Source organism: Melozone crissalis, unplaced genomic scaffold, assembly GCF_028551555.1.
Source record: "Melozone crissalis strain CALT ecotype California unplaced genomic scaffold, PUWL_Pcris_2 ptg000042l_1, whole genome shotgun sequence".
Classification (NCBI taxonomy): domain Eukaryota; kingdom Metazoa; phylum Chordata; class Aves; order Passeriformes; family Passerellidae; genus Melozone; species Melozone crissalis.
This window is the reverse complement of record NW_026535820.1, coordinates 5,657,743-5,946,100: the sequence shown is the minus strand read 5'-3', so window position 1 is coordinate 5,946,100 and position 288,358 is coordinate 5,657,743. Positions and strand designations below refer to the sequence as shown.

Below are 288,358 nucleotides of genomic sequence, written 5' to 3'. Positions count from 1 at the left end.
TCCTTTGCCTATGTCATTAATACAATCGTCTATCTATAGATCACTACTTATGATTACTCCCAACAGCACAACGGCACAAGTAAAACTGAGGAAAGTTCCTTCTTCACTGGTCTGTAATTTGTCTACTTCTTTAATGCAGAAGAGATAACAATTTCTTCAAGTGATTTAGTTTAAATTTTAACAAGTTTTTAACAAAAAAAAAATTTACAAACATTTACAAGAAAATTGGAGGTTTTGGGGAAAAGGACTGTATTTTTCAGTGCAGTCCATTTACACATTCCATAATGTATCTTTGACTAAGTGACTTGGTAAATATTATCACTTGAAGTAAAGTTTTCAAGCTTGTTTCTAATGTTACTGTTAAAGCACATATCATCCTAAAAGAGAAGCAGAGCCTTATTCTGGCAAACCTGCAACTTAAGCCAGATCTAATACCTCTCCAGTGCATGTAGCTTTTATACACCATCATTGCAGCCCCTTGCCTTTGTGCATCATAGGGGCAAACAGCACGCTGGCCAATGTTAATTGCAGCTAAATGCACCCTAGTAGGGCAAATGGAGTGCCAAGAGTAATGCTGAGATGAGAACCAACTCTCCAGGTTTCACAGCTCAGCACGCAATTGCTGTGTGAGTCGTTTTAGCAGGAGCCCTAAACCTTGAGCCCAATGTGAGAGGGACTTGCCCTGCCCAGAGCTGCTGGCAGATGCTTGCACAGACCTCACACACACTGCACCAGCAACAGGCTCTTGCAGGTTTGTAGCTGCACTTGGGCTTCCCTTTGCTGAGCCCCTTTCAGCCCTCCTGATGGTGTCAGGTCTCAGAATTAAGGAAAAGCTACAGCTCGCATCACAGATGAGGTCAAAGATTAAATCCTCTGGATAGCCACACTCCTCTGTGATAGCTCACAGAGAGTGTCTTTCTCCTGCCTGGTTGCCTGACCTTCCCTGGCACCCCAGAGGACACTGGATGCCAAAGTTTGTGGAAACCATGGCTTGTAATGCACTTTATATATTCAAATTGTAGAGAGGGTAGACCATGCAACTCAATCTTCTACCAGGTTTCCCCTTGTCAGACTATGTACTTCGGTCAAGAGGAGGGGAAAAAAAAATCTGAGTAGCAAACCTCTGAACAAAATTCTTCTCCTGCCAGCCAGGTCTTCTAACCTCTGTTCCTCATCTTCCATTAAATTAAAGCAGAGAGAACACTCCCTTCTCCATTGCAAACCAGCTTCTGATTAATCAGTCTTTGCATTCATAAGATTCAAGAAAACCACAGAATTGAATGTGTGGGAGGACAGAGGATAATTTGAAAGGAAAAACACATATAGGTGAAATAAATGCAACAAGAGAGTGATATTACATACAGTGAGGCAAGAACAGAAAAAAAAATCAATTGGATACAGGAAAAAGTCAAGGATGTTTGTTAACGCAGAGAAGGGTATTGAAGAATGAACACCCTAATTTTGAGTAGCAATAATGTCAGGAATTTATAGCAAGAATACAAATATAAGTTCACATCTTTCCTAAAGTTGTAGAGAATTTCACAGTAGTAGCCTTTAAATGTAACAGTGGTGGTTTGGACCTTTGACAATAAAGGGGGTTTGAGCCTGACTAATCTGGAAGCAAAATTTAAAACCCATCCCAACCATTCATGGAAAATTTTAAAAAATGCCAATCCACCCACTCATTTCAATCCTCTTGTCCAAAGTCAAGTTATCAACCCAAGGGATAAAAGAAGAAAAACAGAGATGTGAACTCTGAAACCAGTACTTTTAGAGGTGAGTTGGTCTCTGGGGTTGATAAAATATAGCTGAGTGTCCTTGCAAAGGCAAGGGAACTGATATCATTATACTTGCAAACTATTTTAAATCACAGTAGAGTATTAATTTTCTAACCTTGCATCTTCTGCTGTTGTTGGCTTGGCTGCTTCTCTAAACTGGTCTCTGGGAATTAAGACTGCTCTTCTTAACAGTGGTCCCAGGTCTGCTCACAGAAACCTGCTCTGCTGTAAAGTATATGCAAAGAGTTGTTTACTCAGAGTTCAAGATACTTTTGGGTAGCTATTATTTGGCACAAGCAGCTGACTGGCTGCCTTTAAAGAGGAAGGGAGAGAGAAGAAAGGCTCCATAAGATTTATCTAGGCTTGGTATTACAAAAAAGCAGGTAATTTCAAATTCCATTTAAGTAGACTCATGAAATTGCATGTTTTTTTAGAGCACTGCTTATCTTCCTTCACACATACCATGATCACTGCTATCTGGTGTTACCCAAATAAGTGTCTCAAGGCATCCAATGAAGCCATTAATGGACATGCAATAGATCACATTGTCTCTCTTAATGGAAACACAAAAAATATTCTTAGTTCATATTGTAAATACTGGCCCTTGAAAAGCAAAAAATCAATACAATATTTGTTGCATTAATAAATGCAGCTAAGCATTAATTACTAACAGATAGTTTATTTGTTTTTGTGGAATTCCTCATTCCACAGAACTATGTTCCAGAAAAAACCCCAAACCACTTAGTCTTGATTCAAATAATCTGAAGCCATTGAAACCAGCTTTTGTGTCCCACAGAAAGTTCCTGGTTTGACAGAAAAAGCATTTCATTTTCAGAAATACTTAAATTATTTTAAAAAATACAGATTAAGAGAATAGAACCAGAATGATTCTTTACACTGAAAACCTCAGATCATTAACTCCTAATAAATTCCACTACAAAAGGGCAAGTGAGTAATAAAAAATTAAAATCTTGTCACTTAACCTTTCATCTAGAAGGGATACTTACATGCTTTGCTTTAAAGCGGGGAGGAAAGTATACAACAGAACAGAATTCAGCATCCTCCATTGCCATTTCATCATAGTGTACTTGATGATACCATATTTTGCCAGTTGTCAAGAAAATAAAATAGATGTGACCATCTAAATGTACTGGAATACAGTACAAATTAAGTGAATTATATGTATGCCACATTTTCAAACTGTAATCTCATCTAAAAATCACCATCATATATATAAAAGCAAGAAATCAAGAAGGAATGGCATGATGAAAAGGTTTTATTGGTTTTGGGTTAAATGGTAGTACTGTCATGAGAAACAGGCAGCTTATGCAGATTGCTGCAAATGAGCTCTAATTAGGACAGAACACTGTAGAAAGACAAGAAAGACATAAAATATATAAAGCTAATAAAAAAAACCATCACAGGATATTTCATTTTATATTTAGTAGGCTGTTTTTATATCTTTCCACTTATAAAGATAGCTGTGCAAATAACAAGCAGAACTGACACAGAGAAGCAATGAACTATAAATATTGGCAAAACTTTCCAAAAGGCATTTGCTAATTGACAAGTCTGTTATAACTGCAAAGATCGTATAGAAGGAGAAAATTCTGCCCATCTCACTCTCCTGGGAAAAAAAACTCCAGTATATACTGGAGTTTTATATACTGAAGGTTCCCGCTTCCACTTCTGTAAAACACCAGATAAAACCTAGCAATGGTCTAGATTTTCATAATTTTTGTTCTGAAGCTCCATGAAGAGCAGTTTGTGCTAGAGTTTGAAAGCCTAAGAGCACCACAGTGCATTCCAGACTGTTGTCCAATGGAGCTTTCTCTCTCAGTCCTTTGCATGGCACATTATATCATGGCCTTGTGACAGAAATCTCGTCTCAGCAAATTCTCATATGCCTTCATGGGATTTCAGTGAACTCCAGTAAACAGGGAAGAGCAGAAAAGGAGGATGTTTCTCAGAAGTTTTTTAGTCTGCATCTTCGAAGGTGTTTGGTTGGTATATCCCCTACTGATGAGTAGGGGATTAATCAGTGACTCCCAGTTTTTAAACAGATACCAGACTACTAACAAACTCAAGTCTTTCTTGTAGTCATCTGACACTCATATCACATTTCTTTCTTTCTATCACACAACATTATATCATTTCGTCCTGTGGAACACATAGGGAACACCTCCAACCTCAAAACCATTCTTAGGGAACTACAGCAAAGGAGGCAGACCATTGCTGATACAATCAAATATATTTATCAAACACTGTTTTTATGTATGCATAATCACAACCATGACCATCTATATTTAGAAGCAGTTTCAGAACCTTTCAATATTGGAATAAGAGATGCTGGCAGTAAATTCACCCTTTTACCTCTGTAAATGGGCAGTATCAGGTGGCAGCTATCAAAACCTACTATCATAAATTATATTATCTCTTTTAGGGTTTTTATATTACAGGAAAAAAAAACTCAACAAAGCCCTATTTCAGGTGATCATTTCCAATTCTGCCAGAAAGTTTAAACAAGATTAAACAGACAAACAAACAATAATAATACCATCAACTAAAATTAAGAAAACCAAACAGCCCCTATGTCATGAACCCATAACTTTCTAAAGCATTGTTATTTTTGTGTGAGTTATTCAAGTTTTGATCTTTCCTGCAATTGTCTTTATTTTTAAATTTTAATAAAATGCAAAGAAATTACGTCTTCTCTTTATATATATATATATATATTTTCATCTCCAAGATAAAGCCTAACCATGTATTTTGGTCAGCACTGGAGAAGAGAGGACTGCATTGTGAAGCCCAGGGAGGAAATTACCATTGGTGAAGAGGGCTTGTTTTGACTGTGTTGAAAAAGAAGCAGTAGCAGTTCAAAAGCTATTTCTGAAAACACATGAAGAATAGATTTTATTAATCTCACTGGGTTTTTGTTTCTTTTTCCCCTGATGTGGACATCCTCCCTGCTTACTGGGAACCACCTCATTAACTCATTTCTTGAATTTCTTTGTACCCAAATCCAGTTGCAATAACAAGAACTTGCATTTGTCCAATAAAACCTATGAACAGTGCTGAATATTTCTGCACGCCATCTACTGGTACAATTTACCAGAACTATGATATCAATCATAAAAAAAAAAATTGCCATGAAAGACATACTTGAGCAATTTCAACCTTGCATGGAGTTCGAGTGTTTGCAGCCAAGCTGAAGCAGTCCTTACCTGCAGCAAGCTGAATTTTGGCTGCAGAGATTATCAATATTTCTGTGCTAAAGCAACTAGCCATTGAGTGAACCAGCTGCAGCTTTCCTCCCAGACCCCTGCTCCTGCCTCTGCAAGGAGTCACCACCTCTACCCCTGCACTCCTCTGTGATGCTCATCCACACACAGCCTCACCCCCAACGCGTCAGCAACCAACTTCATCCCCACTGGCATCTTCTCCCCACATTTCCACAGTCCTTTAGTGAGGATCTGTGAACAAAGTCACCTCCCTACACAAACAACCCCCTCACACACAGAATGACAGAGGCTTTTTAAAGCCTTTTGAATGGTTATTTGATCTCTCTGAGCTATAAGACTTCACAATAATTTCAGGCCCTTTCCTTAGCTTCTTAATGCTGCTAGCTCTCTCACTTCCATGAGCCAGTGTTTTATAAAGCCCCAGCTGCTCTAATCAAGATATCTGCAAGGGAAGCTCAAATCTTGTTTTTAAAGTAAATTTCCAGCCTTTGCAGATAAAAAGTGTGAAAGCACTAGGGCCTCAGGCTCAAAAACAGGCAAACAAGCCCTAAATGTATTATTAAAAAAATAATCAAAGGCTTGGAAAGAATGACTCATTAGTTTTGAATTCTTCAGAAAAGTAATACTTATTTTTGGTGAGCACTTCACCTCCCAGATTCCTCTTTAGAGGAAAAAAAATCCTATAAAGGCAACTTTCAAACTGACCAATCCCTTCAGCTCTTTATTCCCTGCTGCCCCTCCCAGCTGGCATTCAGCTCATCAGCTGCTGAGACTGCAGGTCCCAAACTCCTGGGCTGCAATGAGCTGAGACCTTGCAGCAGGTAGGCTGTCATCAGCCTGCTCTTAGATGGAACCACATGCCACAGGCCTTTGAAATAAATGCCTTTATTAAAACATGGGACAAAATCTCCACAAATACCTAATGTTGCAGTACAGGACAGGAGGAAAATCTGTGGCGTGGGTAAGAGTGAAGGTGCATTGAGGCTCTGTGCATCAGGTTTTGCAGAGCACAGATCTGCATTTTCTGTGCTCTCAGTTAATTAAAAGTACATTTTCACCCAACAAAGCCTTGCATGCTTCTGCCACAGTTTTAACTGATTATTTGCCCCTCGTCTTTGGCAGAAACACCTTCATAGTAACACTACCATTTCTGGAGTGGACAAATAAATGCCTTAGGTGGTAAATCACATGTCATTTTTCCCTATATTTAAATGCATCACAGTTTCTAATGAATGAATATAATGTTGGTATTCAATATCAGGGAGAAAACTTACTAAAATAAACATACAGATATTTACACATGTCCAAGCTGCAGACTCAAAACCCAACACATGTGTAAGCAAGATTGTTTCTTCATCAATCTATAGTGACACAGGTGAAAATAAATGCAAAATGTGTAGCTTTTCAAGGATATGTCAGACAGATTCTTATATCTATACCAGGTTAACATTTGGCTTAATTTACTACAAGAGCATCCAAATTCATGTAGGTACCTGTAACAGTTACTGTAAGATCAGTCATTTTTAACCTAGGATGTACTGTAGAGATGAGGCAACATTTAAAAAATCTTTCTACCTTAAAATATCAATGTAAGCAAATACAAATCCTTTAAAATCAGAGAACTTGGGTGAACACACCTTCTGTGTTCTGCATACTTTACGGTAGCTACCTCAAGCTTATTTCACCTCCTAACCCCTTCTCCAGTTCTGTACTGGCCCATCAGCCTGGCACATATGTCCCATGGACAAAGTGCTGGTGTCCCCTCCCTTCTGATCTCCATCACCTCACCCTGCGCTCCTGCCTGCAGTCCAGACTCTCCTCTTTCCATCCTTGCCAGCCTCACATGCCTCACTCATCCCCAGCGGCTTGTGTTTGCCTCTCTTGGCTGAAGCTGCAGAGTAGTATGTGCAGAAGTGTCAGTGTTTTTAAAGCACTGTGCAAAAATGGTGCTGTATACTACAGAGAGATTTGAGGATGCTTCCTCACTCCCAGCTCTATCTCATTCTTCCAACAGTCCCATTCAATTCTGTGGGCCAAATTTTGTCACTCCCTTTGTCATGTAGAGTAGGATCTCAGCCTTTGAATAGTCTCACTGATTTAAATGGGACTTATTCACACAATCAGCCATTAGTAAGAATGGAAAGAGAAGCTAACATTATATAGTAACATTTCTAATGTATGTCTTCTGATGGAACAGAACAACCTACTAATGATGAAACCTTGGCAAAAATGTAACTCTCCTTGCTATATTTTTAATAAACTAGAAAAATCTCATTTCTGTGAATCATATTAGTTTTAAAGAATATCATCCAAAGTATATCACAGTGATGCAATGAAAGCTCAGAATATAGCAGACCTATGCATCTGCTTTTACATTACTGTATAGCAGAAATTGTACATTATCTAAAAGAGGAAATAAATTGTCTACAACCGTTTACCACCAACAATACTTCCATTCACAAAACAAAGCTATGACGAAGAACACGAATAAATAAAGACATAGTTCACCAAATCCGCATACAGGTGGAAATAAAATTTGGCTGTTTAAAAATGCATGTCTATGTATTTTATATAACATTTTAAGATAATCATACTTTAAAACCATTAATTTTCAGCACACAGACGTTTCAAGCCACTGAGAATCCTAAAGAGTAAGAAATGAAAGATAAGACCTCGAAGCATACAGGAATTTACCATTTTGAATGGTCATATGCGTTGAATTAATGCATTCTCTGTGTTTCAGACCAAACCAAAGTTCTAAAATAAAAGAGCTCCTTTAAACAAGCTCCATGAAAGAAACTGATCTGTTAAAAATAACATTGCAGGTGCCAAAATATTATTGTGTATATATTGCTGCTGTATTTTTAATAGTCACTTATTCCTTTGGAGAGCAACTTGTAAAAGAATTATTCATTCTCTCTGTGCATACATTTTGAGAATAATTCACTGTACTTTTCCAAATTATTTTCAAAGTGTACACACACAGGAAAGGATACAAAACTTTTCCCAGGCTGCGTTTGAAAGCTTGTCAGCACTCAGAGCTAAGGCCTTTAATCCCAGGCTTTAAATAATTTAAGTAACACTTGATTACTCCATTGCTGGAACATCAAGCTCCACAAAATCTGAGCAACACAATATTTGAGGGGAAAAGAGAGAATACTCAACTTAAGTAAAACACATTTCCTGCAAACAAATTGTGAACTGCAGCCTGATGTTTGCAATGCAAACTGGTAAAGCACCACTGAGGCTGCCCTCCAAATAACACTTTATTCCAGTTTCCACTAACAAAACCCTTCACTGAGGGGTTCTATGGAGCACTAGTCACAGTATACATGCTATGAAGTATTATATTCAGAAGGCTTAAGGAACAGCTTCTCCTTAGGTTTATAATATTTTGTGATATACTCTAGCTAAAATGTTCACATCGACTTCAGACGAACAACCCCCCACCACCACGACACAACACACACACGATTTTGTCAGGAAAAGGGAAAAAAAAATGAAGTTTTTTACCTTTCTTGTGGACTAATTTTTTTTTTCTTGAGAGAACAATTTCATTTTCTCTGGTAATCCACAGGGGATTCAATATTTGCTGTCTCTATGCATTTGCTAAATTAAAAAAAAATAGTACAAATGGTTTTGTTCTCTTAGGTACATCTGTACCTGTACCGTTAACAAAGTCTGAACTACTTCATTTTTTCATTTGTGTTCTGCATTTAAAAATAGTTCCAGCCAACAAACAAAACTCTGTAAAAAGTTGTTTGGATCATTTTCAGTGGGGTAAGAGTCATGAACACCGTAATGTGTGCTGTGTGACCACCTATGCACATTTCATTACATAGAAATACCAACTTATTTAAGAATAATTAAATATCCTAAAAAAGTATCAGAAGGTAACGAAGAAAAAGAAAGAAACAAACACCTGCCCCTGCAAATTAAATTATCACATATTAGGTCCTTAAGATTCCTTTTCACTGCTGCCTTCGAGTCATTTTTTGCAAAGAGGAATAAAAGTTTTTATCTTAAATCTATTAGTTCCTTCTCCCTCCAAAGCTCTCCGTTTAACCCTGTGCAATGTATACTGCTAGAAAATCAGGACCAACAACAAGAAGCCCATGACTGCCCTCAGCAGAGTCAGTAAATGGCACATTTGACTCTCTCTCATATCATTTTGAACCAAGTCCTCAAACAACTTCTGCCCTGACACCTCATCCATCAGCTCCTAAAGCACAAGAGCAGCACCCCACAAGCAAACCTCTTCTCTCCTACGCCATCTCCAGAGTTGAGGCCCAGATGAGAAACAGCCTTATCTTCCAGAGTAGCAGGGATACACCTCTAAGATCAGACCTTGGCAATTTGACCTAAAACCATCCTTACTTGCAAAACAATGTCTCCATCATCTTCAGCGCAAGAAGGAAAGAGAGCGAGAGGGAAAACGGGTGGGGGTAGGGGAGGAAAGTCCAGTCCTCTCTGACCTGATTGGAAACTTTGTTGTGGCAAAAAGAAAAAAAAAAAAATCTCTTTGGCCAGTTGAGAAACTGCCTATGGTTGCTCTTGTATTGGGAGGGTCTGTTCAGGGTTTCTCAATCTTCTTTTCCCTCTCTTTCCCCCCTCTCTTTCTCCCCTTCTCTTGTTTCAAAAGGGGCCTCTGGTCAGCGCTGATTAATAAGTGTTTTTTGTTGTGAAGTGTTGAATAATAGAAGATGGCCAGTGACCCAGGAAAGACTAAACCTTGTGCTACTTTATTGTGGCAAGCTGAGAAAGGGGCTTTAGGACAGAGACCCCAAGCACTGACCCGCACACATCCTGCGGATTCCCTATTCATTCTCACAGCCTTCCAGTCGCCCAGAGCTCCCATTGTTTGCCAAGCAACAATGGAGATTTTGCACAGAAAGTAAAGCTCTCTTCAGATTCCTCCCTGATGTTTTGCATTTGGGGAAACAACCATCCTTAACAGGGTTGGTTTTTTTTTTTCCCTAAACTGAATTTCAGAAAAACTCCTAGGATTTGGGCTTTTATTCTCATTGCTCAAGACTTTCTATACAAACCTAAGAAAACAAATATTTTCTCTTAATAAATACTTTTTTTTGTTTGTTTTTAATTACACAACACATTTTTCCTGGGGTATTGCTTCCCTACTGATTTAAGGGAAAAATAGAGGTTTCTTTTCTTTTATTTTTTAGCATATTGCTATGGTCCAATGCACACTACATATCATATTATTCCTAAAAATAACTGTATTGAAGCAGTCTCTGTTTGAGTGGGAGCCAACTGGAGAGTGCTGCTTCTTTCAAAAAAAAATTAAATAAAAGCAGAAGATTGAAAGATCTTGGTTTATTTCTGCCCTGATTAGGCAAGCATAGCTTTTATCTCCTCGAAGGTTGGCCCTTTCCCCACACTCCACACAAAGAGTTCATCCGCAGCCACCAAGGAGGGCACATGCCATTCCATAGACTTGCTCTGATTTACCTGTAGGGTCCAAACCACATTTCTCATTCCAACCTAGGCATTTATTTGCTATCTAACCATGTGGATAAATAACTCTTGCATCTGTTGAGCCTCGGGGTAGGAGCACAGTTAGAGGGATCAGAGGCCTGAGGATCGAAGAGGGCTTTTTTAAATTGCTTTCTCTGGCCCGTTATACATGGATTTCCATTCTTCTGAGGTATCCACTTTCACGTCACCAAGTGGCTAAGTCAGGGTATTTGGTTGTGCCTTGCATTTGCTGGTTTAGTGTCTTCTTGTCAATTTATTAAGCATTAAAAAACAAACAAAAAAAAAAAAAAAAAAAAAAAAAAACAAAAAACAAGAGCAGACGAATGTTGCAATCAATAGGACAAACTTCTGCTAAAGTGCTAAGAATGAGATTTCTTCTCCCTCAGTTATTTGAATCTATAACTGACCGAACAACATTTTTATCAGGACCATTGCTTTCTCTCTCGCCGTTTACACCTGAATAGGGAGGTCTAGAAATCCACCCTTTGGAGGTGAGGAAGAAAAGACCAGTCTGTCAGAGAAACCTCTAACAACTGAAGGGGGAACAACAGTCTTTATTAAGGATATTGGGTAGCAGAATTACCTTGGCGGGGGCGGGAGGCGTTGTAAAACATCCATTTGCAAAAGGCTCTCAGGCTGAAACCCTTTCATCGGTGGCGAGGGGAGGGGGAGGCAGGGCGGGGGCTCGCAAACCCCCAGCTATCTCCATTTGTCAGCGGCACAGAGGAGGGGTCGCGGAGGCAGCGGTGCGGAGGGGTGGCTGCCCGGTGGTCCGCCCGCCCCGCCGCCGCTGCCCCGAGCGGGACCGGCCCGGGAGCGCCGAGCGCGGCGGGCTCGGAGCGGAGCCGGGACCCCCGGCCTTTCACTTTCGTGCCCACCCCACCAGCCTGGGCAAGGGGGAAGTGGGGGAGGAGAGCAGGGAGGGAAGGCGAGCGCCCTGCTGTATTGTTCCCCTGCCGAATTGATATGCTAATTCCCCTTGTGAGGGCATCACAAAGAACACCTTGCACTTCTGAAAGACTTTTGTGTCCTGGACGGAGAAGTTTATTATCAACTAATTAGCAACAACTTCTAGCAATGAGTTGGGTTACATTTTCATAAGCTTTGAACAAACATCCTGAGCTGCGTTGTGTCAGGATGATGGGCTTGCTGAGGAAAATAGAGTCCTAAATAAGGGAACGAGCTTTAATAATTAGCGCCTGCTATATACGGAGCCTCTGTCGACGTAAGTCTTCTTCCGAGGCTTTTGATTCACGTTGCTTCCAGGATTGCAAAGCACCATGACAAGCACACTACAAAACAAAATCTTACTCAGGGATGACTAGCCACTTTCCCCGTCGTATTAAGGTTCTTTTCTTACAACCAAAGAACATTTTAGACTGCCTTGATAACGCACCGAGGATAATCAGTACATGAAGAAGCTCAGTACAATTAAGCATATTCATATTAAATGTTATTTTGAGAGGCTTGTTGTAGTCAGTCTAGCACTTTGAATATGAAAATCCTCTGGGAAAATGAAAGGGCATATTTGAAATTACAAGAAGAAAACTTCTATAAATTTCACAGTCTTTCTATTTGTTGTGGTGGAGTTTGTTGGGGGTTTTGATATTTCTTTTTTATTTGGTTTGGTTTTTAATTCTATATTACTCTTCTTGTAGCTTTTAAACAGAAGGAGAACCGGGTCTCAGAACTAGGGTAGCTCAGTTCTCTCAATGCAGAATTCTTGTATGTTTGGAAACAGAAGTATATGCTGTTTCTTTGGCTGCTAGTGAAACTCTTACTCTTTAGGAAACTAGGAAAAACAAGAGGACTTTACTTTTATCACTGTAGCAAGCACTAGTTATTTTCTGCTTGGCTTTATGCAACCGAAATAGAGCAGAAACTATCCTCTGAAGATAGGCACGTTCTATGGTTTACTGATTGACTGGAATTCTTATTGACTGGAAACAACGTACTTACAGCTTCACATTATGCTGTCGGGTTTTGGCTTTTGAGGTGCGTGATGTGGTGGGGGAGTGTCACGTTGCAGCTCGAGTCAGTACTAGGTTGATTTTGCAGTTCAGACATGGATTTCCAGTGTGGCTTCCTCAACCTGCCCTGGTCCTGAAGAGAGCACTGAGGGAGCTACACGCCTTGGGCCCATATTGGGATGCAGAGAAAAGCAGATCGGCCCTGGCTGCTTTTGCAATTCAATTTATCCTCTCCTATTCAGTTCATTTAATGGGCAAACACACTCTCCATCACTCGGTCTCTTTCTGTCCCCTTCTCCAAGCAAATTCATTTGTTTAAAATCCTAAAAGGTGGTATAAGGTCTTATTGAAACCCAGCAACGTAAGGGGTGGGAGTGGATTAGATTCCTTCATTTCCTTTCGGTAATCCTAAATGCAGCTATCTCTGGTTCCGTAATCTCCTCTAGAGTCGGATTACCGCCCATTTGAGCAAGTGCAGCTGGAATTAGGGGGTGACAAGCATGCAAAGAAAGTGCCAAGAACTCCTGAGGTGACAGAGATGTCGGGGTGGCTCTGGCCACCCTGGTGTCCCCCGGGGCACCCCGGGCGGTGATGGGGGCGGCCCTGGGCAGGGCAGTGCCGGCCTTTCCTCTCGCTGCGGCTCCGCGGCGGCAAGGGCCACCGCTGGGTCCCTTTGGCCCTTCACTTGCCTGGTGACGGGCTCCTGCCAGCCTCCTGACGAGCCGCACCGCCATACACAAATATGTAGTTATATGTATTTTTATATATGTATAGACACACATATACATTAATGGATGTTCCTGCGTCTACTAGAATAAGGAATAAACATAAAATAGGCTATGAAATGTGGAGCGAGCACAGCCTTGTTTATGCTTATCTCTGCCCACCTGTAACCCTGCATGAAAACACACGTTTGTGTGTGCGGTCATTTTTTAAAACAATCCCTCATATTTGATTGAAATGGAATATGTCATGGTGTATATCTAAGATTAAAGCTTTATTTTTAGAGGCCTGTAATCCTTTCAAGGAGGTTTTGTTGATATAAGACTTCATTGGAAAGTAATTGTGGATTGTACAGCTCTGACCTTTACAGAAAGCAGGGTGTGGGTCTGGATAGCTGAGAAACACTGTGCATCAATTTCTTGTGAAGCCCCTGCAGACCAGCTAAGTATGCATACAAGTTCAAGAATTTATTTAAAAGGTTACAATTAGTGGTTCAGTCGTCAAAGCTGGGGACGTGGTATTTTTATGCTAGGCGAAATACACTATTTAAATATATTTTAAAAATAAATAAATAAAAAAGAATAAGGCCAGGCCTTCTACACAAATTGGAGGCAGCTAAATGCTCTTTTGTGCCTGCAGCTCTAAGAAGGCTGTGATGCATGTGAAGGAAAGTGACTGACTTAACTCATTGGGATTCAGGGAACGGCCTGCCCTCTTTTGAAAAAAAAAAAAAAAAGAAAGAAAAAAAAAAGCAAGAAGAAGAAGAAAAGTAAGTGTGTATGTGTGTGTGTGTGTGTGCGTGCGTATTCGTGTATGTGTGTGTGTGACAGAGAGAGGAAGAGAGAGAGAGGAGGGGGAGATTCAGAGTCATGCTTTCCTGAGCTGAGAGCTGCTGGTTCCCAAGCCGAAAGTATTAGGAGAAACACGGCTTCTTGTGTCTTTGCTGCATTTACACAATGAAATCACTTCTATTTTTATTCTTGCTAGCCGGCCGCTTTTGCTTGAATCCACTCCGAGCCATGGACGACGGGAACAAAAAAAAACCTACTTAAAACCAACTAGACCAAAAAAAAAAAAAAAAAAAAAAAAAAGGAAAAGAAAACCCTAACAAACCCAACCACGCTGGGATGAGGATTACTCACTTCTTTAGCGCTGCCTGTAAGTACAAAATCTCTTGCTGCATTTCAGGGCGATAGTGACAGGCTGCTGTTTAGGTTGGGGTTGTTGGGGTTTGTTTTGATTCTTTGTTTTCTCCCTCCCTTTTTTTCTTTTTTCTTTTTGCCTTAAATATGTCATCCCCTCTTTTTCAGTCTTCTGCCGGTTTGCTGCAATAAGGAAATAAAGGCGGGAGAGGGAGAGGGGCGGGCGGCTGGGCAGAGCGCGGTGCCGCAGCAGGGCAGCAGCCGGGGTGCGGGGCTCCGCGGGCGCGGAGGAGCGCCCGGTGCCGGCAGTGAGAGACACAGAGGGCTGTTCTCCGCACCACTTTGTGGGCTTGGATGGATTGAATTTATTTTTTCTTTTTTTTTTTTTTTTCTTTTTTTTTTTTTTTTTTTTTTTTTGGCCCGGGAATGTGCACGCCTGTGTGTGTACATCCACATCCCCAGGCAGCGTGGTCTGCTTGGGTCTCTGCAGTGCAACTTGAGTCCGCCCAGCTCGAAGGAATGCGGTGGTCGAAACAGCTTTCCAGCTGTTTGGTTTTTTGGGATTCCAACCCCCCTCGCCCTCCACAGACACACTCCTCAAGTGTACATGTGATGGTGTTGCTTTTCCGTGGCAGGATTTGCTTAAAATAAACTAAGACCAAAACTGTCCCTCTCGTGCCTAGCGTAGTCGCTTTTCTCCCCCTCCCTTTCCTCCTTTCTTTCTTTATTTCTGTGAGAGCGCTCCTGGGAAAGCGGATCGGATAGAGGGCAAGGCTTTTGAAATCGTGGGGGAAAATGTAAGAGAATTCAGAGGGTCCGGGCTTTCTTTGTGTGATGCTGAAGCCGCGGAGCTGCTTTGTGCTTTGGAGGGAGAAAATGGCGAGTCCTATTGTGTTTAGGCCATTTTCTTCCGGTACAAGGGTTTCCCCCCAAATCCTAAATACTTCAGGGCTCTTTTGAAAGAAATCTCCCAGCCTACGAAGTGTGAATGGCTTCAGCTCTGCCTTTTCCCCAGCCGGTAGCACATCACATTCTAGAGAGCCCACACATTTCTCTTTGCAGGGCTACTGCACAATTTCTAAAGCTGCCGCATTCAGAGCCTCTTGCAGCGTAGGGGCTGTTCCAGCTGCTCTTTGCCCGACTTATTCAACTCGGGGGAGCAGGTTATGAAAGAAAGAAGGGGACTGAAGACATAATATTTCGAGACCTGTCCTTGCTTTTAAATGCTAAGGAACAGCGTTAGCCAATTGTGTGTGTGTGTGCGTGTGTGTGTGTGTGTGATCTGAGAAAAGACTTGTCAACGGCGACGCCTGACTTTTCCACTAAATTATTTAAAATTTATGTATATATATACATGTATGTGTACGTGAGAGAGAGTGTATCTCTGCGCATGCATGTAGCTAGGTAGCAAGATCTTTCTTTTAGGACCAGAAAGAGGCCATATGTATATATGCAAAGTGATATTTCAGAGGATATTTAACCATCGTGCGCAAGTTATTTCTGCTGCAACTTCTAATGAAAAAAAAAATAGTTTGCAATTGTGTCAGTTCTCCTCAGGTCATCCCCTAGGTAGCTACCGGTTACTAAAAACCGCATCTGAATTTGCAGGTTAATCCATTTGAGGAAACAAATGAGAATCCGAGGTTTAAAGACCACTTTACATTAGAATGTGGGTTTTCCCAGGCCCCAGTGATTAAAAGCTCTTTGAAAAAGGGGAGCTAACAAATAAAACCCAAGAAAGGTAAATCCTTACTACCAGGGCCACCTACTTCCAAGGTGCTGAATTTGGAAAAAAAATGTGTTAATAATAATAACAACAACAGCAACAGCAGCAAAGCAGAGGTGTTGGTGGAGCTCGGCGGAGGGTGGCAGGCTCCCCGGCCCCGCGGAGCGCAGGGCCGCGCTGGCGCGGAGGGGCGCGCAGGGCCACGGGCACGGCCGCGGGAGCAGCGCCCGCTGCCGCCGGCGGGTCAGGACCATGGACAGGGACCGGGCGAGGATGGAGCCGGCTGCTGTCACCCCGGGAAAGGGCGGTGAGGGGCTGTCGGCCCCCACGGAACGCCGGGGCCCCGAGCTGCTCTGTCTTTCTTGTTATCCCTCTCGTGTGCCTGCTCAAGATTCTAGGCAAAAGACTTGGGAAATTACATTTATAATTCTCCTGCAGGAGAGCAAGCTCTGCTAAAATGCCATGCCAGTGATTTCTCTTCTCACTGCTCGCAAAAGAAGTAAAAGGATCTCTCCATTCTGCATACGATTGCTTTTTCCCTTCAACTCCGAGCCAAAAATAAATCTACTGCTCGGATCGGCTGAATGACAGTGGTGTAAATTAAATTGATTTTATCAGTGACCAAGTTCCACAATTGGAAAAATTAAATGCCACTTTGACAGACAAGGATAATATGGAACAGATCTATAAAACAGCTCCTTTGAACAACAACAACATCAACCCAACAGGAGCCTAGATACTGGCGATCCCTTCTTCTTCAGCCTGCTCCGTTATGTCACATCGTCTAGTTTGCCTTTCTGCAGTACCGAAATGATTGAAACCATTGTTTGATGCAAAGGGAGTAGTGATGATGAGTCATGGACTTTATGCCACAGCAAAAGCAACAGATGTGGTTCTCAGGCAAATTTCTTTTTTTATTTTGATCGCGCTTCTAATTGGATTCCCCTTTCAGATGTACTTTGCAGCACTTCCAACCCACCCCGCAGCTCCAGCAAACTCGGGGCTGAGCCACGGGAACGACGAGCCGCTCTGCCTCCACCTAAGAACTGCAGAAACGCACCCTCCAAGTCCTTTAGCCAGAAGAACCCGACTCCAGCGCCCGCCGCCGGCCGCGCAGGGCGAGAGGAGGCCTTGAGTCGCCTCAGCGCTCCCTGCGCGCCCGGCCCGGCCCGGCTCTGCTCGGCTCGGCTCGGCTTGGCTCGGCTCGGCTCGGCTCGGCTCGGCTCGGCTCGGCTCGGCCCGGCTCGGCTCGGCTCGCTGCCGCCCGCCGGGGCCTGCCTGCCGCAGAGGCACCGCGCAGCTCCGGGACAGAGGACAGGGACAGAGACAGGGCTGTCCCCGCACGGCCAGTGAGCCGCTCCGGGACGGGCGCGGCGGGAACAAAGCCGCGGGGCACGGCGCGGCCCGGCACGGCCCGGGGCTGGGCTCGGGGCTCCGGGCAGCTGCGGGCGGGAGGGAGCGGGGCTGGGGCGGCGGGGCCGGGGGCGCGGCGGTGCCGCAGTGAGGGGGGGTCGGCGCTGCCGTGCGGGGAGGGTGGCCTCTGGGTGAGCCGGGGACCAGGCTCCTCTTCCTCGCTATGACTGTACAGATTCATGTGACATTGAGGTTGGGGAGGAGGGGGAGGGCGGGGGGTGGAGGGAGAGGACCCGGAGGGAAGGGGGAGGGTTGAACTTTCTGCCGGGCTCGGCTTTTCACACCTTTCTCTCCCGATGATGCGTGAGGACGTTTTGGGAGAGAGCGGCTCGGCGGGGTCCCCTCCGAGCAGGTCCCCCTCGACCTTGCAGGGACCCGGCCGGGCGGCGCGGGTCTGGGATTGTGCCGGGTTTCAAGGACACGGGAGATGATCAGGACTTTGGGAGCCAACATCTGCCTGGCTGGTGACGTCAGCAACCCCGTGTAATCCTCTTGTACTGAAGGCAGATGCCTTATTTGTTTGGCTGGAGAGGCATTAATCCCTAATTCTGGAGCAGCAAGCGAGGGGGAGAGACCGGACCGCTTCCTATCCCCCGAAAGCAGCCAGAGGGGCTCTCCTCTCCTGAGCACCCCGGCTCCGACTCGGTGGAGGAGCCGCCAGCCCTCGGCAGGTTTGACCATTTCCTTTTTGATTGTGATTCTCTTTTTTGGTATTTGGAGTGGGTTCCTATTTCTTATTTTTATTTGGATGCTTGGATTTCTCCCTATGATTCTTTGCTCTAGTACTGTCCTCAAGACGAAAAAGAAGGGGGAACTGCTGTTCCCCACCCCCTTCACAGTACTTTAATTTTATTGTTTTCTTTTCTTCTATATTTTTTTTAAGCTTTCCCCTGTGCTTGCTCTCCGGGGATTTTTGCAGCGGTGGGCAGGGAGGTTGCTCTCTGCGGTTCCCCGCGGCTGGCCCGTTCCCACCGCGCTGCAGGGACCCAGATGCCCGCTCGCCCTAGCGCTGCGGTGATGGGCGTTCCGCCTTGTCCGTCCTCGGCCGCGGATCAAGCAGCCCCACAGGCTCGGGTCTGGCCGACCCCAGCTTCGCGTCAGTCCGTGTGGCCCCCCTTCCCTTCTCTTCCTCCCCTTCCCCTTTCCCTCCCCGCCCTTCTCCTGCTCTGACTCCCCCCTCTCTCCCTTTTGTCATTGGCAACCGCGCGGCGTGCGGGCTCCCGGCGCCCTTCCCTCCCCGCCTGCCTTTCCTTTCCTCCCCGCCTGCATTTCTAACGCTCTCGCTTTGTCTGTTTTCCAGGCGGCCGCACGCAGGAGCTACGGTGCGGAGGGGGCCCGGAGCCGCCTTCCCGGTTTGCCCCCGGATGCCCCGGCCAGCTACGGGAGAAGTCTCAGGGAAGCCCAGCTCGCCGCAGGATCCCGCCCGCCGCCGCCCGCGGCCGCAGCGCATCCCGCCTCGCCTCCTCTCTCTCTCGCGGGCCCTGGCGCCGAGGAAGCAGTCGAGGTCAGCTGCCCGGTTCCTGCGGTCCGGCCGTGCTGGAGCCCGCAGGGTGATGCGAGGTGCCCGGCCGCTCCGCTCCTCCCGGCGCGCCCTCGGCGCCGAAAAGGAATGAATGGTCCCGATCCTGAGCCGTGAAAGATGGCAAAAAGCGTAATAATAATAACAGTATAATAAAAACTTAGGCTATTTTTTTTTAATTATTGTAATGACTTCACCCCTCATTTCCTCACTCGCCAGTTCAGTGTAGGCAAGCCAGATGGGCTGCCCAGACCCTCCCGGGAAAGGGGCAGGTGCGAGTGAGTTAAATTTTTTTCTGCTTTACAAAGAAAGATGACACGTCCTGCCCTTTCATTTTTCATCGCCGAAAGATCCTCTCTTCCCCTCCCCCGCTTTCCCCTCGGCCGAGGGGAGCAGGGATGCTCTGAGGGTGAGGGCTCCCCCCGCCCGTGCTCCAGGGCAGCCGCAGGACCAGGCGGACCGAGACAGCCGGAGAGACACGGTCATTCCTCTCGGCCGGGGATGCCAAATGACAGACGTCGAGCCGGGGAGAGTCAACTCCTGTGTTTAAAATCCCGCGAAGACGCTGGTGAAATTAAAGCAGTCGTCTGGACTTGTGCAATAGGCACACGCTTATATTATTTTTTTTTTAATCGATTGAATGCATAAGCTTCCTGAGCAAACAACAGACTGGCTAGTAAGAAAACTCGAGCATGAGTTATATGCAGCCTGGGCCAGAATGGGACTAGGGCGGAGGGAAATTACTGGGTTTTTTTTTCTGGGATCAGTTGCTGTTCTGCTGACAGAGAGAGAGAGAGAGAGAGCGAGAGAGCGCTCTAAGGCTCTGACTCTCCGTGTTCACAGCGGACCTTGATTTAATGTCATACAATTAAGGCACGCGGTGAATGCCAAGAGCGGATCCTCAAAGCAGCATGAAAGATCTCGCTTGAGCATACCATAACAATAACGTTAATAACAAAAATAATTGCAATGAGCTTAAAAAAAAAAAGAAAAGGAAAAAAGAAAGAAAGAAAGAAAAGGAGAGACAAAGCAATAAAGATCTCGACAACCTGTACTCACCTACGGAAACCGAGACTAACTAGGACTGGCGGACTGATTGGCTCAGCCCGGTGGAAAGGAGATGCCGCTGCCACGGGACGGGCCCGCGGGGGCAGCTGTCAGCAGCAGGTAACGGGGCCGTGGGGGGCTACTGGAGCGGTGCGGGAGCCGCGGTGGTTGTTCAAGGTAGTGGTGACTCGACCTCTCGCTTTCTTGGGCTGAACCATGTAAAGTCGATTAATGGGAAATAAATACATTTTCTAATATTATCATCGCGAGGATCGTTCTTTGCGCATCGCTCAGCCGGTGGCCAGGAGCGCCCGCTCGGTAATGGCTCCTCCTCTTGCGGGGCTCCTCTGGAGGCGAGGAACGCGCTCCCGGGGCACGGCGCGGTGCGCGGGGGGCAGCGGAGCAGCGTCTGTGCCCGGGGGGCAGCGGCAGAGCCACGAGCGGAGCTGGTGCCGGGACGGCGGTGCCCGAGGTGCCGCGGGGGCATTGCAGCAGAGCCGTGCGCGGAGAGACAGCTTGGATGGATGCGCCAAGAGGAGCGTGCGGAGGTTGCGAGGGGCAGGCGGGGAGGGGGCGCAGCGTGTGGCTCGGTGTGGGGAGAGCGGCGCGGAGCGGTGCCGACGGGCGGCGGAGCGGCGTGCGGGCTTTGTGCGCTGGCCCGGGTGGCGGGGCGAGGCGCAAGGCAGCGGCGGGGGGCGCGGAGCGCAGGGGGGCGGCGGCGGCGTGGGGTGTGCGGGGCAGCTTACGCGCGGGGGAGGGCGGCGGTGGCAGCGCGACGTGCGCCGGGCAGGGGCGTGCGCGGCCGGCACACCGAGAATCGGCTCCGGGGGAGGCGGCGGCCGCGGCCGGGCCGAGCCGGCGGGTGCGGGGAGGCTGCGGGGGCGGGGAGGGGAGAGGCCGGGGTCCCCGCGCCGCCGGCGGCGGAAGTCTTTGTTCCGCGGGGCCTCGCCGGCGGCGGAACAAAGGAGCGGCAGCGCTGCCGCCGGCGCTGTCCCTGGTGCTGGCGGAGGCACAGCGCTCCCGCCCCGGGCCGCCAGAGCGCTCGTCCCCGCTCGGGCAGACGCGCCCCGGTGGCACCGCGGTGGGATGGTCCCCGGCTGAAGAAAACCCAGCATCCCGATGGGAGCGAGCGGCGAGCAAGGCAGAGGTGCGGGAACGGCAGGAGAGCGGCTCGGCCCGAGCCTCGGCCGGTGCGCAGAGAACAGCCGCTGCCCCGGCGCCGTCCCCGAGCGGGTTCCCCCGCGCATCCTTCCCGCCGAGTTCCTCCCACCCCCCTCTGAAACAGCCCGGCTGGAAGCAAGTCCTGCGGGGGCTCTGTCCCGCTCCTATCCCAACTCCGTCCACAGCCATCTGCCGCGGCCTAATTCTGCTCTTCATCCGTCAAACAGCGGCCACAGCCAGCCAGGGCAGGGGATGCTTTCAAAGGCTAAATAAGGCAAAACAACTAAGTAACAGCAGTAACCACAAGAACTGTAATGATAACAACCCTCTCTGCCTGAAGGTCATAGAGCTTTGTCCTCTTTCTGATTGGTCTCAGCAGACACCCTGACAGCAGCGGGTTTTTTTTTACCAAAAACCGGATTGCAGATTGGACTGATCACCCTTCTCTGCAAAGGGATAAAATTCCTGTCCTTTCAGCAGCTGTCACCTCTTCATTCCCGTGTAGTCATCCTTGCACTGTCTAGTGGACAGATGAAGCACATGGGCTACTCCATTCTTTCCCCTCAGCTCACTGAGTTGGGGTTGAATCTTTTGTCTGCTCCTGCCATGCCACACAGCTGCTCTCATTTCTTCTTTTGAGATACCTGTTCACATATACACATCTACATACACACGTATAAGCACATTTCATGTTTTCTATGTAGCGTCAGATTGTCACAATTTCTGTTCATCACTGCTTCTTGCTTATATGTCCTTTGTAAGACCTGGCATTCCACAGGATCTCAGGGGAGCCAAGCAGAGAACAGAGGAAAGTCCATCTTTGCCTGCTTGTGTGCAAGCCAGGACGATGTGCAGCAGAGATTGACCGTCACACAGGTAGAGAGAAGGGAAATACTTTTAATGCCTTGTGTCCTGAGCGACGTGAACCACTCAGTTAAACTGTTTGCAAGATTACAAACATGACCTGACCACCCCTGCACTGAGGCATTATTTGCACACGTTATACTTTTTTCTTTTGGATATCAGTGCTAAAGATTTGTTATTAACATTCTATAGTTCTGTAGCCAAAGAAACATAAACATGTAAGTGAGCTTTCCACCACCAATCCCTCAATGTGGCTTTTAAGATACTTCTTAATGCCTGAAAAGAAATGGAACTTTCTTTGTAACGGGTGGAGCTTTCTTTTGGAAAGCTTCCAGAGACAGGGAACCTTTCTTGCCTTCTAAACTACAATAGCAGTGATAGCAGCGGTGATGAAGATGATGGAGCACGTGAAAAATGGATGCAATGAAAGTCTGAAGACCCAGGTGATGAACTGTGCCGTCTAGAGACGTGCATTCCTGTTCCAATGTCATATTGCTGTGGTAGACACATTGAGGTTCTGGTGGTTGCATCTGAAAGTAACCAACATTTAATATTCACCACTTTCCTTCCTGCTCTGAAAAAGAAATGAAAACCCTGCTCTCAGCAATTTTTCTTGGGGGTAGCCTCATTTCCGAGACCACCTCGGCCAGTCACGGCTCTCCACAGAGAGGAGTGGTGAATGCTGCCTGCCAGCCTCCCCTTGAGATAGAAGACAGCAATATCCCAATTCCCTCACGCCTTTTTTTTAAAAAAAAAACCCAGCTATTTTTCCTTTTTCTCTCCTCAGGCGACCCCCAGCTGGAATCCCGGGGGAAAAGCTTGTCCCCAGGGCTGCTGGGGCTGCCCAGGCGGGGCCGGGCGGGCAGGGGGACGATCTGCCACCTTCTTCTCCTCCTCCTCCTCATCTTCCTCCTCTTCCTCTTCCTCCTCAGCCTCCTCCTCCTCCTCCGTCGCCCCCGCCCGGCCCCGGCACTGCCGCGCCCCCTGGCGGCCTCGCACGGCGTCGCGCCCAGCGCAGCGCAAATCCCGCGCAATCCCAGCGTGGCGCAAATCCCACGCAATCCCTGCGCAGCGCAAATCCCGCGCAATCCCGGCACGGCATAGCGCTGCCTCCGAGGCAGAACCCAGGAAACCGCGAGTAACCATCTCGAAGCAACGTTCCGAATAAAAAATAACTTCAAAACGTCAAGCGCACGTCATCCTAAGTGTTCTGCGATGTAGATCGCGAGAAGAGATGTTTTCACAGCTTCCTGGTGGGAATCGAGGCTATCTGTCTCATTTCAATTCAGAGCTATAGAGTATCATCTGTGGCGTGAAAATATAAAGGGAAATGAGCTACTACCTGCTTACTGCAGCTGTTGAGGCAGTCTGGGACATCAGTCTTACTCAGGGACAAATTAGGGCAAGAGGCACAGTCAAGGTATTGTCCAGTTTAAGACACAGTGTTTCTCAAAAAGTTAAAAGCCTTTAATTTAGCTTTTGAATTAGGAAGATAAATACCAACATTTCATTTTGTTTCACTTGTCCTCCTGTACTCAAGGTGGTGGCTAAGAAAGGTGTAGAGCCCAGGTAAGTCAGGCAATAAGCAAAGCAAGCCCTCCAGCAGAATAAGCACTGTCCTACTGCCTCCATCGTGCAGAGCTGTGCCAGCAGCAGGACCTTCCCCAGTCCCAGAGAGAAGCAGAGGACCAGTGACCCATCTGGTGCTTCAAGGCCCGGTGTGCGGTGGTGACTGCCACGGGGTGAAAGAGTCAATGAGCCAGCCAGCAAAGGTATGACGTAAGACTCGTTTTCACACTCTGCACAAAATTCTTGGCATTTCTTTTTGTATTACTTAGCTCCTCTGATACTGATCAATTACCACAATAACTCAGGAGTGAGATAATAGAGACAGCAATTTGCAGTCTAACGTGAATTAATTTTCACTTAATCTGGAAGTGCTTTAATAGCACGGTGGGCAGTAATAGCACTGCGCTACTCAATACTAAATATTTGTGTGCGCCTGAAGTAGTCGTAAGAAAATCTTATTAGAAAAATCCAAAAATCAGAAAACAGGGATGAAACACCAAATCTTAAATTCACTGCTAGTATAAAATATTTGAAATTGTAAATTAAGGACAATTTAATTAGCACCAGGGAACTATTAATTTAGCAGATGTGCTGTTCATGCTAAGGTTGGTTTATCATTTGCCGTATTGGAGTAATTCTGTTCATTAAGCAATTAAGTACAGGTTGCATGTTAAATAATATTAACTAAAATACACACTTAATATTTATACAAAAATACTTCAAATACAATCTAAGCTCTTTAACTCCATCACTAACAGGTTTTGCCGAAGTTTTTTGTACAAGGAGGTGAAAAATACAACACTCTGTACAGAGGAATTTACTAGTGTGTATTTGAACTGATCTTAATTAATGCAGCTGATAAAGAAGTTAGTAAGCAAGGCAATAACATTCTTTGCTTAACAATTTTAACAAAGAATTACAGAATTATCTGAAGTATCTTACTTGGAACTAGGAAATGACCAACACATGTAGGTCTTCCTGACTTCAGAGGATTATAGCTTAACACTATATCATTTTGCACAATCTGTATAAAATAACTCTGCACTATTTTTGAACCTAAAACTTATGCCGTACCTCATTCCTGTCTCACAAACAAGACCTATTAGAGTTATTGATAGTATTTTTGGACCATTTAGAGATTTATGATTTTATTTACAGTTCTACATCCTGGGTGTGAGACATTCAACAGAGAAAACATTTTTTAATGAATGTGCAGGTCCCTGTAAAAGCTCTTACCTTCACACTGTTGTTTTTCAAACCTAATTAAGAATTTTTTGCTATTTGTTCTTCTTTAGAAAATTTACATGCAGCCTACTAATATTTGTGGATAAAATGGAAAGAGCAGCTTTTCATTACATGCACAAATCTAGACAGCAAATGTAAAGGCACAACCTTTACATTTTTTACTATGGACATTCATTTCTAGGTAATCTACAGACTGGGTAAAGTCCATTAAAAATCAAGGACACTACTTCTTTCAAGCTAGAAAAATTGGGATATACCTGACTTCTATTAAATTAAATAAAAGTATAAAAAAATATGTAGCTGTCACTAATTAAAGCAATAATTAGTGACATGTTGACCCATTTTAAAGTTTTATAGTTCCTCATCTCTCCTCTGTAAAGGATTCTAAAAGCTAATCAGAAGAAATAATTTCCTTTAAAAGAATGCCAAAACCTCAAAAGAAAACAGAATATTCAGTGGGTTTTTCTTCTTGCAATTCTTTTGCTCAAATTCAAACAATTAAAACGTCTGATTCCCCACCTTAGTCAAACAGCTGACACCAGCTATCAGTCACAAAAATACACAGAAATCTGTCAGGCAAGATGAAAGAAACATTAATTTTATCATGGTCAATATAAAATCAAGCCAACATATGTGCCCATTCAGAGAGACCTGATGCACTTATAAGTTTGCAAGCTTAATTATATTAAGGTTAAGTTTTAGTCAGATGTAAGCCTAGACTGGAAGCCAGGTTTAAACACATGCAGTGAAGCATTGTAGAATGCAGGATGCAATACACCTCTGGAAAGCAGTCCCATCCTTCCCTGCGTGAGATCTGGGTTTAAGATGTGCTGCAGCACACACCGCACTCCCAGCCGTGCTTCAGCCCCTCAGCTCCCTACTGGGATAAGCACGTGCTCAGCACCCCACCAGGACAGGGCAGACACTCCGGGACTGCTGAGACCCCCTGAACTGAAGGTTCAAACTACTCACACGTGAGCAAGGTCAGTGCTCACACAGTACACTTAAGGCAGTCAATTAAATGCATCCTGGGCCTTCCTAAAATCATATACACACAAAATAGAGCATTAATCCTGGTTTTAAAGAAGAAACACATTATAATTGAAGAGACGTCCGAGAAACACTTTTTCTTGACTGCAAAAAATGCAGTACTTCTGGAACATGATGTGAGAAAAAAAATATAATGTCTTTAAAGACTGGGAATGATAGAAGAAGGGTTTAATGTTTCTTGAGAATGTGGGAGATCACACTCTGGAATTAATGAAACTGTTCCGTGTTGTAAATTAGGACTACCAGTGGCTGGTGGCAGTGGGAGGAGTAGGACTTCGAATATTGTTTTGTTACATATTATTTGTATGCCAGATGTGTGGTATTCCCCTGGAGGGGAAAAAAATGTCATTGGGATGCTATTAGAGCAAATTACTTTCTGTTATAACTCTAGGTGTAGGCAAGTCTACAGTGGGATTATGTGCAGTGTGATCAGTTATGGTCAGGCAAAGGGCTGCCAAGACAGCAAGGAGGGTGAGTAATCTCCAGTCATGAGCTGATCACAAGAACCTGATTTGTCAGCTCAGCAAAATGTAGTCAGAGGGGAGGTATGACAGCTGTGGCAAACACCAGAGAAGAAACAACACTAGGATAGGCAAAGAAGTAATGTATGACAAGGATGTTAGCATTAACGTTATCTTGAAAAAGACCTCAACTCTAACATAGGCATAAAGGAATGTAAATTAATAAATAGCCTTCTCATCAGCTGGGCGAGGACAGGAAAAAATATTTTAAGACTGAGTAACTGAATTAAATTACTAGGAAGAGTATCTTCATTGTTTTCTCTAATATGTCAAAATATTAAAAAAAAAGACAAATATAAAAAAAAAGAAAAAAGAAAAATATAAGAGATTTTATCCTGGATCAAGAAAAAATTATTAATGTATATTTCAGAGCCTAAAATCTAGTACAGTTGTAAAAAAAAAATTTTTTTTGAAAGAGAATGAAAAAAGAGAGAAAGAATGACAGCAATAGAAAAAGACAAAGAGACAGAGGAAAAAAAAGAGAAATCAAAGAGAAACGGGAAGAAAGCGAGAAAAGGAAAGAAAGAGAAGAATTTTCAAATAAAAGAAAAATGTTCACAACAAGGTTTTTAAATTAATTTATTCAAGGTTTTTTTTTTTATTTGTGTCATTTAACAAAACGTACAATTTCACTGCTGGTTTCAATGAATCAGCTTTTCTTTCTTATAAACAGTGTTTAAAAATCCTAAATGCAGTGCTATACAAATAACTCTGTTTTTCCTTAAAGCATTCCTTCTGTTATTATGTGAAATTTGCATAATAAGATAGGCTTCAATACATCAATAATGTCATAATCTTACAGGAACAGAAAATCCAGGTATGTTATGACATTGTTAACGTTGCTGGAAATAAATTCTCTAAATCAAGGGATTCAAAACCTTTTTATTATTTTTTTCTAATTTTAAGCAAAGAGATAAGGAAAATGCAAAGATAACTTGTTTATAGATTTTGTGGTTTGACAGAAGAACATTTAATGAGGTTTATGCCATACCAACTGTGAGCAATTAAAGAAGGGCAGGTCCTGGATATTTATTATTAAAGAGGCATCGGAGCTCAGATACAGTGTTTTTGTCAGCACGGTGGTTTATATAGATTACACACAGGTATATATAGATTAAAAAATATGGATCAATAAATTCACCCCAGATATCAACTACATTAACATTAATGCATTTTCAAACCATTAGCATCCATAAGTCCATACCACGTTACACCATGGTATACATTTCAGCATTTCATACAATTACATTTCATACAATTTTTTTATTATCATTTTCTCTCACTTTTGGAGACAAAGTACACATGAGAGAAAAGCCACATAAAGATGTGAAAGTGTGAGGAAATCCTAAATACAGAGGTTAGAACTGAAAACATGTGACTGTTTTTGCCATCTCAAACTACAAACACTGCTGCTGTTTCAGATACAACGCAGGAAACTGCAAGATGAAGGCTGTTCTGTGGCTCACATGGATGTGGAAGAGTGAAGACGAAAGACTACCCAAGCTCATCTGTATGAAAACTGTGAAACTGTTTGGAAAATGTGGGGAATATAGAAGCTGAGCATTTATTAGGAAGCTTGCAGCTGATGCTGAGTAGGAATGAAGACTGAGATTCCCTACAAAGTTAAGTGAAGAGTAATAATTCTGCAATTTCAGAAGCTTATATGGCAATATGGAGAAGAACAGAAAGCGGACAAATAATTCAAAGAACAATAGAACTGTGAAAATTACTCTTTTTTTACCTTAAAATGCATTTTCTTCAGTCGTGTACGCTCATTGTTTTGTGTTCTGCTTAATACATTTGTGCAAGCAAGCTTCTTTCCAGCAGCCATTAGTATTTTGTGGGCAAACACAAAAATCACTAGATTTTCACGTCTCCAGGCACACATTGTTTTGTTCAATTTTTTCAAGCACTCACCCTCTCAGAAAGTAAGAGCAATCCTGCCCAGCAAGCAAGAACCACCGACTGGTCCCAAGTGATTACGGGATGTCTTTGGAGAGTCTTTTTCTGATGAAAACTTGTCAGCAGAATCTGTGTTGGATTCCTGACTGCAGCATGTTTCTTCCTTGTGCCGCATGTATTAGGATGAAGGGCAGAGAAGACAGTGATTTGGAATAAACCTTGAGCCCTGGGACTGAAACTCCAGCCAAAAGCCCGCCCTGAAGGAGAAGATATGGAAGTCTGCTAAGGAACAGGAAGGCAAATCCTTCATTCTGCTTATGTATGTCCAGATCTGGAATTTAGAAACACCATCAAAGGGAAGCAGTAGCTAAGTCCAGGCAGGAAAAGGCAGTAACAACACCTGTGAAGCAATTTCAAATACCAGAGCTAAATCAGAGCAGCCTTATCAGTGAAAGATAAAGATGGTTGATCTTTTTAAAATGCCCTTGAAAAATACCTACCAAATATCTACCAAAGCAGAAAGCTGGTTTTGACTCTGCTAGAATTTCAAGGCAATACTAAATTATTGTGTTACATATAGACTCCCTAACTAATACAACACAAATCAATATAATGCACACTAGTATATCATATATTCCTCATCCAAAACTCTACATTTCCCTGTCATGTTTCAACCCTTACATCCTATAGCAAAGTGATTCCTATGTGTTCCTTAATTTTAAAAACCTAGCAACCTGGTCATACTAGCACCACTGCTCTTGTGGCTGAGAAGGACAAGGTGGGGTTTTTACCATCAACACTGTTCAGTGTTGGGAATAAAGCTGGGAGGGATGACCCCCACCCCTAGGTGAGATGGACTGGAGCTAGAATGCCCAAGCTGCACACAGATTTGCCATGCCCTCCTGTCCCTGCTGAGAGCTGACATGATTAGAAAGTGATTATTTTGGGAGAGGAGGATTAGCTTACGTCACGCTAACAGATCATGTTTTCTGACGGTTCTGTAGGAAAAAGCTAGGGAGAGATGGAGAGGTTCTGGGGATCCAATTTAGCAGAATTGAATTTCCTACTTTTTCAGTTTGCCTAACAGTGAGAGAATACAGTGATATATGGAGGAATGTTAACGGGGTCAAAAATAGTCTGAACTCTCCCAAACAAGCAGCTTCAGGAAAACAAAACCCTGGAAAATTCCCAGAAAGAACTTAAGAATCTGATCAAGATGAATAAAAAAAGTGACTTGACACTCTTTAGTTAAAAGTCTTCTACATTCTGGCTCCTGGTTATGAATTATTTAGAAGGTGTTTGGAAAATATCATTGCTTATGGAAAAAAATCTGCATCTCTAAAGGGATCACAGGATCCTAATTTATTATTTCAATATACCATCTCAAGGGTGCCCAGCTACTGAAACAAGAAAAAGTAATTTTAAGAAGTTCATTTATCCAGTTTTCTTTTATTTTTTTTTTTCATCCAAATACAGTGCAATAGGCTTGACTACCCCTCCTCCAGACAGCTCCCAGAAGGGCTTGTGAAGACAACATGGCACAGCAGGGTCTGCAGAACCACCAGCCAGCCTCAGACACAGCAATTCCCAGACAACTGGCATCTAAATTCAACAATATTTACAGTCTTCCATCTAATGGCTGGTTCTCACCATGCAGAACTCCAAAGACAGTCACTTAGCTGGTAAGCCCACACTTCAGCACTGGTACTCAGTCTGGGTTTCAGCGACTCCCTATCTAAAGTTCTTGAGGTCTGCCCACCCTGGCAGGAGTTGATAAGCACATGTCTATATACCCATCACACAGCCCTTGGGCAGGTTGTGTCCCCAGTGTCAGGGTTTGGGAAGCCCCAGCTCTGCTTCTCAGCTGTAGAAAAGCTGTGACCACCACAGAATTGGCTATTAGGGAAGTTCTCTTATTTGAAGCGAAAAAGTATTTCTGCAGGTCAAGCCCTGGCAGGACAGGGGAGAAATGTTACAAACATTACATTTTCAGGACTAATTCATGTGATTCCCTCTGCTGCACTCTATTATTTATGTGATACAATTGTGTTTTTAGCAAAGTAGAGGCAGTAGGAACCACTTCATTGGCACAGTCTAATATATGGGCAATAGTCCAAAGTGACATATTTGCTAAATTTTATATTTGCAGATATCTTAGGAGCTCCATAAGAATCAGAGCTGCTAATAAACTTGTAAGAACAGCCTTGGGTATTAAATAGGCATTATGAGAAAATCTGGAAATTCATGTGAAGAACTCTGCCAGTTCACATTAGCATTACCATAAACTTCTTAGTCTATGACTGTTTCCCTTTTTTCATTATTAGTCTGTCTGAAAATGGTTCAGAAAGGGGAAACTTTAAAAACCTGGTCAGGCATGCTATTATGTAGCCAAATTTTCCTATCAGGGCCCAACTCTTCAAGATATAGCAGCATGTTGGCAGGGTATATGCTCATTTGTTCCCAGGTGTTACATTTGGACATCATGTACATGCAGTATAGATAGGAGGATGGATAGATAGATAGATAGATAGATAGATAGATAGACAGATAGATAGACAGACAGACAGATAGATAGATAGATAGATGTGTTTGTGCATACATATTTATATACACATACCTTTATAACACATCTACTAAAACAAAGGGGTCTAGAGAAGAGCAAAGTTTTAAAATATAGAATTTGTAGAAGAAAAGAAAAAATCTTTCAAAACACTTAATTCTAAGTTTTAAGCACTTAATTCTAAGTGCTTTCAGTATATTTAACTTACTAAAGCCTGAGGACATCTATGATGTTAAAGTTCTAATCAATTTCCTTTTTTATTGAATCAGTTCACAAAAGCTTTTGAAAAAACACTCATGGATATTCTTAGCGGTAAGTGACTTCTTGAATCAGTTTAATAATTTAAAGTAATATTAATAAACATTATTTAATAAACAATTACATTTAGTATCCACTCATAATGCAGTACTGCCCTTATATTGTTAAACATGTTTCTCTGTTTTTACTGCTAATAGCAGTAGTAATAACAGAATGCAAAAGTTGACTTCATGTTTTTGATAGTCAAGGCTTAATATGGCTCTGAAGACCCTCATTTTCTGAAGGCCTCAACTTCAGAAAATCAAATTTGAGACCCTACATCAATGATTTTTTGGGAAAACTTGACTTGTTTCCTAGGCAAGCCATTATACTCATAGCAACACACAGTGCCTTCCAGTCTGACACTGTGGTCTCCTAACCATGGATTGTGCTGTGAGTAGTTATTGGAACTGGTAACAAGTGGTCTGTGCATATGAGCGTGCATGTGGTTTTTTTGGGTTGTGTGTGTGTGTGTGTGTTTGTGTGTGTACAAGGTGGAAAATGGTGCTTGCTGATGTGAGGTGTCCTCCTTTTTCCCCAAGGCTCAGTCAGACAAGTTTCCATAAGTAAACAGATTTTCCTAAAACACCCTCCATCACTTTGCTTTCTTTTTTGCAATAACCATGTGTGTTAAATTCAAGAATGGGGTAAATTCTGTATCCAAGCCCTTCTGCAGAAGAACTGCGGAGACAGTCCAGTCCAAGAACAGTGCAGGAAGGAGGAGGACCATCCACCAAGCCTCACAGTCTGATGCCCAGCCCAGTGATCCCTGGTGTGCTCCAGCACAGGGCTCAGGACTGTTCTCTTCCTGACAGAGGATGAGGGCATTTCCACTTTCTCCATCAACACCCCTACCCATGCACCCCCTGTCCTCCACTGCTCTGTCAGTGCTGGAGCTGCAATGGGAATCTCCCTCCTTGAGGGACAATTCATAATGTGCAGAGCTTGAGTGAAACCCAGGGATTTTCCTCCTACATTTCAGTAAATACTGCCACAACAAGTTGAACTCACACAAGGACAAAAACACAGGGAAGGAATAAGCAACAGGACACTGCCTACAAGGATGGGGAACAGAAACACTGTTACTCAGAAAACACACGTAGGACTTTAGTACAAAGCTTGATAACTGGTCACACTTCAAAATGGCCCAGAAAATATCTGCAAGCTCCTAAGTGGCATGGTTTAATAAATGCCCTTAAGAACAGGCTTAATTCAGAAGCGCTCAGAAGGAAAAAAGATCGAAATGTATTGATATGTAAATCTAACCAGAAAGCAGAGCTGCTTACAGAGCTATACAAAAGGGATTTATCCTCTTCTTTTTAGATTTTTTTGGTGATCTTAAGGACATCCCTAGCCAACTTCAGGGCTCCCCATTTGGTACAAATTTGCTAATTTAATAAAGGAGGGTGGGCCAGAAGGAAAGGGTTTTTTTAAAAAAAAGTACTAAGATTTCCAAATTCATCCTTTTCAGATCAGAGGAGAAAAAATTGGCTTCTCATACATTACTGGGGAGGGTGTAGCAGGGGGAGTGAGCTACCATACAGACATACACACACCCAAGAGAGCATCTTACTCCTGCAGTCTTGCTGCTAAAGTCTTCTCAAACCCAACACAGCCTCCTTCTCTCAGAAGGGGAAAAAATCCCCCAAGCCCTTGCAGCTATGTTAGTCTGATGTTGTAGCTACTTGTGTAGACTCTTGTGAAGAGGACAGCATTTGGCAAGTCCTTGTCTCTTGAGTAACTGCATTTAGTTTGTGGCAGTGCCACAAAAGTAGATGGCAAACACAGACCTTCTACTAACACACCAATAAAAATCCCAAGCTAAAAATGTTACAGATGACGTTGATCCAATATTCCTCCCACACACACGAAGCCCAAGATTGCCATAAGGACTGCTTTTCATTAAAGTTTCATTAAATGGGCTGTTAAAATAAATAAGCAAATTACTTCTTAGAACCGCAGCACACGGTTCCAGTCAGAATAATGTGGAAGGCATGACTTATATTGAGCAGATTTTTAAGCCTGTTATCAAAACTATTAATCATGTCTTGTCTAACAAGAATCCTGCAACATTGTAATCTAAGTGAACATAGTTACTGTTACAAGGAATGCAGATTGCTTTTAAATTGTTGTTGTTATGCAGAAGAAAGTTTTCATCGGTGAATTGTATGCATCTCTCCTGACTTCAATCAAATCTACAGGAAGATGTAAACAAGATAATGGTTGTTTGGAGTAAAATGAGCTAGCCAAAGTTTTGCCTGTAGAACATGAGTCTACTCCATGCTTCATTTTGATCTCAAAAAGACAGAAAAGCAATATTCCTTTCTTATTTTCATGAGAGAAGCCTGGATGAAAACCTGTGAACTGGATTTAGAACTTTCAATCAAAATCAGAGAAAATACTTTTCTTAGGGATATTCTGCAGATTTACTGGCAAACTCAAATGGGAAACCTCCTCAGATGAAGGAGGAGGACATTAGCTAGTCCTCTAGCCTAAACTGTCTAGCTAATCTCACACAAAACCACCCAAATCTGCCTATGGAACATGATGAAAACAAATAAGTTTATAGGTACTTCAGATCTACAATGCTTATGTACAAGGCTTACTGGGCTTCTCTGGGGCACATTTTTTTGAGAAACAAGGCAGTCTGTGTGCTGCCAAGGTGCTGAGATCAGCCAATAATGTCTGAGCAGCACCTATCATGTTACCCTCACTTTCCCAGTATCGACCCTGTGCTTTTGAGCATGGTAAATGAGTCCAGGTTTTGTTTATGCTCAGCTTATGGACCATGTATGGACTGGGACTCCTCAAAGAACATCAGCTCCTGGCCGATTACTAGTGATAAAAATTGCTTCCTAACTCACCCCCTAAGAGTCCTGCAGTTTTCCATGTGTCAATAGGATAACCCTGTCAAACATTCCCAATGAAAAAGTGGAAAATTACTCATAAAACAACTTCAGCATACACTGTAACTCTCTTTTTTTATCTTAGCTGTGGAAGGTCCTTCAAAGCCAAGGTCCCTCCCTGCTAGGCACTGCATATGTGGGTTTCTCTCTACAGCTTCTTGACTTCTATCTTTAGATGAAAAAACTGATAGATATCAAAGTTGTGAGGACCTGAAAAAATTATGGTATGTAGCAATCACAACCCAACTCATTCAGTATCCTTGTGCCATTTTTGGAGAGCCATTGATGGTATGCACCCTCTTTCTTCTGCATATGAGTAGCAGATCTTCCAGATCAGTGGGATTTCAGTGCAGGAGGATGAGTGAAGCAGATGATGTGGTCTTGTACTGTTCACCAACCTCCCATCCCTTTTTGATTAAACCAATGCTTTTCCAATCCTCCTTCTCTCACCTCACCTGGCTTATGCCTGTTAACCTCTGATTCAAAGATGTACTTGGCCATCTAAATATATGCATGGGAAATTCCTGGTTATAAAATTATCAGGGTAAGCTAGTTGCTACTTTTAAGACAACAGGAGAAGCATAAAGACCCTTAAAACAAACAAGCACAAACATAAAAAGAAAACAAAACCCAATATTTAACCCAGCACACTTAATTTCTATTGGAGCTGAGATCACAGAGTCTCAGCTGTAGGAAACTGATGGCAGGCAGGCAGGAACAGGCTTGTAGCTCCTTTCCTTGCACTCCAAGGTGGTTATCCCATTTGATTTAACTTAACAAGCCCCCCAGTTGTTAACCTGAATGGGTCCTTGCATAGCTTATCCTTTCGCAGAGACAAAAACAGGGGTAATGGAGATAGAGTTGGCAGCAGAGTGAAGAGCCAGGAATGTTTTGACACTCCAATACCCTAGGATGTACATCAAAATGCAGCACTGTGGACATGAGTTTCTAAAACATTGTATGAAGAGCCCAGATCTGAGGGAGGTGTTTTGCTCTAAATGGTGAAACTGTTGCCTAGAATTGAAAGAAAGACTTTCCAAAAATATTAAAAGTGGTGATATAAAGAGCAGTTATTTAATGAAACTTGCAGGTGCACAAATATAACTATGTTCACACATGGCATGAGATCTTCACAATTTTTATAAGTCTAATTAATTAGTATATCTAGCAGGTACATCCAATAGGAGAACAGTTGCCCTGGTAACCCACCCTTGGGTCCCCCCCTTGGAGACTCTCCAGGGGCTTCTTTGCCCTATTTCTTGTTGTGTCTCTCAAGTCCTGGTGCAAAACAGGGAGTTCTTGTAAGAAATTATTTTCTTGAAATTAAGACTAAGCAGAATTTCAAGAATGTGGCATAAAAGGTTTGCTGCCGTTCTGAAGGGTGAGAAATAAGAAAATGCTAGAAATTATACAACTATATAATAAAATCTACAAAGATACACATATATGAAAAAACTAAAAATCTTTAGACATCAAAAAAAACCCAAATATGTACAGCACTTTTTGTGAAATAGGGAAAAATCAGATATGTTCAGTGCCATGACTTGCAGGAATGCGAAATTGTCTTTTTCTGGGGTGGTAAAGGGAACACCCTCCACTCAGTTCTGTAGTTTTTCATCATTAGCATGAAAGGACAAAGATAATAATCTTACTTAGATTTGGTTCCCCACAAGAAGCAATCCATCTACCTACCTTTTGGGGAAGAACCTCCTCCCAGAGCTGCCTGTCTCTATCTGCTCTAGAGGAGCTCCATCTCAGTATGAACGGTTTCCGGGCAGCTCAAGTCTGGACAGGTGGATCCTGGTGCTTTCCCTAAACCCCTGGGTTACATCTATGTCTAAAACTTGCAAGATTCAGGGACATTACACTGGGCTCAAACATAGGAAGAGTCAATTTATATTCCAGGGCCAGAGGCTTAGTGTATCTTTTAGCGCAATTTCTAAGCTGACAGCGCTGTCTTTGCTGCTTTAACGACTTTTATGGAGATGTGGTCTCTGCAGCTACTGATAGGACAAGAGCAATTTTCTTGGTCTTGCATTCACAGCACTTCCTTTAGAGGAATTATGTCTTTTCCTGGTTTGAACAAATAAAATGGCATTTGGGCTATATGTTTCAGATGATTAAAACACATTCACTTCTGGTACTGCTTATTCCCTGCAAGAGGGAGGGAATGTTTTGGGATTATGCACATAGCTAAAAACCCATAAATTTTGTCATTCATATCCATAAGCAGCATGGCAGGCTCGCAAAAGCTATTACTTTTCAGTTACACAAGTGTGTTAAATTACTCAGTCAACTGACATCTGGCGTGAACTATAAATTGCTCTCAAAATTCTTTTAGAAAGATTATTATATTATTATTAATTTGCTGTGTATGTCAAAGCATATCACACACACAGCAATCCTGAAATTAATTAGCATTTTCAAGGATCACACTGAAAAGGCCCACAAAGCCAGCAGAAATAATCTCCAAGATACCAGCAGGTTAAGCAGTGCTGGCACAACTTGCCTTCAACATATTTCCTTCAATCCATCTTTAAGAATAAAACATAAAAAACATTTTTTTTAAAACAAGCTCTTTGCCACATATCCTTAACTATAACAAATTAGGTTCAGAGGGTAACATTGCATTGGCAACTTATATTCGCTAAAAGCAAAGCATTTTGAAAAATGACTGTATTTTTCACTCATTTTTCCAGCAATTCAAAGCCACCCTGATAAGATACCCAGTTAAATAATGAAACACAACTATATAAGTAAAATTTTTAAGACAGGACTCCTTTCCAGGTTTTCTGCGGTCCTTCAAAATACCTGGATAGGAAAGCAGAGCAATAGTTAAATGAAACTATCATTTGATAAAATTTCATTCAATGTTGTTTCAAATGAAAATCTTGTTCACAGAATAAAAACAAAGTTAAATTCAAATGTTCTATGAACATGATTGCTTTTCAGCACATGAGCAATCCTGGGGAATTCTTATGGAAATTTTTGGTTTACTGCTTATTTCAATTTTTCCATAAAAGCACAATGATGTTTCACCCAAAGATCCTCAGTTGAAGGATTAAGAACTACAGTAAAGAAGTCAGACACCTGAAGAAGTTGGGGTAGGCTGGAATCACAGTTTTCTGGGAAACATCACTGCATCCTCCTTGCAGCACTGGCAGCACAGTCACAGGAAAATCACATTAAATCCTTTCCCCAGCCATGACTGCAGCAGACAGCTCAGCAAGAGTGACAGTAATACAGGAAGCCCAAATCTGGTAGTTCCTGCTTCCAGGATTTTAGACTTTGCAAATTACCTTAAATGTATTTTGCAATGATCCGGGAATATGTTCTAGCAAGGAGGTGTTGGATGCCCACTCACCAAGTTGTTGGAGGCTTCACAGATTTTACCACTCATCTCTATGCACCACTGAGTATAATTTTACATGAATATAGAAAACATAACCTTTAAATAAATTCAGGATTATTAACTCTCTTCTACCCAGCAACTAAAACTTTCATTTCCATAAATATCCTATTTGAGGGTTGACTATAACAAAAAAATCAGTGTTAGTAAGTGATGCCAACTTGCAGAATGAAAGCACTCCCATTTTCTAGATCTTTGAGGGTTTTTTTCAAAGGAGTGCAGATGAGAACAGATTTCTCAATGTGTCTCCACAGCTTTTGCTTTGGATTTAAAAGAGGAATGTTAACAAGCTTAAGGTAGGGAATGGTAACAAGCTTAAGGTGGGGGTGAAAAAAGCCTTCAAAACTGGCATAACTCAGCATAACTCACACAGAAACACCTGCCTGAGTCTGTGGGAAGCCTGAGACGGTGCCATAAAAGTGAAACAACAAAGAAAAACCAGAATTTATTTCCTGAATATCTTCTCTGAATAACCAGTAGTGCAAATTACAAGTGGCACCGTCAGCAAGGTGCCCACACTGCCTCTGTGTGTATGGAAACCAGAGCCTTTCATCACTATGGGGTTTATCCACTCACCTACCTGATGCAAAGGAAGGTATCACAACTGGAGGCATTCATTTTCCCCTATGGGCCCCTATCTCTGTCAGCTGACAGTACAGTGAGTTTAGGCTCTGTGAAAATTAACATTTATCACAACCTGAAAGGAGAGGATCCATGCAGTGAAACTGTTGGAGCCAAGAGTATCCACACTGAAAGCTTTGGGGGCTGTTTCTTCAGTCAAGTCTCAAGTCTTACCTTGGGGTCTGAGGGCCTTAACAGTTGTAGCAGATGTGTTTGGAGTGTGGCTTTCCTCTGTGCTTTTTGCATATGGATTTCCTGATCTCATCCTAAGGAAAGCAATTTTGTGTGCTCTGAGACCACCCTGTGGTGCTTAGGTCATAACATCATTCTTGATTCAAGTTGAAACACTGGAACAGAGGCTTCTGTCCTACAGCCTGTCAGAAGGGGCAAACAAGAAAGCTTTTTGACAACACAAACATACTCCTTGGCCATCAACCTTCACTCCTCTGAAGCATACACCCATAAATAAACCAGCTAAAGCTGTGCCCGTCCTCACCTTTGTGACGGGTGTGTAGGGGGGTGAAGAAACACGTTTTGTCCTGTGGGAAGTTTCTGACAGGCTGTCCCACAGCCAGGCAGGCAGTGCTCGGACATGGTCCAGGCTCCAGGGAGCGAGCTTGGTGTGGGATATTCCTGGTGGGATATTCCTGGTGCAGGATATTCCCAGTGTGGAATATTCCTGGTGTGGGATATTCCCGGTGGGATATTTCTGGTGTGGGATATTCCCGGTGCGGGATATTCCCGGTGGGGGATATTGCCAGTGGGATATTCCAGATGTGGTATATTCCCAGTGGGATATTCCCAGTGCGGAATATTCCCGGTGTGATATCCCCGGTGTGGGATATTCCCGGTGCGGGATATTCCCGGTGCGGAATATTCCCGGTGCGGGATATTCCTGGTGCGGGATATTCCCGGTGTGATATTCCCGGTGGGGTATATTCCTGGTGTGGGATATTGCCGGTGGGATATTCCCGCATGGCTGGAGCGGCGCCGGCGCTGCTCGGTGCAATGGCGCCACCTGCTGAGCGCTGAGCGCAACCGCACCCGCGGCACCGCCCGGCCGCGGCAGCGAAACCGCGCGGGGGCACCCCAAAAACAGCCAGAGGACACGGCACGCAGGTAAAGATACCAAGAAACACACCAAAAAACTCTAAAAGAGAGCCCCAGAAACACCCCAGCGCCAAGGCCGGCCAGGCTCGGAGCAATTGCAAATCGCAAATTTTACACACTCAGAGGCAGGATTGAAGCAATGGTGCAGAAGAAGATTTGGGGGGGGTTATGTTTACATAGCCCTGGCTAAGTCAGTCAGTTTCTCACAGAGACAAACTGTCCAAGCCAAGTTTTTCTCACTGGAGTTCACCGCTTCTGCAGTTTGCTAAGTGATATGAACACCCAAGTACTCTCAACAAAAATATCCGAAGCCTACTAGTGAGAAGCCTGATGTGAGCCTAGAAGTTAAGTGACATTAATCAGGTGGGAAGGGTTGTTTACCAGCAGTCTGCCTTTTTTTGTCTACAGGATTTGCGTTTTCAAGCCACAATTCAAACATTTCTTTAAGTGAAATATTATATATTCATATATTCAAGTGACGTCAAGTGCTGAGGCTTTTTAAAAGAGGAAAAAATTCCCTCACAATCACAAAACCAGAAGAGTTTGTCATACTGCATTTTAAAAAACAGGATTAGGCTTTAAAAACAGGACTAGGGAAATAAACTGAGCATGCCCTTTTACAGGAGTTTAAAATTATCCTTCCATGGCCCCACATATTCAAAAAAGCCTTTCAACTTGCTTTCCCATAAGCATCAAAATAGCTACACTTCAGAGTAGTTTTTCAAGGAAGTTTATAGCATTTCTTTATTTGTTGGACTGTCAGCACACAACATTCATCCAGCAGCAGGCAAATACATTAAGAGAAGAAAGCAAAATTAGAGAGTCATGGAGAATTGAGAACTCAGCAGCTGTTTCCCCTTGAATTATCTACTTAGGAGTCCCTTCTCTGCATGCTTGACATGGGAACAAAAGAGGCTGCCGTCCCTCCTCCCAGCCATGGCTGACAGCCTATGACAGACTATCTGGCAAGCTGCAGATCCATTACTGGCTTACTGGGAGGACTCAGGAGACATCCATGATGCCACTTTCAGGCATGGATCTACACCTGCTAAAAGGCTGGATAATTCCCATTCGGGCTCTTTGGTGAAATGCCCTCTTGGGGGTTCTGTATGTTTTATTTAGTATTTTCACGTCAACTTGCTTCAAGTGACTGTACAAGGACATGAAGCATGTCTCTGTCCCTTGAGGGACACATCTCCTGAGAACACCATTCAGGGCCCTTCAAGCTGTCCTGTCTTTCACACACAGCTCATCTCTCAGCTGGTTATGATGGGTGAGCTCTTTTGGCACTTCCTTCATCTGATCTGGACAACCCTGGAATACGCATGAGTTAACTTCCTGCAGCTCCACATCCTGATTGACACTTTGTTGCATCAACTGGATCCTCCCCTTGAGATATGGAAGCCTTGTCACATGTTGACAGACCCTTTTGTTCCACAGAATAACCTGGGCTTTTTTCTGAAAAAGATACTTTGTCTCAGCCAACAAAATTAACATGAGCAATGGCCTTCCTGGGCAAAAATCAAAGGCTTTCCAAAGTTGCAAAGTCATCCAAAGTAATTTTCTGTTCTTAGCTTTCAAACTAGAAGAATAGACTTTTATGTGAATTGTTATTTTGTCATTTGCAAGAACATAAAGAAAATTGGGCCAAACTCTAATTTTTGAGGCTGCTCAAAGATGATCATTCACTTGAGATGACAAAGGGAACAACAAAAAGCATGAAAAAATTCACCATTAGAAATCAGAGTAGACTACAAAGTTCACAGAAATCACCAATTATTCAACAACAGAGCCAAACTAGGACTGCTTTTAACTTTCAACCATCTGACAGACTTGCATGCAGAAAATAAAGATACATTTTGCATTGTATAGCTCACTAGGCCCAGTGATGGTGTTTGGCCTCTGCAGCAGAAATGACATCATTTGACTGGGAATATGAATTGAGGGCATCTTCCCTGGCCAGCCAGAGGACAACAGTGCTGGTTGTGAAGAGAGCCAAGCTCTGGGCAGTAAAACAACCTGCAAAGGGCCCTGCTACCTCCCAAAGGTGGGCTGCCATCGTATTCACATCTGAAAACCAGATAGAATAGTGTGTGATGTGCCAGAAAATGAGGATTCACATTCTGTTGATATATTTACACCCAGAAGAGCACAGAAAAGGCAGAAAAGAGCAAAGTAAACTAGGCAGCCATCCTACACTAACAATGACTCGAGAGATACACTCAGTTGAGGGGTTTTAGGTGCAGCCACATAATCACACAAAACAACTGTATATTAATATATTAGTCACTTGAGCTTTTTGATGCTACTGTCTTAAAGGGTTTCAAGCTTGCCACCAGGGATTCAGAAGGACAAGTCAAGTATCTGCACCCAAGTTTCCAGAAATATTTCTGATTTTGATTTGTACAATTTTTAGATATTCCTATGTGGGAAGCTGATAAGGTCTCTAACATTCAACTGAGTCAAAAAAAAAAAAATGTAGATGTACATACAGTCACAATCAGACATTACTTATTTATTTCTACAATTATCTCAGCAAACAATTTTGCTGAGAACTGATGGTAAGGTTTTAACATCCTGAAACTTGTCGTCCCAGCAAATGAACTCTCATAAAACTTGTTCTACCCAATTCAAACCAAATAATCCCAATCTACCTAATTTCTAAGAGCAAACAGAGAGGGCTGATGTTCTCCTCTCGCCTGCATGTCCTACCATTCTCCCCTAACAATTCACCCCATAGACATCCTGCCTTCTTTCCACCTTTCCTTTGTCTCCATGTTCATGTTCAGATGAACTGCTACTCTCCTATTTTAAACCAGTTTATGCAAGATGAACCTTCCCATTCACTACACAGCACTTGAAAGGACAGGCTCTAAGAGGATTCCAGGTTCTCGTCCTAGATGCCCCCTTTTTGCCCCCCTCTTCCTTATTTAATCAAGTCTGTAAAAAGAAAGTTCACAATGTGATAACTATGTTCATTTTGGTCACACCCCACCCAACCATATGCTGTTGTTTTTTAGCACACATGGAATTTTTGCACGCTAGCAATATGTTGGAGCTTTTTGGGCTTTAAGTGCTGAAATTAAATTGCTTCTGGTGTGAAAACTAAAACCACCTCCAGCAACATGCAAGAATTTCTGAAGTTGTTACAGATTCCACAATATTTTGGGTGTGGAAGAGAGGAGGTGTACCTCTTCTTTCTTGCTTCCTTAAATCAGCTTACAACACAGAGATACTTCAGCTAACTTGCTCATAGGACACATCTATGTAGCACACTGCAGTGTGGCAGGAGCATGGTGCAGCCTTGGGAAAAATTGCTTCTGTTGAAGGCAAGCAAAGACAATAACAAAGCAGTAACATAGCAACATGTAGCTCAACATTGTTTGATTAAAACATACTAGCAGAAAACATGGACAGCTACAAGTTGTTTATTCAAATCTCCTGAATTCCTTGTTTTGCATGAATAAGGTAATGTTTGGTGAAAGCATGAAAAGAAAACACAGGGGTTTCAGTAAATCAGCTAGTTGAAACACATCCTTACATAATCCAAAGAAAGAGGAAGCAGAATTGGTATTGCAGTTCACTCCTTCAGACACCAAGTTTCCAGTATCAAAAGATGAATAAATTATTGCTTGTTGCAAATTGGCTGCTGTGTTTGTCTTAAAGGTATAAATTTCTCTTCAAACCTAGAATCTAAAAAATTACCTTTAAGTATTTACTAAATGCATTTTGCATACACTGACTAGAGAAAAACCTTAATTACGGAGCAGCTTCTATTGGGCAGCCACATATAAAATACACTTGATTATTCCATTTAAAATTTTTAACCAGACAGTTGTACCGTATTCAGATATCTTACTATTTATAGCTCAAAGTACACATATCTAAGGATTTTATGAGATTTATTGTACTCATCCATCATGGAGATGGATTTAACATGCACTCTAAAACAGAAAAAAAAAAAAGAGCTCCCAGTTTCCTAAGACAATCAAGTCTGGAGCAGTCCCTCCTCAAGGTAAGGCACATTTCAGTGGAAGGCTGACACAGAGCTCAGCTTTTGAGACAGACACAGAGAAAAAAAAAAGATTGTGTTTCACAAGGCTGCAGTTCCTCACTTTGGAGTCCATTCATCTTGATTTGCTCAGGAGCATCTCTCTTCAGTTACCTTAACTTTTCCCTTTCCTTTTGTCCTCCTTCATCTTTGATTCCCACCTCCACCAAAACCAGGAGCTTGATATTGCCCCCAAAAGAGACTTGAAACTTTTCCCCAGTCTCTCCCACCTGAAAAAGAGCAAACCTACTTATTAAATAATCCTGCTGGATAAAAACCATATTCCTTTCCCCTTCTCTCAGAGTCCTCTCTGAATAATGAGCTGCTCTATGAAATATGGATTTCTACGTCAGTAAATGTAATATAGATTTCTATCTTTTCCCTGCTTCTCTTTCTTCTCCTGCTGGACACACAAGACCTAATTTGTCTTGTTTCTGTCCCTTCACCATATGAGACCCACAGCAAGCTAAGGCTCTGCTTAATCTCTCATTTTCTTTCATTGTGATGGTCCCTATCTTCCCTTTAGTAAGTCAATTTCTCCTACATTATATACCTTGCTTCATATACCTAAAGGTGTCTGAGATTTATTACATATAGCAGTATTCTTGACCCAGCCAAAACCTGGAGTCCTGCTACACTGTCTTTCCTATATTCATTGACAGCCTTTCTGACACCAGACATCACAGAACTGACCCACAGGCATCATAAACAAGATTTCCATTCTGCTCACAAATACCACAGAGCTCTCCTCAAAACCCAGACAGATTGCAGGGAGTCAGAATCAGTGTGTTTACAAATTACCATCACTATATTGCCATTTATTACAAAGATTTTTCTTCTTGCATGGTTGTTTTTTTCTGATTTAATGATGCACCATATTATAAAGAGAATATTTTTAAAATCACAAATGGGACTCACCTTGAAATCATCCAAAGGTCAACAATAGACAGTCAAAAAATCCTAAAAGCCTGCATGTAGAACCAAGGTGTCTGTCTAAAGAGGGTTCAGTAAGCAACAAGGCACAAACCTACATCTTTGGTACTGCTGGCATTGTACCATTTAAAGGATCACCAACAAAGGAAAATATCTCATGGGAACTTCCAATAGAAATTCCAAGCTGAATCTCATATTCACTGCATGTGGATCTCTTTTGTCTTTCTACAAGATCAAGCACTGAAGCAATCCTCGACTGAACACTCTCAAAGAAGTGTATTTTAGATTGGGAATGCTTGCACTTCAATGACAGAATTAAGAATTCTTTCTAGTCACACTTCCAGATGTCACACTGAGCAAAAAAAAAAAATACAGAATCATTTGCAGTTTGTAGACAAACCATGAAGTGATAAAAGGGAAAAAATAGAGGGGAAAAGTGTATCTTTTGGGACCTATTCAATGAAACTGCTTAGAGTAGATAAGGGGAAGTATCATTTTCACGAGCTCTGTAAAATGCAATATGCTCCAGGTAAAACTTCCATCACCCTCCGTGGAGTGTGATTTCTTTTTTAAGAAGGCAAATAAACACTTTCCTCCCCCAAAACATACCTTAAATTAAAGCTCCTTCCCAGAAGCTCAGATATGCCTTGTTTAAGCTTTAACCATATACAGCCACGTGTTTTTTAGCCCGCAGACCCTCACCAGCCTCTCCTGGTATTCCCCCAGCTGCAGGATCCAGCAGGCATCAGCACATGACCCAGGGCAGGTTGGTAACACCTGCTTAGGAAGGTCAGGAAAATGGTGGCATCCTGTCCCGCTTCCAGGAAAACCCAAGCCTGGGTCTGAAGTGTTTTGCAGACCCTGAAACATTATTTTATGGGATTCTAAATATAAATGTTTATTATGATTTGTAGCTTCAAACAAGCAGCATTCTGCACTGGCGTGTTAGGGAGCCAAAGGAAGGCCTACTGACGATATGGCGTGGTATCTTTCCTCTATTTCAGTGCTCAGAACTACCTTTGGACAATTAGACATAAGACTATATTTCCTAAATTTGCATAAAATGAGAATCACACAGATGGACAACACATGCTTCCCATAAGTCCAGTGTGAAAATTACTCTATCACTTGTCGTTGTACCCAATCTTTCCACATTTCTGGCAATTCACATCTTAAACAAACAAGAATTGTGACAAGCAAAACAGATGGTCTCTCCTCCTCCTTCCTAAAAAGTTCCAAAGGCACATTTCCCAAAATTCTTGCTTTATAATGGTTCTGTTCTACTTGTCACAGCAGTTTTGAAAGAAGTTTCAGTAATACACAAATAGCAGGCCTAAGCTGCTTTTACACCAAGGTCCTGGAAAACTTGCCTGGGAGTGCAGAGATCCACAGAGGCAATGAGCTAAAGCCCACAGATCTTCTAGGTGAATTTAAAGAGATGACAGTCAAGCTGTTTAAAACAGGCTTGCTATTCAAAGGCTAAAAGGCAGATTCTGTTTCCTTCTCCATTTATAAACTAGATTATTAATTGGTGCTTGGCTTTGGGTCATTATTCAGCATGTGGGAGCTTTATCAAACCTACATATTTGCTAAGGAAAAAATGTCCTGTAACAAAGGTCACTCCTAATCAGGGGTGCAGGAGCCTCTTCATTGTGGGTGCTCACAATGGATATAGAGCCAAGAATGCCTGTGCCTCCCATTGTGGCCACTCAGCATAGCAACCTTCTCATTTCCAGAAGTGTAGTTGCTCCACAAAACTTCAGGCAGCTATGCACAACCTTTGCCTTTCAACAAATACTTCCCAGCAGATGCTTGAAGGCAAAAGGAAAGGAGATTCCTGGGACCATCAGAAATCTGCCATGTTACCTCATGGTGACCAAAACTGCAGATGCAAGACCATCCTCTCTATCCCCAAAAGCTCCACATCCTTCCTGATAAGTGTGCAGGAATCTGCCTGGATCGAGGGACCCGAGGACATTGCACAGAGAAAGAACAGCATAGGCCAAGTTCTTTGAAACTAATCGCCGCAGTCTGGCAAATTTTTGGCATGCAGCCACTCCCAGCAGCCATTCAAAAATGCCAGGTGGCTCCATCTTGCCAGCGAGATAATTTGGCAGAGATTTTGCAATGAAGCAATTCAAAGTGAAAATCATCTGCCCTTTCCAAACAGAACTGTCTCAAACACTTGATTAGATTACAATCCAAAATAGTTTTCTGTTCAAATTAATTTACTGCAAGATAAGCCCTTTTTGTCTGGTCTGTCTGGCTGATTGTGCCCCATAACAAGCAGTGGTGTTTCTGCACTTTACCTTTGCTCAGAAGGGGGTTCTATTACGGAAATTGCAAGGATGTATTTTGTGCTCTCCCTACATTGGAGCTTCATATTAATAAAAATTCCTGTGAGCCATAATGCACATCTGCCTGCAGCTTAATAGTGTCTCACCTTCAACTGCAAGACTTACCAGGAGAAATAAAATCATCCTGGCTGCTAAGGGTGAGCAGAGGTAATTGAGAGGCTGTTAAGACACTGTTTTGTTTCTAAACTATTGAATAGTCAAAACTGAATCTGAGACAATTCTATAAATTTTCTGATCACAGAAAGAATGCCAACCTTGAAACTGTTCCAAGATCTTATTTATATGGGGTTTAAAATAAAATAATTTTATTCCCAAGTTAAAGAGAATTTCTTGGTTTTCTTTACATCACAAAGAATTTAAAAGTTTTTTAAAAAACAACATCCAAGCACATTTTAATTGACCTGATGCTAACTACCCTTTTTTGCTTTTCTGGAGGAGATTTTGGCACTCCATAGTGCCTCAGTATCAGAGATTTACATGGCTTCTATAACAAAGCAAAATGTATAACTGGCTCAACACCATTGTCCTGGTTTTCACAATTACTGCAATACTGAAAAAAAAAATCTTCATAGGTACTTGAAGACCAGTAGGGAGCTCTCTAGTCTTGTCCTCTTGCAAAACAGTTTGTAAAGTTTTTTCCTAGTGATTCATCCCCCAAACTCATCCGTGCTTTATATGTAGCAATTTTCATCCATTTTGACTTGCGCTTTTCAAGGAGAAGTGTTAACTTCTGTCAAGCCTCCAGGCAATAAAGCTGCCTTTTTAAGCTCTCCTTTGAGATCTCTTCAAAATAGTCCACAGAGACCAGCAGTGTCCTGTCTAAATTGATTAGAGTTTATTGTGCTCACTGTTTCAACTATTTGCCTTCCTGTCTCCCAAGAGCTGCTACCTCTGTTTGCAGACCCAGACAAACCTGCAGAGAGCAGCAGAACTTCTAGCCAGATGTGATGCTTAAGGGATGGAGCAGCAAGGGAAGGAGATTATCTCTCTACCACCTGTTTAAGTGTGCCACCCTCTGGACAATGGTCTGAATTGCCTTTTACCGACCACCAAAATCTTGAGATAAATAAAGCTCAGTGGTGTCACTGTCATATTTTCTGAAAAATCCCTTTGCCAGGATTTCTTCTCCTGGGAAGATGAGAAGCCTCAGCTTCTCCTGTGTTTGCTGCTCTGAAGTGTGGTCTGGAGATTGTTTATCCAAACATGTGAATTGTTTCTAATTAATGATCAATCACCATCAGCTAGCTGTGTCAGACTCTGAGGAGTCAGTCACGAGTTTTTCATTATCATTCTTGTTAAGCCTTCTGTCTGTATCCTTCTCTTCCCTTAGTATAGTTTTAGTATAGCATTTTTTAACATAATATCACAAAATAATAAATCAGCCTTCTGAGAACATGGAGTCAGATTCTCATCTCTCACCTCATCCTGGGGACCCTCACAAACTCAAACACCACACAGTGGGATCCAGCAGGTTGCAAACTCAGGCCAAAAGCCACCTGCATCTGTGCAATTCTGAGCCCTGTTTAGTACAACCAGCAGCAAAATGCAAGTTTCCTGTTATTACCTCTATAGCCCATTCTGAGAACGCACTGGATCCTGTGATATCAAGCATTTCAATTCATTTTCAGACACTGAAAGTCTATGTGACCTGCTTCTACCTTTGGACTTCTCGTTTGTACCTGTTACAACCAGAGACATGAGCTGCAGCACCACCCAAGTCAGAAGATGTGCTAGCAGGCAAGACTTTCACCATTAAGGTCCTGTTCATGTCTAATTAAATGTTCAGTTAACTATTTTTTTCATTGTAAGGTTTACATTTTGCCTCAGCTCCCCTTTCTCTTTCTTGAAGAGAGAAAAGCTAGATAGTGCTTGTGACAGAGGGTCAGTCTCCTCATGGGGACCGCACAGGGTATTTTGAAGTCTGCCTTACACTGTGCAGAAATCTTTTACAAAGAGTACCAAGGCAAAATGCAAACTGTCTCATAGAGCTGAAAGGAACAAAGAGCAGCAGGCAATATGGAAAACTCTTCCCACTAGGGAGACAGACCTGCAGTCTCACATTTCTCTCTGTCCTCTCCTACTACCTTGAAGCCTAAAACTCAATAGATTAATTTTATCTATTTACTACAGCATTCCCAGGCCAGGTCAGACTATTCCTTTTTGAGTGGAAACTCTTGGTTTTGTTATTGGATCCTCATAATGGCATCTTACTCATACTTCTTGGAAACAATGTTCTTCCTCGGGCAATTTTATAAATGATCCAATTACAAAGGACTGAATTGTGATGAAAGTGCTGCATAAACCAGTTTAAAATTGAAAGCTGCATTTCTAAAAACAATTTATCTAGTGTTTGATAGATGAAGAAAAGGAAAAAATAAGAGCAATCACTACTGAGGAGAGCATTGTCAGAAACGTTTGTTCTCAGTGGATAGTGAATTGGTAAACACCCTGTTCTTAGGAAAGCAGGAGCTGCCTTTTCACAGTTGGGTTGTGAGATTAAAAATGATGTTCAAAGAAAACTTTAAGATAAGTTAGAAAATGAGAGGGGAATAAAAACCTGGATAAAAAAATTTTACCCAACCTTTTTGTCTATAAGCAATGTGAGGTAAAATACTCTATTGTGAGGCAGAATACACAATGTGATATGGCCATAGAATCATATCGCAGGTTCATTTGATGTGCAGAACAGCTGATGTGCAAACTTTTATTCCATCTCTCTATGTACCTCTTTTCAAGGGATGGCTCAGACTTCATTTGCAGCATCACAGATCAATGTTATATCAAGTACGAAGTTATTTATTACCTCTTGGAATTTTCTGTGATGATGTAATTTCACAGCAACTGGTCCAGAGTCATTATGAATTTATCTCTCTAGTATGCCTGAGAGATAAGAGCAAGGACACTTTGCAGCAGGGAAGGAAATTGAGGCACAGAGATATCTGGGTCCAGTTTAGTTGATTGCCCTTCAAGTGGTTTTCCAAAAAGTGTTCAACGCTTTACAACATCATGAAGCAGAGAAAACTAGAAAAAAATCATACACATAACTCTGGGAGCATAGCATCTCAGCTCTGTAGCAAAAATAGAGATTCCACATTGCTGTCACCTTATTGCAGGGGTTCTATACTGGTATCTCCTTATCACATAAGTTTCACACCTTCTTGGTGTTTCTCATGGTCAGCTCCTCAGAGAACTGCCTCTTTCTTCTTCACAAAGCAGCCAGCTGACTCGAGCTCTCCTCTCAACCAGCCACCCCACCCTTTCACAGCACTCTTCTTCTCATTGGCTACAGCTGTTGCCTGCTAAAGTCAGGCCTGTTCCTAATCTTTGATAATTGGCCCAGCTGCAATTCCTTAGGGGTAAGATTACTTTCTACACTATCTTTATTTTCTTATATTCTATCACCCTACACCACCTAGTTCACCAAATTCCTGAAGTGATCTTACAAAAAAACCATTGAGTGGCCATTACCAAGACTTCTAAACATCCATTAGTGACTGAAGTAAGGTTGCAAAAGCAATATTGATCTAGGTATTTCTCTGTAGTTAAGCTTTATTGCACAGAACTGTAATTTTTTTTTCTGAAAAAGTTGAAACAAAGCTGAGGATTTTACATCCACTGCAGACATACATAACAATTATTTCCGCTGCCCCTGTAGCTCCTATTTCTACCCTGTGTCACCTGAGATTCTCCCTCCTTCTGCTCCCAGCCACAGTCATTGGCATCTCTTTGCTGCAGGTTAGCTCAGATTTTCAGTCCTTACTAATTCTTCCATGTTTTTTCTGCCTTTCTATTTCTTCTGCAATCCACTGTGAGAGACCTGTCTTTTTATCTTCCAGACACATTAAGGGAAAGCACCAAGAGAGCAAGATGGGTGTGTCAATTCAGCAGATATGACGAGCTGAAAGCCAGAGACTTACAATGAAAAGTATTAGAGAAGATGAAGTAGACTTCAGTAGCAGCTCTGTTTGGCTGCAGTGGTGGCTGCCTCAACTGTGTCCTTTAACACAACAATAACTATTATTAGTATTAGTGTTATTAGTATTGTTATTAATAATGAGAATGAGAATAAGAATAATAAATGACTATTATCTCTGATACCAAGCTCTTGCCTAAGTTATGTCTCTGGCCATAGATTCACCAAGGCAGCAAAAATATCGCCATGAGGTTGGGCCTATGTGTGAATGTTTCATCTGTGTATTTGCAATAATTTAAAGGTCAGAGGAACAGGGAACTGGATGCGCTAACTAAGAAGTTTCTGCTTTGCTTGAATTGTGTCTCCACCAAGAAAGTTCTCACAGCTCTCACCAAGGCTGTCTAGCACAGACAGACACACCCTCAGCACATAACAGAGACAGACATGGGGGTACCCTCATCTCACAGTCCCAGATAATAAACACCAGAAAAAACCTGAGAAGTAATTTAGGGTGATGTCTACCCTCTGTTTTTGAGGAAGAACAAACAGTTGGTAACACAGGCATCATGAACAGGAGTTCAGCTACCCACACAAATTCCTATCAGTAAAACACAACTTTCTGCAATGGTGTACCACCAGTAACAAAGATAGCAAGGCACTTGTAATGTGTGCTGTAAAGCTTTTTAGCAAGCCCAAATTTGTTCTCTTTCTGTCTGTGAGATGGAATTTAATCTATCAAACGATCTGGATATTTTTTCTGGTTAAAGCAGAGCTAGGAAGATCTGCCAGTACTTTTTTCTTTTTAACACTGTGCTGCAGAGGAAAGGATGAAACAAAAAGGTAAAAATGTCAAAAGATTATTCAGTGTCTGACACTCAGTGGTCAAAACCTAGTACTGCAGCTGCAGAAATCAGAACTGCATCAAAAGTGACCCAGCTCAAAAGTGACCCCATTCAATGCATCAATAGAAATATTAAAGGACGCATTATCTCCCATTTTCGTATTTTATTAGCATGTGCTTTTAAGTCATGGGATCAACACAGTGAGAATTAGAAACAGTGTTTAAATTACAGATAATTGAATCTGAATAGAGGGCACAAAATCCAAAGACTCTAATTTAGTTACTTCAGAATCAATGAGATTATTTCTATTTGATCATTAACTACTGAGGACAGAAAGATTTTTTTTTTTTCTGAATTTCGGTGTCTTTAAAAATACTAGTCACACTACTGGCATATTTTAATTAAATTTAATGGCAGTTTAAGCTTCAGAAAATTTTAGAGGAAAAAAAAGAAAATGCAAATTTAATCCCATGAAAAAATTATTCACATGAAATGTCTCTCTGAATTAATATTTTTTCAAAATAAACATTAAATCAAAATAAATAGACAGCTAAGAATTACAAATAAATTTCACAAAGATATTTAACTTGCTGCAAGAGAAATCATAAGGCCACATAATATTGCTGTAAGGTTGGCAGTGAAATCGCTTATAGCACAACACAATGAAAAAAAATTCTAAAATAGTATTTAAAAAAAGATGTCCTCAAAAAGCCCCTTGCTCCGTGTTATCAGAGACATAAAGGCTTTGCTTTGCATTTACAGAAATGTAAAAAATTTAGACTGAAATGCAAGCCAGAGTGGTGCTGGACCCCAGCAGGAGGTGGCAGGGTTGAGCACATCCTGTCCTGAGTGTTGGCTGCACTGCCACACTTGCTGGAAAAAGTGATGTGACCCAAACACTCTGTCCCAGGAATTGGCCTTGGCTGGGGTGGTGGGCACCAGAAATGCAGGTTTAATCTGCAGATGAAAGGACTCATGAACTACTCCAAGAAAACAGCAACAGAAAACAAGAGACAGTCCATATCTTCTCTCATTTTTTTTCATTTAGGGGATGGAAGCTATCCATGAAAAAAAACAGAAAAAAGAGTTTGTAACTAAATGAAGGAGATTTGGGTAAATTCTTATAAAATCCTTTTGCTTAGCAAAGGACAAGGTTTGAGCAGAGGCATTCAGGAGAGGCATTCCAATAAAGACATGAGAGATATCAAGTGGGAATTAAAAATCAGAGATAAGTTTTGTCCTTCACTCCTTGAATTTATGGACCAGAATATTCTAGATTACCTTCAGAGCACTGATGGCTTGGTTATAAGAGCCAGCCACATATGCTGGAAATATTTCTGTGTATCTTTCCAAAAGTTACACTTCTTTACACAACAAGAGCTTTATTATCCCAGATACAAAGCTGGACATTCATGGTATTTTTGGCAAAAGCAAATATGCTGTCTTGAACCCAGAATATTTTGCAGACATGCCTTGACCTAAAAAAGAGACACTGCAACCTCACTGTTAGAAAGCATGGGATGATCATTCCTTCAAAGAATAATCCTCATATTCACAGGCCTTGGTTTTCCTGGATATCCCATTTTATGTTGAAAGGCCAGCACAGCAGTGCACAAGATATCCAGGAGGTTTCTGAAAGGTACTGATAATTTCCTGAAACAGGTGATCGCAGAGCCAACAAGGGGACTTACTCTGTGGCACCTCATGCTTACAAACAAGAGAGGGATTGTTTGGCATGTGAATGTTGGGAGCAGCTCTGGCTGCAACTCCTTCAGGATGCTGGAGTTCAGGATCCTGAGGGGAGGAAGTAACACAAATAGAATTCCCAGCCCTGGACCTCAAGAGACCAACCTAGGACCTGTTCAAGGAACTGCTTGCATAATCCCATGGGATAAAGCTCTGGAGAGAAAAGGAGGTGCAGGAGTACTTGGTGATTTTGGGGGACCATCACCTACAGGTTTGGAAATTATCCCCATTATTATTCCCATGATTGGGAGGTCAAACAAAGGTGGCAAAAGATCTGCATGGTTGAGCAAGCAGTTCCTGTTTAAATTCAGGCTCAAAAAAGAAACATATGAGGTTGAAGTAGGGTCAAGAAATGCAGAAGTATTGGGACACTGTCTGAGCATGTGATGGGGTTAGGAAAGCAAAAAATCCATTGGAGTTAAATCTGCTGAGGGATGTCAAAGGCAACAGGAAACGTTTCTATGAGCACAGAAAGAGCAAAAGAAAGAGTGGGGGAAACGTGGGCTTGCTGCTGAGTGGGGCTGATGACTTGGTGAAAAGGAGAGGGAAAAGGCCAAGATACTGAACAGATCATTGTCTCGCCCTTTTACCAGTAAGATCAGCCTTCTGGAACCCCAGGTTCCTGAATGAAGTCAGGAGCAAGGCAGAATTACTCTTGGTAGGGAAGGGTCAGGTTAGGGAATATTTAAACAAAGTGGAACTTGCAGGGGATGTGGCAGGGTGCACCCACAAGTTCTGAGGGAACTGGATGATCTCATTGCATCTCAATTTTCTTTGAAAGATCAAAGTGTTCAGGGAAAGTCCTGAGACTCGAGGTTGCTCCTGTCTTCTAGAAGGGCAAGAAGGAGGATCTGGGGAACTACAAGTCAGTCAGTCCCACCTCAGTCCTAAGAAGGTGGCTTCTTCATTAATAGCCTGGACAACAAGACAGGAGGCACTTTTAGCAAATTTTCAGATTACACATAACTAGGATGAATGGGTCTCCATTAGGAAAAACATTGCCAGCAGGTGAAGGAAGGAGATCCTTTCCCTCATGCCAGCCCTGGTTAGACACATCTTAAGTGCTGGGACTAGATTTGGGCTCCCCTGCCCAAGCGTCTGAGGAAGGGCCACAAAGATGATTCAAGGACCAGAACATCTAATGTATGGACAAAAAGCTGTGCCTGTTTAGTCTGGAGAAGAGAAGCCTTGGGAGTATTTTATCAATGTGTATAAATATGTGGTGGAAGGGAATGAAAAAGATGGACCCAAGCTCTTTCCAGTGGTGTCCAGTGACAGGACAAGAGGCAATGGGTACCAACAGAAATGCAGGAAATTTTTCTTCTACATAATTTTTATTTTTTACTTTTTTCCACAGGCTGCCCAGAGAAGCTATGGGGTCTTAACCCTTGGAGCTACTCAAAATTCAATGGGACACTTCTTGAGCAACCTGTTCTGAGTGACTTGATTGAGTAGGAGGTTGGGCTAGATGATCTCCAGAGGTCCATTCCAACCTCAGCCACTCTGTGACTGTATGAAATATGTGGCTTTGACTTTGCTCTGGTGATGGACTTGCACATAATCCTATTGCTTCTGCCATGCTTAAAAGGCACTTAATTAAGCCCAGAACAAACAGAAGTTACAAGAGGCAATGGAAACAGAATTTTTCTTCTTAGCCCAGGAACACTAAATATGCCAATATAACCTAAAAACAAACAAACAAAGCAAACAAAAAAGTTCTTGAGAAGCTTTAATCATTTTCTAACTAAATTCTAACTAATCCTGAGGAGAATGTTGAGTGCACCAAATTTAAGCTTTCTGTGAAATATCTTATAGAATTGTCTTTATCTTCATTGTATGTTAGAAAGTGTCTTTTTATCAAGCTTAGACAACAGTCCCAAAGTTATTCACCTAAGACAAATCAGGAAATTTACAAATAATTTTAAATATAGTATTTTTGTCTCAATAATTCAGTTATAAATAATATTTCAGTACAACAGAAAGGGTGAGAGAGGAAATATCACGTCTGCCAGTAATGCCTATTGTCACCCCTTTTTAGGCATTACATGAGACCTTGAGCAGCAAAGAAATATTTCTTATTAATATTCAAATAAAAGATGTCTGTTGGCTTTAGCTTTTCACTATACCTAGAGCATGAAAGAAGGCAATTTTAAGGCAAAAGCTTTTTATTTGATGAATGACCTGCAAATGTGGTAAGTGCTACATATCTTCAACATTTGTTAAAACTTGTTCTGTTGTACAAACTACTGTATGTAAGGAACAGATGTAGCAACGGCATTTACAGGGAAAGCTTTGTAAAAATTTCCAAATGTCTTCTGAGGGCTATTTTTCATTTTTTTTTTTGTATGTGAAGTAATGTTCTTACCTTTAGAAATCTATCCAAGTAGAGTAATAACGTTTTTTAAATAGCAGCTTAAAATCTCTTCCTTAAAAGCAACATTAAGAACAAGTAATGTAAAAAACAAAATTTAAAATGTCCTTAGGTAGAATTGCTTAAACTTTTTGTCTTTGTAAACTTTTTTCATGAATCAGAGATGTTTGTAAAAAGTCAGATGCCAATGTCTAGGTATTTTTGAAAAGCATAAATGCAATCAAGTTCTATGCAAACAAATAACAATTTATCAGCCAAGACAGAACCTAGGGACTAACACAGTCCTTAAACTCTCAATGTCAGGGAGTATAATTCTGTAGAGGAAATCTAATATTTTGAGGAAATAATTAAAATCTGTACCTGTTTGAATAGGTGTCTTTCTGAATTCTTAGCAAGGTATTTGGATTATTGGCTAGGTAAAAGTGAGATTATGACTGAGAATGCTGCTTTGCAGTATGCCCTGTTTCCATATGCATAATTGTCAAAATCAGACTCACGTACATGCCTGAACTTGTACATGTACGTGTGTTATATTCCATGTATCCAACAGCACAAAAACAACCTTATTCCTCATTAGGAGTGAAAATGCACTCTGCAAATCAGGCTGCAGCCTTTTCAGCTGTTTGAAAATGTAACTGAAGTTACATCTAGACCACTGGTTACCAGCTTCTGTGTCAAAAAAATCAAGGCTGCTGAAGTCTGCAGTGGCATCATGGGAATATGTTCAGAGGATGCTCTTTCACCAGTAGCTTTTCACCTTGCACTGACATTTCTCACTATTCATATCCATCAACGTCAGAAACTATGTCAGGTTTTACAGCAAACTCTCTACATTTGCCTTAAAGGGTGTCAGTCAGCCTGTGCTGTGCAGTTAGATGGGCTCAGTGGGCAGCAGGACTCCCAGCAGGCTGCAATGCAGCCTGCACCAGCCCCTGTGAGACACGGAGATGTCCTGACAGCAGAGATGCTCAAAGGAGGATGTGCTGCTCCCCACACCCTCCCCATAACTGCAAGAGCCTTCCACTGGAAGTGGGAGTTAGTGTTACTATGGTAGAGTGGTTTTGCCTGTGTTTGTTAAAAGGTGTTTAATAGTAAGTGCAGGGCTGAGTGTTTGTGTCATCTGCCAGGCTCTGTACACGTGGAATAGAAGAGATCTGAGCACCCAAAGTGTGTCCCCTGATAATTACCTGAGGGTGACTGGCTGCATCACCTCATATCCCATCTCATCTCATCTCATCTCATCTCATCTCATCTCATCTCATCTCAATACCTTGTTTTGATTTTGGGCCTTTAGAAGATAGATTCTGGAGACAGGAGATATAATGATAGAATTAAGGTCTCAAACAGTTTTCAAATCAGGTCCTACAAATAGAAGAGTATTCCCCTCTAGGAAGGATACTCATTTAAAACAGCTCGGGACAGAAAGGATTTCAGGACATTGTATGATTGTGTTCTAATGTTTTTGTAAGTATCCATCTATTTCCTCTCTACTTGAACAGATTCTTCACAGATTATTTAGTATCTTTTCTAAATCTATCATTGGACATCACAATCTGATAATCAGGACACTATATATGTCCAAAAAGGGCAAGATGTTTTAAGCTTGCACATTTAAGCAGGAATAACTAGGATAATAATTTCAACAGTTCTAAGTAAAACTTTAGTACTGATGGCAGTAAATCTCAAAACCCTGAAAAGCTACTTAAAAAGTTCAAGTAGATTCCCAGTTTTGAAAAGCAAGAACTTACTGCAACACAAATCCTTTGTAACACAACTCAGTTCTATTCCTCATAAGACTCACACATTTGACCATTTGTATATCTGAGGATGCTTGATGAGACCTCAAACCAGAGATGTTCTTCTAACATTGCTCCAGACAGTAGCTTAGCTTTCCTCCCCATTAATGAAATTTCCAGTGAGTTAAGTCCTGCAGCTTTTCACTCTCCATAAGCACCAAAGGCAGTAAGATAACCACCAGAACTCGTCCTGATACAGAGAATACAGTGGGTAAGGCCTCTACAATAGCTTTTCCTCTACCAGAGGAAAAGGAATAAACTGGTTTCATTCTATAATTAAAGGTAGATTAACTATAAAGGTATTAACAAAACAGAGCAATTAATGCAATGAACAAGCAAGATTAGTCTGTTTAGACATTTTGTAACAGGAAATGTATTTTCTACAATTTCCATGGCAAAATGAAAAATTTCATCTGAGGGAAATAAATTGGAAATAGGAAAATCCTATTATCAGTTTGGAAAACCTGGGGGCATAGCTGGTATTTTTGCCTTCCTTCAGCTCCTTTAGAAATAAAAAGAATAGGAATACACTCAAGGTGAAGAAAAATGTTCAGCTATAATCAATGCAAAGGTGCTGAGAAGATCTACTACAATTGCCACTGAACCGCAAACTTCAACACAGCTTCTTCCACATATAAATTGGGGGATGTTTACAGTATATATTACAGCGATTTTAAATCACATTCTACAGGAAATAGTTAATTAGGTAAGTCCCCAGGTTCTGCTGTTGGCACTGATGGTGTTGAACTCCACCATTCAAAGAACCAAGAGCACCTACAGAGTGCAAAAGCTTGAGGGCTTCAGAGGATGTCGTATGTGCATAAGAGAGTGTGCACAGTATGGCCGGAAAAGGGAATTTGGTGGTCTTTTCTTCCATCTTATTTTTGTGTTCCTATCAAGAAGGCAGACGCATTTTCATACAGGAAGAATTAGGGGGTTAAAGTGATCTCTTCCATATTTATTTGTACTATTTGTAGCATACTTATCTCTTTCCACTTCTTTCTAATGCTACAGATTTATAGTGCCAACAAAAGTAATGAATGACCCGAATTCACCTTAAAATCCCAGGAAACTTGAACAGCCTGTATCCACTGAAATAACACTGTTATCACAACAGCTTTAGATAATAAACTCCTAACTGGACTGACAGAAGTCTAGTCTTTGTTGAATTCCTCCTCTAATCATCTCAATACAGAACAAGCTGTTTGCTTTAATTTTTATTTTCTTGTAACACAACAAGACTTCATTGTTGGAATTACTGAATAAATATGGACCTGAGAAATAGTCACTGGTGAACATTATTCATGGATGTAGAGGTCTTAAATGATTCAGACTCTGATTTACTCACATCCTCAATAATTATCGCCACAAAAGCGAACACATTTTAAAGAACAGGATGTGAAATTAATGTTCTGAAGAATTTGTAAAACAAAACCTCTACAGATTTTTTTCAAGTTCACGATGAATTATTACTGACTTCTAATACCTCAATCAGGAGTCCTTCTTTTTCAAGCAACCACAGTACATGGAATTTTTTTTTCATGATTAAAACAAAAGAGAGCTATTCGGTAACTGGAAACTTTCAGAATTGCTTCAGGTCAATTTAGGCCCATTACTGAGGTTGTTCTGCTTTCATTGAGCATATGTGAGGTTTAAGTCACTGGATTATCTTGTAGAAAGCTAAGCAACTCTGTGAACATCCATAAGAGTCTTCACTCTTTGGTAGTGAGCCAAAGACTTTGGAAGATTTATGGCAAAATTCTTTGGGACATCTATCTAAAAATTTGCAGTAGTTTTTTTTCTAACTGTTTTCAATTTAAATTAGCACTATAAGAGAATTTTAAGACATTAAAAGCTTCATCACATGCAACCTAGAGAGCAGCAACCCAGAGATTTGGGTTAGATAACTGCCAAACATTTCTGTCTTCGGGCATGGTAAAGATGTTCTAAAGAGCTTGAGAGGTCCCTGGAAATCTTAGGTAGTTGACCAAATATTGTGTGATGTAGTCCCACCTCAGAATCCGAACTTCATTAACTGACTGTACCTTGTGGCATTAAGTTTTCTTTGCAACGTTGTTCTCTCCTAGCTTTGGTTTTCAGTCATGCGAAAAAGAGTGTTTGCAGCACCAGGTGATGCGAATCAACCACAGAGCAAAAGATAATTGAAGAAAAAATTGATGAATATTCCTGAATATCAAATATGATTGTGCAGGTGAAAATAAGATCACCATCTTATCATGAGGGAAGAAAGGAGCTAATATTTTTTGCAAATGAGGCAATATTTATCTACTTTTAACTTTAGTATTCATTTGAACCTTTGAATGCCTCCAAAATCTGAAGAAATTCTCTTGATCTGCTTGATGTCGGCCCTGGTGTATTGGAAGTATGCTATAATTAAGATTTGCCTCATAAATAGAAAAGATTGGCCTAAATAATGAGTAACTATCTAGCTTTTTTTAAAAATATATTTGCCTAGGTCACCAGGAAAACAGCAACTAACCATTTTATTTACTTCTTGAAAAATGTCTTGAGGAGCAGGTTGGACTAGATGACCTTCAGATGTTCTTTTCCACATTCCTGATACTTTGACTTTATTTTCAAAGATATCTTGCACCCAGATCAACAATTAACATTTAGCATAGAAAGCTTATGTTTTCTTCTCTAGCCTTAATAATGTTTCTCTCATTATGCTACCTGATTTGCACGGGTTGCATAATCACAGAAAATAGGGCTAAAAGCAGAGGGTGTATGTTGCTGTCTCCTTTCATCTAGTCCATGATAATCATTTAATTATGAGTCTGGAATCTATAATAATTTAATAATGCAAGTTCTGTTAATGCCATAAGACTCCAAATGGACAAGTGAAGAGGCAGTTTATTCTGTGTAGAAAATACATGCTTTCAATTTCACACGTTTGGTAGCATAGATCTTGGCCTTGAAAATCTTGGGATGATAAAAGATTAAGTAATCCAGTAAGATCATTCCCTAGCAGCCATCCTATCACCATTCCAGAACAATAATGCCATAGCTATTTCCATTGAGCACATGGAGATTTCTGATGAATGGAAGTGGATGGTGTTAGATTTTCTTCAGTGGTACCCAGTAACAGGACAAGGAGCAATGGCCACAAATAAAACCACAAACGGTTCCCCCTCAGCATGAGGAAGAACTTCCTCACATTGAGGGTGGCAGAGCACTGGAACAGGCTGCCCAGAGAGGTCATTCCAAACCTACCTGGACACACTCCTGTGTCACCTGCTCTGGGTGACCCTGTCTGGGCAGAGGGTTTGGGAGAGATGATCTCCAGAGGTGCCTTCCAGCCCCAGCAGCTCTGTGATTCTGTGAAAAGGTGTTGGGTTTGAGTAATTTTGGTTGGTTGGGGTTTTTTTTTTGCTTTAAGAACATGGTCAAAGCAGAAGACAGAAAGTAAATGCCATGGAAAATAATGAAGTAAGAGAGAAAGAACGTGTAAGGCTGAAGTGCAGGAGATAAAGAATAAAACAGTTGCAATTTTTTAGGGGAGAAAAGTGGTAAGGGAAATCAAGCCATGATAATGAGCTTCAGATAAAATAGTGGTGAGAAACACTTAAAACAACAGATGTAAAAAAGACTGTGCTAAATCTTTGGCAATGCATCCAGTCATTCCAGAACGTCTAATCATCAGGCAAAACATTTCAAAAATTGCTTTATACAGATACATGATTTCTATAATTTAAGATATTTAGATATTTCAGTGGAAAAAAACCCAAACATGGAAACAAAACAAAACAAACCAAACAAACAAACAAAAAATCAAACCCAAAAAAACCTGCATACACACAAAGACAGAAAAAAAATCAAACCTAAAACACAAGCTTTGGTTTTTGCCCCGGGGTTTGTGTTGGTTTGTTTGGGGTTTTTTTGTGGTTTGGGAGGAGGGGTTTGTTTGTTCTTGTTTTGTTTTGTTTCTTGGTTAGATTTTCTAGAGCTGGCACCTCACTGGGACAATGGATCCTTCCTGAGTGCCTCTGTGTGTTTTATCATTGTGTTCAGATGCAGGCAGATGTCACCTGTCATTCATCTATCTATCAAGACAGACAACACACGGGAAGATGTGATAAGCTCAAGAATTACAGAATGAAGAGAATAATTCAGCTTTAGTTCTTCACCAAAAACATAAGCCATCCCTTTCCCCCATTTTATTTCCCTTTTACTGATCTGAGGTATCTTTGTTTTGTATGAAACATACAAATGTGTTGAATTTGAAAGATATTCTAAATATCTATTCTGCTTGTAAACTTCTTAGTATCATCACATTTTGAAAATAAAATAAATACAGTCTGCAGACACTCAGTGATTAGAGAAAGGATAAACATTCAAAAAACTTGGGAGACTTCTATGAAAATTATGTCATTTTGTCCATAGATATTTATAAATTCAATTCAGATTTATTGCTTTGAAAAACCCTATTTTTTTTTCTTGTTTGCACATAAGTATTGCTTTTATGTATGTTTCTATTTTAAACAAAACTGCAATGGATCAATAGCCATAAGGTTTAACAGATTCCTAACAAGAAGTTATATGTTCTGTGCTTTTATTGAAAATTCCCAATCTGAGTACATTCAAAAAACATACACACAAGCCAAGTTACCTGGACCAGAATTGCAGACCTAAATATTATCTAAAGTTAGATCATCACACTACACTACACATATTTTGTCATCTTCTCACTCCTGTTCTGAGGCAGCAAAACAGTTATTCCAAATCTAAACTGTCAGTAGGCAAATAATGGAATTTACATCCAATTCCATAATTCAATTCTTCTTTGTGCAACTTCAGAAATTTGCCTCTAGAAAATGTGGACTTAGAAAAATGTGAAGATATTGACTGTGTAGGAACTTCAGACTAAAATATTGATCCCTAAGTGGGTTAGTTGCCCATTCCTTTAGAGGTCATGGAAGCATCATGGACTTGTATTATTTGCTCAGCTAATGTAAATTGAAATATTTTATTCAATATGTTTGAAAACATCTGACCAAGGTGAAATGTGTCACAAAGTGATATGAAAGGATGTCACTGGATAAGAAGAAAGAACAAGATACTAATTCAAGTTCTTAAATGAAAACTATATTTAAATTGCATCTGTCTGTAATGGTATTACTGTTGCTGTTACTGAACATTACATTTTGTTAGTAAAACAGCAGCAGACAGAAGCTTCCCCTGATTTTAACATTTCTCCCACACCTCTCAAGCCTGAGGGTTGCTTTTCCCTTCCCACTACTGCCCAGGACCTTCCTCAGCACAACACAGGTTGTTCTGCCTCTCTAAGCAGGTACAAAATTGGGGCTCTCAAGGCTTCTTCCACCCACTGCTTCAGCTGACAGTCCTTCAGCTACAATTCAACCTCCAGCAGATGAACTCAGGCTTGCCTGGAACCTACCTCCCAATTTATACTATCTGCTGTGGGTTTAAAAATAAAAGGTAGAATTTGAGGCAAAGTTTTCAGAAGGGATCTGTACAGCAGGACAGCTGATGCTGCCTTCCTTAGTCCTCATGTGACAGTTTGTGCCTCACTCAGCCTCAGATCACTTTCTTCCACAAAGCTGCACCTAACAATTACTTTTGGTGTCTGTTGCAGAGCTGTCAGCTCCGCATCAGCTGTCAGGAGGCTGAATTTCCCTCCGTCTGTGTCTCATCCCCACGGCCCTGACTGACAGGCGTCCTGCAGTGTGTGCATCTGACTGCCCCAGTGTGCTGCCAGCCTGCTTCTCCCCAGATCAGGCTCACACCCTGGGGGCTTTAAGCTGCCTGGTGATGGAAAAATGCAGGTTGCAGTGAGGGCCAGCAGCACAGGGAGGGATGGAATAGCACAAGCTGCTGACAGAGGATCATATTCCACTCCTAGATCCCTGGGTACCAGCTTCCCTTTCCCCCCCTTGTTACCTGAGCTCTGTGAATCAGGTGCACAGATCTCATCTTTGTCCCTCCAAACACTGCCAGGACTAAGCACCCAGCCGTGCCACCCTCTCTGCACTGTCTTGGAGCTGTATGTCACAGTGACCTAACACAATATATTTTGTAGAGCTCAAGACAGCTTTTAAAATGACACAGTATTAAATGTGTGATGATATCACAATTAAGAGAATAAGTAACTAATTGCAGCATAGTCCAATTCTTTGAAAAACACTACTTTTGTCTTTGAGATGAAACAATTTTCTTTTGCAACTTGCAGAAAATAGGTGTGGGTTCTAAGCACTTGTTTGCACTAAAAATCTTCAGGATCAAATCTAGCTACATGCATAAAAACCACACAAATTATTGGCTTCTTGTGCCAATGACAGTTCAAAATGGCCCTGCTGTTCCACCTTACCTGTGTGACTCAAGTGACTCGTGACTGACTCAAGAAATGTGTGTTGGTCTCTATTTTTAACAAGTAGGTTTCATTTGGCTGCTAATCAGACACAAAGTGAGATATTAGCAGGAAGGGAAAAAAAAGGCCACCCAAAATAACATGACAATGCTGCAAACTTGTTCTCCTTATATCTACTTCATATCTACTACAATCTAAAGTCAAGATGCAAAAAGGGTGGTTTTAATTTTCTTTTTATATATCAGTGTACATATGCACCCATGCACACACATACACACATTCCAGTTTCTTTTAAGACTGTGAAATATCAGATTATTTCTGCAAATTGGTTTTTAAGTATTTAAAAAGAAAAAATAGTAAGACAAATTTGTCTTCCACAGCACAGGTGAATTAAAAGACACAGGAACCCTCCTCTAACCCCTGAAATCTCTCTGCTTAATTCTACACTAACATTGGAATTATTGTTTCCTAAAAGTGGCTCAGCTGTTATAAGAAAAGTCATAATTCTGTATCTCCAAACATAATTTTGATGTCATTATTTCAGAAGATGATTGAAATAACAGGAGAGAGCCCATTTTCAGCATTTAGTTGCATTTGCTGGAGATTTTTCTAACAAAAGGATGACAGCTGCAATAAAAATCATACTGGTGCCAAATGCTTTCATTGTTTGCCTTTTTTTAAAAAAATCTCTTTCAACTGAGAAAAGTAAGGCTAAAGTTGAAGCAAACATTTTTTTCTTTTGTGTATGAGTGGGTGTGCAAATTACTTCTCACTCTTCTTTAAATCACATTCCCCCCCCCCTCTTTTAAATGTGATGGGGAAAACCTTAAAATAACTGATGGGCAGGGAGACACCAGCTTACTCTTTTTTTTTTTCCACAGTTAAGCAAGATTTTACTTCATCTCAAAAATTCTATAGGGCAGCAGGGGTGGAGGCAGTTCTCACATGGGACCAGAATGATGGGACAAGTCAGGGCTGGGCAGGTGTGATTAAATCCAGTGTTTGCCACAATGGGGACAGGACAACTACGCAGGAGCAGGGTTAGAAAAAAGGCCCAGACCTGTAAGCTGCACTACTCTGACTCTGGTACAAGAGAGGGAAGAGCAGAAAAGTCTCAGTGATTCCCTGGAATACCAGGAAACTCTCAGCAATTCCCTGGGTGGGAAAGCAGAAGAACCTGAAGCTGCTGAACAATCCATACTTGATCTACACTGAAATCATACTTGATCTATAACTGAAGGGCTGTTTAATTATTTTCACCTTAAAGAAAATGGGTGCAATGGAAAATGCTAAGAGCCCTCTTGGAATGCCTTTGGAATAAAATCCCAAACCACCTAACATACAGCCAGTTTGCAGCAGAGCTTTGGTGAATACAACAGTCTTGCTGTGAACTGGTGCTTTTCTGGTCAGCTGAGCTACTGTTGTCAGGGAGATGGAAGTGGTTTTCAGTCCATCTCCCTTTCCTAGTTCTTGCTCATCTTAACACCTGGCTTGCACAGTGCTCTGCAAAGGTGTTATTATCTCATTTTTGAAGATGGGGAAAGCAAGGCGTGGGCCAGCAGGAGAACAGGTCAGCAATGGGCCTTCCCCATGCTCACTGTGCAGCTGCGGGTCTGGTTTGCTCACATCCAGACAGGCTTGTGAGACCAAAACACTCGTCTGTTTTTCTAGCTGTGCTAATATGGGCCCTTGCAGCTCATTTTTCACTCTTAACAGATTTAAATATTAAACTCTGAAGATCTGAGGCAGTGGTGCCCAGGGCTGCTGTGTCAGATGAATCTAGAACAGCACCAGAGACAGCAGAAAAACAGGGCAGAACAAAGTGAATTGACAAATTAGCTCTTTTTCTGGGGAATAAAAAACCCTCTCACCAGCTTGCATGACTTTATTTTTAAGCTGGCCAATTAAAATAAACAAACAAATAAAAACCTGACAGTTTATTGAATAGCTCTAGGCACAGAGAGTTGCAGTCCTCAGTTTTGACAAGTTTGGAAGAGAAACACTGCTTCCAGATCTTTTCAGTATCTCCTCTCTTGACACACGGGACACTTTGTGCAAAACAGAGGTGAAAGAATAAACCAGAGTGATTTTTTAGAGGTGAAAGGGTCCAGAGGCAGAACTTGTGGCTGGAAGATGTGACTTCCAGTGAAGTTCTTCTGAGAGCAAACGTGCAACAGCAGCACTTCCCTGGGGCTCTGCAATTGCTGTCCCACACAGTGAGCCTGAACCTGTGGGACCACAAACTCAGCAGTGTCAGGAAGCCAGGGCACCAGGCACCCCAAGCCACAGCCAGAACAGGGCCACCAGGCACCATCATGAGCCACCAAGGGGTAGGGCAGGACTGAAGAAAACAAAACAGGAGCTAGGAACATGATCTGACAGGCCTGTGAATTCATCAGCATCACCCACCTTCTCTGTGGGGTCTTCACTTTGCAAGGTATTGCATTGCTTATTAGAGAGGTTAAGAAAAGGAGGGGAGCATTTGCAACAGGAGATGCAGCTTATTCAAGCTTCAGGAATGGCTTGCATTTTGGAACTACCATTAGATTTTTGCATCAAATAAGAGCCACTCAAGTCCCCAAGAATGATGTGGTTGTTCTGAAACACTGAATCAAGACTGGGTGGTGGGTTTATTTAAAGAAAGCCCAACCATTGATCAGGAAAGAAACTACTTGGCGAAATTATGAGCTGGCCAGATAAACTGGTTCAAAGATTCCCTAGTGCCACTGCTCCTTTCCTTCTTGATCTTGGCTTCTGGGTTTCTGCTTTAGTTCTTTCCCAGTACAGAAAAAGAAGAACTTCTGTCCAGCAGCTTCCAGAGAGGAGGACATGGCCTTTCCTCCAAGTGAAGAGATGGGTCTGAACTTCATCATCAGTCACTGAAAGGCCTTTGTATTTGGAATTAAGCCAACCCTTAAGTGAAAAGGGGTTGGGAAAACTGAGGTTCTACAACCCCTCAACCTCCCACCACTGGAGCCACAGAAAAGGACAGTGTCCTTCTCTATGCTCCCAGAGGAAAATGCTCCTTAGAAACTCTGATCTGTGCTTCACACGTGCTTTTGTTCATGCTGGGTGGCCTAAATTATTTGCTACAAATAATAGAGGAAAAGGATTTCAAACAGATACTCAGGTGTCAAGTTTATATTTCCTCTGCCATCAACCTACCACAGACCCTTCTTAATTATAATTTTATCTGAAGTTTCAATTAAGACTAGGAACACAGTGAACTATTTTTCAGGGTCCATTATCTCCCCAGCTTCTCACCAAGCTGTGGCCTTTAGAGAACAGGCTTTAGAGAATCTGGCCTTTTAGAACAGGCTGCCCAGGAAAGTGGTGGAATCCCTACCTCTGGAATTACTCAAAAAACATGCAGATGTGTTGCTTAGGGACATGGTTTACTGGTGGACATGGCAGTGTTAGGTTAATGGTTGAATTCAATGATCTTAGAGGTCTTTTTGAACTTTAATGGTCTTCTCAATAAATGCAGTGGTTTACAACAGAGAATGGAAAGAATGAGGCTGCAACTTTGTGAAAGCATAAGGAACAATTTGTAATGCCTGTGCAGCTTTAAAATGGCAAGGAAAGGAGAATGCAGGAATATAACATAGAAAATCAGCTAGCTACCCTGCAAACATCTCCTAAGGCTGCCTAGCTAACATGCACTGGAAGAGGTAATCTACAACATATGCCAGAATTTCCTAATCTTGGTCTGGCTCCACAATAGTAGTCCTATTTATAGATTACAAAATTAGAATAGACCAGAATGATTTTTTAGTCTGATACTCTGTTTTAAGAGAGATTTGAACATTCCCCTACATTAATTCTTGATACAAATCCAACAGTCAATTTAGCTAGTCCATTAGTTTTCAACCTTTTACAATTTGCATACCTTTAAACTTTCCAATAGATTTGAAGATGCTGGGTGCAGACTGACAAGCAACATTCACGTCTGAGTTACCTCTCTAAGATCCCTTCACAGTCACCCCTGGACCACCAAGTGCTTACATTCAACGTGTTAAACACATTTAAAAAAACAACAAAACCAAAAACCACAAACATGTATACCTTTAAAAAAGTATCCAATCTTAATTTAAAATAAATTAAATGAAAATTTTAAGTTGAGGAAGAAGGAGTCCTTCACAATGTTGTTTAAGAAATTACCCTCATGGATAAAGGCTTTCCTTTTCTCAGGTGAATTCCTCTGGTTTCATCTTCCAGACAGTATATGCTGTGTCTGTTTGCCAGCTAGGCTGCAAAGCCCTCCATTACCGTGTTCCTCTCCTGATGTGGACTCTCAGAGTGATTGCATTGCCCTTTTGCCTTCCCTTTGATAAGTTAAATGGATTAAGCTTCCCCCAGCCACACTACAGGGCATATTTCCCCGCCCATTAATAATTCCCCATTATAATGTAAACAAAACCAAAATGTATTAAATACATTCTTCGTTTTTCTCTGTTCATACTTATGTTACTGTCTGGTTTAAAAGACAATTTTATCTGACTAAGTTATAGATCATTAAGCTGAAAAAAAGTTTGCCCGTTACTGCTGTTTTACCATCTTGCCCCATCTTGTCTCATTAGCAGGAACTGATTGAGCATGAAGGTGTTCCCTGGCTGTCAGTAGATAAAGTAGGTGCTCTTGGCTTTCATCTGTTCTGAATTCTCCTTGTCTCATTATCTTCACAAGGTCAGATTCTTTGACACCAGGACTGCTTGCTTAGCACTCCATTCTGGTAATTACTTGCCTGGCAACCTTAACCATAAGTAGATTGCATGTATATGGCAGCAATGAAAGTATCAGCATACAGGCCAACAGCCATATATCCATATAACACAAATACCATTAGAAATGTGTTCATTCTACTGATGTAATTGCTCTGCTTCTGTATTATCATACTGCTGCAAGCACGATGTACACATTAAAATGCATGGTTTATATTACAGCACTGAAACTGAAGCTGCAATTCAGTCTTTTAGGACTATTCTCATAGCTTTTCTTCCACAAAACTCACAAATAGTTTATATGGAAAAGGTTAAGCTACGCTTCTTCTCGGAATCTTCTTTTACCTTCTCAGAAAGACATACTCCTGAAATTATGAAGTTGGTAGACTTTGGGAAAGTCTGGATGGTGACAGCCATTACTGGTGCAAAGACTATCCTCAAATCAGTGCACAGTCCTCTACAAAATAAATGCACTTCCTTTGGTCTATTTATTGTGAGAAGGCAAAAAATACATTCTGTGATGGATGCCTCATACAGCCCTCCTTTTTATTCCATTTTACATTCACAAAATTACTTCTTCTACAACAAATCTTATTTACACAGTTCATCAATAATAGTCAAATTGTATTTGAGTCACTGACTTCTGCAAAGTTGTAACAATAATATATATGTTGTTTACGTTCAAAGAAAATCCATGAAGAGTATAAAAATGTGAATGTCTCACTTTTTGGCAGAATGCCAAAATAAAAATCCCTTCATACCACTGCAGTTCAAACTCATTTATACCACATTTAAACATGCTTCTTTTGTTAATGCAGTTCATCACCTGATCACCTCTTTCTTCTTAATGTGACAGTGATGTTTAGAATTACGACAAAGCTTTCAAATCACCTATTCAATGTAATTTCAAAGGTGGTGAAGTATCTAAATAAAAATCTGTCCATAAGGCACTGGGGGTAGGCATCACGTTGTACTTGCATTGTACAATTTATTGATGATGGTCACATCATCCACATTTCACAGATGGAAAAACTGATGCCCTGAGAAACTAGATGAGTTGGCACTAATCGCACAGCAAGTTAGAAATAAAAATTAGATCTGCTGCCTCCTAGTTTCATAATCTAATCAGTCTAGCTTGTTTTATTTAAACCCCTCTAACAGCCACAGCCCCACACTGAAGTGCAAACCCACGGACTCATTTCTTCTATCAGGAAACATTTGGTTTTCTTCCAGCTGTCTCCACAGGTCACAGCCCTTCCTTCAGGTTCAGAGCATTTCCTACCACCCTCTTCCCTGCTTACCACGGGCAGCCACAAAAAGTCCATCCTTACCTTGTACCTGTCTGCAGTAACAAGGATTGCTCCCCAAACAGAAGTCATGACCTCCCCTTCCACTCAATTCAAAAGTCCATTTAAAGGCAGCTGGGAACCCCCTCACAAATTACCTCACAGAAATCCAGGTTCCATTCCTTGTCACCTTTAGATGCACCAAAGCTCTCTAAATCAGGCTCTGCTTTGTTTACCAATATGGAGGTACCAACAGGAACTGAGTCCCTTAGTTCTCCATGTACAGGCTTTAGTTTTTGCCAAGTCTCTCTACCATTTATTTGGAAATCTCTGCCAATTGTCTTTAGCACATTGAGAGCCAGAATGAGCCTTATCACCTTAAGCCCCAGCTGCATTTTTGAGAACCACTTTTTTACCAGATGTAAGGAGGTGTTCATTGGAACATGGTCTGCCTATGGGCAGTATGTATCCTGACATCCCCAGAATCTGGTCCAGCCTTTAATGCCTTTCACTGGATGCACTGGTGCAACAAATCACAGGGTGCATATGACAGAGAACACTTTCTCTTGTCTTATACTGAAAATATGTAAGCATCCATTACATATTCACAGAGATACTAACATATTTGAGGATTTTTTTTTTGCCTTGTACCTTTTCATGCAGCTTTTAATATCAAATAGAGAGATATGAATTTAATCAGATAGAGGAGAATATACTATTATCATCAATACTTAATACTAAAAAGATGGAAATTCTTATACAGAAATGTTTGGCGAAAAAATTAATTGTGAGAGGAGAAAACTGTATTTCATTTCACCAGGATTGGATGATATTCAATGCAATTGAATATTCATCAACTGAGTGCAGAAGCCTCAATCCACTGGTTGGTTAAAACTGGCCAAAGAGCCAGAGTATTATCACAGAACCCCAGGCGTTTGCTCAGCCTCTCACACTAGGCAGTTCACAGAAGCTGATAAACAAGCAATGAAACAAAAGCCATGTATATCTCTACATTTATCATCTTAACTTTAAAGAGACCTCCATGGTACAGAAAACAAGGTGTAACATGTTCACAGTCTCCTGGCAGATGATCCACATTCCCCTCTGCTCTTTCCCATGGATCCTGAGGACAACACTTCCTTCTGTGCTCCTCCTTTGGAGACTAGCTAGCTTCAATCCTTCCCCTTCCCCACATCTTTCACCTCAGAAGGACTTCTGAATCCTTAATTCAGTCAGGAAAGAGTTTTAGTCTTGCTCACAACCGATTATCACATATCCTCTTCTGCCTTGGAAGACTGGTACCCTGGGCACATGTTTTGGATTTGTTTTGGGTTTGGTTTTTTTTGCCACTAGCTAAGCAAAGTCAGCCAGTTAGTGCTTGGCAGTGCTTTAGGTACTCTATTATCACATACTTACCATCAGTCTAGGCAGCAGCCAAGTCTCAGCATGAAGTTTTTTTTCTTCTTTTAAACTTTACAGAAATATATACCTCTCCGACACTTGATAGCCACAAGAAGGACAAATATATCTAGTGTTTTCCTGAAACTTTGTGGGATGGTGACCCTTGAGGAAACCCAAAGGCTGAGACAGGGAGCTAGGATTTAATCTGAATATATTAGAAGTGCAAAGAGCGACTTATATTAGGAAGAGAAATTTGTGAGGAACTAAAAGAGAAAAACTTAGGGTGACAGCCAAGGATGAATATTTTAATAGCTGCAGTTTGGCTGAAGAGAAGTCATGGGAAAAAAAAACCAAACAGTGAACTTAATGATTCATATGTTGTATGGAGCTGTGTCAAAGGCCTAAGAGAAGTCAAGATATTCACATTTAATTTAGAGCTGTGCAAGAATCTCTGCTAATAGTCAATGAGATAATAAAATCTTAAAATCTACTTTCTGCCTCTCAGTTCTTTTAGTCCAGGCCCTGTTTCAACACTTTTCCTGAATTACAATCTCTACAGCAGTACTGCTCTCCACCTACTTTGGGAAGTTCATAGTGTTTCTCCAAACACATGCAAATTAGGAATTATAAACAAATCCAAAGAAAAACCACATTTTGACAAAAATAGCAAGACAGCTTTTGCCTCTTGTCTTCACCTATTTTTAGGAAATACAACAGGTAAAGCCATGGTCTAATTCTGCTCTTATTTCCAAGGCAGGCCAAAAAACTAAGAAGCTAGCTATGATAATGAAATAAACAAGGGCCAGGAGACTTCTTCTCCTTTTTAATGCCTTTATTAAAAGTGATCAGCTCAGGATTGGGCGGCTCAGCAGCGCTTCACTCTCCCTCCGTCTCTCCCAGGGCGACTCAGAGGAGGAGGATAGGCACAGCTTTGTCCACCAGGGGCAGAACTGGGGATCAGATCCTCATAGAAGCCTTTAGGCCATGATGTTGCTATCAGATCTCCCTACTCCTCCCGGCCCAGTCAGCTTGGTCTCACCGCTGGGGACGACTCCCATGGTCAGGGCGAGAGGCTCCGAAGGTGTTCCGCATCTCTGCAGGCTCAGCACTCGGCTCCTCACGTCCAGACATCACTCCAGTCTCTCAACTCTTATTTGGCTCGTTGTTTTCGGGGTTTTCTCCGTGCGTTTGGAGTCGGGGGTCCCACAAAGCATGCTGGTCTTGGAGTCACTTTGCATAACCCCCCTCACGTTCTCAGGTGTCTTCACTATTCTGGGAAAGGTACAACTTAGCCTCGGGCAAGGCTCTGCTAACACAAAAGGAGCGATTAGCCTCAACGACCCGTGATTACAATAACAAAACACTCAGAACTTGGGCATGGACAGTGATCTGGCTGCCTTTTTGTAACTTTTTCTCACAAAAAAATATTAACCGAATTTTTGTTCATAACAGATAGCACATATCCTTTCATCATCAAGTAATGGAATATCAGCAGCTGAGGTCTTTGTTCCTAAGAAAAAATACATGTTTTTCATCTTTATGGGTTTTGTATTCGTTAACGCTAAAATTGTTGTCATAAGGGAGTCACAGTTCACAGAGGAGAAAATATGTGATTAGGCCTCATGGTGGGGATTTGACACCTCCTGAGCTCCCTGATAAACTCTTGTCTTCCATTTCCCTTTGGGAAGCTGGAGTCATTCATAGTTGCAGTACAGTGCTGAGTTTTAATGGCTCATTGGCCATTCAAGGAGACAGAGACAAATGCTGATGAATCTCAGAGCTGTAGTCCTAAATACCATCACAAGGTTTTTCTATGAGAAAAATCTCTATGTTCAAATTGAGGGGGTTTTTTCCCTAATCTGAAATGAAAACTGTAAATGTTGGTACTATGAGGGAAAACAATAAAAGTAATTAATATCAGGAAAAAAAGCGTGTATTTCAATAAGGTGTTTTTCTTTGAGATAAAGAGATAGAGCTCTTTCATTAGCCAAACTTTTGGCTATTTCTAGAAAAACCTAACATTCCAATGAGTTCTTTAGTGTCCAAGCCAAACTCAACCCCAAACCAGGGAATATTAAGTACTAACATACTTGCAGGTCTTCTTTGCCATTGCATCACAGGAAGGCTGGAGCTGTGAAAACCATGGTTTGCCCTCAATCCAGTGAGAGAAACACCAGAATTTCTGTCTGATGTGAAAACTGTGTCCCAGAATCCTGCTGCAGCAGCTAGATGTGCGTCCTGTCTAAAGACGCTTATTCCAGGACCTTTAACTGCTATTCCTGTTCCCTCACCAGTTGTAGAAAGGTGAGCTGACTGGGCTGCACTAATGTTGCAACACCCTGGGATTGTCAATTCCATGGTGATCTGATCTGTAAGGCTGCCATAGATAAGATATTCAGTTCCTGGGAAGTCCAGGCTTCCACACAGCCCATGCAAAAACCACTGACATCACTGAAAGCAAATTGTTTCCTTTAAATCCTTCATAGAGGTGAGATCTTAAAGCCAGTTTGTTTTAACTGGAAATCTGCAGCCAGATATGCTCTCAAACTGCTGAAGTCAGTGGGGTTTGTGCAACACAATATCATGCTGATTTCAGGGGAAGTTTCTCTTGGTCTACATTTCATTTTTATTGAGACAAAGATTGTATAAACTTTACCCATAGTGGTTAAAACCGAGCTCCTGTGAAGAATATCCATATTAACCTCACAAAACACCAAAGTTCCACTTAGGACGCTTTGTCAGAGGTAAGTGATGCATGAGTCCTCTGGTGACACTCTGCACAAGGGTCAGCTCATCCCACATAGCATTGATGAAGTGTGGTCCTGTATCCCTAAGTTTAACCTGGAACTGCAGATCCAGCTATCTCAGCAGATTCCTCAGATGCTGCCTCTGCAGCACGTTAAGAGTTTCCCACCAGTATTAAAACCATTGACCCAGCCCAGGTTGTTTTATTTCCTCATTTACCCAGGGAGAAAGACTCTTATATTTTTTTTTTTTTTGTGAAGGACGATGTATGACAAGTCTTACTGGGTCTTCTTCAATGTAAACAGGCAATAACTCTTAAGGTCAAACAAGTACAGATTCTCAGGAATGAATAATTAATAGGGATATACAAAATGTCAGAGCTCAAGTTTCTAGGATTTGCTGAAACACAGACAAATGGAAATCTGACAAAAACAAATTGTGTTTAATAACCCTTAAAGACATGATTCCTGAAGCATCCTGCAGTACTCAAGTCTCCCCCTGTCCAACTTCTTTCATCTTCATTTACACCTGACAAAGGCTAGTGAAAATAATGTTTGAACTTTAAGTAATAAAATCAGTTATAAAATCACTTACTTTATCACACATTAAATGCTTTTGCCCACTCTTCCTTCTTTTTAATCTTCCTGACTATTTTTAGCGACTGCACAGCACCACTCTCTGCCAAAGTAGCCCAATGCCACAGGGGTGGTGCCTGCAGGCACAAAAAAGAAGGACCTTTTTTGACCTCTGCTCTCCAAGGTGATGCTAAACCTTGTGACTACTGATGACACAACGCTGAGCCCCAGCTACCAAGCCAGAGACATGAGATAATTTATAGACTCTGGCTAATTCAGCTAGGTGGATTATAGTTGACTCAGAACCAAGGGCGGAGTGGGATCGCATTATGGGACATCAAAAACTGGTGTATAATTCTTGGCTTATGCCTCTTATGCCCATCTTTAAACCTGCTATGCCAGCCTGACATTTGGTATCAGTCCAACTTTATCATCAGTCCATAAAAACTGAGCTGCTTTTGAATTATGTCAATGCCGAATTTGTCCCAATGAAAGTGCAGAATCAGGCCATCTACTAATAATGAAACAAAGGGAGAACATTTCACTGTTGCTATTTATTCCACACTGACCTTCTGGAGATTTCTTGACCAGATTTATAGATCAACCCTCCAACTCAGAGCTCTAAAACCAGAATATCCCATGGAATTACATAGTTGCAGGCAGTGGGCAGTCAAACTGGATATGTCCAAAGTAAAACTAAGAAATATTGAGAAACAAATGTTCAGAAGGGAGATCACACATGTGAAGTCTTCTGCTTTCAGGAGAAAAAAGCCCCACACCACAAAGATGTCAAATGCTGTAAAAACTTACTCCTCAATATGTGTAATTTACCATGGAAGTGTATTTAGGCACATTTTGTACACACTGCATTCAAGGAAAAGGCATTTTGTCATGAACATCACTTAGCATATGCATGGGAAATACCTGCCATACTCATCAGTATTAACAAAAGAATGAATAATTACCCTAACACAGGATCATTAAGAACAGAGAAATATGCAGAACATTCGGAATATCTAAGATGTTTCTCAGCACATGACATTGACAGTTGATCACCTGAGCAAATTCCACAGCATTTATCCCATATTTTCAGCAAAGTGGTGTAAGTGACAGGTTCAAGCAGCACCCTGGATACCAAAATCTCCTCTTGCTGTGAGCAGACACAGTTGGTCAGTCAAACAGCCAGCCAGTCAATCGATCACATATACAGCCTATTTATATATATAGACAGAAGCAGCCTTAGACCTTGAACTGCAAAATTGGAGGCTCCCAGGCAGAAAGCTCAATGAATCCTTGGAGACTGAACAATGCATGGAGCAGTTATTGTGGTATTCATTGTCCAATGCCCCACTTCCACACCGTGGATTACAACTGCCCCTCAAAATGTCCCCAGAACTTATTTTGGTTTAAAGAGTAACCAAAAGTTGAGGAGACACATAAAGAAGACATAAAGGGTGATGTCTATGGGAAGAATAGTAACACTTGAGGAGAACCTGAGTAAGAGACACAGCTTAAGAGCTCCATCATGCTCTTTCAGGCAGACTATGTACTGCACAGATGAAGCAAAGGCTCAAGCCCATGATCAGCCACTGTGTCAGCATGTTCCTTGGTGCACTTTTGGTCTGTGCCCAGCAGCAGCAGCCTGCACTGCCTGGGCATGGCCCAGAGCACAGCACTTGCCAGGATGCATGCCCAGGTGGTGGGCTGGATATAGCCACCCCCGGTTTCAATGGGGACAAGAATTCAGGCATGTGGAAGAGAATGTATCATGTTGTGTGGCCTCACTGCCAGAAGCCTGTCCTGGACTATTTTTCAGCAGTAGCAAAGGCATGGCTGAGTCAAGCTTTTGCCAAAAGATGTGGGTTTTTTCCACATCATTCTGTTTGCCTTTGTATGTCAATATGGCATGAGCTCCCACGCTCTGCATCAGCTAGATGTGCAGTGGCAAGTCAGCTCTACCCTGCAGAGACTTCATACCTAATCTGGAGCCCCAGCAGAACCCTTATCCTCATTCTGTGACAGATCATTCCAGCAGTTTCTCATTAGCTCCTCTCAGATAGGTGACACTTTAGACCAGCATTTCATGTTCAGCAGTTACACAATTTTGAAGAAAAAAATATTTCTTCTCCCTTTTCTTGTTCAAGTCCTAGTTGCATGCCTTCTACACTTCTGTTAGAAAGCAAGGAATACAATATTTCCTCTTTTTCTGGTAATTCAAAATTACGTAGAAACTTGAGCTCCAAACTGAAAAATATTCATACTTGAGATAAATAACTAACATGTTTACTTTGCATGATAGATTACAACATTTTGTTTTGCCTAGCTTAGGTAATCTTTTTTTATGTTGTAGCTTGATTCATTATATTGACATCCAGATAAAGGAAATTAACATATTGGAATAACAGAACAGTAAAATTTTTCCATGCTGATTCCAGTGAATGTGCTTTTACACAGTTACATTCGTCAGAGGTCTTGCAAGGCTGCTCAGTTTCAGATATGGATAAAACCTTGTTTCCAGATGTCAATGCAATATAAAGAAACAAGGTTTAACTTAACCAAGTGACAAAAAGTGCCCAAGAAAAATAATCAACTTCACACCAAATCTTGAGGCTTTTACTATTTATAAATCTGGATATTATTACTTCCATAAATATCCAGTCCTAGTTAAGTTACTAGTCTCAGCAATATCCAATTACAAGTTCTACAATCTGTTACCTATTATTACTACTGAACATTTCACCTCACAGATTCACAGAATAGACTCTGATTTCTAAATTCATCTTTACCTTTCTAAAATGACTGTCACCACATTTATCATGGAAATGTCAGTGTCAAGGTTAGGAGCAGCCACATTATCACCCCAAAGGCAGGCAGGTTTTATATCCGTCTCTCCCAAACTATGAGGGCTTTAACAATGCTTAGAGGTGGAAAATATGGGATGAGTCTTGGATTTGAACCTTGCTCGGCCTGAGCCATGGGCTAGCAATCTATTTTGGGATTAGCCAATTTCCAGTTGAGCTGTGGGATGGTCTCAATCACCACCAGCCATGCCCTGGGGACATCAGCATTTCCAAGGCAGAGCCAGCCCTGGGCTGCTGAACCGAAGCTCCTCCCTGGTAGAGCTCAGGATTAGGAAGCCCTGGGGGTAAAGAGAGACACAGAAGATTTGAATATGAATGGGACCCACGGAGGGAGCAGCATCTGAAACCCAGCGTAGTTTCCCAAGTCAGGGCCCCTCTCTGCTACCTGGAGGAACAGGTGTGCATATAGGAAAGCATTCACAGCTTCATTGCTGCATAAAGAGATGAAGAAAGATCGTTTGCATTTGGCCCTGCAGACTAAACATGGCTTGTTTTCCTTCTTCTTGCCTATGACTTATACTGATTTATATTATCTGTTAGATAATATAATTTCAGTTTTTGCAAGACTTTTAACCCCACTTGGTTTTCAGCATAGCAAGTGAAACACCAAGGCTCAAGTGGTCCTACAGAAGCAGCGAACCTTAAAATCAAATTAAAATCCTGTCTAAGTACAGGATTGACAGTACTTTAACTAGTTATTATAACAGAAAACATCTCAGCTTAGTTGTTTAAAGCCCTTCAGGAGCTGGAAATGCCTGCTTCTTCATGAAAGAATTGTCTTCTGTTCACTAGCAGCAGTCTGGAAAGCTTCCAGACAGTAGCAAGAATTAGTGAGGAGGAAACATGTTATAAGAATGGGCCACAGATGTGAACGCTCACTTCCCCACTTTGGTGAGCTGATCAATTAAAGGTAGTTAGCAGTTTCCTGACTGGTGCTGTCTTGAACATCTGCAGGCCACAAATGCAGCTGCTTCCCATCTTCTCCACCCCATAGAACAACCAAGCTGCTGCTGCTGTCTCCTACAAAAATCAGTCATCAAAATGGTGTAATATCAACCACCTAAATCTGAACAGAGTATTTAGGAACCAGTATTAAACTGAAGTGTTGAAAAGATATTTGCCTAAAGCATCTTTAGTTGAATGTTTTGACAGCTACATTTTATATTGAAGTCACTCATTCACCATTGATATGCTAAACCAGAAGGAACATCGTCACCTGTAAGGGTGCAAGTAGACAGATGACCCAAAAGTGTTTGTTTAGGGGAGGCTGACGAACCACTTTTTAGTGGTACTATTAGAAGGAAATTATCAGTAAGCAGAAAAGCGTCTGAATCACACAGACACTTTTCACAGTTGCTGGAAGGCATTATACTACTGCTGCCTGTCTTCATAGTAATGTCAGCCCTATGTGTAAAGGGGGTAGTGAGAGATCTGTTTCCTGGCTCAAAGCACATACAGTACAATACCATATGCTCCCATCAGAAGGAACCGTGGGTGCTCACAACTAATCAAGATCAATCTCTCAATTAGGCAGATCACAGGGTTCAAACACAAAGGAGAAGTGGTAACTCCCAGCGATGCACTTATTCTCTTAGCCATGATGTTTCTGTGTTAGATTATTGCTGAAAGGCTTAGGTGGAGGAAAAATGTGTTTCAAGGAGGAGGTGTCACAATATGTCATTTATAAACAGCATTTCTCTTGCATGGAGTGCAGTTTATAATGCGTCCACGTGGACAGGTGCAGATACACGCAGGCGGCTTGGTCGGTGCTCTCAAAGGCTGGATCCAAGCCAGCTCTAGTCTCGAAGCTGTTTAGACACAAACCAGCAATATACACAGCCTGTCACCAGGCCTCACTGACTTGAGCACAGAGCAATGTTAACACACTTCTATAGACCAGAAATGACTCATGTCTGGCCAGATCCGAGGATGAGGAGACAAATCTTACATCCACATCCACTCTCAGGAGGGAGCACCCATAGATTCCCCTCAACCCCCTCAACTTGTTAAGGAAGATGACAACATCTGAGATACAGCCAATGAAAGAGGGTATTTTCAAACTCAGACAGAATTTAAAATGAAGTCTTTGCTGTAGGGATAAATATCTATATAAGTCTTATCTCCCTCTGAGGTGTGTGGACATAAATATCTATATACGTCTCAGCTCCCTTCGAGGTTTGTCTTGAATTTTTACAATGTTCATAGACATGCTGATAGAAAAAAAAAATATCAGTGTTGCATGTCTTTCAAGCATATGGCACTCCTTAGAGCCAACAAGGCTTTTGTATGAAAGATGAATATGAAATCAGGGCAAGATTTTAGTATACCAAAGTAAATTTCCCCCAACACTGTGTACAACAAATAAAAAGATAAAAGAAAAGTTGGAAAATCTGTAAGGTGATCAAGCTACCAGAGAGTTTAACTCAGGTCCACAGGCTACCTGAAAGAAAAGATACAAAACAAACGAACAAACAAACAAAAATCCTCCTTAGAGATCGCGCCAGTCAGCTGGCCAGAAAAAAATGCCAAAGCAACAGTGTACTGGTGCCATCTGGCTACTTCTCCTCCCTCCAATGGCTCCCTGCCATATTCCTGACCAGGATATTGGAAGAACCAGACACAGGCCACATCCAAAAAAATCCTCACAGGTTTTATACTGGGCCCAGTGGATGCTGGAACAGGTTTCTGGGAGTCAGTGTTATATAAATGTCAAGCAGTGTGAACATGCCTGAAAGAGCTAATAGCTGAGTACCAAACCTCACTACATTAAAGGCACACTGAGACTTGACAGCAGCAAAAGCAGCCCCTTATTGAAGAGACTTCAGGTTAACAGGCTGCAGCATGCTGGGTTTTCTCCTCTGTGGCTACTTTTCATTTCAAACTTCCCTTTCACACCCAAAATGGGACTCTCACCTTGAAGACGACAAGACCTGGGGTCACTTTGCCAGGAACTAATCTTTACCTTAGCTGAAGAAAACCAGGTTGTGATTATCAGACAGTTGTATTTATTTTGCTTGATATAAATGTAATCTAGGGATTGAAAGCAAAACACTACATATTCAGAAGATAATTCACAGTTTTAGATATCAACTGAAAATCAAAATATGCACCATTTGCAGTCAGCAACATTCGCGAACCACATGTATGGGGTATGTACAGCTGGTGTAGAATTTAATTTGAATGCTATTTATGTGCTATGCATGCTGCATATAAAGCAGACTGTCAACTGTTCACTTCCAAAAAAGGAAATAAAAGATACAAAAATTAAACCTGCAAATTCCAGAAACCTCGAGTTTCCAAAACAATAAGGTCAGTGTAAGGTTTAATTCATTTTTCATTTCACTGATTTTTTTGCCAGTTTAATAGAACCTTTTACTCTTTTGGTGTATTTCTCTAAAGCATAGTGCACTTTGTGATTGTTTATATGGGGTTGCAAATTCATAGCCCTCTGAGGCACAGGAATAACCCCTATTTAGTCAATATATATTTCTTGGATTTTTTCAGCTTCTAGTATTTTAATGCAAATAATTTATATCTTAAATAATTTTAGTGCTTTTAAAAGAGTGAGATTGCTAGATTTTTAAGAGAGAAATGTTATTTATTCAAACCGCATATATAGCACAGGCCTTTGCAGTGCTAGTGTCCTGGCACTGCTCTAATAAATTAACAAAACACAGTACCTCCAGTTACTGCAAATTTTACTCCATGCTCATTTGATCCCAAATAACACTACAGAAAACTGCACCCCACTATTTTACAAGCTGGCTTGAAATGACCTAAGATCTTTTACAATTCAATTTAATTTAAAAAAAAAGAAAAAGAAGAAGACAAAAACAACCTGAAAACCTTTTGTTTTCCCAGTCCCATTCTCTTTTATCCTCTCTACAATTATGAATGGGATTTAGCCCTATGAGGAGTCCATACCATGATCACCACTGCAGAACACAAGAAAATATATGGAAAGGCCTCTATTTAATCTAAAAAACATTGGAAAACCTCATTTAAAGACTTATAAAGGGAATAATAACAACAACAACAACAACAACATAGACTTTCGCAAAAATAAATTTTACTTGAGTCAGATGTATGGCATCTGTGACAGTAAATAAAATAAACCATGGCCATTTGATGACCCTGAAAGCAAATGGAATAGTGCAGTTTGTATCAATATGCCCAAACTCTTCTCTATCCAAAATGAGGTGGCCCATCCACAGTGCTTATTGAGAGTCATTGCCACCTGCCAAGAGATGCTAGACATTTGCTGCAAGAAACCCATTCCATGCAATGACCTCAGTGAGAAGGATGAAGGATCACTTTTTTTGTCTAAAACATGATAGATGACAAAATGGATCTTTTTTCGTCCATCCTTTGCAAAAGGCATTTTATTATCTGTCTAAGGTTGATTTTAAAGAATTTCTATTTTGGCATAAACACAAAATATATGCTTGTAGCCCAAAACCCATAATTACTTCCTCAAGCAATTACTGAATCTTGGTGTTTCATTTCCCTGAACTATTCTAAGTGAACATAAATTTGGTAAATCTCCATAGGAATTCACACTCATTGGGGAAGACAGCTAGCAGAATAAAGTCTGTTCTTCAGAAGAGCAGACTTCAATTTGTTCCGATATCTTACAGGTAGGATCCCATGGGTGGGATCCCTCTGAAGGCTAAAGCAGCTCAGAAAGGTAGCAGGTCTTTAAGGGCAGCATCCTCTGAGAACAATGCTTCACACCAATATTCAGGGGGGAAAAAAAGGTAGGTGTATTAGGATACATGCTTGGCTAAACAGGGAACGTATCACAGAGCTCCAGAGCATAAAGGCAGTATATGAGAGGTGGAATCTAGGACAGACTACAAAGGAGAAATGTATAAATGTTGCCTGGACATGTCAGGATGATGTTAGGAAAGCCAAAGCTCCCTTAAATTTGGCCTTCCTGAGGGATGTGAAGGCAACCAGAAGTTGCCCTGCCATTGTGTTATAGTAATAAAAGGTTGAACAAGGAAAATATGAGTCTATTTCTGAATGAAGTAGGCGATCTCATGTCAGTGGACACACAAAAGGGGCTGTTTCAACCTCCCCAAAGGAACAAAGTCTTCAGGAACCTCAGGCCTATTCAACAAGTGAGAAAAGCAAGAACAAGGAAGACTCACTCTTGGTGAAGGAGGAACAGGTTAGGGAACACTTAAACAAATTAAACAGACACTATGAGTCCTGCAAGAACCAGCTGATTTCATCACAAGGTCACTCTTGATTATCTTTGCAAGGTCTTGTAATGTAGGTGAAGTTCCAGCAGAATGGAAGAAAGGAACTGTCACTCTTATCTTCAAGGAGGGCAAGGCAAAGGGCTGGGGAACTACAGGCTGGTCAATCTCACCTCAGTCACTGAGAAGATGATGAAAATCTGCCTGGAAGCCATTTTCAAAGAAAGTAATTGGAAGCCATAAGTATAGAGTTATGAAGGGGAAATCATGTTTAACCAGCGTGATGGCCTTCCAGAATGAGACAGCTGGCTGATGGATGAGGGAAGAGAAGTTGCTGTTGTCTACCTTGATTTTAGTAAAGCTTTTCACATTGTCTCATTGTCATCATCATAGACCAACTGATAAACTAAAAGTTAGGAAAGTGGAAAGTGAGATGAATTGGAAATTGAGTAAATAACTGGGGCCAAAGAGTTACGATTGGCAGCATAAATTTCATTTGTGGTCAAATTATTGTCGGTATACCACAGGCACACTGGTGCCAATACTGTTTAGCCTCACTACTGACCTGGACACTGGAAGACAGTGCACTCATCAGGTTCACAGATGACAAAAAACTGTGAGGTATGTCTTGTACATCAGTTTTACCATTCAGAGGGACCTAGACAGGCTGGAAAATTGAGCAGAGAGGAAAATGTTGAAGTTCAACAAGGAGAAACGCAAATTCTTGTACCTAGGAAGGAATAACCCCAGGGACTAGCACATGCTGGGGACAACCATCAGGAAAGCAACTCTGTAAAGAAGGATCTTGGGGTCCTCAGACAGCAAACTGAGTAGGAGTCACCTGTGAAGCAAAACCAGCCAACATTATCCTGGACTACATTAGAAAAATGTTGACAGTAGGTGGAGGGAGCTGATCTTTCTCCTCCATTGAACATGGGTGAGACACGTGTAGTAATTTGTCCAGATCTAAGCTCCCCAATAGAAGAGGAGATTAACTTACTGGAGTGAATCCAGTGCAGGGCCAACAAAGATGATCAAGGGTCTAGAGCATCTCTTGTGTGAGGAGAAACGGAAAGAGCTAGGGCTGCCAGTCTGGAGAAGAGGAGGCTCAGGGGAGTTCTTATCAACATTTATAAATATCTGATGGGGAAAAAAACACAACAAACAAAAAAAAACCCCAAAAAACAAAGAGAGAGCCAGACTCATTTCAGCAACAGCCACAGATAGGGCAAGAGGCAATGGTTAGAAATTGAAAACATGAAACTCCATCTAAACACAAAGAAAGCTCACACATTTTTTTACTGTGAGGCTAGTCAAAGATTGAAATAATTTGCCCAGAGAGGTTGTGGAGTTTCTACCTGTGAGGCTACTCAGAAGGCAACTGGTAATGGTTATATTACCAGTTATATCCTATAACAGACCCTGCTTGAGCAGGGAGTTTGGCCCTGATGACCTCCAGAGGTCACTTTCAGCCTCAACCATTGTCTGATTTGCAAGTTTCAATAGCTAGCAACAGACACTGAATACAGTTAATTTAGAAGTTGTGTAAAATGTTAATGGTGAAGATAATTAGATTTTTTTTAAATTTCCAGTTACTCTGATACCTTCTCAGCAGCTGAAACCTCTGAATTCAGTGAAAATGTAAGCTTGAAAAAGCTGCTTCAGATCACACAGGAATTATGTTATTTCTAACAAGTACAGAAAAGGAAATCTGCAGTCTATGTCATGCAAATTTAGACCAAAGTGTACAGCTTCAGAAATAAATGTAAGGCTGCTTCTCTTTCCTTCTTGAACTAAACCTGTTCTAGAATCCTCATAGACTAACATAGATTAAATTATGATAATAGTGTTTTCTGCTTTTAAACTCTGTGAGCAGCTGAACACCAGTTCTCTGGTCTGCAATGCATATTTAAGTATAACTTGCAGCATATTTAAAGTGCACATGCAAATCCCTGTAGATTTAGCAGGTGCATTTAAATGAATATGAATTCCCTGACACGATGTAGATGAGGGTTACATTGCAAGACATTTTGTGTAAAAGAATTTCAAGAGTTGACAAAGAAGCTTACTCTATTCTACAGTCTGTAAAATACAGGAAAAGTATTTCTATAGCTTGTAAAATACTGTAAAAGTTCAAGATTACTAAAACCATGGTAATATCCTGCCCACATCATCTTGAACAAAACTGATGAGTTGATTGTAACTCTGTCAGTTTGACAAAGAAAAAGGGATGGTTTTATTAAGGGAAAAAATGGCCAGAGAGCTGAACACTGTTCCAAGTGCAATTGAGGGTCTACTGTAATCTTTGGATACATAAACAAGGAATATCAAGCAGAGGAAAATAACCTGGTATTCAGGCTCAGCATTCAAACAGCCAGCCAATGATTGATCCCCCCGAAGGAGTGCAGTGGGAGCACAGACTTCAGTTGTGCTGCTCCTCCTCAAGGAAGCAGCTAACAATACAGAAAGAGTTCAGCAACTAACCAGAAGACTCCCTGAGGTGTGTTTTATTATGATAAACTGAAGGGTTTGACTTTAACAAGTGGGAAGTTGACAACTCAATTAACATTAATAAGAATAGTCTTCAATCTGGCCAAGAGAAATGCAATAGTGCAATGCTAAGGAACTGAAACTAACCAGGTTCAAACCAGGAGAAAGTGACATATTTTAAAAAGGGAGAACAGCTATCATTGGAGCAATTTCTCTAAGGTTAGCCTGCATTAACAGAGAAATTGAAACATAAGGGCTTTCTTTTCCACAGACATGATCTAGTTGAAACAAATTAATTCACTGCAGTCTTATGCATTGCACAGGAGGTCCAATTAAATGCTTGCAGTGGTTCCTTTGAGCTTTTTAACCATAATCTGTAGTTTGTGATTCTCCTGCCCTCCCCAAGACTGTCATATGCATGTTAATGCTGCTCACACAAGTGCACATGCCTGCCACAGCTACAGGAGGATGAATTGCACACTCCCTCCATGGCACTGTAGCCCACATGTTTTATGTTTCAGCATTTGACTTTGGCCCAAAGAAAGAGAGAACAGCTGTTGTTTAGGCTCATTAAGAGCCAAGGAGCCCAACAGAGGTCTGTTCCACGCACTGCCTGTGCGAGAGCGGATCGGTACGGCGCTACGGGAGCACAACCCAACAGTTGCTTCCAAAAGCCATGTGCCAGCACCATCTACAACACACTTCCCCACACCTTCCCTTAGACAGCACACACCATCCCCATCTTCATCACTGTCCTAGGGTTAACACAGCAGAGACCTTCAAATACTTGCAAATGAGCTAGCAACTTACATAGCAGAATTGATGCTGAATTAGAGTTGCATATTTGTAGTTTCAAACTCTGGGTCTACCCTGACACAGCCTTTTCCTGACTGTGCTGTATTTTGGGACTCGGTCAACTCTACCTGCTGGTCATTGCCTGAAAATGTCTGGTGCAAAACAATTGACTTAATGCCTCTTGTCTGCTCTCCTCTTGGCAGAGCATGTGTCCATCTGGATTTACAACCTCCCATGACCACCAGGCTACCTCTCATGACACAACCAATATCCTCACATATACACAGACTGTTTTTATCAAGTGGTGGCAGCTCCTAGGGCATTCTGGTTTGGCTTATCTCCCTCTTTTATTTTCTCAAGTATCATTCTCCCTTGGTTTATAGCAGATTTTTCTGTGTTGTTCTTGCAAGTAAAATCTACGGTTGTATTAGCCCTGTTTCATTGCCACTATTCTGTAATAGAAATACTAAACATGGTAATAAAATGGCTGTGTAGCCCTTTTTTACCAATAGGTATTTATTACTTGAGTGATAGTTCACAACAAATGGACTGAAGAAGAAGAATGCTCACCTAAACCTGCACTTTACCACAAACTGATAAAGCCATGTCCACATAGCTGAGACTGAGACTCTAAAATGTGCCTTCTGTTCCAGACACACCAGCAAAAATTACCTGAAATACCAAAATCTCCTGTTTAGTTGTAGCAACTGTCTCAAAAATGGGAGAACAGAGAGGCTTCTCAAACACTTCAGTGAATAATCTGTGTCAAGTTTGATATAAAGGGATAAATCTCTGCACCAGCTGTGTCACCTGTGGGGATAGCCTTTATGTCCTTTTGCTTTAATTAGTCTTTATGTTTTGCAGAAATTCCTTAACTGTTTGAACACTCAAAATTTCTTGGCAGCCATTAAAATATCCCTCTCATCTTTCTCCTGTATTTTCCAGTTCCAAGATTATTTCTTCGGATGTGTTTTCTTCTATTTTGATAAACCTTTTTCTGTAACTGCTGAAGAATCACAATACAGGCTGAAATAAAATCCTGTGAAATTGTGAATTAAATATTGTGAATATTGTGAAATAAAATCCTTCCTGTTTTGGTCCCTTCCTTCAACTGACAATAATTTTTGTAAATAAACTGTTCTGACTACCCTATGCTAATATCCTTCCTTTTTTCTTCCAGGGTTTCATTCCAGCAGCAGTTCTGGCAGCTGTTGTCCACCTTCCATTTGAAATTGGATTGATTTCTGTTTTCCTGACAGCATAACATAAACATGATCTAGCACTAGACTTTGTTACACTGCATTTCTATTAACTACTGAACCTCAGTCAGGTTTGTATTCAAACTGCAGCATCACTGATTTGGAGCTGAAAGAACAATTTCTGTAATCCCAAAGTAGAAGCTGCCAGATCCTTCTAAGTGATGACAGTAAGCGATGCATGGTCAGTCCCTGATTATCATTGATTGCGAAGGTAAAAAACAAAAATCCAAGGGCTGAAACCAATTACATTGAGTCTCTGTTTGTACCTAAGTTTGCTGACCCTCTGTACTCTCTGGTTTGTCCAGTTCAGTAGAACAAAGTTTCCTTCATCATTTCACATCTTGAGGAAGTTGTGCAAGCTTCACTTGTCAGCTGAGATTATCCCAGTGATGAAGGTTCAGCTTTTGGGCTATATCTGCACTCTCAAGTAAAGGGAGTGGGAGTCCCTAGTCCCCCAGATAAAGTGGCACAGACTGATGGATACCCACACTGCTAAGGCCAAACCCACCTTCAACAGGATGGCTTCACCCAGAGCCCTGAGCACTTGGCCTCTGTCTCCTCTACCCCCTGGTAGCCCTAAAATGTAATTGCTACTTTGTGTTTATTTTGCCAGTTTACAAAACCTAAAATAATATGAGAGATGCAGTATAGGCATCACGCACAGCATGTGCACCATCACACTAAGAAAAAACCAGAGCATGCTGGCAGGTTTGGCATCTGGAAAGACAAAGCCTTCCAGGATGGCCTGAGATGGCTATCCAGCATGAAAGGAACCAAAGCTGTTTGCAGGCCATATTACCCTGTGGGCATGTCCTGGCAGGAGCTGCTATGGGACCCTTAGAACCACAGCTGTTTGCAGGCCATATTACCCTGTGGGCATGTCCTGGCAGGAGCTGCTATGGGACCCTTAGAACCACAGATTAGTTTGGGTCAGAAGAGACCTCTAAAAATCAGCTGATCAAAACCTCTCTGCCTCGAACAGGGACATCTTTAATTGGATCAAATTGCTCAAAAGCTCATTGAATCTAGCCTTAAACATTTCCAGAGGCACCCACAAAAGTTCTGGGAAACCAGTTCCAATGTCTCATCACACTGTTCACAAAAATTCTTCCTTATGTCCGATCTAAATCTACCCTCTTTAAGTTTCAACCTGCTGGACACACTTCTTGTGATACAGCCCGGGCTACAGCTGACTTGGACTGCAAGTGCTCTTTTTTGAGTCCTGTCCACCAGGACTCCCAAGTCCAACTCCACAGGGTGGTTCTCAATCTGTTAATTCCTCAATCTGCACTGAGATTCCAGATTGTCCTGACCCAGGTGCAAAAACTTGCATTTGGCATTGTTGAACTTCATGAGGCTCACATGGGCCCACACCTCAAGCCTGTCTCTTCCCAAACTGGTTTGGAAGTGACTATCTGGAATGGTTGACAGCAGAAGCAGGATGTGCACTAACAACTATACTGTGTACACAGCTCAGGCTCAATGCCTGCCTTTTCTTTCCCTTTTCCTGGAAGCATGGTTGGCCTGCTAAATATCTAGTGAACATATCTCTTGTATCTTACATGTATTAACATCTTTACATTACAAAATAATTGGGGGGGGGAACCCAAAACAAAAAGGTACTTTATTTATAGTAATATATGTGAAAGCTCTTTAGGTTCTGTGATCTATCATTTTCAAATCATCTTTGAGAACGATGTAGTAGGTGCCCCCTCAGGCTGTCTGCAGCCACTAGGATTTCCCATCTGGCCCACCATCTTTCCTGCAGCAGACGGAGACCAGATGTTTGAGGAATTAAATTCACTTGGACAGCTGAACTCCAGCATGAGAGTCTTCAGAGCCCAGCTCAGAGAGAAGCACACCACCACTGTGCCCATGAAGGCTGGGGTGAGGACAGGAGGGCTGATAGCATTGTTTTTGCCCATGCCCAGGTTTGTATGTCAGCATCCAGTCTGAAATCTTAAATGTGCTCCTTTATTTCTGATTTGACTTCCGGGCACACAAGAAAGTTATCCTGAGTGCAAATCACAATAACCCCTTGAGTGCCACCTGGTCCTGGTTGAAGATCCTGATCCCAAACTGCATCTCTATGCAGTTACTTAGTATTGATATAGGATGAGGGTCTGTAGCTACAGCCTGTAAACAGAATTGAAAAGATTCAAATGTTTCAATGTGTATTCTATACAATATATTTTACTTTACAGCCTATTTGCCTCCTGCTAAGTAGTTGCCCATTTAAGGTTTTAGGATTTTTGCAGCTGCTATTGCTGCTGCTGCTGCTGTTTTTGTCAAATTATCTTTGAGCTCAACACACATCCCTCCTCTGCTCAGTTTTTGTGTGGTCTGACTTGTCTCCAAAGGAAGAGTCCTAGTCAGGCTCCTCTCCCTGCTGATGAAAAGCCACTAACACACTTAAGGGCTTCAAAAGCAGACGTGATTTATAAGGTTTGGTGATGTCTCTCCCTTTCTCCTGCCACCTACTGCCTGCAGATATAGAGTTTAACCTTCTGCAGCTGCACTGGGAAGAGTTTCAGCTCTTAACCAGTTTTCTGCCTGACCCAAGATCCTGAGTTTGCCAAGGCTGCCAAAATCCATGTCATAACCATGTAACAGGGGGCTGGCAGAACTCTGCTCCTCTCATGGCTTATGTCCAACTGCTTCTCATTCCATGCAACCACTGTGCAGGACAGCCACAGGCTACCACAGGCTTGTGCCAGAGCTCTTAGAGACATACTCCCTTTGTGAAGAGTGTGGGTTTTGGATGGAGTGCTTTGTGTACACACAGGAGGGCAGGGCAAAACAGGTTAAAAGGCTCAGAAATATTCACAAAACAAAGGATGAGGCAGGTGTGATGTGTCTAACAGCCCTTTGTAAACAAGTCCTGTCTGGGGTGAACCTCTTGATGAATGAACCCAGCAAATGCAAGGCAGAGTTTCTTGGACTCCTGGATTGCAGGATTTCTACCCACACAGCAAAGTGCAGCCATGTCTCCTGCTGAAGGCCCCCAGATAAGGATGTTGAACATGGACACCCTTGGTCCATCCTAGAACCAATTTGATAATGGACAGATCACAAATGCAATAAATTGCACTTCATGTGGAGGAAATGCTGTCAGAGCTTTAACTGAATGACATCAAGACTAAGAAAGTTTACTAGAAAGGTTCAGGAAATGTACTTTAGGGTAAAAAATAAAGTGGCTTAGTGTAAGATTCTGATGTGCTTCCCCCAGGGTCATTTGCACATCCCACAGCCTTACACCCTGGGATTGTACCAGTGCCATCAAGTTCAGCCTCTGGCACCAGCTGAACAAGCACTGTTTGTGCCAGTTTCCTGGTGGGAGTGATTGATGAGAGCTGGTTGAGCTTGCTCTGTCCAGAGCAGGTGTGGAGCAAATTTGCCCTGACTCAGTCAATTAACTTTATCAGAGAATCAGAATCAACAGCGTGAATATGATAACAATGTGTTGCAGGGTCCATGCTTCTCACTGTGCTTGCTCTCATGCTGATGGAATAATTCTGAGTTTATGGCCAAAAATGGGGCCCAAGTCTCATAATGTGTGAGCACTTGGGTCCAGATTCATCCCATGCATGAGCTTCTGCTATTACACTGGATAATCCCTGCAAAACTTCCTATGACCACAGCTAAGAGAGGAAGGCAGGGAATCTCCCACAACCTATTTGGGAGTCTAAAGAAATGTGTCTCAGGGAACTTCTGGCTGTTCAAGCACACACCTCTCCAAGTCTGATGGCCAGTCAGACTGCCATAAGGCTGACCTCAGTTATGTCTCAGAAAAACTGCATGCCATTCTTCACTAAAATCTTTATTTCAGGATTACAGACAAGAACTTAGGAACCAACCACTACATTAATGGTGGGCTTCTTTCCTGTGCTAACAAGGCTGATGTTTTGTGTAGCTGTGTGCAGGGTCAGGGATGTGAAAAGGCTCCATGCCCTTTCCCTGGCAGTCTCCCAGCTCACAAGTTCCCAGAAGTAACCTTACATGTTTTGTAGATCAGATGCATCTAATCTTGCCTCCAGCCTTGCCACTTCTTTTCATGCCCATTTAAACTCAAATAAATCTGTTGCCCAAGCAGTTACCAGTGAGAGAAATGGGACAATTATGAAGTAAATCAGTTTGAAATATGTTCAGATCTCCATGCAAATGTGCCTTTGCACAACTGATTGTCACCTTGGTGGATTCAGCCTGCAGGTGCATGGAACTCCTTGCCTCCAGCAGTCCTCTTCTGGAATAATCAAATTACTCTGCAAAGGAAGCACTGGTAAGTCTCTGTGACAGCCTAAGACAGGACTAAGGATGCTAAAAGCTTTTGTCAGACCTCAACCATTCTCTGGTCACTCAACCTTACCCTCAGAAAGGAAGTTGTGTGTAAGCTTAGTGGTACCTGGACTGTTCTTGGCAACTGAGGCTATGTTGTAAAATACTCTGAAAGACAAAGTTCTTCACAAAACTGAACTTTATGGGGTTTTTTTCTCCATGGATAGTATATGGCCTCTGTCTTTACCCCACCTTGGTATCTGGGTCAGCTCTTCAGTGGGTGTGCTATGCCTGGGTTTGGATACAGGACTAACTGAGCAGCACCAAGGCTGCCCCAGATGTCAGAACTCAGCAGCTGGACCTCTCAGGAGCTCAGCAGGGTCCATACCTCACCTGCTGATGCTTCCCTGACTTTTCTTCCCTGGTCCTTGAGGATGCAGGGAAGTAGACTCCTTTAGCTTGCACCAGCAGGCCTCTGCCCACACGGTCAGCAAAGTGCTGGGACCATAGCTGGCAGCATTCTGCTCTCTGGATGGAAAAATAAGTTCAAATCCCATTGCAATGGTTTGGCTCAAAAATATTGTGAGTGTCACAGTGATAATCAGAGCTAGGCACTGTTACAAGGAGCTTTCCTGTTGGTCGTGATCATTGTTGTCATTAAAGGATCCTGTCACTTTTAAAAAGAAGCAAGGCCATATGGTATATGAAGCAAACAGCCAACCACCCAAAAGTAAGGAAGCAAGAGAAAGAAAAAAATGTAAAAAAGAAAAAGACAGAAAGAGAAAGACAGAGAGAAAGCCAGGAAGCCAGGCAGGCAATGAGAAAGAGAGGAAAAAGAGAAAGATGAAGGGGGGAGAGAGAGAGAGAGGAGAGTGAGAAGAAAAGAAATTAAGAAAGAAAGAAAGAAAGAAAGAAAGAAAGAAAGAAAGAAAGAGAGAGAGAGAGAGAAAGAAAGAAAGAAAGAAAGAAAGAAAGAAAGAAAGAAAGAAAGAAAGAAAGAAAGAAAAGATAAAAGCAATGTTACTTCCCGCTTTTTATTACAAGCTGTTTCCCCAGAGCCAGTCTGTAGTCAGAACTGTATTGTACTTCAGTGAAGGCAAAGAGAAATACCACCCAGCAGAAAAAAATGTGATCTAAAAATGGGAAAAGTTCTCCTACCTTGTATTATGTGCAATTCCAGGCACTGTAACAGTGAAACATGAGCTGATATCTCTGTTTCTCTGAACATGCTATGTTTTAGAGGATGTTACTCTCAGAGCTTCTAAACTTTGTGACATAAACAGCAAACCTAATTCTGAAAAAAGCACCTACCACACCTGATTACCATAACCAGGATCACACACCTTTAAATCAAAAGTCAGTTGAGTTGGAAAAGGTTTAAGTTTTTTCAATAAATTACTTTTTATAATGACTATAAAAGTTATATAGTACACAGAGGCTGGCTAGAGGTAGATACTTTACTGTAGCTGAATTGCTGGGAATACTTGCTGAGACATAAAGCTGACAATCAGACATCTGAGTGTGTTTGAAAAACATCATCTACCAAAAGATTAAAGTATGAATTTAGCAAAGTAATCCAGGAAGGAAAACCTTTGTTCTTTCTTGTTACTTATCATGGCAACTAAAGGGATATAATGAGAAATGAGCTTATACTTTTCTTCAGAAATACTTGAAATATAGGAGGAGTTTGAGAACAAAATTATTTTTCACTGTTAAGTATAAGGATTTTGACTCTTACTGAACTGTATTTCAACACATTTTGTTATTTCTTGCCCATGATAACTCATTAAACATATAAAATTGCCTTATTTATAGAGTATAAGAGCACTGCAAGTCATAGTGCCTCCATTTTTCAATGTAGCAACGACCTAGATGTGTATAGATTTTAAATGATCTTTTAATTACAGGGGGAAGAAGGGAATTGCTAGAAATAAAAGAGATTTGTTATTCTACAAAGAAGGGGGGGAAAGGAGTGATGATTCTAAATTTTAAAAAGTACTAATTGCAATTTTTATGAAAAAGAAAGCCCAGTTAGGAAAAACAACCTTGTAGTTAGGATTGTTGAGAGAATGTCATAGGGAAGGTTGAGGGAGAGAAAACTAAGGATGTGAAACTGAGCATATCCTTCTGATGTGCAGCACGGAGAAGAAAGGGAATTAACTAATGGATGTTTCCAAAATACTGACAGTATTTTAATGTTCCTGGAGAATTAGTGAGCTCTAAGATATCTGAAAAGAAAGAGGAGAAGGTTACTGATCTTTTAAAATGGCAAGGGAAGAGGAAGAGAAAGAGTGAACCTGTCATCTACCATCTGGTAAGCCTAACTTCACTCTGCAGTAATATAGTGGAAAAAATATTAAAAGGTAAAAATCTTAAGCACTTAGGGGAGAATGTATCCACAACCAGTAAACAGCATGGATTTATAAGGAATGGAAAGAAGGCACGCAAAAGTATTTTTTTCTTCCTATAATTGCAAAGTGGTGACTGAAGGGAATACAGTAGGTGTAATATACATGCCTACTAACATATAGATTTGTATGTATGGGCTTCAGTAAATTCAATAGGATCTAGCAGTGTGACCAAAAAAAAATCCAGTGCAATTTTTGGGCTTCTAACAGAGAGACATGGTGTCACATACCCGGGAAGTGATAGATGCCTCTCTCAGTGTACAATACTGATGAGACAGCATCTCCACTACTGCTTTCAGATTTAAGTACTTTCAGTACCAATAAAAGTGAACTGGATGGAGTTCAAGAAGCATGGAAGGAAAAGCAAAAGCCTATAGAAAGTGTTTGGTGATGAAATATTAACTGCAAATAGACATCTATAGCCTAGTCAGACAAGGGTGGGAAGAATAAGCTCAGTGCCACATTCCTTACAGTGGAAGGTTTTCAAAGGAAATAGGGTCAAGACTGAAAGGGAAAGCCAGACAGGGAGTAAATATCAATATTAACTGTACATGGCCAGAGCTCTGGCCCCCGCTTCTGCTGAGGCTCAGGCAGGCATTTATTGGGGTGCAGAAGTGCTCGTGAATGGGGAACTGTGCCCATGAGGAAAGAAATAAGAAATGGCTTGGAGGGCCTAAAGGAGCTTCTCTGGGGACAGAAGAGAAAAGAGAAAAGATGAAGGAAAGAAAAAAAGAGAGGGTGGGGAGAAGGAAGGAAGGAAGGAAGGAAGGAAGGAAGGAAGGAAGGAAGGAAGGAAGGAAGGAAGGAAGGAAGGAAGGAAGGAAGGAAGGAAGGAAGGAAGGAAGGAAGGAAGGAAGGAACTCCAACTTCTCCAATATTGCTTTACTGCTTGATGTTAGGACCTTCCAGCCTTTCTCCACAAAGCTCAGTGTAATGACCCAGTGAGTTTGTCACAGCCTATAAGCCCTGTGTTGTTCCTGAAACGGGGATACCATCAGACTTTTCCATCCTAATCGGTTTCAAGTACATGGATTTTCTAGCATGTCTATAGAATTGAACAGAAAACACCTCCTGAGAGCCTCCTGACTCCTGTCCATCCTGTCCAAACACAGACAGCCCACAGATTTCACTTTCAGAAGGGACACCAAAGGAATAATTAGTTATCTCTCCATGCTGAAAAACGCTGAAGGGTCTTTTGCGTTTCAATGCAATTTCCTTTTACATTTTCACGTAGTTTCTACGGCTTCATGCGTTCCCTCCAGCACTGCCGCCAGCCCCGCGGTCTCGGAGGAGGGCCCTGCACTTCTGCCGAGGCCCAGGAGATGGTGCTGTGGATTTTGGATCGGCAGCTCGGCGCTCGGGCCGGGGCCGAGGCCGGGGGATCCCCGCGGAGCCCCAGGGACCCCACAGACAGCAGGCGTGTCTCCCGGGAATCCTCGGGTGCCCTGACCTCTCTGCAGCCCTCCAGAATTGCCCTTACATTACCAGCGGCCCCCCCGAGGCCCGGCCCGGGCTGTCAGGGGCTGTTCCTCACCTCGAGAAGCCTCAACCTCGCCGCGCTGTGCGCCGGGTTCACCAGGGCCGCTTTTGTACCACTCCCAGGAACGGAGGGGGTGCTTACCTCCGTTTCGCAGCCCCTCGTCCCACCAAAGCCCCCAAGCCCGGCTGTACACTCGCGTCCCCCCGCCCTGCCCGCTCCCCCCGGCACCGGGAGCTGCTCCCGGTATCCCGGGGCTGAGAGCATCGCCCCCTTCTCATCCCCACAGGCACCCGGAGCCCCCCGGGCCTGCCTGCGGCTGGAGCAGCTCCCAGGGGAGCGCACCGGCCTCCTGGCGCTGCCCCTGGGCGGGCAGCCCCCTCTGAGGGTGTGTGCACCACGAGAGCATGCAGCGGGGAGGGTAATTTTATTTCTTTTTACTGGGTTTTTTTCCACACCTTGAACTTAAATAAAGTTTTATTGGCAAAGACAGCACAGCTGCAGTTGTGGCGAACGAAAGCGCTCTCCACAGCTGGAGTCAGTGCTGGAAAAGCCGGGCGAACCCTGCTTGGGGGCTGCCCCTGCTACACTCGGCGCTCGGCTCTGGTCTCCCCCAGGCTCGGCGTGTCACAGGAAGGGAAGAAGAGACTCCGGGCCGAGCCGCTGGAAGAAGGACCGGAAAGTTGCGGAAGATCCCCAGCCCTCCTCTTGCTGCGGGGCCGTCCGGCTGCAGCAGGCACACGCCGTCCCTCTGCTCAGAGCAGGCAGGGAGAGACCAACCTGTCTGCATTCAGCTCTTGGGCGTCTGATGGAAAAATTTGCAGTGTCTTTCATCACGGAAACTTTTCTTCAAACCCTACCCTGGGAAGAGGGAAAAGGGGATTTTACGTCTCTCACAGGTGGGGAGCGGAACAGAGTAACTCTCGAGCAGAAATTGCTAAAGACGCCACAGAAAATCAGCAATCCCTGTGCTGTCCGCTCCCATCTGTACCCTGGGACCTTGCAGCGTCCTTGCTCCCTGCCCCTGCCTCCCGCTCCGCCCGTGCCCGGCCGCTCCCAGCGGAGCCCGGGGATGCTCCGGGGCGGCGGGCGCAGCCCTCCCGCAGCTCGGCTCCGGGCTGCTCATTCCCCGAAATAATGGCCCAAGTGTGGAGGAGCTGGCGGCAGAGGGCTGCGGTACAATTAAACCAGGTAACGAGACGCTGGGCAGATGTGTTTTCATTGCGCTGTAAGATAAACGCAGTGTTAAATGCCTGACAACTTCCCAGAAGCAATCAGCAAAAGTTTACGAGTGCATAAACCTCAAAGACCATTCCTCGGTATTTTTATAAGCGCCGCATTTAAAGCTTCTATAAATTCTTCTGCTTGCTTCCAAACTAAAGTTCCCTTAGACTATTAAACAGCCACTTCTTCGTGAGGTGGGGAGAGGCAGATCACAACAGGAGGGTCCAGGGAAAGAGAGAGGGCTCTCTTTTCGTCCCCTCCACTTTGCTCTCCCAACTCCCTCCCACACCTCCCACAAGGTAAAGTTTGTAAGAAAGTTGGCATCTTTAGAGCACGGCAAGTCACAGAGGAGCACATCGGCAAGATGAAGGGATTTATTCGTGTCCCAAGAACAGGGGACAGACCCAGTAGGGAAGGGAAGGAAAGGAAAGAATGAAGAGAAATGAAAGGAAAAGAGAGGTGGTTGAAAAGGCGGGATGAAGCAGGTAAAAGGAATACGAGCAGATCTAGGGGCAGATCGTGCACACTGACCGGTGGACAGGGAAGAGCAGAAAAAGCTTAGACGGAGAGGGAGATTTCAGACGCAGAGGGCAAATCTAAGCGAACGCAGCCGGTGGGGAGAGGAGGCTGTCGCGGAGGTCGCCGACGTGCCCCCGTTCCCCCGCCCCGACGGCGCGGCCTGGCAAGCGCCCCTCGCCCATCGGGGCAGCCCCGGGGCTACGGGACCCGCCGCCTGCCGAGAGGCACTGTACGTCGTCCCCAAAGTTGCAGAAAAAACCAGACAGTGCTAGTGAACCCACAGATCAGCGGGAGAGATAAGCCGGAGCCCTCTGTCTTCACTGAAATAAGATGAGGGGAATGAAATGTTCCCACTAACCATCAAATTGTAATAACAGTATCCGTCATCCTTAAGTGACCACACGAGTTTTACAAGTTGGATATTAAACAGATTAAATAATAATAATAAAAAAACCCAAATCCCTGTTGCGAACATAAAGTCCTTTGTTTACGATCCCGGGGAAAATGAAGTTGCTAATTGAAAAACAATAAACCCAAAATGCCTTTGGATTAATAATGATAGAGGTTAACGGTGACATCCATCCCTCGGAACGGGGGAGGGGAGCGAGGCGCTCGGTGACTGTGCGCTTGGACGGCGACCAGGGACAAGCGCAGCAGCCAAATGGGGCCGGGGGGCGGGGGTGAGACCCTCCCTCTTCGGAGGGCTCGGCTTGTGTGTTCGCCTCTGATCCGGAGACACGAGGTGAGGAAGGTCTGTATTGTAGTCATGTCCTCGCTAGATGAAATCTCAGTCAATTACTCTGAAATCTGCAGCTTGGCTTCTTTTCATTCTTTCCAGGTGAAAATTCAAACGTTTTCTGTTGTCGCCTGGTCCTTTCTTTCCTGAAACAAGGCACCCAACTGTTCTGATATTACCATTCAAAAACGGGTTCTGTGGCAAACCTCATTTGTGAATCTATTACAGAGATTAATAGATTATTTCTCCTTTTTCAACTAATTCTCAGTGGGGAAATTTAACCATATGGTAAGGAGAGAATTAGAATTTCATCACATTAGAGCAAAATGTAATGAAAAGAGTCCAACACCTGGGGCCAACTCCGAAAGACACAATTAAAAGGTTTTTAATGAAACCAGAGAAACCAAAAAATTTTCATAGCCTTCAGTAATCCTGCCACATAAGAATGATTTGGAAGTGTTGGGAAATATTGTTTTTTTACGGATGTCATAAGAATGAAAACCTGCCACTAAATACTCTGAGTGCTAACAGAAAGGCGAGAGCGAGCTGCTCGCCTCAAGCATCACAGGAGTAGTGGGACAAAATCCTGACCGACTCTCGGGCTTCCACTTCAGCTTTTGGAAGAGTGCAGAGGAGAGTGTTCCCGGCTCCGAGGAGGAGCAGGGCTCGGAGTACCCGGGTGACCGAGGCCGCCTCGCCCCGACACCGGCGGCGGCATCCCGGGGTTGGGGACAAGAGCGGAGGGGCTCCGGTCGAGCCGGGCTCTCCGGAGGGAGGCAGGAGGGCACGGACCCGCCAAGAGTTGGTCAGTCGCAGCAAAAAATGAATTTTAAAAAGTTTGGTGGGTTTTTGCCCTTTCTCTTCCCGCCCTCTCTCTTCCCCAGATCCGTTCATTTTCAAGGTAACTGATGGGGCTTCATGTTTTTTATAGGGACACGGGGGATAATCACTCGCTAGCAGCAATCTGCTACTTGAAAAGGGATAAGGGAAGGAGGAGGGGAACCTCCCCGTAGTTTGGTCTCCGTTTGTTGGAGGGGGGGGTGGGGAGAGGGAGGACTGGGGACCACCCGCCTCCCAAGGAAGCAAGGTGGACTTTGGCAGTGGGCAGGAGTGGGCACGACGGCTGGGGCTGCTCCGGGGGGTTTCAATTTTATGCTTTTCTTTCCCAGGCGATGCTTTTCGGCAAGACGGGTGGGGGTGGGAGGGAGATATAAGTTAATGTAAATGCAGGGGGGTGGGTAGGCTGGGGGGAGAGGGTGTCACTCCCGACTCCACGGCTAAGTTAGCAGAAGTCTGCTGGCAGCACTCGGAAGGAGAGGTGTTGAAGTGGGCTTTTCTGCAGTGCAGGGCTGTAATTTGCTGAAGGAGGCAAAGAACATCCTTCGATCTAAGTAGGGCTTTTAGTGTGCTCATTGATGAGTGAAAGTCGCCACACATGTCAAGCTAAAGGCAGTTGTTGGGTTACTAACAGGACACAACGTCTTGCAAACATATGCGTTAAGCTGTGTATACAGATGGCAGGGAGAATAATGGAGCAGGCGCCTCTTATAAAGCTCTAGCTGCTGCCTGTCTTCAGACCTGGGAAAAGAAACTATTCAGACTCAGGGCCAGATAGCGCCTGGGATTGTTTGTTACCGTTTTAATCCTATTAATTAAAACGTTAACCTGATTGGGTAGAAAGCTCTGTCCCAACAGGCGAGTCTTCTTCATAATAACCTACTCTCAGAGATAATGATGTAAAAGACTCCCCCGTCTGCGGCGGCTGCTGGTTGATGGGTCCGGAAATCTCTTGAAGGTGAATCCAAGCAAGATAAACGGTGGAAGCGGCTCCACTGGCAGCGCACAATGCCCCAGCGCGGCGCCTGCTGAGGGCGAGCCGGAGCCGCAGCCGGAGCCACAGCCACAGCCACAGCCCGAGCCTCAGCCGCTGCCGGAGCCGCAGCCCGAGCCGGAGCCGCCGCCCGAGCCGGAGCCACAGCCGCAGCCGGAGCCACAGCCGGAGCCGCAGCCGGAGCCGCAGTCCGAGCCGCCGCCGGAGCCAGAGAAGGGGCAGCCGCGGCGCCGGGCACGGCGCAGCTCCGGCGGGAGCCGGGAAACGATTTCTGCCAGCGGGACGCCGGGGAGCCGCCCGCCGCGGCGCGGAGCCTTGGAGGAGCGGGCCGGGAGCTGAGGGGGGCGGAGGAGGCGGAGGCGAGCGGGGCGCCGATGGAGCGGGCGCTGGGGCTGCCCGCAGAAGAGGACCTCTTCCACAAGAGCCTCGCCGCCTCGGCCAAGCGCATGGAGTCCGCCTTCCGCTCGCCCCCGGGGCTCGACCTTTCCCACCCCCGCGACCGCCAGCCCTCGCCGCTCGCCTGCTACGAGGCGTCGGAGCCCGAGGCGCTGCTGCAGCCCGGAGTCGGCGGCGACCCGCTGGCGCTGCCGCCGGGCTCCGTCTGCGTCAAGTACGGCGAGAGCGCCAGCCGCAGCTCGGTGGCCGAGAGCAGCGGCGGCGAGCAGAGCCCCGACGACGACAGCGACGGCCGCTGCGAGCTGGTGCTGCGCGGCGCCGGGGGGGACCCGCGCGTGGCCTCGCCGGCGGCGGGCGGCGGCGGCGGGGGGGGCGGGGGGCTGAAGGCGGCCGAGGGCAGCTGCTCCAACAGCCACGGGCACGGCGGCAGCAAGAAGTCCAAGGAGCAGAAGGCGCTGCGGCTCAACATCAACGCGCGGGAGCGGCGGCGGATGCACGACCTGAACGACGCGCTGGACGAGCTGCGGGCGGTCATCCCCTACGCGCACAGCCCCTCGGTGCGGAAGCTCTCCAAGATCGCCACGCTCCTCCTGGCCAAGAACTACATCCTGATGCAGGCGCAGGCCCTGGAGGAGATGCGGCGCTTGGTGGCTTATCTCAACCAGGGCCAGGCCATCTCGGCCGCCTCCCTGCCCAGCTCCGCCGCGGCGGCGGCGGCGGCGGCGGCGGCGCTGCACCCCGCCCTCGGCGCCTACGAGCAGGCGGCCGGCTACCCCTTCAGCGCCGGGCTGCCCCCCGCCACCTCCTGCCCGGAGAAATGTGCCATCTTCAACAGCGTCTCCTCCAGCCTCTGCAAACAGTGCACGGAGAAGCCTTAAGCGCCGCCGCCGTGGCCGCCCCCCGCCGCCGCCGCGGCCCCGGGGAGCGGCGACAGCCGGCGGAGCGGTCCCGGGCCGGGGGGCGCGGAGGCGGCGCAGGGACTGAGCGCTGCCCGGCCCCGCCGCCCTCCGCCCGGACTCGCCTCGCTCTTGCCCTCGGTGCCGCCGAGCCGGGACCGCGGCGGGAGCGGCGAGCGGCGGGGAGGGGGCGCGGGCCGGGGGCGCCGGGGCAGGGGGGAAGGCCCGGCCCGGGGGGCTCGCTGAGAGTCCGGACAAAGGAGAGGCCGGGAAATAGCAGGCCGGGCTGGGAGCCGGGGCTGTCGCCGGGGACAAATCAGAGAGGGCACTTGAACATAGATTTTTTTTTTTAAATTAATTATTAGCAGTATTATTATTATTATTATTCTGAGCCAGGAAACAAACAAACTTGAAATGTAAACTTATTATTTAAGTGACTCGCAGAAACAAAGAGACTGGACCATTGCTAAGGAAGACTTTGTATTTTTTATCGTCTCTAAACTTTGATCTGTGAAAATGCGCAAAGTTTGGTGAGAGTGATTTAAAAAATCGAGAGAGTTAAAAAAAAGACAAAAAATAACCGATCAAAACCCCTACTCCGTGTCGCTGAAAGTATCGCATTTTTAAAAGAAGTATTTATGTGCACCTTGTTTCTTTCCACTTTGCAATGATGTATAAACAAGACATGCTATTTATTTGTTATTCTTTAAAATGACCCTTCCACGCCAACAATATGTGTTAAGGTCATGGGTCTTATGTGCAGTTACTTTAAATGCTTCTAAAATTCTGTTTATGGATTAACTTAAACTGTGTGCCAAGTGTTTAAAACATTTATTTGCCAACAACATATAACCAGAAATGTTGATGTATCCGAGCTGCTTAGGTTTATGAAAGGTCATCTAGATTTTAAGTTGCATCATCCCTGTATTTAAATTGAGCTTTAATAAATTGCTTCAGTCCAAAAATTACAGGAAAAGTGTATTCTTAATTGCTCAACCAACTGATTTTTGAAAGGGTATTCTTTGCATTATAACAGGTAATAACTATTTACTTTTACAAGGCATCAGAGCAATAGCTGCTACAAGAACACTTGCCAAGCCAATGTTTTCCCAGGCGCTGTGTTTTCGAAGGTATAATTTAAACCGCTTTTAATGTGTATGTAAATTATTCTGACTGTGGATAATTATTTAAGTTTAAATACTTTAAATACTTTAGGCTAATTTACAGAACGCGTGGAATTCTTCTCTTCCTTTTTCAGGGGATGTGGGGGGCGGGTTTTGATTTTTTTTAATTAATTTTTTTTTAAGAAAAATGAGAGATGAAAAGCAAGAAGTAGCTATTTACCCAAAGTGAGCCTTCAGTTTGAGTTTGCATGGCTGGGTGGCTGTCTCTCTGCCATTTGTAAATCAAGATTTTTTTTTTTTTCATTTTCTTTTTTTTTTTTTTTCTTTTCAAAAACGAGTCCTGCTTTTTTCCACTACTTGCAGATAATACAAATTCGGACTGTCAGGTTGGATGGCAAAATAGGAGCCATGATGGATCTGTTGGCAGGTCACGGATGTGTAAAGAGTGATATATATTAAATAGGTCAATCAGATTATGACAGCAATGTACGATCGTTTGTATGTGTATCTATGTCGGAAAGAATCTTTATTAAAATATTTTGAACAAACGCTTGTATTACGCTGTGCTTTGTTAAGCATATCCATCCAGATTAAAGGAGCTGGATGGTGGGGGTGGGTCGTTTTCTTTCCTTTGCCTTGCTCTGAGCGCGCCCCAGAACCCTCCCCATCACTCCACTCCCGGCTCCGGGTGTCCCGGGCAGGGAAGAGAGAAGTTTTTCCTCCGTGGCTGCGTTCCTCCCGCTCCCGTGGCAGGCGGCCCCCGGCGCTGCGCGGCGGCCGTGGGGCCGCGCTTGGCTCTGCCCTGCCCTGCCCGGCCCGGCCCTGCCCGCCCGTCCCGCGGCCCCACGCCCGCTCCGCGGGATGCGCTGCAGCACCGCCCCCCCGCCTCCTCCCGACCCGCGAGTTTTGCAGCCGCCCCTCCCCTGGCGGCCCCTCCGCCCTGCCCCAGAGCCCCGGGCAGCGGGAGCGGGCTGGGAGCCCCCCAGGCCGCCTGCTCGGCGCTGAGCCCGGGCCGGGGTCCCGGCGCTGCGGCTCCCCCTCCCCTCGGGCCGGCGCCGGGTGTCCGCGGAGCCGCCTCTCCCAACGGCAGCACCGCAGGCGGGGGAAGGGTATAAATATTTTCTGCTCCACTTCCCATCAAAAAAGATTAATCAGAACCTGTAACTTTTCAGGAAACATAACTGTAAAGTGCCACGGAGCTGTGGGAAGGCAGCCCAGAGAGGGTGGGCAGATCAGCCCCCAGGCGCAAGGAGAAGCGTCTCTCAGCATTTACTAGACAAAGGCTGGGTGCGTCTAATTATGATTATTAAAACAATTTCCATGACGATGTCTAATATTATGTTAATTTGAAAACAACTGTGTATGAAAACTGTCGACTATAATACCTAAATTCATTTAATGAAACACATCGTTAAGGCAATTAAACCTCCTGGATGTGATTAAGGAACATAATTACGACACTGTTCTGCGCCATAATTGGGTGTCTTTAATCAAGGGGTAAAGTGATCAGCAACACAGCCATTAGTTTGTATTGTTCTGTCTCTGCTGTCCATCATTCTGATTAGGAATTAACCACCGCCACCAGCTTGGCGTGGTGCGTGCCTGTGTGTGTGTCTGTGTGAGTGTGTGTTCGTGCATATAACATCGCAGGACACATTTGCTGCAATATTTACCGCCTAATGTCTCTGGCTACCGAGCGGGCTTCCCTCCCGGAGAGGTTCCCTTGGAAGGCGCGGGCGCTGCTCGGCTTTGCCCGGCCGTGGGGTGGGGGACAACAGGCCGGGTCCCAGCAAACTCCTGGAGCGGCCAGGACCCAAGGTGGGGAGGAGGCGAGGGGCTGGGGGAGGCCCAGCCCTGCCTCCCGGCTCCCGTGGCCGGGGACAGGGTCCGAAGTGTGCGGGCCGGGCCTGGAGCGCTCCCCGGGGCTCTGGGAAGCGATGTCTGTGGCACATGGAGCTGTCCGCTTCCTGCCTGCCTCTGCCTCGGAGCGACGGGACAGCGGAATGAAAATCTTTGTCATTCCTGGCTACCGCTGCCGCCCGACTTTGGGCTCTCTTGCTCCCTCTTCGACTGCTTCGGAGGGGGCGAGGGGTCCGTGCCAGGCAGAGGTGCTGCCACTGCCGGCCCCGCTCTCCGGTGGCGCTGCGCCGGGCATCCTCCCTGGGAAGCGGCGCGAAGCCACTGGGCCAGTCCCTGAGCGGGTCCTGCCAAGGCAAGCGTGATGTGTGCCGGGCTGGGGGGAGGAGAGAGGCTCCCCCGCCCGCCTTAAAGCTTGACTTAGCCAGAAATGAACATGTACCCTTTCAAAAGAGCTTCTTCCCCGTTCCCAATCGCCCCACCGAACCGGGATCTTCCTCAGCCTCATCCGGAGCTCCCTCTGCCCCCGCCGCCCAGCCTGGCTCCCTTCCCCGGCCCCTTACCCCGGCTCGGAGCCTAGATTGTCCCAGCATGAGTGACATTGGCTTTCCTAATGTAATGACTTATGAAAGATATAATCATGTGTTAAATTGAATCCTCCGCTTAACTGTTAATGGTGTGCTCTGGGCACATTTACGTATTAGATGCTATGGTAACTAATTACCACTAGAAGAAGGGATAATACACTTTCCAGACTTTGACAAATAATTATGAGTGTTCACATCCCTGCTAGCAGCAGTTGCAGCGGATCTGCTGGAATGAGTAAGTGAATAAATGAATGGGTAAGTGAACTTGTGTGCATGGAGGGGACTAGATAATGAATAGTGGTCAAGTGAGTTTTCTTATTAAAACCTTTAATGAAAATGTGATTTAGGGTGGAAGGGGGAAAAAAGTGCGACGCTGCCTCTAAACGTAATTAAATCGCGTAATATAAACATCAGAAACATAAATAAGTTTGCTTTTAATTAAAACTCAGCAGTCAAAGTAAATTATCCACGTGCTCGGAAACTTCTTTAAAGCAATTAACACTTTTTTTTTTTTTTTTTTTTTTTTTTTTTTTTTTTTTTTTTTTTGGTGGTGCTGGTGGCGGAGGGAGGCTGTTGGGGGGTAAAACAAACGAGCCGGCGCTCCCGACTCTCTCCAGGATCATTTGTAACTGTGATCGCACCGTCCCTGCCCACAGGCCGGACTGATCCGGAGGCTCTGAGCAATGGGCGAAGCTCCTTGTCGGAGCGGGACAAAAGTTTGGGCAAGTCGCTCTGGGCCCCTCCGCGGGTTCGCTGCTGCCCGTGGGGCCCGGCCCCGCCTGGGAGAGCTCCGGCACCAGCGGAACCCACGGAGGGCACAGGGCAGGCTCTCCCTGAAGCGCTGTGCATGGCTCAGGCCGGCGCCGCAGGGGTTAAGCCGATTGTGCCCGCTCCTGCCCTGCCATCCCGCCGGAGCCGGAGCCGGAGCGGGCACGGCTGCCCCGGCCCCCAGCCCCACGCGGGCGCTCCTCGCAGCCCTCCACGCCGCAGAGAGGACATCTGCTAAATGAGCACAGAGCTGCAGCCAGCCCCATCTACCCCCGGTCACTCATCAGCTCGGTGTCACCCAGCCCGCCCACACCCGCCCCCGAAGCGCTCCGGAGGGCAATTTGGTCTGGTTCGGCTCGTTCTCCAGCCTCGGGAAGGGTTAAATCCTTCCCCAAGCCCCTAGTTGCCCTTGTCCTCTCAACCTGATTCAGAGACGTGTAATAAAATAGGAAGCAAATTTATGGTCTGTTTCAAGCACTTTACTGCTGTATTTTTAAATTCATATATGCACATATAAGAACTATGATCTGTGATTAATTTGAAATGCTATAGGAAAATGATGTATTTTAGATCAAACATAACCGTTTTCTTACGTAATTGTCTCGGATTAAAATAAAAAAATAAAGATACATTTCGAAGAGAGACAAAGCTGAAAATCTAATGACAGCCATAAACTGCTAGACAGCCATAAATTAACGTCTTCATCAAACACTGAAGGGATCAGTGCTTATCTAAATCAACAATTATTTCTTCGGAGAAGTTGCAGAACAGATTGCCCCTTTAATACTATTTTTAAATCTTCATAATTGAGGATTAGGGAAAAACAATCGCCTTTACAGAGTAAACCTCCTCTCCACCAGCCGAAGCCATCCAAACTCACCGAACACCCAGACCGCTTCCCTAGGAACCTCCTCGGGGGTCCCGTCCCCTTGTCCCACTGCAGCATCCCTGGGAGCTCGTGATGCTTTTAGGAAAGGGCATGCAGGAGTCTTTCCTCACCCCCCTCTCCCCTGATTTTTGTCGCGGGCCGGGGGAGGTGGGAGCGCAGGGAGCACAAGCCGGCGGCAGGAGCCCGGCGGGCAGCGGGCGGAGATGCGGGGATGCAGGAGGGCGAGGATGCAGGGATGCGGGGATGAGGGGATGCGGGGATGCGGGTCCCGTCGCCGCCGCGGGCCGGGGGCATCCCGGAGCGGCAGCATCCCCCGGTGCTTCCACCAGCAGCTCAACTAATGCCCATCCGCTTTCCAGGTTCAAAGCTTTAGCGAGGCAGCACTTCTCCCAGCTGCAGCCACCTGCGAAGCCGGTTTTGCAAGAGGCTGCTGTAAAGAATTCATTTTTTAAAGGCAACTGAAAGATACGTTGTGAAGAGAGGCGATTCACTGGCTCGCAAGATGGAAATTAGACAGGGAGAGACTTGCTGCCTGTAGGAGATTAGCGAGCGACTAAACTGTTTGGAAGAAAGAGGTAGTTGGAAAGATGAGCTGATGGGGAAGAAGTCGCTGTCAAAAGTCATCACAGGGTGTTTGCCTACTGACTTTTACTCTCCCTCTAGCCAGAACTTAGACTTTTATTCAACTTTTCTGTACTCATAGCTGCTGGTTTTGGGGAAAAGAAAAATAAACCGACACATTAGTGTCAAAATGGGTTTCACAAATCTTTGAAGATAGAAAGAATCCTGCAAGGGTTCTAGCCAGAACAGCTGAAGCTTAGGCTACTTTTGATTATTTATTTTGGTGTGAATAGTTTTGAAGACGAGCACATTTCTACTATTCTGAATGATGTACTCATACAACCTCAGTAAATGAGATCCCAGGAAAGCCTGATGCATAGAATAAACACAGAACTGGTTTATATGAGGATCAACACCCCACCACAGCTTCCTTGCTTTCACTTTAAAATGAAACATTGTCTACTTTTTTTGATATGCTTTTACATTTATTTATTTATTTATTGCTAATTATAAACACAGACAATAACTTAAGGATCACAATACTTTCATAAACATACCTTTGAGGGGTATTTTTGTAATGAGATAATTTTTCTGTTATGTAGTAGGTATGGAGACATGACTAGCCAGGGTACATAGGCTGGTTTAGGTAGTAGACAGGAAAATACTTCACTTTCTATGGTCTGGCAGCTAGAATAGCTCTATTCATATGAGTTAAGCATATGCATAATTTGATACCTTGAACAGTTTTAAAATACAGTGTTATACAAGAAACATCAAATCAAATACTAGATAAAATACAGTCATAGGGGATCTCACTAACTCCTTCCTTTCAAGCTATCTTTCAGACCATTATGGAAAGCTCACTCAGAAATGTGTGCCCTTTAAGAAATCTCAAACAATGCCACTTTTTAATGTATAAATTTCAATAACTTCTAATGTAGCCTGGAGAATTAGAACAATTGCACAGCTACACACACATTTACCAAACCCAGAAAATGCTGCAGGTCTGTCTTCTCTAGGAAGCATCTTCAGTAACCCTCGCAGACACACCTGACAAGCATTTCTGCATGAAGGAATGGAGAAACAACGATGTCTTTAGGGCACAGCCTTCCTATTAAATACCTGGAGAACTCAGCAGCTACAGTGATACCTAGAAAAGCCAAGTTGTGCTTTGCTGGTGCAGTGCTGTGCATCGTAACAATTTCATTCATATCCCCTTTTAAAATGAATGATCTGTGAAGACAGAATATTTTACTTTAGGTAGTACATCTTGTACTACATGGAGGTTTGCAAAAGTAAAAGCCTAGGAGTTGTACTTAGGAATCACTAGTGAACTGCAGATCTTTATATTAATTTTGAATAATGTCCTAAGAATGTCAGAAGTACCACTTTTGTATCTCACCTGATGAGAACTGGCTTATGTTTCCTCGTGGTGGGGGGTGTGATAAAAAAGACACACTACTTTCCAATATTCAGAGGAGTTTCTGTATTTCACTGCTGAATTAAAGGCTTTTTTTTATTTATTACAGAAATACCTGGTAAGATCAAGTAACAGAAAAATGTAGTATGTTAAAATAACAATTAAAAAATTAAAGCAATAGTTGTGAATCTGTGAGAAAAGTATAAACATAAACTGGAAAAAATACCACAGACAATCATTCAATATTAAAATAGATATATTTCTTTTTATTGTGCCCTTGAAATACAAAATTTCTTTAAGATGTTAGATTACTAAAATAATGAATTTTCTATTTTCTTGCTCAGGAGTACCTTAGTTGATCTAGGAGCTTGAACAATGGATATTAACTGTTAAAGTAGAACCTTGTTCATCTATATACAAGTTGTGAGTTTGCAAAATTAAGAGCACTTCACAATCTCTTGAATGACCATTCAATAATGACAAAATAAAAGATTATGTAAAATTCTACAAGAAAAATTCACAGACCAGTAATTATTCATAAAAATAGCAATGCCAAAAATAGTGACATGCAGCTGGCTTAAAAGCATAAAGAACAACTCTTACATGGTTTTATATAATTAATTAGGACATATTGACAGACATGAAAATCTAATTTGCAAACAGGTACAGATATACTAGATGGTTTCAAATAACGGAACATTTTAAAAAGTTTACAATAGCATCTAGCAGTACTAAGTGCCAGCATGAAAATGGAGAACATTCGATCTGTAAATGAAAATAAGAAGAATAATTTAAAAACTATGTTTTAGCATTCACATTAGTTCATGATAAATTAACTTTCTTCTTGGGTGTTATAAAGGGCCAGACTGACTTAATTAACCTATTTTTTTTAATGAGAAAAAAGGTGCTTATATATTTTTTAATAGCAGAAGATAGTATTGATACAGCCATAGACACCAACAACTCTCAGTCAGTGAGTAGTTGGTAGTGACCAGCCGAGTCACATGTCAGACTGATGGGTGAGTGCACCAATTCCTCAGGGAACAGCAGAGGAATTCAGGGGTACCCATGTGCTCCTCCTGCCTGATCCTGCACTGCCAGGGCTGTGGATGCCCCCAGAAGGCACGGCTGGGCTGGCAGGGCAGAACCCCCTGCTGAAGTGGAGAGGTGGGAGAGGGAAGCCCAGGTCTGCCTCCTCCCACCCTGCCCTGCAGCCCCACTGAACACTGGCAAAGGGCGCTGCTCTTTCTGCCTAGATGGCTTTGCCTCTTCGTGCTCCAGTGACACACACTCAGAGCTGCACAGTCCTGGGTCCTGCAGCCAAGGAGGTCATCAAAAAGGGTCTTGTACCCTATGCAATGAAACGTGCTCTTCTTGGCACAGCACCCTGCAGCTAACTTGGCTCCAGCTGGGACTTTTGGGGATGCTACTCCCTGTTGTGCTGTCTCAGCTTATTGACCAGGAATACCAACACCGTGGGCCTTTCAGTCCTGCTCCATGGAGACTGAGTCACTCTGGTCAGACCAGCTGCTGCCTCTCAGTGTCTCCTCCTCAGTGGCTGAATACATGGACCAGCAGGGCTTAACCTCCCTGTCCAGCTCCAGCTCTCACGGCTTTGCATGGGGTGAGGCTTTCTTCCTCAGCAGCTGAGGTGTGCCAAGGTAGTGATGCATTGCTTACCAGCCAAACCAATCTACCAGGAGCCTGGGTTACCAGGGACACAATTCCAGGCCAGGCTGGGCAGACCCTGCCTTGCATTTGATTATTTTGGTTCTTGAGCAAAAAGAGCAAGCATTTTTTAACCCAGCAGAATGCTGGTCTCTTGTGTGGTGCTCTCTAACTCTGATGCAAGGTCTCCAAGCAGCTTCATAGAGGTTTCATCCAGCTCCTAGAAAAGACTCTGACCCTTTTCTCTCTTTTTTTTTTTTAAATGGAGCATACCATACAGATCTAATTTGCTGCTTTGGAGACAATCTAGTTCTTCTTTTAATTTCAGAATAGATACCATACAAATTGATCAGCAATTAATCTGAAACTACTAATTATTTGCATGTACTTTTGGCACAGTACTATTATGCCCTATCAAATTATTCAGCAGCCAGTGATACTCTAATTCAAAATCCTAAAAATAGAATACAATTATAAAAAAGAGGCTTCTGTTTAAAACAAATACCCACTGGTTTTTTTGCAGTTGCTTCAGGTTTGTTTTAAAGTTGGATGCCAAAGAAGGATTCATCATAATTGTAGCATGAGACATTTTACAGCTTACATATAAGCAATAATGGAATACAATCAACAGTGTAATGATATCAACATTCCCTCTCGCAATAAACCAGGCTCTAATGTCCAAAGTGGATTGTGAGCTACAGCTGAGTACAGAATAGCTTCTACAGAGTAACCACAGGAGTAAGTAACCTGAGTACAAGAATGTCTCCATAAAAACCAATTTTACTTTGTGGCACAAAACAATAATCAGCTTTTGCTGTTGATTAAATGTGGAAGTAAAGTTAAAGCATTTAATCAACTGCAAAGTCCATTTAATGTAAGTGTACTCCTAATTTGTAGACATTATTGATACTATATATGAAGAGAAAATGTTTATACGATATATCTCAAAAAACCACTATTTCATTCATGGAGGACTTGGAATGTGGCTATACCAACCTTAGAAAGTCTTTCTACTGATGATGACACTTATTTAGGGTATGTGCTTTACACAAATAACTGAACAGGCTTCTACAAAAATAACAATAAGTAATTCTTAGTATGTAGGTAGTAGTTTACATCCATAGGCCATCAAGTGCTATATAGATTAGAATTTCTGATTTTGAAAGACTTACTCTGCCACATCCCAAAGAGAGTTGTTTTTTTAGGAAGACAAGGCAAGGCCCACAGATGTGGCTGTTCTGCCATTACAATTATCATCTTGGCAAACTGAGACTGGACAGCCACGGGAATCCTCATCAATCTCTGAAGTGATGGCTGGGAAGAGAGACAGGGTCTAAACTCTCAGATTTTGTGCACTAGGAAATTAATTTTCCAAACAAGAGCTGGGCACCCAGTGAAGCAGGTTGGGCAGCCAGTATAAACTTCTGTGGCTGCCCAGGGTTTTCACTTGCTCAAATTTTGGCCCTAGGGAAGAGTCTGTTTTCCAGTTTGCAGATGGACAGGTCTGTTTCCAAACACAGGTCACACTACTCTGCCTAACAACTTAGGCAAGGTAAAACAATGTTAAAAAGCATTTTTAGATACCAGAATTGCCCTTGAAACTGTCTTTCTCTTTTGCCTTTTTGGAGAAATGAACAAACATAAGAAACGGCCAAAACAAATGCATGAACATGTTACTAAGAAACAGTGAGAGAAAGAGAAGCTAATTTTCGAGGTGAAAATTTCAAATGGGCTTCTATATTTTCTCCCTGAAGAACATGCTTTTTTGGGGGGGCTCAAGAGCCAAAATAGATAATTTAGGCTTGATCAAGAGCCTATTAAAATCAACAGAACTTCTCTTCTGATGTTAAAATGATTGCAGGAAAGAAATCACATGTTTTATTAAATTTTTAAACTGCACCAAAAAAAAAAAAAAAAAGAAAAGGAAAAGGAGCAAGAAAGCAAAGCATTCACCATCAGTACATAAACCTGAAGTTAGAAAAGTGTTGTCAGTAAGACATTCTTGCAAATCATCCTGCACCACCCCACACAACTTCCATCACATCTCCCAAATAAAGGGCTCAAGGCCATGAAAGAAATAAAGTAACTGTAAAGTTAGGATAATAATCACAAGAAGCTCTCCCTTTCTTGCTGTTATGCTTCTATAAGCAGATGCTGATATTCATGTAAGTGGCCTGGATTCATCCTCCCTGTAAATCCTGCTCATCTCACAACCAAGAGTATGGGGATGCACCTTGTAGAGATGCTGGGCTATTTACTTGGCCAGACTCTGGTAACATCACCTCACTTCTCACAACTCAAGCAGGACAAATTGAGGCTGCATGTCCCTGCATCTGGTCTTTACCTCCAGCGCAACAGCTTTTCTCCTTAGAAACAAAGAGGAAGGAGGTAAAAGCAAAGAGGGAAAAGCAAACGTGTCCAAAAATATAAAGCTGAGTGATGAAACAGAGCAAACATGGAGATTAGTGGAAGGCATCTAGGCAGCTGCTCAATTTCTTTAGGACCTTAGTTTGTAACGAAAGGCAATATCAACGTCTGGCAGGAGGATACCAAGGCCCATGCGACTGTTATCAAGTCTGACAGCTTTGTTTTCTGCTAGTTCTACATCAAAATGAGACAATAGTATGAAAAGAAACATCTTCATCTCATTCATTGCGAGGAACCTCCCTGGACACATGCTAATCCCAGAGCCAAAGGGCATTAGGAAATACTTCAGTTTTCTTCCTGCCTTGTAGAATGTGGTTTTCTTCTTGCCATTCTCTATGTATCGATCGAACTTATACTCCTGAAAATGAAAGAGAAAGAGAGAGACAGCGTGATATCTAACAAGGCAGTTACATGAGCTGCTTTCTTTGCAAAATGGTAACGCGTCTGAAACCCAGAAAATAAGATAAAGAGGAAGACAAGGAGCTGACAGCTTCTTCTTTTTAGTTGGTTCCCTCAAGTTTCATTAACTCACATTACCTTCCCTGCAAAGAGCACTCTTTAAATCCACTTATTTAGCTTAGTCCTTTTACATCAAGCTCCTTCAACTTCCTCATCTCATCCACTGAGTGTCTGGCCTATATTGATTGTAATTAGATTTTGACCGCTTTGTAGCAGGGACAATGAACCTTCGTGGAAGGACAATTTTCTTGTAAAGCATCATACACACTCAGTGTGGTACATACATCATGAATAAGGATAATCTGCAAAATTCTGAAAATGCCTATGAATAAATTAATGCACTGCACCAATTTTGCTCTTGCAAGCCAGAGCAAAATCCATCCTTCTTTTGCACTGAATGGTGCAGATTATTCGAAAACTCCAGCACTTTGCAGTCAGTTTTCTTTTCAGTTGGAGATGGTTGCTGCTTAATTTTTCACATTTTACCTTCAAATATTTTGCTGCAGAAGCTGTGAGCAAGGCAGCACAATGCCAGTGACTGACCATTACAAAGAGGGTGTTTTCAAGTAAGGCTTGAGGTCACACTTGTAACCTACATTCCATAAATTGAACATATTTCTGACTATTTTTGAGTAGCAGGATCCCTGTTTAGAGATAATTTGTGTTTTTGAATGAAGGAGATCTGGCATCCTCACTCAGTCAATGGCAAATTAACCACTTACAAAACCCTCCTGCATGCTTTGAATAAAAATGACAGGCACTTCTTGCTTATGGTCACTCATTAGCATTTGTCCTGCTTTGCATACATCTGCTATAGCAGCAGCCATTTGGAGCTGGCTGGGAACAAGTCAGTCAGACAGAAACCGACCTCAACTGATTAAAAAACCCCACACCACCATTAAAAATACACTGATACTGATCTACCCATTAGATTAAAGGCTCTGAAAATCATGCAGTCGAGGTCTTGCTGTTGAGAAACAAATGTCGGGAGGTGGTGAGTGAGGGAACGAATACTAGGCACACTGGAGGGGATGTAACTTTGGGTGCTGAAGAGCAAGAGCTTATTTCACTAAATGACAGAGGCCTGGATTTTCCACAAATAAAAAGGCGATTCTATGTCTGCTTCCACTGACAGGTAATTCTTTTCAGTCTCTTTGAACATCCCAGCCAAAAGGAAGCAAGCCTTTTTTTTTTTTTTCTGCCAGGAAGTTATTGCTTCATTTGGAGCAGCACAGTAACAAAAATGAGAGCCCAGCATATCATAAGATTTACTTCCTGAATTCTAAATCCTGCTGGTCTAAAAAAGCACTGCTAAATATGAACTGCAATAGCTTAAAAACCCAACCCAGAGCTTTTCTCAAATGTTTTTACAAGGTGCACTTCTGGTATCTGGAGGAATTAAGCACTGTGTTATTGAACGCACAGACACACTGGGTCAAACTTTATGCTTTCTTTGTCATATTAAGAGCATTCTGAGACTTGCAATTGCTTTTAACAAAAAATAAATTGCTGTCTAAGGAACAGGGGAAACAGAAAACAAGTGTGAGACAGGAATGTAGCCAATGACAGTGACATCAAACTCAGGGCTGCTGAAGTCCCTTGGGTTGAGTGGTGTTTCCTTAAAAGCTGGTTCACTGACTAATAAAGACCAATTTTTAAAAATGAAGGAATTTTCAGCCATGCACAAGGTCTCCTGAAAGAGACATGGTGGCTGACAACAAGGAAAAGGTGAGGACACTGAGCAAAAGCAGGCAATGAAGTTCCGTGTGGATGAGCTGCTACAAATATTATGAAAACTGAGCAATCTCCTGTGATTGATCTAAGTCTCCTTCTGTCACATACTGTATTTAGCTTTGTTTGGGAAGTCACCATAGAGGGTTTCCTGCAGGGTTTCCTGATTCTTACTCTATGGGTTTTGCAGAGTTCATTTACTGAGCTCTATAACTAGCTGAGATAGAATTTAGGGTTTCACTTGTACATTTTATAGAAAACTGACTAATTTATTTAGGCCTTAATGGGTGGAGAAAGAGGTCAGAAATATATGCTTACACACTTACACAATATGGTGCCAAAGCACAAGATAGCTTGAACTTAAATTTATGTATCCAGGGGAAAAAGCATTGCTACAAAATTATCTCATCAAGCTGCCTGTTTTCCCAGGAAAAGTTTTCCCTAAATACATGACAAGCTCAAGACTGCACCTTTCAAAAAATTCATTCTCCATCTCTATCTGATCCTCAGTAGTTATTGTTGAAAGCACACTGCATATTTTAAGAACCAAACAGAACAGTGATTTCCCCACTTTTCGAGAGGGGCCCATGTGCTGAAATCAATGTACTGCAATGTGTGGATTGCTCATTCACTATCAAAAAGATAAAATATATGAACTAAAGCTGTACTGTGAAAGCTGAGCAGAGCTGATACTAAGCAGATATATTCAAGCAATGGAAATATGGTAATATATTCTGGCAATTATTGGATAAGGGAGGAGATCAGTTTCCACACTGATGCTTTTGGTCTAGGACCTAAACAAACAGATGGACTTTTGACAAATCAATAACGTTCTCCAAAATAAAGTGTTAAGGATAAAATAAAAAAAAAAGAAGCGTATTTGTTAGCTGTTATCTATCCTTTTTAAGGATAAAAATATTAATCAACTATTTGCCAATAGATGAATTATTTTTAAAACCCTGATTTTCTCTGCAGGCTTTATCTTCATTTTTGGGTGGGGACAGCCAGCAGAGCTCCCCTGAATGTAATTTTCATTCTCGTGGCTCCAGTGTTCAACCCAATGACTATACCTTACTCCTGCTGACTCCAACATGCTCCACACCTCCTCTCACTGAGGCTGGCAGAGCTCCTACACAACGAAATGCTGTCCTGCACCAACGAGGCACTTGAATCTCGTCTTTTCTTTGCAAGCTCTCATCTTTAAATTCCTGAAAGGGAGAGCTTCGTGGAGCAACGTCTCTAACACGGGCTTTCTATAAACATGTAAAAAATCCAGTTCCTTTCTTCTTTGGCTCAAATGCCAAGGATGGAAATCAGCATGGCTGGGAGACAGCCATTTGCTTAGCAAAACAGGGGTGAGGAATGGATGAGGTACAAGCTCTTGACTCTCAGGCAGACGAGCCATTTAACAGCCTCAGCGTGCACCCTTGCTCTTTCTTGCTCTTCCTCTGTGGCACCCTGGGCTGGGGACAGCAATCTGGGGAGCAACCTAGCCCAGAGGAGTACTATTCAATTTGCATGCAGGTGGTGAACTTCTGAAGCTGTATTACAGCTGAGGCAGGGTGGATTAATTTTGAGTCTTTGATATTCATTAACTTGAGCGTCAGAGAAAAATACAAGGAGATGACACAATTACCCTCCGAGCTTCGCTGCAGAGCAACAGCTTTACAGTCTCAAGTTCACAACACTCTAATTGATCAAGAAGGGGTGAATCCCTACGAAGGGAGATGAAAAAGCATAAGGCTCAAGTAAGACACTGCTATTATAGGGCTTCAGAGAGTCAATGATGCTTTGCGGGCACTTAGCTAAATGGCCCACATTATTTGCTATTTAAACCACCTTCTATTATTCAGCCCTCCTTGGGTATCAAATGATCCACTGCCAAACAAAGCCCACATTTAGCCTAAAGTTTATGGTAGTCAATGTGCAATTGTCAATTCCTTTGAAAGCAGTCGCAGTCAGTCTCATCACCATATTTCTCTCTTCAGGCCATGTATCCTTTGACCTGCAGGGCCCTAGAAAATACATCTGAAACTAGGAAGATTTGTTCCACAAGAAGGAACAGCAGTGAAAAAAAGAAAACCAAACCAAAACAAAACAAAAAAACCAACCGCAGATCACAAAAGGCTTGGCTGCTTCGATGTGCCTGGAGTAGGAAGAGTAGCACCAGCTGAATGTTACCTTAGGATCTTCATAGACCTCAGGGTCCATGTGCAAAATCTGCGGGTAAAGGGCTATCCAGTCTCCTTTCCTCAAAACGACTTCTTGATTCCCTTCAAGCTTGAGAACAAAATCCTCTTGGCTGATGCGGATGTTCATAGAGGACGAGCACATTCTTAAACTCTCGTTTAAGGCACTCTCTGCGATTAAACAAAAGGGGGGAGGGGGGAAGCATCAGAAATATGGGAGATGACTGGAAGTTATACATGGCTACGGCTGCTGATTCTCCAGGAGTTTAGTAGGGCAGGCTAAAGGGGAAAAAAAAAAGGGAAAAAACCACACAAGCAAAACCAAACATAAAGCAGAGACCAGGAGGAGGCAATGCGCAAGCCCGCAGGGTTGGGCTGGGGCAGTCAGGGATGCTGAACCTCCCGAAGTGATTCTCCCTGATGGTGATGAGAAATACTGACGGTTGTAAGCAGCACCAGGTTTTGGGTGGAAAGTCATTATTCAGGCATCGTGTTGAAAACAACGCAATCAAAAGACATGAACGCTTTATGCATTTACATATATTTTGGTGGCTGCAAACAAGTGCCAGCGAAAGTATCCATGGAGCTGTTTAGCTTGCTTTTTGAAAGTTGTTGGATTTAATGGTAGGACTATACATTAGAAATCATTCTGCTTGTTAATTCTGTAGTCATTCTGAGAATTTTTAAATGCATTTTCTTTTCAATGCACTATGCTGCCAAATTATAGTGTCTGTTGTGGTCAGAGTGAATGAAAGCAATTCATTATTTGCCTAGTAATTTTAAGAGAGAAAGACACTTCTAATTGGCCTAGAGGAAACAAAACATAGTCCTTTCAGGTTTGGGGAAAGCAAGATTTCTGTCTCCAGCATCACATCCTGGAAGGCTCCAGAAGCTGAATGTCCTTGCTTTCCCAGTGGCCTTCACCTTTTGCTCCTAGCACGACAGATTTTATGGCTAATTTCCGGCAATTTATCCTGGCAGTTTGAGGAGGAATTCCTTTGGGAATAATATGCATAATTTGCATAAATCATTCTGATAGCATGTATATCAGCATGTAGCTCCTGTCTAGGGCTGCATCTCTCACTTTGTAATCAAAACTGACTATTTTTCCACCAGTGTGTATGGGCACTGTTATATGTGACTTGATTCCTTCTAATCATTAGTGTGAAAAATAGCCTAAAATAGGGTTTCATTTGCATGTAATAATCCATTTGTGTCTGCCTTTATGTTTTGTGATATCAAATAAGCCTTCTCTAAGTGTTCACCAAGGCACTGCAATTGCTGCACCCAAAAGGTTAGTTTATTAGAGACAGTAGCTACCCAGTGTAGATGTTTCTGAAAAAAATAATAACAAACGTTCTTTCACTAGAAATTAAATCTGGTGCAGCATGCATAGCAAATAAAGTGGCCCTGGATGCTTTCTTGCAGGAGGTTTTTCCTTAAGCATGCATTTGTCTAAAGAAATGAGGCTGCGGTCAGCTTTGTGTGGCCAGTGCCGTGATTCAATGTGACGTACAGTGAGTCTGTGCATATTCTTTTGGACTGCCTTCGTTACTATAATCAGGCAGAGTCAAATCGGCTTGTTGGTGACGAAGCCAGAAAAGAACCCTGGTTCCAGAAGATGGCCTCTACTGCGGATAGCCACAAGGCACCTGACACGATAGATTTCAACTGGCAGCGCTCTGGCAACAAAACTTTACGCGGTACAAAGGAAGGGTCCAGCCTCGGCTCCAGACTGCCTTCAACCTGCAGAAAATGAAACTGGTAGCTTTGTACCAGTCCACCATTTGGAAATGGTGGTGACATACGTGGAGACAGCAGAAATCAAACAAGGAAGAGAAAAGGAGGGGGAAAAAAAAAAAGAGAGAAAAATTATAAAGTGTCACGGCAAAATAGCAGCACGTTTAACCACCCAAGCAATGCGGTCACATCCTATCGGCGGATATCCTCCCAGAAAGCGCGGCAGTCCCTGCCCGCTGCCGGATCTCAAATGACAATTGGGCAGCATATCTTATGCAGAAGTTAATCACAATAATGGAGCACAAAGTGTGGCTTAGCGGTCAGATCGTAAATGACAAATCTGTTTTACCTTCCAGTACCAGTTATGTGTGGAAGGCGAGCTTGGCTCTCGCTCTGAGCGATCATGCCGATAATCATTAGATGACAAAAGTAATGAGTCACATTATGATCAACAAAGGAGAATGGAGCTTATATGGCTTTGCAGGCTCACATTAAAAAAATAGACAGTCAGCTTTCCACAAATGCCAGAGCTATACATTGAGAGGAATGACAACTGCACAATAAAACTGCAGCCTTTACTTGCAGTTGTCATAGTTCAGCAGACACCAGCCATCGCCGCTGACAGACCAGCTGGGTAGCTTGGGAGGCCTTCCATTCTGCACTGTGAGGTACAGTAAATTATCCAGCACGGTAGAGCAACATCTGTTTCTGTGCTTGTGCCGAACAAACAAGGCAATTTAAAGCATACCAAGGGATAACCAAGCAGCAAATGAACATGACCCTCATTTTTTTCCCCCCTTCTTACACACAGGAGATGCTAAACTTCACTGTGCAAGTGCTACATAAAGAAGCCAGGCTGTTGTTTGATAAGGTGTTGTCAGAGAGATTTTACATCTTTTCTAGAGAGAGAAGGAGGGGGGAAGACAGAGATATATCTCATAGTATTGTTATTCTTAGAATCCTCCCACTTCTCTCTTCATTTCTCTTATACTAAAGCTAGCACTCAGCTTCCAATTCATTCTAGACTTTTTTTTTTAAAAAACTGTTTCAATATACTTATAAATATTCAGTCTTTAAACCCTAATTTGCTATACTTAGTTCACATGCCTTCAAGCATTTGTCTTCCAATTTCCACTGAATAAATGCGTACTAATGAGAAATAGAGCAAGCTGCTGAGGCAAAGCTGGGTGACTTGAGCCTGGCCTGCCACCAGCTTGTGATAGGCAGGCAAATTGAGTTAAAATGAAAAGTCTTGTCAGCTGAAATACAACATGGTAGCCAAACAGCAAGCTGTCAATCATCCAGCCAAAACAAGGGACTGCAGGTAATAAAAGGTCATTGCGAATCATAAGTGCATTTGGCTTTCGTAGGCAAGTTAATTTTAATTAAACATGATCTCTATCTGTAAATGTTTTATAAAACTTATTGTGCAGTAATGGATTGTTAATTTTACACTAACACAGAGCAGGTAATAGGGTGCAATAATTATTAGAGTGTATTGTAGGAAAATAGCTATTGAGTATGCAAATATTTGGGGGGGTCATTTACCCACGGGCATCACGGTGTGCCAACACAAACGATAATCTGAAACAAGTACATTTGCATCTTACCCAGAACTAAATGTACTGCCCAGCCCATTCCAGAAAAATATATTTATTCCTTTTAATTCAACCACTGATTTTAATGCTTAGCATTTGTGTTACGACTACACACTCTGTATTAGCTCCTTTTGGGTCCCTACCCTTTCTTGTGTACAAAACAATTTTTCAAGCTGTGCTCTTTTTGCAGGAATATCTGGGATTCAGCAATGACCTGGGGCAAGAATACTTCACCATATAAATGAATGGACTAATATTAAATAAACGAACTGACTAAACATGCCTAGCATTAAACATGCACTAAGTACATCTCTGCGTTATCCTTGGCATTTCCATTATAACCAGTTTAACTGACAGACCATTTTCATGTGTCCTTTACCATATTAGAGCTCTGTTGTGAGCCATAATATCTAATAATGTGTGTTACTCTGTGCACACAAATACATTTGGATTTTGGGATTGTATTGTGTTATGCAGACAATACAAAGGGTGCTGCCCCAGAAATGCCATCAGAAGAAGATGACCCTATCAGGGCCAAAATTTGCTAGTTTGATTTTGGGTTGAGTGTGTTCTGCATTTTGGTTTAGTTTGTTTGGCTGGTTTTTGGGTGGGTTTTTTTTTTAATAAAATAATCATGTACCTGAGCTTAGAATTTAGGAGTAAATCAGGCCATGTTGTTCCCTAGACCCAACAATCTGACTATGATAACAATGCTCTTCCAGAGAAAGACTTTTAGCAATTTGTGCTTCTTCTCCATATAGCATGAGGGTTCAAAAAGACTCTTGTTATAGTAGACCAAAAAGAGGACGGAGAATCAGAGCACTTAAAACAGGAGAATGAGATGACAAGGTGATGAACATGCAAGCATCCCACCTGGTCTGCCTCATCTGAGAGCAGGGACACAATCCCAGTTTCCTACGCTCTGGGTTGGCACAGAGGGAACGGAAAGAGGAAAAGCTCAGTCTTGGAGGTTTGGGGTCAGTGGCCTTCCTGCAAGAAGTGCAATTTGGGACCTTTGTCCCTCGGACACATTTATTAACAAAACATCCCTTTCCCTTTCCACCGAAGCATGACTCTAATTCTCTTATGGTACAGATTTTTTCTATATTATTATTTTATGGGACAGTATCCAGCCCTTTATGACTTAAGTGCCAGAAGAATTGAAGTCTAGCTTCTGTTCATATCACATTATGTTTAACATGATTATGAAATTTAACAAAAGTGTTACAAGAATGCTACAAAGTAGGATGTGGCACTTCCCTCTCAACACACAAATCAAATGCTACCAAGGTACTTCAAGATTTCAAGAAGCAGAGGAATGACACAGTTAATTTTTTTAAACTGTTCATACTGTTTTGCACCAGATGGTTTTAGTGAACTACATGGTTTTATGTTCCTTATTGCTACACTTTTGGGGAGCCTTATTTTTCCCCTTTTTTTTCCATTGGCCATTCCCATCTCAGTCTATAAATATAAACTAAGTTCTCTTTTGATCTTCTTGATGCTTGGTAACTTATTTATTGTTGTATGCTAGCTCTGATGTGAAGTAGTTTTACTTGTGCTCCTTAGAAGTCCATTAAATGCTTAGAAAGTCATGTTACTCACCAGAATTGTCATGTAACACCTCCTCTACTTCAAAAACATTCTCCATTGGTTAGAGATAAATCTGCATCAAAACAGCCATGACTCTGGATGTAACCAACTTTGTAGACTACGATATGTAAGATTAATATTAATGCTCTAACAAAAAGGAAATGGATTCATATTTGTACTAATCAAATCAAGGTTGCACACGGATTCTCGAAATGTGCCACATTGGATGATCTTGGAGAATGGCAGCTATTACAAGGATCCAAACCAAGCACAGAATGCACTGCTCCACCATCATCCCAAACACAGCTTTGTTTGAGAGTAGAGCATCAGTTCAGGTCATGAGCTACCAAGACCTATGGACAGGAACTTGTTTTGAATATGGGATTGGTTTTGATATTTAAAGACAGTGGATTATTGAACCTTCAATCTTTTGTTCAGCTGTTGTCTGCCCTTGTAACACCACTTGTGGAGATTCACAGATGATTAAGTTAGGTACCTACCTGCTACGCCATCTTTCATCCCTTGGGCTATTTTCACCATTTCTCTTGCCAGTGTCCATGCACTACCAAATGAAGTGAAACCAAGAGCTGATGCTCTGAAGGTCTATACAGCTCCCGATTCAAACAAATTCCAATGACCACTGGCAAGGGTCTCCCTCTGAACCCTAGATCCAGAACCAGAAGATGTGTAGCTCCCTTAAAGCTCCCTCTTTTGAATAAAGTACTAAAAACACCGTTTCTCCTCTGCAAATTTTATCTTCTTATATTTCATTTGGAGTCATTGCCCAACAGAAGCCTGCTTTAGAAGCCTTTTTTGTTTTGTTAAAGAGAGAAAGAAAGAAATTTCTTGCAGATAAAATACATTTGGAGTTTAAATATACAATCCCACTTTAATTTCAGAAAAGGGTCTTTCTTGGCAGTACCATACAGAAGTATTTGAAATGCATTAACACTTCGGCAGATGCTCAGAATCAAACAACTTAATAGGCATCAACTTTTTTTCAAATAATTGCAAAGCTTCGATTTAGCCTTTTGCATACCTTGCATAGTTAATTACCTAGGCTTTAATGTTTACATGCAATGAGAGTATCTACAGCTATAAACTACATAATTTATAATTGATGTAAATGGGTGTTATTATGTCAATTAGGCAGCTGTGTCCTCCACCTTCTCAGTAAACAGAAATGAGTGATAAACCGAGTTTGCCGGGAGAGCCACTCTCCTCTTCCTAACAGATAAAAATAAATTACCTAGGTAGACCAGGTTGTCCAATTGTTCTCTGGTGAGGTGGATGTTATATGTGGGCCCTCTCTTTTGACCTGTTGACTGCAGCAAATGGTCAATCTCGTCACGCACCGCTGCAAGAGCTTCTGGGTGCCGCAGAAGATAATACATGGCCCAGAATGTAGCTGGAATCGTGTTTCCCACAGAGGCCCACAGGAAGGCAAAATGATGTGCTGGGAGAAAATAAGTGAAAAGGAAGATTAATAGCGTTTATTACACTGATTAGATTTGCAGTGTGCTAATTAAAAGATGTTAGGACACAGACCCAGCCAAGGATCAGTGAATGCTAATGAGGACCAATAGGCTTCTGAAGTCTAATTTTCTGCTTAATGAGAATAGTTTGAAATGTAATGTCGGGGGGGTGGGGGGAATAAGGGGAGGAAATGCAGCTCAGTTATAATCTTTCTCATTATCACCATTAAGTATCTTGTTTTACCACCTCAGCACAAAAAAAAAAATCAATTATCATAGAGGGTTGTTTCAGAGTAAAACATTTTATCATTAGCCAATTAGAAAGAACATAAAAAAATTTCAAGGTCGCCATTTTGCCTTTTTATTTCAAAGGTCTATAGTAAATTATTTTATTTTAGACAAGCAATCATTCATAAGTTTCCTACCTGCTTTGTCATAATCTCCAAGCAGCTCATATTTCTCAAATATATCTTGTCTGGCTTGGACCACTTTTGACCCTCCCAGCCATTTTGTCATGTTCTGAAGTAAAAAATGATGTATAAGCTCCTTCCGAACCTTCTTGGTAGCTCCTAGCAACTCAATTGGTATGTTTGCAGCTAAATAGGGAAAGCTGGCATCAAACTTGATAAATTTGTCTCTGATTTCACTAATAACTTTGTGGCCATCTGCAGCAGGAACTCTTCCATATAGTGTTACAAAACTGGCTTCAAACATTACAGAGCAGCAGAATTTGTACATTTTTTCTGTTTCCCAATCTGTTGCTTGTGAGCATTTCCATTCAAATATATCCTGGAGATTTTTCATCATGTGGTCAGAAATGATATCCAAAGGCTTGCCTTGTAGATACTGGTAGATTCTGTGCAGGTTTTCCTTGAGTTCAGGGAATTTTCCTTTTGACAAGGCTGGGTAGTCAAAAGTTTTGGATGCCATTTTATTTGCAAATTCATGAAATTCAAGTTGCTTGCTATTTCGGATGACATAGACATATTGAAATGGGTCCATGATAAAGGTAATATATCTACCTGAATAGAAGAACAGAAAATAATTAGAGACAAGTGCACTTTTATAATCTGGTGACACTTCCAGAAGCAATAACTAAAAGTAAGCTAAAGCCTGTGAAAAAATCATGCAGGAAAAAAAAAAAAACAAAACCAAAAAAAACCCCCAAAGCAAAGATATGTGAATAAATCTGCAAAGAAAAAGAAATTATGTAACAAATATTATTTAGATTGTCTTTGTCAGGATGCAGATTCCACCAGTGTGCAATCCACACTTTGCAGGCTCTTCAAAAATCCTTGTGAAGCCATTTTCATGTAGACAGATCTACTGTTTGTGCCAACAGTTGTGTGTGATCTCTTCAAATGTGGTGCTCTGAAATAAATAATTTTCTACTCAGGTCTAATTCATGAGAATACAGTGTGGAGTCATAGCAACATTTGGAAACTGTAGGTTTTCACTAGCAGAAAGCAAAAACCACACACATTTCACCTGCACAGAGGAAAGTGAATGACAGGGGCTGGAGTGGAAAACATGCCACCTAGGCAGCTTTTTCCAAGCAGATGACAGAGGAACTCATAATCTGCCAGCTACAGCTTTAACTGCACGCTGCAAACCCCCAACATTTTAAGTTTTTCTCACATCTGGCTCTTTTTCCCTGAAGCTTTTCTAACTCTCTGTTAAGAATGTGCTTAGTATCCATAACATGACTACCTTAGTTTATGAATGTGAAGTCACAGCCTGTGATGTAGCAGGCACCATTTTTAGGACAGGCTCCACTGTGGGACACACACTGTCCCAGTGCTAGGATCCATTGTGTCAGAGTGCACCACCAACTTCCTACCCTTGCCAGGGTCCTTAATGAGGTGACACAGGGATACCTTCAGCTCCTTGTACAGAGGGATAGGATTGCATCAAGTTAAATGCTTTTTCAAATTGTCCCTGCTAAAGAAGTCCTGAAATTTCTCCCCAAACTTCAAGACAACTGCTGCAAAAAAGCATTTGGAGGAACTACCATGAATCAAAATGCTAACACTCCCAAAGCTCAATTAAATCTTAGCTCTTTATAGATGGTTCTAAATTTAGAGTTCCTGATTCTTACCTTGAATGAAGAGGTGCATCAGGGAAAAAGGGTGCCTATTAAAATGTACACTTTCCCTGTGAAATATCCCAGTCGCAAACTCAGGGAAAGAGCAAAGCTTCCAGCACTTACAGTCTAATTCTGTCTCACTAAAGGGACAAATCTCCTTTGATTTTAATGGGAACACTACATGCTTAACTGCGGACCAAATTTGGCTCTGTGACAGATGTCCAGAGATAAAGTAGTCACTACCACTAAAAATGTCAAGTATCCATGGTTACCATATAATGATATCTGAATTATCATAGTTATTTCATATTCTGATTTGTATACACACACAGTGCCCTATGGTATCTGGGTACACTCTGGACTTCCTCTGCAATTACCAGCTGCTATAATTCCGCTCCCAATTACATCAACTGCAATCCCAGTGAACTAGTAAGGAAATGTAAAGCACATATCAAGACAGAATTTGAACCCTTTTTCTTTTTTGTCAATAGTGTGTGAACATTTTTAAGATACTCATGGATTTTGTTTTACTGTAACATAATCAACCATAGCCGTAAATTTAATTTTAAAGTATACTGAGAAACCAGCATGAAAGAGAGATCCTGAATTCTCAGTCCCCTTTTTAGACCTTCTATGACTACAGAGGCTAACAGGAATTTTTAGTCTTGACTTGACTTTAGTCTTGCAGCATCTTTGTTAAGAGTCCTAGAATTACCCTCTCTTTCCAGCTCTCACCTATTTCACGCTCTTTATTGAGGCTACCATCTTTGTGATCAAAGCTTGGAAAGAATGTCCAGTGGAGCAATTTTTAATAAATAGATTTGGAGTGTTATTAACCCTAAAGATGAAAGCTGGCTTCTTAACTTTGCATTTACAGGGTAAACAATTTAAGTTAAGATTTTTAATTAATATTAATTTAAACCATCTGTCCACCATCTGCTTATTTCTGATGCAAAATATGAGTTTCTTTGTGATCTTTAATCAGACACTTAGCAAACGCACATCATTTCTTATCATTTTTAAAGTAAGAAAATGATTTTCAGCAAATGAGTTTTCAGACAAACAATTTTAGTAATAATTTTAAATCAAAACTAACTCACCACTAGCACATACTTTGAAAAAAAAGTCCCTGAGAAAAAGAATATTACAGATCCTGATTTTATTATTCTCATCAGGTTCCTGGTAGCAAAAAGTAAGTATGTAACAAAATATAATTCATTTTGTAGAATCAATTCAGGCTCCAGACCACATCACTGTAAGTCAACAACATATATAAACACATAAACCAAAATATTTCTTGTTGCTACATTTTGAAAGGGTCTAGATAATCAGAAAAGTGGAACCCCCCTATAACAAAGGCAGCTTGTTTATGTATGCCATCGAGAATCTAATTTTAGATCTCTTAATTAGAAAAGTACTAAAACCTAGGGCTAATTATTGGCAGTTAGAAAGTTGTGAGAGTGGGTCTGGGAGCCTTTAACAATTACAGTCATCCTTGCACACAGATGCCCTACATGGCTACACTGCTTACCCCAGCCTCATCCATACAGGAACAGAATGCTAATTACAAAATTGTGCCCCAACACCTCCTCTACACCCTGAACAGCAAACATCCGAAGTGGAACAAACTTTCTCACCTCAAGTTATGATTTTAAATTTTTTAAGTGTCAATATGGTCCTTAGTTTTGCTTTTAAAATCCTATCCTTGTACCCAGTGAGGTTTCTTCCCACTGATTGTCCCTGGTGGTGTCAGAGACAAATAAATTAAAACCTTTCCTAATGTTTTCAGTTATTATTTGGTATTTCAAAATGCAGCTTCCCCCTCTACTCCCATATCTCTCCACTGCAGCTAATGCCAAGACAATCTTTGGGAAGTAACCTTTTCTGAAATCAATTCAAAATCTTGATACTCATGAGTTTCTATCAGAGTACTAAAAAAGGTAATGCCAAATCAGCCAAAAATGAAGGCACACTACTATTTCCACAAATCATGTAGCCTTAAATATTGAAGATATTCATATAGAAACCACTAGAGAATAAGCCTTTCCCCGTTAGTTTGTAAAAAACCCCTTCAACACCAAAAACTAAGTAGGCATGTACATACAGAAATGTCATACTCCAATTCACAACAGTTTAAGTCACTGAGCTATTTTATTTAATACAGTAAAAACAAGTCAAAACAAGAGATGTATCCTTCTTTCTGCAAAAAGCCCTCTGATTTTTTTATTTTTAATGGCTACAGAGAATTCATACTTCACTATCCAGTTCTTCAGTCTGCATTACACCCATGCTGCAAATAGCCTGGTTATCTCCATTTAGTTTCTACGATCTCCTAGAAATAGAAGATTGATGTGGAAAATATGAAAATTGTCAACATTGGTAAATCTGAGCACAGAAGCCAGTATTTGTATGATAGTTAAGAAATTACTCTAATAATGCATTCTGGACCTTTTTAATGCTAATGATGAAAGACAAGCATTTCAGATGGCATCTAATGATGGATGTTATTTCAATAATGCTTGGAGCAGGCTACAGCCTGGTAAGGAGTTAATGAAAATTACCTTTTGCCTATGAGAGAAAAATGTGATATGCTACTGTAGGTGTATCACACTTTAAAGAAAAGAATGACTTAGCAGCAGTATTCAAAACGGCAAAGGTGCTTAGTCAAAACCGCAAAAATTATTTTATTAAAGGTGAGTTAGTCTCAGAGAGAATGTTGCAGGGTTCGTTACCACTTCTATGAACTTGAGAGGAAAAGGACACAAAGTTTAATCCCGAGAAACAATGACAAAACTGTTTCAAGCTCTTTAAGTTCTTACCTAGCCGTCTGCCTATGCTGCTGACCCTTAGCAAGCAGAGGGGCTTGGGAAGTATGATCATCTCAGTGCCACAGACTCTCTCTCTCTCTTCCCCCTCCTTATTATTTCCTTTTCTGATATTTTCTTTTTTTTTTTTTCCCCCAAGACTATCGCATTTACGTAATCGTCCTCTTATTAGGGAGATTCTGCTGAACTGCTGACAATGATGTACAGTGGTGCTGCGCTGGCATGACGTTTGGGGAAAACGATTCTGCTGCACCACCACACAAAACCAATTAGAGAACTATTTTCTGCGACAGGTCAGGAATTTACATTGTTTCTCATAGAAAGATGTGCTTTTTAATTTCTTTATTAAGATGACATCCATGTCCCTTGCGACTTTTAGGGATGACAATCATTTGCTCATCACATGGGAAAGTACAATCAGCAAAATCGCATTACCAGTACAGGGCAACGCCAGAAACTCAAGCATCGTTCCGCATTTTCCAAATGAACTAGTTTGAGAACCAATAATTATAAAAATATATATTGATAGAATTTTTTGACAGGACCTTTAGACATCCACCAGGGGGGTAAAGTAATGATAGTCCACATACAGCTGGCTACGCTATGTTTGCCGAGCACAGAAACATCATCTTTGTCAAATCAGTAAGACAGAGAGAAATCCTGTATGCCTTCGGATCAGGACACGAGAGGAGACACTAACTAGCTTAGGTTTCCTCCTTGACTTGAGGATGATAAACTATTTCTCTTTAGTGAAGTCCTGATGGTCAGCACTTTTATACAGAAAAAGAGAACTTAAAGTGGTGTCTCTGTTATGATGAATTCACAAAATCAAACATTTCCCTGCACAAGACTGGAATGATATCCAGAACTAACTCCATTTACCTCAGTCTTTATCAAGGGATGCTTGGCTCAAAACACTTGAACATAGGGGATTATCTGAGATGGAATTTGGTTTATCCTGGAAATAGAAATTTCTGAAACTAAATTACGCTCATAATTGGTTAAACACAAACTTCTAAACATAGTCTTTCATAAAATAATAAAGAGGCAAAGGAAATAAATATTTGATTAAACACTTTTAAGATTCTGAAGTATGACTGTATCCGGTTTAATGAACATACTAGTGTCTGAATTATAGCCATTAATTGGTATTTGTAAGAAGCCAAAACTGTATTATAATGTGAATTCAAATTAACAATAAAAAAGACTGTATTTCAACAAGAGTTGATGTTGTACTGTGCCAAACTCAGTTTCAAGTTGCAAAGGATCTGATTATACCAGTTTTCAAAAAAAGAATCCTGAATGAAATTTTAGATAATACGTATTTAATACAATAAAAATTCTCTTCCAAAGGAACAAAAGGACAGATTTTTTAAAAGGAGGAAAATGTTTATTAATTAAACACACAGCTTGCAATTAAATTAATTGACTTTTTTTTAAAAAAATATTTTCATTCCAAAATATTGCTTCTATGGAAATATAAACCTAATGCTACTACCCTAGGAAAAAAAAAAGCAAAGTTTATACTTCACATTGAATATTTTTGTTTCAATCTCTCTAAAACTACAGGAATAACTAAAAATTATATATATAGACTGAAGCTGATAATTTGAACAAGGATATCGGCATGTAAAGGTGCAGAAGATGATTATAACCAGCTATATTAATAAGAGCTTGCCTTTCTGAACACAAGAAAATACTGAATTTTATATTGACTTTAGTAAAAAGTAGATCTCTACAGATAGATGTAAATCTATATATTTAACTTTCATTCAGGATTTTAGTTTTATTCTATGTTCTTCTTCCACAGCTAAGTGCCTATGTGAAATCACTCAAATGTTTGTATTCAATCTGGCTTAGTAATACAGTTATAAATACAGGAAACAGCAAGGTTATATCATACTTTATTATATTGTTATTTTCAGCAAGCATGATCAGAGTAAGAGGCTGGCAACGGGAAGTTGCTGTGTTCCAGTCCCGATTGTATCACTGAGTCAATGTGTCATTCATTCCCTTGTGTTCCTGTCAACCAGTTGTAAAATGTGTGAGAACAAATTCTGCACTTTTTTTCTTAAGTGTTTTCTAAATTTAATCTGATATTTTTCTGTGCAGTGTCAAGATGATGTTAGTTCTCCTTTCTTTAGGAAAATACCCACCAATACATAATTTAATGTGCTGGCAAAATCTATGTTCATACAGTACATACCTACAAAATCTGTCAAAATACATATATACTTAGAGATGTAAATAAATCCACACATTGATAGTGATATTTTATCGATAACTATTATGCTTACAATATATGCAAATTTGAGGGATTTTTATGGGTCTATGCTAGAGAAAAGTGTTTTGGGTTAAGGAAGATTCTAAACTAAATATTTGGATTAGTATTTAACTTCACTGATGGAAAAAAATCAAGATACATACTAAAATATTTCTCACCAGCAATATGTACAGTGAAAATATCTCCAAATTTCTTTTGCTGATCCAGTAAGAATTTGTAAGCATCTTTTCTAAATATCAGAGCTTTCCCAAGGTAAGGAATCCAGCCATTTATTAGTGGGGGCTCTCCAGTCTTTCTGTTAAAAGCAGAAAAAAAATAAACAGGAGTTAACTTTGGCATAAGAGCAACTCATCTTTATATCTATTTATATATTACACTTAGACCCACCATTTACATCTATAATTCCTGCAATGTATAATATGTTGTACAGAAAGTTCTTCAGATATGATGGCAGGTTAAATCTAATCACACCTCTGAGCACTGAAGGCTCCATGTGGTGATTAGGAAAAATAAGTGAGAGAAATTGAGACGCATTTAACTACAGGTTGTCCACTTATTACCATCAAGTTATGAACACAGAAAAATGACATTCAGTAGAAAAGCTCCCAGCAAAGAGTCATCTCATTTTCAATATTTGGTGTGTCAGAGGAAGATGTATTGGAAGGCAATTATGACAGATTTAGGTAAATAGGACGCCGACACACCGCACAAAACAAGTATCCTTACAGATAACATTTTAGTAATTTCAGCTTACTAGCACAGAGAACAGCCATTCTAACTAAATAACTTTAAAATACAGGATAATAATACAGGCTGAACATTAACGTAAAAAAATCTTAGTCTCTTCATATTTATAGTCTAACATAGAAATGTATCTGGACAGTTTAAGAAGAACGTACAGGTATTGATGTTTGCATCCCAGTTCAAAAAAGCAGCCATGGTGCATTAGTTATCTTTACAGAATAGTATAAAATACGTTTTAAGAATCTACTAAGTTACATTTTTCTTTAAAAGGAAAAAAGGTTCCCACACTGTTCTACTCCTGACTGCAAGTAAATATCTTTCCTTCATGCTGGTCTTTAGTTGCCTGAATCTGATTTACAACAAAGAAACATAAAGCGTGCTTGTTCTGGAAGGGATTAAAACAAATATTCACAAACAACTCTGCTGCTACATCCCATCTGTGAAGGTGACTTATACTACATGCAGAACAACCCATTCTGATTAAACGCAAGATATTTACTAGCTTGGATCTAATCAAAGATCAAGGGATCACAAGCTTTACTACTATCATACACAGCATGGATTTTTATGTAGCTGGATTAACCCTATCATAGTCACATTCCCCCTTGAACTGCTGTAAGACAAAAAAAAAAAATTAAAATAACCATGGTATGCTGTATTTACTTTTAATTTTACTTTCATAATTAAAACTTTTTGGGCAGAAAAATAAAAGCCAGAGATTTGCCCACTTACTTAAAACAAGTTATTATAAATTTAATTTACAGATAAACAGATGTGGCTAAACCAAGCTGCATATTTTGATCTCTGTTTCACTGACTACTAACTTCAAATTTAAGTTTCCAAGAATATCCTTTGTCCTCTGGAAAACCAATACATCTTCTTATCTGACAGTCTTACAGTCAACAGTTTGCTGTGCCTTTTTCATTTCCTTAAGTTTTGTGGCTTTGGCATTTTGTTTGGTTGTTTTGTAGTGTGTTTTTTATATTGAGGAGAAGGTGAAGCTCCTTTTTCTTCAATACCTCCCAGAAACCACTGCCTTAATCATCCCCTTGTGGTCAAATAACAACATTATTTACTCAAATGGTCCAGAAAACTTTGCAATGTTTAATTTTGTATTAAGTGAATAAAAGCAAAGAACCAATCTGAGATTACATGAGAGGGATCACTAGCCCTGGAAGCATAGCAGCCAACTTGATACCCTCAATTATCCCTTCCAAGCCTGTAAAGAATCTGGACGATTTATCCATTTTTTTCCTCTCAGACTATTAAGTCCTGAGAGTGTCCGCCTTTCACTTCCCTGGCTGGAGACTATGTCCTGTAAGTAGCATCCTGACAAATATTTAGATAGGCTTTTTGTCATCTTCTAATTGAATGCATCTAATTTCACCCTCCATGTTCTGTCATTCGGTCAGAAGCTGTATTCTTCACGACCTCTCCGCCGGGTAAAAAGAAGGCAGCTCAGAAATCCAGGGGAAAATTAACTTAATGCTCCAAGTCTTCGGGATCACATCAGGGAGACATTTTGCTATTGCAAAGACGTGAGGGTCATCGTTCACTTCAGACATGTTTAGCTCAGCAGCAATAAGCTTAACACTGTTAAACACTGTGTCAAAGCTACGTGGCTTTCAGAGAAAAATATAACACCAGTTCAACTTACGACCCACAGCAGACTGATAACAGAAATGTGTCTTCATTTCTAGCTTTCTTTCTCTTTGGGAGATGGAGGTCATCTCCACGCCTTATCAATGTCTGCTAACACACAGCACAGAAAAGAGCGGCCGCTCGTATTTCAGTGCCTCCCCAAATCCAGCGCCTTTCTGCACAAACCTTCAGGCAGAGCACTGCAGCCAACCCCATTTCCTGAGGGACTCTCACCTGCATCCTGGGTATCTCCAGAAGTCTTCATCAACTTTGGATGCTAAACAGAACCATTAACAAAACCCACAGAAACTTTTACTGCTTAATTAATTTGCTCATGAACTTTAACTCTGGACTCACGCTTCACAGAAGTTGTAAAATTTGATAATTAGGGAAAATATTACAAGCATTAGAGTTACATTTTACTCATGACAAATATTTTGTTGTACCAAATGCAAAATATAGCTAAGATATATAATAGAGCACTATGAAGCGCTTTGATGGAAATTTAGGACTGCAACTTTTTAATTTAAGCATTAAGAATGTCTTAGAGATTACATTTTATTCAGGTCTAGTCTAACTGCTTAAATTCTAATTCATTTAACAAACCTCACTATATTCCTAGGTCTTTTCACTCCACATATTGGGCTGGTTTTGCTTATATAGAGGAATATCTTTACTTGTCTGAGAAGCCTCTGTGAAGTCAGTAAGACTTAACAAACAAATTTCTCACATATGTGAGTGAATTTTACAAATAAAGCATCAGCAACATGTCCAATGCAATCTATAAGTAGACGGATCAGTTACAAAGTGGAGGGAGAGCAACACAGTTGTATCATCCATCATTGTTAAATGGATAATTTCAAATGGCATTATGCAAAAATCAGCTGGCTACAAATACAACCCATAAATAGAGCGAACAGATTTTGATAACTAATTTTTTGTTGCTTTCACAGAGAAAAGATACTTTCTTGTTAGCAAGTAATGGAGTTGCAACATCTACTACACCAAAAAAGCAAAGTTTTGGAGTTTGTTTACAGTTTCCTTATAGGAATATTTTTCAGCTCACCTAAAACACAGAAGGCAGTAACTCAGGTGTGATTATTTAGCTACTGAGGTAAGGCAATACTAAAAAATGTGGATGCTGTATCTATGTCTCACTTATGCCAAGCAGCAGTGATGCAATAAAGCAGGAGAAAAAGGAGCTTCAACATAAGTATTTTGGAAAATGTTCAATAAAAAAAATTAATTCAATATCTCTAAACATTACGATTTTATATAGTGAAAGGGAATTATCTTGGAAATCCCAGTAAAGTCTTTTGTAAAGGTCTCTGAACACGACATCTTCTTTTTTTTTTTTTAGTTATAAAGAAAATACCCTAAAGATTCACAAGAAAACAGACTTTCCCAACGTGATCTCTCACAGAAATTTTATTGCTTTATAAAAGCACACAAGACTATTCTTTTCTTGGCTACACCATTTCAACATCACTGCAGTGTGAGGCATTGAACCCGTGTAAATGAGAGGAGAATCTTTCTCATCTCACTGGTTATTTGTATTCCAAAGGAGCAGATGCCTTTCAAATTATGCAAAAACCCACAGCGCATCTTGTACTATAGCAGATGAACAGGTTAATTTTTCTTTTTGCACATAATAAATCATAAGTGCTTTAACACCCATAGTCGCATTTCATGAACATAAACCTTCTGTTTAATAATGTCTGTTTACAACTAGAATCAGACATACAGTAATCTTTTGCCTGGGATAAACATTAATCCAGATCTGTCTAGAAAAATTATACAATTCATTACCATAAGTAATCTCTATTGTGCCCCATGCTTAACCTTCATCTTTTTTTCCTGTCCTATAATCTTGCAAACCCACTGGTGCTGTATGATTGGCATCTGGTGTTAAGGCAGCCCTCACTGCACACAGTGCAGCTGAAGCAGCCCGACAGGAACACGTCACTCTGCAGGGTAACGCCGGTTCAGCTGACCGCTTTTCACAACAACTTCCACCAAAGGCGGAGAAAACCCACCAGCCCAGGAGAAAAAGGTCTAACAATAGTATAAAATGACCCCTCTTTTAACACAGAGGAGTCATTTTCACTTTCCAAACCTCGCTACCATTCACAAAAGTTTAAGTCCGTGCTCTGAATTTTCCATAGTATCTTTGGACAAACCATCATAATACCATGTCCAAGCTGGAACACACCATGTCAGGGGACTTTAAGGAATGGAAATGGATTGGTACAGAGTAGAACAAAAGCTATTATGAACATGTCAAAGCAGTTAGAGATTATTCACAGGCTCAATCACAATATTTAAGCAACAAGACATGACAGACAGTGTCTTTCCAGGGGCTTATGAACACTCTAACTGTGAGGAAAAGAATGAGGCCAAAGGCTTCAACCCCAAGAAAGGTAATCCCCAGAAATGTGGTGTCTGGAATGTCTTCTTGTATTATGAGAGAGAGAACACAGGAAACTTAGGACAGGAGGAAGCCAGTGAGTCTTTCTATTTTTTTTTTTAATTTAGCAATTTTCCCCTAGACCTACTTATAGGTGTTCTACATCTATGAGGACAGAAAATAAATTTTTCTTACAAATATTTGGCCACAATGCAATTTTTGACATTTATAAAATTATGCATGTCTTAAAACCTCACCCAAATTATCTCACTCAGTGATCTCCTGGAACTCTAAATCTTCCAGGTTAAGTACATACAGTACGAAAAAGCATTCCCTGCAGAACAAGCCAGATGAGAGTTTTAGCAATATACAATCTTTTACCCTTGGATTCTCAGCTTCCAGACTTCCTGTGGAGGTAAAGGCATTGCTCCTATCTGGTCACTGCTTTCAGGTTTGTGGGGAGTAAATGGATGCATCACCTTGAGAGAGACACGGGTTGACTCGATGAAGTGCGAGTCCCGGACAGAAAAACCTCACACTGCTACTGCCTACACCATGCCTAGGTAAAGTGGTTTCATACTGCAGTGCTGATCACCATCTCTTTTTCTTTAGGATAAAAATCATAAAAGGACAAAGACACAGAAAAAAAGTAGAAAATACACTTTTGAGCACTCCAAGGAGAGGAGAGTTTATCTGCGCTCCCAAAAAGAGCAGTACAGCAAAACAGACTCTAATGTGTTTGTGATAATGTGAGACAAACTGGGAGAAATGCTGACAAAAGCAAATCAACCAACTAGTGAATTTTTATAGTGATTTTTTTCCCCCCAGAAAAATGCAATCCTTTTGTTGAAAGCTTTTCGTGTCAAAAATCTCTGTGATTTTAATAAAAAATACATTTTTTCTCCTTTAAAACTATACAAGGTTTTATTGCTAAGATCTCCAACTGTAATCCATTCACCACAGGAGCATCTTCTTTTCTCTCTCTTCAAGCAATTCCATTTAGGTAATCCCCAAATACCCAAAAAATACCAAGACTCAATAACTCATTCAGTAACTCTGAAATATCACTCTCTAAGAAATCATATTCCTTTGCAGTTTAGGCTAAATTATATCAAGAATTGTACGTTGACATTGTACATAGCAATTCTTCACACTGCACACTGTGTTGAAGGACACATCTATAAATTCTACCTCTATTTCTAGTTACCAGTTGGGACATTGCCTGAGAAGCCAAAAGGCAAGTAAATACCATGGTGGGAGAGTAATCTGAACAGTTTTAAAATGGAAACCCACAAAGAAAGAGCTTGTGGCTCAGGCTTTATCAGAGGCTCAACATTCTGAGACATTTTACAATACCAAATGTAATGCAGAGTTTCATAACAGGCAGGATAGGGGGCATGATGAAGACAAGACCTGGCCTATGCAACAATAATTCATCAGTATTAAAAGTTAATACAAATTTAGGGCTCATAGCCTTCATTTTGCAATCCCACTTTGCTTCTGCTCTGGGTAAAGGCTGTGAGAGCAGCCAAAACTACTCAACACTTTCCCTGACCAAGCCCAAGGTCATTCTATTAAATTTTACATTTGAGGTTATTTGTCCAGTCCAGAACTTTTCCTTTCTTAATTCAGTTTTAATCAAAGAAAAATAGGCTAGGCAGAGATGATGAGAGGTTACCAATTTCATACCTGGTACCCCAGGTAGGGTGCTGTGCACTGGTATCTTCCTTATATTTTCCTATGCCTTTCTTGATGACAGTCAGTAACAGAACAGAGTCTTTTCAGTCTCCCCAAGCAATCTGCTTCTCCTCACATCTAACCTTTTTCTTCATGTACCTCAAGCCCACTACTTCTCACTCTGTCTGCAAAGGAAAAGAGAATAAATTATTCCCTTCACTTCTGCAGGAACACTTAATGCATTTAAAGGTACTTATTATGTTCTCATTTAGTCTTCTTTAGGTTAAACAACCTCCATTTCTTCCAGTATTTCCTCATAACTATTTTCTAGACCTCTACGTACTTGTATAACTTCTTTCTTGATTTTCACACCTTTATCTATGGCAGGGTCTGCACTGAGCACAGCAGTGCAATTACCTATTCCATCTCAAGGGTGACACCCTTTGCTTCCCAGCACAACCTCAGCTTTCTGTGCAAAATCACCGCCGTGTTGATAAAAATCCAACTTGGGAACCATTACAGCTCTCAGCCTTTTCCCAGTGAAAAGATTGTGCTCCCATCCAGATGCTGTTGATTAGTCCTCTGTGTTTTCCAGTTCACCATTTGGAATGCTAATCCCTCCTTTGCAGGCTCGCAGACACTCCTCTTTAGGTATTATCCACAAATACAAACACTTTTCCTCATATTCATGTGAGAAGGATGGGATCAGAAGATCCACCTGTATTTCCTTTCACTCCTATTAGGAACATATTTATGCTGCACATTAACTGACTTTACCAAAGAGAACCCAATGACTTTTGTCTGATATTCCCCTCTTCCCTAATTCATTTCTGCACTTCAATATACTGCTTTGCTGCATTTAACACATGTTAAAACTGTACACAGTAAGTAGCTCATAGTAGGAAAATCATATTAACCGTCTGGCCTGGAAGTGACAAGTGAAGTGTGGATAAGAATGTCAGCACTCCCCACAGAAATATATTCAAACAGGCAGAAATCATTCCTTACGTAATAAAGAGCAAACAAATAAATTCAGGAAATCTCAGAAACAGTGGTGGGACATTATCACATTTTAAAATCCCTGGTAACAAGGAAAGAGAGGAGAATGCTAGATGGAAAAATATTGCTGCTTCTGTATGCAGCAACAGTGTTTTCTTTGAGAATGTAGTATGTAATTTCAGCAGTAAAAAATTAATTGGTGCAAAAATCAAGTATTGTTTTCTATAAAACTGCACGCTAAATAATGCAGGATGATTATTAGGACAAAAAGGGTGATGAAAATAGACCCTTCATTTAATGTAACTGAGCCTTCCAGAAGTTTGGAATCTTGGTTAACCAGACATGTCTGTACTCACCAGAGAGAAAAGGAGCTTTTTGGAAGCATTGGTCTTTATTAATGATACATCATTGAGGTCATCAAGGTATCTCCACTAGATTTCCTCTAATTCTGTCTTGTCTTTTCTCATATTTGTTTTCTGATGTCAGTTCTCCTGACCCACTCATATGAAAACCTTTTTCTCCTGCTTCTGATTCCTCTGCATACTTCCACCCTCTTGGGATGCCTCCATGAACTGCCATGACCATTGAGCCCCTTTCCCACCCACTGTTTACTTTCTTCTCAAACCAGATCTTCCTTCTCCTGTTCAGATCTGGGCTGCCTTTGCTCTTATCTCTTACAATGTGTTCTTAGTCCAGGTATTGTCCACCTGCTTTCACTTCCAGTTCGCCCTCAGCCAAACCCCTTCTTGAATCCTGACCACCACTGTCACCACTGTGAACCACACGCCCTGCAGTGGCACAGAGAAGAAGCAAGGCTGTTGGTGAGTCCTGTCCAGTTTCCCCACTGTGCTCTCCTGTCTTCCCACACCCATCTGTTGTCTCCTGAATTAGGCAGAGACAGGAACAGCCTTTCTACAGTGCATGTCTGCATTGTTCACTGCAAAAGTGATCCTCAAGAGATCAAACAGTACCAATAAAATCACTCTTTCTCCATCTCCCCTTTCAGGGAGTATTAGCCATTTTCAAGAGGCAAATGCAATTCATTCCGGATGCGTGTGTGTGTGTACAAATGTATTTATCAATTATGTGTATATATCAATCAGATTATGCATATTAAAACAGATTATGTGTATATAAGCATACTTCTATATGCACACACATATGCATTTATGTGCACATACTTCTATATGCACACGTATGCAAACATCATAGGAAAAACTGAGTGGTGCCACAATTTCATTTTTTTTGTTGCAGTAACACAAACACTTTCTGTGTTGTAACACAAACACTTTTATTATAATATTTTGGGGTTTAGCTGTAAGCTTCTGATGTTATAGCCATGGTGGCATTGTGAGTATCAGTACCACCCTTTTGACCTGAATGCATTATATACCATTACTGACCAGCAACAGACCACTGCAGAAAACTGCTCTGTCCCTCACTCTGTCTACCATGCATAGAATTTTCAAATACCAGCAACCCACCCCTCATTTATTGAGGTAATTAACTAGAAAATGGGGCCACTTACTCTGTCTAAAAATCTCCACGTGCATGGCTTTAGAAGAAGAAAAGGTTTTGCATTTTATCTTTTTAAAAAAAGATGAAATACAGCTGAGAAGATTTTTAATTAACAATTTCATGACTCCCACAGTTATGGCCATGCATTCCCCAAGTGGAAGCACAGAAGCACATGGTGATCTGCAAGCAATTTCCCTCCTCTCCCCCATAAGCTTCAGATGTCAGACATTTCACAAATTGTATTACAGAATTAACAGTCAGGACATATTTTGCTCAAAAATGTATTGAAAAACTCCAAAGTGTAGTCTCAACAGTTGGATAAACACAAAAATACCCCAGGTACCTTATTTAGTTCACTTATTTGCAAATAAACTCGAAGTTGATATAATGAGAGAAGGTAACTAATCCTGTCAGCAAGGGATGTATCACAGGAAAACAGCATTTGAATACTGTACTTAGGTGAATGTTTCAAAAGCTTTAAAGTCTGTAAGATGAACACAGTACCAGTAGGTCTTCTTCTCTTTCAAAGATTATTCAATTATTCATATTTTCTTTCCAGATACTTTTTTTCCTCTTTTCCTTCCAGTGCTACAAGTCTATTGCACATGTTAAGAGAAACAGTCTTCTAATGGGATTCCCCACAAACACTCATTCTCTCCTGCTTCATCTCTTTCTGCCACCAACCTAGATTAACACTTCATTTTCTCCTGAACTGATTTTCCTTCTCTCAGCAGAAACTGCAGGTGATCTATTTCAGCAGAAAGCATGCAGCAATCTGCACTCTTTATCTCTGGCTTTTCACGAGCTGCAACAAGTCTCTCCTCTTTTTCCCCTTCCTAGATGTGCTTCTGCATTCTTTACTCTTCTTCCAGAACTTCTTTTCCATTTCATTTGTACCTTTCCCTCCTTCTCTCACCCTGAGCTCTGCTCCAGCTCTGCCCCTGCATTCAAGAGCATATGGGCCTTTTTCAAATCAAACTTTCTCATAGTTCACATTGGATAAGTCCTATCCCTGCCTTAACAAGCTGCCACAATTAGGGAGCCACAAATCCAATGACTTGCAAATGTATTTTCCTAGGTCTGTGTAGTGATACTTTTCACATAAATGTACATATGAGCAGCAGCTTTCTATAATTCATACTATGCACTATGAAACAGCAATCTGATGGACTCTTGGGTCTGAAGTGAGTGGATATGAAAAGTGCAGTCTTTTACTAAGCAGTCTTGGGTAGGACTAGACTGAAACTAGATCTCATTATGAGGGAAATTCTGAAGTATCTTAAAACATTTTTATTTTTAAATAAAAAAAAAATAGCCCTTAAATATATTTCCCACAAAACAGCTGCTCCTCAATTTTATTTAGCAAATATCAAAATGAAGCCAGTCACAGCCTTCTCAGCTTGCCCACAGCTTTTCCTAGGATGCTGAAAGGACTTAACGACAGGGATGGTGGTGCCCTGTCCTCCTCGGGCGGATTTGCAGAGCAGCTTGCGGCCACCCTCAGCCACACAGGCTCTGAGTGTGGGTCCTGTGTCTCACAGGCAATCCCTGCCCAACCTCCCTCTGGGCTGCTCTCATCTGCTTTTCCCTCTCCTGAGCCTAAAACTCTGCTAAGCCCATAACAGATTTAATATGTATTAATTTAGGAGCATCAGTGCATTGCCTGAAAACAATGGTTTGATGCTTGGAAAATATATTCCTTTAATTGGTCTGTGGCTGCCCTTCTTAAATATTTATGTAAACTCTATTGTGTTCAAGGGCATAAGGGTTAAACCTAAATGAAGCCTTGTATTTGTGTGAGTTCTCTCAAATGTAATCTCTGTTAGTTTAAGGCAAACTAACTAATTCCAGTTTTAGGTAAATCAAGAATATATTTTCATTCTGCAGTTACGGCAATTAAGATATTACTATCTGAAGATTGCAAGACAGAACAGGGACTGGGACACGGTAGGGTCTGAACATGTTTTAAATCCCTCTGCTATGAAAAAAGAAGTAGAAAGCACATATAAAATTCTCAATTTTTTTAAATTAAAGTGAGCAAACTTGGGGACTGTAATCAGAGACATTAGAATTTCAAATGAATACCTGTTTAATTTTTTTCTTAATTTGATTCCTGCACAAAAAATATTAAGGTTATAAAGGATCATCTTTCTGAATAATCCAAGATGGCTGTATATGAAAATATATTATCCTTTTATTTTCTTTTTTCAAAACCAGACACCATCCTACTGACTAATTTCATAGAATAATGGAGTCATTTAGGTTGGAAAAGACCTTTAAGATCATCACACCCAACCATTGCCCTAGCACTGACAAGTCCATCACTAAACCGTGTCCCCAAGTGTTACTTCCACTCAAGTATTTCCAGGGACTGGGAGACCCAACCAATCTTTCCTGGACAACCTGCTCCAATACTTGACCACCCTTTTGATGAAGAAATTTTCCTGACATTCAATCTATACCTCCCTGTGTGCAACTTGAGGCCATTTCCTCTTGTCCTATTGGTACTCAGAGAATAGACTGACCCAGTTCCAGGGAGTTGTAGAGTGATTAGGTCACTCCCGAGCCTCCTTTTCTCCACCTCAGCTCCTTCAGCCACTCCTCATAGGACTTGTGCTTCAGAACCTCCATCAGCTTCCTTCCCACTCTCTGGACATGCTCCAGTGCCTCCCTGTCTTTCCTGTAAATTCAATATGAGAGCCCAAAACTCAGCCAGCCCATGATGAAAAATGGGTGAACACCAGGGTTGGAACCAGATATTGATCTGCTGGCTCTTCCTATTTTTCCCCATCATTCCCTGCAAATAGAGGAGAATACTTGTGCAACCGATCCTTTAGCCAGTCGTCCCAAGCCCTGAGGTCTCTCTTGAGTGCCCTCAGACTTCTTGTTGGGACCTTCAGACTGCCACCTGAAAAATCAATAACGGATGATAATCTGAAAGCCACAACAGAGTGGGAAGGTTTCTCTTCACATCTTTAAGCTGGACCCAGGAGGCAGCAGACTACCCAAATAGGTGTGACCAGTCTGCATGTTGGGCCTTCTGTTCCCATCAGAAGAGAGTTTCCTGTGACAGTAACCTGTCTTCCTGCTTTCTGGAAGTGGCTTTGACAGAGAGTGTGGTCTGGCCACACCTCCATGCTGGATGAGCCCCTGCCCTCACCATTGTCCAGCTACACTTGCAGAGCCTCACCCCTGTTAGCGGGGCACCTGGGGAGGTGGGGCAGTCACACAGGTGATGATCCTGCTGCACAGGTGATGCTCTTGCTGCTCCTGCAGGAATTTATCCTCATTGCTCCCTATCCTGTAAGTCACTGTGTTCAGAGAGGAGAGGGAATCCTCCATATCTAATGGGCTGTTGTCTGTTGGGCCTGTCTCGGGGAAAACAGGATGAGATTCCAGTAGTCTGTCTGTCTATCATACTCCCTGATGCTCCTCAAACTGTTCATCCTTGTCTCATTTGAATTTGAAATTTTATTAATAAAGTGTTCGATATTTTTCAACCAGCTGCTTCAACTGGGTACCATAACAATTGTTTTGGAGGCCCACATAATGAAATGATGATTCCCAAACAGCAAATGAGGCAGCTGTCTATATTTGGGACACAAAATTCACAGAAGTGTCAAAATTTCATGAAATCTTAAAAGCTTAAAGCATTTCTGTTGAAGAGATAATAAGCTTTACAGGTTCTAATGAAAAGACTGTAGATACATGCAAAGAAGGAGACTAAGATTTAGAACACCTCATCCATGTTAATCCATGGATGCAAGCTCAGGACTATAGACTGGTGACTCACCCAGTCATTCCCTGTGCTTAAAAGGTTTCAAGACTGGCTTCACAGCACTCATCTAGCACAGAAGGCTGTAGGAGTGGGTGTTTTGAGTACATTTAAGGATGGATTCTCATTTGTCTTGCTATGTCACCTAGGAGCCAGACCATTAGCACCCCAAACTGTGTCATACGACTGGTGCTGAATAGGAAAAACAGCACGGATTTTGTCCTAGAAAGGACCTCAATATTGCTTGCCAGAAGACAGTTGGATCTGTAAGAAATCTGAAAATCCTCCAGCTCAGGTTGTCAGTAAAGTTGATATGAGGTGTTGGGTCTTGTGGATGCCCTGGGCATCAGATCCTGCTGGGATGAGCCACCTCTGACTGATCATAGATACAGCACTCAATCTTATTTCTATCGCTATGCCTGAATCCCAAAACATGCATTCCCATTGTCCCAGTGTTTAAATATTTGCAATTTTGTCACATTTTGCAATTTTTGTTTGTTCTTACTGAAAGCTATTGTGTGTTAAAAGTGTAAAAACTTCCTTTATTCCCAAGGATAAGTGGGTATCAACGGTGTTATAAACAGCTGGAGAAATATGGACTCACTGAAGTCAATACTAAACTGAATATTCAACTGATTGTGGAAAGATTTCATACCCTGTGCTGCACCAAGAAGTCAAGCATAAGGTGAGTCCTGAATTTCATAATCTACATGCTATCCCACTGCTCATAAACAGCTGGTGACATTATAGGGGTGATGAGGAGTGCATCAAAGGCATGGCCAAAGAGTGCACTGACCATGCTGAATTTTGTATTAAGTGTAGGCAGAAATCCTAAGTACTAAGTTTTCATAGCTATAGCTCTACTCTGGTTATAAACTTGAGTTCTCTACTACCAATAACTGTTCTGTATTTTATGCTGTGTTATGTACCTTTGCTATTTTTCAATTATGAAAAAAATACAAGAAAATGAAAATTAGAAACAAAAGGTTACCAGTAAAATTTTTTAACATTTCAATTCCAAAGATTTGCACCATTCTGATACAATGTAGCCTTCTGTTAATGATGCATCTGTCATTTTATTGACACCCTTAAACAGCTTTATTCTCTTTTCTAATTAAGAGACAAAGCTGATTATGTCAATCTATGAACTGGCATCTGAGTGCTTTTGTTAAAATGTAAGAAGCAATGAATATGACTATTGTTATGCTAAAACAAAAAACTTGGGAATTTTTACTGGAAAACCCAAGATAGCATAATATATAATGGCTAAATTAGAACAGATTCTTCATATTTATGCAGATGCACATGTGATTGTATTATATAATTAAATGAAGATACTGTGTGAAAAATTAATTCCCAGTAATAGAAAACATAAAGCAACAGTGATACATAATATGCCTGACTAAAATATGTGAGGAGAAATCATCAGATCATAAAATATCAAACAAATAAATGACAGACTAAGCTATCAATCCTCAAGGAAAAATTAAGTTATTAAATAATCCAAAATGCTTGCATGTCAGGGCATGATTTCAGCTCCATCCTGCTGCTAAATCAGAGATACCTACTCAGCAGGCTCTTTTAAGACAATACTGTGGATGGGATGAAAAGCTTACCCTTGTAGGTAGGTCTTTGTGTCTGGATTGTCACAGGTAAGACTCTGGAACAATCTCCCACACACCAGCACGAATTACTGCAAACTGTTCTAACCTAAAAAGGCCCGGGAGAAGACAGCAACAGGGAACTCCCACAGAGTCAGATGATCTTCAATGTTTTGGGATGTCAGCAGTTTTCAGACTCAAAGATAACACAAAACAGTTTTCCCCTCAGTTCTGATCAAAGGCAGCAGACAGAGGTTATGTGTCTCTTCTGGCAGCACTAGATCTTCAAGACCACTACTGGTGCTGAGCTTCTGGCAGGAAAGCACTGAATCCTTTCCAAGGAACTCAACTGATTCCATGTTTGCAGTTCTTGCTGATGGTACTGGGTGTCCTCAGGACAGAGCTTAAAGTACTGCAGTCTGACACAGCTCTCCTGGCATCAACTGAGCTAAAAGAATTTACACCCTGAAGATTTAGTCTTCAGCTGCTGACTGTGTCAACCAGTGTTGGCATACATCCAACTAGCACATACATCTTCCCTCTTTTTCTTTAAAAATTTCTGTTCTAAATTATCAGAAAAAGCCAAGACATTATAAGCTATCATATCAATGGCATTAAATTTAGTTATAGCTTCTGTGCTCCCTCACATGCACACCACACCTGTGGCTGCAAACTACCATTCTTCTACCATTTGCTCATCAAGAGATCATAGACTTTTGTCTCAGATAAACTACAGGCAGCAAATGGCATGTCCATGACCTTCTACTTTGACCTTCATGGAGGTTTAGTCCACGGGGGAAGGGAGCTCCTCACACTTTTGCTAAAAAACAAAAAAGATCAGCAAATATAAACTATAGCCTTTATACTGTATATATGCAGGTTAAGAATACATCTCTGGATAACTTATGGGCATGTCCATTACTTATAAGACCAATGGTCTTGGCTCAGTGCTTCCAAACATCACTCTACTTCTGTTGCACATCATGAAATACCCAGCTGACTGAAAACAAAATTCTCGAAATGGTTTTAAGGAACTATTAAAAGGGATAATAATTTTTCCTCTGTCGTAGGATCTCCTCTAAGGGTCCACTCAGTAACCTGCTGTGACTAATCAGTTTAGTAAATTTCCATTTGGAGTACTCACTAGTAAGGCTGGGCAGTTCTCTGTTTAGTGAGAGAAAGGGAAGGTTTCAGCCCTTTGGCTTGAAAACAGTCTTTTAAGAATGTAATGGTCTTCTTTTAAACCACAAACATTTTGTTCACACTGAAGTAGCAAGATTGAAATATTTACATAAGGGTTTGGAAACAAATTACACTCTTAAACTGCAGCTGAATTATCCTATACGTGAGGAATGGTCCTCACATATAGGATCATTCAGAGGTGACTGACAACAGCATCAAATCAACCCAGTACAAAATGCAAATATCTGGAGTTAGGATTATTGACTGCTGTTATTTGTTCTTAATATTATTAGGAATTTTCATCTTACAATAACAAAAAAAGAAATAAGCAAATTGAATCACAGCCTCACTTTCTTCTTATAAATTGGAGGATGTTTTTAGTTTATAAGAGCAGGTAAAACGAAGTTACAATCAGTAGTATAAATCCACATAGCAGTGTTAACTTGAATACTGCTATTGCTAGGCCAGACAGTACTTGGTAGATATAATATCTCACTAACACTGATATACTAACAAAAACTACAGTGGTGGTCATAGAATGCGAACACTTGCACATGTGTAGGACATACAAACCAGTCATTAACAGATGAGATTCTCAGGGAAAAGGGACTCTATATTATCTGAAGAGCTCTCAAAAATGCCTTTGAAAATCAGATTAATAAAATCAGACCCAATCACTGCACCTGTTCATAGCCCAGCCACAGAATTCCTCTTGCCTGTGCTGGGATCAGTTCGGACCACAGCCAGCCACTGGACCTCTGCCAGCCAGAGCAGAAGCTCTGGTCTTCCAGCAGAACGGGCATCACAGCCACTTCCGTGCCTTTCCCTTTCTTGTCCCCCGACTCCCCCTCACCCCCCTCCCAACAGCACTTCAGGAAGGGCCAGAGGACATGGCCAAAGGAAGGGAAGTGCAGCCAAGACTTTGCTATGCCCCAGCAGCCCCTCTCTGCTGTTGCAGGGTCACTGGCAGCCAGAATGATTTAGAGCAGCCTTCAGGCTATTCTAACTTACAGTGAGGGACTTGACTGACTCATTGCTGCTCCAGGACTGTGGGAACATAAAGCTACCTTAAAGCCATTTCAGTCATCCCTGCTTCTGAGCTGCGCTATTTTATCCTTGCCTGTGACTGAAAAAAAACGGAGAGTGCCAGTTGTTTATACATCTTGCAGCTGCAGCAAGTGGTGGTTTCCTTTGCCTTTCTCCTGGCTTTATTTGTTGGGGGTTTTTTTTGTGTCTGTTTTGGCTTTACAGACAGCTCTGGTAGTGTTCATAGCCCCACACTCCATGTGAGACGGTGATTTATGGCAGTCTCTGCTCTATTGATTGGTCTTCCAAAGCTGAGGCTCCCGTCAGCTGCAAGGCTGTGGGAAGGCATGCTGTGCTGGAGTTTGCTGTCTGCAACTAGGACAAGCAACATTCTTGAGGTTCCCATGCGTGCCATACCCATCAAGAATAATTTTGTACTTTAGCATCTTAATTTTTACAGAATCAAATGCTAGTGACAAGCTCAACTGAAGAGAGATCAACTGCTTCATCTCATTGCTTATCAGCTTTGCTTACATTTTAACTCTGATGGTACTTTGGATTAAATTTCTGCATCGATAATCTGTTTTGTTAGGCACAGAAAATATCAAACTACATTTATTCTACTAATTCCTGTAGCACTCATGCACTTACATATACCTTCAATATTCTCTTTCTTTTTATATCTGCCATTTTAATTTAATGCCCTTAATTGCAAATTTTTCACACTTACCCTCTTTGTCCTTTTCTTCTATAATGCCTTTATTACATGAAATCTTTTTTTAAAAAAGTACTTCCATTTTTTAATATTATTGCTTCTTCTCTATTACTATCTAGATTTAACATTTCATTGAGCAGACAGTTTTAATTTTCCATTTCTCCAACTGTTCTTTCATTAGACTATTTCTTAAGTCTTTCATTTTATTTTTCTCTTCTGTAATTTGCTTTTAACCTGCCTAATGGACTTGTCTCTTTTGTAATTTGCTTTTATTCCCTGTTACTCTCCTTGTGACTTCTCTTTGTTGCTCAGTGCTGACAAGTGTTCTTCCCCATCCCCTGTGAGTGACAGTGACAGCATTTGAGTGGTAGCTGGCAGATTTAGGAACAGTAAGTATCTGTCTGAAAAGATTTTATTTGGTTTTATTTTTATTTTTACTGTAAAATCAGACCTCTCGAATCCTAGAGCACCAGGGGGCATTGTTTCATTTAGAAAATAAAAATTGTCGTGATAGCTATTAACTTCCCAATAAGTCCACTGCAATACCAAACAGAGCCAAACGGAAACAAAAATGGAGCTATTAAGGCAAATGCAGCAACCAAGGAGGGTTACAGGTCAAACATTTTAGTGCTTAAAAATGGGTATTATTCTGGAAAGCTGCTCTACAGTGAATCAGAGGTGTTGTATCCCTGACCTCCACCCTTCTATGCCTCAATGTTCAACTACAGCATCAAAGAGGAAATAAGGAATTGGGAGTTACACTGACAGCTCCTGAGCAGAAACATGAATTTAACCAACAGTGGAAAATATTGACTGAAGTATCGAGAAGGAGCAGGCAGTGACAGCCAAGGGAAATTACATATAAACGTAAAGAAACTGCCTGAACTGCCATTAAAATGAATGGAAATGTACAGCAACAGGAGAAAGTGGAATGTCCCACAGGTCCAGCAGCTACATTTCAGTGAAATAATTAATAGGCAGTATTTCATAACGAATTGCAGGGTAATAACAAACATAAGTGCAGCTTCACAGCTGACTAAACTCACAATAGCAACAGGCAACCCTATTACCACTACTGAAACAATCCTGTTTGCCAAAGAAAAAGAGAAAAAACAAGGCAGCAAAACTCTCTATAATTATGAGGGAAATCATCTATGTAACAACTTAACTAATGCCCAGAAGCTGAATGACTCACAGCATTAAGAAAATTAGAAAGGGTGCTCAGTAGTATTATATAATTCAGGACACGTACATTAGAATACCATGGTTTTACCATACCAGCAGAAAAATTTAAGCCCTATGCAGTACAGGGCTCCAAACTCTGCAGATCACAAGCAAATGCTTAATTCAAAGCACAGAGCAGAATTAAGCATGTAGCTATGTACAGATTATGGATCTACATGTCCAAAGATGGATTTTTGTTATTTAGATGAGAGGGATTGTTTGTTTGTTTGTCAGGTTTTGTTTTGCTTTATTTTGTTTAGGGGGGAAGTTGTTGCTTGTTTTAGTTTAATTTTCATGCGATTTGATGCTTGTGTAGCTTCAAGAGCTCCTGCTCTAAGTGTGTTTATAAGGAAAATTACATGAAATGCAGCCCCCTCTGAATTGCCTGCTGCAGGTGAGGACCTCCTGATGGAGCTGATGGACAGCACTGTCTGAAACATAAACTCTGCTCACACTGCCAAGCCTTGCTACAGCTCTCTTAGCTCAAGTCATCTTGACTAAAGCCCAGGGCCAGGACACATACAGACCAGAAATATGAACTAAGAACAAGCTTGATGTCATTTAGCTAATCCACTAATTTCCAAGTAAGTAAATTCAGGTGGAAGATGACCCCATTTTTAGTTTGGGCCCCATTTATACAAGAAGAATCACAGTGCTCTTGAGCAGTACCTGCTGAAGCCCACAGGAGCTCCTGCAAGTTCCTATTTCTCCTAGGCAGAGGCAGAACCCAGGAGATCTGTGCCCCAAGGTAAAGTCAGCTGGAAGGCAGCAGAAATCAGATATCAAGTGAAAACTTGTACAGCAAAGTTTTTACAGAGCAACTATTGCATAAATCTCCACTCCTTTATGTTGTCTTCAGCTTCTGAGCCTCTGCTGCTCTGCATCCCAACACCAGGGCACCACCTGGCACACTGTGCTGCTCCTCCAAACAGCATATTGATTTTCCATAGAAAGGAGAATCACATATCAGAACTTCATGGTTTGCTCTAGAGACTTCTAAAGATTAGAGAAATTTATGTCTATGTTTATATAAATTCAAATAAAACAACAACCAACACATCAAACACAAAAACTTCCTTTTATCCTCTATATGTCACGATTTAAGGATTTTTTCCACTCCTTGCAACAGATATTGTTTGTTTTTTTACTAATAAAGATCATGTTGACCCCTCTCCTTTATAATGAATAAGCAACAAAGCATACATTCATATTACAAATAACACATTATTACACACACCTATACTGAGCTAATTAAATTCCTGCCATTTCTTTATGTGCTGTATTTTACCTCCTTGTACATTATCATTTTACTGTGGCAACTCATATGACTCTAAATGCTCATTTTCTTGTTACATTATAAACAACCTGTTGGTGTCTAATTGAATACCAGATAAGTAATTTAATCTTGAGCTTCTACTGCCATCTGTAATATTAGAAAAATATTGTATGTAAATCATAACCATATACCCAATTGGTTAAGAGTTTGAAGTCCTTCAAGAAAACATTCAGCAAAACAGCTTACAGCAACTCTGTATTATTTTCCATATATACACTCAACAATATCTTTAATTTATTTTCTTGTACATTAGCATTTTAAAAATAAGTGTTTATGCTTATTGTTTCCTTCATTAAGATTTGTTTTGCAAATAATATGGCTGAGTTTGAAATACAATATTTACAATTAACAAAACTCCATGTTCAGTGAATGTTTACCTGTGGAGCTAATGTATTCAAAACACAGGTTAAAGCTCAAAGGCAGGTGGACACAGCATCATTAACCCATCATCTAGATACAAATCCACCTCTGAAATTAGGAAGCCTTTGGAAGCATTTTATATGCAAAGCCTTTGAATACATTTAGGGTAAGTCTTAACATTTCTATCTGAAACACCTTTTAGGATATTTAGAGAAAGATCTTCTGTGAACAGATCTGCATTTTCCAGAACTGCTCTGAAATCTCAACCTAGGCAACTCTCAAGGGCTGCAGTTATGTTACATCTGCCGTGTGCTAGACTGCAATGATAAAGAGGATGTTATTGTTCATTTCAATTTAATGTGTGGATAATACTGTCCCTAGGCACCAAATTTCTACCAAGGAGGTTAGATTATTGTAATATCCACATAATTAATTGCATTATCAATTTTCTTACTTTTTAAACATTTGCTTTTGGTTAGAGAAGATTATTGTACTGCTTCTAAAAATGTCTTTACAATTAATTATCTTTCACTGCAGCAAGCAACAAGGAAATGGATATTAATCATATAAGACTCTCAAATTTCTGGGATTATCTCATTTTTAATTACAGGTGGCAAAAACAGTTTGTGCAAGAAATGTGGCAAAATACCTATAGCTTCTGTAATATGCTTTTTTGCACTGAAATCAGTCTGCTTTCTTATTTACATAAAATATTTCAGTCTGCCTTGGAAAGGCTCTTCAGCCTTCAATACTATCTGTGGGAAGTTTCACCACAAACATCAGCCATCAGCTCAAATCTGCCTTGCAGCCAGTGAGTCAGGGATGTCTTCCTAGGGGCTTTAAACCAGTTGTGCTCCCAGACAACACAGAACAATGCCAGCATCTCATTTCCAAGACATAACTGACACATTAAAGGCCCATGATCCCTAATTAGAAGCACTTATTGACTCAAAATTGGAGCTGATAACCCCACCAAAATGCCTGTTTTCTAACCAGCAGAACATCCTTGGTCCACCAGGAACGTGCTTGCACTGGCTCTCTCCCCAGTGTGCCTGCAACACCCTGTGCTCAGCCAGTGGGTCCCATCTCCACTGTGTGAGAGCACAGCAGGCATTCCCAGCAGCCAGCTGGGCTCAGCTGCCTGAGGGGAGCTCCTGGAGAGGGAAGAAGGTAAAAGGAGAGGGAGAAGGGAGAACGGGATCCAGAACAAAACAAAGAGGTCCATCGAGCTGAAAAAGAAAGGAATAGATTTAGAAGTCACCCAAAGACCTTGGAAGACAGAAAACAAGAGTAAGAAAAATGCTGAACTCCAGTGAACAAGCAGCAATAGCTCAACCAAGTTGGTCCCGACCTCGTGGATTTTAAAGAGCTGGCCTTTAACTAGAGCCTGGCAGGGTGCCCATGGAAACTAACGTAGAAATTAAGTTTGAAGTGTTAGCCATGCAGCAAAATCCATCAATGGAAAGTTTAAAATTATAAAAATACTGCTCATAGGCCAGAAAGCCTGAGTCTCTGATTCACAGAAAGTGCAAGAGGCAAAAGGCATGTGTCTGTGCATACTTCTCCTGCCATGCACTCCCTGGCACACACCTGCTGCTGGCCCTAGAGCCAACAGGAAATGTAGCTCTGGGAGATGTCAGTCTCACCTAGACTATTCTTTTCTTTAAACATAAAATGACAAACAGAAAATGTTAATAAAACACATTTCTGATCTGGGGAGTGGAGGAAGGAAGCCAGAAGCAGACACAAGAGAATACAGTCTTCATTCATATGTACTCCCAGACCAAAAGATTGTTCATTCTGTATTAATACATGATTTAAAATCTACTTGGGAAAGAAAAACAGTCGATAAGAAAACACAAGCTAATATAAGCTTTTTTGCAACTAGTGAAGCAGAGGTCTGATCTTGCAGCCATGGTGCTGAAACTATACTGCTTTCATGTATGTGCTTACTGCTCACAATGTGAATATTTATATAAACTCATTCCTATCTAGCTTTTTACTTCATCAGTTCAAGTTTTGACTGAAGTTTTAACCCTATTTGAGCCTTACACAAGGAATTGAATTTACCAATTCTTCTCATTCTTTCAGGTTTTGGTATTTCTGGACAGTTTCTGTGCAATTACTAACTTGTTCATCTTAAACCTAAGCAATTGTGGGTTGACCAATTGTGGGAAAGACTCTTCCACCTAGTACCATCTTCCAGTTCAATTAGCACAAACATGTAGCCTTCCCACTGCTGAAACCTGCACCACCTCCAAGAACAATTCTCCACAACTCACCTCAGAAGGTGAGGTGAGTTGTGAGCAAGGTTTCTCTTATGCAAACCTGCATTATTTTTCTCGGAAAATGCCGATGTCTCTCTCAGCACAGGATGAACCTTCTGATTCTTGCAGGTGACACCATCTGCAGCTGTTCTAAAAAAGTTTATGAGGCAGAATTCCCACTGAACAGCCTTTGCTTTCTTATGTCATCTCCTTCAGCTATTTCCTGAGTCAAATCTGCTGTAGGTAGGACTTGTTTTCACTAATTCAGATATTCAACAATGAGCTTTTCTTCAAGCAGACAAAGAGAATAGATAAAATATTGCTACAAAGGAAAGGAGAGCTATAGGAGGAAGGATGATGGGGACTGAGCAGTTAAAAGCAGTAAGGCACATGAAAAGGAGTATGGCTCATACTTTCAAACGAACTTGAAAGATTACACAGAAAGAGAAACTGCAAAGAAAGCATCCTGACATGGAGTACAAGATAGGTGAACTGTAGGATTCTACAATGGATCCATTTCACAAGGCTGCACTAATAAAAAGCAAGATCCTGGTCAGAATTACTCTGAAGTATCTATCCAAAACAGTTTGTACACTATTAAATGTGCTAGCTGGAATTTAAATTCAAAGCCTACATCACTTTCACAGTTACTATGGAAGCGCCTACCCTCTGTATATTTCAGATCTACAGTCTTAGACTTGGCCTTCTTTGCATATTAGATTTTAACAAAATGTTGTCACTTCTTCCCAAAAATATCTCTAAAGACTGACCTTTCCCTTATTTCATACATCAAGAACTCTCATCAAGTGGTCATGTCATCTTGCCCCTCACAGCCACTGGACATCCTTTACTTCCTTTACTAGGGGGTGCTTCTTCATTATGAGCACCCCTGAGGTGAGATGTTCTGCTGGGGAAGAAGGCCATACCTGCTTTTTGGATTTTTTCTCTCCTCTGTGTTGGGTGCAAACCTAGCTTTTCCACTAAGATTCTTTATGACTTCCTGTATTCTTGTGGAAAACAGAGTTTTTAACTAAAGCTCCAATCTGCCAGTAGTACCACCCCTCACTGTTCAGGTGTCCTTTTCTTGTTACCCTACCAGCAGTTGAGAGGAGAATGCTCCATGCTCCCAAGGCCCAGGATGGTTACACCTCAGAGAACAGGGATGGAGCCCCCTCACTTGGGCCACTCCATATATTTCATTTTGTAAAGCTAGACAGAGCCCAGCTAAGATCAGTCTGCTGCTGATTTCTACATAAGGTTATAGTCTCATCTGATAATGAAAATTTTAGTGACCTATTGGCTGTCGTTAGCTAAGAAAAAATTAATTTGCAGCTTATTTTTATCTAAGAGATGGATATACATCCATAAACCCACCACCACACAATGGAGGTGACTTTTCATGGCAGATGTACAGGACTATGTGCACATTTAATAAGGCTCTCATGAAGAGACCTCCCTGTGCTGAACATGAGTAGCTGTGAATAACTGATGCCAAGCTGTAGCAGTTCTGTGGAGTAACAAAGCACTCAGGGTGTCTGCATCATTTGCCACAAACTCTGGAGGTGCATAAACAAAAATTACCCATAATTTTACCCGTTCACATTACAATTGCATCTTTCCCTGGGTTACATATCAAACAAAGTGTCTTTGCTGAGGGTAGGACCATACAATTCCCTAAGACATGTAACCTAAGATCTTTTCCATTATGGTACCAACCAGACTTCTGTGGTGCTCATAAATATGATCATTCTAACATTATGAAAGACTACCAAATGTTTTTTTAAAGCAAAAGACCCAGGGCAAAGAGAACTTATTTATTCTTGTTTAGAAAAAAAGCAAGGAATTCCAAATTGTTTGGAAACAGCAGACCTAAAAATTCACTGGAAGTTAGTAAAAGGAAATATGGAATCTATGATATTTCCACGTCCTCAATGGTTATTTATAGAAGAAATATCTAAACACGTAAGAGCATATATAAACCTTTATGAAATAGGTAGCTCTTTGTAGGAGTACACAGGACATAGTAAAGGGAGTTAGATAACACGTTACTCAAAATAGACCAGAGCTAAATATGCCGGCTCTGCTCACTTTCCAAACTTTTTTTTAAATGCTGACCAAGCTCAGCTGGGCAAGACCTGCTTAGTGCAGTCATTTTCACATTCCCACTGAACATATCAGCTCTGACAATATTTTTTTTTTAATCTCAACAGCAGAATGTAATGCATAATTCCCTCTAACTCAGCCAAGGAAAAAAAATCAAACATAAGAAATTAAAAATGCAGATACAGTATTATATGAAATTGCACCAAATTTTACAATTCTCTGATGTTCCTGATATTTTTATCTTAACACATCAAGGGTGATAGAAGCTTCTTTTTGCTGTCAAAGTGATCAAAGAGAGGTTGAGAAAGAATCTATAAACAGATGCTGCCCAGTGACAAACCTTAAAGAACAAGACTGTGGGGCCAGATGTTTGAGTGACCTTCGGACTACAGAACATGTTGGCATGGTGTTGATTTAGATAGCTGTTGGCAGGGGCTTTCGATCCAGCAGCTGAAAAAAAAAAATCTAAATTATGGAAATATTTTTTCTCATCTTTCCCCTAACTATAAAAACTGAAACTACTGGTCAGTGGGGCTGATGGCTGTCAAAGAAGTTGAATTCACCACACAACCCTGCCAGTAGGTATCACATCAAAAAGGAGTTAGCTGAATGAACAAGAACATCTTCAGGCTGTGCCATTTTGCATCCCCCTCAACTTTCAACAGCTGTTTCTTGAGTGAATACAGATGCAGAATAATTATACGAAATGTTTTACATTTTCAATATACTACATCATGTAAATATGTAATCTATGATTACCTATGGGTGATGTAATATAAACCACCACCAAGAAAGGGGTTGGGATGTGGAATAGGAAATAGAATAATTAATTAATAATGGTGACTTTCCTAAATTTTGTTCTTCATCCATTCTATATTTGTAGAATTAAAATCACATTACCAAAAAAACCCAGAAAATCCAACAAAGTAACGTCAACAAATGCAGAGATAATTGATCACATACATGTTGTTTTTGTCAAACACTAGAACACCCTGGAAATTATTGTTACATGTAACTTTAGCTGTGCTGCAATTTTCTAGATCTGTCTCAGCAAGTGCTTCCATTTTTTAATCCGACTGAAGGAATTAGTCACGTACTAGGAAATACAAAAGGAAAAGAGAAAGTCATCAATCCAAAATTCCAGCAGATACTCAAGTCTGAGCCACTGCACATTACTAGAACAAATGGAGAAAGCAGAAAAAGTCTTGCTTTGTAACATTAAATGTGATTGAAGACTGTACAGTTCTTCTTACGCTTTTAGACGTTTTGTCACTTTACCTGGAGAAATATACACTGCTTATTCTGAATTGCTGCTGATGTCCAGCACTTGTCAAAACCGCTATCTGTCAAGCACTTCACAAAGTGTTGCAAAATGACAGATCAGGATGTCTGAATAGATGGAGCCCCAGGAAAAACAGAACAGATAGAAAATTCATGACTCTAAACTACATCAAAGCGACTTCTGTCAACATCATGTCAAAAGAAGGAAAAAAAGAACTGTTCATTTTAGAGGGTTTTTTTCATTATATAAACACTTTTTTCACGTATGAGCTAAGTGTAAGGAAAAATTAACTTGGTGTACAGTATGATCATTTGAATGTGCCAAAAATACTCTTTAAATAATCCAGGAATAAGGAAACTTCTAACAGTAGATACTGTCTGGCAGTTAAAACCAATGACATCCAAAAGAAATGCATGAAGAATCTATCAGCTTAAAATAGGACAAACCATCTGGCTCCAAAGAAATAAAAGTATTCTGCTGTGTGTGTTTGTTGGGTTCACAGAATCCTACAACTGGATTAATTTTGTATTTCCTCTCCAATCAGTTTTGATCATCTCTACTTAGTCTGTCAATTGCACAACCCTAATTCACTGTTATATTGCAGGCAGCAGATTTGGTAATATCAAGACAATACTGTAATTTAAAAAAAAGGAGCACCATCAGCATGATCAGGCCTTCCATTACAGAGAAATATTTTAAATCGTTCCTCAAAGGTTCCAGAAAATAAGCAGGCTATGATACATGACTATATACATTTAAATTATACATAATCAAATTTTGAGAAAGAATCACACATAGAATATTAGGAGTAGTGCAGAGCTAGAGATGCTTTCTGTCTCACATACCTTTCACCACAGGCCATCAGTACTAAATTCAGTGAAGTTTACTAACGCTGTATTGACCTCCAGCAATCAAGAGGCTAAAAGACCCTGTACAATGGCCTTGGTGGCTTTTAGAGCACTGGGAAATACAAAGCACACACACTCATCAACTTGGGAAATGGAAAGTGGCACTTTGTGCATGATCAAGTGAGCATTAGCAAAGTACAGAACTTGCAGCAAATTTGGAAACCTGCACTGCCTGACTTTACTGTCTGTGTCATCTTCGGTTGCCAGTCTGGCTTGTGGAACCACATGGAATGGGATGGGTTGGAAGGGACCTTCCAAAGGCTGTCTGGTCCAAGCCCCATCCTGGGCAGGGACATCATTCTTCCATCCACTTTTTCAAAGGGCCTGCAAAGCTACTGCTGGCTCTGACATGAGTGACAGCTGATCCAGAAACTGGCACTTGCTCACTGGCACAAACATGCTCCAATTTTCCTTGGAGAAGATGCCCATTAACCACTGGCCAGCAAAGTTTCACTAGCTTCAAAACATTTGCAAGATATAAATGAGGATGAAGAGGAATAGCACCTTCTGGCTCAGGAAGGTGCTTCAGGACATCCTGTTGAATGTGTACACGACTGGGAATTGCAATCTATTAACACTGGAGTACAGCAAAAGGCACGTCTGCTGCTTACTGTATGCAGAACTCAATATATCTTGCTTCCTACTTACAAAAAGATGTTTATTACCTGTAACTGTACAGAGGTGTGTGCTTCACAGCAGCAGTGATTGGTAATAAGCCTCCTTTTCTCATTTACATTGATAGCAAGCATTAGTGAAGATATATGCATTTCATTTCATGGTTCAGAAAGAACAAAGTATATGTATATGTGATAGCAGTGGGTGGTTAATGAAATGGTCTGACAAACATAAGCTAATACATAATCATACCAGAATGTGGACTGGAACACCTGTTCCTGCTTCACAGGCTTACAATTCTTAAAGAAAAGTTACTATTCTCAAGAACTGAAATCACTACTATTTAGACATCAATATGCTCCGAGGAAATTTTAGTCATTTTTTTTGCAAACACTAAAGGGGGGAATTTTAATGATATCAAATCTCTTTTGCTTGTGTCCTAAGAGTAATGAAAACTTCACACATGCATGAAGCTCCAGTAATTATTTTAAACTGCCTTCTGTTGTCCCCCTGAGGAACACGGTGGTATTTGTTTGATGCAGTTTAATTAGTGTCAGGGTAATTAATGCTATGCTATCTACATGAGATCAAACCCCTTTCTTTGCAACACTCTGGTAACTAAGAACTAAGAAAAGGAAGTGGTTTGAAAATGTGGAAGCTTGGTAGGCTAGATTCAGAAACAAATCAAATTGCTCAAATCTGCATTTACGTACCCAAAATACTAAACACATGCAGCCAAGTCAGAACTTACAAGTGTGAGATTGGGATCATAATGCATTAGAACGGTGCTGTAAGACAGGAGACCCACTGCTACCCATGTAAGTGAAATGCTTTTTCTATGGATGTAATCAAATTAAGTGAAACATTCATGGACACCATGCACCTTGTAAGGAGTTTAAATCCTTTAATAATGAAATTATATACTTTTGCACAACCAGATCACCATAGTTATTTATAAGCAGCATGTGGTGCTACCATGTGCTGATATATTTTCCTAAATAAAAGCATCATTTGAGTTTAATGAATGAATGTGATTCTGCTTTAATGCCTGAATAAAATTTGCATTTAATTGAATGTTCAGTCTACACTTCAAAATAGTGTCCTCTACAAAAAGGACCAAGGAGGCACCAGAGTGCAGAAGTTGGAACATACAGAAATTCCAGACACACACACTACATAAATCCTTTTTAACTGTTTCTTTGGTAATAAGGAACTGCAGTATAAATCTCACAACACACAGACTCGGGGTGATTACAGGCTTAAGGATATAGCTCCAGTTATCTTGACTGGATAAACTGTTATATCCTAGATTATTCTCTTTTTTTCTAATAAAGAGAAGGAAGGAAGGAAGGAAGGAAGGAAGGAAGGAAGGAAGGAAGGAAGGAAGGAAGGAAGGAAGGAAGGAAGGAAGGAAGGAAGGAAAAGAGAAAGCTTCTGAATTTTTTCTTTGCAACCCAAGAAATTGTGGGTTTGCCATAATACCTTTCATGCTATTTGTTTTAAGAACAGCAAAAAAATGTTAGAGGCACACACATGGCCTGGAAAGCATATTTTATGCAATAATACAGAGTTTCTATGAAGCTTCTTGCAGAAAAGAAAACACTGATTTGAAGACAAACAAAGTGGCTTGGTCTTTAACATGCATGTCCCGAGGGCGCAAACAATAAGAGCTCTGTTCAGAACTTGCAAATGTTCTACCAAAAAGCACAAGCAGTAGCCCTACAGCAGTCTGCAGATTGTGCTGGTATCCATTACCATTAAATTCATGTTTGTCTTTATCACAAGAGATTTCACCAGCTTATGCTGGTGGCACAGCGGGCTCTGAGGGTCTCTGCAACACGCTGCCTTTGAGATCACCCATGACCCAACAAACCCACGGATCAGCTGACCAGCAAGTCCTTCCTCTTTCCAGTGCTGCTTCCTGCAACTTGGTTGTTTACCAATTAAAGCCATAAATATAAATTACTTTAATAAGGCGGGCAACGTCTTAAAGCAACCTGCCGAAAGTTTGCCATAAGAAGCACCCGCAAAGTTCAACAACTGTGAAAGAACTATTAAAAAGGACACACAAACAAGTGACCTTGACTGACAAGCGCACTTCATCCCAGCAATAAACAGCGGCGGGGCTGATAAGTGTTCATTGGCGCAGAGAGTAATTACCTATCTGTCAGCGTTGCTGGTGTGTGCGAAATAGTATAAATGAAACATACATAATGTACAGCAATAATATCGGGCATGCAGAACCTAATGCATTATCATCATTCTCAGGGCTCAGGTTTATGTGGCTGCCACCACTGAGTAAATGCCTTCTAGCCATGATAATTTCATTCTAATCTCTGTTCCATATTATAATTTTCATAGCTAAAAGATACTGAGGAGCAATACGTTTCAATCAAGGGCTAAATAGAACACAACCTGTAACTGGGTATTTTATACACCTATATATATTTTTTTCTTTCAAAAAAAAATTTAGTCAATTTATGAATAGACTGAAATAAGCTGTAAATTTATGGATGACAAACTCTGTCTGTAGCAATGTCACAATGTCTGGAGACAGGCTTTACATATCCTCTACAAGGGATGCCAGCTTTGTCTATCATATCTCACAAAAGAATCCAACCCTCTGGAAGAATAAAGGTTTCTGTACCACTTCCTAGCATGTTATCAAACAAGGTTAACACTTAAATGAATGACAAAGGGTCCTATTGAGTTAAAAATAATAATAAAACAGGCTGTTAAACAATTTATGCAATTATTTTAAATGCTATTTAAAATTTCATTTTATTCCATAACCTCCAGAACTAAACCACAACTGTGATGAACAAATACGCCTGCTTTCTCATGGATGTCTATTTTACAATAAAGCTTTCATGTATTTTGAAATTATTTGGGGGATCCTTATGAAGGAAAACCACAGTGATTTAAAGGTACACTCAGGCCCCCCTTCCCTCCCCTCCCCATCTTATTAGGAAAAGGGAGAGAGAACATCACTCACTGGTTTATCAAAATCCATTTGACTGCATGTTAGTACTGGGGGGAAAAGTGCAGTGAAACATGCACTGGAGGCCCTGTGGCACTAACTGGAGCCTGCGTGGCACCAGTGGCCCTATCCTTACAAACTGTTGCACTGCCAGCATCCTTCCCTAACTCCCTAAAACCAGAGGGACGTACACACCTGACACTCCATGCTCAAGAAGCCTCAAAACGGGGCTAGAGCTGAGTAATGTGCATCCAGCTGCATCTAGAGGGCAAAATGGTGCTCCTGTGAAGCATTTTAGGGTGAGGATGACTCCCCAGGGCAGAGGTGCTGGGAGCAACCCTATACAGGCTGGAGGAGAGGGAGGGAGACCGGTGCTCAGGGGCAGACCCCAGGGCCCCACCATGGCCCCCACCCCACCTCTGGAAGGATTTCTACAAACCTACTCTTGCCCTGGCCAGCTCCCACATGTGCTGGTACTCATTACACCAACACCCATCCTCATTAGATAAGCGATGCATGTCTGGGAAGATAGGCAAATGTGAGAGCTCAATGATTAAAACGAGCAGGGGTGGGAGGTTTATGCAAACCTTCATTTCAATTTCCATTAGCAGCCTGTCTCATCATTTGCTTTTTTGACCTTCCACCTGCGAGAAACTCAGCTCTCTGCCTAGGCTCACCCAGACCCAGCCCTGGTTTGCCCAAGCCTTCCAGCAGTGTCCATGGTGGCAGGCAGAGCCTCTTTTGGAAAGCAGCCACCTTCACCATCAGATTTCATGAGCAACCTCTTTGACAAACACCGATGAAGCTTCAAGCAGTACAGAAACCTGAAAGCCGGCATGTTTTGCCTAGCTGGGAGTTTCACTAGAGAAATTTCACATGGTTCTAAATATAACTCAACAGCAGTATTTATTTTATTTAAATGTCTCAGAACATTGCATTTGACAGAAGACAACAGACTGGAAAATTGCTTATACAAAATGCAAGAGGTAGTTGCAGTATTTTCTGGCATGTGGTATCACTTTGCACTTCACTGACATCCTTATGGCTGCAGCCACCCCTCACCTTGTCCCATCACCCTCTCACTCTCTGCTTTCTGACATGACTCTTTCAACCATCATATTTCAATATCCAGGACCCAGGAGATCAGCAGACATGGGGCAGTATTTGGACTGCTAAAAGTTGTGTTTTTACCATATGCTGACAGCCCAAAGTCAGGAAGGTGAAACTCTCTACCGAAGTCAGTGTTGGATCCAAAGATGGACTTATCAGAAATATATCATGAACATAATGCTGGTGATCTGCCTTATAAATTTAACAACATGTTATCAATACAGAAATATTACACACTTCTTGTGAAGTCAAAAACAACAACAAAAAAAAAGTCTAAGGCAGGTTTCTGAGTACACCGTATGGTAATAAAACCATGGCCCAAAACACTGCTCCTCCTGGATTTAAAATCAGGATGAGGTTCAGAGAAACAAGAATTTAGAAACAAAGGATTTTTTTCCCTCTGTTTTCAACAAAATAAAACAGTTTCTTGGAGAGGGAGAGAAAATAATAATGGGGAAAATTTTTTCTCTGAGAAATGAGGTGAAAATGAAAATGTTTTTTAATCTAGCTCAGCACGCTGGAGTGAGCAAAACAAATCTGGAGCTACACCGTCCCACTTGCATTATCTGCAAAGCCAAAACAGCATCCTAACTGGAATACAACCCCCCTCTTTGCAATGCTTGCTGACATCCAGACGGTATACAAAATTTAGTGCCTTGCTCCCGAGTACTGCTTGCAGGTGCAATAAAAAGGAAATACAGCACGGTTAAAGGCAGACAGAGGCAGGGTCCCCAGGAGCCACCACCCCAGCAGAGCCCTCTTCTTTGCAGATTGTGTATCAACCCCATGAGCAGCCAAATCAGTCAGAAAGCAAAACCATCCAGGGCTCAATACACCCTGTCCCGGGCTGCTGCGGTCTCTCCCCTCGACTGTCCTGCACTCCTCTTTTGTTTCTTTTTCAATCCTGCTAGATAGGGCACTGTTCAAACGTGATGTGCATGCCCCTGTAATAGCTGGTGCCTAAAGGATAAAAGGCTTATTACGCTTTCAGCTGAAGTTGTTAATCCCCTAACAAGCCGAAACAGCGTGTGCCGTAGTCTCAGAGGCTGGGGTTGGGAGGGCCATCATCACCTACATGGGAAGTTGTTGCTACAATGGCAAGCAGAGTGCTTCCTTTGGGCCCTCTGAGAATACGAGGGAAACAAACAAACCCAAGGAATGACACTTAAAATCTCAAATTCAAGACACCTTGTTTTATCCAGCCTAAAATTGGGAAGTATCAGAATTAAAGATGTCTAGTGTCAGTGTATCCCTTTCTTTATATGTTAGGATCCAGCCATCACCTGCAGGCTTGTTTTCTTTTTCCACAGCTTCAGTGTATCATAATAGTAGATATTATTCAGGGGGCAAATTGAGACTGTGCAGTAAATGAGAGTGTTTTCAGCAAGGCTTCTGCCTCTAAATGGATCTCAGGGTCAGAAATTTTCCAGCAACAGAGAGATAAAAGAAATCGTGATAGACAACTGGAGAGAAGCACAGGTGTGGTCAAAGGAAGTGAATGGCACACACCAAAAACAGCCCTGCACTTCATGCTCTCCTAGAATTCTTATGTAATGAATGGCAAGGCTATTAAATTAAAATTTTGGCAAACATCTTAACAATATGTCTCATTCACTGGATACAGAATTTGTGACACCTGGAGCTTGAACTTAAGGAGGCTTAAGGCACTAACAATGAGCATAGGTATAAAAAAGTTTGGAAATGCAGCAGTCCAGCAGTAAAAGAGCATAGTTTTCAGCAGAGGAAGAAGCCAAGGTACCGGTTAGGAGGTGTTGTGCTGTCATCCATGCTCCACCAGTGGTTCACCACATAGCTACCTGAAACTATCTCAGTTTCCCCGTTTGTAAAACAGGACTAATAAAAATCCTTCATCTCCCAAAGGAATCATAAGGATTAATTAACTTCACATTTAATGACCTCTAAAATACTCTACTGAAAAGTATGAAAAAGCCTCTACTAAGTCTGGGTTGGTTTCAGTTGCTAATGCAGCGAGGCATGTTTCCAAGAAGTTCTTAAATCATCCTCACCTCTTCTATCACAAACGAACCAATTACCTGAAAATCAAACAGCTATCAGAAATCAGACAGCTATCACGTGGCAATAAAAAGCTCATTATTGCTTTGCATTTAGCCTTCAGGCCTACCTATATTGAACTGAAGAGAGCCAGGAGGGCTCTGGGAGGCTCACAATGCCCTTTGACGTGTTAGCCCTGCCTTTAACAGACATGAAAGGAGAGGCAGCACCCATGAGCTGATGGTGTATTTTAGCAATGGTAACTTGAAAGCCCAGACAGGTAAAGTTGTAAAGGCACTCTACCCTCTATTCTTACTGGAAAGGTATACCAAGATTTAGGCTGGTTCTTTATATTTAAAACAGAATATTCAAACTGCAGGGTAGTTTTTTATTGAGGTAAAAAGAAATATTCTTAGCAGTCCCATTCCCTAAACTGAGCATGTGAAAAAACAAGAAAATGCAATGGAGAAGGATACTGCTATCCTTTCATGTTCCTCTTTGCAAAGTCACACTCTTCCCAGTATACAGCCCAAGCAGAACACACGACTCATTGTTAAAATAATGCAGTGCATTAATATCTCCCCCTAAGCTGAATGATGTCAGAAAGATTCCACTATTTTTATTTAATTATTGATAATTCTCCAACTGTTAGTATTGCAGAAGCAAAGAAAAGTCCAATTAAAATTTGGAGTCCCTTGTAGTAGGTGCCTTCATACCTGCCTCTCATGTCCTTTTATGTTACTGTCAAACGCTGAATTTCCCCCAGTATAAATTTTCCTCTTGGAAATCATGGCATCCACCCTCCTAAACAGCCTTGTCAGAGAGTGGACTAAGGCAAATTACATTGAAGCCAAGAATATGCCTATTCTGGCTATATACTTATTTAAAGTCAAGGACATTTTAAAGAGCAGCTCCGAGCTACTGTAGAGATGCCAGCCCATGATATTTTGTGATGTCTATGAAGTAAATAAAAATAATAATCATAAAAAAACCTAGCACATAAATAATCTTTAATCAGAGACATTACTCATTATACAATACCAATGAAAATTGCTGTATATGCTAGCTCTTAGTCTGAAAATAGAATATAATATACTACAATTAAAATGTTCGAATATGCATTATCCATCCCCAGAGATGAATTATTTAGGAAATTAAAAAAATCACCAGGTGCTTTATACTGTCACAGGAATAGTTCCTTCTCCTGAAGTAAACAGAATTACTCTAGTGAGCAAGAATGGCACTTTTAGGCTATACATTTGGGGTTTTATTAACAAACATCTATGCTTCTCTAATTCTCTAAAAGGTAATTTTCTTGATAAAAGCTGTCTTATGCAGCTTCCAGAACTGTAAGAATTCCCAACTGACTACTGTGATATTATTTTTCCTCCAGGAGAGAACGATTAATAAAATATTGCCTCAGCAATGAGAGATTATAATACATTTCCAAAATAAAATAAATACATAAAATAATATTTATTTCACACAGTTTGAGATACCTACTGAAAGTTGTACCTCATCTTGTCTAGGATATAGGTGTTCTGTCACCTATACCATGCACCAGATCAAAATCGCAACAATGAAAAATACCAGAGCTTTTCTCCCAATTTTTATATAACATTATTCAGATCTTTGTAAATTTCTGATAGAAGCAGAGCGTATGGCACAACCAAACATATCTGCAAAATGTCTGAGTTATGGAGCGTGAGAGAAACATAAACATGGAGCTGTTCCACTTTTATGAATTTATCACTTGGTATCATTTGAATGTATGCTTTATGGTTGGATCTTTGAAAAAGGCCTCACATGATCTCTCATTTCACCTCCACAGCTTAACAGTGTTAAATTCAAATCTGTACCCATAGTATGTGGAGAAGTAGGGTTATCTTATCAATATAGCTGGCTGTGCTTTTGAGCATATGTTGTACTGAACATCCAAATGACATTAGCTACATCCAAGTCTAGCTACTATGTAAAAAGGAAAGATTAAGGGTTTAAGGTTTTCAAAAACAGACAATTCCCTTCCCTAGTATTTTTATTATTTTAAAAAAATGACTATGAGTATATGCATACACACATTAACTCTTCATATATAAATAAGTGAATAAAGAGCTTCCATATTCCTGTGAGAATGCTCATATAAAATAGTTGCATTAATTTCAATTGCTGTGTTTTGAAATAGTTTAATTTAATCAAGACAAACCTATTGTTTTAAATGTCATAATTAATGTTGAAAATATATCAGTTTTGTAAATTTTACAAAGCAATAATCCCACATTCTGACATTTAATATAACAGAAACACTTTCCAGCTGAGGAGAGGCATGCACAAGAAACCATGGCCATGCCCTAGTAAGGACACAGTTTAAATCACTTGTTTGTTATCAGCCTGCAGCTTGGCATGAGTTTGAACCCAGTGGCTGGAGGTGAAAGATCTCGGCACTAATTTACTACATCACTGAAATGCCTCCTAGTCTCCCTTCTGTGACTCCAAATTAATTTGAATCTGTCTTTGTAATTTTTTTCTCTTATCCCAACATATTCAACAACAGCTTTTACTAACAGTGAAGATCTCAGTTCTTCCTCTGTTAACAAAATGGATCTGAATGGATGTCAGCATCAGCTGTGCTCCTGGGATAACAGTGAATTTCATCCTCTGTATCCAAATCTAGGGTGGTGCAGCAGCTCACATCTGCAGTTATGCAGGTTACCAGGAGCACCTTGCCTTCAAGTCAATATATATAGTTTGCATTTACTCCATGTTTTCAAAACCTTTGAGAGACTTGCATAGTGTTCACAGAAGACAGCCTCCTCTCCTTTAAATGTCAATGACTCCTGACAGCTGAGCCCCTCAGGACTTCTGAATCCTGAAGGATGAATCCTATGCTCTCAGAACCAGGCTCCTGCAGTAACCAGCTCCCTCCAAAACAAGATTAACATACAACCTGTGAGCATTCACATTAAAGAGAAAAAAATAAAGTGGAGCCTACTTCTTTAGAGAGAACTATCAGGATAATTTTTCCTTAAGATGCAACCATCTTATGTTTTTTCTTTTACTTAAAAAGGTACCTATAGAGCTTTATAAATATATATATATACATAGTATGTATATATATATATATATATAATATATATACACAGTGAGTTTTAATAGCACAGTATGGAAATGTGGAGGAATGCTTTGTGTTTCTCCCCAAGCTTTACGGTGATTTCTGATGACAAGTTGTCTTGTGCTCAGTTCCAATAAATCATTATATCCGTTCAAGAAGTTCCTAACCTTGTAAAAGAAGGAGCAGTAGAAACATCCTGCAGCATGCCATGGATTTGCAGCAAACATTTCACCTGGCCTATCTTCAGTACACCTTCTTCCTTAAACCATCACCTGTAGTTTGTTTTGGTACCAGATTTCATTTTCTTACTGTATGGGAAGATGACTGAATTCCTTTGGGGATATCTGGGCCGTACTGAAGTCAAAACAAACACCTTCAAAAAGCATGCAATCTCTTGGTTTCCTGGCCATCTACAGGACAAATGGCACTGGAAACAGTGTATGAGATGTTACTGCACAAAATGTCTCCTGAGATGACAGTTTTCTGGACCTTCAGTTTATTCCAGCACAGTCACTCCTCCGAGCGAGCAAGCCCTTGAAGCGCTAGAGAAAGACAATTTCAGCCCAGAGGGTTTTTGCTAAACAGCTGGAGCTGGACAGAATCTGGGATTCCCAGACTAATTCCAGACTTGGGACTAACCCCCTTCTGCACAGGGAGAAAGGAAGAGCCATCCAGTTCATCAGCAGAAAGGAAAAGAGTGGTATATGCAAATTGAGGCAGAGTGGGCTGGGTCAGAAGGGATGATCTGTGGATTTACACTCCTTGATGTCAAAGGAGCTCTGCTAATTTTCAGCAACAGAGGTCCTGTCCCATTTATCTGAAAGCTTACTGCATCTGAATTTTGTGTGCACTTAGCAGCAGATCCATGTGAAAGTGTGAATGGATCTAAGGCAATCTCTTTACATGTACATTTATTCAATGTGCATGCCTTACATAAACACACACATCAGCAGATAAGTGACACACATTCTAAAGCTCATCATCTTACTAAGTCTCCCCAAAAAGTAATTGTTTTCAAAAAAACACAGCACACTCATCAAATTTAGGAAATTTAAAAGCTTTGCTGGTAATACACATGTTCTCTTTCCTCTTACTAGTTCTTAAGAATCCCCCCACCCTCTATTTGATCATTTGTAGCACAAAATCATGATGACACAGTGAGGACCATCAGAAGCATCATCATCTTGATTTAGGTAAAAAACACATTTATCATATCCAGCAGCCCATTGCTAAGGTTATTCTGATAAAGAAAGAAACTGGGCCTTCACACCGGGAATACAGAGCCTGCCTAATCTTTCTTCCTCTGTTGCTGTGTCAAGAGGCAGATCTTTCCAACACAGATCCTCACTGGACTCAAAGCTATTGCAGGGAGCTTTAAAATGAGATATATGGGCCATTCTGCTCAGCTCCTCTGAAGTCTTCAGGGCCTTGTGTGCCTGCCAGATTAGAATTTGCCTCTGGCAAAGAGGCCACTGTTTTTTGAGTTAAAACTAAAATCTGTGTATAAGAAACTATGAACTAATTTTCTAGGTAACTATTCTGGTGATGCCTATCTTGTCAAACAAAGGCTGGAGTATCAATCAGAAAAAGTCCAAACCAACAATAAATGAATTTGGGATTTCTCTTTGTTATCCATATGAGATTGTTTAAAGAGGAGTCATCTTTACATTCAGTCAATTAAGAACATGATTAAAAATCAGTTTCGCAGGGCAGATCTGCCCTCAAGACAATTTACCAATTTTGTAGCTCTGTAATCAGATTTGTGTATTTTTCTTAAAAAAATACACCCAACCTTCCTTCTGTATAAATGGCACAAATAAACAAATGTTAAATCTGACTAATGCTTCACTAACTTCAACAGGCTTTGAATTCATTCTCACCATTTCCTTCAGGGAAACAGTCTAACAGTTTATAAACAAAGTACTATAAAACATAAGCACATGAAGAAAAAATATTTTCCTTTTTTCCAAGACAGTAAACTGCCTTGGAATAACAACAGAAATGCAGTCTATATTGGTGGTGTTCTTTACTTTTGTGTTCAGTAGTCCTGAATATTTATGGAAGGTTTTAGCTAGGGATACTGCTACTTTATAATCTCAGAATGATTTGTTCTGAATTTGAAATTTACAGGACTTTAAAAGGTACTGCTTGTAAGTAAAAACTATAAAAAGGACAAGACATAAACAGTGCTATTAGAGGTAATCACTAGAACAAACTAGTTGTACTTTATTATTTTTGGAACTGTGTCTATAACCTAAATCATGGATCAGAAGCCCATTGCATCAGGTAGTACACAAACCCAAAGCAAATGAAAAAGGCATTTACTTCCTCAAAGATCCTAGTTTAGACAATAGATAGCAGCTGTTTAAGGACAGAAGGAATTAGCACAGGAAAAGCATTTAGTTAACATCAATTAGCAGTCATCTTGGCACATAAGCAAATAAACTATTTTCTGTGTAGTCACAAGGAAATGCAAGCTCTGAAAGTCATTTCTCAAGGGCAATATCCTCAATATCCTCAAAGATGAACTTGCATTCTGGGCTGATAAGGAAGAGTATGTAAATAATTTGGATACTGTATGAAAGGTTATTTGAATCAGTGAGAAGCCAAACCATGAGAGACTGCAAAAATGCAACTAAGCATGTTGCATTTGATGGATTCATCCCCAGTGGTCATATGCTGAGGTGCAATAACTAAGGCATAACAGAGCAGGGAGCCCAACAAGCATGTGAGATACACAGACGGAGAGGAAAGGTGGTCTCTTAAAGACATTATGCAAAATAATCTGTGAGATCTGGCATAGTCTGGCTAGAAGACATGAGCAGATGATAATCATGTGTTCATCATATACCTGATTCACCAGAAGACTGGTGGCAGGGGATACAGCAATGGAGAAAACAGCAACAAGAACAGTGTGGTTGGAAGGAAGGTTAGATGAATGTAAGCTTTTTTTGTATAACAAGGCAGAAATCAGAAAATGAGGTAACACAATTAAAACCAGGCATGTGCATTTTCATGCCTTTAAATAAACAAGTTCAGTTCTATGGCTGGTGTTTAGGCAGTGAGGAGCTGTATTTGCCTACATAACCTAGATAATTAAGTGATGCAAGTTTTTGGAAAAGGTAATTCTTTTCTGTCAAAAAAACACTGGTTGTTCATCATAAGGGTAATAGTAATAAGCAGTGAAGCACCAAGTACTTATTCCATGGCAAGTAACCTTGCAGCCAACTTGGAAAACCAAATTCATACAAGATGCCTCCTAATGCACATAATGCCACATCCATGTTTTGTGTCCAAGGGATCAGACAAGGGACAGTTTCTCATCCAAGGCATTGTCATTTATCTTAAACAATACTGGCATATCTGGGCCCAGTTTCTGAGCCACCCCTATGATGCCCCTTCTTTACCTGATATAAACCATGTCAGAGAGTATAAGAGACAGTGTACATTCAAGTGGATGCAACAACCATGTGGGGTGTGCTCGGACTTTAATAAGGATAGAATATATCAGATAAAGAGAAATGAATATGATTATAGCAGCAGAAACAACACAGATATTTATGTTAACAGTGTCCATTTTAATTCTACTTTCAGTTCATCCGAATTATCACTTTCCCTTTGAAATTTCCTGATCTTAATTTCTGTCTGAACATACTTTTAAAGGAACACTTGAGCATCAACATCTCAGCCATCCATGAGAAGTGAAAGCAAGTCTTGCCATAATGAAAAAAAAAATCATTGCATCCTTGCTTTAAATAGCTCCCCAGTCAAGATGGCCACAGTTGGAGAGCCAGCATTTGGCAAGAAAATTTCTCTCAGTGGGAAGATATCTTGGCTTCTTTGAAGGAAAACTTGCTTTGATTTGGTATCTTCCTTTCAGTACATACTGAAAGTTCATGATATAAGGTCTGCTGAAGAGAAATCTTGTCACTGAGTTTGGTTTTGTACCAAGTGCCAGTAACTGAGAAGCTATTTGGTATGTGAGGCCACTTGTGTACTCTCAAACATGCACAGAAAAATGTGGATAAGTCACTTTGTGAAACAGCAGGGACACCAAAGCTTGAAGAAAGAGCTCCTACAGCTCTCAGAAGTACTCCTGTCACCTTCCATGACTGAAGGAGCTGTAACAGCTGAAAGAATGGCTCCATAGATGTTCAGTTACAACGTTACACTGAGGGCTTGCATTTTAAATATTATCTTACCTACAACCAAATGAATTTATTTTAACATCTCAGGAAACATCTGTCTACTCAAAAATGAGTGAAGTCCCACCAATCCCCCTCCCCTATTTTAATACGTGTGGGTTTTCTGCTATTGAATCGAAGAATCCAAAACCCCTTGTATCAATTTCCACTGAGCCAAATCCTGTATGCAACATTTTGGGGGGATACAAACTATCCCCCTTTTAAAAAGAAAGCTGTAGTATTTTGAAAGCAGAGGGTCCAAAATAAAAGCTGATATATCTCTATATCTATATCTATATCTATCTTTAAGAATATTACCACCCTTACATTTTGAACCCTTGTAGTTTGCTAAGCTTCAAACTTCTCTGTGCCTTTGGGCTTTGTCCTCTTGCATATCAGGTATGCAACTGTTACATTCAAACTGATAAGGAATGGTTACTCCCCTACATAAAAATCCCTACTTAAAGCTCCACTGTAGAGACCTCTGTAGGTGCATCTTCAGTTCTGCTGTGAGCACAAAACCATTGCAGAGCACGGAAAACGGTGCTGCAAGGTGTTGGGGCACGAATCACAGCACTGGAAGGGTGCCAGGAGCCAAGAGAAAACTGCCTTCCTGACACCAATCATTTTACCTGTCAGTCTCTGAAATGAGACACTGCCTAGATGAAATTAAGGCTTAAGAGGATGCTCAAAGCCTTGCTTGTTTCTGGAAGACAAACATAATGTAACTCCTTCCACTGCAGCCTTATCATTTCTCATCAAGGCATTTTTAATTTCCAGACAGAAAATTTAATGGGCAGGTTGTTTTGCCCATAAATAACATTTTCATAGAGGAACTAAGCCTTTTTACAGGAAGAAAACACAGGAAATATGGAGTTTGCCCTGAACTTTGAGGAATAACTCCTTTTCACCACTGGATCAGTGAATGTGTCTGCCTATCCTAATCTCATACCCTGTTTCTGTGTTTGGTCCCCCTATAGCATATCCTACCTTTCACCTCGTTAGTCCTCTCAAGTTGACAAAGAATTGCTTTGAGGAGAAAAGTCACCACAATTATCTTCCCTGAGAAATATTTTTCTATTTTTCCTCAGCACTAGCTATAATTTACACCCTAACACAGTATTCTAAATAAAAGGTTTACTTATAAATCTTTTGATAACATAAAAACATTTGGATGTAATGGGGTATAAATCAGCAAGTTTTTAGAAATCCAGATCTTGGTACAGAAACCAAGCTGCCATGCCCAGGAGCACGTTCCTTACAATTAACTTAATGATAAAATGGTGTTACCACACTCAACCAAAATGGCAAATGTGCAGTAATGTTTTTGAAATGTTAGAATGCATCAGTATTTGTTTGTTCAATAGCTTGCAATGAAATCCAGACCATGGTAGAAACTGTTAGAGCTGAGTGGGAGGGGAGAAAGCAGAATGTACTGCTTCCCTTTAAGCAGCATACTAAAACCAGTGGCACAGAGGTACTGGAGCTAAGCTCCATATTAACAGGCTATCCATCAGGCCATAATCAACAGTTTGAATGGAATACACAAATGGGGAGTTCAGGATGTCAACACACACTGGTCTCATGGACACTGGACCAAACAAATTCAAACATGATCTTACCAATGACTACTTACCACCATAAAGGCAATTTAAAATATACACCCCAGACTTGCAGTTCCACAGGAACACAATTCTCAGAAACCAAGGTATTGTGACCTATTGCATCAGACCCACAACCACTGCATGAAATTTAGACTTTGCTGATGGCAAAACCAAGCACCTATCTAGTCAGAAGTGCAGCTACGTATTTACATTGAAGATGTCTAAAATGCACTTTTCCTGAGAAGGTCAATGATAAAATCTGTGTGTCTCTGACAGAGGAGTGCCTAGTGCAGGAGCTGATGTGCTGTGAGATGGGGACACTAGTTAGATGTTCTCTGCTGGGATAAGCTGGGGGACAGGAGGAGATTGGGATGGTAACGAGGAACTGGAGAAGTTCCAGCTTTAATCAGCATGGTCCCTTGTTTCCCTCACATGCATATGCACAAACAGGGACAATAACCAACCTTGTCTGGTAGGAAAACAAGGCCTATCAGGAACATTTATATCACAGGTCCAGACAAAGCCTGCAGATGCAGTCTGCCATGGGAAGGGTTTACTGTCCATACTACAGCCTGTTATTGTTAGTGACTATATAGGTACTCCACAGTGATAAATTAACTAAAAGACAATCAGCCATGCTTAGGATGCTTAATTTCAGAGATACATTATCATGGCTGTAAAACGCTTCTGAACATAAAGCTCAGAATTGGTCTGTGCCTTAAGGCACTTCTACTCTGCTTGAGCCCTACCTAACTAAGACACCAAAATGTACTTTGTGACAGTCCAGATCAGTTAATGTTTCTGTACTAGTCACTCCCTGATTTTAAGGCTGACAGCTCTGCATTTTCAATTCCTTTTACTGAAGAGTCAGGACTGTGGTAAACTGAGAAACTGTTGGCATTATCTCTTATAAATATTATGAGAGCAGCCATTTGCCTGCCCAGGTTTGCTCTGATTCCTGTTAATCTGTGTGATTGTGCTCAGAATCAAAGGAACTGCAACAGCAAATAAATAAAGCTTAAAAAAAATAATTACAGCTACAGAACTTCTAAGGAGGGAAAAATAACCAAAGTTGTTTTTTTTCGAGCTGCAAACTTCCAGAGATCAAGCCTGGGATGGACAGAAACCTGACATCTTCAGAGGCTTGAGAAGAGAGAGGGATTTTTCTAGGCATGCCAGAAAAATCACAGCATATGTCAATGAAACAGCCAACAATTTGGAAAAGCTGAACACCAGAAGTATGTTGTGGGCTGAACAGACCTTTGCAGAGGGACCTGCACAAGCTGGATTGATGGGCTGAGGTTCAATAAGGCCAACTGACAGCTCCTGCACTTGGGTCACAACAACCCCATGGGTCTAGAGAGCAAGTCCTAGGAGGGACTGAGGGAGCTGGAGTTGTTTAGCCTGGAGAAAAGGAGGCTCAGAGGGGACTTTATTGCTCTCTACAGCTGCCTGAAAGGAGGGTGTAACCATGTGGGGGGCAGGCTCTTCCCTCAGCCAAAAAGTGACAGACCTGGAGGAAACGGATTCAGAGGAAGTTCAGGTTGGACATCTGGGAGAATTTTTTCTCTGAAAGGGTGGTTAAGCACTGGAATTGGCCCCCCAGGGAGGTGGTGGAATCACTGCCTTGGAAAGTGTTCAAGGAACAACTGGATGTGGCACTTAGTGGTTTAAACACAGTGGTGTTTAGATGTGGTCAAAGGTTGGACTCGATGAACTTGGAGCTCTTTTCCAATCTTTATGATTCTACAAGTAATGTAATATAGCTCCTTATTTCATAAATGGCATTACTACAGCTAGCAATTGTCCCTAATAATCCATACATACAGCATGCCCATGCAGATGAGGAGGACAAAATAGCAACAGAGATTTGAAAAAACAAGAAAGGCATTCTATTTTACATTTGCAAAATGAAGGAAAATATACATAATTAGTACTGGACACTATCTTGATGGGCAGCTTGGAAGTCTCTGAATAATATAACCTGTTAAGGTTATGCCACAGACTAAACTATTAAAAGATTGCCATTTGCTAAAATAATTCTTTAAGTGTATGCTAGCTCCAGACTGTATCATGAGAAAGTCACCCACTTAAAAGAATGGAGTTTTCTATGACTTCTGCCTAACAAAATTTTGATTGAAATCTAAAGTGTCAGCACTGAGAACACAGGGTTGACATAACAAATGCCATAGCCAATTTGAACAATTATGAGCCCAAATCTGCCATCATTTACATATACATGTGATTCCAGCTGGTGAGCTCAAATTATGTATGCACAACCAACAGAGAATACTTTTTTATATATCTCCAAGTTTCATCACAAAAAATACAATGGATATTCGAGTCAACAGCATTTAAGCAAAACCAAAGATGCTTTAAGGAATATGCTGATTACCTTTTCTGGTGTATCTGTCCCAAATACTCTAAGTTTGATAGTGATATATGGTTTGATATGCAAACTTGTACTGTAAATACAAAATGAATGCAAAAGGATGCACTAAGGATGTGAAATGCAGCAACAAGTCAACATTTTTTTGTATCTCAGCTGTTGTATTGCTGTTTGTTTCATTATTGCTCTCCTCTAGGAGTACCCAGCTCAAGCTGGTCACCACAAGGCTTCCCAAAAGAGAGCACACTTGTGCAAGTCTCTTTGGTGTCCAAAACAGAACAAAATCATTCTTGAATATGAATGATTCAGCCTAGAATCTGAAACAATCAAAGATGATCATGACGTGCTTCTGCTTTTTCTTCCAAGTGGGAGATGGAGGAAGTTGTGTTTACTCTCTTGCTTGAGCCAGCTTTGTCCATATGAAGTCTGACAGTCCCATGACAGAACTTAAGCAGCAATGCAGTTTCTGGTGTGCCTGCCTATTCCTCCACAGTTCTCTACAGCCACAGAAATATCAACCACACCTGTAAACACCACCACGACCACTGCACAATCAGGAAAGCAGTAGCAGCTCAAACAGCATGTGAAATAAGATGATACTGGACTCCACATGTCAGGAGCTTTCAAAGTATAATCCCTGAATCTTTGCCAATCAGTGATTTGCATCTCAGGTGTCCACAATGGTTAACTGAGAAAAGCAAGTCCCTTGCAACCAGAAGATGATGCCTGCATCCCCAAAGGAAAAAGAAGATAGGTGACCACACATCAAATACTTTGAAATGGTCTAACTAGCTCAACTTTGCAGAGCCAAGCAGGGGAAAGGGCACTATGGTATAAAGGGCTCTTGGAATTTACATGACAATGATGTGAGGAACTTTGGTGTTTTGCTTCACACATTAGTTCTTTGACATATTCCTCTGTAGAAAGAGCTGTTAATGCTGTCTATGGCTCATCTACAAGTGCATTCCACTTACTTAACTGAGAGATCACAAGCCTTTCAAAATGAAATGTTTAAACTCATGAAAACATGAGTTCAACATGAGATCCAAACAACATTCAAATAATTTGTTGTTTAGGACTTCTCAAGGCTGAACAAACTCAAGTCTTCTTAGGAGAGATGCTCCAGCCTTCTGATCATCTTTATGACCCTCCTCTGGACTCACTCCAAAAAGATCTAATCTGTTTAATTTAAAACAAAACAAAACAAAACAAAACAAAATATGAAAAGGGAACTCTCTTTTACTAATAAGAACATACAGTTTGAACCTATCTTTTGATTCAAATAATAAATTCCAACTTTAGTATCTCACTTCAAATGGATCACTGCATTTTTGTTTTCTTACGAAAAAATGTAAATCAGCCAAACAAGTGTAACACACACCTATCTGCAGAACCAAGGCATATGTGAGCTGACCCTTTCTGACACCAGTGTCCAAGTCTAGCACAATGAACCAAACGCAATACACTACTCTCCCATTTACGTTACATCCTTCTTTCACTACTTTTTTTGAACACTAAGTATCTCAGCTCCGCAGACTTGCAATATTGGTCTCCATTTGTTGATCAGCTTATTCTCAAGAAATGGACAAAACAAGCCATGGCCAAAAAATTATCATCCCTCTCAAAGAGAAGGTTTGGAGCAGAACATAGAATGGGAAATGGTAATATGGAATGGGATTCTGACCTGCTCTGTTACAGCACATCATTTGCTCTTTTGCTAGCATACCTAAAAATACATATATTAAGAACAAGTGGTGCATTTGACCTTACTAACAGTAGCACTGGAGGGAATCCTGTGTTGTTTCAGAACTGGTAAACCTGTCTGTATCATCACTGTGCAATTTGTCCTTATTTTTCTTAAAAATCAACTACCCCAAGCCCCTACATTACAAGCAAGCTAACAATTTCTTTTTTCATAGCATTGTAATTTTAAAACACTATGTGTTTGTACATATATGTTGACACTTTCTGGAAAGGAAATGGTCTTGCTTGACACCATGAGGGTAAATGAAGTTTATAGATGTCTAAATACAACCCCAAAATGACTATGTTTATGGTGTGATACAATAAAGGAAATCAACCTTTCATGATTCCTGATGAATAAATTTACTGAACTACACTTTTTAACTTATGGGTACGCACATTACCCCTGAAAAAAAATTATTCCTTAGCACTATAATTCTTTGAAGTGAAATCTCAGAAGGATATACTCCTGTAATCACATAATTTCTAAAGCTGCAAGGCTGGGGAGCTTAAACAGCAGCAAGGGGCACATAGAGACAAGACTGTGAGATTTTCACCCTTTTGAGTCAACAAGGGAGTGTTCCAGCTGACATATGCAGCCTCTGCTTGCCCTTTGTCATGTCTGTGTTTCACCTCAAAAACTGTCAGTGACTTGTCAGAATCAATCAGAAAAGCTAATGCAATTCTGCAATGATGTACAAGTTTGGACAGCATGACATCAAATTTCTGGTAGTGTGTGTCAAGTACCATATGAAAACAGATGTCCTCATTACTCCACTGCTTTGGTACAAAAGAGTACATCTTACCTTTTTGACCCGTATCTGGCAATTGGGGGATTACAATAAAGGACAGCCAGCAATTACAGCCTCTAGCCAGTACTTTTATCATATGAAGTGAATTCTAATCCTCTTTATCTTCTGGCAAAAGAAGTTTACTTTAGCAGGTACAGTTTTCCTACTGGATGCTGCTTTATGTTCCAAAGACTTAGAAGTCAGCTGTCAGTGCTTCAATGACCTGACAAAACCCATCATCTTGCTTGATGCAACATGGGGTTTCAGACTTCCCGTCAATAACTGTTCCAGTTTGACCAGAAAAGCCAAAGTCTGTTACTAAATGGCTGTGCAGCTCCCAGATGAAGCTGGAGCTTGGAGCATGATTAGGGACCTGAGATGCAGCCTCAACAGGGGTTTACATACAGTGCTGTCCTTTCCTACAGCCAAAGTCCTTGCTCCTAATACGTTCCATAGTTCCCAAGTGTCATAGCTGCAGGTGAAGCATGCAAAAGCAAGTATGGCTGAAAATTTATTCAAAATTCAGCTGATATTATAACTGCACATTTTTAATTATGTTATATGATGAACAGCAGTCCTCCAACAACCCTCCCTTTTGGTAAACCACAAAACCCAACTCATGCTACACTTCTCCTTTTTGATACTTGTCACCAAGCTCTACTGATGCTGTATCAGAGAAGAGAGCATTTTTTTTAGGAAGGAAGTAACTTGGGGTACCAGCAGACTCTAACTGCTGAGGACCCTTTTGCTCAATGTGTAACTGCTGAAACTGGTAAAATGCCTAGATGCATTAGTCTATCCAAGGCAAAGCATGGATACAGATTCCCATCCTTCAGAACATCTTTATGAAAACAACCTTCAGACTCTCTGATTCCATTAGTAGATTAATTAAAGGAATTCTATAACCTGAGGTATATTAGAAGGCAAAAGAAACTTGATATAAAACTGATTTAAATGTAAAAAGAATAAATTCCTACCACATGCAATTAGAGGGAGAGGAATAATTTTTTCTCATGAGGAAAATGCAAGCACACATCCCTGTACCAGGTAATACCCAGGAACAGATTCATAATTAGATGCCCTAGGAAGGAGAATCACTCTCCCTGCTCAGAGAGAGCTCTGTAATCTGAACCTTGCCAGAGAATTCTCTTTGTGCTAACCAGGAATGGCAAACTGAGTCTCTGTTTGCTGGTTGTGCCTCTCTCATGCTCAGTGAGTTCTCTGGGGTGTCCAGGCTGCTCTTATTTGGGATATCTGTACAGCCCCTCTCAGGGAAAGAGCTGGCAATGAAGCTTCAGAGATGGGCAATGACAAAAGAATGAATCTCATCTGCAGGAGTCCACACTGCATATTCCCCAGCAAGGAGATCTGCTTTCACAAAACCACTCAACATAACATAATACAATATCCAGAGTTTTGTACCACTATTCCTGTTTAAATCTCTAAGAATATTACAGACAGGACACAGAAAGCAGTAAGATCTGGTTCATGAAAATGGATGATCTGTTTTACTAAGAGGTCATGCTACCACCTCTGCCTAGAAGACAGTATTCTTCCACAGCAATGGATTGATAAATGCAATATGGACAGAAGTGCCATCAGTTGGAGTAGGATGGTAGTAAGCCTTTGGATCCTTTCAGTTAGTGGCTTTGTGAGAGGGAAAACAGATCCTGCACACTGCAAATGATGGCTAAGTTCTTTGTGATTTGTGCAATTAGCACAATCACTGTCACAAGGGCCTGAGCAACTCATCTTGGGTGCTAAAATTTGGTTAACACTAAATTAGCCCGATCTTCAATTTGCCATGGAATTGGCTTCATCTGTGTCCACTCTTCACAGACATTTTAGTAGCTGGCTTTCCTCCAAGTATTGCAGAGCTTCTTACTCTAAATTCAGCCTTTTCAGCTACCCACATCCCAACAGTTATACACAAAACATTTTATTCCATTGCAACATCTAACACAGGGTTTGATGTGCTGCCATGCTCTTGCAAGCATGTGTTACCATGCTTGCAAGAGCATGGTAATACCATTCAGCACACAATGTATTATTTACAAAAGAGAGATCTTCATGGCTATGAAGACCAGGGTCAGGATATTGCATAGCAGTTGTGGCTACTATACTGCATGTACAGTAAAGGGTTTTCATACATAATCAAAATCCAGTCCTTAAGCACATAATGGTGCAAAGTTTAGGAGCACCACAGCTACAGTCAAGGATTCCTTGATGGAACTAAATGCATCCTTTTGACCTCCCACACCTTGTACATTATTTTCCTGTGCCACTTCTTTTCATAAGGCAAACTTCAGCCAGGAGATAGACAAAACACAGGTCACCTAATGAAAGAAAATAATGATGAAGATGGAATTTTCATCCCCATCAAATGTACAAGTGAAGAATGATCAACAGCATTAAGTACAGTGCCCCCTAGTAAAGAAATGGTATAAATATTATCACCACTGTATTAACATTATTAATATTAAGACAAATAGAGATTTTTAAAGGCATAATACGTATACACCAAAAATATTTTCTCACCTTCTCCATGTCCTGCATATGAGAGGATGTTGCTTTATTTACCATTGCAGTTTAAAATATCATCATTACAGCAGAGGAGTTTTTGGTGGCCAATCTGACCTCTATTCCATATGCAAGCTACATCTTTCTCCTCTCTTTCCTGAAACACATTCCAACAAGGAGTACTAGAACCCAAGCAACCATGCCTACCAGAACAAAATACTGCTCAGTACACAAAAACTTGCCATTGTTTAAGTTGGGAGGGACCTTCTAAAATTATATAGTCCTACCCACCTGCTCAAGCAGGGTGATTTATAGCTGGTTGTCCAGGACCATTATTGACAGATAGGGACTCCATAACCTACCTGAGCAACCTGTTCCAATGCCTGACCACCCTCATGGTAAGAAGGTGTTTCCTTGTGTTCAGGTGTAAGGAGTAACTGAGCATACCACATGTGACAAATACTAGTCATGCTACTTCATGAAAGATGTTCTGATAACTAGATGATGAAGAAGAGTAAGAATCTTAGAAGGGTAGGAGGGGCTGATCTTAACTGATCTTCTTGCAAGTAGACAACTGACATTCCCAGAGAAACCTCCCTCCTGCTTCCAGCAACCTTGCCCTTTCCCTACTGCAATCCATTGCAATGGTACTCACACCTGAATTCCCTGCATTTTCCCAGGCAGTCAGGATTTCTCACCTCCTCTCTTTCCCTTTCACCCCAAGAATCAGGAAATTCCAGAAAACACAAAGCCAAATATCATCCACTGCATCAGCATGACACTTCCAGCCACTAGCTACCACACTCCAAGTACTGTTGATCGGACAAAACCAGTTGTAACACAAATGTTGAACAGATTTTCTTCTTAAAATTGAAATGAATGACATTTCTTGAGTAAATATGCAGAGTACTTTAATTGAATTTTTATTTGCTCTTCTGTTCACTGAGTCCTCTTTGGACCAAGTGACAAACATGTCTGGCTCTGAGACTCTGTATCTGTTAAACAAGTCTCATTTATTATTAAAAAACTCAAACCTCTAAGTTAATATCCTCTTTCCTTATTATAAAGAATATGAATAATCTTGGAGTTCTTCTGCATTTGTGACTCTCAGTGATGTCACAAAAATATTTTATTAATGTCCTCAAACATTAGCACAGGCTTTCAGTTGTTAAAATTTTTCTTTCTGATTTGTGCTTTGTAAAAACACTATCAAGGACAGCACAATTTAACTTCTGCAAACATCAATTTCTTGTGATAAATCAACAGGGCAGCAGATACATGTATTATGAAGTTAATGGTCTGTCAAGATATTAACAATGTTGATTCCTGAAGAGAAGTCTAGAATTTAAAAGACAAAACTGGGTTTATTGGATAGGACAGATTGCTGCTTGTCTGACCAACTTAGTCTGTGTGACAGAGCTACAAGCTGCCTTTGGGTTCACAAGTCCTTCAAAACCGAAGATTCATGGTAATAGAAAGCTTTTCAGCATAAAACACTCAACAATCAGAGTTAAAGTTTTATTTATTGGCTCTGACCATCTACTTCTGTTATCAACCATAAGGGCCCATACACTTCATCAACTCCCAACAATAGCCGCAAGCTTGGACAATCTGTCTTGTGTCTTCATTGGGTAAAACTTCAATGGAGCAGCATCGATTAAAGAACAGCCCACGCATAAAATGGAAACTCATTAAAATAAACTTTTTCAAAGGGGGAAGAAACTTCAGTTCCAATTGAATTGAACTGTTTTTATTTCAGAGATGAAAGCTCCATTACCCAGCTATACATTCATGTGCTCATGGCTTAAGTGCTTTTTATTTGACTTAAACTTTTGGTTTCTTCCCATGTCTTTTTGGAGGCTTGAGAAACATAATAGGAATTCAGAGCTTATTGAGCTTGATTGGAACACAGTATCTGTGAACCTCATCATAATACCTCCTGGACCTTTATGTTTATCGTCTCTCTGTGGCCTCTTTTGTGTGTTTTCCTGGCCTTTCCTACAAGAACAATTGTCTCCTTTCACACATATTTGCAGAAACGTTTTTAATGCTTTAAGCATTTTTAAATGAGTGGACAAAAAATAACATAGAAGTAAAAATAACGCAGGTGTAGTCATTTACATTATAGATGGAAGACTGCATAAGCCACTGATGTCAAGATGGCTTTTCTAAAGTGTTTATATGAAAACTGACTTGCAGCTTACTGCCTGAAAATCTCACCTTGAACTTATTATGAGGGCAATAATAATATGAAAAAATACAGATGGTATCCTGTGCTATCTGGAAACTTCAGTTTAAACAGAGGAAGCTTAATACATGGTAGATTACTCATTTATATCAAAACTAAGTGTTAATATTCCAAATGCTTTGATTTTAGATTACTGAACACTAAATGAAATGAACTATATTCTTGGTTACTTACATATACTGAATGTCAAAAGAAATTTGTTTTACACTGCAAAGCTATACAGAAATATTCACTGACTGTGCCACCAAACACCCTGCATTGCAGAAAACGAGGCAGAAAAAAGCAAAATTTTATCACACTTTTGCTTTTGCCTTCATACATACTTTTATGAAATATAAAGTAATCTAACTCTATTAAAAATATATGCAGATATTTTTTAGAGCCTTCTTCTTAAATAATATCACATGGCTTGCATAAAGATTAACATACAGAAGGCAAATATGTTTGTGCTTCAAATTCACCACCAATATTTTTTTCAACTAAATTACCATTTGGGGTGAAAAATGTCTAATCACCTTTGATTTCAGCTAGACACAGATGCACACAACAGAACTCGGTTCCTCAAGTTTACATATGGTCACACAAAGACTGAGAAAACACAAAGGTCTATTAACGAACATCTCCCTGGAACACAAAAAATGTACTTCATGCAGCACATTACTTAAAATCAAACAATGTGTGGGAATCAGACAGATTTAAGACCTGTATTATTCTAAATTTTTGCATAAAGAGTCAGTGTTGATTATGAATTAGTTTTTCTTATCAATGTGTTCATTCTCGCACATTTAATTCCTGAGGCTGATAGACATTAGTCTAACACTTAAACAAGACAAGGAGAGTCTGAATACTCAAGAGAAAGCCAGGCAAATCTGGGAGTCTGGGGCTCCCAAATCTGAGTGTAATCTCACAATTTCTAGATTGCATTTGTCCTTTGGATACTGAATGAAGGCACAGCTCACAGTCCAGTGAGGCAAACCTCAGCTTTCAAATTGGTGCTACAGACAACATCAGGGAAGATTTTTCTAGGCTGCCCCAAGTCCATGTGCTGACCACTGCACTGCCACAGCCTCCTCACCCTTCACTGCTCTCACTGCAGCTAAATTAAAAGTGCACCATTACAGCAGCTTGTGCTTCAGTTGTCCCATAGAGATGCCAATCACTGGAGATACATGCTTAACCACCCCAGAAAGTTGAGTTTTGCCACCTCTGCCTCAGTTTCACCAGCTGTAAATTTAACCTGCTCCATGGTGATCCTACAATAATTAGCCGGTGCTTGTACTTAAAATAGGCAAAACAATGTATAAAGAACAATTCTCAAAAATATTTATTTCAAGGGATTAATAGCTTTTTTTCTACTCTAAAAGCATTTTTAATACCTGCAAAATGTCTCAGCATTAACAAAATATATTTCTTATTTAAAATCTCAATCTATAAAGTCATTTGAGAGAACAACCCCACATTAGTCAGGCCATCAGAATCTGCAGCCATGGATTTTCTGCACAGAAAGTCACATTAGAGTAGGGTGGGAGTTTGGGTACACAAGAAATGTGGGATCAACTGCAGATAGGTTAGATTGCAATGTTACTAAACAGTTTTTAATGAGAAAATCAAAAGGCAATTTAGAACAAAAAAGGCGTACATCAAATACGGACGTGCAATCTGCACCAAAATCAAATACAGAATAGGCAAATTAAACATATTTGGAAAATAGAACATTATTACTGGAATGATGAATATTTTCAAAGTATTTCTTGATGGACTTCACAGTTCAAACACACTTATGTCAAAAGTTAAACATTCAAACGAGACCAAAAGTCTATAAAACTGAGCTATGCTTCTACATTGCTGTTCCTAGAGTTTATGTTCAGTATAACTCACAAGGATTGCTACTCCCTATCAGATATTCTCAAGCGAATCGGAGAGCTTATAAAAATAAAGCAGAAAAGAATAAAGTAGGATACAGAATTCTTGCTTACATTGTCTTCACAGGCCATTTAATTATTTTACAGGTCATTGCAATCTGCATATATTTTGCAAAGGTAATATTAGATATGGTCATATTCAGGTTCAAAAGTGCCTTTTATAGCCCAAAACTGAATGCTGTAGTTTAAAAAATAAAATATGAATGCATCAAATTGTTATAGTTTAACTTGAAACTATTCTTTTTTTCTGTTCTCATAAAAGACAAACTTGCACTACACACACACATACACACACAAAATCCAAATATTCTGAAAAGTTTGCTTATATTACTATTGTAACTGCTGGCATGGAGCTCTATCCCAATTAGACCTTAAGGAAATGTACTGTCCTATTATCTGAGTGTGTTTTTGGAAATGGCAATCAAAGAAATATTCTAACATGAACAAGTGTTTCTAAGTGCTAATTATTCATGGTATCACTTGCTGATTGGTGCCTGCGGCCATGAAAATTTATTTCTAGGCTGTATTTACAGTAAAACCAAAAGTGCTTAGTGGCAAGTAGCTTAATCAAATTTAAGAACAGCAGACAGATAACATAGGAGAATTTTTTTTTTTTTTTGTTGCTTTAATCCTCTCATTTGGTTTTGAAACATAAGGCCCTGTTCACTTCATTTAAGTCTCACAATGACTGGAAGCCTGATCAATCTGTCTTGTGTCTTCTTAGGGTGAAACTGCAATTGAGTGGAAGCAACAGATGAACAAAGCCCACATTCAAATCTGTAGCTCATTAAAATAACGTTAAAATAGGGTAAAATCGCAATTGTAAGTGAATTGTAGTTGGCTTCTTTCAGCTACATACATTTGATTAATAAACCATACATTCATTAGCCATGAACCACTGGTCTTTAAAGTAAATTTAAATGAATGACCCTGCTTTTTTGATCTTCAGACAGTTTTGAAAACAGTTATGAAATAAAGCTTAAAAAAATAGGTCAAGGGCTGTTTCCTACAAGCCAAAGAGCTAATGGGATACAATCCGTCAAATCCCATAATCAATTCAAATTCTGATACAGAAACTTAGAAAGCTGCAAGTTTACAAGAGACATATTGTAAAACAGCTTTTCAAGAGAGAAAAAAAAGAAGTATTGTTAATTTGCTTTAAACTCACAAGCAGTTCAACACTTCCAAGAACATTTAAAAAAAAATACTGTAAGAAGGCAACCTTAATTAAGGTTACAGCAACTCAAACAGCAATGAGAGAACATAGGGATGGAACCCTGTAAGTCATGGAGCTGAGTATCCTGCAGGAATTTACCTCAGACCATCCTGTTCAGAAAGTTAAACAAGGATGATTCTGCCTTGAAACATGGGTAGAAGTTAAACTAATACTTTTATACAGACTTTCTGTCAAGGTCATAGAATCACAGAATGGCTTGGGCTGAAAGGGATCTTGAAGACCATTGAGTTTCCACCCCCCTGTCACAGTCAGGAGCAGCTTCCACTAGACTAGGTTGCTCAGGGCATCATCCAACCTGGTCTTGAACACATCCAGGGATGGGACATCCATATCCTCCCTCGGCAACTCACTCCAGTGCTTCATCACCCTCCAAGAATTTTTTCCTAACAGCTAATCTAAACCTGCCCTCTTTCAGTTTAAAGTTACTTCCCTTTGTGCTGTCACTATCTGCCTGTATAAAAAGCCCCCTTCCCTCCTTTTTATATGTCCCCTAAGGCACTGGAAGGCTGCATTGAAGTTTCCAATGAGGTTTAGATCTCCTCAGGCTGAACAACCCCATCTCAGACTGTTTTTGTAGGAGAAATCCTCTATCCCTCTATCATCTTTATGGCCCTCCTCTGGACTCACTTTAACACATCTTTTTTGTGTTGAGGACCCCAGACCTGGACCCAGCACTCCAGGTGGGGCCTCACAAGTGCAGAGCAGATGGGCAGAACCCCCTCCCTCGATGTGCTGGGCACGCTCCTTAGGATGCAGCCCAAGATAAATTTGCCTTTCTGGGTTTCTAAGCGCACAGTGCTGCCTCATGCCCAGCTCTTCATCCACACGAACACCCAAGTCCTCCTCTGATGAGCTGCTCTCAATGGCTTCTCCCAGTCTGTACTCACACCTACGACTAACCCTGACCCAGATCCAGCACCTTGCACTTCAACTTATTGAACTTCAGGAGTTTCCTGTGTCCCATTTATCAAGTTTGTCCAGATCCCTCTGGATGGCATCCCATCTTCCTCTGGTGTCTCTTGCACCACTCAGCTACATGTAGTCAGCAAACTTGCTGAGGGTGCACTCAATCTGTCAGTGTCATCAGGAATATACTGAAGAACTCCAGTCCCAAGACCTGTTCCTGAAGGACAACTCTCACCACCAGGTGAAGGACATAGAGCCACACACCTCAACTCTGGCTGCAACCATCCATCCAAATCCTTATTCACTGAGTAGTCCATCCACGCAATTCATGTGTCTCCAGTTTGGAGATAAGGATGTTGTGTGAGGTAGCATTTCAAAGGCCTTATGGAAATCTAAATAAATTATATCTGTCAGACTTTCTTCTTCAACCATTGCCATCACTCCATTATAAATGGTCAGCATATTTGCCAGGCACAATTTGCCATCGGTAAATGAGTGGTGGCTGCCTTGGATTACCTCCTTGTCTTTTATGTGCCTTAGCACATAATTAAATAAAGATTAAAGCTTTGTCCCATGAACAGAAATCACTGTTAGATGATAAAAAGAGTTACCAGGAATTGCTCCTAAAGAACATTATTTTATTCTAGGAACACTTTGGTTTTCCTGGGAATTGATCAGTGGTTTCCTTTCCACTGGAATAATTACAACTGTCTGCCACCATTTTTTTAGGAATTCTGCATGGGCAAGACTCAGGCTGAAGGACATGGTGATAGCTGGTATAAACCATTGTTAATCCCATACTTCACAATAAACCACCAGGTCATGCTTTTGAAGAAGATGAGCAAGAAAGTAATTCCTAACTCAAATTCAACACTTACCCCAACATCTGAGCCAGCTAGCCACCAAATCTGTTTGATATTTGCCTTTCTCCCTAACACCACTGAGATATCACTCCACCCTTCTTGCAGACTCTTTATTATACTGGTTTTACATTTCAAGGATTCTCTCTGAAGCTGTAACAGGAAAGAATTCAGACCCTGATTTATCTGTCTTAAATTAAAGCAATCAGTAATGGTCCTCATCTCCCTGCATATCCTATACAGCACATGGAAAGAGTAGTTCCTAGTGTGAATTCTAATTCAGGTGCTATGAATTCCTGTCTAGAGAAACCTGTCTTACCTCCACAGCAGAGGGACAACTGCAGTCTTCACTTCTGTGTGGTCAGGTGCATAAACTTTATATGGGTGAATGTATCTTACACTTCACTTATCAGAATTTCACATTTTATTTAAAGATGAGTTTGCACCACAAGGGCTTTAGGCTGGTAGTGACATGACAACAAGTTTCCAGCCTCCATCCCGTGTACCAATGAAGACAGTAAGTACTCTGCTTTTGGCTGTGTGTTGGTTTCAGATTAAATTTTAGCTACCAGAATGTAGGTATGTAAAATTGCTTCATCTCCCTGTATCCAAATCAGTACCATCAGTGGAGCTCAAACTGATTTATTTCACCTGAAGTAAACAAGCAGGGCTCAATTCAGCTGCCTCAAGACAGGGTCTATCTAGAACTGTGGGATGCTCCACGGTATTTATTCCACATTCACACATAGTGGCAGGTCTGACACTGCCATGGATGGAGAATTACATCCTTCTGGGCCCACAGCTGGAGGCCTCACAAGACAGACATCTCTGTTTAGGAAAATGAATGGTGCCCTTTATGTCTTCATTACAAGTGTGTCCCTGCATCATAAATGATTTCCACAAAACCATTAACAGTATCTCAGGAGAGGTGACCAGGGGGAGAACAAAAACAGAGTACAAATACACTGGAACTGGTCTCATTGCCCATTTAGACGTGCCAGCACTCTGAGGTACAAATATCACCACACTCAAATAAGGAGTCTGTGCACGTATCCCACCAAGCCCCAGGCAGGGGTCATGCTGAAAACTGGACATCCCACCTAGACTATATGGAGCAGCAGAGCACTCCCACTCACATGGCAGCACTGATTTTATCCTTTAACAAATTAAACACTCTGCCCTGTTTTCTGGCAGCAGCTAAATAATGTCAACGCCCATTTTTGGAAAAGTTACTGCAACTGTGACAACCATTTTTAACTCTCCCTTAACCACCACCATAACATGGTGATTCTCTGAAAGGCAAATTATCCAATCTGATCAAAAAGTGTACCTCAGTTCAGCTAGGAAGTCTTGAAGTTAAACTCATTTAACATTTTTCCTATACTGGCAGCATAAATCAAACCAATCAACTTTAGTGAAATTTCTCACAGAATTAAGGAAACAGTAAATGTTACTGCTAAAGTCTATTTAAAAGAGGCAAAAAAACGCTGTACTTTTTTCTTTTTAATTAAGCCAAGTATTTATTTTACTACAGCTACCATCCATTGGTAACTACTGTTATTACAGCATTCTTCATCAGTACTTTATATTTGTGTATTCAGTGGAGGAGAGAAAATGGCTATAAAATATTGGTAGAGGTAAATATTCATAAGTTAAAAGCAAAGTGATGGTAACAGAAAGCTTTTGACCTAAAATCTTTCATATTCTGGACCTGTTTTGATACTTTTCTTTTGTATTTATTTAATGCATGAACTCTGTTAATTTAACTGTGGTATTAAATTTAATTCACTCAATGCTGGAATTAGAAAGCTGACATGTTGTTTAAGAAGAAAGCCTTTACTTCAAGCTCTAGGCAGAAAACACATTCTTCTTTTGATACTGATTATCACTATGCATATTGAGGACGGAACATGCAGTAATTGTCTGCAGTGAGTACTAAATATAAAATTTGTTCGATAAATTTATACACAAAAGTTTCCATGTCTGTAGAAATATGACCTACTTTCCCAAATAGATAGGAACTGAAAGGGCATAGACTCCTCCTAATTAAACAAGAGAAAGTTACCAGAGAGCCACCCTCACTCGAGGAATACAGAAATAGCTTCCATTTTGCTGGTGGCCAGCTCTGCTTTAAGGGCTGATGCCACTCAGTTGCACGAGAGCCACAGCAGTGCACCCACTAAGAAACCACTTTCACCAGTCTGGAATTAAACAAAGGACAGATGAGGAGATAAAATAAAGACTGCATCATCAAATGAAACCTAAAACAAATATTAGTAAGGGAAAGGTATTTTCTGAGATGACTGGGATACATGACTTGGAAGTAACCCAAGTAACCCAAGAATTGGATGAACATACCAGGACAAAGATTTCTATAGGATGTCCTAATAACCAGAAACAGTTTCCTTCTTTTAAAACTCATTTGCAAGAAAGTAAGATAGTTTTTCTCTCAGTGTGAATGGCTTCATACTTGTTGGCTTCTACTTGGAAAGTAAGAAAGACACTTTTCAAGACAAACAAGTTTCTGAATAAAAACTAGAAATGAAAATTTTGCATGATAAATTGCTGCATAAAACTCCATACAACATCCACAAAGCACAATCAAACTTCATTTCCAAACACTGAAAAAAAGGATTAAAACTCAAGAATAATCTGCTTTGGGGAAAAAAAAATCACTGAACTAATCTTTCTTGAAATAAATACACTCTTAGTACAAATCATGAGTCCCACAGTATAATTATGTCTCTTTCCTCCTAATTTAGCTATTAGGAAGAAATTCCCTTACTGTGAGGGCAGTGGGGCATGGGAACAGTTTGCCCAAAAAAATTTTTGGCTGCCCCACCCCTGGAAAGTTCAAGGCCATGGTTGGATGGGGCTCTGAGCAACCTGGTCTAGTAGAAGGTGTCCCTGCCTATGGCATTGTGGGGCTGGAACTAGATTATCTTTAAAGTTCCTTCCAACCCAAACCTTCTATCATTCTATGATTCTGTGGACCAATATTTTACATTAAAAAACTAAACCAGCAAAACCAGAAATTCTCAATCTACCTGGAACTCAGCAGAATATTCCAGTAGTTACAAGCAGTTCTGTAAGCAGCTGCCAATGCCAGTAGTTTACACACTAAAAAGAATAATTCTTATGGGAAGGAGGATATTAGTGAAGTACTTAAGGGACTGTCTTCAAGGGTAGTTAGGTTTAAAATTTCCACCAGCAAAATACTAAATATAAATGTGAATGTGAAGTCACCTCACTGACAACAAAAAGAAGGACCAGAAACCACAAAGATGAAATGTGGGAAATCAGTAATGAAAGAGCTGTTAACCTTAGTTGAGAGGAGGTGCAGTTCAGGACAGGGACAAGAACTGCTGGGTGCTGTGCTTCCACAGCTGAAAACACAGAGGGGGCCAAGGACCAAGAGCTGTCAATTTTTTCTAGTAATGAGACCCACAGACACAATAGTACTGTCAGTCCACACACTGTCAACAGAAATTCTTGTATCACCCCCAAAAAAATCTCTGATGAAGCCTCACCTAAAATGCAAAAAAATTTTAGTGGACAATAAAATAAATAAATAAACTGATTGATTGATTGATATGGTATGGTATAGGAGTGAGACCAGTTCTTTGGACAAGCACTTACTCATTACAGTAAAACTGCAGCTTCCTAAAAATACACTGGGAAAAACTGGAAAGTAAAACCAGCAGATTTAGTCAAGCTAATATGAAAGTGTAGCAAAAAATTAACCATTAGCCTATTTGGCTAATTTTTAGAGAAGAAAGAAGTCTTATTTTATGGGTTTTACTAGCTTTTTTCATCTTTTTCTTCTCTCAACCACAAGTCAAGAAATTTGTTTGTGTCCTTACTGAGATGAAATACCTATTCAAGCAGTTCATTTTGTAAGCTGAATCATCTGGAGAAAGATATAAACCAACAAACCCAATCTTCCCCATTTTCTAAAATTTGTAGCAAAATGACAGCTTGCCCCAGGAAGAGTGGAAAACAAATCTCTGTAAGAGAAGTCCTTCCACGTCACAAATTAGGCTTGATAAATCAGATGCCTTGTCATACAAGTTTTGAATTCATGTGCCAAAGTGGGGGTAGCAGGCAGGTCTGCCTTCCCACCGTGGTGAAAACCTGTCTCTGCCTGAAGTCCACGGGCGATGTGAGAATTCTTAGCCATCTGACAGCTAAAAACGTGACCCACCTTCAAAAAAGAAGCATATGGCTTCCAGCACCCAATTCTGACAACATTTTGTCCTTATTCCAATTTTGTGCCAAATTCTCTAACTCTACTACATTTTCGCCTAACATATTATTCACCTTGTGAAAGGATGTTAATCAGTATCATTGTCAAAATGCTTCTCTGGGAAGAGAAATTTCCACCAGGAAAAGGAGGCTGCTTAAAAAGCATTTTAAGGGATGTAAGAACATGTCCTAAAACAAAAAAAAAAAAAAAAAACAAACAAAAACCCCCCAAAAACTAAACAACAAACCCCCACCACCAAAAAAAAAAAAAAACAAAAAAAAAAAGAACCCAAAAAAGCCCACAGATTCCAATTCTTATACTAATGCAAACTATAATCTGAAAGGAAACAAAGTTGAAGAAGCTTTGTTTCTGTGTGCCCATCCCAAAGAAATATTATTAATATCAGACTATTTCACTGTCCCCTATAGGATGCAGAGAATCTAAGTCTTCACTTAGAAGTGAAGACTTAAAGGTGAAGAAGTGAAGTGAAGACTTAAAGAAGTAATTCCCATTTTTCCCCTACAGACACACAGTACTAATAGTTCTACATTATGGTTGTTTGCATCTCTTTTACAACCCATGTTCACACTTGATTGTAATGCATAGTAGACCTGTGGGCATTGGGTTCACCAATGTAGAATCTAATCCAACCTGAGTCCACAGGTGAATAATTCCCTTCAGTAACTGCAGCATAACCCTACAACTTCACCCAACTGCATCTCCACAGTTTTTCTGTTGAAAACTGGTAATGAGACAAGGTGAAAGTGCAATACGCTAGTGACATATTATTTTTCCAAGGCTCTGATTTCTTTCTATCTATGTATTTATATTGCTCTGGATCAGAAGAACTATAACCAAACACTGATATTGTGCAGCACCTGTTTGTGTAAGGCCATTTGAAGTAAAGCAGATCAAGGAATTGCACTTGGTAAAATCTCTGTATTTAACTGAACTGTAACTTCATTACACCAATATTCATCAAAGCTAAATACCATTGGAAGTAGGCACTGGAGTTAATCGCTCAAGGCATATAACAAAAGGATTGCAATACAAGCCCATGTCCAGAAAACTGTGTGTGAACAAAAAAAAGATTAAAAGCAGAAGGAACCTGCTAGTGCTTGAGAGAGGCTGGGGCTCTTTCAGCAAAGGAATGGGCCTTATCAGTACTTTGTGCAACACACAGCTAAAAGGCGTCCTTGAGCAGATGACTTCAGACTCTACAACACAGGATGAGGCAAACACAGCCCTGAGTCTGTAACAATGAGTGACATTTTCAGAGATGTGACAAAGAAGTCCCCAAGAGTAAAGAAAAATTTCCAGGATTCCTCCACTCCACCCTTTCCAGGAGATGCAAATAGCAGGTGTCTTGGCTCCTCACCATCCCTGAACTTCGCTGGTGGTGCAGCCTTCCCTCTGTCTCTCTCCTGCTCAGAGGTTTGGTCCTCTGGCAACCAGCAAGTATATGTCTGATACATTTTTTTTAACTTCATGGCAAGGATTGCACTTTGTTAATACTGCCAGACATATATGATAGCTGTCAAGCTGGTGAGTTATTTTAACACTTGGAGAACTGGCTCTGAAACAGTCAGGTAGCAAAATGCTAATGAAAAAGAAGCAAATGAGTCAAATCAAGTATGCTGCACTGTCTGTCTTAATGTTGCTTGGACGTCTGGAAAGAAAAACAAGTCTTTCTACTGGCCAAATTCATTTTTATGACACCCAAATGCCTTCCTATAATTCACTGACTCACTTCACTTACAGGTATCTCTCCTGGAGATAATTGCAGGTGCAGTATTTGTTTAAGTACTAGAGGTTTTATTTCTTCTACTCACCTCCAGTTTCTCTCTGTGGAATTTTCCTGCTAAGAGCCATGAACTTAGAAGGGTAAAAGTTTCTGAAGAATATTACTCTTCAATATTTAGTAGAAGGAAATGGTTAGATTTGTTGTATACACTGTATGTGCCTGAAAAAGAACCAGTAATGCAGAATTTTGTCCTCACACAGGAAACTGGACACTTCTTGAAGCTAGTACAATTTACTGTTTATCTGCTTTATCACAGATTTTTCTCCAAACTACATGATTGAAGACTTCCTTTATTACAAAAAAATCCCAACAAAACAAAACAAAACAAAACAAAAAAACAAAACAAAAAACCCAAACAAAAAAAAAAAAGGGCCAATCTAGACCAATAACAGCAATAACCATCTTATTCAAGGAAATCAAGTAGTTTTCTTTTTCTTTGTATTAGTTACTAGTCAATTGACGATTCAAAGTGCTGCAGCAACTGGACATTTATACATCATGGAGTGTTCTAAAAACTATTAATTCAAACAAGAAGGAAGCTCAGGAAGGAAGCACTCACATATACTGCTGAGAAAATGACTCCCAAATATGTTAATGATGGTGCCAGGGCAAAAGGACAAGGTCACTATTTTTACTCATGTTTTTCACTTTTTACACAGAGGCTGACAGTGGTTTAGTAACAGTTTAAGTTAGGCTGGGGTATCCCTTCATTAAATTATGCAAGCAGCCTGAATAGAGAGTACATATGAAAAGCTGCTCTGAGCTGTGAAAAGAAACATGTTGCAGCTGGTGCAGGTGATCATCTTTTCATCCAGGCTGCCATCCTCTTCTTGTTTGCTTCCTTCCTACATGCACATACACATCATTGTTAATTTTAAAAAGACATATCCTTGAATGTGTTCCCCCTGCAGATTCTTTACTACCTCATCATTTCCATCCATGGATCACAAAGTGAAAGGAAAAAAAGATTCTTACACAAAGAAACTAATATTAAGCTCTATGTGACCCTGATATGATTCTTAAACACAGCAGTCCCCTAACCACAGTTGTTGACAATTACATTTTCTACAGCATAATCACAACTTAATTGTAAGTTTATATTTTGTAATATCACAAATAAACAAAAAAGATGTATCTATGTATTGTAATTGGCTGATCATACAAATACTTATTAAATATAAACACATATGCTTTTGTAGATTTGTTAGAAAGATTCGTTAATTGCTTAATGAAAGATGTCTTTCAGATACTAATTCCTTCATTTACTTCGACAGATTAAATTTTATATGAGGAGATATTAGCATGCATGCAATGAAGTGACAAGGACAACTAAAAAGCTTAAAATGTTAATGGATGAAGTGCAGCTTTCTCAGTTACTCCAAACTAAAAGCTATAATCTTCATTACATGCACTAAAGATCATATTTTCCTCTGCTTTCTGCAGAGATAAGACAGCTATATTTAACAGAGAAACGAACACCACAATATGCTTCGATTCAGCTGCTATATTTTCATCATCATAAATAAATTATGAAAACTTGAAACAGTGCACGAATTATTCTGCATAGAAAACAACAACAAAAATGCAATTAATTTTTATAGAAGAGAAAATTGATAGTTGACATCCAAGCAATCCAATTGCTTCTATATTTCATCGCAGTAGCTTTAGGTAATTATCTCCTTGATAATCTCTCTTCACAATGTGCTTTCAGGAAAAAAAACCAAACAAACAAACAATTGGCTTTAGTTACTAAGGCACTACAGGGTTAATGTCAACCATTACTGTAAAAAGCAAATTACTAGCAATACCAACAGTCCAGATCCTTCCTTTTTGCTGTAGACTGAAGTTCAATCTGGCATCATCTTTTCTCTGTCCCCAGTAGGGTGCAGGGAGCCCTCTAGCTTCCATGTGGGATTCCTACTGTGGTACATATTGGCCGGCATACAGCTGCTCTAAACAACTATTTGCATCTACAATGCGGTCATCCCACCACCTTCTTTTCAGATCAATATGATTGGGACAAACAATAGTTTGATTTTGATTGCTCTATAGTACGCTTGGGTAGAGCTGCTGAATGCAAGCGCATCGCTCAGAGACAATGGGCTGGTTCATCATCCAAAGCGTCCCTTTTCAAACAGCTGCCTCTGCCACACTCACCCTGACAAACGTCCAGAAAAACAGATGGTTTCAGCATTCATGGGCAGTTTAGTGAAAGCCCTAGAGTCAACTATTCAAGACATTTTATCATCTAGCTGATAATAGAGCACTGCTTGGAGATAAAAATTAAAAATACATTTAAAAACTCTATTAATTCGCACCCACGTGCAGCCCCTCTTGCACAAACAGAAAACAACTTCCCTGTGCCCTGTAACACTGCAAAGTGCAAGCACTAAAGGAAGCTTCAGTCTTAATTCCTTCTGTGAAATAGAGGCACCACTATGAAAAATGACAATCAGAAGGAAATCTCACCAACCACATATACTGCAATACCCACAAACAAAAGCAATGAATTAGTAATTCAATGGGAAGTTTAACTTTGAGCTGCCTGAGGTTTGCTGTGTATTAAAGCAGGTCCTGATATCTTTTTTCTCTTTTCCTTTTTTTTTTTTTTTTTTTCTTGTGTGTATCTAAGAAACAGAGATATTTTTTGCTTGTTTTTTTCAGGCTAAACCACAAATGCTTTTGAGGCATTTTATTGAGAAGGGCACAGGCTGCACTATGATATAAATTCTGCTCATACCTATGGACAATTGCATCATTTCCAACCAAGTCACTGGTATTAAAAAGCCTTTAAAAGCACAGCAAAGAAGCTGTGCTGTTAGAAAGCTGAGGGTCTGTGCTCCCTTGAACATGGCTGTGCCACACTTGTCTGGAGGGACACGAAGGACAATGGCTCCTCAGCTCCACCAGCCACAAAGCCTGACCTAGAGATGAGAAATGGGAAGTATTATCCTTCTGGGCTGTCTGGGCAGTGTTATCTTTCACAGGATGCATTACTCCAATTTGCTCCACAAATCCCTACAACTTTGGGAAAACTTAAATTCCTTTAAGTCACACTGAAAAGTCTAACTCTTCTTGAGGGTAGATAGAAGGATTTGGCTTCTGTGGAAAAAATGGTGTTATATTTATTATTCTTCACTTAACATTTTAAAAATATTCATTATTACTAATCTACTAATTTGTTGGACCACATGATTTTTCCACAGCAAAGATAAATGCCATACTTGCTTTTTAATAGCACCGCATTAGTCCAATGAGCTGAGCTGCTGCACAGTCATGCTCACTCCAACTGCTTTTCAGTGGAGCACGTGGGACAGAATCTTGGAAATGCTAGGAACTTTCTGGCAGCTGTATGCAAGTATGTGTCACACAGCTCTAAAGAAAAGCAAAGAAACAGAAAGAATGGGTCAGCAATCATCTTTGCCAATGCCTCAATGTCTAAAAGATACAACCCAGCAGATGTATTTTAGAATTGAAAAATAGTCATAATAGAAAGACAAATCTGACCATATACTGTGAATGTGAACTTATTTTCTTCTTTAAAATGTTTGTTTTCTAAAAAGATTTGGCTTAATCTATTGCTTTCAGCTCAGGGAAATGATATTCTGAATCCAATCAGAAATCTCCAGCAATGAAAACTTTACTGAAGGAAATCCCTGAGTGATGAGAGATGGTACCAACATGTAAAAATGAAGATATTTTAGTCCATGTGGCCATACACAAATATAGTCATCATGTATAAAGTAGCTTTTCGCTACACTACTAATGATGTCAGTTTTGAACATGGGCTTGTATTTTCCCAGTAAACTCTTCCTAACTGCTGAACTTGCACAGAGACCCCTGAAGCCACTTGTAGTGTCTGCATCCTCTTTCAGAATTTCTCCCTTACTTCTGCTATAACATCAGCTGTTACTGGGGTAGGCATGTTCATTGGATTGATGATATTACAGTTAGGACTAGAAAAACAGAACTCTCAAACACCTCAGGAGATTGTTTAACCCCCTATGCTGCATAAAAAGGGGCAAGGGGCAGAAATATTCTACACAAAACTAACTCCTTGAACTTTTTATTTTAAGTCATACTTTTAAAATTCTTTATTTCCTCATGATTTCTTTTGGAAACTCTCCAATTTATCTACATCTTTCTTTATATGCAGTCCCCAAAACTGGATTCAATACTCCAGCTGAGGCCTCACCAGCACCATATGGTACAAAATAATTACTTCCCATGTCTTACACATGACACTCCTGTTAAAGAATCCCGAAAAAAGAGGTGCTTTATTTGCAATAGCATGTCCTTTGTGAGTTGTATTTCACTTGTGATCTCCTAAACCTCCAGACACTTTCCTGCCTTCCAATTACTTCTACCTTTTGTCTTTATGCATTTACTGTATTGTGGGCAGTATTTTGTCCTTCTTTACCAAAAATTCACCTGGTCAATTTTTACATAGATGCTTCTGAACCAATTCATTACTCCAAAGTGTTGCAAACCTCCCTGCCTGCCCCTGCCTGACTCTATGAAAAAAAGAAAGTGTATTTTCTCAATAGTATTCTGAATGATGGATTAGATGGACCAGAGAGCAGAAGTTTCTGTGGAAGAGCCCACGCAGCAAAGCCAGGTGAGGGGTCCCTATTGCAGCTGGCAAGGGCACCACCAGCAACTTCTCCTTGAGAACACTTTTCAACAGCTTTGCAGCCACTTATAGAGATTTCATCTAGGCCATATTTTTCAAGCTTGCTTATAAGAATGTCATGTTGGACAGTGTCAAAAGCCTCACAAGTCAAGACACATCACATCTCCTAGTTCTCTGTTATCCACTAGGCCAGTTATTCTGTCAAAGAAGGAAATGAGATTGGTTTGACACAATTTGCTCTTGACAAATTCATGCTGGCTGTTTTTTATCACCTGATTATTGTCTAGGTGCTTATGAATTGTCCTAACATTTCTCTGGGGGACCAAACCAGGGCTAAACTGGACTTGGCAACTGGAAAAAGGAGTATCCAGGGAATTAATGACAAGCCTGACTTTCTTCAGCCCTGCCATGCTGCTTCTGTTTACATTAAGGCTTACAGCTTAAGATCAAACCAACAAACCTGGCCAACTTCTACAGTAGGACCCTCTTGCAGTTAAACACACATTACATTGCTATAGTGCAAGAATCATTTAGATCTAGAAGAATAATTCAATCTAATTCCTGTCCAAGAAGCTGCAAGGCTGAAATCCTACTCCCACTTTCTCCAATAAGGCCAGGACCTGGTCTTGCATTTTAGGATGAATTACCCTAGACTTCCACTGCTCCGACTTTCAGGGATGGAATTACGTCTCCTAGTGACACATTATTGCAATATGCAGACAAATACTTAGTTTCTTAGCACATTTAAAATGTTATCCACTCAGTCACATTAAAAGGAGTCTTCACATTGCTTGTAACAGCCTTTGAACCAAGCTTCAAACAGCCTTTGAACAAGGCTTCAGAACACAAAATTTATCATCTTTCTTTGTTTTCATAGCCTCTTTCCCAGAAAGGTCCTGACCTTGTTTGAGATTTTGAGTGGTACTGCAATAAGAGTAATAAATATTATGAGAAAGTCATAAATCCCACCTCAGCTTAGAGAATGAGAATACGTTGTGAAATCAGGGGATATTTAGCCAGAAAAAGAATGAAAAAAAAAAAAAAAGGGGGGGGGGGGGGAGAGAGCAGCAATCTGGGAGCATTCTGTTGCCAAAAAAAAAAAAAACCACCAAAGAAAAAAAATCACAAAACAAAACCCAAACAAGAAAGCCCTTTCCCTCTCAGTTTTCTCCCTTCCAGTTTAATGTTTCCCTGGTAATCTTTCGCAATTCTTTATATTTTCTTAATATTCAAGTGAGCTCTTTCTCATGTACATATCTTTATGCAAGAGATAAACAAGAAATTATTTTCTTCCTTTCTATCACTTCTTTTCAGCCTTCCTCTTACTTTTTTTCTTATTTACTCCTTTCAGTTTCCAACACACCCAACCTCCCCCACAGACTCATCTCTCATCCCCTGTCACGCCTTTTTTTTTTCCTGTCTTCCTGTATAGGAACTACTTCTCAGCTCCCTCCCTAAGTCTTTTTAACTATCCAGGTTTTCATACGGGTATTAAACTAAGTGTTGCACATCATTCTGCAGCTATGTCTGGGATATCTCAATTCAGCTTCCCACGCTGCTGTTTTCCATTCATGTCTGCTGCAACACCTCTCACCCTCTGCATCTTTCTTTATATGCAGTCCCCAAACTTACAGGGGTTACAGGAGAGGAGGAACAGGGCAGGGCCATGGAAGCAGCTGTGCCAACACCTCTGAAGGCAAGCCAGCCCAGATGGAGAACACCAAGCATGGGAACACACAGCAAGAGATGTGGCTTCACCAGGAGCCTCCACAGCCCTGGAGGACAGCTCACACTTGACTCTGGTCACGGCTTTCCTTGTTTAGATGAGTGATTTGGCTACTGCTGGAGACCCTAGGTGGTCCAAATACCGTTTCTAAGGAGGATATGGTGGACAGCTAACATATGCTACATGGCAGCCTACACGTACCAGGGCCCTCACTCTTAAAAAAAAAAAAAAAACAGATGAGCTAAAACAGCCCTTCTAGTTTTTTTTAATTTTTTTTAGCTTTTTTTTTAACTGAAAACATTCAGTAAGACCTTGTTCCAGTACTCCTTCATTCATGAAAATCTTTGACCTTCTTTAGAGCAGTCCATTCCTGTTCTTCTCTGTTTCCTCAATGGCCATCTTGTTTGTCTTGTTTTCATGATGCAGTTTCTTGCAGGAGAAAGTATTTTGGGCTTTTACCTTGCTCAGCACTTATATAATAATAAATAGGTTTGCATTTTGAGGCAACACTTCTAAAAAAATAGATTCTCTAATATCTATTTACTTTGTGAAAAAAATAATTAATGTAAAAAATTCACGTAAAAGTATCATTTTGTTAAAGTCTGTCTCAGTGTTAAACTGCATAAATGGATTTTCCACTGCTTTTATGACAGCCTAGTAGTCCAACACAGGATATCAAAGTCATTAAAGAGGAAAATATAACAGTAGAACTACAGAAACTGGCAAGGTAACATAGAAATAGAAACATTTCCTGAAACTACTAGCTCTGTTTTTTTATGAAATTACTAGATTTCAAGTTGACATTGTCAGTGCAAGTAATCTTGAAATTTAGACTACAGTAGTTTCACTATCTCAAGTCAAAGACAAAAAAATTAAAGGAAAAGGTCATTTTTGAAAGCTTATGCATTAAAATGTTGAAACGTATTTTCTGGCTTGATTAAGGTTATTTCATTATAGACAAAAAAAAAAATTTTAAATTAAGACCCATATGGTTTCAAATATTTTGCTGCCATGTCATTACTGTTACAGAACAACACACAATGAAGTATCTGATTTTCTATCCAGTTTGAGTGCTGTGAAATCCATGAACCTAAAAGCATGAAGCAGAAGGTTCAGATTTTATGCTTAGTATTTCACAGGAAACAAAGCACTGGATCATTTAGGAGTTAAGCACAAGATTAGAATAAAGTATATCCTGTAAATTTTGTATACGGTATAGGCCGCATATGGACAGTTCTTCCATCTGCCTAAATGACTTCAACGAAGACACAAGTAGATAAAATTGAAGTTAATTTAGTAACATGTACCCACATGACAGCAAGTCCAATTTTGACTGAAATCATTTGAGGGTTCTAACATTTGCATCTCTTCAATCAGCTTTCATTTCTTACGGAGATTCATCATCTTAGTATCTAGCTGGATTGCACAAAAATATGGACCTCCATTAATTTCTAGAACGAAAAATTGAAACTAATCCCAGAGACCATCTGGAAGGCATGAGTAGCAGGAAAATTCAGCTCCTTGTCTGTAAGGCCACAGCTTTACCTCAAAAAGAACAAAAAGTAATCCCACAAACTTGGTTTCATTTTCAGCTGCAGGTGTGACTCAAAGACCTCGACATCTCAGTCACACACCTCTTGCTCGTAACAAAGGCAACGTGCCACCCAAATGCAGAATTCCAAAGCCCATGAAGTTGAAGCTGGTAGCCAACATCTTCAGAGTATTCATTTCTTCTAGCTGGAATAGTTCTGAAATCTAACAAAGACTTTCTGTTGATGGATACAGAGAGGACAAAGTGAACGCAAACCACATATTTTGGGACAAATCTTCAAACTATTTTTGATCCTAATTAAAGGTGTCTATGTGAACATCAACCTTGCCAGAAAAAAATGTAACTGTCAAGTCAGAGAAAGAAATGGTAGATGACATGACCCTTGTCTCATGTTGCTGCTTCTTACATGTGTAGCTTCACTGTAGCAAGTTTGATCATGAATATGAATTCATTTATGAGTATGCACACTTACAGGCAAAAAAAAATGTGCAGTATTTTACAGAATCAACATGTATTTTTTTATCATTCATTCTCTTTACGAAAAAATCTCATTACAAGGTTTTAAATGTGATATATCATAACAATATTAGTGATGTGTTTATACTAATGTGTTTCCAGAAAATACCCTGCCTACATTTTGTTTCAGGGCTAAAATGTATCTGGGGGAAAATGAGCTCATTCAAAATAAATGCTTCTTTAAATCCACTTTAATTTTTTCTGTTGAGCTAATCAGATATGACACTGATTTTACCCTGTACTCAGAACCTGTTAGGTATTCTGTCCAGCTGAAATACAAACACTGTTTCAATTACAGAGGAAGGCAGGTAGAAATTAAAAGAGGCATTGCTCCTTTAGGTTTAAAGTCGCTTGGCTAGTCAGATCTTCAAGAAGAATCTCTGTTACTGAGTTGAAGATTTAAACAATCGTGACTTTCAAGAGTGTGTTTCCACACCATTAGTGATATAGTAGTTCACATCAGAAAGAACGACTGCATTTTACAGAATTCAGCAGAGAAATGATTCTTATCTAGTACTTGGTAGAGGCAATATTTCAGGTTTTTTATGCCATGGTTTTTACAATCTAAACACAGAAATTAAATGCCTGTAGTCATAACTCATATCCTCCAATTGCTTTAAAATGGACATTTAGCTCCTCAAAGGGGTTGACAATGTCTTTTTAAATTACTACTGCTGATTTATAACACGGTGATATGACAAAGTAGACTTACACTCCTCAAATATGAAGATAGAACAAATATTCTTTGCACATAGTAGCGGGCAAAGGTTCTTCAGAAATAAAATATGCCTGCCCTCTACTGACCATCTAAGAAACTCTTTTTTTTTAAACAATATTTGCACCAGTAAAATTTTAAAGGAAATTTTAAATTTCTTTCCTCATTTAAACCATCTCATAATGTCATGACTCCAAATTAGATTTCCAATCTCCATGTACTTGTTGCATGCCTCCAGAAAGCTCAAAGCCTGATGGTTTGCACAATATGTTACATGTATCCAAATATTTTCTTTTTTTTTTTTCATTCCCTGGTCCCTTGAGAAAGTCAAGAAGAAAGAATGGAGTAACCCAGAGTTTAAAATCTGAGTGTCTGCCCAGAATTGCTAATGTAAAAGACTCCCTTTTTTGCAGCAGCTGTTATAAATCAAGAAGCAATTGTACCTGGGACATTCACGCAAAATGAGTTTTACCCTCAGGAGAGCTTAGAAAAACACAAAAGTGTTTGCAAAATTTGGATACCAAATTTCCAGGGTAATTTTAATTCAGTTTGGAACACTGTGCACATGTGCTATCAGAACAAACAGTTTTTAAGAGTAGCAAGAAAAACAAATTCCTGGTTAGGTACATGTGGCCATTCTTCCAGAGACACACCAGGGCACATCTGGATTAGCTGTCTCCTTTTGAGTTGAAATTTGTCTAATTTGTTTTAGACTTACTTAACAGGAGATGAACCATGGTTTAAAAGTGCTCCCCTCCCCACATTGTACATGCAGTCAGATGAATCTTGGGGAAGGTTCTCTGCGTTATTTACAGAGAACACCAGCAAACATAGCCCGCAAGGAGGAATGAAAGGAACAAAGGAAATGCTCCTCTCCTGGCAAATCCAAGGACACAATCAGCTTCAAAGTGCAAGAAGAGGAGTTCAGTCCAGAGCAGATTTTACCCTTGGACTCTGGGGATTAATGGCATTTTAGACAATGAAGTTACCAGCATTCCTTTTGGGCTAGGAGGGACCAGTACTGACCTCAGCATCAGCCAGTGCTAACTGCCACTGTTTTCAAAAGCTTTCAGAACCTCTCTGTGTACAGTCAATATGAACAAATTAGGCTATAAACTCCACACAGACCAATTATTCCTGTTTAGTTCTCCATGTGGGCACTCAAGGACAGGAAAGCATCCACAGCACAGGCTAATCACCTAACTCACAGGTGGACCTAAGGGTCAGGCTGTCCAGTCTTGACACTGACTTTAGCAGTGATTTCAGTGAAAACTTACCCAAACCAACTCACAAGTGCTCCTAAGAGCCAGAGACTTAATACATAATTAAGTCATTGCTCTTGCCATTGAAAATATATATTCACTACATACAGTCCTGTGCTAATGCAAGGCTTACTATGCTTTATTTTCTTCAATAATGCTGACTTCCTATAGTCACCAGAAAGTGACTTCCCAGCTTGGAAACATTCCAGTCCAAGTTTTCATCAGCCTTTGAAGCAAGTTGCCATCTTCCAAAACTGTAGAATAGCTACAGGCACAAAACCATGAACCAGTATATAAATAGATTAGTGGAGACTCTGAAAAAAAAAAACCTTCCACTGAGAAAATAGTTTTCTTTTCCTATTTATATCCCTAGCTAACCTATGAAGAAGAAAAGCAACAGAAGACCTTATTAAGGTCTTAATAAGCCATGTGGATAGCTATCCCTTTTCTGAATATCTCTTTCTCTATATAGCACACAAAAATATAGAGAATATGTACAGATATATATATTTCCCCAATAACAATCAATAGCTACATTTTTATGGAGATGCACACTGATGGTGCTTCTGCTGCTGCTGTTAGACAGCTGCCTAATACTTGTGGTTTGCAAACATCAACTGCCTGAGGATGAACAAAAAGAAATATCCCTGGAGTGGAGTATTTTTAAAATGGAGTCACACACTCATGAGTGAAGTTTAAAGAACAAAAGCTTTCTTTCACAATCAACTTTCCACCTATCTGGGCATTTGAATTTTTTTGTCATCACTGCCCTGTTTTGAAATCTTTTTCTGCTGGGAAGCTGAGGCTCTGCTCTGGAATTCCACACAGCATCATCTAGCCACTGGAAGTCAGTCTCTGTAGAAATGAATGTGGAAAGGAGAAGACACACTCACAATACTTCTATCATCTACTTAAAGATGAACTTTCAGTAAAAAAATCATAATTACAGTAGTGACATTGTCAAATATGAACAACATAGGTTATACTCATATTAATTACCTCTGGTTCTTAAGATAGACCAACAGTTCATGACAGAATATGCTTCAAATAACAAAAAAGTCATGTTGACCAAATAGTGATCATGGAAAGAGCATATATGATCCTTCCCACACAAGCCCAAAAAGATTATTTATGCAAGTAGAAGCAATAGGCAGTAATTAATCCTCACAGTATTTACAGCAAAATTAAATTTCCTTTGGGAATTTTTCACCACTCTTTCCTTAAGAATAACCACAAGCAAAAAAGATTGGTATTTTCCCTTTCACAAAAATTAATAACAACCCTTAAAAAACCCTAACTACAGCAACACTGAAAAACCAAGTCCAGAGACATCTTCAATATCTATTTCTTCGCTACCAACTTTGCTATAGATACCATAACAGAGACAGATGCACAGTATCAAGAAAAGCACTCTGAGCGCTGCCGCTGCCAGACTATTGAGCCTCACAATGTACATAAAAAAGTGTTACCCCTGAGGCAAATAAACATAGCAAACACAGTCCTCCAAGAAATACTACACAGTATTGGAAGTTTTATGCTATATTTAAATCTTGTCCTCTCCTTTTAATAAGGAAATATTGATACTGAGAGAGAAAATTACTCTTCCTGATAATTTAAAACAGTCTGTTGATTTTCGCAGTAGGACTGTGAAGTGTCCTTTTGAAGTTCCTTAATCCACAGAGTTTCACAGAGACGGGACATATCTTTGGAGATGGAGGCTGAACTGAGCAGAAAGACACAGCTCTCTTGCTGACACTAGAGAATTTCACATTGCCTTGTCTTGGAGGTAAAGGCCTCTTTCACCTTATCACAAAGACAAGAGCCCCTGGGGTCTTGCACAATTAGGAAACATGGGGTTTTGCAAGTGGAGGAGCTAGGGAAAACATAGGTACAGCAGCTAGACACCATCTCCTAATGAGACAGACAATCAAAGAAGGAACAATAACCTGCAATTTATTGTTGAACATTTCCTAGATTAAAAAAAAAATTAAGTTGTCTCTTTAAATAAAAACCCCTTCCATTTTACTTGCATAACAGGTCACAAAACTAATTGGTGTAATGCCCTGTCTTCAAAACCAAAAAGATCTATCATGGTAGCTTTCACTTAATGTTAGTTTTGTTGTTCAACTTCTCTCTTTTCCTTCTTCATTTCAGCTTTCTGAAACCATCTGCTTTCTGCTAAGATGAATTTTTAAAATCCTCTGAGCTGCTCATATGAAGCGAGTAAAAGTTGGGTTTTCTAAAAGAGGCCGAGATTTGCAATGTAAACAACCTATATGCAGCTTATATCTTCATTCAGGTTTATAGCAAGTGGGTGGATGCATTGCATAACTACGCTTCAGGAGAGGTAATTAGGTACTGAAATATGCATTTGCTTGTGTAGTGAACCAAGTGCACTAACCCATACAAACTTGCTTATTTTTGTGCTCATAACCGTGTTTCTCTACCTTCTAAAAATGTGATCTCTTATGAGAATGAGTATTCAAGGTTATAAGGGCCCAAAAATCCCTTTCACCACTGCCTATAACTTCTGAGCTTTTCTGTCTCCAGTTACTCTTCACCACTTAAGAGACTGTAGAGCCCCACTGAACATATTTCATGTGGTTAGCTAAGGTTGAAAGGGTTTATTAACTGTTTCGCAAACACAAAGAAATAATAATACCATGGCAAACTGTGCCTGATTTGCTTTCTTTAGGTGCATTATATAGCAAACAATCCAGCTGCAGCCCAGAGGCAGCCTAGCTGTGTTTATACAAGAGGGGCATCTGCCAAGATGATCTACAGGCAGGTTCCTGCCTCAGAGCTGCACGAAGTATTGCACGGCCTTGTTTAGACAATGGTTCTCTTCCCATTGTGTTGGTTATTCTTGAGAATTAATTGAGATGCTCTGCAGGTTACAATAATAGGACAGCAAACCAATAAATGTTAGGATGCAGAGGCCAGTGCCCCTTATCTGATCCAATGTATGGGATTGCCATGGATTGGCAATGGATCAGACATGGCTCCTGTGTTATCTGACTGTGACTGCACAGCCGAGCCCCATGCTAGTCCAGAACCATTCACTTCCTTTAACAGCATCTTTAAAGTCTCAATCCATGCCTCATTCCCCTCATCAGTGGGTTATGGCCAATAATGATGTCTAGCCCAAATTACTGTGACAAGATCATCAGAAAGGAGGTGAAAGATGATTGTATAACATTACTAAGTACTGCTTTATTCTTTTTTGAAGTAGATGGAGCATAGATCATGTTAGCACTTTAATCACATACATGTCTTTTGCTCTGACACACTGGCCTAGTTCAGCCTAAAGTTAGTGATAAAGAATGTTTTTAGGTATCAAAACCCCACTAAGAAATAATTTAAGGTCTTTTGCTTTTAAATACAGACAGCTACTTCTGTTTTTCCTGCAAGGAGTGGATCATATTTGCAACATGGCTTGTCCCTGATCACCTCAGAAGATCTCAGCAATGGTATTCAGATGTTGCAGGCAAAGGACAAGTTCATACCCATAGCTGAACCACAGGCTTACACAGAGTCTGCACCTCTGATCTTGGTTTGGAGAAGAAATAGTAGAAGAGGGTTGGCTGCATTTTCAAAATTAGTAGCTTGCGACTCAGCCCTGGTGAGGCCACAGTTGAGTATTGAGTGCAGTTCTGGGATCCACAGTACAAGAGAGCCATGGAGCTCCTGGATCAGGCCCAGTGACTGAAAGGGGACCTCCTTAATGTGTGAAAATATCTAAAAAGTAGGTGACATGAAAAAAGACAAGAGGCAAAAGGCAGAAACTGATGCACACAAGTTCCACCTGAACATGAAGAACTTCTTTACTGTGCAGATGAGCAATGGAACAGATTCAGAAAGGTTGTGGGGTCTCCATCACTGGAGATACTCAAGAACCACCTGGACACAATCCTGTGCCATGTGCTCTGGGCTGACCCCACTTGAACACAGAGGTTGGACCAGATTACCCTCTGTGGTCCCTTCCAACCTGTCTGATTCTATGATTCTGTGGTTGAATCGTCAAATGCAGACATATTAAAGTCATGTGGTCTGTTCCACAAATGATGAGCACAACAAGTCTGACTCTAAGAAAAGAACAGCAGCTCTGAGCAAATGATGTCAGCATGGTAAATACAGCTCTCCAGAAGAGAACAACAAATCCTAAAAGGTGATATAATCTATGGTCCTGGATCTGCACCCCATTTAGTTATGCATTAAATATACAAAATCTGAACAACCGTAGAGTGTCTGAGTTATTAAAATGTCTGTGGTGTGATGTACTCTGGAGACACTCAAAAGGTTACAAGCTCAAGCACAAGGCAAAGCACTCCTTTTGCCACACTAATTGGTCAATGCAAAAGCACTGAAGTAGGTATGTCATGCTTTTGAAGAAAAAATTGGGAGTTGTGGAGAGGGAGTTGTTAATAAATCTGCCCTTATTAATAAGGATAGTCTATTACAAAATAATTTGTAAGTATATTAACCTGTAAAAGCAAATTGCTGATGGGTTAATGGGTTTAAAGACCTTGTTAGGGAGAACCATTAAATATGTAAAAGAGTACTCACAATAAGGAAAGGCTGAAAAGTATAGATGGAAGTAAAGACTGCATTTTTTTCCATTACATCAACAGCACACTTGCTAGTAGAGAAGACAATAATTTATGATAGCATTTGCATTTTGTTCTCTGTTTTATAAATTTTTTTAGCCCTTTTTCCCTCTTCAAATTATGTGCAGAAAAGCCCCACCTTCCTTTTTAACATATACGCATTTTTTCATGGTTTTAGGTATAAATACACATCCTTTCTCTCTGAGAACTTAATGGATGACTGGAAAATTGGTGGGACTGTAACATCAGAGGTTTGAGCCTCACCAATGTGCAAAACAGATTTCTAACCACACTACTGAATGCTATTTTTTGTTCAGGCCCAATTAATTAATTCATTCTACAAATTAGATTTTTACAATCAAATTACTTCCTCTTAAACTATGCCTTATATAACTGAGATCTTTATTCTGGGATATTCAAGAATTCTTGCAAGGCATTTTTTTTTACCACAAAAAGGTCAGTCAAGTCCCTAACACATATTTGACAGGAGGGGAAAGTGAGGATGACTTAAGGACTGGAAATCTAAAAACAGGGAATAAAGAATGAGAATGCTGCAATACACACTGAAGTTTTAAGGTGAGTCAAAAATAAATACTGACCCAGGAACCCCAGACCTGACAGCTGAGGAGATTCTCACATATAATGCAAACACTGTAAGGAAATAGATGAAGGAAGACAAGCACGAAGAAAGAGTCCAGTGACACAGACATGATAGCAATTAATCAACTAGCACAGTTTATAGGTCCTAACTCAAAGCTGAGACTTTTCTCCTTAATATTCATCCCATGACAAAGACAAAATGAACAGGCAGCTAAAGACACAGCTGTGTAGGCACTTCTGGCCTGTAAGTTTGTTATTTGCAATATTTATTGCTCAGCCCATTACAAAGGCCACTTTTCCTGCAGCATTCCCTAAAGCTCAGAATGTCTCGTATTTGCTATGTGTTTTTCCTGGGAGTATTTTCTGAAGAAAGACCCACCATTTCCCTGGAGCAGGCCACTTGACCAAAATTCCCACTGCCAAGGGAAAACACTTCATTTTCTCTTTTTTCAGTGTTTTGTGCAAACAGATGTAAACAAGAAAGAGGCTCAACATAAAGTAAGTAAATCCCAGAATTAACATCAGAGTAACTTCAGTTACTTCAGTTATTCTGATAGAAAACCGTAATAGTTAATTTTGTCATGTTTGGGGTTTTCTTTTCCTGGGGACACATGGTCTCTTCCCAATTTTGTACAGATAGCTGTCTGCACCAAACATGAACATCCTCTGACCAAGCACTGTGCTCTGATTTCTCTGCAAGTGGAGAAGCGAGATAGAGAGATGCCATTCTTCATGGCATGGTTCCAATACCAGAGCAATCACCAATGTATATTGAAAGGAAGGTAGTGAATCATTTTTTGCTATGAAAAGAAATGCTACTTTGCCATGAATTCCTTTGTTAAAACAAAATTTATTTAGTTTCCGTGTTTTTAACAAGCTAAATGTTCTAAGATGGTATTTTAGAAATTGCTTATGCAAATTCAAAGGAGACCTCTTGGACACACTTCATCATTTCAAAATATACACTTTACACCTAAGAAAATGTATCAAAGCCACAAATGCTTTGGTCAAGAAGTTTCACCCCTCTTGAATTGACTGATGATATCATATGTTCTAGGAATATTTTTATCATCTGGCATGTTGCTCGGCACCATATGGCACAGCACACTGACAAGAGAGAAAGGACTAGTTTTAAATATTATATATATATAGGTAGATAAAAATAAATGTTACACTTCTATAGAAGTATAAAATCACTATTGCCCATTTCTGTAATTCTTATTACAGTAGGGGTTCGTTGTGGAAGGTGTGTTTTTCATTCCCACACTGAAATACAGAACTACAGAAGCAAAATGTAGAATAGTTTAAAAAAAATAAATGCAACCTCTCAAAAAGAGCTTGAACTGAATGCAACACTTTTTTTCTCACTTAGCAATGCTTCTTTTTCCAAGACTTGTAATTATTGTAATAATGACATATTAACCCTTTCTCATGGAATTAATTTCATGCAATTAATTCAGATAGACAGGTTTTATAGTCACTTTTAATTTCTATATAGAGCAATAGCTCCAGTTCTTTCAGTACTGGAGGGGATAAGTCTGCTGTTTTTTCCAAGAAAACTTTTTAAATTGAAGCTCATGTCATTTGGCATTAATACACATATATATTATCTCTCCATTTTTCATCATTATTTGAGGTAAAATGACATTATGAATTGCACAAAACACTGTAGTGAATATTTATTTAGGTAGAAATAATGTGGATTTTTTTCTATTTGGCAAAGAAAATGTGAAATTCGGGGGGTTTTTTGTGAGGTCACTAACTGAGTACGATAGAACATTTAGCCTAGAAAACTGCTCACCACATTATTGAAATTCCTCTTTTGTTTTCCTCCCTGATATCTTCTTTATAATTTTTCATTTGAACTCAAATACAGCAAGATCTCATCTTCTCCTCTAACACAGCAATACCCCAGAATGTGAAAATGTCTCTAGAGAGACAGAAAGTTAAAACATATCCTGTGCTAATGCAAAAGCAACCAAATGTCCATGGCCTCCCCATAGTAATATTCTGCTGCAAATTTTTCCTTTATAATTCACCATTTTATGAAGAGGATACTAAACTGAGCATAAATCTTCTCAGATCCTTGGAAACATCTTCCTGTCCATCCCATGTCTTCACCACACAAATATTTGTCTGTTTGGGCTTTTCCAGAGTACTTTTACATAATCCCAAGCCTGTAGGAAGTCTGAGCAGATAACTAAATGTTTATCTTCCTCCCACCTCCCGGTCCTCCACTTTCACCCAAACCCATGCACAAAAGTCTACCCCATCTTCAGAGATACTTGTCCATATGACACACTCTTTTTCAACTTTACTACCATTCAAATCTTTATTAAACTGTCACTGCCCTCAAAGAATTGGTCCATCTCATAAGGTGCGCTACACTCTTCTCCTGCCTGCCTATCCAGGCACTGGCACATTCCCCATCTTTACACCATTCTCAATTCCAGACCTTGGAAACAGTCTTTCACTCTCTTCCTCACTAGATCTCCACATCATAAAAGATCTTAAATGAAATTACTGAGTTTGCCTTAAAATTGTTTCTATTATATCTGGCATTTGCATACTACAGTGCAAAGCAGTCAAAAATACAGTGCTCTGAGAACTTTTCCAGTGTCACCTATTCCTTAGAGCTGAAAGTTCAAAAGAGATTGAAACAGATGGCTAAATTACGAACATTATACAGTATCCATAGAAAAGCAAAGTCTCATTTGCAAGAACTAGTTTCCCTGACTCCCACCACTGAAGACCAAAGAAGATGGAGGGCAGTGCAAATCACTGGAACTCAGTGGGCTCAGAACGGGCTCTGGCAATCAGCAGGGCAGATGCTGACATGTCTGAAAGCTCCTGAAGGCTGCCTCTGTGCCTGCTCCATGCCCTCAACACCCAGCTGGGTTCCCAAGGTCTTCATGCTGGGCTCTGCGTCAGAAGCACAGAGGATGGAGGGTCATGGCTGTGTACAGTTTGCAGATCCCATGGCCCAACAAAGCCACAGTACTGCCCAGTCTCACTTTGCTTCCACAGCTACAGCTCTGCACCTGAGTGGTTTGGGGATGAAGGGGTGATAAAGAAACTGAGCATCATTAATAAAGCTGTTCTCACACTGTAGGGATGCACTCATCTTCATGCACATCCAGTATGTGAAATGAAATTATTCTGCTGTGAAGGGGCTTTTCTTTGAGAGCCAGGCAGACAGAAAACACCATTAGAGTGTTTCACCTCTTACCATCAGTAGAGATACCCTGCTCAAGATAGAGTAACCATGCAGGCGTACAGAGATGCAATAAATCACTGGGCTGGAAGCTGGTGTTGCAGTAATCAGTAACCATGTCCTGGATTATGTCCAACATGGACAGTTCCAAAGTCAACAGCTTTAAAGAACAGTTTCCAAATGTTACAGAGGAGCCTAATGGTTGTAACTCAGGAGGGCAAAATTACAAAGAGAAAATGCAAATGAAATTTAGAATTCTTTGAGAGAATTCGGATTTCTATTAGCCAAAGTGCCAAAGGCTGGAAAACTGAGGGAAAACTTGGGTCAGTAAAAAACTGAAAACAACATTTACTAATGAAAACTAAGAAAACAGAAAGGGATATTCTATGGATATGATATATAAAATACGCAGTCTTACTTTAAAGATTATATTATCCACACTTTACTTCTAATGGGTATTCTCTTTTGCACTTAATAATCCTCTGTAACTGTGTCTCTCAGCCCCAGAGTCAGTTAGTTTACTGTAAATGGGCATTTGGAGCCCTCACAGGAAAAAATTCAAAACATGGTAATGGTTGGTAAGACTAAAAATTAGAGGAAGCATGTTAGAAACAGTGAAAAATATAAAAGGAAAGCTAAACTTTCTTTGAAAGCATAATGGCTTGGAAATATAGGGAAGGGTATTAGTTATCAACCAAGGGGGGCTTGGATTCAATCCTACATAAACAGGGCTTTAGCCCAAAAAAAATTCTTACAAACACATTGTCTCTAAAGAGGGAAGGGAATCAACCACCACACAGGTAAATGAAGAAGCTTGCAAAAATTCAGATAAATGAAAAACTGAGCAGGCTTTCATCTTAGAGAAACACATAGCAACCACCAGTGACAGGGAAACAACAAACCCTTGTTATAAATATGGTATTTTAAACAAGAGGATGAGGAAGAAAAGGAGCTGGCTTCCAGGAAAGCACAGGGATGGTCTAGAAGATGTATACTCTCCAAAGACATGATGGTATTGGACCACCAAGTGAAATGCTAAGGCCCATTTCTAGAAAAGGTCAGAGTAGATGCTCTCCCAGACACTTGGATTTATAATCAAAAAGATGACAAAATCAAACACCTTATACTCCAGAGAGGCCTAATCATAACCAGGCAACACAGAAATGTCTTCTGAAAAATAGTAAGGCAGAAATAACAGCACTTTGTTTACCATTCAGTCTTCCATGCACTGTTAATTGTCAAATTCCTTTGCCCCCAGTCCCTCCCCCTGCCACCATTTGTTCAGTTGTCCCTCACTTTGACTAATAAATCCCACTATCTTTCCAGTATTTGCTCCTGATGACTTTTTCAGCCCACCCCTAGGGAGTTCCAATTCCCTGTGGCTCAGTTAAGCAAGGAGGAGGGGTGGTTTCACAGGTAGCTATGATGCTGAAGTCCCTCCACAAGCTCCAGCCACCATCCATGCTTTGCATTAAGGGACACCAAACATTTCAATATTTAGTTTTGTAACACAAGATCACAGCTGACTCCAAAATTAAAGTCTCAAGCGTGCATTTAACAGAACAGTGGAAAAGAAGCCAGTATGTGACAAACCTGTTCCCAAATTTTTATAACTTATCTTAGCACAGAGTTGTGTAATGCTGGTGTGCAAATAGCTACACCTTCTCTCAGTTAGTTCTTAAAGTGATGGAGGAAGGCTAATGAATTGCAGTTAGGCAGGAAAATAAAGCGAGATTACTTCATTCAGTATCATGGGTACCCAAACTTCAGTTTTGTTTCAGACCAGAAACTTTTGTGCATGCCATGACAATTAGAGGATAATGGGAAGAATCATGAGAGGTGGAGATACATCAACTCACTGCAGTGACCAGATGGTCAGGATTTCAGCGATAAATTATTGGATTTCTTCTGTTAAAATCACTGGCAAAATCTCATTTTGATCGATATCATGAACACTACCAGCCTCAAGGAATCTTATTTATAAAAACTATGCAAAAAAATCACATGAAAGACTGAATAAAATTTTTCAGTGGATTTAAGTGGTTGTTCAAGGGAGTGAAAAATCCATCCATTTGCTGAAATGAAGGACAGATGCATGGTAGATAAAACTCTGTGAAATACTCTGCAAATCTATGGGTATACATTAGCAACAGAATAAAACACTCCCCTCCAACTTCTGACAAAACTGAAAACATGGAAATAAAGATGTTAGTTAAACAACCCCCTTCTGGAAGAATGCTAATTAACTTTTATAGGTTACATTTTCTTGATATACCGAAATCAAAATGACACAGCCATTTGTTTTCCCTGGCAAAGTCATGCACATCACTGATTATTCAGGTTTTGAAAACTGTGTATAATACATACTACCACCTACACAACAGCACAACGCTGACATTTCAGCACAGAACATGTTGAAGCAGTATTTCTGTACTGGAAAAAAAGAACAACTAACAAAGACATTTCCTAGAAGGTATCCATCGAAGAGAAGAGAATAATGTATAAAACATGGGCCTTTTCTTGAGAGCCTGAGGTTACAGATGCCTTTTTCACCACATCATGTTCCCAACATAATAAATCTGGCAGAAGAACCAGGTTGAAAAAATGGAAAGCAATTTTCATTTTGATTTTGCAGAGCAAAAAAGACTTATCAACTTCTTGCAGTAATTTTATGTGAGGCAGAGTACATTTAGGGGAATTACAAACAAGTTGCCCAAAGGTCTTTACTCTATATTCTTTCCTGATTAAAAAATGTATAAATTATTGTTGCAGTCATCACTTTTAATAAGACAAGATGAAATGACTGTATTCTTAATACTGTATCAACCTTCTTGTGTTACTCCTGCTTATGAGAGTGCCATTATTTTTCTTCCATGAGAAAATCCAAGCCGTCCTATCTTGTCGACAAGTTTCCCCCTGATAAGTTTCTATTTACTTTTTTTTGAAAAAAAAATTTAAGACCTCCTTACACAACAGGATACCCCCTGCTGAGCAATGGAGGCACTCCTTGTTCTGTGAGATGCACCCAGCATACACCAAGTCTCTGCTGTAAATGGCAACTTCAGTGAGGTCTCCAAAGTCCATCAGCCCAAAAACAGTGCAAAGGACATGAAAACGAGAGTGGATCCTCGCAGCACCCCTGGCATTAGCATGAGGGTGAGGAACTAGCTAGGTGCTCTCACACACAAAGCTGAGAAACAGCAGATGGCACAAAGTGTGGAATCCCAAGTCTGGACGAACTAACTGCTCACTGAACTCTTGACTAATCAGCCTGTAAAAAGAGGTAAAAGTTTCTGACAGCACTATATGACAGTGCAATAATGAACTAAATTTTGCCATGAAATTTAGTGCTGAACACTCAGCATTTTTATTTCAGTGTTGAAGTAAAAGTGATTTAAGCCCTAGTGTGGCATCACTGCAGTAGCAAAGTCAAGACGACCTTCGGGTACCAAGAATCAGCACAGCCCACCACAGATGACATAATTTAGAGATCATCAATACAGCACACAAACAGCACCATTCCAGCACTGCCAAAGCGGCAGCCCCATAGTCATGCTGGGGAGTCAAATTACAAATTTGAAAAAAGCCAAAGATTGGTTACAGTTTGGTTGCCTAACATGTTTTGTGGCTTAAGGGAAAAAAAAAAAGGGGAAAAATGCAAGCTCAGAATACCGTAAGTGAACTCTGCAAACACATGCATTTCAACACATTTATACGAAACAAACTCACTTTACAGAAGTTGTACTGCGCTTTCAGTTCCAAGATCTCCAAGTGCCTGAATTGATAACAAATGCTAATTGACACTAAAGAAAATAGCAAGCAATGGAAATCAATTTTATGGAAAAAAGAAGAAGAGATCTTTTCCTTTCAAAAGTCATTGTCATAAAGCTGTAGGCTGACAGGACCTATGTTTTGATAATTTATAAAAGATATATCCCACAAAGCTTTTAATGATATTTTTTGGCACGAAACAGTACAGGTAAATGAATGCAAAACTTAAGATAAAAATAAGCACCTAAAATAGAATCTTCAGGAGTTAAACCAGAGTTAAAGGAATACTGCTTACTGACAAGAATCCATAATATATCAGTTGTGATTAATTAGCAGGCTAAGACTGCAGCAATGTTTGAGTCTGATAGTAGTCAAAAGAGAGTAGGGGTTTTCAGTCTGCAATTTTCTTCTTATGAGCTCTCTTTTGTTTCCAAAAGCTTACCACCTATTCTACCCCAATACAAATACCTACCCTACACCTTTCTCATTTTACCCTGGAGTTGTCTTCTCATTTATTTCAATCCTCATTATTTTAGGAAAAAACACCTAAAAAAATGAATGATTTTAAATTTGAAGTAGAAACTGCTAGTTAAAGATTGAACATCGGGTTTAGAAGTGATATTCCTGATAGTAAGGAAAAACAGCAGAGCACCCACACTCTTCATGATTGCAATGGCATGAATCTGATCACAGATGAGGCAAATGCTCTTTTTTTTGGAAAAAAAAAAAAATTAATAATTAGGCTCGGTGTGGCTCAGTCTGCAGAGCAGGACGAAGATTGCTTCCCAGACACTGACTGGGTCCTGTGACTCACCCCATGAGAGGTGATTCCCGCCACCGTACCTTCCTTCTCCCCTCACAGCTGGTTTCTGTGGGAAGACGTGCACAGAAACACAGGCACATTTCACAATAGGAAGAGCCCATTATTTTTACTACCCACAGACTTTCGTTCATACTATAGAAGGAACTATATTGTCCTAAAGTGACCACAAGAAATTCTTAAAAATTTGATGGTAACAATCTGTGCAGCTGGAGGCTACATGAAGAACTTCTCCTGGGAAGCTCTCACAAGCTTGGGATAGATTTTGTTGAAGATGTTCTATCTTAGTTTCTAGATGCTCAAAACAAACAAAAAACCCCTATAATATCAGAAAGACTTTGTGGGTCAAAAGCCATTCATGACATTTAGCAACAATGTTATTAGTTTCATCACCATGATTAGAGAAAATTCACATCTGATTGGTTCACAGCCAGAAGACAGAAGTCCTTGACTCTGCATCCTATTGTTTTCAATAGCAAAAAGGCTCTAAAGACTTCAGCCGTCTCAACAACTCAAACAGAGTACTCTTGTTCTGTGTAAGTCAATAGAATTATACCTCCTCATATTTTTCATGAAAGAGGAACAAGCTTCAGATTGGTTTAAAAAAATTATTATCCCACTGGGAAACACCAGATTGGACTCGTTAGCCAGTGTGGTTAAGCACAAGCGTGCCAGCTCATGGAAAGAAAAATAAAGGGTGAGTTTAGCAGAAGTGCCAACTCTGTCTAGCCACAGGCAGCTGATAGCATTACAGACCCAGGAGGGAGTTTGAGAAACATGTCACTGCTTCTTCACATTTATGGGAAGGAGAAAAGAGGCTGCCTCATGATCAGGGCCACGTGGCCATTACAATTCCATGCAATCCATAAATCCAAACATAAGTGGTGTTGTATATAAAAGGAAACCTACAACCAGCCCCAGTCTTGAAAGCTGTCATCCTGCAGGGGTATGTAGATGGATGTGAAAGTGTTATTTTTAATTAACCTCAGTTACCAACAAGAAGTGGTCTCATCCTCAGTGAACTTTGAAATTCTGTTCAAAGCAATAACATTAGAACCACATTCCCCCCAGAAATCATCAGCACTAAGGAAAGGAAATACTGCTGTACAATCTGTATCATACCATCAAACCAGAAATTCACATTTGCCTCAGCATGAAAGTGCTGATATGTCAAAAAACTTGAGCTTCTGCTCCACTTAGAAGCTCAAGTCCCACTAAAACCAAAACTATTCAAAGACTTACAAAGAACCACCACTTCATCAATTCAATGAATCAGAATGCAAGGAGACTTTTGTGAATCCAAACTAAACTTGCCAAGTGTTAGCCTTTACATGGTGAGGTAAGTCCCCACGTGTAAGCGCGGTGAGATGGTGAATTCCAGCAAAAGCAAAGAACTTGTGCATGGTCAGGCTGCATGTCTTTAGCATTAGGGTTTCCACTCCTTCCTGTATGGTCTGGTCTGCCCTAATCATCAGTAAATTCCATGTGAGCAAACATGTCTCAAACAGACATGCAAAGGTGGCTCCTCAACCAGAAACAGCTACCACGACAGCCCCCTGCATGCCCAGGTTCTGCTGCCACTGCCGGGGGCTTCTGCAGGCACAGCCCTGGTGGGAGGACAGACCACAAACCCAGCTAATGCAGCCGGGTTGGAAAATTTTTGCTGGTCTTTAACATGCCACCAAGAGATCCAGAGTCTGCAGTTATCCCAAAGGCACCCTTAACTACTGTGTATTTTCATCCTGCAAAGCAAAATTGCAAACCCTTCCTCTGTAACAAAATCCAAAGCCATTTCATGGCAGAAACAGGACTTCAAACCAGAGCATTTCTCCCTTTTCTGAAGGCTACAGCAGCAGGATTTGCAGTGATTTTGAAAAGATTTTCTTGCTGCAATAGTATTTCAGTTGTTATTGATGTGCTATGAACCACAAAAAGGCTAAATCTACACACACCATTTACAGACGAGATTTCATTTGGCTGCATGATTAAGATGCAGCTACCATCAAAGCTCTATGCGGTGAGTAAATATCTAAAAATAAAATCCCAGGTTTATTGAAATTTGTGGAAAATCTCAAATGTCTAAAGTAAGGTCAAAAATTCATGTTGAATGCTGAAATAATAGAAAGTCTGATAAGGGTCTGTTATCACTTGTTAACTGCCTTGACATAAGATTAGAAGAATTAAAGATCTAAAAGTTAGAAAATTCCAGTGTAGTAGATATTTTATAAGAAAGGAGATAAGCACAGGAAAATACAAAAGGGACTTGAGATTAAAAAAACTGTTACTCTGAATGACAGAGAAAACTGCCAGAAAAATCAAGGAAGACCTAAATGCACTAATTTCTTACTCTGTCTAAAACTGTTGAAAATCAGTTTGATCAGCCAGTCAAGAAGATTACGCTGATGTCAAGGCAATGACAGAATTATATAAATGAAGAGAATAGCAATGGCTCTAATCCTTTCCTGCAAGGAGTCCTGCAGAAGGCAGGTATGGCAGAAAAGGCAAGAAGCTTTCAAGCTACTCTTGACAAAGTCAAAGATAATAAAGGACTACAGCAGAGCTCAAGGGGAAAAATTCAAGCAAGACAAAAAAAAATCCAAATATATCTTGATTTTACATAAACCTAGCAAAATTTATAAACATCAATAATTTAAATTATTGGTTAATAAACTCTATTAGGTTCAATGTAAATTTTCTTCAAAAGCTAGAACACAAGTAAACCGAAGACTCAAGGAGGCTGTCACCTTTTAGATACATTCAACTAACAGCTGCCATCTCATTTCTGGGGCTTGAAATTCATTCAATTATACTTTCCTAGGAATTTCACAAAACCTTATGCTAGCCTCAAGCTGAAAATAATTATATGATTCTGGGGTACATGAGTGCTAAGGGTGATGTTCACTACAGTAAGCAAGACTTGGGGAAGGAGATGGAGACAAATTGATAATTGGGAAAGCAGAGAGCCTTTGAAAAGGGGAAGTGTTGAAGTCCTCACCCCTTAGGTCTGCACCCTTAGTGAGAGGGTCCTGGCGAGAGCTGAGCTGTTAGGGAGCAACAATAAAAGTTATGAACTGAGATGGGAAGGGATCGGCCACAATCACAGGACAGGGCAGGAGGCTGGATGAAATTTCTCTTCCTGATGCATGTTGACCATCCTAATTTCATTCTTTTATTCTTTCTACTGCTGACTGGAGATGCACTCCATCACAACCTGCTTTCAGGTTTCATCCCATCAAATGAGAAATCCCACACAAGGAAAACAGAGAGGAAATAAAGGACAATTAGAGGCACTGGGCGTTAAGGAGTCACTCATGTTAGCTGACAGCTATGTTGAGGATCCATGAGGAATTGCCAGGTGACTTACCAACAAAAGCACTTCATTTTTTTGTTGTCATTTTGTCCACAGAAAATCCCCTTACAGGTTCCAGTGTGATAAAAGCAATTAGCAAAACTCACTCAAATGAAAAAAAAAAGGGTCTCATTAGCCTAGCTTACCCTCTGAGCATAGCAATGAGAATTCGTGAAGACAATTACTAAAGAGCACAATGAATTTTGTGGACACTAAAAAAGTGAACTGAGAGATCAGACCATAAAAAGTACGCTAATATCTAGCAGAAAAAAAGGGATGATACAAAACATAAAATCTGCTGAAAAAGTGAGGAGTGAGAAACACAGACTTTATCCTTTAGTGATGTACATCTAGTGCAACACTGCAGCCACACTCTGCAGTCAGGTTGTAATCCCTATGAAAAGATTGCAAAAGAGCCTAAGAACCTTACCCATATGATGCAATCCAACTGTGCCATTGCCTCCCCCTAAACAGAACAGTTCTAAGAAATTTAGCATGCAAACTCTTATTTACTGAGGCTGCTTTGACCGACCCAACCCTGGAAAATGAAAGAGATGTCCACTGAAACAGACTGCCCAAGGATGGCCAAAGTTCCCATCCCTGGAAGTGTTCAAAGTCAGGTTGGATGGGGCTTTGAGCAACCTGATCTAGTGAAAGGAGTCCCTGTCCATGACAGAGGAGCTGGAATAGATGATCTTTAAGGCCTGTTCCAACCCAAACCAACCTATGGTTCTATGATTCTATGTTATTCCATGTTGACTTGCAGTAAAATTCATACTTCAGCAGGCAATTAACTAATTTATCCCTTCCGCAATCTTAAGAAATCTGCTGACTGCCATGAGCAGGAGAGACTCTCCACCACCCTGCACCTTTAAGGAGATGATTTGATATTTGCCACAAAAAGTAAAAAGGAGGATCTGACACAGCAAGGCTGAAGATGCAGCTGTAAATGATCACTGCACCTGGGACTAAATAGGATACCAGAGGTACAAATGGTCACATGTGGCAACAGCAGGGGTTTTGTCACCTAGAGCCTTGGATCCTGACCACTGAGCAAAAGCTGTGGGGGTGAAAATGCCCTGCACACATGGGAATACTAAGGCAGCCTTCACCTTGGAATCCACCCCCATCATAGCACATGTGGGGATTTCCATCTTGCAGTCACTTCCAATGCCCCAGTCATTTGCTGAGAACTGAGCCAGGTGTGCAGTCATCAATCCAATGACCAGGGGACCAAAACTGTATCTCTGTAGGACATTTCCAACACCACCAATTACCTACAAAGTTGCAACTATATGCACATATGGAAGGGTTTTTCACATGGTCTAATAACAGAAACCATCTGATGTTCCAAATCAGCACATAGTACTTGTGCTAAAAACAATTACAAGAAAAATCTTCCTGGGCTTTTATTTTGATGAAACCAACTGTATCACTACAGTTTAAACATCTTTATACCTCACATTTCTACTGGGTGCATTTCTACAGTGCATTTGAGAACAGTGCATCTAGAATTGCTGCAACACAATTTGGAGGCATGAGATAACATATATGCCTCACTCCTAAACAATAGTCTCAGAGATATTATTAATAACAAAATATGCTGAAATAGTGTGCAAAACAAAGCAAACAAGATTTTCTTTATGTCTAAGCAAAAAAATGAAGCTCTGGTTCATCTGGTCCCATTTGAATTATCTCTGGCTTTCACAGTCTTCATTAAAAGAATTAACTGATCTTTTTTCCCAAAACAATGAAGCAAGCATGCAATGCAGAGACTACAGAGCAGCAGCAGGAAGCACACATAAATTGGTCCACCCAAACATTCTTGGCAGTGTAGTAGAAAGCATAAAAAACAAGTTGTTTCAGTCCACACTAAATTGCCATTGAGACAAAAGTAAAGATGCATCAGATGAACTTGCCCGTGCCTTTAAATATATACCTGCCTTTAAGCAGGCATTTATTTGCAACAGCAGTATTTAATACTTTGAACAGGAGATGAACTCGTTTGTTTGTACTGGACGACATCTCAGGACATTTTTCCTAACTTTTGCTTAAATCTTCTCAATGTTTCAAAGGATATATACATTCACTAATGAGAGTGAACCCACCCTCTTTTCTAAAAGTGAAAACAGAATGGTAAGAACACCCCTCAAAGTAAAAAATAAACCAAAGGCAAGACATCCTTCCATGCACAGCTGTGTTCAAACACAACTTAATATAGCAAATGCAGGAGACATTGCGAAGGACTAGACTATGTGGGAAGTTAAGACTGGATGGGTCACAATAACTGTACTTTATTAGACTTGGGCTTCCAAGATAGAAACACAAAGCTTTCCTTCTGGAATGGAGATCATGAAAGCAGGAAACCTGAACTTTCCTTTGAGCCCAAGAGATCTCAGCATTGTCTTATTTTAGCTTCTTACCACTGAACAGACACAGCCCGCACAGTTTTATTTTAAAGTCATCATAACAACAGGTTTTTAAGGCTCTGAATTTATTATAGCTGATGTGGTTCTATGTAAGGAAGTCCAAAGGTTGTGAAAAAAGTCCCTTCACTCATAAGGTGGCAATACCAAGTAGGATCTAGCAGAGTTTTCACTACATAAAGATGCATGAAACTAAACAGCTTATAGAAGAAAAAATAATTCTGACTCGTTCACATATGCAAGATTTCTTTGAAGTTGATTACGTTTGTCTCTTAAAGCAGCAATGCCAGAAATTGATCTGTCTGTTCAACCACAAAACCAGACACTGCGCAAGCAGCTGTTTCCCAAGCCACTGAGCACTGACATACAGGGGGAACCTCTCCAGTCCTGCTGTGAACAATTCTGTGTCGAGCCTTAACAGTGACAGATAATTTAACCTGGCTTTAGAGGATATTACATGCAAGCTGCTAGGACACAAACTCCAAGATTCCCTCATTTGGCCCTCAGAAGGAGCCCAGGCTCTGACCCCGGCTTGCTGCCCTTGCTCCAGGGCCTAGAAAGGAATCACCATCAGTCACAGACACTGTGATGGCAACTGTCACCGAGAGGCCTCAACATCTTTTGTGTAGTCATGCACTATGGGCTCCATTTCATCATCAGATGCACACATCTAAGCCCTACTGCTGTTCAATCAGAATCTTTCAGGCATGTACTTAAGGTTAAAAAGAGCACCACATACAAGCCAGCTCTCACAGTACTTTCATTTTTCCTCCCAAATATCAATTCAGTGGGTTCATCATGTTTTACAATTGGTTCTTGGATGACTCCTGAACTGAGACATTTTCACTTCTGGTACAGCTACACAGCTGCTACTTTTTAAACAGGAATGGCAGATGAATGTTGCAGCACGGGCTCTGGCACCACGCCTCACCCTCAGCTGTAGGTCCAGGAAATTTGCTATTTAAGCACAATGGTTATGCTGAAAGTAACCTAGTCATCTTAAAATCTTTTAGAAACATTAAAAAATTTGCTCCAATAGACTAACTAACAGAAGTTTTTGAGAGGGATGTGGAGGAAACACACAATGCACTGGAAGCAGTGCATCAAACTAGTACCTACCAAAACAAAGGTAAATCTTCCATGGACATTTTTCAGTCTTAATGAAGTATAAGTCTGAGCTAAGTAAATATTGCAGATCAGTTTCTGAACAACTGAAGGGAAAAATTATGCTTTGCCATCAATCCACTCTTTCAGCTATTTTTAGAGAAGCTTCCAAAATGTGACTACCAAAGCTTCTCACGCTGAAAAACCAGCTGGAGAGAATTAGCATGGCTATGATCTATCTCACAGCAGAAGCTCTGAAGACAAGCTATTGTAACCTGAAAAACCATGCTAGCACTGAAGAAGAAACACAGAGCAGTACTTTCCAGCTAGGGATAGTGACCAAACACTACTGTAGCATCAGGTGAGTAGACTGGCAATGGAAATCACTCCAATTCTCTCTGAGGAGATACCAGCACAACTGTCCTTCTTTCCTAAGCATTCTGTCTTTCCTTCCTTTTGTTAACCTGATTAAATGGGAATTTCTAAATATATTTTTTGGTTTTCCTTGGGTCCCTGTTAGAAAGCTGGAGATCATCCCTCTGAAGCCTTCACAGACCACAGTAGCACACTGTGACCTAGGGGCAGACCCACCCTCTTGCTGGCATACAAAGGGAAAGAAAGAGTACAAAAGGACTGAAAATCTGACTTCATCAGTTCTGCCCACTGTGTTTTAACAGCAATAGTTTTTTCATGTTACGGAATACTTGGGTTGGTTTTGGTTTTGGTTTTTTTTTTAAATAAACAGAGCTGCCAGAGCTAATAATTGCAGAACTTCTGCATTCTCACACCATGCTGAAATTAGACTATAATTTTTTTTAAAATACTTTATCACTTTAAAAAGTAAAGAAATGTGGCAATTTTCTGTGATCATTTTTCAACATATCATTGAAAAATTTATAATTTTGCCCAAATCATTTCAGACAAGGGCAAGTTACATAAAAATTTGTAATGACCACTCAGGAGAAATCTGGGGAATGATCTTATGAGAAGCAAGACAATGGGGTAAGGAAAGAGCAGACCACTAAGCAGTTTGCTGATTTTTTTTGGAGTCACAATAAAACACACAACCACACTTCAGAGTGCTGCACTCTGCCTTGGCCATCACAAGCACATTGACTCATACAAGAGCTCAAAGGGTGCAGAGTAAGGCTGTCAGCAAGGGAAATGAGTAGCTTGTGACAAACACACACAGGGTCTCTGACAGATCCCTGGGCTGCCATGGGCCAGGAAGGAGACACTTCTTGAACCGCCCACTATGGACGGAGTCCAGGTTTTCACTGCAGTGTCAGAAAGGGGAAACTGGACGGATGGTAGAGAGGGTACTCCTGTAACACCCCATTTTAGCTTCATTTTGCTCATCTGTTCTTTCTTCACGTGCCTCCACAGGCTTGAGCAGGCCACTTTGCCAGGACTCCATGCATTATCCAAAATCAACAGGAACGCATCCATTGCATTCGGCTAGAACCTCCTACCACTAGGCCTACAGTAATAGAGAGCATTATTTTTTTAAGAGAATTGGAATACTGCTTAGGAAACTACAAGATTAAATCATGAGAAGCACAACCATAGCATTTTCGTGCTGATTTGAATTACGAATAGAAAGTACGAGCAGTTAAGAGGAAACAAGATATGTTCTATACAAGAGCCAAGATTTTTTTTTCCTGACATGTGCCAAACAAGGAGAAGAAACAGAAGAATCTGGCACCATTAAAAACAGTTTGTGGAGAAAGGGACTGAATATCTACAGCCAAGATCCATGTGGTTTGTAAAGAGGAAACTTTTGTTTTATGGGACTCTCAGTCAGCCAAAATTCACCCAGACGGCATGCAAATGGATATTAGCCTAAAATCCTACATGCTTCTTGTAAAAGGATCAGTAAATGATGGGGAAAGAAAAAGAACACTACTGAAGTTTGAAGTCAGAATTCAAAATCTGCCTCATGATTGAAAAAGTTAGTTTACCAGACAGCTATAATGTCATACATATATGGTAAATGTCTTGGAAAGAAAAGGCAGCAAGTTAAAGCACAAAACTAGAAGTCAGGAAAATGTGTTCCAAGTCTGGCTCCAATACCAAGGAGATCTATAAAACTTGGATAAAAGAGAAAAAGACTGCCAACTTAACAGTGAGATTTTCCTTAACTTCATATAGTGTATTAACATTGCACGTATGCTGTTTCCTTTAGCTTCTGTATTTCCCCCACTCTCTGGCATTACAATGCACTAAGTTAAATAAGTGACTAGATGGAGTGCTAAGAACAGATACATTACTTTATCAAAACAAGCCCTGCCCAACTTCTTAATCAAAACACTTGACTGGGGAAAAAAAAAAAACCACCAGAAAAAAAAAAAAACCACAAAAAACCCAAACCAACCAACCAAACAAAAATTTCATATGGGACCATAATTCTCATAACTGAGCAAAAAACTAAAATGTCTGGCACAATTCAACAACTTAGCTGACTATTGCAAAAATACAATACCTAAAATTGTATTTCAGCATATAGGAGAAAGGGATGGACAGACAACAGTTCCTCAGCATATGTTGAGCAGTTATACCATGCAAGAATTCTTTTCAGCATCTCTGACAACTCTCTGAGTGCCCAGTGAAGCATTTGTCTGTGTTATCTGTAAATCAAGAGACCACACTGACCTCCAATTTACAGTAGGGGAACTGAGGAGGAGTCCACAAGCAAGACTGCAAGCTTGGGACTTGGAGCCAAGTCCCTGCATCCCAGTGACTCCTGCCTGAGGGAGCTGAGACCCAGGTAGTTTTGTGAGTCAAGACTCCAGGAAATCCTGCAGTCACCTGATGATGCAGCTCTCCAGTTACATGACCAGTTATTAAACACATCGGGGGGCAAATTTCACCATCATGCTCAAAGGAGAAGTAGCTCATAGCTCATGTAAGGGGACACTAGGATTAGGATTTGCCCCTTTTTGTCTTCCTTCACATCAGCCTTTATTTGTAACCTTTCAGCTAAGATTTGCCGACCAGATTGCTTTCCTCCTCTAAATATAGTGGCAAGCATGAATATAATTTTTCAAGCACTACATATTCACGTGGGCTGTCCTCATTCATACCATGGGACTATCAGCTTGGAAGAGGAGCAGAAGGGTTAATTGTTCAGAACTTTCTGTAAGCTGTGTGTTTGTGTACAGTGCTCTAGATGGACACTCTATGCTTCATGTTGCACTGGAATAATAAAAAGAGCTGAAAGCGATTCCTTTTAAATTCTCACCCTTTAATTTTATTTGCTCCAAAGAATAAAGAACAGAAGACAGCAAAATCAATAATTTGAAGGGAAAAAAACCCCGGCCCTTTCCACAGAAACATGAGGAGGAAAAAGCCCCATGAAAGTATAAACTATTGTACTTTAGTCAGAAACCAGAAGCTAGCAGTTCTTATTGCCACTAAAAATATCTCTACCTCGCACACATATACATTTACCAGGATGGCATCTACTGATGGGTTCTGGATGCTGATCAAGGCCAGACCAGGTATAAACTATAAAGCTGAACAACCCCCAACAAAGTAGGTCAAGAAAACTGGGAGGGAAGGGAAACTGTTGCTAGGTGGCAGTGTACCTTAAGCAAAGAATTCTGTAAATCAGAGATCACTGGGAAGGTTCATTATCTTCTAAAAGAGGTCTCATCTTTAATGTCATCTTCAAAGTACTGGTAGGAAGTGGAACTCAAAATGCACATGACACACATGCTATAAATCAGAAGGATGAGAAGCAGAACAAAAAAAAATAAAGAAAAAGACAAACCTGTCTTGAAACACACTACTGTGCAAGACCCATGATATAATGGCTCTCCAGGTCTATCAGAGACATAAGAAAAACCAACAGCCTGTGAATGGAGACTTGTACACCTTGAGAAGGTTAGTTTTGCTGACTTCATTTTATTCTACCTTCACTTAAGCTCTGACCAGTAGAAGCAAGCAAAGAAATAAGCTTCCACCACATCTTGGCACAGCAGTGAACAGTTGACAGAAAACCCAAGTGTGATGGTGAGAAAGAAAGGTTTCCTAAGGCTACTTAAGAAACAGAACTGTTACTTTTCTGCCTTAAACAGCTTCAGTCTTCAGTCCTTTTCAGAGTGGAGTAAGAGCGGACAATGACAGTAAACAAAAGGAGGTCATGAAAACACGTGCACTCCCTAGAGGTCCAATCAAAAGAATGGAGAAAAAGGCCTCTGCAGAAGGCCAAGGTAAGAAGGAAGAGGCCAGATTTTTCTGGTATCCTTCTATCTGTCCTTCCTGATGTTCCCTCCAACTGAAAACTACCTTAACATATTGCCTAAATTAGCAGAAGTGGTAAAAAAGACAGGCTGATGACATCTTGTGAACTACAATTCGCTTGGTAAGAGAGCTGTTAGCAAGCTCACAGCTTGTCACAGAGAAGGATAAGATGTTCTTGAAGGCAAAGACAAAATCTATATTCTTTTCAACAATATCTGTCTGGGTTCAAGAGAGCAATTTTGGGGAAAAGTATCTTAGATTAATGTAATTGTATAGATCAGAGATATTTTAAAATATAGAATAAAAGGGAAAATGAAAGACAGTTTGGTTCAACAAGGCTTTAAATCCATAACTCAGGTCACAGCAAAGTCCTTTGAGAAATGTATCATGCAATTCTTCTTATGTTGACTTCAATCTACAATTACACTGTATAAATTCGGAGGTTTTTTAATACCATGTTCTGATGCTTTAGAAACTAGTCAGAAACAATCTATTAGAAGGTACATGTCCCATCTAATGCAGCACAGAAATTCCTATACTGGTGTAATGTAAAACCCACAACATGTGCGAAGTATCATAGCATTCCTCACATGCAATCCTGACATGAAGACCATTCCTAATAATTAAAATACCAACCCTACAAAACTACAGAATCAGGGAATAGTTTGGGTTAGAAGGGACCTTAAGGATCATCTAGTTCCAAATCCCTGCCATGAGGAAATTTAAAGCCCCATCCAACTGGGCCTGGAACACTTCCATGGATGGGGCAGCAACAACTTCTCTGGGAAACCTCTTCCAGTGTCTCCTCAACCTCATCATAAAGAATTTCTTCCTATTATGTAATGTAAATCTACCTTTCATTTCAAAGCAATAGAATTGTAGAGGGAATAATTTTTACAAACCCTGTCATTGATGCAGCTCACATCAGACGTGTGTTAACTTTCCAAGCAGTTATAAACCTCTAATGAGGAACCTTTTTCCAGGTTTGGTCTGTATTTTCTTTATCTGAAAAATTTTGGGATGCAAACCTTAGGAGAAGAATTCAATTTCAACAGATAAATAGGGAAACAACAATTCTTGTTCCACTTCTCTCCACTGTCCTCTTCCCCTAAGGCAGTGGTTTTAATCTGTGGTTAGCCTAAGCCTCTTCTTCCTAGTAATTTGCAGCATCTGCTCTTCAAGGAGGGAGTCAGAGAATACCATTTTCAGTCATGGACATGCAATGAACACTAGCAACCAAAAATATGCATCAATCTGAGCAACAAAAAGTGGAATAGTACTACACCTATGGAAGTTAGCAGGAGACACAGCCCCTGAAGATCTCAAGGGCCCTTTTCTGACTTGGGCAGCATCACTGCTGGAAGACAAATGGGAGTCAGCTTCACCTGACATCTCACCTCCTGTTCCATGAGACTGTGTACAGCTAGTGGAAAAGCAGTTTGAAACCACCAAAAAAAAACCACAGGCTTTTTTTTTTTTTGAGGCTGGGGCTGAAGTAAAACATGAAGGCAAAAGAGAATATAATCTGTACAGTCTCCAGGCTAGGAAATCATCAGCTTTTGCCATAGCAGAAATACTTTTACGCAGCAGCAAGATGGAAGTGCTCTCTGGAGAAAACACATTCCCCAGCAAACAGCCTAGATGGGCTTTTCTTCACTAACCAGTGAGAGGGAGATCTCTCTTAGCATGCAGAAGGCACTGAGACTCATTTGACATTGAGTTTAACTCAAATTAATTTTTTTCTGTGATTACAGAAACTTTTGTTTAACTTCTTTTTCTTCACCATCTGTGATACAAAACCTGGCAAAGACTCCAATTAGTTTCCTTTGTGTTATTACTGCCACAAGCACTCAAATGATAAGCATTTATACAAAAGGAAATTCCTCTTCCTTTCTACTCTATCACTGAGAAAACTGGTACTGAATTCACCCTCAAATCTTGTAATGTCAAGTTATGTCAACTGCATTACAGAAAAAAGCAACAGCAGATTAAGTCAATACAACACCTTTTCTGACAAAATTTTAAGTCAATACAACACCTTTCCTACTCCAGTAACGAGCACCTCAGCCTGAGAGGAAACAGAAGGGAAGGACCTTATACCAAAAAAGGTGAAATCCTGTAACATCTGCGTAAGGATCAGTGATGGATTTAGGAAGTTCTCTTCTCCAGGATATACAAAGCCTTGTTATGCTTCTAGATGTGTAACTCTCAAAAGCCACAAAGGTGATTGTGCTTCACCTCAGTCAAGCAGGACAGAGGCATTGCCCAGCAAAACATACACAGAACTCTGAAGCGCAAGTTAGTGGTGTTTATTTACTTACTTAAGCTCTTCATTTATATATACACACACTTGCCTACTGTGGTAATCTTGATGGAATCCATGCAGGGCTGTGGTTAAGATGTCAAATTTGATCATTCTGGTAAAGTTTATCTTGGTACCTTAAACACAACCATTCCCTTATACAGGGTTTGCACACTGCTACAAGCATACCAACATTAAGGCAACATATTAACTTGTACAAGAGCTCATGCATGCATGAAGTACCAACATTTCTTCTAACACAGGCAAGCTCCACATTGTCTGCTCTTCTGTCCAAATGGCTATGATCCATGACCAGGAACATAGCCTTGACTTTGGCATTTATTTATGGAGTAATTTGCCAATACTCCCCATGTGGAGAACACATGGGGATGGATAAACTGATAAGCAAAGGGACATCACAGATTTGCACCATATTTGAGAAGCATGAACTAAGCTCTAACCCATTTTTTAATCCACTGCACCTTTAGAACAGCTTTTCTTCCCACAGATCAGAAATGGTTGCTGAACATAACAGGCTGCTGCTAGGCACCTCTACAGACCATGCATAATTTATTTTCTTTCTTTATGCTAAAAGAAAGAGAATTAATTGCACATTTTACTAGGGCAGGATGGTACTTAAACACCAGCACCTTCTGCTGAGGGCTGTTGATAGGTTTTACCATTTGTTATTTGCAGTTGCTTGCTCGCTATTGCTTCGTACAGTCCTCTGAGAAACAGCACAGGCTTTCAAGTAGTTAATTAATCAAACAGCAGTTTGGTGTTTGGGACAAGACAGACACCTTCTTGTGAGGTCTTCTGTATAACATCATACTGCTGTGACACAAACCATTTTGCTGTAGACTCTAAAGTGCACTTGAAAAACTCTGCAGCCATAAGGGGTATGAAAATAATTCAGAATGGGTTCTTTGATCCTTTTTTCCCTACCACTCACATCTGGCTGAAAACTTTACAAGCAACAGCTTTGCCTGTTTCCATTTTCAAAAATTCTTTTACAATTGCACTAGAATTTAAACAAATGACAGGCAGAATTTATAATATGGCTGAGGCAGTATAATATCTTCTAGCCTTCAAAAGACACCCAATCCCATTTGCCGTCCTGCTCCCCTTTTGTTTTATGTGCTGATGTTCTTTAGGGAGCTAGACTGGCAGCAAACTAAACCTACCAAAAACAAAAATAAGTTTTATGTGTTTAACTCCCAGAATAAGCTTACAGAGGGTCAGAGGAGCAATATGGATGATGATGAGGAGGAGTGACCTGTCGAGCAGTATCTGTCCATTTCATAAACTGAGCTGAAGCATCATCACAGACTACTGTCAAGCAGTTTGTGTTATGGGATGACCCCACTCAAACATTGGGATGGATGTCTCACTTAACGAATGGATTGGGCTCTCTAAGTCAAATCACATGTAATAATAGTTCCAAACCAGATACCATGGAAATAACCCATCCATGTTTTCAGATGCCTTCTGGGATCAATACATGAACTTTCAATGTTTTTCAATTCATTCTATACATGGTCTTAAAGTCAGGGATATTGGTCTAAAAAGGGCCAGACTGTCCTTCTAATTTTTTGTTTTTAGAACCTAGTAGTACAATTTATTTTTTGCATTTGCTTGTCTGCATCTTGCAAAATAACTTACAATTACTAGGAAAAAGGACAGTTTACTATTCAGAATTACATCTATTATTTTCTACACAACTCATTTTATGAATCAAAAGTAAGCAAACAATCCAGTGAATACTGATCCCTCCCCTTCTTCACACCTCCTCCGTCAGCCTTTACACACATTTATTCATCAGTTGCAGAAGAGACACTGAAGAGCAACAAGTATTGGCTTCAGGTAGCCAAGCATTTCACTTCATCAAGTGAACAATACCTGAGAAAATGTATATAAAGTAACAGGTTTTCAGAAAGTATAGTTCAGACAGTGCTTTTTTTTCCCCATCAAAAAAACCTGAACGTTCTTCTTGAAACGTCCCAGAACACGTGTGTACCTTCTTTGAGTTTATATAGATTGCACACTTGAAATAAACTAAAGGCAACAGCATGAGTAACACCAACAGAAGTCCCTAGAACGCCTGTGACCCAAGCGACTCGGCACGGAGAGAAGGGCAGCGAGGGCCGATGTCGCAAGCCCCGGCAGCAGCGGCTGCAGGCTCGGCGGGCGCACCTGGGGCTCCGCGGGACAGCGGCCGCGGGCCGCTCTGGGGCTCTGCGGCTGCACGGAGCAGCAGGTCCTGAGCAAACCGCACCCGCACACGCCGAGCGGCCCGGGATGCGCTACGTGCACAGCTCCTCTCGGAGCACGGCATCCATGCACCCCCGGGAGGCGAGACCAGAATCCCACGTGCCAGCGGCCGCCCCCGCCCGAGGTCAGCCGAGGAGCCGCCGCCCCCCACCGCGCCCTCCCGGTTCTCCCTCAGCTCCGGCGGTGCGGCTGCCGCCCGCGGCCCCCGCGCCGTTCCCGGCCGCAGCGGGGCCCGCCGCCCCCGGGGGCCGCCATCCCGCGGGGGCCGCCGCCCCCGGCCCGGCGGGCGCTGATAGGGCCGCCCCGAGAGGAGGGGCGGGCGGAGAGCGGCGCGGCCCAATGCGCGGCTCGGCGGCGCCGCGCCCGCCCGGCAGCCCCGCTCCCCCGGCCCGGCCGTGCAGGAATGCGGCGGCCGCCCCCCGCCCCGGTACCTTCTCCTCCTGCAGAGCACGCACACGGCCCAGAGCAGCAGGGCGGCGGCGGCGGCCGCCCCGCCGTAGGTACCGAGCGGCAGCGTGTCGGGGCCCATGCTGGCGGCGCTCGCCTCGGCGGCTGCCGGTGCCTCGCCGCCGCCGCTGGGGAGCAAAGTTTCGCCCGTCCTCCCGCTCCCGGCAGGAGAGGCGCCCGGCCGGCCGTCCCTCCCCGCCCACCCCGAGCCCAGGGGGCTGGGTTTGGCTGCTCGGAGCCGGACTTGGCGAGCGGGCCCGGTGCGACCCGGCCGGCTCCTCCCCGGGGAGCGCCCAGCGCGGGGAGGGTCGCGCCCGCCCGCCCCCGCCGCTTCCCGGCGGCGGAGGAGGGGGAGCCCCAGCCTTCGGCTTGCCGGGAAAAGGCTCCGATGAGGCGGCAAGGTGCCAGGACGGAGACCCGGGAATGGTGGAGGCATCTCAGGGATCCCCGCCATTCAATCCCGTTCAGCCGTCACGGCACCCTGGGAGGGTCTCGGTGCCCCGCAAACGTGGCCTCGGTGGCGGAGTGGCCATGGCGTGTCCCCAATGCGAACGGTGCCACACTCAGACAGATAGCAACTCTGGCAGCCTTTTGACCTCCGCTTGGTTTTCATACAGACACACGATGTCATGTATGTGTCCCCTTAAAAAGCAAGGCAACATCCCACAGCTTCATAAAACTTCATCTGCTGTATGATAACAAATAGCGAGGGTTGGTTCTTAACACTGTGTGAGAAGAAACTGGGTCCACTCCTCGTACTCTGCCAACCTCCCTGGTGTGTTACGGAGAGTACAAGAGAGGAAGGAGGAGGTGAGAGAGAAAATCCAGGCAATGGGGAGATCCCCAGCGCGAGGAGCTGGGATGAGGTGGAGAGGCAAAGAGGTGCAGGGAATTCAATACTTCATGGCAGGGCAGGGACTAACAAAATACCAGGGCGTGAGCAGTACTTTACTGCTCCACTGCCATTTGGGACAAGGTACACTCAAATGTTGCTGTGATATAAGATACTCTTCAATGCAAATTCACACTGAGAAATGGAGTAAGATCCTTCAGGTTTTGGAATTGTGGTTCGGTTGAATGCTGACAGACAAGTTCATGCTCATTTTCAGCCGTATGCAGTATCGTATGTTGTATGTTTCGCAATGCTTGGTGGTTTATATATTCCTTTCATCTTGGAAACAAACTGTAGAACACCGGTCTTCTGACTTGTCCTTCTGACTTGTTGGAAGTTTTTTTTGAAATTGTAGAGTCCCAAATGTATCTTAGCAGATAAAAATGCCAGTTAACAAAGCACCTTCCTTAGCAGATTTCAGGATTTTTGAGAGCCTGAGGCATATCTGAGGTTTTGAAGTCATCAGAGCTGTGTGTCTTCTTCCTCAGACATTCCTTTTAATTGCAGTGAAATATTTAAAAATGCTATTGTGTTAACCAGGAAAAATCTAAATAGTGTGTCCCACATTAAAAGTGACCCAAATCTTAGCAACATTGCTTTAAACCATCAGCTGTCTATCCCTCCTGAGACCAAAAAATCAGACACCCTTATTGTGCAATGTGATGCATGGAGGGAAACCATAAGAGAAACTAATGTTTCATTTGTAGTTCTTTAGAACTTCTTGCAGGTAGCTGTATTTGAAATCCCCAGCTTGGGAATCCCAAGGGGTTTCTTAGCTAGTAGTCCTGTAAATTCATGGAAAAGGACTAATTCAGAACTGAAAAGCATTGCACTGTAAGAATTACACAGTAAAATATGACTCATTTTACGAGTGACGTCTTCTGTGAAAATTTAGTGTTTCAGTTGAGTTTGGTGAGAAATAAATGTCCACATACAATTAAGTAGCTGTGGCAGAGTAAGCCCTCATCCATGATCAAAACATCAAAACACCGAGATTACTGTAGTTCTGCCAAAGGGTGTGAAGAGGGTTACAACAATCTTTTAGTTTGCACTTTTCATGTTTGTTGAAAGTTACTGTCTCAGGTCCATTGCAGATGAACCCTCCCCCACACACACACCTAAAACCACTTTAAAATACAGACCCTGAAACATCTTGAGTCCTTAGGAATGCTGAGTACTGTTCTGTGTCAACCATTTAAGAAGTCCAAGTGGATGGATTAAATTCTTAACTAGTGAAGGCATCTCAAAGAGCTGGAAGCTAGAACATATTTGAGTTTGATGTCTTATATATAGTATGAATCACGTCAATGCAAATCCAACCGGATGATATTTACACATAACGTACCAGTTAAAATTATAATAGATGTATCCATAGATATTGGCATGTCAGCTGACTGGAGAAAGAGGGTGAGGCTGAACAGTTCCCTTTAATGTAGCTCTAGCAGGAAAGAGGAACCTAATTTTCAGAAGGTGCAAGCCTAGGCTTATAGCGATGTGGTCTCTTGTTAGGAAAGTAATTTATTAAGAATTGGAGGGATTTTCAGTTTCCATCTCTCATGAGCTCTTTATAGAGTTCTTGCTGCAGCATGGTCATAAGTGAGGAGAAAGAATGCAAATACTGTTATATTTGGAAATGGATAATGTTACTCCTCAGCTGGATACAGCTGTGTCCAGTTGTTATCCTTACTGGTGGGGTGTAATTTCTGTTGTGCCATCACGGTAGTAGTGGCTCCTTTACAAATTTCTTCAAGTGTCCTTTGTATGTATTAGAAAACTTCCAGAAACAGCTGCAGGCTGGAGAGAGGTGGAAGCATTTCCAAGTACTTATGAGTTTGGGGGTGGGGTGGAGAGGGGGAGGGATGGAGAATTCTTAAGGCAAGCTTGGAGGGCTCTTCAGTTGGAAAGGTTTCAGAGAGGTTCCTAATACTATGGTAATAAGCCTATAGAGATAGATAGATTAGATAGATAGATAGATAGATAGATAGATAGATAGATAGATAGATAGATGATACATGCTGAGCTACATTTCTCCTGTTTAAATTGTGAACATTCTGTACATATGCTACAGTTCAAAATGCATACTGTGTGTATGTTTCATACTGCCAATGTTGTAAGATGATATAGATCATATTTTTTGTCTTATGAAAATGCAGAAGACTCAAAATAAACTTTGAACAGTATATACTGCAATCTGTACAGTATTTTACACATCACAGTGTGATTTTGCTATATGCAGCACATGGACAAATGCCTGTTCTACTGGGTAGCTTTAATGTGCACAAGGATTTAAACTCCTAGTCTTAGACAAGAGCAGATTCTCTACATTGAAACACCAGTGACATATGTGTTATAAGCAACAGCGGGAACAAGGCTTACTTACTTTTCCACACACCCAACACTACTCATTCAAAGGTTATTTTAAACGGCTTATAGCTTTGATCTGCTATAACCATTGCAGTTGCAATACTGCAAGGCCATTCTTGCCTTCAGTTCAAGTGTGCATGAATTATTTCAACCAAAAAAAAATTGATGTATTTTTGTGAACAATGCTAAAGAAAATACCCATGGTAACATTTTTAGTGATTTGAGAAATGGCAGTGGCATTAGACTTTGAAACGGGGTCAACAAATTAACCTCTGTGTCAAAGATAATCTGTCCAAATTTATTTAGGTTATAAGCCCCACAAGAAAAGAGGTTTTGTACACTCTAATGACCTGCTGGACCTTTGGGGCTTCATTCTCTGAAGATGCCCCTGGAACTGGGTCTGCTTCCAGCTCTTAGCTCAGCAGCTGTTTTCTCTGGAAGTGAAGCTCTGAGCTAATAGAGATCAGGCTGAATTCAGGGCAATGAAACTAAAAGCCTTTTTGTTCCCTGCTCTCTGTCTCCCTTCCTGCTAGAATACAGGCAAAGGGAAATGCAGTGATTTAAGTGTAGGACGAAAAGGCTTACAGACCTCTTAAATCTTGCTTGATTCAAAACTAATAACCTGATTCTCGCTTTGTGTTCTCTCCTTCAAGCACACACCAATCTGCATTTAATGCTTTTGTAAGACAGCACTGCAGGCTCTCTCCCATGGCCTCCTGTGTCAATCACAGCTGATCAGCCTGAGCTCTGAACAAGATCCCACGCTGAGATGGCTGAGAAGTCCCATTCATCCGTCCCTGCATGTCAAATGTCTTGGTCCCATTTCCCACTATCATGTGGGATGCCATGCCAAACACATACTTGCTACATACAGCAACATATGGACTCATCAGAAAATAAAAAAAATAAAGGAGGTGAGAAGTCTATAGGGATGAGGACAGGAACTGAATAGACAAAGAGATTATGAATGGGAGCCAGGAAGGGGAAGGAAGGAGGATTAGGAACATATGAGGGGAAACTGAGGATGAATGGGCAAGATGAAATCTGGGACCCAAAGGAGAGGAGATGACAGTAAGAATAAAAAAGATTTTGAGGAGGTATGTGACAGACTAGCAGCTGTCTCAGTGTAGAGATTAAGATGTGGAATTGTGATATGACTCAAACGTGAAATCCAAGAACAGAGGTGGAATAGGAAATGAGTGGGAATGGCAGTGTGGGAGGGGAGAAGCCAAGAGGACTTAGGTATAAAACCTCTGAGATGGTTCCTACAATTTGCAGGCTGAGTTTTACTGGGAAAGAAGAAAGGGATTTGGGTCAAAAATTGACCCTGGAAAAACATAAAAGCGATGGGCAAGATGATCAAGATAAGAAGGGCCCAACAGGAAATGCTACATCTTCCTGCCTCCAATTTTACTTTGTACAATTGCAGAGCCTCAAAAAACATACCTATAACCTTTCTGTTAAAGGTATCACAGTGAGATCTGTTATTTCCTAATCTGGCATAAAACTCGTTCACTGAAGGAGAATAAGGAATAGCTAGCATGTCACCAGATAAGCCATTGATTCCACTCATTCTGAAGCTGAGTCTTTACCTTTGCAAGAAAATAGACTGGCAATCTAAGATGTGGACTATGGAAAAGTGAGGCATCCTGTTCTCAGAGCTAAATAAAAAGGGGCCTGTGTTATAGATGCCATGTGGAAGAATTTTCACATTTTCACTCTGGATTTTTAATGATAAAACTTTGATATATACATGTGTCTACAAGGAAGTAATTTAGGAATGAGCTTTACAGATGAACCTAGATTACGTAGTCAAAGAGACTGGAGAACCCCTGCTTCTTCTTTGTTGTAGATGGAAACCTGGTGAGGCAAGGGGATGACTGCTAGAGCAGTGGCTGTCCTGGCAAAGTTAACAAAAGATTCTCCTTCACAGTTATATTCCATCTATTTCTGTGGATTATTTCTATACCATCATACCATGGCTAATTATCTGATAGACTCTCATTTTCTGCAGGTCAATTTGAGAGCTTAGGCCTGACTTCCCTAAGTGCTAAGCCCGTCAAAAGCAATACATGACTGTAGTATCTAGCTACAAAAACAGTGGTGTATTAAGGACTTGCCCTTTGAACATGTAAAGCACTTTTAGCATAAAAAACCCCAGCATTTGAGTTCCCTGCTGATGAGTATCCATGAAAATATTAATGCTGGCATACCCTAAACAGGATTTATATTTGCAATATAGCAAGGTACTCAGTTGTATGCACTGAGTAACCTAACAAAGTTTTGAAGAATGCTGTATTCCCTGAACAAGATTATATATTCAGATTCTGGCAAAATTATGGTAAAAAAAAGAATGTAACCAGTTATATTTACCTTGATTAAAGGCCTACAATTCCGGGATTTTTTAAACTTTCTAATAACTGACTTTGTAACCTTCAAATTGCACTTTTTATTTTTCAATGCTATAATTCAGTTTCATTTGCCTTGGGAATACTGCAGTCTTTGCTAGCAGCAAATATTTGGGACAACTAAAGAGTGTTTGTACTATTATAAAAACAAATATCATGTATTAACTTGTTAGCTGGCAGGTGTATGTATATAAACAACATCTGGACATTTTTCATTTCTCTGGAGTACTGAACATAGCTATAGCTCCAGTTGGAAGATAGGAGAGGTGATGGGAGGAGAGAAAAAGGAATGTATGTAAAGAAAACATAAAAAATGCATCTCTCACAGTCCTGTCCATTAGGACAGTCAGCAGTAGGGTGAATATCCTGTTGCAAACAAACAGTTCAAGAGAAAGTCAAAAGAGTACATGGTTACCCAAGTAAGAAGAATGAATAATTGAAGATTGTCGATTAAAAATCCCAGAACTATTAAAAAGTGTGTTATTGATGGACTGTGATGTAAGAATATTGTATGAGCCAAATGGTTAGACACAGAAGTCGTGAAAAAGGAGACAGTAAAATCCAGACAAGTTTGTCATGATGATCAAGTTTGTCAAGAATGATCATACAACTGTGATTCCACCCACAGACATTTCTGAAACCCCACACAGGGAAATGCAGGAAATACTCTATCACAAACCAAATAAAGTCAGTGGTTGGTTGCCCTAAAGTGAGTAAGCATTCATGTCATGAATGCTAGCCATTGCAAAACAGGGCAGATACATATGGCAAATGCATTTTAAAAAATAGAAGTGTTTAAACAGGAGACTAGACCTCCTAAAGTGAAATAAAATCAGTAATACACTCAAAAACTTGCGAGCTGTCTTGTCAAGAGCAAACAAGGTAGAGCAGGGCTGATCAGATCAAAGTGCAGTGGAAAATGTTTCAAGAGCAATGCTAAGTTACTGCTCACATAGAAATTAATTAGCAATAAAACACAGCATAATTATCAACTAAAATTACGTGTTATGCAAAAAAGTGGAGATATGCAGCAGTTCCAAATGCATGTTTGTGTTTTAAAATTCACACTGTGAAGAAATGCAGTTAACAAATAAGATTTGAAAGAGGAAAAGCTCACATAGACTTTAAATGTGACTTGAGTAATATGACTCAGCCACACAATTTCTAAATCCTGCTATATTAAACTAGAGCTGACAATGATTCCCAAGGTGCTAACTATACTCCTGCACAACCATTTTTTCTTATTATTTATAATTTCTAGACCACAGTTTATCAATATATTGGTGTTGCAGCTTTTTAAACCATGCCTTTAAATTTGTGTTCTTTGGGTTCTGTTAACTTACTAGAGTGCTTGTTCCTCTGATATTGCATGGTATTAGGGATCTTGCTGATCTGTCGCATGATTAAGATATTATTTAAAAGATTTGGGTTTACATTTTATTATAGTTAATATTTTGAATTAAGCCTATCCTTGTGAAAAACAAAAAGCAAAACATTGTAGCACAACAAATTTGAAACATATCTGGAGAGTCCAAAACTTGGCTTAGCAGTCAGTGGCTCAGAGTTAATGTGCAATCAGTTAAGTCAAAAATGCTTGGTGTTACCCAGCACTTTTTATGATTGACTTTTAAAAAACAAATAAAATGTACTTTAAGATGGCATGTATGTTTCTTCTTTCTTTTCCAATATTCTCTGTGTTTATGACTTTAACTGTTTCTTCTCCTTGGGACTGGCTTCATTCAAAGCCAATACAGAATCTCAAAGCTCACCAGCAGATTAAAACCTGGAGTTGCTTTCTTCTACCTATCTGGGACATTTTGGACTGACCCTCCCATTCTTGAGGTGAATACTTTCACTTTGCCCATGAATCAGCTCCTGATCCACCAGTTTTCAATTGCCCATTTCAAAGTAAACCAAATGGGAATTATTCCTTTGATATTAAATGAGCAAGGCTCAGCTTGTTCATGGGGCAGGTACCATCTTGTGCCAGAAGCCTTCACGGCAGGCCTGGGGCATAGGCTAATGGCCCATCATTATGTCGCTCAGATTGTGATCTTGGGCTGCAAATCTGTCAAAGCCTGAAGTCAGTAAAACTGTTTTGGTTGCTAAATGTGTGACAACCCTGTGTGCGCATGGGGCACACCTATGGGAGGTGGCGTGATTAGAGGAATTGGGTGGAGTATGTGTGGAATCTGTACTTTGGACTTTATCCTAAATAGATACTTTTGCTAAATCAACTGTTCCAGTATGTGGATAGACACTAAGGCAGGTTTGAAATGGGACCTCAGAAGTTACTTTATCTCAGTTTCTTCCTAAAGAGTGAAGCAAGCACAGATTCTTTAAAAGGGGAAGTTGAAAATAGGTATGCAGCCAGCCCATGCCCACAGTTACTTTCCAGATTTGTTACAGGCTAACAGGAAACTGAGGCCATGTGTACCTTGTTACTGAAGTCTCTTTTGGCTGCTCTCAGACGTCTTTTTTTTATTATTTCATTGCTGCCAGTGTGAACAACCAATAGTGGATAGTAATTAGAGGGCCTTACTAGACTGGATTGTTTTCCAGTAATATCCCTTATCCCAAGCCCTTGGAGACAGCAGACTTCCCTGTGAGTTGGGTCAGGTCTGCATCTCGGCCCCTCCACTCCCCTGGGAAGGGAGTCTCCTATCACAACTTCCCTTCTTTTCCTGTTAACAGAGGAGGTCTTGATGCAGGGTGCAGGTGATGTTGTTTCAGGAGGCCCCACCATCCCAGAAGGATCTCTGCATATCCCATCAGTTGTTTGGCCTTCTAGGTCCAGAGCCCCACACTTGTTGTAAAAGGTACCAGTCCTACTTGCCAAATTCAGAGAAAGAGGAACCTGCTGTGATATGCCTCCAGCCTTCATCTTTATCAGACCCCAGCTAACAGTCCTTTGGCTAATTACCCTACAGGGCTCTGAGTCTGTCTGCTTCTTCACCACAATGGAGGTTCAAGACTCCTGGGAGTCTGAGACTGTAGCATTGCGAAAAAATAACCAGTCTATCTCTTGCTCATTCACTCAAACATTGCATGGTCTGTTCACTTCTTCCTGTAGCTCCACCTGCAACACAGCTCCTCAAACACAGCACGCTTTCTGCAAAATAACTCTTTGTCATCCCAGCCTTGGAAAGAAGCTTCAGGCACTCCTGGTAGCCTGTGACGTGGAGAGCTACACCTACCATCAGCAGGTCTGGCTGGCTGGAGGCCTCTGACATGGCCAGGCCAGTGACCCTGGCAGCTACAGGGGATCCAGCTTGTGGGCATGTCAGCACCTCAACTAAGGATGCTAAACTGGAGCTCAAGGGATCTCTTTGATCTTCCTTACCAGGTACTCAGTCCATTTTCTGCCTCTATTGGCTCCACACGGATGGGTGGAGAGGAGCCCTTCCTTTGTGAATTGCTGTGCAACCTGATGTGCGGCACTCCAGGTTGTTCCCGCTCCCTGGAACCATTTAAATCTCCCATTGTTGCTCCTGGCCCTGCCCCATCCTCGTCTGATTGGCTGCAGAGGGCTTCCAAATCCTGGCAAGGCTGGGGGCTGCTGCAGGTTTTCCTGAACAGAGGACCCCCTGCACAACTCAGTCTTCCCCCTGGACATTCCTTCAGTCACAGCTGCTTTGTGGACTTACCCACATTTTAATTCAAACGAAGATTTCACACTTTGAGTTATACTCTGCAAAAGCTGGAGGAGTTAAAATAATATATTGTCAGTTGCAGATGTCAGTGTTTTAACCAAAGCAGCAGAGTCTTCTGTTCATATCCCACATGAGTGTAGAAAACCAGGCCAAAACGGAGCTTACGAACATGAATCAAATAAATGGCTACTATAAATGTAAGCAAGTGGGAATAAATAAAAAAATTCCCAAACCAGAAAAGAAGTCTTTAAAAAAGTAAAATAAATGTTTGCCTTGAAAAACAACTATAATCGTGTGACTTTTTTCCCTTATGGGAAGGAAAATTGGTGGTGAATGGGTTACAACATTTTCTTGATGCAAACCTTTGCTCTCTCTAGAGCAAATCAGGCCTTTGCTCTCTTCTCTACAGAGAGCAAAGGCCTGATTTCCAGCTCCGACTAAAATTGGGTGTTTCCATTGTTTGCTTTTCCAAACCTTTTTCTAGCCATTATTTTGTTTCTTCTGCCAGGTCCACTGTTCCCTGCCTTTGCTCTCTGTTTGATGTTCTGATTGTAGATCATTTGTAGATCATAGACTCTTAGAAAGAATAGGAAGTGGCCTCAAAGATCATTTAGTTCCAGCCCCCTTGCTGTGAGCAGGGACACCTTTCACTAGACCAGGTTGCTCAGAGCTCCCTCCAACACAGCCTCGAACACTCAGAGGGATCATAGCTGCCCTCTGCTTCCAGAAACATCCAGCACTCAATGGTGTCATCCTGCCCACTTTCCCCAGTTTTAATTTCTAGGTGAGCTGTGTTTTGGGCTGTGACTTCCTTTTTCTCCCATCACTCCAGAGAATAGCATAACTGCTGCAGCATTTGTAGGAGGAGAACCTGTGAAGGTCAGTAGTAACCAGTTGCATGAGCTCCAAAGATGTGCCATCCCAATCCATTGTGCCCTTGTGCTATATTCACAAGCACTAAATGGATATATATATTTAATAGGCCTTTATAAATTTCAAACTTGTATATGTTCAGAATACAAATTATCATATTACTTTCCTTATTTTGGAAAAGGTCCCATTTAAATGAAAAACAAGTCTTTCCCATTTGATTTCCTGATAACTTACAGACTTTTTTATCGCCTTTTATTTTCTATCGCAAATTTTATATTATAGGACAGAGGCCGGTTGAAAATATAATGATACCATGATAATTTTCTGTTGAATTCATTGCTCAATTCTGTTCTGAAATTTAGCTGACACCTATTTACATTTCTGTGGTATTATATTGGAATTATCCTTAGAATTTCATGCATTTTTTCCTAAATAAATTAGAATTTACTTATAAAAAGTAAAGGAACTACTTAATTAGTGGTACTGAATAACTGATAATTTTGTGCTTCTTGAGCTGCTCTCAAATTTAGAGTTTACTTCTATTTCCATTTATATTTCTAACCTAGTGCTTGGCCTTTGGAGTAGAACAAAAATGTTTGCTTAAAGGACCTGTTTATATTAGGTTACTTGTTAAAATATCCCAATAAAATAATTCATTTTGTAAATTATTAAGTTCTATTTTTCATTATATATATGTTTTAGAAAAAAGTTGGTATTCATTCCATTTATCACTATCATTATCTCTAAAAGCCTGAATGGTCTCATTGAACTCAAATTGGGAGACTTGAAGTTCAATGACACAGTGAGAAGCATCTGCTGGAAATTTTGTTCTTTTAACAGATACAATTTCAGCACTGAGAAGAACACCAAGGACTTGAGCCTATATGTCTTTCACATTTAGAATTCCTACCAAAGTCAGGGGAAATCTTCATGAAGCAGAAAAGTGTAATAGTATAATTATTCATCTTCTGGAAAATTGCATATTATTTTAACACCTATTAAAATGGATACCTTTGTAAGTTTCTATCTCAACAATTTTGAAAGTAGTAAAATATGTGCAGGAATTGTTAAGTATTTTTTTCTTTTCTGAATCATGAAATTTTGCCCTTAAAAGTTTACAGAAAGTCAAATACTAGTCAAATATTTTCTCCATACTGTACTATCCATCTTTCTACACTGATTTTGTATGAAAAAACATAGGAAATTATAGAAAAAACCTACTAAATAAAATTCAGTGTGTCAGTTCACTTATATTTTAAAAAGAAATTTAACTGACACTAAATCAAGGCATTTTATGTTGTGATTTATTGGCAATGTAACATGTTGAGCTTCAAGTGAGCTGTTTGTCTCTTGAAGTGGACAGGAGAAAAGATACTCTGAAATTGCACCTGGATGTGAATAACTCAGGTACTTGTCACTCATTCATTGCTTAGCAATTAGTGTTACTTATTGTAGAAATGAAAATAAGGACTTGTGTTGGAAGTGTCCTCAAATAACTTTTCCTGACTTTTTTCTGGCTAATGTATATGACAGGAATGGAGTAATGGAGTGAGGCAACAATCACTTTGTTCATCATCTGGTATGCATGGGAGTGTCTCTCTCTCTCTCTCTCTCTCTGTCTCTCTCTCTCTCTCTCTCATCTCCAATACAGCTTGCCAGGATGGCACCGTGACCCAGAACTCTGAAAAGTAGATATCATCATGCTGGCTATCACAACTGGCCCATTCCTTTTTTTTTAGGAGGCCATTTCTATCAAAATCTAGTGTAAGCTATTAGATCCTTGCAGAAGTTGGTTACAGAATAATTTGTGTAAAGACTGTCTCCTGTGCAGCGAGGTGTATTTGGCCTTCTAGGGCAGAGGAGGTCAGAGTCCGGCTAGCTGACGTTAAGGCCGACACCCAGCTGCACAGTCTGCCAGCACCCCTCGGCGTCGTAAGGCCTCGGGCTGTGCTGGTTGCGGACTGGATCGCTGCTAAATGACGAGAAGGAAGGAGCTGGACACTCGCTGGGGGCGAACTTGGTTTATTGGAAAGCTCACGATGTACCAGCGAATGACCCAGAACAAAGGGTGCTTAAGGGTTTTAAAGGGAAGGAGTGGACCCGGTAGGGGTTTACAGAAGACCAATAGGAGGAGAAGAGGGGATGAGCTTAACACAAATGACATAGTGGAGAGCCCAATAGGTACCAGGTATGGGAGGGGTCCTGGGACCACAGCCAACCACAACCCCCAAAGAGGAGAAGCTTCTGGAATACTATGTGGAGGGGGGGCGTGATTGACTTGGCCCAGGGAGGAGAAAAAGCATACATATAAGGGAAAAAGGGGAGGAGGAATTATATAACCTAGAAGATTGACAATATAACTGGCAGGGCTGTGGCGGGAAAACTGAGGAGGGCAGAACCATTTTACACAAAATGGGGGGGAGCAGATACATAAAATGGGGGAGGAATTAAATGAACTTAACGAACACACTACAACACTCCTGTTTCCAAGGGATATTGTGCTTCTGCTTGGAACAATGAGAAGGTGTAGTCCTTCCCAAACCCCTGATTTTACTGTAATATTTAGTATTGTAACTAGGGACTTAGTTATTATTATTACCCTATTGATAACCCCCTTATATGCTTTTATAGGTCCTGTTAATGTATAGTAATGTTTGGAGTTAGAAATGTCTGATCCTGCTAAACACATGACCCTTAGCCTTCACCTTGAGAGGTTTTTGTCGTCACACTGAGCTTTGAGCATGTGAGTCCAAAGTGTACCTGTATTTTGGCTCTAACATCTTGGCAAAGAGCTGCTCCAGCCTGAGGGCTGGGTGCCTCAGCTCCACTTTAAATCTTTGGGTCTGGTCCAGCGTTGTGCTTGGGAAAGGTGCCAGATCAGCGTCACCCAAGGCTGAAGTTCTTTCTCCATGAAAAGGCAATATCATGGGTCATAGCAATGCTAGACTTTTCACATATCTCAGCAGACATTGCTGTACAGAAGGAGTTGTGTCTTCCCTGACAAAGTGCTTCAATCACTGGGTGGTTGCTTCAATCACTGGGTGGTTCAGATTGATCCAAAGAGTCAAGAGCCCCTGTTCTTCCGCTTAGACTGAGCAGTCCAAGTCCACTAATTTATTTGATGTTACACCTCTACAAACAGCTGCCTAGCACAGATAGTGCTTGTTTTAACCAAGAGGTAATAAAGGTTCAATAAAACATGGAACTAGACTCCAGATTACTCAAACCAGTCAAAACAAGTGTCTTTCCTAAGGCCAGCCTGCACTGTCCTCCTTCCTTGCTAAAAGGCTCCTCAGTGCTGCAATTTGGCAGTCAGCAGGCTATAGCAGTGAGAGAGAATTTCAAATCCAAAGATCATCCTGATCTTAAAATGTCAACAAAACACCTGCTCTTCCAGTATCAGGAGGCCACTGATGCCATTTTTAATTATGTACAGATTACTATTTGGGTAGTTTAAATCACCTATGTCAATTTTTTTTTGGTGTAAACTTATAAAGCAGTGAGTGCTTAGTCTGCCAAAACACTCAGGAAATGCCTTTTAAGACAGGTTACTGGTAATACTCAACAGCACAGACCCAGCAATGTCCTGCTGTCTTTCCTGTGACAAGCAGAGTATTGATCCCTAAAATCTCCACTGCCTCAGTCAGCCTCTCTTTTAGATGTATGGCATTTTGAAAGGCAGTAACTAACACCAGGTCAAAAATAGATAGTTTATTGTCTCTGACAATCCCTTCTGATACCATTCACAGGATGGAAATGCTTGTGGCACAGGATTGTCAATGAGTGCTGCATGCAGAAGGAGTCTTTAGTTCCAATGAGCCTGTCTGTGTCCCTTTGGTTCTACCTGACTTTTGTTGATCCAGTGATCGGATGCTTGAATTGTTCTTACAGGCTTTGCTTTCAATAATAGAAAACAAAACAAAACGCTTGTGTTTTGTTTTATTGAAAGCAAACAGTAAACTCAAGCTGTGGCTTGGGGTTGGTTTTCAGGAAGCAGAAGAGTAATGCAGCAGTGGTAGAGGTTAGAGAAAGAAAACAGTTTAACCTCCCCCGTGGAGATTTTGAGCAGCTGTCTGGCCTGATCCTGAGTCAATGATAGTCCTGTTTCAAGTGAGAAGCCACAGTAAAAAATGTCCATAAGTACCTAATAAATAATGTAATTATTGTGTCCTTTTTGCTGCATTCTTAGGATAACTGAAATTGCCATTCTGTTTTGAAAAAGCAAAACAATTGTTAAGCCTGGATATTTAAACTGAACAAAAGTGTTTTTCCAGTAGCGACTAACAAAAAAGGAAGAACAAATATAGATTTTAATACTGGTATATTAAAATGAAAATTTACATGGCCACAGAAAGCTACAGTGAGAATGTTTCCCTCCTCACCAGCCCACAAAGGTTTGCACATATGGTAGCCCACTTTGCATTGCTTGGAAACTTTATCACAACATTTGCAAAAAGTGATTTGTGTTTTGGGACAGTAATTCATTTTTTAGAAACTTTCTTTTTATTCACTGCTAGAGGTGGGCTGGAGCCAGTTGTGCCTGAAATGAAACCAAAAGCCTCATGAGCAGATGGCCTAGCATGTTCAGCAAAAGGGCTATCTGGAAATGTGATGTATTCTTCGCTAATGAAGAACCTTGAGGACTTCCTTCTCTGTTTACCATCATCTTCTGAATGTGTATTATTCCCTTATTCTCACAGGCATTGCTGCAGATGAGATATAAGAAGCAGGAATAGCACTCAGATTTAAAAACTACTTTTTTTTTTTCTTTATTAATGATATTAGATTTGTTTTGTTGTTGTTGTTTTCTTAATACCTACCAACACAAATACTTCTAAGGGTTGACTTGTCTATATACATGAACTGGAATATATCTGCATATGTAAATTGAACCACACTAAATGGACATTATAATACCCCTTGCAGTGTCTTTAGTGTAGGCTACCTCACCTGATTTTTCTCCCAATTTATTCAGTGTAGGGTGGAGGAAGAGAAGGAGACACAGTTCCTACATGTTTTCAGCCATTCCCAAGGTTAAAACTTCCTTCTCCATCCACTCCTTTCCTCCGGTTGATATTTGCCTGGCTTCCAGTGTCAGATCTCAGTGTGCCTCCTGCCACATCATCATCTGCCATTTCAACACAGCCTGTTGTGTTCAAGATCATTTTAGTGTGTTTTAATGGGCAAAGGTGAATATCAGTAGATGTCTGCTGATAAGGTGGATAGTTAAACTCCCTATGAGAAATGGTGACAACTACTCTTGAATGGACAGGCACTAGCATCATTTGTTCTGGGCTCCACTCAGCACAGCTCTTCAGTAAGCACCAAGTGGACACTGAAAAGCAGATGTAAATGCCTGCAAAATAAGTTTAAGGTATTAAAGTATGGAACTGAATCCCACCCTGGCTGATTGCCAGCAGTACTCTTCCCTTCTCCCCAAAATTGTCACTCAGTCTTTTTGTACTTCCATTTCACTTGTTTACCTGCTCCCCTTGCTCCTATGTGTCTTGTTTAATTCCTTGTTTTGTTGTCTCATGGCATCATTTGTTCTGGAACAACGTGTTCAAAATCTGTTCTTGAACAAGACAACCTTTGTTCGTACCTGGCTGAACTGTCGCTCTGATAAAGTGCCTTCCTCCTCCTGACAGTAAGTTTGACATAAATAATTTATCCTCGCACCTCAGCTTCATATTTAATGTACGAACATGCTTGTTTGTTTGTTTGCCTGTTTTCCGAGGGAGGGAGATTTGTCATTAAATTTTGGTTCTGTTAAAGGAAAGTGAATTTTTAATAACTGATTAGTGTTTTAGCTATCAGTTTCTAAACCAACGCTGCCTACAGTCTTGTTAATATGCCTGATCCTCAAGCATGCTAATTTTTAAACTCTTTACAATCAAAGAGAGATGTGGAAGTCTAATTTTTGTGAAGCGTTTCTTCCATGGTGGTTTCTGACTGTGTCTATATGAACAACATGAAAACAGTGAAACAGAATCTGTGTGCAATGCACAAATTATGACAATAAAACTAAAGAATCCTCACCTTCCCCCAGTTGTAGCTCTCCAAGCAAAGTGAGAAGGCTAGCTCACATACAACAAAACTATACACTGTATTCTAAGCATCATTTTGCTAGTTTAAAACTGGAATGATTTCATCTGCTTTACTCCAGCCTGAGATCAGGATATGCCTGTATGATCAATACAGTAGACACGTTGACCTAAACCTTCTGGAAATAAATAAATACTGTCAGGAACAGTCCTCTTGCAGGGAAACAGACAAAACCACCTGACTTTAAACAGACTTTTAAAAAACACATCTCTTATGAAAGCTCTTGGGAGCAGGAGTTCTTTTCAGTCTCCCAGGGCATAGCAAGCAAAGCAAGGTAAGTTATCTTGACACCGAGTCCTCGAGCAGCAGATCTTTTGGGGAATGAACAAAGTGCTCTGTAGAGCCAGCCTGGCTTATCATCAGAGTCATCTGTATCCTTGAAAAGTACAGCTGGGGTTAGGGAAGCTGCAGAGAACACTTATGTTGGACTGACATGCTTCTCCAAGCAAAGGAATCATCATCACTTCAGTTTCAAGCTAAGTATTTTTGGTGTTCTGTGCTCCTGAGGGGAGTTTCCATCATAACCCATTGATTTGCATGGAGCTTATTGTTAGATATGACTGTTGGTTTTTTTCTTAAATTATTTTTTTTTCTTCAAAAAAGAGAGAAATGTATTTGAAAAAATTCCATACTTTTCAAGAGTTTTCCTTATTACAGTAACCCTGTGTGAGTTATTTCCAGCAGTCCCGAACTTTGGACCGGGAATCTTTATCATATTAAATAGTTACTATGTTGTACAAATATATATATATATATATATATGAATGTGTAAAAATTAAAAAAAATATTTATTTCCACTGTTTTGGTAATTTCACGTAATTCACTGACACTTTGCAATTTAATGCAAACATTACTCAGTTGACCAGTCTGCCAGGAGAAGTAAGTATGCATTGTAAAAAAAGAACAGACTATATTTTTTTTCTCCCTGTTTTCTGATTCCTCATTAAATAGTAAGTTACTTTTGACAGCTGTTCATTTTTAATTTTGGCCATATGGAGGCAGAGCAGAAGGATGTTTCCAACATTCTACCTATCCAGGATTACTAAAAATGAGGGAAGCAAATGTTAAATCCACAAAACCATACAGAAATGAATTTTTCATTAATTTTTTCCCCCAGAAAAAGTAAAAAAAGAGAATTTCCCAAATGTAGAAACTGAAAATCTCATAAAAGCTAACCAGACCCTGCTAAGTGACTGGAAGCAGGAAAAATTGTTTTAATCTTGTGGTGAATCAGTAGGATTTTGAGAGGTGGGTGTTATTGGTTCAAATGAGGGTACTATTCTTTGTACTTCTCCCTGCAATTAATGTTTACAAATTCATCTTTACAAATTAGTGTAGTTTTGCACCAAAGCTCCACAGTTTTGATTTTTTCTTTTAAAAATCATATTTGTATAAGCTAAACTAGGGGTGTACAGGCTGGAGAGTGGATGGCCTCTGCTTTCCTTTTACATGTGCTGGCAACAGAGGAGTTCACCTGTTTTCCAAAAGAGAAAGGAGAAGACACATGACTCCACCAATACTTTCAGGCTGGTATTCCTGAAAGAAGCAATTCAAAAGCTAATATTTCATCTGTTTATTTACTACGTGCCAGAGTCTGGTTTTCTCAGTTGGTTGTTAAACAAAACAGCTGTCTACTACACATCTGTTTACAAAGCATATTACCAGATTGGGCAATGAAAGATTAGGCAACCTTGTTTTAATTTGAAATTAGATGGTGCAGCAATCTTAGATCTGTCCCTGAATCTTTGCTTTGCTGTGGAACAGTGCTGACCAAGTAACCCTCAGTACCTTCCTACTGTCTCCTTAATGATCTAGACCACACGGCACCAGCCTTTGGTCCTGTCATTTGAAGCTTGGGGAGACCAGTAATGAAAAAACAGGTCAGTGGAAGATTTATCCTAATTTGACAAATTATAGAAAATACATTCACTAGCTACTTATATATTTTATAAATCATGACTGAGAGGCCTAAACATGGGATTCGAAGACCATTGACAAGAGGAACATTGTTGTGCACAATCTAAGCCTCTTCTTTCACCATGGACTGAGGTGGGGTAATTAACCTTTCCTTTGTCATGGACTAAGCATGTATTCAGAGATGGTTATTGCCCTTCAGCTCATATGGGATAAATAAAAAAGATGCAAGAATCTCATGGAATATCTGAGCCCTGAGTTCTGATTTGAGCCTAGCTTCTATTTGTGTAGCTTCTCATTGCCTTCTTTCATTTTCTCCCCACTTTTGCATGGGTTGAAAATAATTTCTTCACTTGTGAAAGATATTCTGCTGAAAAATATTTGCAAGGTCTTTGAAGATGTAATGCACTGTTCCATTAAGAGAATGACCCAAACCCTATTTGATCAAAGGCCTATCTGGATGCTTTATTTTGGGTGGTTTTGTTGTGAAGGCCTAAAAGCTCGAGTCCTTATAAAGCTCTCAGCAGCTGTTCTCTGAAAATCAGAGCCACTGAAGACAGTTGCAATACCAGTTGTGTTCAAATGGTTGTCAAAGTGGATCTGACAGAACTTACTGGAGGCAACAAGAAGCAGTGACTTTCAAAAACAAAACAAAACAAACAAACAAAACAGATAAAGGAGAAAACAAAACAAAACAAGATGTTAAATAGTAAGAGATAAGAAGAGATAGACCTAATCTACTGTAAGTAAACTCTCTCATTTGATCTGGACATCTTGAAATGTGCACGGAGATATATAATCAAACTGGAATGGCTCTTGCTGGGACTAAGTTTCTGGCTGTGTATGATAGCAATTATTTTTTAAATATGAAACTCACTCTTTTATGTCATGAAAAATTCCCATAACTACTCATGTCTCAAGGGGAATTCCAGGCACACCAATTGTTTAAAGGAACATCTGTTTTGTCTCATAAATTATGTGAAAACATCTTAATAGAAACACAACGTGCCTGTATATATTTCTGTGCTTTCATCCATTAATTACAGAGAATATTAAGGTTCTATTTTACTGTGCTTAAAACATCTGGTGCCAAAAGAAGCAGCAAGGAGAAGGGAAGCACGGTTATGTTATTAGACTCAACAATCCCAAAATACTGATCAGCACTCATTACTGTCTGTTGCTTCCATATTAAGTTAGTATTTAATGTGCAACTCATTGAATATGCATATATTTAATGAAGAATATATTTTAAATAAATATATGCATTCTAGCCTATTGTACAGGTGTTCTAGCCTATTGTACGTTTTTTGATAAACTCAATTTGTAATCATTAACAAAAGCATCATGTAGTTGAAATTCAGTCAGCTTTTATAACCAGCTTGATAAGACATCCAAATTCTAATCTGGTGTCCCTGAAAACTCCTGCAGAACTTGCTTGGAATCCAGTACTGCACCAGGAAGAATATTGAAGTCAAGCTTTTCATTCAGTCCTGTGGCCTCCATGTGCTGAAGACCCAGCAGGTGCAGAGCAGTCAGCCCTGTCCCAGAGGGAGCAATCCCCCCACCAGGCTCCTGGTGACCACAGCCAAGGCACGGGGCTGAGCACTGTGTGAGCAGCACTTCAGCACTCAGACCTGACCACAGCAATGCCAGGAGAGAAAAGCAAAACATTGGGAGTACCTACAGGTTTATAAAGGAAGGCTTCCACTCTATGTAAAACTAAAACAGCTCCAAATTCCAACATCTGTTTTTATGCTTTAAATTACCCCAAGTAGTTTCTTCATTTTCCAAAATTGCACTTCCTTAAAATGCCTCCTATTACACTATTACATTTTATTGTGCATTAAACATCTGGTATCAACAGCCTAAACAACAAAAAAGCATGATTATGCTGTCAGACTTAATAATTCAGAAATATTAACCAGCTCTTATACTATCAGGAGTTTTTCATGCAAAATTGGCCCTTAATGTGTATTTTGCACTTATGAGACTTTGCACATACCAGCATAAGATAACAGTGTTCAATCTTTCATGTAACTAACAGAGTTAATTTGCCTAAATGAAATCACTTTATCAGCAATACTCTTGCCCTGCAAAAACCAAGGGATTATCATAGTCTGTTAAAACATACCAAACTGTGATCTGGAAAATGGGGGCGGGAGGGACTTCTTCTGTGCAATAATAGATTAGGAAAGCTATTTAGCCTTAAGCAAACTTGAGAGCTATGGAGGCTGAACCATGTGGAAGGAGACCATAAAGCTCCTTGCCTGTTCAGTAACCAAATGACTGCTGCTTAGTTAGCTGTAAGCTTCAGTTTGAGACCTTTTGCTCCCATATTTAATTAAAACATCATTGTCATCTTCTGTGAGTACTGAGCTGTAATACTGCAGGCCTATTCAAGATCTGTTTCTTAATTGGTCTTAAATAGGTTAATTGCAATTCAAAGAACAAGTCATTACCAGTGGGATGCAAGTGCATGATGCAATGGGACAGAGCATGAGCTATTGGCTGTAATGCCTGATGAACAGCATAGTTATTATTTTAAGGTTATGGTTGGAAACATTTTTATTACACGGATTTCTGGAGTTTCCTTCACCTCCTCCTTCCTACTTTTGCTCTGTGAAATCTACCCCTGCAGCTGTTACAAACTTCACATTCACTGCTTTTGAGTCTCTGCACTAATGAAAGGGCTGGGAACCTTTGGTGAATGGCATAATGCTGATAATGGGGGTTTAAGAGACCTTTTTCTTTCCTTTAATAATCAGTTGTAGACCCAAGACAACAAAACCAATGTGAGTATCTGTGAAGTCTCACTGCCTACAGAAAACAGCCCTTGAACCCCCACAGGGTCCCCAGGTTGTCTGTATGAGAGTGGTATGAATATGTACCAGGGATTTAGTGGCAATGCCCTTGCATTACAAACACTACCAATCAAAGCATTTTAAAATGGTACTGCAAGTGTTTTCTGACTTGTCTAATATCACTTGATTGAATAACACTCTGCAGCTTTCTTTCTCAGTTACACAAACAGATACTATTAATATATTAATGTTTCTGTCTTGTGGGCTCCAGATAGACAGCCTTTTCAGGAAATCTTGAAACAGTGCTGAATATGGAAAATGTATAGTTATATAATCCTCAGAAAGCCTAAGTAATTTAGGCATTCAACTAGGCAGATACAGATTTTGCATTAATGTTTCAAGGAAAGTTGCATTTTTAATCCTTTTACTGGCTTCTAGTCCTGCCAGGCACATTGTAACATCCCCTGGAAATTGAACAGAGGATAATGTAAACCTATTCAAGATGCAACTAGACTACTATCTTCCCCAAATAACCTGAAGCACCAGGGGCTGGCATGTGCCTTGCCATGAGGAAAAAAGAAATCTGACTAACTTGTCTGGCACTTGCCTTCACTTTCACTCATATCTGCTTCAGCCAACAGGTCCTGATGTAATTATATCACCTTCCCTCTCAATGGCTGTAGTCCTGAGAAGGAAAACTCTCTTCTGTATATTTCAGTTTTATACCACTCACAGAAGTCCTGGCATTATATGAAGGCATTTGCAGCAGCAAAGTGCAAAGAGGTATTCAGGGAATCTCCAAAGCATCTAAGGCAAAAACTCTGTTGGGGTATGGCTCTCTCAGACAAGAATTTGACATGCAGAAAGTGAGTGTTCTTGTGTAATGAAAATCTAACAGAGATAAATTGTATATTTTAAGCTGAAAGGCTGAGAGGCTTTCCCATGGCTTTTTGAAACATTTCCTAATGCTGTTTTCCTCTGAGATGTTGTTCTTTAGCCAGATGCCCTGAACAGAGAACACTGTGTCCCCAGCTTCACTCTTAGCTTTCTGGTCAGTGTGGTCTCTAAAGAGCTTAGCTGTCAGCAGGATTCATAGATACAAATTTGATGCAATTTGGGGTTAAACCATGAATTTTTTTCAAAATTAGGACAAAGGTCTTAGTTGGCATTGAAAAATGATGTCAGGACAGTGGAGAGCTGAAGTGCAATTCTGTGTGTAGGAAGTTCCTGTCTCCTGCTATTCTGACTGGTACTTTACTTGTTGGTAATAGCTCTAGACAAGAGAGTTTGCTGTCATGACTAGATAAACGTGTATTCTTCCCCTTATTCTTGCATTTAACATAATAGTTACCTAAAGAGCTTGTTTTCAAGGAGGTACAAATAAAGTATGTTTAACATGCCTGGGCAAACACCCCAAGCATGCAGGCAGTGGCATTGTAGCAAGTGGATAGCAAAAGTAAGGTTATTTTAGGACTTTGCAATAGCTAAATCTGAAGACTCAAAGCATGTCACATAGGTCACTGAACAGCTGTTAGACTGTGAGCACTCTCAGTCTGCATTCAAATCAGTGAGCTGGAGGTAAGAGAACAGATTTTCAAGTACTGTATATTCTCCTTCAGCTGCTTTTGTTAATCATAGAATCATGCAAACATGAATGTTAAAGGATTGGAATGGACATTAAGGATCATGTAGTACCCCCACCTCCATGTGTACAGATACCTCACCAGACCAGGTTGCTCAAGGCCTCATCCAACCTGGCTTTCAATACTGCTAGAGCTGGGACACTCACAATCTCCCAGGGCAAGCTGTTTCAGCCCCAACTTCCTCAGCCTGGCTTTGTAAGGGAGGTGCTCCAGTCCTCTTAACTTTGTGGCTCTCCTCTGGAGCTGTTCCAACATTTGTGTCCTTATGTTGGGCGCACTGGAACTGTGCTCAGAACTTCAGGTGAGACCTCACAAGAGCAGAATAGAGGGGGACAATCATCTCCTTTGTCCTGCTGGCCATGCTGCTTTTGATGCTGCCCAGGATTCAGTTGGCTTGAAGTATTAAATCTCTGAAATTCTACAACAATTGAAAGTTTTCAACTCTGAAAAAGTGTCAGCCCACACTGAGTGGGACTCGTTTGACAATACAGATATCTGCTGAGGAGACTCTATGTATGAGATCCTTGCCTTGACCCCTTGGTTAGTGACAGAGAGATGTCCTCTTTCAAGCTCTGATCCATCCCATCATAAAGCAGATGTCCAAGATTGGTCAAATACATTCTCCTTTTCTCTTGACCACTGAAGAAGCCAAGAAAAACAATCCCAGATATAGCCATTACTGTCAGTTAACATCATTAACGTCAGTTACTGCAGATGTCCAAATTTTTTGAGATTATATGGCCCTTACACCTATGCTAAGAAAGTAACAAGGACCATATTTTTTTATTACATTAATGTTCAGGGAATCTGGATCCAGGAGAACATTAAGCAATAAAACTCAAACAGAAAGTTTTCACCAACTAAGTAAGGTCTGTAGAGGTTCATTTAGATGGCAATAGCAATATGGGGATTGAAAGAAAAACTCAGTCTCAAACTTTCCAGAGAAGGTGAAGACAAATAAAATATCATTAGTCTTCAGTCTTTAGGCAGTGGGAGGATCAACATCCTCCAAAATTGCCAAGAAAACAAGTGACAGAATTATTGCTGATCACTACCTACAGAGATTTAACAAGTCAGAGTTTGCAGACAGCAGTAATATCTCCCACCACAACAGCTGAGAAATCGCCATTGAGGAAAGTCATTGAGAAAATGACAAGATTTTAGGTACACAATCCTTTTCTCTAAAGCATTCTGCTTTTTCAAACAAAGATGGGTCAATTCTGAGCTAAATACAAATGGAGAACACTTGCCTGGTTCTTCAGTACCCACTAAATAAGGCCATATTTCAATGCACATTTAATGGTACCCTATTAAACAGCCTTTCTTGTATCAGTTTGTTATTTGTGGAATATGGTGCTATGTGAATTTTAATCTCTTGCTGATAAGTTGCAACACTATTCTCTCATATATGAAACTTTTACATAGTCACAGGAAAAGAACAAAAGGTTGACAAATGTGGTTAGAAACAAATACAGAAAAAACATTACAGTAAGTCAGCTGTTGAAGAGTCATGTAACTTGGACACATCCATGTCTATGTGAAGGCATTTGCTATATATTTCCTACACATTTTCTGTTCATATTTCCTCATTTTCCACTATCCTCCACTGACAGAGCTGATGGAAACCTATATTGCAACTTGATAAATATCTCTTTTTAAAAAAGTAACGTGACAGAAACAAGGCCTTATACTTGGAATCTAAGCACCTGTTATGTCCAGTTCTTCCAACTACTGTAAATTAAGAAAAAAAATTAATCTAGAATTTTAAGTTATTTCTATTGAGAACAGGGTTTCAATGTTTCTAGCCCAACAAATCATTTGCCCTTGATAAAATTTAAAGTGTAGTAAATACTTGGGAAAAGTCAAACAGAATTCTTCCTACAGAAATCCAAGGATACATGACCTTATCATCAATCCTAATTTGGCAGATGTAAACTGTCTATGTTCTCACAAGGTAAATGCAAGGCATTTTTATATTTTCATTTGTTCTTTTCCATTCATCCACAGGTTGGTAGCCTCTAAAAGGGACATGTATATTACAGTACTATCTACATTCTTACTTACAGCTGCAATTTTGTAATTTTATAAGTCAATTACTTTCCTATTACTCTACAGATTCTCTGCCTTTCTGAATTATTCTTTATATATTAATAATTGTTAACTTATAAATAAACTTATGTGCACCAAGACATAAGTTGTCCTGAAGGTCGGGAAAAGAATCAGGGAAGAAGAACATAACAGAAAAGGCAGTTAGGAAGAGAAGACATTTTTCAAGTTACAAGAATCATTCTTCTCACCAAGGGTCCAGAAAAGGGGGAAAAAAGCATAAATTCTATTACTGTGAATGTAAATACTAATAAAGATAGCAAATGAAAATATTGAAAACAATTTGATAAAAGTATAAAAGCAATAACAAGAATGTTTGTCATAACAGAGAAGAAATTGTGTGGAACAACTTTTGAGGGCTGAGAAATTACTCAAATATGAATAGAGCTGTCAAGAATCAAAATGCTATAGGAAAAAATCTGGGTGAATTCCCTGTGTTGATGGCTGCTCTAGAAGAGGACACACAGGATCTTGTACAGGAACTTTTCTGTACAAGGAACAAGCTATAGAAAGAAGTATGAAGAATCCCAGTGAGGAGTGAATGCCATGACAGTCTTGCAGGGAATCTCTTCTAGAGGCTGGAGAAGAAGCCTTTTCTTTTGGAATTGTAATTAATCTGGAAAGAAGGGTGACGAAGTTAGAGATGATTCAAAATCATTCATGGTAGTAAATGTCTACAAGGAGTTATGAAAGCATCTCATGGTACTGAATGACTAAGAATAATATAGGAAATTCAGTATCCATAAGCATCAAATAATGCACGGGGGAAAACAATCATCAACCATGCATACACAGTGAGATGCTTTCATTTAGCTATTACTGCTCAGCAAAGAGATCCTCACTCATTGTGGGTATGAAGATTTAAGCTTATTAGTCAGAGGCAGTAAAAAAATCCCATATAGATTGTTAGAAAATATTGGGAAAGGAATCAAAAACAAACCAGAAAGATCATTATGCAATTGTGAATCCCTGTGTGTCCCATGAGTTCTGCATGCTGCTGACTCCTTCCATATCAGAAAGGATATGAAGAAGTGGCCCAAGAAGAGTGTGAAAATGGTGGTCAGAAGAGCAGAGAAAGGCTTCCTTCGAACAGAGCTTAAACAGACTCAACTCTGCTCAGTCTGAAAAAAGACAGTTTGAGGAAAAGTCTGTAAAGTCACAAACATCATGGAGATGAAGAACTGGGAACAACCAGTAGTTGCCTCTCTCCATTATCAAAAAAAGTGCATAACCAGGCAGCAAAACAAAAAGATATGATTTTTTTCACATGGTAATTAAGTTGTAGAGCTCATTTCAAGGATATCATAGACTCTGTACATGGGTGTAAAAATGGGGTTGTTTAAGTGGAAAGATGTGGCAGGCATGTCCAGCCCATAAAGTACATAAGACTGAACAAAATGGGAGTGTGTTTGAGGGGAATGTTGAGATGTGCATGCTCTATCATTGTCACATATCGTTAAAGAACACATACTGGATAGAACAAACTGGCCTGACTCAGTATGAGGAGATGTACGGGGTCCAGAACATCCCAGAATCTTTCCAGGCTTTCTCCTTCTCTAGTTAATATCAGCTGGTGCCTGTCTGGTAGATACAAGTGTCTGGAACTAGCTGGGGATTTCTCTATTTGAGAAACATCTTTAAGAAGCTACACTGCCTTTATGTGCCACATGGGATTACTCAGTGATAGTAAAGAAGAGGCTTTTATGAAGAGAAAAATATTAAGAGTGACTGTTACTGGCCTCATCTGGGGACTGGATGGAGATTAGAAAATCTGTAAAATTTCAGAAAACAGACCTTTTTTTTTGCTCTCTTAATAAACATCCAAAATCTGTAAGGCAGTAAGTCCTGCTGTGAGTTATGTCCTACCTATCTCTGCTAATAGATGCAAACATCTCTCCTTATGGTCTGTCTTAATGATGGACATTCTTCTTTGCAGACAAACATTTTGCTCATTTCCATTTTTAGAGATGTTATAAATCTTACTTCATGCTTGGTGCTAAAACTGCTTGCAGCAGGAATGGGAAAACAATGGTAGCAGAAAAGATTATGCTTTAAGAAATTAAACTAACGTAGTACCAAAGCCTTCTGTAGCAATAATTTTGCTGTGTCCCAGTATTTGGGATCTTTGTGCTGTGTTATTTCCCACATCTGGGCCTTGGCAGGTGGAGAGGTGCACTTAACTTCCTTCAGCTCAGTGCCATTACATTGTATTTGTTTTCACTGTTTGCACAGATGTAACTGTAAAAACTTTACTTGAATGGGAGCTGTGAGAGCTTGGGAAAACCCACCTGGAAAACCAGCTTGTTTTTTTTTTTTAATATATTTTTTTCAGAATTGCTCACCAAACTTGTAGACCTAGGGAGAGCTTAAAGAAAACCAATGTAGAGTTTTAAATGGGGGAGAGGGGAAAGGTTCATGAAGCAGAAGTACAAAACCATAGTAAAAAGAATAGATGGCCAAGGGTTAATTGGGAGTCAGAAGCAAATGGTGCCACTCATCATTGATTTTGTAGATGAAATGTATAGAGCATAGAATGGGACAGTGGAACCACCAAAAGGTTGAGCAAGAATTTGTCTTACCCCTCTGCCCTGGAAATGTTACACACCCACTGCCCTCCTGCCAACCTGCTGCGGCTGTGGGAAGGAGGCTGGACGCTGAAAAATGGCAGTCTGGGACCAAGGGCTTTGTGAGACTCACAGATTCAACATGGCACATTTTGTGTCTACTGATGACAAATGAAGAGTGTCACTTTATGGCTGCAAGCTGTGAAGGCACTGTGGCTTTACAGCAGCAGCAGTGCAGACACTCCAGGCCAAAGATGGGCTTTCAAAGTCCCCATGAAGCTCTTCTCATGTGGAGCAAGGCTGTAGAGATGTGATGTGGAAATGAAGGGTCGGGAAAGGTGCACAGAGAGCTGTTCCCGGCAATGATTCACTAGGAGGAAAGAGCAAAGTTTCAATGTTTGGAATGAGTCAGCTTTCCTGTCTAATCAAATGGTGCAGGAGCATCTCCATATATTCTCTGTGCAGGGTTACTGTTATAAGTTCAACATGATTGGTCAGAAATATTTGCAAAGAAATCTGTGATAAGGTCATAGATTGAGAAGTGAACAATTTTTGCTTTTGTTTCATTTGGAAAAGCAATAGTCACAGCACCCTAGATGTTCCCACATTATTTTCATCCCGAGGAATCACCTTGCTTCCCAAGAGCAAGGGCCTACACTCCAAAACTGAGCTGGATGCCAAATAATAATGAATAGAAGGAAAAATTTTCCAGCAATGTCTACATTTCTGCAAACTTAAAACTAGAAACACTAGCACTTCCCATCTTCTTTGGAAAATAAGGTGCGTTCTAGGATGAAATCTCTAAAGTATGAAAGTGTGCCATTAATTTATGCGAAGGTCACTTTATTTTAAAATAAACCCCTTGTTGTAATTTATGGAGGGTGTGACTATTTAGACAATTACTGGTGATGAAAATGAGAAACCCAAAGCCTCAGTAATTTTAGCCCTTAGGGAAAGAACAAACTAATCTGGTACTATTTGCAGTACAGAATTAGCGAACACAGGCATGAACACACTTGCAGAAGGGCATCAATGTCCCAAAGAACTAAATGCTGATGAAGATAGGAAAAATAATATTCATAATATAAGGAAAGAGGTTTTTTTCCATCATAAATGAATAGAACTGATAATTTCAAGGATTTGTTGGGGTTTTATAATGCATGATGTGCTTCATACTGTCCTTTGAGTAAATTATTCTTAGTTGGATGATTTCTTAAAGGTTTGGAAACAGAAAACAGGTTTGAAAACTCAATTTTCCACCCATGATTTAAGTAAATATTTTTGCAGGTGTAGCTCAGTTCCATACCTGACCACAGTGAGCAAAATAAATAAAAAGAAACAACAAAGAAGATGTAGGTTAGAGGCCAAGTCCTGATGCAGTATAAATGGATGTCACTTCTCTGATTTTAATTTTGCTAAACCACTTTAGACCTAGCTATCTGGGAAAATGTTCAATCTATCGTGTACTTAGCCTGAATTTAAAAACTAGGCAAACTTATTTTTCTTCCAATCCTATTTCTCCAAAGCATCAATATGTATTTTTTGCAAAAGGATATGAAAGTTAAACCATGAGGTCACATCATCCTATTCATAAATATGCAACCTTCAAGGTCATGATCTGCCTGGAATTCTTTCTTGTTGGTGTCCCTTTCGGGAACAAATCCCCTGAATTCTTAGTATAAATTATGTCTTGGCATACCTAGAATTTTGGTTTTTTTCTTTTGTATATTTACTGACCCATTTCCCAAAGCATGGATTTGTCAGGTTCTTACATTGTCTGTAGTATGGAACTTAGAGCATCTGTTATTGGAGGTGCTTGCTTTTCTGTCTATACCTTGCTGCATATCAGGATGTAAACTCCATATCAGCATGTGAACACCACATCATTTTCATCCAAATTAAAAGCATGAATGGTAGAAATGAACCAGAGGAGCTTGAGGCATGTCCATAGCAAAGCTCAGTATGTAAGTAAAGAGACAAGCCTAAGCCAGATCCAACTTGTATTGTGTACATTTGATGTTCACAAAAGAGTTACAATGGATCAAGTGAATTTATTACTGCTCTCCTGAAAGTTGTCAGAACAAAACCTATTTGGTGATATGAATCTGTCACTTACTTGTTTGTGTCATGGCAGAGATAGATATAAGCAATTTCTTAGTGCATCTTGACTCTACTTATTCTTAAGTTTTGCAAGCTAGGGATGGGACTTGGAGCAAACTGGTCTCTAGCACCATGACTGGCTCTTTGCATTATTACAGTAAAGAATAATTCCACTGCAGTCAACTGAATTGCATAGAAGGAAATATTGTCTGTGTTAACAGAATCGAACTCATTCATTTCACTGGCATAATTCACATTTTCAGTGACATGATTTGATAGAATCAGTTTTAATGGGAGTATTGTAGGTAGTCTGGAGTACATACCAAATTTAATCCATGTGTTATTGTAAATACCTTACTGGGAGTTAAGGAATGTATTTTGCAACAAAACATTTATAATAGAAATGAATCATTGGCAAACAAATCTGCTTTACTGTATCACTGAATGCATTACAATGTTATGCAATTTTTACCAGGAACAATCATCTCTGGCTATCGTTAAGGGCATAAAATTATTTGGTATTCTCCTGAGAGAGTGATTCACCCATCAGAAAAATTTCCTTTAACCTAATTTATCTGTTGCTGTCAAAAAATACATATTTTTAAAACTTTATTTCTGGAGAGTCATTAAGTGATTAAAACCAAATGAGAGGAAAGCAGACAGTTGGTAGCATGACATAAATCATAATCGAAACCATCCTGGTAGTATAACACCGCCAGACATTTTGAATGGTTTGCGAGGCTCTGAAGAGTTCCACGGTAGTATGGCTTTTTAACATCCTGCTCAGTAGTTAAAGGGTATTCAGCCTGATCTGCTTTTGTTGATAGCTGATATTATTTGACATTTTAACAAGGTTCTGTATTTGCAGAAGCATCTTATGGCACCACTCTCAACATCAGAGTCTATCACAAAAAACATTTCAACTGTTTTGCAAACAAACTTTCTTCCAGTTAATAATTAAACAGAGGAACAGCTTGCGGTATATGCTTGGAACTAATTTTACTATATATAGTTGGAAATGACAAGAGCACATGAAGATGTGACTGAAGCCTGGTAGCATTTAAATACTCAGTACTTCCTCTGTTACCTTGACTAGTGTAAAGTTGGTTCCCAAGGTAAAAACTAAGTGGTCTGCTGGCATATGGTATAACCTCCATTTGAGCGCTAAAAGCTGGATACTGTTTTTGTGAAACAGATGTTGTTGAGTGCAGCAATGCACAACTGACTCTATCTAACAGCTGGGAATCCTTCGTGACCCATATAGCTAGAAATAAACATGGTCCTATGCTTGGCAAAAGTGTAAGGAAGCAAATTTTCATTTGTTAAGGGCTTATCAAAATGAAGAATAAATGTTTTTAGCCATAAACTGATTTTATTCACAAGAGTAATCTTTCCAGCAGCTTATGCGATGGCCTCATAATATTACAGGCACCCTTTGCCAGATGAAGGCTGCAGTTGCACTGACATATAGTGCAGATGGAAAATAAACATCTGCCTCAATCAAGAGAGAAGACCAAAGACAAGGTTGACGAATATTATCTGGCATGACTATCTTTGCAGGAAAGCATATAAATGCTACAGGACCAAAACCACTGGCATCGTCTGGTGTTGTCCTTATGTGGTTACTGACCATGAAGAGAGATGATTAGTATGCACTCTCCAAGGAGGAGTAGTGCAGATGCTCAGGATGATATGATTCCAACTCACTAGTATGTGTTTTGTTATAGCCATACTATGCTAGCAGCAGAGCAGTTTGAAATATTTTTGTTCTCAGCGTTTCAATGACATTTTGTATCCACAAATGTACATCTTTTTGGGAGGTGTCTGGAAAGAGGATGTTTACTAGCAATTACGTTGTCAAGCATAATCTAAAAAACAGATAAAGTGTCAATTTTCAGCATTTTTTCCTTAAATAGGTTTAGGAAAATAATAATTCTGTCCTGCTTTGAACACAGCATTTTTAAGAGAAAAAGTTAAATGTAAAAATCATTCAATTTACAGCAAACTCTTTGATTTATTCCCATTTTACCTTTGGGAGAGAGAGAAGTACGCATTTAAGGTAACTCTACATGTGTGAATATATGTACAAACCTACTGAGCCGATATAGGATTCCTCTGACTGTCTGATTCTCCCACAAAGGATTACACTGCAGGATGGCTGTAGCTTCACAGGTTTTGTTTTTCTAGGAGTGTTTCTTTGTCAGAGTAAAATAGGAATCTTACCAGTTTTTGATCATTTTGATGGCATCTGATTTCATATCTAATTTTTGACAGGATAAGTTCAAACTGCCTGTAATTTGCTCCAGAATAGAGTTACCCAGGAGGGGCATATTAATGATTGTTCAGTCTTAATTAGTGGTTTTAATCTGGTAAGAATGACATGCATGATGCGTATTAGCTAAATTAGTGGGAAACTTATTAAAGACAGAAATCAAATTTAGCATGAGGATGAAGGTGTAAATTTAAAAGTTGGAGATTTCAGATCTAAACAAATCCTGGCAAACAACTAGAAGTGTGCCCAACAGAGCTAAAAAAACCCAACAACCTCATGATATTGAACAATGTTTCCATTAAGCCCCAAACTTTGAGCCAGAGAAGAATTTTTGTTTTCTTGAAGAAATAATAATATACTTTGTAAGTATTACTTAAAAGGTGAGCTTTCAAAGTCCAAAAATAAGAAAGGAAGAGGAAACAGAAAAGGCAACGAAGAGGAAGAGGAAAAGGCAGAAAAGGAACCAGTATATACAGTCTCGGAGTGTTTATGACAGTCTCCTGCTTGCCTGTCTGCTTTCTTAGTCTTTTCTATTTTACAAATAGAACTTCTCCACTTTGGGGAATGTTTCAGGAAATTGGAATTTGACTGGCAAAGTTTAATGGGTGCACCAAACTGAACTCAAAATTACATTTCCCATACCTGATGTATCAAGTGAAAGGGTGCAGCTACAAAAGAGACAACAGAAGAACCCTCTGTGCCTCACCTCCCCAGTGTATCTCTGCCAGCAGGAAGGATGCAAACCCTAAAACATTTGCAATTTTTGTTTGTTTCCTACCAGCAATTCTCAGGTGCCAACCATAAGAAAAATTGTGTAGGATAGGTTAAAATTGTCAAAACCTCAGTTTCAGTTTGGGATATTCAAGAGGATCTGGACATTTTTCCCAGATTTTTTGTTTTGTTTTGGGGGTTTTGTCTATTTGTTTGTTTTTTCTTTTTTTTTTAACAAGGTTGCCTCCCACCTCTTGCCTGCCTCGAACAGCAGTATGTTTCCTTTAGGCAATTTTCTTCCCTTATGTGCTGTTTTTATTTCATAAACTAGTCCTCAGACTTGTCTTTCCAACTGTAGCCCCAGCAGACATCCTCTCTAATGCTCTAGTCTTAAAAAATTAATTTGAAGTAATAGACTAAAACAAGCTTGTTAAGGATGGTGTTAGCTGAGCCAATCACTAAAAGCTCTAGTTTTCAAAAACATATACACATCTATATGTGTGTATGGCACAGAGACAATAGGAAAGTGACTTTCTCTGAACGTGCATAAAGCTTCACAGGCTATGGCTGACTCTAAAATGGACAACAATAACATAAGAGTACCCTGAATATCACCCAAATGCTCCACAAATCATCATTTTTGATGACAACTGTTTGGAACAATAAAGTTCTCAATATATGTGACAATGAGACAAAGGAAAAACTCACATAAACAAGTGAAGGAAAGCAAAAGGTGGGGCTAACAGCAGCATTGCAAGTGAGGGCAGAACAGCTCTGATATGAATAAGACATGACTTTCTGGATCTCAGTCCAAAATACCCCTAAACTTGTTCAAGCACCAAGAGTCACGGAATGATCTCTAAACTATTTCAGTCATGTTGCCATTTGGCACTTTCTGCAGTTAAAGCACTCTCCACAATACTTTCTTCTTGGTCTTTTCAAACTTCTTCATTCTGTGTTGGATTTCAGCGGTTTCATCATTTCAGTCCCAGATGAGATTTTCTTTCTGATACCTAATCCGAGAATTGACAGACTTAAGTGGCACAACCAACCTTTGATACTCATCAGTAAAAAGTGCTGTTTGGTGAGTGATGTCCAGATGTGATCTTTCCTACTTGCCCAGACAAAACTTGGAGTGTGGAGTACAGATTTCAATCTTTTGTACAGTAAATGCAGAAGGAAAGGGTCACAATGTTTCAAATTTTTTTCAGTTATGTGGGTTTTGGGGTTTTTTTAAAGTAGTTCCATCACAGCTTGAAAAATAAGTAGACATTTCACTACAATTTTGCCTTGTCCTGATATTTTCTGAATAATTTTATTCTTTCAAAATTTTTTTTTTTGCTTTTGTCTTCTACATTCCATAGGCTTTCTGTTTGATACGACATAGCAGCACTAAAAAAAGTGGTGAGATGCTGATAGGGTGAGATGACAGATTTTTGTCATTCATAGCACATTAGTCATTTGTTTGGCCTAGTATTTCTGCCTAGTATACCAGTATGTTGAATGACTGTGGGTTTACAGGACACACCCTCCATCTTAAATCTCAGTGTTTCAAGCCATCACCTGCAATATCTTTGTTTTTTATCAAAAAAACAGGCTTTCAAAATTAACCATAGCTATTTCATAACATTAACAGCCTTGTTTTTTATGGGGCTGAAAATGAATTGTTATTTAGAACTTCTCTGTATATTTACAGTTTGCACATAATTTTTATGTTTTGAATACTTTTGAGCAACCTAAAAACTGGTTTCATTTTGTCAAGGCTACTGTAACTTATTCCTTAATTTTAAAATAAAATGGTCATTTAGACCCCTGTATACTCAGTGGAAGGGAAGGATAAATGTTTCTGAATGACAGTACACTACACCTTCCTAAACAATGTTCTGCAGATGAGAGGAAGTGCTGTGTTCAGGTTCAGCTGGTTTAGACTGGAGAATTACTGTTTAAGCAGCTTAAGTTCACTCAGATAGACAACTACGCAGCTGAAAACAGCACACCACAAGTCATCACACATGGAAGACACTTTCCTGGCTCCTCATACCCTCCTACATTGGTAACATAGCAAGTATTGAGTTTAAAATTTAACATGGAAATGAGAAAGGACAATTTCTTTATTAGGCATTTCAAATACACACAAATGTGTGTGTTTATACATATGCACAATATGTGTAAAACAAAAAAAAAACCTCAAACAACAAAACCCTGAGTGGTCTTCCTAAGACTATGGGTTTTTTTACTTGAGCCTGCTTAATCCCATTTTGAGCATAAAACTGCACCTAGGAAAAACTCTGAATTGTTACAATCACAGAATGGAGTGTTCCCAGCTCTGCCTTGTTATGCTTGGTGCAGCACTCCCCGAGGAGCAAAGCGCACCCAGCGTGTGCCCTCACACAGCCATCCCAAGGCCGCTTCCACAAACCTCATCTCACTTCTGCACAAAAAGCAAAGACTGCACCCTTCACATGGAACATCCACACCAGCTAAGCTTTCTCACACAGCCTGTTTGAGCAGATAGCTCAAGGCTTGTCCTGCCATACAGGTATTGCTGCCTGGGTTTCAGTGATGAAAACCCCGGGGCAGAGGAGTGACAAGCTGCTTGAAACAATGCGATGAGTTAGTGGCAAAGCAGGTTTAGGAGGGCCATTCTTCAGTGCCTCAACCCTCAAGATTATGGCTTTCTTGGTTCCTAAAAAGCCATGGTTTCTTGATTATGTTATTTTTGCCAAATCATGTTTATGGGACCTAAAATGTCTCTGCATTACAACTATCATCATATATGTATATGAAAGCCTGAACACAGGGAGCTAGTTCTGCAGGCTATTTTGATTTCAGTGAAATAAAAGCATTAATAAAATAATTTCAGGGCTGTATCAGAAATTCCTTTCACAGGAAGAAAAGGAATAAACTCAATAGTAACACATAGAAGCACAATCTTTTATTTTTAGAAAAATGGTAATATTTCTTTGAAAGTAACAGCTGATTCAGCAAACTTATTGAATAAGGTCCATTATGTCTGCTTGAAAAAGCTATAAGTTGAGATATTTTAAGTTAATCAGATTGTAAAACTGCACAAAATTCTTACCATTAAGCTACCTCACCTTCATTGAATCCTGAATTCTCATTACAGGTAATCATATTTCCATGCAAAGTAAATATAATTCAGGTACTTGAAACTTGGGTATATTCTGCTCTCAATAACCATGTACATCTCCTGCTAGCAGTAATGGTAGTTAGACACAAAGTGGGAAATACATATATATATATATATATTTATATATACACATATCTCCCAGGTTGGCAGGTACAGTGATTATATTTGTGAGAAGAAGAAATAGCAAAAATACCTATATATTCCAAACACCAGTTCATCTTCACAGGGCAGGTTTTAGACAGTGTTTATTTAGCTGCAATTGGCAGCACAGCTTTGCAGGGGATGGGATTTAATTCATTTAACTTAAGCCACTAAAAGTTAGATTCTTTATCTAAGCTAGCTGTATAGAAAAGCCTCCTTCTTTTCACCATATTGGGAGCTGAGAGGTTTAGGATCTCTCTCCCTTCAATACATCTTAAAATTTTAAATAAAAATTAGATTAAGCACCTGCTAGCCTAGATATCCTTTAAAAAATTAATATGTATAGGGGTATCTTCATGTGGAGTAATGGAAGTAAAGAATGGGGGCAATCTCCAATTTCTAAGTGAAAAATAAGAATTTGTTTGTCTTTTTTTCTACTTATTTCACCCATTCCTGAAGACTGATAAAAGAGAGAAAGGTAGACCACTTGGCAGAGCCAAAAAGATGAGATGTATATAATAGCAGTTATATGTGTCTTTGCAGCTGTGGAATCTCATTTCCAAGGTTTGCCCCCATATGTTGATCAAACAACTACTTGAAAGTAGGATTTATTATTAGCCTCCTTTCTGAGAACCAAGTTGTTTCAGACACCTTAGCTGCTATCAAAAGGAAGTCAGATACAACATTCTCAGCAGCCTGTAGCTCTTGTCTCCTTCATTTGCTGCATATGACTGGTCAGTGAAACCATTCCTAAAGGGGGGATTCTTGAGGCTAACCATCAAATTTGTTGAATTTCAAATACATAATCTCAGTTTAAAAATTAATTTTTATTTCTACCTGATATATTTCTGATACTTTTCTTCTTGTTTCCCACTAAAGTCTGAAGCTTGGTCCTTAAATGGCATACATGATTTATCTGCTGAATGCATCTCATCATCCACTTAAGATTTCCCAATGTTTTTATTTGTTTACTCAGAGCGTTGATTTTCTCAGTTATATTTAGATTAGCGAAGGATTTATTTGAGCAGTTAATTTCAGCTGTCTCTGAAGAATTTATACCCACGTGATGATCTCATGTTTAATACTTTTGGGAAACTTAAACTTGGCAAATGGGTTTTTAGTGATTTCAGCAAGGCTACCACACCAAAACCCACCTTGGGTGGTTTGGGGTGCTTTCAGGGTGGAACTCAGAAGGGAAGTTAAGACCAGCTCTCAACTACTGTAGTCCATCCTACTGTAAACAGAGCTGCACTGTGTAGTCTTACAAATTCTCTGGTGGAGTTGACATGTTTATTTTTTTGGCTAAAAGGAAACATTTTTACGGCTGAAATGGAGCCTTCCTGTCCTGCAGCACGGCTGAAAAGAAAGCCAAGCTGGTTAAAACCAAAACAACACAATGAAACCAAACAGTGTGCAGCTGCCTGCTCAGGAATATCCCTGCAAGGCAGACAAATGGATACATTTATTTCCCAGATTTGTTTGCTAATGTAAACATCCCAGTGCAAGCATTAGCCCTTCAAATCATTATAGAGTTCTGGGGCAATCTTGTGGGGATTTGGATTTCATTAAAACAAATCAGTTATTTGAGATTGCACTACCTGTATATATATTCTTGTTTCAATATATTTCATGACGCAGTGCCAAAGAAACCATCCTTCAGACAAACAATAGCTATGCATCACCTTTCTAGATGAGCAACTGGGCATAGTACACAAACAGAAGCTTGACTTCCTTTTAAGTTTGCACTTCTGTTGACCAAATAAAACAGGCAGCACTTTCATATTTTCAAAAGATTTTTCAGTAGAAGATAAATAATTGTATGCTACTTAGCAGGAGAAAACACTATGTTTATCAATTTAAAAAGAGGAAATGGTATTTCCCCCTGCTATTAGCACTCTGACTTGCATGTCTGGCAGCAAGCAACCTTAGTGTGAGGTGTCACTTCCACTGGAGCCAGAGGCAGTGGCTCAGCAAGGCATGGGCCAGAGCAGCACCAAGGGCACAGCACCCTTACCACCTCCCTGCAGCCACCCTGGGCTGCCTGTTGCCCCTCTTCAGTCCTTACTACCCATGGTATTGGCTCTTTCAATGACCCAGCACAGCTTCAGTTCCCAAATTCAGCAAGGTGCTGTTACTGGAAGGCATTGTGTGTCCAGGCTGGTGACTGGGACAGCTGCACAAAGGCACTTCACACTGCAGGCAGGAGGGACATGGCCTCTTTGTACAGGGGGAGGTGGAATCAGGCTTTGTCTCCACAAGCACTGAAAGTCACGGAGTGCCCATGCCACAGCCTGGGCTTGTGTCCATATGCTCATTATAATACAACTATAGCCAATGAAACCCACGTCCCTCCAGAAAACATGTTGGAGAGGCTTAAAAATCTCCATATAAAACCACACCAGATTTTTAGTCATACCTTTTTAATGTACCATCCTCAAGCAATGGAATGCTGAGGGCCAAAGTGGTTTTGCCACCACTGTGTGAGTGGGAAGGGCAGTTGAGACAACCAGTGAACTTTTGACTGCCCACATTCCCCATACTGGCAGGGCAGAGCCCTTCAGCCATTGTTTTTAATTAGATTCTGGTGCCTTAATTTGGACAGTCTTTGTGAGTAAATAAATCCTCCCCTGGATTATCTTTAACTTTGCATTGTTTGCTCTACATAGGTGAGACATTGCCTATGCTTTACCATTTTTTTTTCATGATGTTTTGTGGCCTGTAACACTGCAGTGTCTGAGATGTTGCATGGTACAACCTAAACTTCTGCTTTCTGCCCTCAGTGCAAAGCTAACTGCATTCCTCAGTGAGGATGCAGCATGCAGGCAGAGGCACAATTTTCTCTGACATGGGAACAACCAATTTTATTATAAAATACATAGATCAGAAAAAACCTCAAATTTCTTCTATGGCTTCTTTTTGTGAATTAGACTGTTCATGTAGTGAATTTGTGAAATTTTACAGGGATTAAATTGTACAGGTATTCAGAATGGAAAAAACCCCTTGACTTAGACCGGGAGTGTCAGATCTCAGTCTGTGTTAAAGGGAGTTTTGATAAATATGCTGCACAATTTTTGTGCATAATTTCAAAACCTTGCAGAATGTCTTACTCTACCTAAATTAATAAGGTGTAAACAATGTTTAAATAGATGGGCAAAAAAGCAAGCCAGTGACTAAAAAACAGGCTCCAGCAGAAGGATGAGGGAGCACAGAAGTTTAGCCAGCTGTTTCCATGAAATGCAGAAAGAAGGCAGAATGCCACTTGACAATTTTTAATTCTTCTGGAAGAAACAGTTGGAGATCATATGCTCTCTAGCAGTTAGAATACCAAAATAAGTACTCCTTTTGCCAGCAGCAGTAGGAAAACACGTTTTTGTCCCTTCTGTACTTCGTGCTGTGCTTCCTAAAAATCACATACTGATATCACAGCCGTGTTCAACCTGTGAGAACACTATTAAGCTAAAATTTTAGAGTACTGCTGTCTCATGGGCACAGTCTTCTTGTATCATTTAAAAAGATATAAAAAAATTAAATATCTGCTCTTTTTTATATGCCTGGAATCCTTTGGAGAAAGCAGTTCTTTAGAAGTGCTTTTTTGAGTCCTGAGGGTTAGTCACATCTGGCAAGGATGGGGAACCAAATGTGGTGTTTTCATCAGGAAAAGGGAAATGGACTAGTTTGGGTTCTTGGAAGTTCCCAAGCATCCCCCCAGCAAATGACTGTGCTGGAGAGTTACAGAAATCCTTAGTGTGTGCCACCAGAGCTGGAAACTTCATCACAGTGTCCTTTGTTATATGTTAGTCACATGAGAGAAATCACACCAGAGAAGGAAGTGATATTTCTCAGTTGCCCTTAATTATGTCACCTATGACTGAGACCAAAAACCTAGCCCTGGAGAAGTCTTTCTTACTTTTTTTCAGAGACAGATAAGGCAAGGACAGAGACCTGAGGATAGAAACAGAAACACTCCCTTGATTTTCAGGAACCACATGAAAAATCCAGATATTTTTCATTACTGTCTGCCAGGACTCTGTTATTACAGTAAGCAGTGGTTTGCTATATGAACATTTCCTGAAATTCCCCTGCTTTTTCAGACCTACCTCATTCTCTTTCAGTGGGGGCAATAAATTGCAGCCTACCTAAAGGAAAAATAAGTAAAATTGTACACTCTCTGATTATGGAAAATCAAAAATAAGGACATTTTGGCAACATTATTCAAATAGTGCTTTGACATATCTTTTTGTTCATTCAGAAGCTGACTTCATCCTGTGACTCATGCCTAGATTGCTGCTAACAGTTACTGAAGCCTATTTACCACCCAGGGTATTAGCTGAGGCAGAGAGGCATTGAAAGCATTACAGAGTGCTGCTGAGGTGGGACAGCTGATTCAGCCTGGAGGACCACGTGGGAGCATGGCAAATCTTCTAGCACAAAGAGAACTTGCCTAGTCTAAAAACTGGTCTCAGAAAATGCAGACATTCTGAAAGCCATTATACAGCAGAAAATCAGCAGGGTGGAAGGGAGCTCTGGAAGGTTTACAAAGCTGTGTGCTAGCAAGTGTCGTTTCCCACCACCCCTGGTGAAGGTTGGTATGAAAAGTATTTTCTTTCAAAAGATTCTTGCCATCAGGTAATGTTTCCTTTAAGCTTCCAACCATTTGCTTCTCCTTGACATTCCTCATGAGACGGTATTTCAGGGTTAACAACAAAGAACAACTTCTAACTGAAAACATCTGTGGAAATGGACACGGTCTGCAAATACTGCATGATACACAATAGCTGATTTGTACCACAAAACTTAAACAAAAGTCACGGGAAGCCACTTGTTTTAGTGCTTTAAGCCACAATATGAATTGGCCTTGTTCCCTGTCCAAAGGATTGCTAAATTATGGCTTTTTTAATACTACCATGTTTAACTGTAAATGGATCAAAAGTGAGCATTTATTGGTTTGAAATCCATATTCTGGGGCTGGCTTGTTTTGTTTGTTGTTGTTGTTCTTGTTGTTGTTACTATTCCACAAACTGAAGAATTAAAGAAACAATTTCCTTTAACAGAGTAACTCCCCTAATTCTCACATCCCTCCCACCACTGCCTCCACTTTTTCCCTAATTTTCATGCCATAACCCTAGGCCAATTACCTCAATTGGCCACATTAGTTCCTTGAATAAGTCTTTTCTTTATTAAGCAGCTTTTGACAGAATGAAAAAAAAAGCAATATTGAGGAATGTCACCATAACAATGTAAATTGTGTGCCTGCATTTTTTATTAATAAGGTTGGACTCTCTGAGGGACTAAGTTACATTGTTTTATGGGATTAAATTATTAGACCTGGAACTGAGAAGGGCCTTGTCCTATTGTTGAAGAGGCTGCTGGGGAGCATGGAACTGCAGGGAGCATTGGCGAGTCATGGTGAGATCTTATTTCTCCATAGAGAACTAATATCCCAGCTGCTCCAAATGCACCTGAATGGGTACTAGAGAGCTGAGGAAGCTAACTTGTGGCAGATGGGACCAGATCAAATGGTCAGTGAAATGAGCACATTCAACTAATGCACAAACCATCTCTAAACTGTTCTCCATCAATAATTTAGGGCCTTATGTCATAGTTTGTTAAAAATTATCTTTGATTAGTTATGTTATTAATACAATATGCACATTACAATAGTGTCACATTTTCTATTCATCAGAGTCAGAATAAGTCAATATGAGTGCATCAATAATTTATATTGGGTATACTAGTCAATTTTCTGCATGCAATAACATTGCCTGCTGGCAATTACTGAATGCAACTGGTGCTTTTACCTCTATATTTTTAATTAGGTCATATTCCTTTTCCAAAATACATGAAATACTGGAGTATTTGGGGGTTGATGATGATTTTTAACGGTGGAAGTGGGGTTTTTTTGTGTATGACTCAAAGCAAAATGAAAGAGAAAGTGCATTTCAGAAATAAAAGCAGACTATTCATGACTTCCTGCACTTTGCTTCCATAAAATCTAGCAAGAAGCAAACCTCTCTGTTGTTTTTTCTGGTATAAATGTAAATAGAAAGCAATATCCTTCATTTGCATGCATTTACAGCATCACAGAACCGAATCTGAACCAGTGGTTTGTGACCCTTACATATTGAGCTTAAATGTAAAATAGCAGCCCACTGAAAACCTAATTTGCATGACAGCCTCAGGGGAAAAAATAGTTACAAGTTTTTTAGGGTTTGTAAATATCTGTTTTGGGGTTTTTTTTTTTCATCCTTAAGGAAGTATCTGTGGAAATCTACCTTTGAGGAATTAGCCCCCTCAACTGCAAAGGTGAAGTCATTCTGTAAGCCTGTAATGCAACGTGCAGAGTAAATTTTTTTATTCTGCTCCATCTAGAACTGAGGGTACTGCTGTCTGTGTCAGTGCTTGGATAATCTAAGACTTGTTTTTTTAGAAACAAATATTCTTTCCTTGTGATTCAACAAGTTGTGAAAACCTATTCCTGAAGGAAAGTTGTGCATGTTGATAAGCTCAGGCATTTTCTTCATGACACTTTTTCCTTAGTTTTGGATGCTTCTGTAGGGATTTTCCCTTTTTCCACTCACTCAGACTTTGACTTTTGGAAACTAGGAGCACTTCATATGGGTTATGGTGGGAAGGTACTTGTGTGGTCCCATGTATTATATACTAAACATGCAGGTCAGTAAAATAGAAATCTGCCAGAACCAAATTCTTTCCTCTGCTTTTTCTTTTACATTTTCCTTAGAAAAAAGCAAGGGGTGGATTGTAGGGTCAGAAGACACAAAGCCCAGCAGAGCTGCTGCAAACCAGCAGGTTTGCCTGGTGGCCTTACTCATGGATGTTTGAGAATTCTGTCTTGTAAGGCAATTAAAGAATCTTCATAAGCAAGTCCTCTGGGCATATACAACTGTATTACACAACTACACAACTAGTGTTACCTGATCTGTTGTTTTATCTTTAAAATAGAAATAGAGACTCAGTTATTGTCTTTCTTTTACTGAAGGAAAACTGGTACAGATGAAGAAATAAAAGAGGAAGCAGTCAACACTATTCTCTTAAATGAAGTAAGTTAAATTTATTCAAGAACTCTGTAGGGTTAGCTACTGAAACTAGTTTCTGGTCATTTCTCTCTCAATATACCTCTGTAGCAGGTAGCTCAGCAGCTCAATCATTACCTGTAGCATAGGCACAACTGAGGAAATAATGTAGAATTTTTATTGAATAAAGAAGATGTTTCAATTGTAACAGAAATACTTTGGCAGTCACAGCCTATACCCCAGTGATAAGAGATCTACATGTCACTGCAGCAGCTCTGAGCTGCCCCAGGATCCGCTCTGGTTACAGCTGCCTTCTGCTGCTGCAGCATTTGACATGCTTGAAGTGGGGTTAAGGTGCTTGGCCCCCATAGCTTCCCACCTGCTCCCTAAACATTTGTTTTCATACCATCAGCCCTATGCTTGCTGCTCCCGTTGTGCTCTTTTCACTCCGAATGGTCTTCACCCTCCCCGCCACGAAACATGACAGAGTTCAGGATACCAGCTGACGCTTGCATCCATGGAGCTTTGGTAACTCAACTTAAGGAGCTTGTTCTTGCTCTCTCTTTTACTGCTGGGATATGAAGCTTCCCAGAAGTCATCTCCTTTGTCTTTCTTGTGTCAGGTGTGACCTGAATTTCACACAAGCCACAGTAACCTGGTTTACGTGTTAGAATTCCCCAACTTAGGAGCACTGCATCAATAGCATATGCTATCGCCATCGTGCCCATCAAAAGCAACATGTATTTCCCTATAAAGGTAGACAAGTGGTGTGCAGCAGAAATGTGCAATGCAGCGCCTACCTCTCTGAGAACTGGAGCCCCTTAGTCCCATGCTGATTGCTCTGACTACTTCATTTTGCTTGTACCAGAATCATCCTGTAAATGAGCTGGAGGCCTTGTGGCATGAACACCAAGAAAGAGAACCTGTCTGTTACTCTCTGTATCAGAGCAGAAGCACCATACTAAACTTACATTTTTGCAGAAAAACATACTGCTTAAAAATATTTAAGCAGTTTTTAAAGGTTTATGACAGTCAATTTTCATTTCTGTCGATTACAAATGCAAAAATGAAAGAAAACAGAATTACCCCCAAAATAAATGATGAAGCTTAAGGATTTTTAAAACTCTTAATTATAGCAAAGCTATTATCATCTAGGAAGTATAAAGAGAAAGATGAATCCAATAAATGGCTCCACATCAAGTTTCTGTAATAAAAATTTGACATCATCATCCTGTTCTAGTCATCATCATGAAAAGCCACTTAAATTGCAGAAAAATATCCACTCAGGTTCAAATTTTGGCCCAGAAACAGAGTATTCCTGTTCTTCTGTTCATTTCTATTGATCACCAGACAACCTGAGACCAATCTTTCCAAGGCAGAGTATCAGTATTTAGAACACAGTGGAATAGTCACCTTGGTCACAAACTCAGGACAGGGGCACGTGCTCTGAAGCCAACTCTGAAACTTGCACTGCAGGGAAGAAGGAAAGTCCTATGAAGAAAGCAAATCATGTAGAGCAGAAGTCTGTACCTCTCCAAAGCCCCTATAAAAGCAGATGGCTTCGTCGTTTGAAGTAGATGCCAGTTGTATTAATAATCTCAGAATTAACCTAATTAATGTATGATTACAGAATCAAGAGTTCTCATAGCAAGGGGAAATTAGGTCTTCAGCTGAAAACAGCCATTTCTATTCTTTCTACTTATCTGCAGAGCATACAATGCCAGTTCTGGATCTTAATCAACAAGTATCAAACACTGTTATTTCATCAGCATCTTATATTCAATGGACTGTGCAAAGCTGGACAACCACAGAGATGACTGTAATGAAAGTGCATTATTAAAATAACTTCTCAGCATATACCATAAAAGATCATAGGGAGTATTAGAATATTTTAAAATATTTGGTTAAGTGATCACAATTCATAAGCATACTATTCCTCTCTTCCACAAAGATGCTTCCTCTAAACATCTGCTGGTATGAACCACACTATAAAGAGGAGCTATCAACAGAAGGGAATTTTAATAAACATTGTTCTTTGTTCCCTGTATTTTAATGACTGATATAATTAGAATGAAGGTTAAGGGAATATTTGTTTTCCTTCCCCTCAGGGCTACTTTGAAACAGTTTGACTTGCAAACAGCCTTTCAAACTCTTGCAGCTATAATGCTTAAGCATTCTGATGATGTACAATGGGGGGGCAAAAAAAGAAGAAATGCTTACACAGCAAGAGCATCACCCAAACTCTTTGAATATAGCAGAGGAATACATAGAAATTAGCATTCCCATACTCTGTTGGCACAATATCCCCTACAAATCAGCATTGTAAATCTCCCTTCCACAATATAGGAAATGATGATACATGTTCCAGAAATATCTTGATGCTTGGCAGCTTAGGTTTTTCAGGAGTTTCATAGTTAGAGATGAGCTGTGTGTCAATACCCATATTCACTTCCATTGGTAATTAAAATATGATATTTCACTTAACAGCTTAAAGTAGACATCATCTTCCACTAATTCAGACAAACTGACATCAAAAAATATGAAACTGTTTTCTAGACTTCACCATGAACAGGTCAGAGACTGCACATTCCTTCAAAACAGCCATCTTCATGAGAAAATAAACACTTAGTATAAGCTTGATCCAGGAGAAATGTGGAATCACAACCACCTGTCAAATTAGTCACAATACAGATTTCATTTTGTCCATATTTTTTATGAAGGTCTGTGGCAGCTGGGGGACTCTAGATGATGCCTGATTTAGCAAGCTGCATGCATAGACAGTGCTTGATCTGCCATAAAACCTGCTGTTCAAAGACAACTCTTCAACAAATTTTTGGAGATTTTGAACTGGTTAAATCAGTTCATACTACTTCAGCACTTCTAGAGTACCCAAAGTTTGCATTCAGTCAAGACCCAAATCCTTAGGCACCCAAAAGCTGTAAACCACTATCAATCTCTATAGAATCTGGAACTGGATCCAGCATCATACCTAACTTTTGCATCCCTGGCCTGCAGATTCAAAAGTCTAGGTTTTTCTCTTTTCTGGCTGAGATCTTCACCATGAAGATATGGAGAGCTCCACACTTTTCTAAATGTTTTGAAGGTAGAGCTATCCGGAGAGAGCTATCATTTGGCCCTACCAAGTATTTATACTAAAGTACATCCAGAAACTGCCCATAGGTATGCAGGGTAATAACATACCCTGCATACCCGTGTCTTATTCTAAATCTTTCAAGAGCTCTTAGATGGATCTTGCATGTCAGATAGAGTTAGTGGGGACAGAGAAGAACAGATATTTCTGGAGTGGATGGTGCCAGCAAGATCTACTGGTTGTTGTTAGACAGTTTGTCAATAAGATCATCAGGGGGGAAAACAACCCTGTAAAATTAGGGGTAATTTTGAGAACCAAATCCACTACAAAGCAACTTAAATCAGCTGGCCAAGATGCACAGATGGGAACAGATGTAGCAGGATGCTCTGCCCGGGAATGTGCTCAAGTAACTCAGACAATGTCTTATTTCCCCTTGGAGTGTGAAGAGATTCCTTCCTTGGGTAGGGGGCACCCCATAAGATTAAGAAAAAGAGATCTGCCCACCAGCATTGGCATGGTGACTGACATCAATCTCTATTTAAAACTTGTTTCTTTTTGCTGTCTTTAATATAATTGCTGTTATACAGTGCAATATGCTATCCTACACTATACACTATTAGTAGTTCTAGGTTTTATACTGTGCAGTAAATAATCCTGATTAAGATATTTCATTTAATCATTTGCCATAATAAACAATTCATTTTATATAAATATATATGATTTGCCATCTGTAATCCGGTAAAACGTGATTACTTAAACCATTAGCAAACTTTGGGGCTAAGATAAGATCCAGCTGCCCCAGACTCCTCTCTGGGAAGGAATTTAGAAAGCAAGGGGGACCACTCCGCACCTCATGGCTCAGTGTCTGGGCTTCTCTAACAAACTTTTAAACTACCACTCCCACCCACGACAAAAGCCAAGTTATTGTAGTCATTATAAAGGAGGTGACAGGCTCCCACCTCCAGCAGGAGAGGAGACAAGGATTTGGGAACATGAGTATATCAAATTCACTACAAAAGGCTGGAGATATTGAGGTGGGAATGCTGTTTTAAATAGACTAGACAGGAGAGCAGGTGATTTCAAAAAGAATGTTTCTAACAGTTTTCTTCACATACAAGAAATTTTGGGTAATTTGATAATTGAACTGAATAGAGCTGACCCCTTCCCATCCACTCTGAAGGATCAAGCCCAGTGCCTTGCACTGGTGGTTGGCTGCTCCATAGAAAAAACAAATTGTATAGTGTATGTACAGTTCATTATAGAAAATTTTCTTCACCACACCATCTTGATTGACATTGTCAGAGTTCCACTTCCTGGACTTCTATGAAATTATATCATGAGATGAACAGACATTTTTGTTGTTACAATATTTAATCTGTAGAGATAAGAATCATCATTTGTTAGCTCAGTCCTGGGTTTTGGTCATCGTGATAGTCAGGCAGTACTGTACTTTACCTGATACACAGAACACAAACAAAAAGATACAAGGACACCAAAAAAAGCAGATACTAGCAATCACTTTTGCAATGAAAAGGAAAAGAAAGCAGTCCCAGGATTTTAGTGGCTCATATTACTACAATATTACACAAGATAACTGGGAATCCTCCAACCTTTTCAGTCATCTCCAATTTTTGCTATCTGATACATATGTATAAGGTGAATTTTAACTAAATATCAAGAAACAGATATAGAAATGACCCAGTGGTTTTTTTTACTGGGGTAGTATTCAATGCATCAATGCCAAATGTGAATTGCTTTTGTTTCTATTTGGTACCAAAAATGTTGTTTTATGAAAAGGCTTGGTATGAACACTCCTAGTCTAAAGTCATGTCCTTTATGTGTGATAAACATTTATATTTGAGCCTTGGGGTGAGGAGCAACATTTATTACTGAGAAATATAAAAGGGCATGTACAAGTTGCTTCATAAAGGCGCTCTGAGAGCCTGCTGAAATCAGAACCTTCACTATTTACAGTACAAATCTGATGTGGTTTTCCTGCTTGCTTTTAATAGAAGTCCTTCAGCTTCCCACCTCACTATCCATTTGAATCCATTTTTCTTTCATATTTAAGCAGTCTATGGATATGGTTTATGTTTTTAATCAGATATAAATTATTAGCCTCAAAACTACAATTGAAATACAAAGTCACTGCCATCTGAAGTAAGCAAAATTAACTCCAAAACAGCATCAAGGAATGGCAACATTTTGTCAGCATTTCCCTGCAGCCAAATCTGCTGGAGCACCACTGAGATTAGAGTCTGGGGCCACCTCACACCCCAGCTCTGCTCACAGTCCCTGGGTGAAGCCCTCACTCGGGGAAAGTGGAACCCAAATAATAAATAAATAAATAAATAAATAGTGGCAATGCCAGGAGGAGCTCCAAAGAAACAGCATTCCCAGCATCCCCATGCTCAGCTGCCAGCTGCACAAGGCTCATGTGCCATGTGCTTGAGCCTCTGTGGCAAGAGGTCTTTCCCTTCCAGCAGATGGCTGTTGCTCGGGTCGAACCCTGTCATGGTGCCTGTGCTGCAAAGTCCCTTCAAATTTACAGGAAATTAACAAAACCAGACATAAACATAGGAGAATTAAATGGCTGAGTTTAACTTCCTGGGTTTAGATTGCACTTGCCCTCCTGGCACAGACTTCACTGTTTCTTCTCTGGGAACAAAGGCAGCAATTTGCAGGATCCGTTCTTTTCCAATCTGCCTGAATCCTCTGCAAATCAAGCCCTCCAGAAACACAAAGGTTTCTCCAACTTCACCCCATCCTGTTTATGATCACACTTTCCTTGGTCCTGCAAAAATCTGGCCAAAACTCTATGGCAGGAACAAAGCTGAATTTCAATTATTCTAACTTTTAGAGATTACATTACATCAGTGAATCCCTACTGAAATATTGATGGCAGTGGTAATTTGTCAGTAAATGTTACTAAAGGCATGAAAAGGCTGGAAATACCTTTTCTGATACTGATCAGCAAGATCTGATCAGTAATACCAACGGATTATTGCTATAACCAATGCTTGTACAGTCTCTTGGACTTATTAATATGTAATGCCTCCACTCAGATTCACATTAATATTTTTACACAATGTTTTCATGGGACATTTTAAATTGTGTGAATGACAGATGTTGTTACATTTATAAGAGCTCCAGCCAATGTTGGAGTAAGGATAATTGCCACCCAGCATCTTTTTTAAAGAAGTTTCAGCAATTCATCCAACACCTGAAATTGGCTACACACAAATAAAATCCCAGGCCAGTGATAGTCTGACCCTACTTAATAACAATTTTAAACTCTTATCACATAGCTGTGATAAGAAAACATAATTTTGCAAGAACATGATGATCTACCCAGCTTATGTTCTGAAGGGTGTTTGGTAAACACAGCCTCCTACTTTAGATATTTTTTTTCTCCTCCTACAGAGTGGCCTGAAAGGGAAATTCCAAAAGTTGCACAAGAAGAGTTGTCATTGCTTCATCATAATGTAGCAATGTGACCTCAAAAAAACGCAGTCCCACTTTTAATATTTTGTTGTTTGGATGTTTTTATATGGAAGGCTGTAATTGGAATATTCCGTTCATTTTAGTTGCTGTTGGGGACAATCTGCTAGCCACGATTTCACCTGGTGCAAACTTGCATCACTCTCCCAGGACTGATTCACCTCTGGTTTGCAATGTCTGGAAATCTGGGGGATTTTCTCCATTATTCCATCCTGATTCTCCAAAGTACTCCGCAGGGCTGCTCCCTGTGGGGACGTCTGTGGGTTTGTGACCCCTGAAGACACACAGCTGGCCAGGTGTGCAGCTGGCCCCTGGGGCTCTCCCCCTCCCTCCAGGCTCAGCTTGGCTTGGAAGCACTGCTTGGATGGTGTCCAGCTCAGAGGCTTTCTTTGCACTTTGCTTTAAAGCAGCTCAGTTTCTGCTATTATTTATGCTGTAGCATCTTCCCTCATATACCTCGGGCTACTGGCATGAAGAAGGATCACTTAAAAAGTAATTTAGCAAATAAGTATACTTTCCCTAGGGTGCAAATAAGAGGAAAAGTTGTAGTAAATAGCTAATGTAAGCAAAAGGTGCCTTGGGGGAACCCTAAGAATCACTTCTTTGAAACCAGCAATAACTTCTGGTGCTATTGGTCCTGAGGCAGCAGCAGTCAACATTGTTTAAAAAAGCTCCCTTATGGTGTACTCATTAATTAACTGCACTGTTTGTTGATTCTAGATTGATTCAGTTTGTTCTCAGGAGAGCATTTTTGGAAACTCAGTAATGCCTTGATGCAGAATTTCATCTTCAGGCCCTAAATTCCCAGGATGATGCTTTACTGGGACATATAGGAGATGAAGTAAAAAGGAGAATTTGTTAGACAAAAATGATAATAAAAATATTTTAAATTCAGATGTAATTTTTGAAGATTTTCCCCACAGAGCTAAAAAATTACCTGCAGCAAAGTTTGACTGACAGGCAGGCTTTATCAAACAGAGAATAAGACAAATGGTATGCAAAACAGAGAGGAAGGTATTTGCTCCTAATTACTCGAGAAAGCATTTTAATTAAGTTGTTTGCCAATTAATGCCTCATTTTTACCATTCCATAAATATTTAAACACATTTCATAAACTTTTCTTCACATGGAAACACTTGCAAATATTGTTAAAGAGATTCTTGGGGCTCTCTTAGTGCAGTACACTTTACAATTTAGGTTTTATTTGCTCTTCTTGTGAATAAAAAAGCAAACAGAATAATAGGTAATTTCATATCAGAAATGGCATGTCTATATGTCTATATAAAGCCTATATCAAGAAGATATTTAAAATATCTTTATCTGAGGGGAGTCCCCTTTTATCATATGTATGAGAAACTGGGAAAGATTGATTTTGAACTAGACCAGTAAAATGCAAAAGCAGATAAATGTAGATACCTCTCTTTTTCCATACTCCTTCAAACTGATCACTCAGAGCTGATCACTTATAGCCAGATCTGCTGCTTAAAAGTATTTCTGTTCAAGAAAATTAATTAAAAAAAAATAAGCAAGGGGCAAGGAGAGTAAATGGAATGATCTCAGTAGTGCTGGGGCTTGATTCAGCCTTCATCTTAACACACACACAGCTCTACCCTTCATCCACAGGGACTTGCTCAGGCTGCAAATTGAACCCTGCTCTCATTAGAGCAAAGACCTGCTCCTACACTCCTGTGCACCAGGAGTGGAAATATAAGTGTCAAAGCTCTTTTTTTATGCATACCGAAAACAAATGCCTCCTTCTTCCCGTATTTTAAAGGCTTCCTGTTTTTATAGAACAGCTGACACTATTTAAAACTTCACACAGGCTCTTTATCTGTTTATTTATTCATCCATTTATTCTCCCAGAACTTTCCTTACTCATCCAAGGTTTGTTTGCTCAAATGACCAGAACTTCCCTTATCTTAGAGCTTAACTTTGAAACCCAGATCCTGCCCCACCCCTTTGCTGTCATTAGTCATTTGTGCCTGGATCCAGGCTCTGCCTCATTACACAGGAGAGACCCAGCCTGGTCTGAAGCACCAGGGGTCTGGATCAAAGGGGGCACAGGGAGTGGGGCAGGACCAGATTGAGGGAGAGGAGAATGATGCAGCTGGGAAGCCAATCTTTTGGTGGATTCATCCCAAGGGTTTTCCCAGCCCTCGAGCACTCACTGGGTCTTCTCTTGCAGAGACTGTGTCCCTGGTGGCTCCCTGCCATCCAGAGCTGCTGCTCAATCTGTTTGTTCAACTCATAAAACAGCAGCAAACTCTGACCCCAGAGCAGGAGGGGCCAGGCATGGAAGGAGGCACTGCAGAGTCACCTCTGTGTCACTGTGTGCAGACAGGGATCTGCAGCTCCTCAGCCGTGACTGGGTCATGGACAGCACAGACTGTCGGTTGTTCCTTCAGCAGTGCTGGACTTGGAGTTTTCTTCCTAAAGACTTGACAATCTATAGCAATAATCAAATTGGAGCACAGTGGAGCTGGCTGGTTTCACTGCACAAGGTTTTCTCAGCCTGCACATTGGTACCTTGGAATGAAAGCCTGGAAATAACATTTCCTTGGATGTCTCAGGCAAATTTATAACTTGCCCCCTCACCTTGCAGTTTTGTCTCCTCCAGTTCCTTACTCAGGCTTGGGGCAATTTATACCTGCAATAAAGCAGCACTCAGCTGTCCATGGACATAGCCAAGTTACAAAATGAGAATGAAGATAAGTTTGCAAAACAGATTAATAAGTTATTCATTAGTTCAGAGGGTAAGTGTTACAACCAATACTCTCAACGTCATAAGGGAGTCAATCAAAAATTTCCAACTAAAATTGTTTATTCAGAAAATGCCTTTAAAAAGAAACAAAAATCACTGCTCATTGAAACAGTTTCCTATTAAAAAAAAAGATCTCAAAGGAAATTTTCCCTAGCAGGGGGTGTTCTTTTGTTCTTTGTAACTTAGTCACCATATAAAATCCAGGAAACACATTACATTAAATATTTTTTCTATTTTCTCTACTGATTTTCAGAAACAAAACAAAGAAAGAGGTGGCAAGCCCCTGAGAAAGAAATGAAAAAAAAATCAAACAAAGTTGTAAAAAAGCCAAAAACAGGAGAGGAGACCTTTCAACAGGTAAGTAGGATAAAGGACAAAGAGTGTTTGAATGAAGGTTAGCACAAGGGAGCCCTGAGGCTGACTTAGGCTCCTGGGTCCTGCCATACTATGAATATTAAACAATAGCTTATCTTTTTCTCTGTCTTGAAACACACAGCTCCTCTCAGAGCCCTTGCCAGGGGAGATGCTAAGGCTCTTGATCACACTTAGAGTCCAGAGAAGGCACATATTGAAAGAAGAAGCGCTACTTTTTTTTGCCCATGACTCCTAATGGGGTGTTACCCCCACAGAAATCAGCAGCTTCTGCCCAAATTGTCCTCAGAAAGAGACACAGATGGTCTCCACAAAGGGCCTGAAGGCAGGCTGAACAGAACACCTCACTTCAGAGCAGCAAGACCTCCCTGACCAGGAGACCTCCCTGACCAGGGAACATTTTAACTCTGCTCTTTAGAACTCTGAGACCAAAAGCTGCAGGACTTCACCTACACTTTCTAACATTTCACTGCTGAACTTAGCCAGAGAATTATGTTCACGTCTACCTACTCATGGAGAAAATATACTGACCAAAGGGCAGAAGTTCACAATACCTGATTACCTCAGTATTTCACTGGGTATGTGATTCTTGCTTCTCCCAAGTCTGTGGGAGAAACTTGGTGAGGCTGGGGAGATAGGGGAGAAGCAGCTGTGCTTGATCTCAAAAATATGCCTCCCCTTTGAAGACAATTAGAAATAAGAGAAATACACAATAATACAGCATTCACAATTTTTCTTTTACCAGTGTCATGTGGAGCAGCCAGCTGCTGCCCGGTGTACTGCAGAGCAGGGACTGCCCGTCGTTGGTGTGGTTGAGGCAATCCAGCCTTTCTTCCACTTGCTGATTTGCAGTTTTAAGCAATGAGCAGTCTCAAGTGAGAGGGAAGCATGGGGACATCCATATTTGTGTATCAAGCACAGATTTACCATGAGGCAGAGAAACAAGTTTTAGTGTCAGGCAATGCCTGTCTGAAGCCTTTCCTTCTCCTGCAAGAGCTGTGTGAAAGTGACAAGTCCTTTGCTTAAGGACTTGTTTTTCTGAGTCTGGATTTTTCTCATGGCAATAAGCCAAGACTTCAGGTTTGGAGGACTGGTTTTGTGTGGTCCTTTGAGCAGAATGAAGAAAAGTCACACACAGTTTGCAAGATTTTGATAAGATACATAGGAAGAACCTTTCCGTTCTGTCACACGCTGTGCTCATCGATGTTGGTTTTTTCGACCTTCTTCAACCATTGGCTGGAATTCAACAGAATTCAAGGGGTTTAAGAAAAGAAAATTGCTGTGTGTCCTTGTCATCAAAGCTAACCCAATAATCAGTTTCACAGAACCACAGAATATTCTGAGTTGATGGCTGAAGCACAGCATGGTAGCAAACCAGAGATCTTTGGCCCCTCTCACACATTTGTTACCTTTGCCTGCATTAAGGAAGACAACTATGAGAATCTGGAGTAACTCCAAACATTTGCCAGCTGGTTTTGAATGTTCTCAGCTGTGTGTGCTGTTGGATAATCTTAGACTTATTGTGTGCTGTTTGTTGCTGCCAGATAGTGTTACTGTTTAATGACAGTGTTAGAGCAGGCAAAAGTAGGTCCAGCTTCTGAGCTAGAAATAATCCAACATGGCTCTGGCTGAAAGTTAATGCAGTTTGAAAAGGGAAAAAAAAATAATTCTCTAGTGCATTCATTTGGCTGGTCCTCCTAATACTTGTGGGAAAATAAACAATTTTCAAACCCTTACTTTTGGTTTTCCTCCCTGCCATTATTGAGGTCAGTACTTTTCCCTGATGTGAAAAAAATAGAGACTGAAAGCACTTGCAGAACTTCTGTGAGATCAGTCTGCTCACCAAGAGAATTTTCTTGGTTAGTTCAAAGACTCACAGACCCACAAAATGGTTGAGATTGAAAGGGACTCTTGGAGGTCATCTGGTTAAACATCCCTCCCTTAACCTTACAACAAATTTTAATGATTTTCCATCCAGTTTTATGGAATTTTTCTGATGTACTCCTAGATCCAAATAGAAACTTCATAGGCAGTCAAATAGTCCTGCCTGCTGAACACTTACCCAGCAGTTCAATGACACACTATTATTCTCTCTTAAAAATAAGATGCTCCATCTTGACCCCTAAAATCACAGTCAGCTTCTTCCCAGCACAAGGCCTAATTAAAGACACAAGTGATCTGATCAAAATTTTGCCAAGCTCTGTGAAAACTGCATCAGGATTTGCTTAGAAAAGGCAATGGCTTTATTCAGTGAGTTAATTCAAAACAGATTAAACTTTCAGTTAAAAATACCATGAGTCTGTTAAAAAACTTATACTTTCATATTTTATCTACTTTTATTTTAAAAAATGTCCTGCTCAGTTTGGTTTTTTTAAAATATCTCCTTCAAATTCTCCTCACATTTTCAGCTATCATTTCTCTTTGCCTTATAGAAATGTTCCACTCTCTTATTTTTAATATAGAAAGTAATCAGTAATTTGGATATTATTAACCTGTTCACACCTCCTCAGTCAGTCTGATATGTGGGAAATTCATGTCGCCAAAATCTGTAGTTAGCTGCCAATAATTAACTCACATTTCTACAAGTGTCTAATAAATCAGCTGTGTTTTTGCTCTCTGAGTCCAGAATTAGACTGGACTCTGTTTTCCTAAACCTAAAACTTGTGGCCATATCTGAGCAGCTAGATTCTACCAGTAAATAAAAATATGTCACTTCTTCCCAGAAGAGAAGCATTTCATTCCAGATCTCAGCTGTTTTGGGAATGCTGGAACGTTTCTTTTTCTTCCTCGGAAACAAATAAACAAACAGATGTGAAGTCCATACGCATTTCAAAAGCCTTTTTGATTACAAATATGTGATAAACTAAAAATAAAAGATTCAGTATGTGGTTCTGAGAATATCTGTATCTTTTGAATCTATAGGTACTATTGACACTGAATTGAGATCCTGTGACTCTGCTGGATGAAGGGCCTGTTAAGTTTAGAGAAGAGAAGACTGAGAGAGGATCTCATCACTGCCCATGAATATTTCAAAGGTGGTTGTGAGGAGGATGGTCCCAGCCTCTCTTCAGTGGTGCCCAGTGACAGGACAAGGAGCAAAGGTGATAAACTAAATCTTGAGAAGATCCATTTCAATAGGAAGAACTTCTTTACACTGAGGATGGCAGAGCACTGGAATGGGCTGCCCAGGGAGGTTGTGGAGATGTGGTCGTGTCTCTCCTGAGACATTCAAGTCCCACTTGGAGGCATTCCTGTGTCACCTGCTCTGGGTGACCCTGCCTTGGTAGGG

At 40.6% G+C, this 288,358-nt stretch overlaps 2 protein-coding genes across 3 annotated transcripts; one reads left to right on the top strand and one right to left on the bottom strand.

The window, feature by feature from the left end:
- The first annotated feature begins 99,602 nt into the window (after nucleotides 1–99,602).
- Nucleotides 99,603–100,746, top strand: BHLHE22 (basic helix-loop-helix family member e22). The gene has a single exon (XM_054285107.1). It carries the CDS (start codon nucleotides 99,811–99,813, stop codon nucleotides 100,708–100,710), a length of 900 nt encoding a protein of 299 aa, XP_054141082.1. The 5' UTR covers nucleotides 99,603–99,810; the 3' UTR covers nucleotides 100,711–100,746.
- Nucleotides 100,747–111,637: 10,891 nt separating this feature from the next.
- Nucleotides 111,638–232,683, bottom strand: LOC128942335 (cytochrome P450 7B1). 2 transcript variants are annotated; one of them, XM_054284738.1, is made up of 6 exons: nucleotides 232,600–232,683; nucleotides 130,153–130,304; nucleotides 123,240–123,836; nucleotides 122,589–122,795; nucleotides 116,401–116,579; nucleotides 111,638–112,387 (listed from the first exon to the last, which is right to left on the bottom strand). In XM_054284738.1, the coding sequence occupies exons 3-6, from the start codon at nucleotides 123,814–123,816 to the stop codon at nucleotides 112,100–112,102; spliced, it is 1,251 nt and encodes a 416-aa protein (XP_054140713.1). In that variant the 5' UTR covers nucleotides 123,817–123,836; nucleotides 130,153–130,304; nucleotides 232,600–232,683; the 3' UTR covers nucleotides 111,638–112,099. The 2 variants fall into 2 exon arrangements, with proteins under 2 accessions (XP_054140713.1, XP_054140712.1); XM_054284737.1 differs by lacking the exon at nucleotides 232,600–232,683 and having other exon boundaries at nucleotides 130,168–130,245.
- Nucleotides 232,684–288,358: the final 55,675 nt, after the last annotated feature.

Bases quoted from the DNA above. Each gene is read 5' to 3' on its own strand.
- BHLHE22 (XM_054285107.1), top strand. From the start codon at position 99,811: ATGGAGCGGGCGCTGGGGCTGCCCGCAGAAGAGGACCTCTTCCACAAG.
- LOC128942335 (XM_054284738.1), bottom strand. From the start codon at position 123,816: ATGGACCCATTTCAATATGTCTATGTCATCCGAAATAGCAAGCAACTT. The intron at 122,796-123,239 runs GTAGGAAACTTA...ATTTTCTCCCAG, and splicing joins TGGAGATTATGACAAAGCAG to CACATCATTTTGCCTTCCTG. The intron at 116,580-122,588 runs GTAATTTATTTT...GTTTAATCGCAG, and splicing joins GGACAACCTGGTCTACCTAG to AGAGTGCCTTAAACGAGAGT.